General features: G+C 38.7%; 1 protein-coding gene across 10 annotated transcripts; it reads right to left on the reverse strand.

Moving 5' to 3' along the window:
- Positions 1–3,508: 3,508 nt before the first annotated feature.
- Positions 3,509–120,782, reverse strand: ADRA1A (adrenoceptor alpha 1A). Of its 10 annotated transcripts, none has more exons than XR_005989608.1 (4): positions 119,900–120,782; positions 17,077–17,462; positions 12,674–12,783; positions 3,509–12,564 (listed from the first exon to the last, which is right to left on the reverse strand). XR_005989608.1 is itself a non-coding variant. In XM_041768061.1 (3 exons), the coding sequence occupies exons 1-3, from the start codon at positions 120,780–120,782 to the stop codon at positions 12,556–12,558; spliced, it is 1,278 nt and encodes a 425-aa protein (XP_041623995.1). In that variant the 3' UTR covers positions 3,509–12,555. The 10 variants fall into 10 exon arrangements, 6 of the variants coding, with proteins under 6 accessions (XP_041623995.1, XP_041623993.1, XP_041623996.1 ...); XR_005989607.1 differs by having other exon boundaries at positions 17,053–17,462; XR_005989605.1 differs by having other exon boundaries at positions 3,509–12,783; positions 15,807–17,462.
- Between the last annotated feature and the right edge of the window lie 167,576 nt (positions 120,783–288,358).

Here is a 288,358-nt window from a genome sequence, read left to right on the forward strand (position 1 = left end):
GAGAGCAGTGGTCATCTTTGTGGGCAGTCACACTGAAAATTGCTGGGTACCAACTAGACGTCAGGGATTTTTCAAAACATTTTACAGACAGTGTTTTATTTTATTATTCTAGCAGTAATCTGAGTGATGTATAATAATCAACTCCCTCTTTGAGAAGAGAAAACTAAGATACAGAAGGGTTGAATAACTGGCTTGAGATCATATAAGTGGCAAGTGGCTGAAGGAATTTGAAGCCTGTGACAATCCGACCCCAGTGTTCTTGTCCCCAGTGATGCCATCATACTACCTTGAGGGAATGGGGCTTAGAGGGTAATCCTGAGCCTTGCAGGTTCTGAGAACGTGGTCAAATGAGAATCTCCACTGACGAACTCCCGTTAAATCAGTCATGTTGCCCATGACCTTCTCTGACCACTAGGCCCCCTAACCTATTGCCTTGGCTTTGGGTCACTTAATACACCCAAGCCTTAAAGACATTCATTGTTCTCCTATGCCTGATTCCACTACTACATTTCCCTCCCTCTAATCTGGATGATGCTGTTGGATTTTGGCTCTTACCGGTGCTTGAATGCTGCCAACCAGCATATTTTACATCTATGCTCTTTGCTGGTCAAAACCCAACTCTCCTTCTCTGAGCTGCCCACTCCACTTCTCAACCGACATGTTAACGATACATTATGATCAAAGAACCAGGGCGCTGTGTGTCTAAAAGAGGTTTAAAATATTTTATTAGGGAACATACATCAATATTCAACAACGCTTAAATATTATGGCATCCATATTTAGAAGGACAATATAAATGCTTATAATCTGAACAGTCACTTTATTAAACAAATAAAATAAACTCCTTTTAAACAGTGAACTGTATGATTCATAAAGTATATCTTTTCAATAATTTATTCATCTGCTTAGGAATATGTACATTTGTTTCCTTCAAAAAAAATAACCGATGTGATTATTCACCACATCACATCATAAAACAAATGAACCTGTAAAAATGGGCATGTAGAAAATTCAGGAACACATAACCAGCACATTTCAAAGATACTGAATCGATTTAAAAGGAATTAGATGCTTCAGAAGCCATTGCAGTCAGCCTGGGTGTCATATATATGCATCAATACAAAATGCTGCAGCAAGTTCAAGTATAATGACTCACATACATGAACAACTTAGTCTGACTTGGGAGACAATTCTCTTTTACAGCATAGATCACATACCAAACTCAGCAAGGCTCAGATGAATTTTGTTTGTTCCACGGAGGGCAAGGTCATGATATCAACTCAATCAACCAAATACTAAAACCTGGAGAAGATGGCGTAGTCCACAAACACTGCATAGTTAGAAAATGTCCCTGCAGGGATCTTATTCACCGTGACAATTGCAAGGGCTACAGGAAAATCATAGCAGCTAAAATCAGCCAGTCAGCCCACATTTGCTTCTCTGGCAAAGTGGAAATGCCATGTTTGTATTTTGAACAGATCTAATGAGTAGACAAGCAGAAAAGCTGCAGTAAGCCAGGAAATGTCACGAGGTTCATGTTTAAATGGCATCAGCTTTATTTACTAAAATATAGTTTTAATTTCACAGACAAAATGAACTTCCAGAATTATTTTCCTTAGTTCCAGCGAGTCAAGTCCTTCCCAACTGCTAATTGATTGTAGCAGTGCAGCTACACTCAGGTCTCATTTTATTTCAGTTGCTCCCACCACATCTGCTGCGTTGGATTTGCAAAATCTGCCAGTTACCCTTCGCTACTATAGCAGTGTCCTGATACCCACCTTCCAATGATGGATGATGTGAAAGTAGCCTCGAGGGACTCTAGCGATTCTAGTGATTTATATTCTGCATTTTTGCGTGGTGGGGAAAACTCCTTTTTAAAATATTATATGACATTTTTGTGCTAAAAACAATTCTTCAATTTTAAAAAACACTGAATTGCATCATGTAAGATTTACTTGCAAAGACTTCCTAAGCATTGGGTTATTCTTATGGATTAGCCACTTCATGTTCAACAAATGTTTATTTGCACAATGAGAAATAGACTTTTTTTTTCCTGTTTAGCCATCCCATTGTAATGCTGTGTGCTAAGCCTTGAAAACAAAGAGAATCAGACAACTGAGAAACCAAGGCCTTTCAATATTCAGTCAAGCCTAACATAGGAGCTCTAGCAGGAAATCCCCTGGCTCATAATTTACGGGTTCTTCCTTGTTTCATCCTTGGCTTAAACAAAGTAGGAAGAATCAGGCATGATTTTCCTGCCTGGGACTTGAGGTATGAGGTTTGTAGAGCCAACTGGCTGCCATGAAATGGAAAGCTGATTTCCATGTGACCTGTCAACCTGGAGGGAGAGGCAATCCCAGCACATGTGTGAGGTTCACCAGCCCCTGGGCCTTTGCATGGGTTCAGTCCTTATTTGCTTGGAACAACTCCTTCTGTTTCCCACTCCATTTTGTCCTCCAGGATCCAAATTAGAAGTCACCTTTTTGAAAAGCCTAACTCCAAGGGTGGCTTGGGTGCCTTACACTAAACTCTTTTGGTTCTGTGTGAATTCTTGTGCCACAGAGCTTTACCACATTTTACTATAATTGTTGACTTTCCTGTCCTCTCCATAGACCTTGAGGACAAGGACCATGTGTCCACCCTTGTTTCCTCCACTGTCTGGAGCTCTCCTTGAATATTACAGAAAGGACAGAGGAGCAAAAGACTGCTGTGTGCAATGACAGCTTCCCTTGGAAAAAGGTGATTTGGTCATGCAGCATGGCTTCCTCAGCTTTTATGGAGGTGCTAGAATTTGAGGGACATGAAGAGAACTTTAGTGTTTAATGTTTAAGAATGCAACAGGGGAAGTCGTCCTGAGCAAAAATTGCACTATTTTCCCCCTAAATGTGTCTTTCTGTCTTTATATCCACAGTCACTCCTTAAATCACTATTGTCCCAGCACTGACAAAGGTAATATGTTAGACTCGTGTCTTAGATGAGTGTTTGATAAAAAAGTAAATCCATGTGGCAGGTAAGACTTAACAGTTTTCAGAGTTGGATTCAAAAGACAATGGGTAGCAGGAAAGGGACCTGGGCTGGGCACCTACTTCATTGGGCCGTGAGGACAGCACTAATGGACATGAAGTTGGCTTCATGTAATGAGTACATGTTCCCTCACAAAAAAGGCACATTGACCTTTAATGAATTATGTTAATACTTTTAATGTACGGGGATCCATGGGTGGCGCAGGGGTTTGGCGCCTGCCTTTGGCCCAGGGCGCGATCCTGGAGACCCGGGATCGAATCCCACATCGGGCTCCCGGTGCATGGAGCCTGCTTCTCCCTCTGCCTTTGTCTCTGCCTCTCTCTGTGACTATCCTAAATAAATAAATAAAAATTAAAAAAAATACTTTTAATGTGCCAAGCATCATGTATCAACATGACTAAGATTGTACCCTTTTGTAGCGTGTAGAGTAAGAATTCTTACTACAACCTCAACATATCCGTTTTCACAAGTTCATACTTTGGTAGAGCTGGTTCTTTTTAAATGGAGGCCCATATTATTTCCCTGTTGGTTAACGCAGTTCCGTTCTGGTCCCTCTGAGGTGATGTTCTCAGTTTTCCTTCCCCTAGCACTGAAAGAATGAAAAAACTTTTTAACGTGGGCCAACACCAACCCATTCACCCTTGCCCATAACTCGGCTTCCCAAAACCCAGAAGACCAAAATAGCCATAGACCGTGTTTACACAAAGCAGAGTTGGGCCAAGAACTTTATCCCCGAAAGTGACTTTCCCCTTCCATGTAAAACAAGTTTGAGATTCCGAGTTATGAGAAACCATTTGGCAGGGAGATGGTGGCAGGTCCCTGTCAAGCACAGCCTCTGAGTATGGCTGCCTGCCCCACACAGACTGAGCCGTGGGGAGTGGAGCTTGCAGTATGGATTTTCCTGTCAAGCCACCTGCGTGGAAGGGGCCTGGAGATCATTTAAGAGGCTCCATAGAAGTACCAAGGCTCTCACTGACAACTTGAAATTAGAGCTGAGACTGAGTTGATGTTTCCATGATGTGGGTTTCAGTTCTGACTGAAATAAAAACTGCCTATGGGTCATGACTGGGAATTTGCTGTTTTATCTTCTAAACACTTCTGACAGTAACTCAGGCCAGGTGGTGCCCTATTTCTTTAGATGGCTTTAAACCCAAACCTTGCTTCAAATTTTCTACTGCCTTCCAGTGGCCAAAATCATTTCTCTTTCTCATAGCATCATTTCCATAAACACACACACACACACACACATCTTTTATATAATGACTGCATGCTACACAGTGTCTTCCATAGAACAACCATCATAACAAAATACTTCCTACTGCCAAGTAAGTAGTTAATTTGAAAGAGATTACAACCGTTGGCCCTCAGACAGGTACTCTTGTTCTGGGCTGCCTATAATCTGAGAACTCGGTGAAAAGCTTCAAAGTAGTTCAGTGAGTCTGATTTTTAAAAATTAAAGCAGAATGCTCTGGTGAGGGTATTTCTAATCCAAAGAAAATAACATAGTTGTGGTAGGCAGTGGGGGTGTCGATAACAGAAACTTGGAATTTGGTGCCTGCATTCTAAACTTAGGAATGATAGCCAAGCAATGGTACCACACCTCTTGTGACTTTCTCATGAAAGACTAATTAGTGTCTTGAACTGGTAACGACCCACTTCTGGACACAGATCAACCTGAACTGGGATTTATGGAAAGCAAAGCGAAAGACTTAATTCCATCTTTTCCTGCTTGTGGAGTTCTCAGTGCTTTAAGATACCTTAAAGGTGTTATAATAAAGTTGTATTTATATAGCATTTGGGAGGGGAAATGAAGACAGAGAGAGAGTGCTAGCATTTATTGGGGGGGGGTCTACTATGATTCTGTGCACTGTATCAGCCCATGAGGCATTTTTATGTGTGCCAGTTTATCTGCTTACCTCATTTCACAGTGGAGGAAAATGCAGTCAAAAGAGGTCAAATGACTTGTTCAGGATGTCTTAGGTAATAAGATGGGGCCTGGAATTCAGCCCAGGCCTTGTGGCTCCCAGTCCATGGCTCTTCCCACAAGCCTACTGATAAGATCCTGCTAGTTCTCCTCTGATGACTGGTTCTCGGTGGAAGAGGTAAGGTCAGGCCAAGCCAATGGCCAGGACAAGTGAATTAAGCACAGGAAGAGGTCCTGGAAGGCTCAACTCTTTCTAGTCTTTGTCCTTTTCCTTACTGCCTTACTTTCCTTCTTCTCACACCCATATCACTGTACTGGTTCTCTGTGAAAACGCTTCTTTCGTAAGGTGACTGTAAAGTCTTACATTTTAGGGGAGCTGGATGGCCCAGGCGTTTGAGCATCTCTTGATTTCTGCTCAGGTCATGATCTCACAGTCGGGAGATTGAGCCCCACAACAGTCTCTTTGCTGGGTGTGGAGCTTGTGTGGGATTCTCTTTCCTTTCCCTCTGCCCCTCTTCCTGCTCATGTACTCTCTTTCTCTCTCTTTTCCAAATAAATAAATTAAAAAATAATCTTACATTTTACCATATCCAAATCTGCAAAGGACTTGGCACATAGTAGATGCTCTAAACGTATTTTCTCCTACTTAAACTTTATACCTCATCACAGTGCATCATACGGAGCGCACTCATTTCCTTGTCTGCAATATTGGGTTAAGTAGGTGTGGTGTTACTGGAAAGTGGGCTGCCTGTGACTTGTTATACCCTAGAGACAAAAGGAGCTATTTTCTTCCCTCTGCATTTGATGAAGAAAGCATGTGTTTTGATTCAGGCTTTAAAAGCTGAAGCAAATTTTCTGTTGCAGAATGTCAGTGAGTGTGTGCTGAAGCTTAGCTATCAGGGTGGTATGTGATGTTCAGGATAGGAAGGCAGAGGGTGAAGTGAGCTCCTGGAGATGGAGACAGAAGCAAGTGTGGGACCCCCCCCCCCTTTTTAATCCAATTAGCCCCTAGACAATGTTCAACTCCCTTAAGAGAGTATGTAGAAAACTAATAATTATTTAAACGTTTGTAATACTTGCTTGTTTTGCTCTTTTTTTCTTTTTAAGAATTTATTTATTCACGAGAGACACACAGAGAGAGAGGCAGAGACAGAGGCAGAGGGAGAAGCAGGCTCTCCGTGAGGAGTCTGATGCGGGACTTGATTCTGGGACCCTGGGATCACCACCTGGTCCAAAGGCAGACACTCAACCACTGAGCCACTCAGGCAGCCCTTGGTTTGCTCTTAAAAAGGTTTCATCACTTTACTTTTTTTATCACTTTACTTTTTTAATAGCCTTCTTGTCAGATTGCATTTGGGCACCCTTTATTTTTGATTAAAGCTGCCCATCCACCTACCTATTCATCAAAGCTCCCTCTTTCCCTGCCCTCTACAAGAACTGTCATCTCTGCCAGGACACACGGGCTGGGTGGGGGAGGTGCTGAGGACTGCAGAGCATTCATCCTGCTGCTCCCCAGCTTTTGATTAATGAGCCAGAGGCTTTCCAACCTTTGAGACTTCAATTAGCCAAGCTGCAGAGCTGAAACCTTTTCATTATGAAGATAAAGCTGGGTTTAGCAAAAGGAATGGAGACCAGACTGGGGAAGAAAAACAAGTTTTTTTCTCTCTTCTTCTTCTTCTTCTTCTTCTTCTTCTTCTTCTTCTTCTTCTTTCTTCTTTCTTCTTCTTCTTTTTTTAGTGGATAAATCAATAAGCCATTGCTACACTCAATCAAATCTGTTATTGGATGGTTTTGGCTTAAATACACTTACTACTCTGGTAGGCCCTGGCTTTTCACGTGATTTTTCCTCCTGTAATTTCTAGATGGGATTATAACTGGTGAAGCACAAAGTTTTAGCCATCAAGGCTGTTCCATTGTGATGGATATTGCAGGCCCAGAAACCCTTCCAATTTGAGAAGTGCCCCAGGGAGGGGGCAGGGGCACGGGAAACCAAAGTGGCATTGTTCCTTGCCCAGAAAGCATGACGGGAGATGCTATGCAGTTAGAGCAGTCCTGATCCTTCCAAATGAGGGTAAATGTTCTTTGCTTCTCAGCAGGAACCAGGCAGGAGAGAAGATATCATTCCATGGCTGCCAGGGAAGTACTATGCCAGCAATCAATTTGTCTACTATAAAAGGCTTAGGTGGGGTTGATGAAACAGAAATGGGACTGAATTTCTCAAGAGAAACAAGGTGACCAGGCCAAGACACTCTAAAGCCACGTGGTATGGACAGCAGCACTCGACAGGCGGGAACCGCCATGGCTAAGACCCTAAACTAGAGGCTCTGAGGGCTGGGGCAGGACTAGTGGGAGGTGGTCTCAAGAGGATCAGAATTAAAATGCCTTTGAGCAGGGAATGGCTGTTTCCCACTCATATCCAATCAAGTTAAGTGTCGCTTCCTTTCCTTTATTCTTTCTAGGTTGTGAGACATGGTGGAGGAGAAGCTACCTGAAGGCTCATTAGCACCCATTTTCCATGCTGCTATTGACATAGGGCAGACACGACTGAAATGGCGTTAGGTCCCCCATCGCTGGGATTGGGGCCCCGAGGTGATCACAGCCTGCGGCGTGCTCCTCTGTGACCCATTTCCTGGCACTGGGTTCTGCTGTTGATTCTTCACTGGATTTTACCGCATCTCACCTTGCTTTCAGGGGCTAGGGGCTCTCCCATTCATAGACAGTGGTCTGCTTTCCTGGATGCAGAGGTCTCCGGGATTCAGTGCTTGCCTGACTCAAGATAGCAGCTAACCTGGGATTCCCCATGGCTGTGCTCTGCACTCTGATTAGAATCCCACTATAAATTTTCAGAAGTCCTATTACTACTTGAGCCTTCCTGGTGGGGCATCTGATATTTCCAAACGCCCTGTGGACCTGGTCTCCCAGCCCCTGCCTATAACTAGCACTTGGCTCTGGTCCCTTGTCTCTTTTTGCTCAGCAGGAGCAAGGATCCTTAGCTAGGATCCCTCGGGGGCTGAGGACAGTTCTGGGCATCCGAAGTGTCATGACAGCTCCCTCTCTCCAGGAGTTTTAATCTGGTTGAAAGACAGAACTTGTATGGGCACAAAGTACTTTTAAAGTGAAAAAAATATAGATTTTTTAAAAAGCAACAGAAAGATAAAAAATAGAGTGCACAATTAACTATCGAACACAGTTTAGAGACAAATACTGTAGGAACTCGGAGAAGATAGTCAGGAAGGGCTGAATCTGAACTTTTGATTTGGGGGAGAGAATTGTGGATAAGATTTTATAGGCAGAAAGGAGAGAATGGGGAGAATGGTTTATGAGGTAAATTGTCCCTCCCCAACCCCAATTTTATATGTTGAATTCCTAACGCCCAGGACTTCAGATGAGACTGCATTTGGAGAAAGTTTCTTTAAAGAGGCGGTTAAGGTTAAATGAGGTCATTGGGGTGGGCCCTGATCCAATCAGGCTGTGTCCTTAGAAAAAGAGGGAAGAGGGGAGAGGGAAGGTGATGTGCGGGCACTGGGAGAAGGCGGCCAGCCACAAGCCGAGGAGAGAGGCCTCAGAAGAGACAACTTTGCAGACCCCCGATCTCAGATGTCCAAACTCCAGAACTTTGAGAGAATAAACATCTGTGTTGAAGCCTCCAGTCCGGGGTACTTTGCTATGACGCCCCAGCAGACTACCACAGGGGGGTTACACATGCATGGAGCTGTGTCAGCAAAAACAGGAGAGGACCCTCTTCATAGAGGAGAGAGGTTCCTGGCACAGAGTTATGATGAGAGAATAGAGAGAGTCCATGAACAAGTTCCAGTGGCAGAGGAGCTGGCAGGGACGGGGACAGATGGGAGCACCAGCCAAGAAGGAGCACCTGTCACCTGGTTGAGTTCTGTTCAGTTTTGCTTAGGGTATGCCTTCTGAGGGAGCAATCATTGCTTAATGCTAACCTGAAACCAGGTTTGCTTTGGGATTAATCACGTCTTGAAGGCACTAGGGCCTAAGAGGGAGAATGAAAGGTAAAGGTACACAGAGGCTAGAGACAAACAATGCAGAAGAGAATGAGAAGGTGACATCGTAGGGCTCAGTAAAGACTTCCAAAATGTCAGAGCGAGAGGTGGCGACTGGTAAAAGAGGTGCTCACCCATGGGTGGGCATGGAAATAACAGGATACCACACTTGACCAGCAGCACGTTGTGTCTGCACCTGCCTTCAAGTGGAACTGACAAGTGCAGAAAGACAGTCATGGGGGCACAGGTACAAGTCCTCACGGGGGCGCCCATCTCCTGCCCGGGGCTCCCCGAGGCTACAGGGACACCAGCTTGCAGTCTCAGGCCTGACTTGGGGAGGGGACAGAGGAGCTGCGGGAAACCCCCTTTGCCACCCAGGGCAATGCACAGAGCAGGGTATCCATGGGAACAGGCACCCTCTGAGGCCAGGGTGACCTACCCCATCATTTATTTGTTGCTTGTCAGTCTGAAAAAAGTAGAGGGTGAATCATGGAGAGAGAGGCAGGGACAAGGAAAGGAGACTGGGAAGGACGGAGGGACAGGATCAAAGTTGAAGGGGACACAGAGAGGAAGTGTAGCTGCCACAGAGCACCAGCCCAGGCCTTCCTTTCTGGGCCCAACCGAGGCACTGCTGTTAGTACCAATATTTTTGATAGTGTTCCATTATTTCATATATTACTGATGTCATTATCAATATCTGCAGGTCCTTCCTCATCAGTTCTGCACCTGCTGCCATCTCATGTTCTACCCCCCTCGCCCTGGCCCTGGCCCTGTCACAGAGTCTCAGGTCTCAACACTGTGGACCTTGTCCTAGGCCACCAGAAGGGCACCCCTTGTTTCCAACTGACAGCGTCTGTCTCCCCTCACTGCCCGAGAGGACGGGGACAGGCATGCTTCGAGAGTCATGGCTTCATCGTTGCAGGGGATGGCTGAATGTTTCTCCATGGCAATGTCATTTTTAGTCTAGTAAGGTGATTTCAGGCTTAAACTGAAATGAAAAACAGGGAAAGAAGAAGAAAAAGGATGAAGAAGAGAAGAAGTCCCTCTCGAAGTGAATTTTTGTCTTTGGAAGATGTCCCTCCCCTCCAACATCTCTTTCTGTTACCCTGTTTCTTGGTGATCCCCAGGGTGGACCCTCAGATGTCCTGGCACAGGGTGCCATAGTCAGAAGTCCTTCCCAAGGAGCCAGGTATGGCCCCCAAAGGCCTCTTGGGACCGCCACTTCAAGAGGCTCCAGTGCTCCGGGAGGGATTTCACATCAGCTGTGGGCAAATGGCACCCACTGGTTGTTGCTACTTGCAGAGTCAGCTGGGTTATGCTGGGAGATTTTGCCAGTGGGGTGAAAAGCTGAAAGACCCTGTCTCCACCCCATGGATGCCCTGGACTTCTGCTGCCTACCCGTTCTACAGAACCTAACAGTAGGCAGGGGTGGTGGGTGTTTCCCTCTTGTCCCAATGCCTGGGTAGAAAGTTACAATGACGTGCTAGAGTATGTATTTTGGGTGAATGGGTTACACAGAGCAGCCTCCTCCTCCCCCCATGTATGAACTTGTCACTTCATCTAAAAAATCATGCAGGTTGGAAATATTAATGTGGTCAGGTAGAGATATCAATGGTATATTTAAAAAAAAAAGATGCTTGTAAGTTGAACACTGAAATCCACTGCTTAGCATTATTATTGTTCCTATACCATAAGTTAGAGATAGCATAGATTAAGGATGGCAGATTAGGACTAATGGGCTAAATCTGGCTCATGGCTGTTTTTTTCTTCTTCTTTGTTTTTTGTTTTGTAGGGTTGTTCCCCCAAAAAGCAAAAAAACAAAAAAGAAGATGCAACAAAGAGTGTATGGCACACAATGCCTCAAATATTTACTATCTAGCTATTTACAGAAAATGTTTGCCAACCCCAGGTGTACATTAAATAGATTTTATTTTTTTACTTGGTCTGGGAACACCCTTCTCCTCCCCCATCTGTAACAATGATTCTTGGAAAAATTTGTTCTTGACTTGCAACAGATGAACTTGGAACACACCCAGCTCATAAGCTGGGGACTGTCTGTGCCTCTTGGGATTTTTTTGGTTTTTTTTGGTGCCAAATGCAGTGCCTGGTGCAGGAGAGGAAGCGAGCAGCTTGCTGACAATGACAAAAGGATGTAACAACAACCCTCAGGCTCACTGGAAGAGGAGCTTCTAGAAACTTCTTTTGCGACCTTTGCATTCCTGAGGTTCTTAAGGTGTTAATCACTGCTGGCTTTGCCCTGCTTGTCACCCTGTTGAGCAAACCAAGAATCCCCTGCCCTGATTACTTCCTCAGCTCTGGTGCTGCCTATCTAGGGAGAAAGAACAGAATCACATCTGTTTGTCCTTTAGCCAATGAGTAAAGCATAGACAAATATGCACTCAGAACAATCTTGTATTGCCCAGCCGCTGGCAGGGACAGAATAGGAGAGAAGGTGCCAATGGAACTGAAAATATGGATCAGAGATGAACGAGTGACATAGGAAATTCATGGTCTCAGGAAACACAGAGGACCCTGGGGATACCGAGGGTATCATGGAAAACAGAGTCAGAGGCTGGATTTGGGGCTATTCAAAGCATTATCCTTAAGTCTCTATGTCTCCGTGTTTCTTCATATGTTAAGTATAGATAATACACCCTTCCTTCTCTTTGTCCCTCACAGAGATGACTTGAGATAGGCGAAATTACTTGGATAAGTACACAGCGTTACATAAATGGGAAGACATACAAGCTTATGTTGGGACTTCTTCTTTTCTATTGCATCTGAAGGCACCTCCTGTACTCAGGCTTTTTTTTTTTTTTTTTTTCATACTCAGGCTTCTTAATAGACAGGTGCCTTCATTATTGTTTTCTACAAATGCAGTGTGAATTTGCTTGTAGATTTTTTTCACCTAATTAAGTCTGTATTTCTCATAGTTTAGCTCTAATCATTTCCAGCTTATGACGTGGCCATGTTGACTGCAATATAGAGGGAAAGTGATGTAACGATTCCTGAGCCACATGGAAAGGAAAGACAATCAGTTTGTCTTCGGAAATGAAGAAGCAACCAGCTTCAGGGCAGTTCCTTGCTTATCAGTTGCAGCAAAGTGTTACTAAACCAAGCATATTGCTTTGAACAATGTCCAGGGTAAGTCTTCTTCCTTCTCAACACTGCCCCCTGCCCACCATCATAACCTTCCTTTTAGGTAGGAGACTCAGGAATCTGTGTTGCGGTAGCAAAGAAGAAATGATATTTTCCTGCACAGAGCAGATAAGCTCCATCCTGTGCCCCCACGACATCTGGGTCTGGGGCGGGGGGCATGAATGAGGCAGTGCTGATGGGAACAATGGAAGAGCCTGGGTGTCCTCTCCCAAAATCCTAACTTGCTTTTGCCAGCCCAGCCACCAAAGTCATCTCCACTTGCTCATCTTGCAGGGACTTTGGAGGGCCAGGAGGCCACTGTTGTCATTGCTTTTTGAAGACGGTGGACCCCTCAGCAGCCTGGGCTCAGCCCTGCTCCCCAGCACAGTATGTAGACAAGGAGCAGGTGCCAACAGTGTTCCAACCAGGCTGGACCGGAGCTGTGTGCAGGTGGTTTCAGGATTAAAAGTCCTAGTAGTATAAAAAGAAATCAGAGTAACAGTGAGCACACCTCTATTGCCTTCCTACTGGCCACCATTGCCTTCTTTTTGGTCACCCTATTTTTGCTTGCAGAGTTTACCTTCCATCTGCTTGGGCTCCCTTCTCCCTTTGTTGACGAGCAGAGCTCTTTCCTTAATTAAGTCAACAAGTACTCATACGCAGAGGCAGCATCTCTTTTGGCAAGAGGACCTGTGCAGAACCAACCCCAGAAGCAAATGAGAATGTTTGTCAAGCTCTGATTAAGTAGCTGTGATTCAAGAGTGAATAATTACCTGCCCCAGCAAAGAGTTCCTAAAACGTTCTCACTCCTAGGCCGTGACCACAAGACTTACTAGACCAGAAGGTCTGGTGATGGGTTGGTTCACTTTGAGGCACTGAGGCAATCTGAGATACTCAGGGCATAAAGCTTTCATTTGCAAAAGGGAATCCAAGAACAAGTGGACACCAGCTAACCCACAGCCATGGCTGCCAACTGGTTATTCATTTTCAAAGACTGCCTATGTCTCTGGGCACCTGGGGATCAGCATTATGAGCTGTTCCCCTATGGGGACATGCATGAAATCCACGTGTTTGATGTGGTCTCTGGTCTCTGTGTAATTCCTGGTGAAATATCTCTTATTCCTTCTCTCTCTCTCTTCAACTCAAATAAAAAAAAACAATGTTGGAATACAGGTGAGAGTGATGTTGTATTTGTTTTTATTTATTGTAAAAAGGGATATACTTCCTGAAAGTATGCCAATTAACTGTGATTGGTACTCAATAACTCCAACATCCTAAGCAATGTGTTTCATATCCCCAAATGGGTTTTGCCATTCTAAGCCAATGTGGCCTCTTCTGCATTTTCTTACATGCTCACCTGCTCCCAGTTTGATAGAATTTATCTTTCTTGCAAGGCCCGAATAGCTTTCCATGTCATTATCCCCTAAAAAAATGGTGCAGTCTGAAAGGTAGGCACCCAACCCTTCTGATTATTGTCTATTTTGGGGATTTGGCTGGGCTGGAGTCTGGCAGTAGATGTACAGAGGTTAATTGGAAGGCACATCCCCAAGAAACAAAATGTTAAAATGCTGCATGGTTTCATATACTCAGCATAACCAATCCAAACTGGAGTACATCCCCCCTTACTGCCCCCACTGTTTAGGAGGCAGAGGCACTGGAAAAAACGTGTAGACTTTAGTGTTAGGCAGATCCAGGATTGAATCACGGTTCCTCACTGGCCTAGGGTGAGTCCTTAATCCCACTTCTAACAATCAGATTTTTCCCTTTGAGATAGAAATGTGAGATTGCTATGAGGTTTATAGATAATGGGGTATGTAATGCCCTGTCAATGCCTGGCCCACAAAAGAAGCTAACAAAAAAGACTTAAAAAATATATGTATTTACCCCCCAAACCACTGTCCACCACAGATGGACAAATCCAGGTAAGTAGTGAGAGTCCGAAACCTTAATTTTTTGGAGTGTTAGCAAACACAAAGTGATGACAGGCAGAACGATCTTGGATGAGACAGGAGTAAGGCAAGCGGAAGAAAACTGTGACAAGCAAAATGCTTTCTTGAAATGCTTGCCATAGCTTGGGGAAATGTTTAAGTAGAAAGACTCAAGGCCTTTCTTAATGCATGCAATTCAAACCACAGAAGAAACTCAAATTTTGCCTATCCCATAATGTCAAGTAGATTTTTTTGTGATGTTTAGACAGACTCAAAGCAACTGCTTTTTATAACACATTAGAGAAAACATTTTGACCACTGTTACTCTGGGTAAATTCTTCGAACTCCAAATAGAAGCAGTAAACATGTGAGTATAAATATGACAATCATTTGTTTAACTGTGACAATTTTAGAGAGTTTTTGGCATGCTCAAAGGTACAGAGATTTTTGTGGATGAGTAAAAAATAACTCGAGTATTGTTTATCCCACTTCGACTAAGTCTTGGGTGACATTATCAATTTTTTTGTAAAACTGGCGTGTTTATACCTAATATTGTGTTATGGGAAAGGAAATAAATGTTAAAGTTTGCCTCCCTGGAGGGACTGGGGTTGGTGAAGAGTGTAGCAGATAATTATTTAAGGACAGTTTCACATGAATACAATTGTCATGGCTTTTATCTGATGACCAAAAGATTTTCTACTTGTTTGTTTTGATTAGAAGTGGCTTTGATGCTAGTTTTCTGGTCATCCTTAGCTTTTTAAAATCTAAAATTTAAATTTGTCTGGAAACTGTGTTTAAAGGGAGCCATATTTTATGGAAGCAAAACAACTACCATTCTTTTCATGGGCGTGCTCTTCCTGTAAAGGGGAGCCTGACCAAAGTGGTTTTTAATATTCAGATCCTGAAAAAAACCCAACAATGAAATGTATCTTTCCTATCAAGGCAGAAGACAAGTGAAGTTTGCATAGTCAAGTCCTTCTCTGATGCTTTTATCCATAATAGGACACCACATCTGGTAGAGCTGTTATGGGACATGCAGACAGACTAGAGGAATCTAAAAATCCAGCCAATATCTAACGCCAGAATCAACGTTATAAGCACAAGGCATAGCGCCTGTCTGGTCAGCAAGACATTCTCCAGAAAAGGCTGAAAAAGCAAAACATTCAACGTCCAGGCATGGCCGACAACAGCCTCAAATCCACATGCAAACCTCCCCCCGCCCCCCCCCCCAACCATGGCAGTGCGCAAAGATATTAGCCTTCAAAGAGCATTTGAAGACATTTGCATTTTGCCCCATAGGAAGAAGAAAAGATAAGGAGCCCCTGCCTTGGCTGTGAAAGCTCAACAGGAGCCACAACCTACTTTGAAATTCTTAGAGGAAATTACTCAAATAGGGGGAAGAGGTCACCAAAATGGTCAGTCCAGCAGTTTCAGATCAGCGATTCTGGTCACCAATTATTCCAAACCCATAAATCGTATTTTAAACTCTTATTGTGGAAAGTGAAAAATATTTTAATTCGTTACATATGATAATCCTCTTCCTCTCTAGTCATAAGCGGAGTTATTCAGGGTGACCAGAATTTGGTATACAGAAAGAATGTTCCCCAAGTTCCCGTAGAAAGTGGGAACAGATGAAGTGAACGGGCTCCTGGATCTTTCAACGGGATTAAATGGGCTTCTGTTGAAAACTATTTGCAAATTCCTGCTTTAGACGATTTTCTGGCGACCAGTCAGCATCCTCCCAAGCTAAGCATGTGTATCTCTCAAAGTTCAGGAAGGATATACCTGGATCATAAGGCTCATTCCACCATGCTACATGTGCATTCAGGACCTTGAACCTCATTCATTATGCAGTAGCAAAGCCGCTGAGGAAAAATGGAAGTCCAGCTGTGCCTCTCAAAATAGTATAAGCTCTGGATTTTCTTAATGGTGTTCTGGAAAAGGTAAGCCATTTGCCAAGAAAACCCTTTCTGGGCCACATCGAAAAGGCTGTGCAGGAAGTTTGCAGCCTCTTAGCATGAAATCAGCACCCACCCCACCCCCTTGATCTTTGAATATGTTTCACGAGAAGCCTTCCTTGATTTGATCTTGGAACTGCTTACTGGAATTCTTTCTGTAGCAGTAAAGTTGAAAAAAACCACCCCTCATCTCTACGGTCTCCCATGAGGAAGAGCCATCTTTTTGCGGACCGTCTAGACTCAAGCGTAGAGGGTTAGAGGGTGGGCCTCCACCAGTTCAGACACATAATGAGTGCCCCTCACCCTCATCTCTAGGGAATCGGGAGAAGTATCTGCTCAAATTGCAGCAAAAGGTAAATCTCACTGTCAAGTTTCACCCAAGTCAAGAAACGATATGGTCAGAAATGGTGGAATTTAGAACGTGCTCTAAAAATAATGTGCCTGGATATTGGCCACCATCTTAAGGCTCTTCCTCTCAGGGCCCTCTCCTCATAAATATCCAACGTGGCTGTCAGTAAGTTTAGCCTGAAAATAAAATCCCCTCACTCCATCAAGAAATAGCTCCAAACTTAGAGTGTGTGCTCAAAATATTCATGATGAAATCATAACCTTATATTTATAGTCTTTTGGATTGTGTATGACATTCTGTTTCCCATGGTGTTTTTTGTTGCAAGGGCCAGACGTGGAAAGCAGCCTCAGAGGATGACCGAGAGAGCATTAGCCTCAAGGAAATGCTGTTTATCATCATTTTGAACTGGATGGTTGTGTGACATCCTCCTTCTTCCCCAAGCCCTACCCACTGCCCAAGAGTCGGGTCTCTTCCCCCATCCCATTCCCAGGCGGTCCCCAGTCTCATAGTCCTGTCTTGTCCTCCAGGAAGAGTGAACTGACCTTCCAAGTAGGAAGTGGGATGGGTGCCTAAGCTCATCCCCCTCAGTCCCCTTCCTTCTGACCTTTCCTGTCCTCTAGACTTCCTCCCCATTTTCACTGAGGGAGATGGTGTGGATCTTAATGGTTGGAATTTGGTGGTTCTCTCCATGGCTGGGGGTCGAGGGCCCCATGCAGCAGCACACCTGCAAAAAGCTTTTACTTCTCACCCGGGCTGTGGTGCAGGCTGACTGGTCTTTGGACACTGTAATCCTGGCAGATTCACGGGGCATTGAAGAGAAAACTTTCCATTCACAGACCCCATCCGTCTTGGAGATCTTATAAAAGGTCTCTCCTGATCCCACTGGAATGCGCACCAGCTCCTTGGGCTGCCCCTCCAGGGCGTGGCTGGGCTGGTGCAAGGTATAGCCCAGGGTGTGTTTAGAAGACTGCTTTCTGCGGAGACACTGGATTCTCAAGACATTCTGAAAGGCCTTTTTAAACTCTTGACTGGAGCACGGATATATAATGGGGTTGATGCAGCTGTTTAGGTATCCGAGCCAAAACGCTATTTTAAAAACTGTTTCTGAGGGCTTGAAATCAGGGAAGAAAGACCCTGGAAGAAAACACAGATTGTACATATTATTTGCAAGCCAACAGGCCAACTGGCTAGGAAAACAAGCAAAGAAACCAACACACGTATTTTTACATCTCTAAAATGTTTCATATGATTCCAAATGCATCTGCGTTTCTCATATTTGACTGGTTAGCCCCTATGTGTCATATCCTCAGCGGCTGTTCTCACCTCGTTCTCGTGTGCAAGAGCACGTGAGAGCAGACCCACTGGGTGGGTTTGTACCACTTCTCATCAACATCGCTGGATGGCTACGATGCAGCTTTAAACAATGAAAAAATGAAAATTAGGCTGAGTCCACATATGTGGGTTGTTTTGACTGCGTTTAAAAACAAGTTGGAATCCATTAAAATGGTCCATATTAAAATAGGGTTACCTAAATATTCCCTTTGTTCTTTGATGTGGAGTTGCATAGACACAGCCTAAGTTATTATGAATCCCTTCTCTCCTGAACATGGAAATTGTGTTTTTTAATGAGAATCCAAAATTCACAAAATATTGGCTTTGCCAACTTTTGGCCAGCAATTTTCTATTATGCCGAAATTATGCTGGTTATTGTTGATGATGCCTTGCGATGGTCTAGTATACTCCCCTGCTCAACATGCGCCAAGGGCTGCCAAATGTTTGTCAGGCACTTGACACTGAAGATCCTTCACCGTATGCAATGTAAGCTAGCTTCTAGCATTAATGCTTTTACTCTAACCAGACTCACTATGAACTTGACCCATCATGGCTCATTTTTCAGTCCTCTCAAGTTGCGTCTTGATGTCTAAAATGTTCCTTCCCATCTTTTTTATCTTCTCCAGTCTTATCCATTAATTTACATGGGAGGAATCACATTTCAGATCTCTTGACATCTTACAGAGTAACTGTCACATTGTTCTTGGTAGCAGAATGACAAAACAATGGAATCTTAGAGCCTGAACGATCTTAGGGATTATCTTATTTAATTACTCAATTTTCAAACTTAAAAAACAGTGATTAAAAAGGTCGTTATGAACTTGATTCCGACAGTGAGGGATAATCACTGCCATGGTGATGGGTAACGGCATACAGAACTCATAGCATTCTTTATCCTCCGCACAACTTTTTTTTCTTTTGCATGAGCCCCAGGTCTTGATTTCATGTCTTTCTTTTTCTCTCTGCTCGACAGATGCATCAGAGTCATGACAAACTGTTGGGAGTGCTTTAGATACACTCTGGCAAACATTGTTCTGAAATTCAGCAAGGAATCTGACAAAGACAAGTGAAAAGTGAACTTACATATTCTAGAACCAAGGAAGATGAACTGGTACAGTGGTGGAAGGGAGCATTTACTACCTCTAAAGCGTGTGCGCACACACACACACACACACACACACACAAACACAGATGATTGTTGTTATGTGAGAAAGTATTATTCTTCAGCTCCAAAGCTTTTAATGTTTTCCTATAATTTTAATGGAATTTACTCATATTGAGTGCCTTGTTTGCAGTAAATGCTTTATATACAATTTTAAAAAAGATTTTATTTATTTATTCATGAGACTTACAGAGAGGTAGAGACATAGGTGGAGGGAGAAGCAGGCTCCCTATGGGGAGCCTGATATGGGGACTCGATCCCAGGACCCCGGGATCACGACCTGAGCCAAAGGCAGATGCTCAACCATTGAGCTACCCAGGTGCTCCCTTCACATGCAATTTAATCAGCATTAGTAACATTAAGACTTATGTGACTCCTATCAATATCCTTATTTTAGAAAGGAAGAAACTGTGATTTAATGGGGTTGAATAACTCAGTTCAGGTCACTCAAGCAGATAATTAATTAATGGTACAGCTGGAATGTGAAATCGTCCAGTCTAACTTTAGGATCTGTGTTTCCTTATGGACTCTCAAAATGTGTTGGGATAACAAATTTTTTGAGAAGGAAGATGGTGTGTGGGGAGTGATGAAGTACGCAGTTGGAGGAAGTGAAATTGAAAAGAATGCTTTTCAAACTTCATCTGAGAGGCAGAGAAAATGGCCAATGCCATCATGGCTGGTGGTTTTGTGTGAATATGGTCTGTTCCAGAAAAAAATATCATCTTACATTATGGTGCCTGTATATTGTCCACTATTTCTTTCTAATAGAGACGATGACATGATTAAGGGAACCTGAGTCGCACACCTTGGCCTGGGCTTAATAAGGATATATTCGCTCGGCACACCTTGTCTGGGGATCTCACCATTCTGTGAATCAGACGGGCAGGGGAGTGTATTTCTTTTATTTGAAGAATTGCAATAAAAAAGAAAAAATATAAGAATTATGAGTTATGAATGTGAGTGCTAATAAAGTGATTTGAAAACCCTAGAATTTCCCACAATCTCATCAAGGACACTGTCCTCACGGAGCCCAGTTTTGCATTCATGAATCTCAATAAATCTCTTCCGTCCCTTGAACCCCCTTGAATTCCAGGTTTGGCTGACTCAGAGTCGGGCTCTTGGGTTTTCTCTACACTGGCCTTCCTGCATAGTTTAAGAGGTAAATACTGGTTTCCCAGTCCTTGTGCTCAAAATGCCATCTCCTTCCTGCAGCTAAGGTGAGACAGGGAGATGGAGAATTTACACCAAGATTGGAATGTTAGATGGTCTCCAGCTTTCAAGTTCCAGGGATATTGTCTTGGGTAATCTAAGCAAATCTGTACATGTTGGCTTTTCAGACTAATTGAGAGATTCTTCTGGACTACTGGCTTTCTCACGAATGACCCCCTTTTAATTTATCCCATTAAGTGTGTGACAGCACCTAGATATGTCTAAACCTAGCACAATCTGCCCATTCTCAATCTGACAGTCCCATAGCAGCAGGTTGTGTGATATATTTCTCCTACTGGCCATGTTCATCCTCTCTTGGGTGTGATTCTCTTTCAGCAGCTGCTGGCAAATAGAAGAGAGACACTCACAACTGTACGTTCTTCTGGAACTTTCCAGAAAGATGAGAAAAGCTGGCTGGGGCAATTTCCCTTCTTATTCACATTCTTCAATCTCTTTCTACCTTTCATTATCTCTCCCCTAGGATGGGGAGATTGAGCTGGAATCTGGCTTGGAAACGAGGTGCTGCTGTCTGGTCTCCAGCAGGCCTCCCTTATCCCATCATCTCCTTCTCTGTCCAAACCTTTCCATGCAGGTACTGTCTTCTCAGCAATCCCCACTCTGGCTATCCTCAGCCTCAATTTCTTCTCATCGCCCTTTCTTCTTGATAACGATGATGCTTTTTAGGGTGGGAAGACTACTGGATCATGCTTCTCCCTGCTTTCTACCCACCATAGCATGGAGCACCAGGGTAGAACCCACCCGTTCCAGGAAGGGTGTCTCTGACCCAGTCACTAGGCCATAAACCCCCTCGGAGCCTGTGCCGTGTCCGCATTGCTCGCTGGTGGAGCTCTAGAACCCAGCACAATGCTGGCATCTCAGAGGCTCCTCCCAGTTACTGCTGAGTGAGTGGCTGACTCCTGACCTCTCCGTGACTGGCCTGGCTTTCTTCTCTGCCTGACAGCTGTAGCTCTGATTTCTCTTCCTGTGTGTGCCTTCCTTCTTCTTCTGTTTTTTTTTTTTTCTTTTCTTTTTTCCTTTCCCCTTTTCTGCCCAGTTTCTGTTCAACTGTCTGGTTTTCTCTCTGATGGTGTTTCACTACCTTTTGTACCATGCTGTATCATCTGGTATCAAATACTATCATTTTTCTCATCATGTTTTATGGGAAGAACCAGACTTTTGAATAACCCACAGGAGCATAGAGGCTCCCATTTCTCTTGTCACCATATACTTGCTGTGCTCCTCAACACCCCTTGCCCCCTGCCCAGACTCTGCTTCAAAAGGAGCAAACTGCTCCCAGCTTAATTCTCTGAACCGCTCAGTCTGCAGGTCACATCACCCCTTGCCTGTGAATCTGCCTGGTTAAATTCTTGAGCTTTGGAAAAATCCCCCAGCCCCTAGGGACTCTTCTCTTCAACTGAGTTTCCTTCTACCACTTGGTTGGCTGCAGAATTTCTGACTCTTTTCTTTTCAGGTCCCTCCAAACATGTCGGTCAACTAAAGCATGGCCAGACGAGGGTTGTGCTGGGTTCTAGAGCTCCACCAGCGAGCAATGCGGACACGGCACAGGCTCCGAGGGGGTTTATGGCCTAGTGACTGGGTCAGAGACACCCTTCCTGGAACGGGTGGGTTCTACCCTGGTGCTCCATGCTATGGTGGGTAGAAAGCAGGGAGAAGCATGATCCAGTAGTCTTCCCACCCTCGTCCCACCCAGACGAGGTGAGTACAGTATGAGTTCACCCTTGAACATCAGCATCTTCCCCCTTGGAGATTCAGAACCTTCACCTCTACTGTTGAGGCCTCTAGATTTTAAGGAGGAATTGAAACTTATGATTTCAAATGATGCCACTTATGTCTTGTCACTGGATGTCCTCTCCTTTGGGAACATGTGACCTTCCATTTCAGACACTGGGGTTATCTGTAGGTTTAAGGTGGGGAACACTGGGAGCCATTCACGTGAAGGCCTGGCCACTTTAGAGTCACATTTCACCTACCAAGTTGCAGCAATGTTTTCCCTCAATGCCCCCAGCACAAGAGAAGGCTCGTTTTTCTGCCCGTGTTGGTTTTCTAGGTGAGTTTTCTCCCCCAGTGCTTCAGTTCACTCTAAAAGGCAGGGAGGATATAAATGGAGTTTTCAAATTCCAACCCAGTACTGGTAATTAGAAGGTTCTTCTTCAGTTCAATTCTCTCGCAATCAGGGTGACTTGGTATGGAAGCGGAAGGCTGGGAGTCAGTCTTCTTGGTTCTAGCATTCCAGCTTCTATGCTTCATTTCACCCAACTGAAAACTTCACATCTTAATGACAACTTTGAGAGACTCTGGGTTATGATAAGCCCTAATTAGGCAGAGTCACAGAATCCCAGAAGGTGGAGACTGGCAGAAACTTAGTGCAGAGCCAGCACTGCCAACCTTCCTTATGGATGAAGACTGGAAGGCCCAGGAGGGGGATGGTTTTCACAGAATCACCTGGCTCATTTGTGAGCAAGCCAGGATTAGTCTCTGGTCTGCTTCACCCATTTCTGCTCCTTGTCTTGTGTGCCATTTAGCAACCCCTCTGGAAGTGGCACAGGAAGTGTTAATGGCAATGATGTGTGGCTGTTGTCATAGGATGACAACAGGTTCTTCAGAGATAATGAGAAACAAAGGGGAGGAGGGCAGCGCCATCAATAACTATAGCATTTAGAAAGTCGTAATGTACTGTTCAGACACTGAAAAAAAGCACAGTGGGTGATGATCTTGGAACAGCCCATCTGCAGGCTATCACATTCTGAAAATTGGAGCTTAAATGACTCCAATTAAAAAAATGTGGACTCCAAAGGAGAAGCTAATGTTATGTGACAATGGGAACAAATGACCCTTAAATGTCTCTCCCCATCCAACCAGTGGTCTGTGTGTGTGTGTGTGTGTGTGTGGTACCAGTCGAATGTGACTGGTACGCATCCAATAAACAGAAGGAGACACAAGCTGTCACACAAAGAGGCAGCCAGCTCCCCAGGTCAAGGAGTTCCAGTGCTGAGCAACATTCAGGCCAGATCAGTTGGCATCTTCCTACCAAGAAGAAAAATCTGCCCCGTTGAACAAAGCCCCAAAGAACAGCTATTGGAATAGGACGATGAGCGCAGGACCAATTTTCTTTATCACCCCGGAGGCTACCAGATGCCTCCCTGCTGGGCTGCCAGTTTGGCTGTGTCAGCGCGACATGCTTGAGCCCTCCTGAGGTTCATCTAGGAGCCACCCTTGGGCAGTTCTCAGCCAGACAGGTGTCTTTAGGTTATCCACCTAGAATTGTGGTCAGAAGTATCTAAGAATGCTGGCCAGATTGACCAAGGAACTAGAACCCGAGGCTCTTAACATTCATGGATAGACTTCCCATGAAATGAAATACAAGTCTGTGTATATACAGAAATTAATTTTCCTGAGGAGAGAGCTCTAGCTTCCATTGGCTTCCCACAGAAGTCTTGGGGACACAAAAGTTGCCTAAGCCTGGCTCCCAGCTGCCTCTGTGCCTCTGGCTAGCACACCTCACTGAGCCCATTCATTCTGATGACAGCAGCAAGCTTACAAATGGGGCAAAAGGATGTTAGTTCAACAACTCTTTAGAAGGACTTGTTCTTTTCTTCTATTTAACCGAAGCTGGAAATAGTGTAATTCTGGTCTTATGCCCATTAGGGAAGTATGTGGTTCTTCCTTTCAGAGAGTTCCTATGTTGAGTCTTTTCTGAACTTTCTGGCAGGAAGGTGGGATAGTGGTCAAGGGGAGGAAGGACTGGAGGTGTGCGAACATGCAGTGAATAAGGGGAAAGATGCACACCGAGTGCTGGGTACACAGCACCGAACAGAACAAAGCCTGGGGTACTATGGGGACTGCCCAGTGTGGATGGGAGTGCTGCTCCTTTTCCCTTTTACCAGGGGTTGAGGGCATTGGCCTTATGGCTTCTCTTGTCAAGAACCACTGCTCCTTCCAACCCACGCAAGGAAAGAGGTCAGTTGGGGAGGCATTCTCTCATATCTCACAGTTCTGCAAGTGGGAAACACTCTTCATGGGACCCTTCTGGCTGGCCGAGTGTGGCTCTGCAGAATGAGAGATTTTACTCTGGAAGAGTCCAGGCTGCTCAAAGCAAAGCTCTACAAAGGGTTTCTCTAGCCAGTTACCAAAGGCCCAGCCAGTATTCCTCCTTTCAGACAAGGGGACCGGATCTTCCAGAACATATGTATTTGGCCCCAGCACCCATGATAACTTGAGGGAGAGGAACTCGTGCCCAGCCCTGCTAACCCCCCTGCACATTTCCCACAAGAGCACCTGTGTGGTGTGTTTCCTTCAGAAGTGAATCAATAATTCAAATGCTTTCAAAAGACAGCAAGATTCTTTTTCCCCCTTTACTTAACAAATGATAGATAACTTGATTTGGGAAAATGCCAGCAATTAAGCCGTCGTCTTCTTTTATAGGTTGATTCTTTAAAAGCGCTCTCCTGTCATAAACCAGCCCATTTTCCAAATGTTGCCACTTCCATGAATGTCATCGCTGTCTCCTGAGTCTCTCGTTTGAGACCTCTTATCTCCACACAAGAGCTTGCTCCAGCCACCTGGTCTAAAGAAGAGTAGTCCTCAAACTAGTGCGGTTTCTCGCTTTTGTGGCACATATCATGGTTTGTCAGCTTTCAAAACATTTTTTTTCTTGTGATGAGGACTTTTTAGATTTCCTTTCCTAGCACCTTTTCAAGTACCTGATACCACGTTATTAACTGTAGTCCCCTTGCCGTACATTACATCCTGTGACTTGCTTCATAACTGTGTGTGCCTTCTGAGCCCCCTCACCCATTTCACCCACTTGCTGCCCCCCACAAGCTTTCTTGTTCACTATGTTTTCTTTGATCGTCTTGTCTTGCAGAGTATGCAACAAGCTCTACAGTGATGGGGGCCCAGGCTGTGGTTCCTGCTGGAGGGCAAGCCCAAAGGCTGGCTCAGTCCTGGAAAGGAGTGTGTGTATTTCACTCCTCCTCCTCTTTATCTCTTATATTCCAGCCAGTCACCAAGCCTCACTGTTTCCCTTTGAAACACCTTTATGAGACTTGCCTTTCCCCCGCGCAGCCTTCCCTGCACCCCTGCATTGTGGCAGTGGAGGGTGTCTTCACTTCCGTCCTTGCTCACTGCTAAGCCAAGGGTGCCTGACTCATCATCCCCATCACACCTTGTCAGGACGGTACCACTTTCCCACTTAGAGATCAAGGGAGTTCAGGTCCAGGGATCAAGAAGCCATGGATCGTCGTTGAAAGCTGGGTAAGTCACTTTCCCCACTGAGCCTCAGTTCCCACATCTAGAAAAAGGAAAGTTTTGCACCAGGTGATGGTTGCCACTCCTTGCCCCCTAGAAAAGCATTCACCTCCGGGGAAACTGAAACAGTCAAAAATGAACATCAGGCCCTTGTGAGGCAGGATGGTGAAGGAACCCCATGGGGATTGGCCAGAAGAGAAGAGGACAGACTGGGAAGGAGGGAACCTGAGGTTTGGGGTTAGGTTTTGAGGAGGACATTCTACCTTCCTGGAGGTTCATGTCTAGGCTGGAGGGGAAGAATGGTTGAGAGGAGACATCCGAGGCCTGTGGTCATGAGGGCCACTTGTGCAGGGGCCCATGCGATACTGAGGCCCACTGACAGTGAGTTACACTGAGCAGGGATCACGTTTGTTCTTTTGCACAGAGCCCAGCACGTTCACGCTGCTGGTAGCTCCAGGGCTCCCATGACCCTTGGTAATATGGGGGCTAATATGGGGGCTATCCACACACACACGTCTAGGGCCTGAGAGGCTAAGGCACTGGTTATCTGGTCATCTCCAAGGGGATGGGACAGAAAGAGAAGAAAGTGTTGGAAGCCATATGGCAAAATTTTCAGAAATCACTAAAAGGAAGGGAGGGTTTTCAGGGTGCTCAGTAATACAGTGAAGGGAACCTCTTAATGGGGAGATCTGTCAGGATGTGTGTTGTGAGTGATCTTCATGCTGCTGATAAGATCTAAGTCAAGTTTATCACCTGTCATTCCAGGCCCTTCATCATTTGGTTTCACCAGCTTTATACAACGTCCTCTCCCATTATTCATTCATTCATTCATTCATTCATTCATTCAAGAAATGATTCGCTTAGCATCCTCCATGAGATAGGCACTGTTGTAGATATTGGAGATGGAAGGAAAATGAGTATGGTTCCCGTTTTTGGAGTTTACATTCTGTGAGTATCTCCAATAAGTGCCAGTGAAATTGAACTGTGGATTTCCAACACCAAGGCCTTCTTCTTGCCATGGCAGACTGTTCACCGTAACTCTATTAATCCACCAAAGTGACTATGGCCTCAGCTCTCATGGTTCTCCCTTTCATTCTCCTGCTCCTCTCTCAGTGACTGTCCCTCTCTCCTATTTCCTCATTCCAGCTGGAATTCATTCGGACTGTCCATCTTCAAAGCTGTGTTCAAAACCCGTGAATCCTTCCCACATGGTGGTCTATCTTGTTTTCTCCCCATTCCCCCTAAATATTGGACCTTAGCACTTTTCTCTGTAGTACTCATCACCACCTTCTACAGTTATTTCTTACCCCTCTTTTCTCTTGAATATAAAATCCCTGAGGGGCAGAAGTTTTTGTCTTTCCATTTCACTGCTGTATCTTCAATACCTACGATAGTTTATGGCATATGGTAAGCCACGATAAACACTGCTGAATGAATGACAAAATTAATCCTTATGGTTCTAGTCTCTCCAAAGACACACACCACTTCTTATTTCTCATTTACATCTCCCTCAGTGATAAAATGAAAAATTTTATCATTTGATAAAATGATATAATGAAAAATTACTGAGAAGTAATTGTTTACTGAATCAGTGGATGACATTTGCTGTTGGGAGAAAATGGCATTTTGAATAAAACTCCTGCTTCAAGTACTTATAGCTGGAAATATACTCTTAAATGGAGAAAGAAGGGGTGTCTGAACTCACATCCCAACATTTATCTTCCCCTTCTTCGAGACACTCATATTTGTATGAAAACACAATCATTCTACAAATAATTTTGTACAGCTAACTCACAGATATTACATGAAATTGTTACTTCCAGTACTTATAAAGACACTTTACAGGGTCTTGTAGGAAAAGTTGAAGCCTGTAATTAAGACAATATTGTGGGATCCCTGGGTGGCGCAGCGGTTTGGCGCCTGCCTTTGGCCCAGGGCGCGATCCTGGAGACCCGGGATCGAATCCCACATCGGGCTCCCGGTGCATGGAGCCTGCTTCTCCCTCTGCCTGTGTCTCTGCCTCTCTCTCTCTCTCTCTATCATAAATAATAAATAAAAATTAAAAAAAAAAGACAATATTGTCAGCACCAGACTCTCATATTTGTGGGATATGAATCCAAGGCCAAACCCCAGAAATCTGAAACAGTGGCACAAACAACACAAATTGGTCACCCAGGGAGAAAGCACGGGAGTTTCTCAGAATGATGTCCCTTCACATTCAGCTTAAAGGCTCAGGCAGGTTGCATTCCAAAGTCTTCCGGGAAGGACATGGGTGAGTCAGGTGGCGCTTATGTAGTAAGAGGTAAACAGGCAAGCAGGCAGATGGACTTTTGGTTCTGGACTGCCTGTAAAGATGCCAAATCTGGGTTCTCTGGATAATTCCCTACTTGGAAATGACATATCAGGTCCTCTCACCGGGTCACCCAGACACATGTCTCCTGATACTATGGCCATCCTCCAGGAATATAATCTAGTTCTGTTTAAGGCAGAATATGAATAATACTTTGGTCTCCCAGTTCTGGTACACTCCTCTTGCCTGCTCAGGTTAAGCCAGGGACGGAAGTTGTCTGTGGACCCCTGCTCACCTTTCCCCAGTCCTTGGCTCAAGCTGGACCAGACCAGCTAAATACCTCACCTCCATCAAAAACAGGTGGTTTCAAACTGACATAATATATATGTGTAGGTATTTTAATAGCTTGTTTTCAAAATAAAAAGTATCTTTTTGGAAACTATAGTATGGGCAAACTGATTTTAAAATGCAAAAGGGATTGGAGAAATTTTCTCTTTGATTTTAAAAGGCAATAGAGTATGGCACTGTTTTGATTATAGACATCTTTGAAAAAAAAGAATTGACCATGCTTCCCATCTATCAGCATAAATGCGATATTGAGAAATCTCAATTTTTCTGACAGGGGACAAAATCATTCTTTCCAAACTTTGCCAAGCCTTCTGGAGTCTCAGCTAACTGTCTGATAGTCAGAGATGGAAGAAAGACACCGGGGAAGTGTATCCATTTCTACGGCTTCGGTTTCCTTCTTTGCCTTGCTGATGTCAAATCTCTATGCTAGTCCATCTCTGGCTCCTGTTACAGTTCTACATATACAACTATTACCAGACATCTTTCCTGAGGTTTCCAAACCATCTCATCCTTACCATAACCAAACTGAACTCATGTCTCACAAAACCTACACTTTCTTCTCTGCTCCATCCTCAGTAGATGGCACCCTTTCCCCTAAGTTGTCCCAGCCGGAAACCACTGTCACCCTCAACCCTTCAGTCTCCCACCTCCTCCGTGACCTCCAATCCAATCTCCCAGTCCAGATGACTGAACCTTCACTCTCTTTGTCACCAGCCATTCTAGCTCAGGCCATGATCTCCAGCTAGGACCTTATATCAGCTCACTAACCGAGCTTCCTGTTTCTAGCCTTCCTTCCTTCCAATCTATTGCTCCAATTATAGCCCCAGAGATTCTGGGAAAACAAACTTGATTATATCTTCGTTGATCAAATCATTTCAATGACTCTTGACTGAGTTCAAGATTAAGTACAAATTCTTATGAAGTTCACAGGTCTGGGAGACTGAAAATTCACTTTCCTAGATAGCTAGTTAATAAATATGCTGATCCAAGTGCCCAGTCAAGGACTCTAGTTAGTACTACAGAAAGATAGAAAATTATAACCCAGAGGAGTTGAACATTTGCATAACTGTTAACACAACTCAGTGATACAGTATCTTTAGTTCACTAGGATGTGGTTTGGGGTCATAGTGGTTGATGTGTCATAGTTTAAAGGAATATATGGTATCCAGAGGCAGCATGTCCACTAAGAAGTCTTCCCAAGGCCAGAGCATAAAAACCACTCATGAATTTCCAACTATTCAGTGGTAGTGAATATAGTGATTCAGAAAGTTTTGCAAAATTCCTGAGTCAGGGAAACAGAGAAAGATACAAACCAGAGGGATTCTTAATTCTAGAAAACAAACTGAGGGTTGATGGATGGGGGTAGGTGAGGGATGGGATAACTGGGTGATGGGCATTAAGGAGGGAATGTGATATGATGAGCCCTGGGTGCAACTGATGGAACTCTGGATTCTATTTCTGAAACTAATAATACACTGTATGTTAATTAAATTGAATTTAAATAAAAAACCCTCTCGAGTCAGGAATAAAGATGCCTGAAAGATAAACCCAGAAAACAGGGAAGAAAAGTCAAAATCAGGGACAAGTGCATTTGAGGCTGTCTGAAAAGAACTAATCCTTGCCATGTGGTGTGATGTTCTGTTACAAAAACCAGTTGCATTTCTAAGGAAAGGCTGTTCCCCACTGTTGTGATGCCCCTCTGAAATGTCCACCCAATATTTGGTCAGATCAGGTGATACACAATAACTTCTGGAGATACTGCTTGAAACAGTAGCCTTTCTGAGCACTTCCAACACAGCTGGGTTCATTTCCCATAGTTGTGAATGCCATGGGATTTTTACCTGGTTGTGGCTGTCAACTTCTCTTTTATTCACAGACAAGTTTTCATGGGAAGAGAAGAAAGCTACTCTAGTTTGTCAAAATGAAAATAATGATGCTAATGGTTTTTTGCTTATTCCAATTTGGTGCTGGTGAGTTAGAAGTTAGCTCCACTTCATGTCTCAAGATAGGTATCAGTGTTAGCAACTAGATGGCACACAAACATGCTAGAACTAGCAGGTTCATTTTCCTAAGACTTACATTTATCTAGGAATAACTAAAGAGGGAGGCTAGTAGGGTCCAGCAGACCAACTAGGAGACTAGCACATTGGTCTGGCTTAGAATTCTGACCAATGGCTAGAAGCTATTGGAAGACAGATTTAGGCCACCCTGGAATTTGGTCTTCCTACCAATGAAAGTAGCCTAGGATAGGATGGATAACCAGTCCCTGAGGTATCATACCACGGATTCAAGCATAATAAAACATCTTATTAAGACATTTTTTAAAGTACATTCTAACCCTGAAGTTTAAGAACTTCCTATGCAAGGAAACACTACTTGGGAAGAAAAGTTGGTTGTTCTGAATGTCTTGCTTTCTTTTCAATATGGCAATAAAAAAATTGTGCACTGGAATATTTTAAGAGGTACACACATAGAAGGATATAGATATGTTATTGGATCTGACAAATGATTTTGTTTTTTGTGAGTAGGACAAGTCTACATATATTTCAACAGTTCCTAAATTTTATTCATTAACTACGTGGGATCCAATATACATATTTGGATCTAAATTGTTATTGAAATCATTTATAACCATCTCCTATAAACCCTTGAGGCACCAAAAGCCACTCTGACATCTGTGCTACAAATAGATAAGGATGTAAACATGCAGAAAGAAAGGGTAAGACAGCTGCTCAAGGTTACAGAGCTGGTGAGAAGGAGGACTAGATTAATAACTTTGGTCTTTACCTCAAAAATCTGTTATTAATACATTAAAATTTTCAGTTGCAAGAGTAGACATATCTCCAGTTATTTGGGAGTCTTCAGTGAACCAGCTCTAAAAAATATGGATACTTTCAAGATTAATATCTGCAGCTAGTATTTAAATATAAAGTGTATAGTTTGAGTCTTTGCTTATTTTTTGAGTTCATGATCCATATATGCATTTCTCCTTAGATTATCTACAGGAACTTTGATATTAATGTGTGTAATACGACACACACTAATCTGCTTGTCTTCTAGTATTCCTTATGTCTATAAGTGGTTATTAACATTCACTTGTTTGTGACAAAAGCTTGGCCGTCAGCCCTGATACCTTCTCGCTATCTCCAGTAGATTGCCCACCTTTTCCACATCTCTCTATATCCAGTGTCATGGCCTACTCCAGGCTACCACCACCATCTGTCACCCGTAAGATCCTTCTCATTGATCTCCTGCATGTATGCACAGTCTTCCCTTTTCTCTAGGATGCTCTTTTTGAAATGCAATTCCAATTTGGTGATATTTCTGCTTATATGTCTTAAATGTTTCCCAGTGCTTTTAGATGAAATCCACAATCCCTCATCAGGCCAAATGATCTGGACTTCACTCCCTCTTCTGTCCTGCCTTGCATACCTTCCTTGACTCCTCCTTGATCACTCTGATCTTCTCTTGATTTATCAATGCGTCTGTGCCCTAGGACCTTTGCACCTGCTGTTCCCTTTGCTTGGAAAGTTGCCTCCATTTCCATGCCCTTTGTGGTGGTAATTCTTCTTCATCCTTTAGGTCTTTGCCTAAATTCCACTTCTTCAGGAAAACTATCTGTGATCCCCTTCTACCCATCCACCGGCCTCAGATGACATGCTAGGACAGGTTCTCTTGCTAAATGCTACCAAAGCACCTTATGCTTTTCATTCACTGCACCTGTCATGGTTGTTTTTGTAAGATTGCAAATGTGATAAGTTGCTTAATGACTCTCCCTATACATATAAATTTCATCAGGATAGGAATTGTACCTGATGCATTTGTAGGTGTTTAGTAAATACCCGTTTGTGACTAAAGTAGACATGCACTTACTACATGCCAGACATCATATAAATTATTTCATAAACATTATCCATTTAATTCCCCTGTACAGCCCTATGTGAATGTATTATCAACATCATCTTAAAGATGAAGAAACTGAGGCTTAGGGAGTTTAATTCACAGCTAAAGGAAATGTCTGAGCTCAGATTAAAATCCAGACTTGTTTGATGCCAAAGCTCATGCTTTTAATCTTCAGAATACACTAAGAGTCAGCCTGTGCTATACTAGCATTATAGTGAAAATAGGGCACAGTGTTATAATGTTCAAAGTTCAGTACAAAAACAATCAACAATCATCTGAGTGGTGAAGAAACTTATTCATACATTCCATGTACTATTTTTCAGAAAGTAGAGAAATGCATAACTCAAAATGCTAAAATAGAAACAAATTCTTGAGCATTCATAGTTTTGTGTGCTCAGGACAGACATGGTTGGCCAGGTGAAAAACTATGAATGTTATACCCTGTCAAAAAACCTTTTTACAAAACTTTATGAATAAAGTATGCTTAGAAAACAATCAGGTAAGACTAGGTTAGAGGGTATGAGTGATCACTTATAAACACTAGACAAAGTCTGAACCTAAAAGGAGAGTGGAAATATGTAGTTCCTGAACATGAAGATTAAGGGAAAAGTGGAGGAGAGCAAATAGTAATCATGACTATCTATCGTGCTTTGCAAAAATACCAATTCTCTGCCACAGGCTTTTATTTTTTAAAAAAGATTTTATTTATTCATTCATGAGAGACACACACACACACACACAGAGACACACAGAGAGGCAGAGACATAGTCAGAGGGAGAAGCAGGCTCCCCCCAAGGGGCCAATGTGGGACTAGATCTTGGACTCTGGGATCACACCCTGAGCTGAAGGCAGACTCTCAACCACTGAGAGGCATCCCATCTTGTCATTCATTTTCTGAGGCATTTTTAAATTCTCTTTCATCAATGAAATGTAATCACCCTAAATGCAAGGGACACTAGAAAAAGGCCTAGTGGCTCCTCAGTGGAATTCTACCAAACATTTAAAGAAGAATTAATACCTATTCTTCTGAAGCTGTTTCAAAAAATAGACATGGGAAGAAAACTTCCAAACTCATTCTATGAGGCCAGCAACACCTTGATCCCAAAACCAGACAGAGACCCCTCCAAAAAGGAGAGTTATAGACCAACTCCTCTGATGAATATGGATACAAACTTCCCACCGAGATACTAGCCAATAGGACCCAACAATACCTTAAGATTACTCACAATGATGAAGTGGGATCTATTCCTGGGCTGCAAGAGTGGTTCAACATCCGCAAATCAATCAATGTGATATATCACATTAATAAAAGAAAGGACAAGAACCTTATGATCCTCTCAATAGATGCAGAAAAAGCATTTGACAAAATATAGCATCCTTTCTTGATTAAAACGCTCTGCAGTGTAGGAATAGAAGGAACATACCTCAATATCATAAAAGCCATTTTTGATAATCCCACAGCAAATATCATTCTCAATGGGGAAAAACTGGGGGCTCTTCCCCTAAGGTCAGGAACACGACAGGGATTTGCACTCTCACCACTGTTGTTCAACATAGTATTGGAAGTCCTAGCCTCAGCACTCAGACAACAAAAAGAAATAAAAGGCATTAAAATTGGTAAAGAAGTCAAACTCTCTTTCTTTGCAGGTGACATAATACTCTATGTAAAACACCCAAAAAACTCCAGCAAAAGATTGCTAGAACTGATACAGGAATTCAGCAAAGTGGCAGGATATGAAATCAATGCACAGAAGTCAGTCGCATTTCTATACACTAACAATGAGGCAGAAGAAAGAGAAATTGAGGAATTGATCCTATTTATAATTGCACCAAAAACCATAAGATGTCCAGGAATAAATCTAACCGAGGTAGAGGATCTGTACTCTGAAAACTATAGAACACTTGTGAAAGAAATTGAGGAAGAAACAAAGAAATGGAAAAATATTCCATGCTTCATGAATTATAAGAACAAATATTGTTAAAATGTCTATCTACCCAAAGCAATCTACACATTCAGTGCAATCCCTATCAAAATACCATCAACATTTTTCACAGAGCTGGAACAAACAACCCTAAAATTTGTATGGAACCATAAAAGACCCCGAATAGCCAAAGGAATGTTGAAAAAGAAAACCAAAGCCAGAGGAATCACAATTCCGGACTTCAAGCTGTATTATAAAGCTGTAATTATCAAGACTTTATGGTACTGGCACAAAAACAGACACACAGTTCAATGGAACAGAATGGAGAACACAGAAATGGACCCTCTCAACTCTATGGTCAACTAATCTTTGACAAAGCAGGAAAGAATATCCAATGGAAAAAAGAGTCTCTTCAACAAATGGTGATGGGAAAATTGGACAGCCACATGCAGAAGAATGAAACTGGACCACTTTATTACACTATACAGAAAAACAAATTCAAAATGGATGAAAGACCTAAATGTGAGACAGGAATCCATCAAAATCCTAGAGGAGAACATAGGCAGCAACCTCTTTGACCCTGGCAATGGCAACTTCTTGCTAGACACATCTCCTGAGGCAAGCAAAACAAAAGCAAAAATGAACTATTGGGACTTCATCAAGATAAGAAGCTTTTGCACAGCAAAGGTGATTATGATGTGTCAGTGTAGGTTCATCAATTATAAGAAATGTACCACTGATGGGGGTTGTTAATGGTGGAGGTTGTGCATGTGTGAGGACAGGGGTACATCGGAAATCTCTGTACTTTTTCCTAATTTTGCTGTGAACCCAAAAGTGCTTTAAAAATAAAAAAATATATTAAAAAAGGACAGACTCTCAGAGTTAAAAAAATAAATATGTATGGTTTATGAAGGAACCAAAATACATATGAAATAAAAACCAAATAGCATCCCATGGCTATAAGAATAATATGGTTTATTTATTTTTATTTTTTTAATTTTTATTTATTTATGATAGTCACAGACAGAGAGAGAGGCAGAGACACAGGCAGAGGGAGAAGCAGGCTCCGTGCACCGGGAGCCTGATGTGGGATTCGATCCCGGGTCTCCAGGATCGCGCCCTGGGCCAAAGGCAAGCGCCAAACCACTGCGCCACCCAGGGATCCCCAGAATAATATGGTTTAGAACTATATACAAAGCCAAGGCAAAAATAACCTGGGACAGCAATATTAATATCAAACAAAGAATTCAAGCTATGAGGTATTTCAAGGCGTACTTCCCAACAGAGCTGTATTTGTTAAATTTTATCTATGAAATGATATTGAATACATATGTATATGTATGTATATTCTAAAAGCTCTTAGACAAAACTGATAAAGCTATACTAAGAGTAAATGACTAAAATATAGACATAGTAATGTATCTATTGGTAATTTTTCAGGAGAAATCAAAGGGCGACTTACACAATACTGAATTTTGAATTTAATGTAATTTTCATGTGTCATAAAATACATTCTCCTTTTGATTTTTAAAAATCATTTAAAGATGTAAAAATCATTCTTAATTCACAGGTCTATGAAAAAAAAAAAGATACAGGTTGGATTGAGCCCAGGGCAATAGTTTGCTAACAACTAAAGTGGAAAAATATTGGTCTGAAAGCAGAAGTATTTGTTCTGTCCCTCAATAATTAAAAATGTTTATTATGAACAAGGCAAAGATATGTAAAATTAGAATTAATGAACAGTGTTTTAGGAGACTACATCGATCCCATGACAGAAGAGAAGAAACAGGAGCTATATATAATGGAAAAGACAATTTATTATTATTTGTATATTGTGAACTAATGCTTTATTACCTGCAAAACAGATGGTGTATTCTATCTTTTAAAAAAATCCTATTTCCTAGTGGTGACTACTAAAAAGACCTAGGAAAAATGAGCAGTGCAGTTTTAATAAACACTCCATGAGTTTGTATCCTTTAAATACTGTTTTTCACTAAAAATAGAATGAAGGGCTTTTGGAGAAATGGCTTATTCCAGGTCTGGGCAGGAAACACAAAAACAAACACACATGGAGTAGCCATGAGAGACCACAGGATCATGTCTAAAGTATTTAGGCAGTAGCCTAAGGAAGTTATCACTGGCCAAAGTTCTTATGGTTTGAGACTTAGTAAGGATTAAAAAAGACCATTAATCATCCCAATAAGGATTAATAATGTGTTTCAGTTCAGAAATTTTAATGATCCTGAGGGTGGAGGGATCCTCACTGATTACCTTTGAAGGACGCTAAATGACCACTTTATTATTTAAAAAATTGGTAAGCAAGTAAAGAAACAAGCATATATTCTGCCTTTATTGTAAAATCTACACCCCAGTGAAACAAATAGTTGATGAGTGGAAGTTGCTCTTTATATATGTTTTCAAGCTATAACAAATGAAGACAGAATGATAGAATTAGGATGTCACTGTTTTTGTGATCCTGAACAAATAAAACAAATTGAGGAATCTGAGCTATGGTCTTCCTTATTGAGATCTTAAGAGAGTCAATAAAACGTTATGTACTTCCTGGTAAAGGCTTCTGGATCTAAAGCCTGACCAATTGCCATGAACTATAAGGAGAGAAGGAACACATTAACTGATGCTACAGGAATGAAGTCACCAAAATCTAATCTATAGAAAATGATCTGTTCCAATAAAATAAAAATAAGAATTTCAAGGAGAGGGGAAAAAAAAGTGAGATCAAAGGGGAACTTGTAAAAAAGACTCAAGAAACATAAAACCAAACACAATATATGAATCTTATTGGATCTCAGTTCAAACAAAAAGATTCTGGAAGTATTACAAGAAATTGAGAGAAGGGGACCCCTGGGTGGCTCAGCAGTTTAGTGCCTGCCTTTGGCCCAGGGCGTGATCCTGGAGTCCCAGAATCGAGTCCCGCATGAGGCTCCCTGCATGAAGCCCGCTTCTCCCTCTGCCTGTGTCTCTGCTTCTCTCTGTGTGTGTCTCATGAATAAATAAATAAAATCTTAAAAAAAAGAAAATTAGAGAAATGTGGATGCTAATTGGGTATATTAGATAATAAGAAATTGTTGGCTTTTGTCCTAGAGATGATAATGGCATTATGGGAACACCTTTCAAAAGAGTAATGTTTAGGGGTACATAGTGAAATATTTACGGATGAAGTGACATGCTACCTAGAATTTGCTTCAGAAGAATTTGTATCAAGTGGGAAACTTGAATAAAACAAAACTGCCTACATTTCTACTTAAAATTGTTAAAACTGGGTGACGGATACACCAGCTTTGTTGCACTCTTCTTTCTACTGAATTTGATAATATCCATAATATAATTTTTAAAAATTAAAGGAATAAAAGAATTTAAGTATAAAAACAGTTTACTTATTATCTGATTTTTGGGGTGCTTTTTATCTGTATTTCTAAGTTTCTTAAAGCTCTCTTGAATAAGTTTGCTCTTTGGCTCATTTTGCTTCAAGGTCAAATTTATTCACAATGGTGAGAAACACAAAGAGTTGATTGAGACTTTGTCGCTTACCTCCTGGATCCATTTTGAACCAAGACTCATAGAGGATCCACCAGTAATTTACAGCAGAGAATGCCATAAAAAATGTCAGAGATGGTCCATGAAGAAGGGAGAAGCATTCATGGAGGAAAGACTGCAGGACAAAAGGACCCTACATTGGGCCTCAGGGATGGACAGCAAACAGGTGAACCTGTGAGGCGAAGTAAGGGAGGGCACTTCAAGTGAGGAGAACTGTGCCAAAGGATGGTAAAGGAACCCAGGTGGAAACATGATTAAATTGAAGACAGTGGGCAGAGATGAAAGGAGTCCTCAGAAACAGGCAAAGGCATTGAGATTGATAGAGTGATATTCCAGCAGCCTCTGCAGTGTGTAATCACAAAGAACTCTGGCATATACACAGCCTTGCTTCTATGGTAGATATTTTCAGGATTTATTAGAGACGTTTATTCACTCACTGAGCAAATATTTATAGAGATGGGATTTGAATCAAGTATGAAGTGAAGAGAGTCATATTCAAGTATCAGTTCTCAAAGCTCTCTTCCAAAGGGGCTGCAAGGTGGGAAATAGATTTTTAATACCACTAGGACATTGTTTGCTTTTTTACACTCATCCGGCAATGAGAATACAGTGGAATGTTCTAGAGCGGACACAATGTGGGTTATTGTGACAGACTGAATACAGAAGTGGGGATGAGGATCCAGCTGTTTTTGATAGCCAGATATTAAAGAGATTTGTAAAAATATGAAACAATGTTACTTTTTTCATTTTTTTTTAATTTGGAAAATATAGTTCCTTTGCACAAAAAATGTTATGTCTGTTAACATTCATGGATTTCCTTATTTTTATTTTCCAAGAATGAGTATTTAAAAGATTTTTCAGTTTTAATTTCTAATAGGTAACCGATATAAACTATAGAAACAAAAGCTCTTTGGGGTTTCAATAATTTTAAGAATATCAAGAAGGAGGGAGACCGAAAAGTATGAGGACTGCTGTTTATTAAGGATATGAAGAAAAGAAGGGATTTGAGGGGGATTTCAAGGGGAAGTGGCCAAGACTTGATGATTACTTCAATAAATGATCATTAAGCACTCACTATGTCCAGGGTGCTGAAATGAAGCAGGGCAGCAGGGGATAAAAGGTGTCTTCAGACTGTCGAGCTGGTTGTCTGTGTGATTCAAAGTCAGATGCAAACTGTTTATCTGCATTGACAAATAAGTTAGTTTTGGATAGCTTCCCGTGATGCTCCAAGTTATTTGCTCTTTTAGCTGAGTTGGCAAAGTTCTGCATCTCTCTCACTCAGAAAAGCATAGCTTTATTAGCCCACATAGAAACAACATGTTCTAAAAAGGAGTCCTAATATATTAAGCAGATCCAAATATACTTATCCCTCTGCTTACACTGCCATAAACACTGTCACCTCTCACCTACCTTCTGCTTATTCTCATTACTTTTGTTCCAAGGACATTTTTCATTCCTTAATTATTTCCCCAGACAGAGATAATAATTCAGCTGTCTTGACATGTCATTTAATGTGTGTGTAGAGAAAGCCAACTGATTTGACTATCTGGAGTCTAATGAAAAATAGCACTTAGATGGTATCTGCCTGCAGAAAAGACACAAAGCTTATAAAATATTCTAAAGTTTACAAAAAGAGGATATTTGGGGGGTTATGTGGATCACCATTCTTCAAAAGCCAAGTAAAAGGTAACTTCTTTAAGAACCTTATCCAAAACACCACTCACCCACCACCAGCCCCATGTCAAAATTTAACACTCCCATAGAGTAACCTTGAGCATTTTGATTTTCATCTTATGTTTTATTAACTTCTTGTATATGACAATTTGTTATGTTTCTTTCTCTTCTGTCTCCCTGCCCAGGGAGATCCTTCAGAGCAAGTATTTCACTTTACTAATATTTGATTCTCAATAATGCCATACATGGTGTCATATTTCAACAATGGATGTTGAATTTAATTAGCTAAAAAATCCTGAGAGTTAGCAACATCACATTTATTTATTGTTTGTAGTTGTTCAAAAGTTTATCACTGGGTTCCAGCCACAACACAGTAATGGCTATTGACACCCTCTCTTGCCATAAAAAATAGTAGAATTGAACACAATATGTGAAGCACCTGTTTTTAGGCATTTAGGGTTTTGATCCTGAGAGAAGAAAATACGTGAGATGTGCTCCACATCCACCCTGGCTTTCTCCCTAGGAGTATTTTTTTTTTTAAACTGAGGCACATGGAAGTGACACTCAGAGAGTATCTCTCTGGGTAGAGGGAAACAGAGGTTGTGGCTCAGGGATATTGAGATGGATGGAATCTGAAAGGCAGGGTCCTAGAGAGGGGAAAGTGGTGTAAGCAAGTCCTAACATATTTGCAGCTGGCAAGTATGGACCCCTTGAATGGGTCCCCAAATAGTTCACTGTGTGGGATCTCTTAGAAGACATATCAGGCAGATCAGTTTGATTCTAATGAGACTTGGCTTTGGTTTTATTATTATTTCTAAGGCTAGAGTAGTCCTGCTCCTGAGGCATACTTTTCTGGGTTCTCAGCTGGGCCCAGAGTACAGAACAAGGTCTCCACTGTAGCTGGTTTCATCTTCAATGTATCCACATGTGTATGACCTCTGGAATTTCTGTTGGGCTCACAGCCCTTAGGGATAGTAAATAAGTATTTTTGGACTTCATGCCAATGAATTCAACAACCTAGACGAAATAAATTACTTGATACACAATTTTTCAAACCTGCTGTACAAAGAAATAGAACATTTCAATACATCAATTTATATGGAAACACTAATGATCTAAAATTTCTAATAACAAAGTTGGAGGAGTTATGTTACCTAACCTTGTGACTTACAAAAAAGATCCAGTAATGAATACAGTATTGTATCTGTGTAAGAATACAAATGAATGGAAGAGAGCAGAGACTCCAGAAATAGACCCCACACGTGAAGTCAGTTGATTTTCAACAAAGGTACAAAAGCAAATTCAACGAAGGAAAGGAAAAGTCTTTGCAACTAATGGTGCAGGAATAATTGGCCATCTGTATGGAAAAAAAAGATGAAACATGACTTGTACCTTACATTCACATAAAAAATTACTTGATAAGGATTACGAACTGAAACATAAAACTAAAACTATAAAGTTTTGAGGGGAAAACACACCAAATCACCTTTGTGATCTTAGAGTAGGGAAGCATTTCATAGGCAAGGCTTAGGAAGCAATAATCATAAAAGCAGATAAAGAAGTTTCACCAAAATGAAAACTGCTCATCAAAATATTACAAAATGAATAGACAAAATATAGCCTGAGGACAATATCTGCAATAGAAATATCTTAGAAAATACTTGTATCCAAAATATTCAAAGAGATTCTACAACTCAATAATAAAAAACAAGGTAATACAAAATAGACAAAATTCTTGAATAGAGAAGACATAGGAAGATATATAATGGCTAGGAAGTACATGAAAAGATGCTCAGCATAATTATTCATCAGGAATATGTAATTAAAAAGCACAGTAAGATACTACTACAAACCCATTACAATGACTATAATAAAGAAGACACAATACTACATCATGGGGAGCCACCAGAATTTTCACACATTGCTGGTGAAAATGGAAAAATGCTCTGGAAAACTGTTTGATAGCTTCTCATAATAAATTTGTATCTATCATATGACTTAGCAGTTCTACTCCTAAGTATTTCCTAAGAGAAATGAAAATGCATACCCACAAATAAAGCTTAGTACATGAATGTTCAAAGCAATATTATTTATAATAGGCCCCAAACTGAAAACAATGCATATGTCCATCCACAGGCAAACGTATGAATAAATTTCAACATACTCATAGAGTGAAAAATCATCAGTTGGAAAAAGGAGCAACTATTGATACTCACATAGGATAGATATCAAAAAATATGCTGAGTGAAATAAGCCAAGCACAAAATACTGCATGTATGGTTGCATTTACATGAATTTTTGAGAATAGGCAAAATTAATCTATGCAGATGAAAATCAATACTATGGTTTGACGATGAAAAGCATGGATTCATTCAGAAGGGGCAGGAAGTGATGATTTCGTTTTTATTTCAATAGGGGATGGTTAACATGGGTACATACATATGTCAAAACTCACCAGAAATGTGGACTTAAGATGTATTTTATTGTATATAAATTATACTTCCAAAAACACAGTTACTCAACAATGAAAGAATAAATGATCAAATTTAAAAATGGGCAAAGGTTCTGAATAGACATTTTCCCAATGAGAAACAAATGACCAGTATGCACATCAGAAGATGTTCAGAATGGGGGCACCTGGGTGACTCACTTGGACATCCCATGCAGCAGGGAGCCTGCTTCTCTCTTGCCTTCTGCTGCTCCCCCTGCTTGCTTTCTCTCAAATAAATATATAAAATATTTTTTAAAAAGATGTTCAGCATGATTAGTCACTAGGGTAATACAAACTAAAACCACGGAATACTATTTCATACCCACTAAGATGGCTTTAATGGAAAAGATGGACAATAGAAAATGTCAGTGAGGATATGGAAGAGCTGTAACCCTCATACATAGCTGGTAGGATTGTAAAATGGGACAGTCATTTTGGAAAGTGGTTTGGTAGTTCCTCAAATATTTAAATGGAGTTACCATATGACGCTGCAATTTCACTCCTAGGTATATATATATTTAATCAAAATAATTAGAAACATGGCCACACAAAACTTGTATGTGAATGCTCAAGAGCATCATTATTCATGATAGCCAAAAAGTGTAAACAATTGATGAATGGATAAACAAAATGTGGTGTATCCATTAAATGGAATATTTTTTCAGCCATAGACAGGAATGGAATACTGATATACGTTATAACATGGATAAACTTTGAAGAAGCCAGATACTGAAAGTTATCTATTGTATGAATCCCTTTATATAAAATATCTAGAATAAGTAAATTCATAGAGACAGAAAGTAGATTAGAGGTTATCAGGGATTGGGGGAGTAGGGAATAGGGAGCTATTGCTTAATGGTTACAGAGCTTCTGTTTGGAGTGATGAAAGCTTTTGGAAATAGATAGTGGTGATGGTGATACAATATTATAAATGTAATTCATGCCAATGAATTGTACATTTAAATTGGTAAGTGAATTTTACAGCATGTGAATTATATATCAATAAAAAACAGCATGAGAAACAATACAAAAATAAAACATATAGGAATATAAAGTGGATTAATGGCTACATTGAGGCTTGTATAAATATGTGATAAGAATGGGTGTATAGACAATCACTGTGTAACTCTTTCAACTTTTCTCTAAGTTTAAAAATTTTCACCATAAAGGGCTGGGGCAAAAACAGAGAGTTCCTATCCTGGCATGGCAGCATAAGTTCCCTATATCTCTATCCCTCTTTCTGATTAAAACTAAAATGTCTGGACAGATATGAAAAAGAAAAACCTAGCTGAAGACTCCTAAAAGTAAGCAAACGTAAAAGTAGGAGATGCTAGATGATGGGTGGGTGTCAAAAATTTAAAGAAGTAACTTTTGGGGGTAGGCAGAGGTGGGGAAGGTTTCTGATTTGTTTTGTTTTCTCCTCCTCACTGTTTTGCCTTGAGGGTGAGCCCCAGCTATAAAGCTAAATGGTGGTACTAGCATGGATGGCTAAACTTCTCATAAAAAAGGTCCGCTTTCTGGCCAGGAGTACCATCAGAAGGTGTCCTTGTGGGACAGAATGCAGGAAATCTCAAAAAGAGATGACTGGAGAAGTAATATTCCCTAATTATGTGTTTGAACCTAGAGAAGTCTCAGGATCTTATCTGAGCCACCATGCACTGTGCATATGTGGGATCAACCCCCCAAAATATAACAAGGTCTTAGAGAACTGAACTGAATCATTTCTCACAGAAAACAAGATACAATTTGCAGTCTCAAAGAAACTTGATATTAAAAAATATCAGGGCACCTGAGTGGCTCAGTCAGTTAAGTGTCTAACTCCTGATTTCAGTTCAGGTCATGATCTCAGGATAGTGAGATTGAGCCCCGGGTCAGGCTTGCACTGGGCATGGAACCTGCTTAAGATTCTCTCTCTCCTTCTCCCTTTATCCCTCCCTGCTCCCTCTCTTAAAAAAAAAAAAGTTTCCAGAGGATTACAATGGGACCCAGGATCCATGCAATATAATATTCACAATGTCCAGGATACGATCTAAAACTACTCAAAATACAAAGAACAAGATGGTCAAAGAAAAGTCAATTAAAAGATGTCAGCCCTAAGATGACCAACATGTTTGAGCTATAAGAATAGCTTTAAGTTTTTATTTAAGCTATTTGCTATAAGATAAAGGAAACCATTTGAAATGAATGAAAAGATATGTGTTCCTAGTAGAAAATTCTAGAGAAACCATCAAGAAGAACCAAATAGGCAATTCAGAATTTTAAAAAAGATAATATATGAAATTTAAAAGTCAGTGGATGAGCTCAGTAGCAAGTTAGTTATAACAGAAACTAAAGATAAACCAACAGAAATTATTCAATCTGAATAACAGAAAGAAAAAAATAAATGAAGACTCAGGGACCTAGGGACCAGTATCAGGGAATCTAACATACATGTCATTGGAAATCCATAGTGAGAAGAGAGACATTGGGCAGAAAAGAATATTTGAAGACATAAAGGCTAAAAAATACCTCAAATTTGGCAAAAGCCATAAATTTGCAAATCCAAAAAGCTCAGTGGACTTCAAGCAGAATAAAGTTGAAGAAATTCATGCCAAATACCTCATAATCAAACTGCTGAAAATCAAAGATAAAGACAAAAAATCTTAAAAGAGCTGAAGAAAAAAGAGATTACATTCAGGGGAACAATGATTCAAATTCTTGCGAATTTCTTATTAGAAACCATGGATCAGAAGACAGTGAAATAGCATCTTTAAAATTCTTAAAGGAAAGAACTGACACCCCAGAATTTTATGTGCAGCAAAGGTATCTTTCAAAACTGAAGGCAAATGAAGTCAGTTCCAGATGAAGAAGAAGTGAGAGAATTTGTCACCATGGATCTACTCTATAAGAATTGCTAATGGAAGCTCCTTAGGATGAAAGAAATTGTCACCAGAGGGAAATGTGAACCTTCAGAAATAAAGAAAGGACAACAGAAATGGTAAATATAAAAGACTACTTTTTCACTCTCAGGTTCTTTAACTCAATATTTATTACTGTTGAAGACAAAAATGGTAATGTCTCATGGAATTTTATGAAGATAGAATACATCTCACAATTATAGCACAAAAGTCAGTGGTGGGGACTTAAAAACTCCTATCTGGTTGCAAGGTTTCTATATTTTGTGCATAATATAAACTCTAACTAGACAGTGCATGAATGTTTGTAAGTATATACATACATGTATATTGTAATCTCTAAAACAACCTTTTGAACAATCTTTTCATTATTGAAAAATAATGCAAAGATATATGGAAAAAGGCCAATAGGTACATTGAAAATAATACAAAAAATACTCAAATAATCCAACAGAAAGCAGGAAAGGAAAAAGAGTGAACAAAAGACAAGGGATGAACAAAAGCAAATAATAAAATGCACCTGGCTAGCATCCTACTCATTTTTTAAAAAAGATTTTACGTATTTATTTATTTGAGAGAGAGAGAGAGAGAGAGAGAGAGAGAGAGAGAGAGAGGGAGAAGCAGGCTCCATGCAGGGAGGCTGACATGGGACTCGATCCCGGGTCTCCAGGATCATGTCCTGGGCTAAAGGCGGCGTTAAACTGCTGAGCCACCAGGGCTGCCCAGCATCCAACTCTTGTTCTCAACTCAGGTCTTGTCTCAGGGTTGTGAGTTCAGTACCCAAGTGGGCTCCAAGCTGGGTGTGGAGCCTACTTAAAAAATAAATAAATAAAATGGTAAACCTAAATCTGACTACATAAATAATCATATTAGATATTAACTAGTCTAATGAATCAAATTTCCGGAAAGGCAGAGATTGACAGAGTAGATAAAAAGCAAAGTCCTACTAGATGCTGTCTATAATAGAAACACTTCAGACAAACACACAGATACTTTATATACACATGGAACCACTCTAAATATACACACAGACATTTTTCAAAATTGACACAGAAAATTTTAAAGGAAATAGATAGGAAAAGGTACCATGCAATCAGAAAGCAAAGAAGGCTAGAATGGTTATCTTAATAACAGAACAAGTAGATTTCAAGACAAATATGAGAGAGAGAGAAAGAAGGGCATTTTATAATAATAAAAGAAAAAATTCATCAGAAAGTTGAAAAATTACAGATGTGTGCCTTCCAAATAACAGACCATCAACATCCACGCAGCAAAAATTGACAAACTTTAAGGGAGAGAGAAGCAATTCTACAACCCGAAGGCAGATTTTTACTAGTCCCGTCCAGCAAAGAATGAGTAGACAAAATTCAGCAAGTCATATACACTCTGAATGTTATCAAGCACCTTGACCTATCATTATTTATATAGAACATTACATCTGAGGATGCAGAGTACATATAGTTTTCATTGCATATGGTGTACACATTCAGATAATCCATAAGCTGCTTCATGAAACAAGGCAATTCACTTAAGAAGATTGAAATCCTACAAAATTTGATCACATAAGAAATTAGTAACTATAATAAATGCAAGAAAACCCACACTCTCTTATAATTACACATTTCTAAATAATTCATGGGTTAAAGATGAAATTGGGAGAGATATTAGAAAATATTTTGAGTCAACAAATAATGAACATAAAGCATATCAAAATGAATGGATACAACTAAAGCATCCAAAGATGTAGCTAAAGCTTAGAGGGAAATTTAGAACTTGAAAGGATTACATAGGAAAAGAAGAAGGGTCTAAAATTAGTGACCTAAGTTATACATTAAGAAGCTAGAAGAGGGCAGCTCTGGTGGCTCAGCAGTTTAGCGCTGCCTTCAGCCCAGGGCATGATCTTGGAGTCCCGGGATCGAGTCCCACATCAGGCTCCCTGCATGGAGCCCGCTTCTCCCTCTGCCTGTGTCTCTGCCTCACTCTTTCTCTATGTCTTTCATGAATAAATAAATAAAAATCTTAAAAAAAGAAGCTAGAATAAAAAAGAATAGTAAATTCAAAATAAGTAGAAAGAAGAAAAAAATAAAGTAAAAAACTAATCAAATAGAAAACTGACATATGATAGAGAAAATAAACAGTCAAAAGCTAGCTCTTTAAAAAGATCAACAGAATTGTCAAATCTCTGGCTAAACTGATCTGAGAGGGGGAGGGAGGGATAGAGGGAGAGAGGGAAGGAAGGAGGGAAGGAGAGAGAAAGAGAGAAAAAAGGAATCCCTGGTAACATGAATAAGAATGGTGTTATCACCACATATTCTATAGACATTAAATGGGTAATAGAATATTATGAATAACTAACTATATGTCAACAAATGTGTCCCCATAATATAAGAATGTTTCCATCTTTACAAAAATCAAATGATAAAATTCACCATATTGACAGAATGGAGAAAATCATATAATCATTTCAAAAGATAGAGAAAAATCATTTGACAAAACTAAACAATTATGATGAAAACTCTTAGTAAAACTAGAGTTTTACTCTAGTAAAACACCCTGAGCCAAAGGGAGAAACTCAACCACTGAGCCACCCAGGGGGCCCTCATTGTGATTTGAATTAGACTGAGAAATGGCATCTATGAAAAAAATTATAGCTAATGGTGAAACATTTTTTAAAGATTTATTTATTTATTTATTCATGATAGAGAGAAAGAGAGAGAGAGAGAGAGAGAGAGAGGCAGAGACACAGGCAGAGGGAGAAGCAGGCTCCACGCAGGGAGCCCTACACAGGACTCAATCCCGGGACTCCAGGATCACGCCCTGGGCCAAAGGCAGGCGCCAAACCGCTGAGCCACCCAGGGATCCCCCCTAATGGTGAAATATTGAATTGTTTCCGGCCTGATATCTACTTAGGACACCAGGAAATAAAAGGCATATAAGTGGAAAAGACAAAGAAAAACCAACCTTGTTTGCAGATGATATGCTTGTGTGTATAGAAAATCCCAGGGACTGTATAAGACAACTACCAGAACTCATAAATGCATTTAGCAAAGGATACGAGGTTAATATAAAAAATCAACTAGATTCTTAGACGCTGGCAGGAAATGTATAAAATATAAAGTTAAAAGACTCATTTCCAGTAGCATTTAAAAACATTAAATACCTAGGAATACATTTTAAAAGTTGTCAAGGACTTCTATGCATTTTTGTGTGATGACAGCACCTGAAATCACTCTCAGCAGGTCTCTAGTGTTTACTACAGTATTACTCAATGTAATAATCATGTCTGTACATTAGATCTCTAGATTTATCCTAAACAATTGCAACCTTGTACTCTGTCCAACATCTCTCCATTCCCCACCCACACCAGCCTCCGATGACCACCATTTTACCTCTGCTTCTATAAGCTGGACTTTTCCTATAGATTCCCTATATAGGTCATATTGTATGTCTTTTCCTATCTAGCTTCTTTCACTTAGCAGGATGTCCTCCAAGTAGAGTCATTCATGTAGTCAAAAAAGGCAGTATTTTCTTCTTTCTCACGGCAAAATAATATTTCATATATGTCAAATATAATATTATATTAGATAACATTGTATATATACCACACCTTCTTTACCCATTCATCTGTTGATGGACTTGGTTTATTTCCATATCTTGGCTCCTGTAAACAACATTGCTATGAACATCAGAGTGCAGTGTTATCTTCGTGCTCTTTATTTCATTTCCTCTGCATAAATACCCAAAAATGAGATTACTGGATTGCATAGTAGTTCTATTTGGAGGAATTTCCCTTTTCTCCACATCTTGCTAATATTTATTATCTTTGTTCTTTTTGACAACAGCCATTCTACCAAGCACTGGGTGATATCTCATTGTGATTTTTTTTTTAAAAAAGATTTTATTTATTTATTCATGAGAGACATAGAGACAGAGAGACAGAGACATAGGCAGAGGGAGAAGCAGGCTTCCTGCGAGGAGCCTGATGCGGAACTCGATCCCAGGATCCCGGGATCACACCCTGAGCCAAAGGGAGAAACTCAACCACTGAGCCACCCAGGCGCCCCTCATTGTGATTTGAATTAGCATTCCCTTCATGATTAGTGATGTTGAGCACCTTTTCATATAACTTTGGCCATTTGGACATCTTTGGAGAAATGACTGTTCAGATCCTTTGTCCATTTATTAATCAAGTTATTTATTTTCTTGCTATTGAGCTGAGTTTCTGACATATTTTAGGTATTAACCCTGTATCAGTGGGTAATTTGCAAATATTTTCTTCCATTCCAGAGGTTGTCCCTTCACTCTGTTGGTTGTGTCCTTCGCTATGCAGATTTTTACTTTGATACAATCTCATTTGCCTATTTTTGCTTTTGTTGCCTGTGCTTTTGGGGGTCATATCCAAAATATCATTGCTCAAACCTATGTCAAGATGCTTATCTGTACATTTTCTTCTAGCAGTTTCATGGTGTCAGCTGTTGCATTAAATCTTTACTCGTTTTGAGTTGATTTTTGTATATGGAATAAAATAAGAGTCAAATTTTATTCTTGTGCATGTGGAAAACCAGTTTTGGCAACACCATTTATTGAAGAGACTATCCTTTCCTCATTGCACATTTTTGACACCTTTGTGAAGGATCACTTGACCATAAATACATGCATTTAAGTCTGGACTCTTCTCTTTTATGGGTCTATATGTATGTTTTTATGCCAGTACCAAGCTCTTTTGATTACTATAGTTTTGTAGTATATTTTGAAATCAAGTAGTATGATGCCTCCAACTTTGTTCTTTTTACTTAACACTGCTTTGGCTTATCACAGTCTTTTGTGGTTCTATACAAATTTTAGGGTTTTTTTTTTTTTCTATTTCTGTGAAAATGACATTGCAATTTTGAAGTGGGTTGCATTGAATCTCCAGATAATTTTGGATAGTATGGCCATTTTAATAACATCAGTTCTTTTAATCCACGAACACAAGATATGTTTCCATTTATTTGGTCTACTTCAATTTCTTTCATCAATGTTTTATCATTCTTAGTGTACAGCTTTTTACCTTCTTAGTTATATTTTATTCCTAGGTATTTTATTAGCTTTGATGTTATTATAAATGAGGTTATTTTCTTATTTTATCTAAATCAGTTAGTGTATAGAGATGCAATTGATTTTTGTATGTTGATTTTGTATGCTGCAACTCTAGCGAATTGATTTATTAATTCTAACAGTTTTTTGGTGCAGTCTTTGGGGTTTTCTGTACATAAGATCATGTCATCTGCAAACAGAAAATTTTACTTTTTCCTTTCTTTTTCCTTTATTTCTTTTTCTTACCTAATTATTCTGGCTAGGTTTTCCAATTCTATATTAATAGAAGTGATGAAAGTGGGCATCCTTGTCTTGTTCCTGATCTTAGAGGGAGAGCTTTCAGCTTTTCACTGTTGAGTATGATATTAGCTTTGGGCTTCTCATATATAACATTATAATGTTAAGGTACATTTCTTCCATATCTAATTTGTTGAGTGACTTTGTCATGAATGGGTGCTGGATTTTGTCAAATGCTTTTTTCTGCATCTATTGAGATGATCACACAATTTTTGTTCTTCATTCTGTTAATGTGGTGCATTACATTTGTTGACTTGCATACATTGCAACATCTTATTACCTCAGACATAAGTCCTACTTGATCATGGTGTATGATCCTTTTAACGTGCTATTGACTTCAGTTTTCTAGGATTTTGTTGAGGATTTTTGCATCTATATTCACCAGGGATATTGACCTGTAATTGCTTTTCTTGTAATACCCTTGTCTGGCTTTGGTCTGAGGGTCATGCTGGCCTCAAGAAGAAGTTGATAAATTCCTAAAACATATAGCCTACTAAGACCAAAGCATGAGGAAATAGGAAGTCTGAATACACCAAAAAATGAAAAAGGAGATTTCATGATAATTAAAAATCCCCCAACAACAAAAATCCTTGACCCGATGGCTTCACTGGTGCATTCTACCAAGCATTTAAAGAAGCATTATTTTCAAACTTTCTCAAAGTCTTCCAGAAAACTTTGGAAGAAACACTTCCTTTTTTTAAAATTTTTTTTAATTTTTAAATTTTTTGGAAGAAACACTTCCAAACTCATTCCAACAGGTTTTTGTTTCTTGAAATCAATAAGCTGACTCTAATATTTATATGGAAATAAAGGCATCTAGAATAAAGACAGCAATTTTTAAATATTAATTTCAGGGCAGTTAATATACAGTGTTACATTAATTTGAAGTATACAATACAGTGATTCAACATTCCATCAAGACAAATGTACTTTTAATTTCCTTCACCTATTTCACCCATCCCCCCACCCACCTCCCTCTGGTAACCATCTATTTGTTCTCTATAGTTAAGAGTCTGGTTTTTGGTTTGTCTCCTTCTTCCCTTCTCCCCTTTTTTTTTTTGTTTCTTAAATTCCACTTATGAGTGAGCTCATATGGTGTTTATCTTTTTCTGACTGGCTTATTTCACTTAGCATTATACTCTCTAGACCCATCCATGTTGTTGCAGACAGGAAGGTTTCACTTTTTTATGGGTAAATAATATTCCATTGCATATATACACTGCATCTTCTTTATCCACTTATCTATCGATGGACACTTGATCTGCTTCTATAGTTTGGCTATTGTAAATCATGCTACAATAAACATACAGGTGAGTATATCCTTTTGAATTATTGGTTTTGTATTTTTGAGTAAATACTGAGTAGCATGATTACTGGATCATAGTGTAGTTCTAGTTTCAATTTTTTGAGGAACCTCCATACTATCTTCCACAGTGGTTGCACCAGTTTGTACTCCTACCAACAGTACATGATGGTTCTTTTTTCTTCACATACTTAGCAACACTTCTTGTTTCTTGAGTTTTTTATTTTAGCCATGCTGACAGGTGTGAGGTGATATCTCATCGTGGTTTTGATTTGCATTTCCCTGATGATGAGTGATGTTGAGCATTTTTTTCATGGATCTGTTGGCCATCTGTATGTCTTCTTTGGAAAGATGTATGTTCATGTCTTCTGCCCATTTTAAACTGGACTATTTGTTTTTTGGGTGTTGAATTGTATAAATTCTTTATATATTTTGGATACTAATCCTTTGCAGATAGGTCATTCATAATTATCTTAGCTTGAAGATTCATCTTAACTGCTTTCTAGACTGTATAAAGCTAGAGAAACTAAGACAGCTTGGTATTGCCAAAAAATTAGATACGTAAATCAATGATGTATAACAGATAGTCCAGAAAGCTCCTCCCTATATACTGTCATTTGACTTTGGACAAAGATGCCAAGGCAATATGTGGTACACAGAATAATAGGCCCCTAAAGATGTCCATGTCCTAATCCCAGGACCCTGTGAGATATGTTATCTTACATGGCAAAAGAAACTTTGCAGATGTAATTAAGTCAAGGATATTGAGATGGAAAGATTAAACTGGATTATCTAGATTGGCCCAATGTAATCACAGTTCTCTTAAGTGAAAGTCAGAGACAGATGGGCCAGAGTCAGAGAGAAGGAGATGTAACAATGGAAGGAGAGATCAGAGTGATAAGAATGCTTTGTAGATGAAAGAAGACCATGTGGCAAGACAAGTAAGCAGTCTGTAGAACTCTCTAAAAACTGTTTCACCTCTAGTACCTTCATAAAGAACACAGTTCTGTCAATACTTCAATTTCTAGCTCTGCAAGACACATTTCAAACTCCTGACCAATAGAACTTTTTTTTAAAGAGTTTATTTATTTATTCATGAGACACACACACACACACACACACACACACACACAGAGAGAAGAGAGAGAGAGAGAGAGAGAGGCAGAGACAGGTAGAGGGAGAAGCAGTATCCACGCAGGGAGCCCGACATGGCACTCGATTCCGGGTCTCCAGGATCACGCCCTGGGCCGAAGGCGGTGCTAAACTGCTGAGCCACCCGGGCTGCCCCCAATAGAACTCTAAGACCGTAAACTTGTATTATTTTAAGCCATAAAGTTCATGGTAATTTGATACAGCAGCAATAGGAAACTAATACATATCTGATAGTAAAAGAAAATATATTTTCAATAATGCTTCCGGATCTTATTATTCATATTGAAACAAATGAATATTATCCCTTTATCATTCCATACACAAAAATTAATTCAAAATGGATCATAGGCCTAAGTGTAAAGCCTAAACCTATGAAATTTCTGGAGAAAAATAAGAGAAAATTCTTGTGACCTTGGGTTGGCAAAGATTATTTAGGCAGAACACTGAAAGTATAAAATATTTTGGGAGTTAAAAAGTTAAAATACACATCTCTCTTGTGTCTCATTTATTTTTCTCCTAAATATTCCCTGGGTGAAATGTAAACATAGGTCCATACAAAAGCTTATATACAAATGTTCAAAGCAGCTTCATTTATAATAGTCCCAAACTGGAGATAGTCCAAACATTCATCAATAGGTGAAAATATAAACATTATAATATACATATAATTCAGCAATAAAAAGGAACAAACTATTGAAACATACAATGTAGATAGTTCAAAATCATGGAGAATGAAAGAAAAGAGGGAAAAATGTACATACTACATGATTCCACTCATGTAAGATTCTAGAAGTTCCAAGCTAACATATGATGACAGAAAACAGGCTAATGTTTCTTTGGGGAAGAAGTCCATGACTTCCTGAGGGCCAAAGTTGTGCTCTGGATTACTCTAACATTTATCACTGTTTGTTTAATGAACAAATGATTACACAGACTGGAAAACTCTAAACTAAAAGTTTGGGGTCTAATTCTAGAATGACCACTGACAAGTCAGGTAACCTCTGTGTGTCCCCTCAGGAGAGTATCTAATACTGTGGAAGTTGGTTGTATTAGAGATCAAATGAGAGGACATGCACAAAAAATAACAGCAATTGTAGGGTCTGAGAAATTTAATTTATTCTTATTGTTTGTTATTAACAGTTAAGGAGAAGTATGAAATTGGGATTTCACAGCTCATCATCAGTGAGCATCAATGGTGTGCATTAGAATCAATTAAGGACACACACATACATACACACATACTTGAGCTCCACAGATATCTGGGGCATAGCTTAAAATTCTTTTCTGATGCCACTGGTGATTTAGATGTTCATTACTGGCCCCAAATCAAATCCTACATGATCACTTAGCTGGCACCTCATTGAGACCACTGAAAATGGGGTTACATATGCCTACTTATCTCCTTACTCTATGTCACCTTCCTAGCTTGCCCAGAGCCATCAAAGTTCATGCCTATTGGCATAATTATTCATAGTACTTTTGTTCTCTAAAGTGTTGGAGCTGGACAACAAATTCACACTGAATACATATTTAGTCATTAGAATCTCTAAGGTAGGCATAATTTCCACTCTAAAAATGAGGCAAAGTGTTTGCCATAGTGAAGGGCAACAGCACTCTGGTTAACCAAGACCTACACTTACTGCTGGTTCAGTACATGGTTGGTACTTCCTAAGTGCTTTCCATGCATTATCTCATTTAATTTTCCAGAGATCTTATGAGGTAAAGTACTCTTACAGATGAAGAACCAGGGATGAGAGGCTAAGTAACTTGCCTGATACCATGGAATAAGGAAATGGAAGAAGTGGGTTTGAACTCTTACAATCCAGTTTTGCAGCCCATGCTCCTGGCCCTTACAGGCCCTCAACCTTATCCCAGGTGGCTATCCTTTTTGCTCGATGAGCTACATGTTCAGTTAACAGTTTTCTTCCTCTGAAGGAAGAAAGGAAATGCATATCATGCTCCCACTTCCACTCCACCTCTGATCTCTCCCCCACCCCAAGCATGACCCACTGTGGGGAATTATTACTGTCCTATTTTTAACTGGGTTGCAGTTCATTCAGCCTCCTGTGTTTGTATCAAAATAATTTCCCCACAGTTTTCCTTTGGATGCAGCAAAACTGGCCTCAGAAGCTCACTGTTTATGCTAAAGAGTTTACTTTCTAAATTGAAAGCAGGCTACTATTCTGCTCTTCCCTTGTAGTGCAATAGATAAGAGGGTGCAAAAAGCTCTTTATCAAGTTAATATAGTGGCCCTAGGTGGGAAAAAAAGAGCACAATTCAAGTTTTCTGTGACTTCTGGCTTGGTTTTAAAGGAATGCAAGTGCAATGCCAGAGCCTGATAAAAATAGAAACTCTCCCGTGTCCAGGCTCTTCTCCAGATGGTGCATGGGAATCCAGATAGTAACTCATCACTGTGAAGGGTCGCTATTAATTAGCACGAAGATGTCATGCCTCACATGGGGCAGTAATGAAAATGGCTCAGGGTTTAGAGTGGAAATGCTGATGTTGCCAGAGCATCTGGGTTGCTCCCTAATTCTCTCTGCTCTGGATTTAATTGAGAGTTTAGTCGTTACATAAAACATGCCTTGAAGGATGAAACAGAGCAAGTGCAGTTGGCTCTGGTTAGAAATGGCCCAAGGGAAGTTCTGGAAAATGCAAAAGAACTGATCATGTATTCACATAAAGCGTCAGTGACATTGTAGACTCTTCTTAAGAGAAGTAGATGGAGAAACAGGACAGAGCCCACCACCTGAAGTCACCAGAGAAAAAGTGACATCTGTGGTCACCAAGAGAAGATGAATGGGAGGGAGTAGGACCAGGCTCACATGTCTGACTACCCACTTTCAGGTTATCTGCTTCTTTACGAGGGCCCACAGAGCTTGACTTTGGCTTTGCTCATAGTGTAAAAGTCACATAGGAGAAAATGCTATAACAACGAATGTGTCCACTGAATGAGTGATAAATTCCAGACACCCTTAGCTCATCAAGGTCTTCTAACTGGGTAGAATCAATGTAAGAAGAGAGCCTTATGATAGTTTTCTCAAAAATAATTCCTTTCCTTCATAAAGATTAAAACTTAACTCCTTCCCATTAAGCACTGCCTCCTAAAAGGAATTTGCTTTTGGCCTTGGGTGAGCCACTTACCTCTCCAGATCTCCCCCTCTTTCTCGATATGATGAGGATGATCACAGCTATCCTCACAGGGCTTCTTTTAGTAATTAAATAACAAGGTATATGTGCAAGAATCAGGGAGGGTGACTAAGCACATAGGTGGCTAAAATATTAATTTAAGAAATGAAAGTAATACAGATGATCAGCACAATTAAGTTAGAAAGAGTGGTGTTACTCTGATATTGCCTGATTTGACCACAGAGAATCTCTCCCCTGGCCAATTCTTACTAGTTTTTACAATTTAGAGCCAATGGCACCTCTCTGAGAAGCTATTCCAGAATGCCATGCTGCATTATTAATCTCGGTGTCTGTGCCTCTTAACAGACAGTGAACACCTCAAGAGAGGAACAGTGCATCGTTTGGGTCTGGGGTGTGCCACTGTGTCTAGAGAATGGAGGTGCTCAGACATTTATTGAATAAAGGAATGAAGATTTGTGTTGATGGGAAACATGGGGAAGAGCACTTCCTTTGGTGGGAATGTGGCATGAACAAAAGTGAGGACATAGAATATTCAAGAAAAGATGGAGGAGGGTCGCTTGGCTACAGCAAAAGGACTGGGGAGTCCTGAGAAAGATCCACCAGAGAGGCCAGGACCACCTACGTTTGCCCCTCACCTGTAAATTCTGTTCCCTCCTTCCTTTTCAAGGACTCACAAAGTAGCTAATTCCATTGTCATCTCCTGCTCCTCTATGGAGGAAGAACTAGTTCCTGAGTCTTTTATGCTAGACATAGGGCTCTCTGCACTTTCTTACTTTTTAAAGTTCATAGTTTGAATAATTAATACATTTACTTGGTTCAAAAATTAGACCAATCTAACAAGGTATGCACTGAGCTATCGTGCTCTTAGACTCCATCTGCCCTAGACTACCCTAACTCCCCCCTCAATCCTTACCATTTTTATTAGGTGATCATTTTTTATTAGCTTCTTGTTTATTCTCCCAATGTTTTGTTTTACACAAATATGAGGAAGTATTTCTATACAGTCCTATTTACTTTTATTTCCTACAGAAAAGGTAGCATAGTATTATATACTTCTACATTTGGTTCTTTTAAAAAATATAGATTTATTTATTTATTTTTTAAGCTTTTATTTAAGTTCTGGTTAGTTAACATACAGTATGATATTAGTTTCAGGTGTAGAATTTAGTGATTCAACACTCACACTTGGCTTTGTTCACTTAAAACATCTTGGTACTCACTTCCTTATAAATGTGTAAAGACATCTTCATCCTTTTTAATAGCTGGATTACATTCCATTGTGTGTATTTAGTGAAGTTTATTAAACGAGTCCCCTATTGCTGACTGTTTGGCTTAGTCCGTATTTTTCCTACTATAGACATTGCGAAAATGGATAACCTAGCAATTTTGAAGAATTTTTCTTTCTTTCTTTCTTTTTTTTTTTTTGAAGAATTTTTCAATCTGTTTTGTTTTACTTGTGGCTGCCTTTTGTCCCTTGGTGATCTCAGCCATTCTTAGAACACCACAGCTGATTTCACACTGACAACAAAGCCTACTTTGCAGCACAAGTCTTCTCTCTCCCCTGTCCACTTGCCTGTGTAGTGCTAAATACGATCTCACAAACAACTTAATTGCAACTCTAAAATTGACCTCATTCTCTTTTTCTGATCCTGCTTATAGGTTTTCCTAATAAAAAACGTATACACCAAGATGTCATGTTCACTCTCCTACTCACTAAGACGTGAAACTTCTGTTGGCCTATGATTTCTTCCCTTACTTGACCTTGACATCTAGTGCAGCAACAAACTCAATTTTTTACTCCCCACATACAACATTTTGGGCATACATCTTTTCTTTTTGTTCTGATTGCTACTATCTAGTTCAGGTCCTGGTTAGCTCATACCTGTACATTTTATTTTATTTTATTTTATTTATATTTTTTTTTATACCTGTACATTTAAAAAAACAATATAGAATTTCCCCCCCATTATAACCACCTAGAAAGCTTTGGGAGGGAGATGCCCATAATTTTGATGGGATTATTTCCATCAGGCTATCCCACTGCCTAGTGAGGAAAGCTTACATCACTGTTTGTATTAAGGGATTTAGATGCCTATGTATCAGTGAGCTCCCTGAGAGTAGGGACCTGCCTACCTGTATGCCATCTTATCCTTACCATCTTCCATGAGGCCAGGCATGTGCTGTGTGCAAAGCTATTGTGTGTGTGTGTGTGTGTGTGTGTGTGTGTGCGCCTAAGCTATTGATTTTGTTTCCATGTAAATCCAATGGGCATTCCAATTTTATCTCTCACTAATCTTTCAAATGAACTTTATACCAAAGCTACCTGAACTACTGCTGAGATATGCCTTTTGGCTCTCATGACTTGGATTATGCCATTCCCTCTACCTGGAATGTTTTTCTCTCTTCTCTCTGGCCACATCCTGAAAACTCATTAGTCTCTAAAATCTAGGGTCTCTGAGAAGTATTATATGGAATCACCAAAGGAATCAACTTATTCAGTAGAGGAAATTGAGCCAGAATCCTGGTGTCTCAGCTTCCATAAGCCAAGAAACAGTAGAGACTCCAGGATCAGGAATTATTCATTTCTATTTCCCAGTAAACCATGTCATCCTATCATAGAATGCCAGACTGATACTTGTCTTGCAACTTGTATTGAACAGAATAGGGAGGATCCCATGGATTAATACATAATAATTATTTGTAAACAAAATATTTTCTGCTTCAGTAACCTATATTACACACTTAAACTCAAAAAATAAACATGAGTTAAGCTTGTGTCTCCATTATATGCTGGCATTGTGCTATACATGATGTTCAGGGATGATCTCTTCCCTCAATGTGCTGAGAGACAGTCATGGCCACTGCCTTAGCCTCATAAAATGCAAAATCATATCATCTACTCAGACAAAGACTAAAGAGTGATAATCCTGGACATGGCTTACCTCTGTAAATGGCTTGTTGTATAATTTTGGAAAAGCCTCTCAAGCAATTTGGTTCTCAGATTTCCTGGACAGTTAATGGAACCTTTTTCTTAGATTGTTATACCCTGTTATGTGTCTGTGCTTGCAACTTTCAGGACAGCAGTGGAACTCGGGTTTCAAGAGACCTTACTGTGAAAACTGGCTGCTCTTCCCTTAACTAACTCCAGTGGCTTGCACATATCTTTTTTGTTAATTATTAATGCTTTGAACTCAGAGGTCAAATCAATAAAGCCAAAATCTTGACTAACTTATGGTCAAGTACCAAAGCCATTTTTACCAGAGTATTCATGCAAGTTCTAGTAATTCAGGCAAATTCCACTTTGGGTTAATTTCACAATGCATTTCTGAATTCCCACTGCAATTTCTAGTGAATGTAGTCATGACTGTGAATTTTTTCCTCTCTCCATCCTTAGAGTTGGTGACAGGCAACAAGCTTAGAACAGCCGCTGTGTTTCACTAGGGAGACAGGCTACATGTGTACTCTAAATGAAACCATCTGTTAGAATCTTCCAGCAGTGGTCTAAGGAAGGAAATGGTGAAGAATCTTTCAAGAAACTTAGTTAAAGGTAACTAAGTACTTATGGAATGATATAAAACATCTCAAACAAGATGTCAAGCCCTTATTAGTATCCTACTCCTATGTCACACTGGCAATGTAGACCAGGCATATTCAGCCTAAAATATGTCCAGTGATCTTTCTTGCAGAAAATCAGTGAATTTATTAGAGATTTGGCATTGAGTGTTTGATGGAGAATAGAGCCCATATTTCAGGACCATTTCTAAACCTAATATATTCACTCCCACAGAATCATGTACTGCCAACACACCTTTCTTCCCAGGATAGAGGTTCTGCAATCATTTATATGTATATATATAACTAGTATGCTTCCTACTTGACTGACCCCCATATAATGGGAAAGTAAAACTTTAAAAAAAGGTTGCTTTAATTTAAAAATATGATTAGTCAATTATTTGGAAAAGTATCTGAAAAAATAAAAATTCACCTTGCATGACATTTTATTCTTTCATAATTTCTTCTAAATGTGCTTTGGTGTTCCACCACTTTTTAGAGTTAACCAATATGAAATTATAGTTTTAAAGGAAATGATTTGAATCCATGTGGGACATTCTATGTCAAACACTAAGTTCACTAACAAACATAGACTCACTCTGGGTGCATTCGGTTGTCCATCATTTTCTGTAAGACCCTTGAGGGAGAAACAAATATAGAAGGCTGGATCCTGCCTGTAGAGGGCTCACCACCTAGGTGTCTAAAGATAAACTGACCCTTTATCCCAATCTGTCTTCACTCATTGCTATTAAAGTCTAATCACATAGAATGTGTAACTAACTCTTTATAAACCCATGACAATGTGTAAATGGGGATCGACTCTCAATTTCTTGCATTTTTTTAAAATATAAAGTTTTCAAATCTTTGTGTCTAGCTCAGTGGTTTTACACATAGGAAGTTGTTTCCCAGATTCAGATCCAGAATATTTCTAGCACCTCATAAGGCTTCCTCATGCCTACTTCCAGTCAATGCTCCTCACAAAGGTAATGACTATTTTAATCTCTAACACCATAGCTTAGTTTTATGTGCTTTTGAACTTTGTATAAACTGAGTCAGGCAGTATGTACTCTTTTGAGTCTGACTTTGTTCATTCAACGTCATGTCTGTGTGATTCCTCCATACTGTTATATGTATCAGTAGTTTGGTTTTTTATTATTATATAGAATTCTACTGTAAGAAAGTAACGTAATTAATTCACCTATTTAACAAGTGATGGACATTTGCTTGTTTCTTGTTCAGCTATACACATAAAACAGCTATGAATATTCTTATAAATATATTTTGGCTGGCAAGACATCAGCCTTTAAAAATATCTTATTTGATAAATTGGTTTTATTTGATATATTTTCTTTTTGGAAGAAGATGACAATTGGTCTATTGAAATGGGAAGCTGAGAAAACTGGACTCTGGCCAGATGAATCTCGAGATGAATCCTCTGCATAATTGTGTCTTTTCTGTCTTTAATGCTCCCACTCCTGACTCCTCCTTCTGCCTCCAATCATAGCAATGGCAACTCCTAACATCCATTTTTGTTCTGGGGCATTCTTCATATTCTTTCAATTTATATCTACTCAGAAAAAATATAATCAAGGAACTAACATTTAGGTTTAAATAATAATGATACCACTTTCCTGATGATGCATGCCTATTAATAGAAAACAAAGGAAACATAGTCTATAATTTTTAAGCATTAATTACAACCATATTTGTCTCTTAAATTGCCAGCCAAGAAACAGGTAATGAAAGTTTATCCTTCTTAAATAGTAAAACATTCTAGAGGACGATTTTTCGGTTAGAGTTTCAGAGTAGTGAAAGCTGTCCGGTTACTCTGAAAGAACAAAAACTGGTGTATATTGCTTCTTCTCATCTGGCATAGGCTACTTATTCCAAGTCAACAACGGAGCAGGCAAAATGATTTTCAGTGACAAGACTAGGATGATGATTTTTAAGAAAATATTTTAAAGAAAGAAGGCAAAACAAATGCCTGGTATCCTTTTATCTTTCCTTTCCCTTTTCTGCCCCACTGATCCTATTCCTTACAAAGAAGTGAATTAATGAAGATTCTTCCTAGAAGGGACCCAGTTGCTGAAAGAGATCCTAACTATTCTTGCATCTATCCATCCATCCATTCACCCATCCATTTCTCCACCCAGCATCCATCCATCAGCTCATCTCACCCAATGATTCATCAATCTCATCCATCTACTCACCCCAACCCACCAAGCCACTCACTCACCAATTCAACCATTCAGCCACACACCCATATACCTACACACTCATCCATCCTTCCACCCATCCACCCATCCATCTACCCACTCACTCCATCCATCCACCCATCTACTCAACTCTCATCCGTCCATCCATCCATCCATCCATCCATCCATCCATCCAATGCTTGGATACTAGACCAGTATTTCACACTGGACATTAAATCTGTGTGTAGCTCTTTTCAGTGATATGAGACTCACACAAACCAGTCACTTCATTCCAATAAAGTTATAAGGTCAATAAGCAGTTTTCACGAGTTAGCATTCTTTTATTCTTCTCATTATTTTATTCTCAATTGCTTTAACATTTATTTCAAAAACTGGGCAATAAGGCATTAAAAACAAACTAATTTCACACACAAAGTTCTTTTAAGATCATCCTCTAAAACTCAGTCAAAATGAAGGTCGATTCTGAGAGCTGAAATTTTTCTGTAAGATTTGAAGCAGGAGAATAATTTTTTTTTTTTACAAGTGACAATGCCTTGATTCTTATTTGGTCAAATTTTGCAGCCTGGGGCCCACAGATGTGTTGTTTGGTCAGCACCATATTCCAAAATGGTGAATTAGCTGTTAAGTTTTAGTATTAGACTATTTCACATAAACCTTAAGTCTGGCTTATCCTGACAAAAAGATGGTGCTTAATGACTTTCATGATCTTTTTTCTTAACATTGAAAAAATATCTTTAGTGATTACCACCTAATGTGGTAAAGAAACACTTTCTGGAATTAAATGGTTCCTTCAACTGAGCTTTAGTATATTTTTTATTTCTGTTAAATACATTAAATATAATATTTTAAAATAAAAATCATATATGACACCATTTAAAAAATTTTTTCATCCGTCTATCCATCCAATCATTCTTCCAATAATCCATTCATTTTTCTTTTTTTTTTAAGATTTTATTTATTTATTCATGAGAGACTCAGAAAGAGAGAGAGAGAGAGAGAGGGAGAGAGAGAGGCAGAGACACAGGCAGAAGGAAAAGCAGGCCCCATGCAAGGAGCTGGATGTGGGACTCAATCCCGGGGCTCCAGGGTCATGCCCTGGGCCAAAGGCAGGCGCCAAACCACTCAGTCCACCCAGGGTTCCCATCAATTCATTTTTTCCATCTGGAGTGATGTGCTGTCTAAGTGATAACGGTGGTTATTTCTTGATAATGGGATTTTAACTATTTTTGTTTTGTTTTCTGAGTTGCCATTTTAATTCTTTGCTTGAGTTTTTTTTTTCCGAGTTGTAGTTTTAATATTCAACACATTCAGGTTTACATAACAATAGTCCATGTCATTTAAAAAACTCCCTTAAAATTCAAATATATCTTTTCTCCTTTATCTCTTGAACTGAAGTTTTAATGAATGTGGTTCAAAAAATCTAAATTAATAATGAATGTCATTTTTCAGATTACAGGAAATAGACACCAGAGTTTTCTTACTAAGTCACTTCCTCCTTTAAATGTCAAAAAATTTCACCACCAACTTCTCATCAAGACATATTGAATTAAATTCTATGGTACCAAATAGTAAAACAGTATTCTTAAAAAGACTAAAAAACCACATGTAGACTTCCATTTCTGGAAGGAGGCAAGATATATTGACAAATCTCCTGTAGCAGAACACCTAGACATAACAGATAAATTTAATAAGCCCCCCCCCCCGCCGCCGCCTTAAATACATAACTAAGCGTCAAGATGGCAAAAAGGTCTCCAAGGCCCAGCAAAAAGTAGTTGAAAACAGAATACTGACATAACACTGACCTAAATCTGCCTTATGGGCATTTGTTGATCTTGATTATCAAGAGATGGGACTTTTCTGAACCACACAAAGGTAGAAGATGAGGCCTTCAGCCTGTATAAGATTGAGTGGAATATACACTGAGATCCTTAAAGGAAATCTGAAATCATGAGAGGGCTAGGCCTCCAGTGAAAAGGTAAATGAGTAGGAACCTTATCAGTCTCAGCCTGGATCCTGTTGTGGGAGAGAAAAGTTTTTGCTGGGAACTGAAACATAACAAAAGTTAAACATAACTAAGCTTATAGGATGCACTCAAAGCAGTAGATAGAGGGAAATTTACCACCATAAATACTTTGATTAGAAAAGAAGAAATCTGAAAATGAATAAGCAAGGTATCTATCTCTGTTCTATATAAAATAGAGATTGATGTAAGGATTAAGTAATAATGCTTTATTTGGAAGGTCTATTCCCAGGGCAGAAAGAATGAGAAAAAGGAAAATGAGGAAGGAAAGGTAGAAACACCATGAGAGGTGATGTGTTAGAACACTAGTCTCACTGATTTATTATAAGCCGTGATAAGATTCACCTGATTGCTTGACAGGTATATCAGTTTGGCCACCTTTTTATATCTCCAGATAGCTATCTAGAGAAACAGAGCCTGAAAATAAAATCTTGAGAAAGTGTCCCTTCTTATGTAGGCCTAGGGGAAGCTAATAACAGCCCTTGCAAGAAAGGTATAAAATCCCACCTGGACCCTTCTCTTCTATATCCCCAGTGGAACAAAAACCTAAGCTGATATGGGAAGGGCAATAAACTTTGTCTCTTTTAAAGCACTAGAGAAAACCAAGGAGGATAGCCACAATAAAACACAACAAAACTACTCATAACCAGAGACAAAGAGAGAATTTAGAATATAGATAGAGGGGAAAAATACACATTACTGACAACGAAACAAAAATAAGAGTAATGGCAGAGTTCCTTTGAGAAACAATGCAAACCTAAACACAAAGAAGTGACATTTCTGAAGTGTTGACCAGAAAAATGTTACTCTAGAATTTGATACTCAAAATATCTTTCAAAAATGAAGGAGAAACGAAGACTTTCTCAGCCAAGTGAAAATAAAGAGACTATTGCCAACAGTCCTGTGCTGTAAGACACGTGAAAGGAAATTATTCAGGTAGAAATCTAAATTTACACACACACACACACACACACACACATTAAGAACACTGCAAACGGAAAAACTGAAAGTACATGTAAAATCATTTCTCATTTTAATTGTTCTACAGCTAACTGACAAAAGAAAATATAGTAGCAATTATTGTATGTTTATAACATTTGCAAAATTAAAATACATGACATTAACTTAAGGAATGGGAGGAAAGAATTGGGAGTATACTATTGTAATGTCCCGACATTATAGGTAACCAGTATATTATTCGAGGGCAGAATATAAATAATTAAAGATGTATCCTGTAAATGCTTGAGTATTCATTAAAAATTTTAAAATAAGCACAAATAATAAGTCAATAGTAGAGATAAATTGAAATAATAAATAACACTCAATGAATCCAAAAGAAGGCATGAAAATAGAAAGAAAAAGCTCAAAGATGGAATAAGTGGGAAACAGCTAGCAAGGTAGTAAATTTTAATTGAAATAATTACATAAATGCAAAGACTAAAGAGATAAATTAAAAGACATAAATTATCAAACTGGTTATAAAGCAAGACTTAGTTATGTGTATGTGTACATATATATATATGACATATGTTTATAAGAAACCAATTTTAAATATAAAGACATATATATGTTAAAAGTAAAAGGATGGAAAGAAGTAAAAGGATGGAAAAAGATATACTAGGAAAATATCAGCCAAAACAATGCTAGAAGAGTTGTATTGACATCAGAAAAAGTAGCTTTCAACCAGGGATAAAGTGGGACCCTACATAGTCATTTTTTGAGGAAGCTCTAACAATTCTAAAGAGCTTCAAAACACATAAGAAAAAGACTGACAAAAATAAAATAGACATATCCATAATTATAGTTGGAGATTTCAATACTTCTGTTAAGTAAAGAGAAAAAGTAGGGATATAAAAGGCCTGGAAAACACTTCAAACAACTTGACCTAATTTACAGAACTCTTCACGCAACAGGAAAAAAGTACATTTAAAAAAATACATATTCCTTTAGTCAAACATGAAACATTCCCAAACATGAAACATTCTGGCCATTAAATACACCTTAATGATTTTAGAGGAATTGAAATTATTTCACATATGTTTTCAGGCTATAATGGAATTAAAAGAAAAATCAATTACAGAAAAGATAACTGAAAAATCTATAAATACTAAGAAGGTAAACAACTAACTTTAAAAAAAAGATTTTATTTATTCATGAGAGACATAAACAGGCAGAGACATAGGCAGAGGGAGAAGCATACTCCCTGCAGGGAGCCTGATGTGGGACTCGATCTCAGTACCCCAGATCACAACCTGAGCCTAAAGCAGAAGCTCAACCACTGAGCCACCCAGGTACCCCAACAAGTCACTTTTAAAAATTTCATGAATCAAAGATGAAATTGCAGAATCTAGAAACTCTTATTTGAATGAAAATGGAAACATAATATAAAAAAAATGTGGTTTGAAGCTAAAGCAGTACTTAGAACCATAGACCCTACAGGTATTAAATTACTAGTGAAAACATTCTACAAACAATTCTATGATCATATATTCAATAAATCAGATGACAAGGAAAAATTCATTGAAGGCATAGCTGCTAAACTTATTCAAAAAGAAGTAAATAGCCTAATTAGTCTTATATCTGAGAAAGAAATTCAATGACAGTTGAAAACCTTACAAGAAAGAAAAATCCCTGCCCTGGTGGCTCCACTGGATTATCCTAGCAAACTTTTAAGTAATAAATAGTATTGTTTATACACAGACTCTTTCAAAATACAGAAGATGAAAAAATACTTCCTAACTCATTTTTGAGGGTCAGCATTGCCCTGACGCCAGGTAAGACACTATTAGAAAGGATAACTACAGACAAATATCTCTCATGAACAAAGATGAAGGAAAATCCTCAACAAAATATTAAAAAATTAAACCTAATAATATGTAAAAAGCAATAAAGCACAACCAAGTGGGGTTTATCTTACAAAAGCAAGATGACCTTAATATTTGAAAACAAATCCAGGTAATTTACCATAGCAAAGATTAAAGAAGAAGAACATATGATCATTTCAATAAATGCAAAAATCATTTGATAATATTTAATATCTATTTGCAATAAAATCTCTTGGAATGTTAGGAATAGATAAGAACTCCCTTAATTTGATAAAACATAGCTGCAAAAAAACCTGTAGTCAACATCATAATTAATGGTGAAAGATTAAATAATTCTGTCTAATATCAGGAATAAGGCAAGGATGACTTCTCTCACTATACACATTTATCATTATACTAGAGGCCCTAGCCAGTGAAGTAAGAGAGAAAAAGAAATAGAAGTCACACAAATAAGAAAAAAATAAAAAGAATTAAAACTATTTCTAGTCATAGAAAATTTCAAACAATTTCCAAAAAACTACTAGAATAGTGTGTTTTACAAAGCCATGGGATTGAAGGGCAAAATATAAAAATTAATTGTACTTCTGTGTATGAGTAATGAATGTTGGAAATTGATTTTTTAAAAAAAGTATCATTTACAGTACTACCAAAAACCATGAAATACTTAGATAAATATCTTACAAAACATATAAGATATATGGCTGAAAGTGTCAAAACATTACAAAAAAAAACTATACTTTCTTTTATAAAATAAGTAATTCCCAGGGATATAATGAACAGCATGGTGTCTAGAGTTAATACTACTGTATTGTATATTTGTAAGTTGCTAAGACAATAGATCTTCAAAGTTCTTATTTCAAGGATAAAATTGTAACTGTGTTTTAATGGATAGTAACTAGACTTATTTTGGTGATCACTTCACAATGTAGCAAATATCAAATTATTATTATTATGACATAATGTTATATGTCAATTATATCTCATTTGAAAAAAAGAGAAAAAAGAAAAAGAGAAAATAGTTTAATAGATGAATTACCCAAAATAAATAGAAAGATATATCATGTTGAGAATAGAGGACTCAATAGTGTTAAGGTAGAAAATTTTCTCTCAACTGACCTATAAATTCTACACAATTCCAGTGAAAATACCAGAAAGATATTTTTTAGTCATTGATTTTAAAATTCATGTGGGGAGACAAAAAACTAGGGTAGTCAAAATAATTTGGAAAGAAAAAAAAGAGGAAAACTTACATTATCTGATTTCCAGATCTACCATAAAGCTGCAGTAATTAAGACAGTGTGATGTTGGGGCACCTGGGTGGCTCAGTTGGTTAAGCATCCACCTTCAGATCAGGTCATGGTCTCAGGGTCCTAGGATCAAGCCTTGCATCAGCCTGCTTCTCCCTCTCCCTCTGCCATTCCCCCTGCTTGTGTTCTCTGGCTCTATCTCTGTGTTAAATAAATAAATAAATAAATAAACAAATAAATAAATAAAAAATCTTAAAAAAAAGTCAATCGGAGAAGGACAAACATTACATGGTTTCATTAATACAGGGAATATAAAAAATAGTGAAAGGGATTATAGGGGAAAGGAGAGAAAATGAGTGGGAATATCAAGAGGGTGACAGAACAGGAGCGATTCCTAACTCTGGGAAACAAGGGGTAGTGGAAGGAGAGGTGGGCAGGGGGCTGGGGTGACTGAGGGATGGGCACTGAGGGGGGCACTGGATGGGATGAGCACTGGGAGTTACACTATATGTTGGCAAATTGAACTCCAATAAAAAGATATACAAAAAAAAAAAAGAAAAAGAAAAAGAAAAAACCCAACCTTGCTGTTCTGGGCAAATAAGGAAAAAAATGTGTGATGTTGAACAAAAATAGGTGTATATCAATGCAACAGAATAGAGGATATACGAATACTCTCATTTATATCTGGCCAATAGATTTTTTACAAAGATTTTAAAAGCAGTTCAATAAAAAAGTGTAGTTATTTCAACAAAAGTACTGAAAAAATTGTAATATTTATTTGCAACAAAATGAACCTCAATCCTTGCCTATTACCCTTCATAAAAATTTAGTTCATATGTAGAACCTAAAACTATAAAACATCTATAAAGCATTTAGTAGAAAAGTCTTTGTGACTTAGAGTGAAAGACTATAGGGCTGGTGAAAGATTTCTTAGCTATGACTCCAAAAGCAAGATCTATAAAACAAAAAAATGGTTAACTGGGCATCACTGAATAACATGAAGAACATGTTATTCAAAAAGACTTTGGTAACACAAAGGCAAGCCACACACTGGGAGAAAATATTTGCAAATCTCTTATCTGATAAATGATGTATACCCAAAATATTTAAAAGGCTTCAAAACTTAATAAAAATGTGAACAGAAGATTTGAACACACATCTCACCAAAAAAGATATACTAATGACAAATAAGTAAATGAAAAGATGCTCAACATCATTAGTTCTTAGGGAAATGCAAATTAAAACAAGATACCACCACACACCTATTAGAATGGCTTGGCTTAAATCAAACAAGTAAAAACACCCTGACATTTGTCATAACTTGCAGAACTGTGCACAAAAAAGGGGATGACTTTTACTCTATGTAAATTAAATGTTAATTTTAAAAGAAGGAAAAATATTAAGTAAAGAAAATTCCCTGGTATCTCACTATCTAGACATTATTAGCATGTTTTTCTCTTGAACATTTCCTGGAATCATAAAGAAAGCAAACAAACAAAACTATACCTGCCACCTTTTATATACAAATAACAGGCCCGGAAAATTTTGCAGAAGAGTTTTACCAAACTTTCAAGGACTTGGTAATTTAAATATCTTTTTTTTTTTTTGGTAATTTAAATATCTTAAAGTACAGAAAAGGGAGCAAAATTTCCCAGCTCATTTTATGAGTAGCATTTCTTTGATACAAGTCCAGGTGAAAAGATTATTAGAAAGGGGAATTATGGTCCAATTATACTTGCAAAGATGAGGGAAAAGTACTAATCGAAGTACTAATAAACTGAATCCAGAACTTATTTTATTATTTTTTAAAGATTTTATTTATTTGACAGAGAGAGAGAGAGAGAATACAAGTAGGGGAGCAGCAGGCAGAGGGAGAAGCAGGCTCCCTGCTGAGTAGGGAGCCTAATGGGGGGCTTGATCCCCAAACCCTGAGATCATGACCTGAGCCAAAGGCAGACACTTAACTGACTGAACCACCCAAGGGCCCCCAGAACTAAATTTAAAGTATATATATATATATATATGTTATTACAATTATATATCTACAAGTATAGACTAAGTATACTATGCATTTAAAAAATATGTATCATCACATTACTAATATAGATCATCCTAATTACCCAGGAATGATTTAATATTAGAGAATTGCTTTGTCTATTAGAAAATATGAGAACGGTCTATTAATGTGATTCACCATATTAGCAGATTAAAGAGAAAAACAACATATGCCTATCACAAAAGATTCAGGAAAAGCACTAATAAAATTCAATATCCATAAATGACAAAACCTCTTAGCAAACAAAAGAAAAAGACACATTCTTATTTTTTAGGTAGAGTACCCACCGAAAACTTATGCCCACACGAGGCTCAATGGTGAAATGTCAGAAGCATGCTCTTTAAAGTCACAGGTAAGAAAATGATGGGTCCTGGATATTTGTTTTCAACCTTGTACTGAAGGTCTTGGCCAGTATGTTAAAATAGAAAGCAAGAAGTTGGAAAGGAAGAAAGAACTGACCCAAATGCACAAATTATATATATATATATATATATATATATATATATATATATATATTGCATATATATATATATTGCATATAATTATATATATATATATTGCACAAATGATATAAACGCTACATAGAAAATCCAAGAAAATCTATAGACAAATCATTAGAATTAATAAAAACTCAACAGTTTTTCTGGATAACAGGTTTTTATTTTAAAAAAATTTTTCATTGGAGTTCAATTTGCCAACATATAGCATAACACCCAGTGCTCATCCCGTCAAGTGCCCCCCTCAGTGCCCATCACCCAGTCACCCCATCCCCCCACTTACCTCCCCTTCCACTACCCCTTGTTCGTGGGTAACAGATTAATATGCAAAGATAAATTTTGTTCCTATACCTGGCAACAAACTGTTAAAGCATGTATTTAAATAAATGCATTTCACAATAGCATCGGAAGGATAAGACATCCAAGACAACGAAGAGAAGATTAGATCTTTCTGGAGAAAATGATAAAACTTTAAAAGACATTGGAAAACCTAAATAAATTGAGAGGTTTTGTGTTAATCAAGGCTTTCTTGAGAAACAGAAGCAATAGGATACATGAAAAGATAGAGAGAAAGAGGTTTATTATAAAGGACTGGCTCACACGATCACAGAAGCTAAGTCCCACGATCTGCCATCTGTAAAGGCTCAGGCAAGCAGGTGGAAGAGTCCCCATTCAAACCCAAAGGCCTTAGAACCAGGGAGCCAACGTGTATAAGCCCCAGCCTGAGTCCTAAGGCCTGAGAACCAGGAGCCACTGATATCTGAAAGCGGGTGAAGATATATAAAGCAGCTCACAAGGAGGGAGTGAATTCACTTTTCCTCTGCTGTTTTGTTCTATTGGGACCATGGATGGATTGGATGGTGCCCATCTGTGTCAGTGAGGTCAGTATTCTTCATTCAGTTTATGGATTCAAATGCTAATCTCTTCCAGAGACATACAGACACAGCTAGAAATGAGGTTTTATCAATTATCTGGGCATGATATTAGGTTAACCATTGCAGAGATATCATGTTTTGCATGGAAAGACTCATTATTGCAAAGATCAATTTTCTCCAAATTAAACCTATAAGGAAAATCAACAGAAAAAGGTGGAGGAACTCAATTTCCTAAATATCAAAGTATCATAAAGCTTTTGTAAAATAAGTTATATTGTGTTAGGAGTCTGTTTAGGTGTAAACAGATCAAGGAAAAGAATGGAGAGCCCAATGATAGTCCTGTACATATGGAATATTAATATATGACAGAGACTGCATTGCAGATTAGTGAGGAAAAGATAGATGGTTCAATAAATGGCCATGGTAAAACTGGTTAACCAAGTAGAGAGCAAAAGTTAAACTGAATTCCAATCTCCTATCATACATAAAAATCAGTTCCAGGTGGATCATAAACCACTACTTCATGCAATAAAATGAATGCATCTAAAACATAGTATGCTAATGAAAGAAGCCAGATTCAAAAGGCTACATACTGTATAATTCCATTTATATGACATTCTTAGAGGGACAAAGACTGTAGATTAGTGGTTGCCAGGAGCTGAGGGTAGGGAGAGAGGCTGATTACAAAGGAGCAGGAAGAGTTTTCGGGATGATGGAACTTTTTCATGCTTTGATCATGCTGGTAGTTATGCAACTGTAGGTGTGTGTTAAAACTCACATAACTGTGAAGCAAAAAAGAATTTACTGTACCTAAATTACACCTCATAGGCAACATTCTATTAAAAACATAGTAATTAGCCCTTATGAATCTCTTAGCATGTGCCAGGCACTGTGGTTAGTGTTCCTACATGCATCCCACCCTTTAATTTTTCACAATCACCTTATGAAATAGATACTATAATTATTTAAGTGAAAAAGATTTGAAGAGACAATCATTCATCAGTTTCTTCTATTCTGTAAAGTTGCTTAAGTTCTTTTAGAAATTCTTTAGATCTCCTCTCTAGGAGCAATTTCTTGATTAAACATCCTTAATCTCCTTTGACCTACAACTGCATTTCCACTCAGTTGGACAGTGTAAACATTAATTTTTCTATTAGACTTTTTTATTATCTTTCCTAAGGCATAGACCAAGCATTCTCTGCTTCTCTGATACTACCAACCACCCTACCGAGCTATGCCTTTGTGGGAATATGCACACCCCTATACAAAAACACTGGTACAAAAGAGAATTGGCCTCATTACACTTAGACTATGAAAAGATGCAGCTTCTATACAGAATGGGTGCATAAACTTAGTCACATTCTTTAAAACTTAAAATTTATTTTGAGATAATCGTAGACACGTGAATAATAGAGGGAGATCTCTTATTACTTGGTTTCCTCCATTGGTAGCATATATAGTGCAATATTATTCCGAGGATATTAACACTGATACAGCCAAGATAAAGAACATTTTCATCCCTGCAGAGATGGCACCCCTACTTCCCTTCCAACTCCACGTCTTCCTCAATCTCTGGCCACTACTAATCTGTTTTCCATTTGTACAATTTTGTCATTTTTATAATTTTGTCATTTCAAGAATGTTATATAAATGAAGTATTTAATCATTTTGGGATTGGCTTTTTCCTTTTTCACTCAGTATAACTCTCTGGAAATTCATTCAGAGAATGTCACATGTATCAACGGCTCCTTCTTTTTATTGCTGAGTAGGAACGTTATCACAGTTTGTTTAACCATTCCCTTGCTGAAGAACATCTGGATTGTCTTTGATTTGGGGCTATTACAAATAAAGCTGCTATAAATATTCCTGTACAGCTTTTTGTGTGAGCATAAATATCACTCCTCTGGGAAAAACGCCCAGGAATGCAATTACTGGGCTGTATGGTTAGTTGCATGTTTAGATTTTTAAGAAATTGTCAAACTTTTTCAAAGTGTATCATTTTACAATTGCCACCAGAAATTTCTGAGTGATCTGGTTTCTCTGCATCATTGCCAGCATCTGATATTGTCACTATTTTTTATTTTAGCCATCCTGATGGTTGTGTAATGATATCTAATTGTGGTTTTAATTTGCATTTCCCTAATGGATGATAATGCTAACCATCTTTTCTTGTATTTACTTGCCATCTGCATATCCTTTTTAGTGAAATGTCTGTTCATGTCTTTTGCCCAAGTTCTATCTGGATTGCCTGGGCATTTTTAATGAGTTCCTTATATATTCTAGACACCAGTCTTTCATTGGGTATATGGTTTGCAAATAATTTCTCCCAGTCGGTAACTTTTCTTCATTCTCATAACAGGCTCTTTTTCAGAGTAAAAGTTCAAAAAATTTTAAAATAAAAACCAATGTATTCATTTTTCCTTTGATGAACAGTGCTTTTGGTGTCACGTCTTATCTAAACCTAGATGTCTGATTTTTCCTTTATTTTTCCTAAAAATTTTATAGTTTTATGTTTTATACTTAAGTCCTGATGCATTTTGAGTTAATTTTTTGTATAAGGTATCAGATTTAGGTCAAGGTTTAATTTTTACCCATGGATATCCAATTGCTCTTGCATCATTTGTGGAACAGGCTATATTTCCTCTGATCTATTGCTTTGGCATCTTCATAAAAAATCAGTTGGATATATTTGTGCAAGTCTAGCAAGTCTATTTTTGGAGTTTCCACTTTGTGTGTCTGCTCCTTTTGTCAATCTACACAGTCTTGATTATTATTGCTATATAATAAGTTTTGAGAGCAAATAAAGTGATACCTCTTACTTTAAACTGCTTTATTCCAGCTCTTTGACTTTCCATATAAATTTTAGAAGAGTCTTCTGTTGTATATAACTACCAAAAGTCTTGCTAGGATTTTGGGAGCAACTGTATGATAAGTAGATATGAATCTGGGAAGAATTAATAACTTTACTATGTTGAGTCCATGGGCACAATATTTTTTCTCCATTTTTTTCAGATCTTCTTTGATTTCTTTCATCAGCATTTTTTCTTAAAAAGCATATGCATACTGTACATACATCATTAGATTTAATGTAAGTATATCATTTTTATGAGCAATTATAGATGGTATTGTGTTTTTAAGAGATTTTACTTATTTATTCATGAGAGACACAGAGAGAGGCAGAGACAGAAACATAGGCAGAGGGAGAAGCAGGGTCCTGCAGGGAGCCTGAGGCAGGACCCAATCCCAGGATGCCAGGATCACAACCTGGGCTGAAGGCCGATGCTCAACGACTGAGCTGCCCAGGAATCCTGGTATTGTATTTTTAATTTTGGTGTCCATGTGCTCATTATTAGCATATAAATAAACATTTGCTTTTTGTTTTTCTTGTATCTTGAGACTTTGCTAGACTCATTTTTTAGTTCTAGAATTTGTTTTTAAGATTTCTTGTAACTCTCAACAGAGATACCATATCTACAAATAGTGATATTATATCATCTATAATTAATGAAAATTTTCTTTCTTTCTATTTAACCTGTATGTCTTTTCTTGCCCTATTGCATGGGCTAGAACTTCCAGCAATGTGTTGGATAAGAGTAGTGAGATGGGTATACTAACCTCGTTCCTGACTGTAAAAGAAAAGCATCTACTTTTTCGCCATCATGTTTAACGTTACGCGTAGGTAACATTACCTACCTATTTTATGTAATCTTTATCAAATTGAGGGAGTTACCCTATCTACTCCTAGTTTTCTGAGAGTTTTTTTAAAATCATAACTGCGTGTTTTTCTGCACCAATGGATACGATCATGTGATTTTTCTTCTGTAGTGTGTTAATATGATGAATTACATGGATTGATTTCAAATACTAAACTAACCTTGCATTCTTGGAATAAATCCTACTTCATAATGATATAGAATCCTTTCTATGTTGTGAATTCTTTTTTTTTTAAAGGAATTTATTTTTTTTAATTTTTATTTATTTATGATAGTCACAGAGAGAGAGAGAGAGGCAGAGACACAGGCAGAGGGAGAAGCAGGCTCCATGCACCGGGAGCCCGATGTGGGATTCGATCCCGGGTCTCCAGGATCGCGCCCTGGGCCAAAGGCAGGCGCCAAACCACTGCGCCACCCAGGGATCCCATATGTTGTGAATTCTATTTGCTCTTATTTTCTTAAGAAATTTTGTAAGGATAAAGGATATTGGACTGTAATGTAGTTCTTTCTCTCCTCCCTTCTTCTTGCCTGTCCACCTGTCTTCCTTCCTTCTATTCTTTCATTTGTTGTCATTAGTTTTGTGCTTGCTCCAAAATTAGTTAAGAAGTGTTCCATCCTCTTCTATTATCTAGAAAAGATTGTGTAGGATCGGTGTCAATTTTTCTTTTGATAGAAATCTTCACTGGAACCATCTAGGTCTGGAGATTTCTTTTCTGGCAGTTTAATAGCTATGGATTCAATTCCCTTAACAGTGATAGGGCTATTTAAATGATCTATGTTACATTGCGTGAGTTGTGGTAATGTTCACTTTTCACGAAATTAGTCTATTTCATCTAAGTCAAATTGATGTGAATAGAGTTGTTCATGGTAAGCCCTCTCCTTTTGACATCTGCAGGGTCTATATTGATATTCTGCTTCATTCCTGATTTTGGTAACTTATGTTTTCTTATTTTTTTCTCTTGGTCAGTTTTGCTAGATGTTTTAAGTTTATTGATCTTTTCAAAGAACCAGCTCTTTGTGTTACTGATTTTCTCTATTGTTTTTCTGTTTTCAGTTTCACTGATGGCTGTTCTTATTTTTTATTTCCCTCCTCTTCTTGCTTTGGGTGTATTTAGTTTTTTCTGTTCTAGTTTCTTGAAATAGGATTTAGGTTATTTATTTGAGGCTTTTCTTCTTTTTATAATGTATTTATAAAGTGATTATGTACACCTCAGCACTATATTAGCTGTGTCCCACACATTTTGATGTTTTATTTTCATTTTCATTCAGTTCAATGTAGTTTTTAAAGTTTGTTGAGATTTTGTCCTTGGCCCAAGATCATTTAGAGGTGTGTTGTTTAGCTTCTAAGTGTCTGGAGTTTTCCTGTTATTTTTCTGTCATGGATTTCTTGTTTGATTACAAACAAGCATGATTTTATGTATGATTTTAATTTTACATTTGTTGAAGTGTGTCTTGTGGTCTAGAATATGGCCTATCACGTAAGTGCTTCAGAAGAGTAATTCTGTTGTTGTTGGGTGGGCATATTCTATAAATGTCAATTTGACCCTCTTGATTGATAGTGTGTTGAGTTTTACATGCTTGCTTCTTTTTTATCTGGTTGTTCTGTCAACTGTCAAGAGAGGAGTGTTGAAATCTCCAAGGATATCTGTGGATTTGTCTATTTCTCATTTCAGTGAGATCAGTTTTTACTTCACATAATTTGCAGCTATGTTATTTGGTGCATATACATTTAGGACTGCTAGGTCTTATTGGATTAACCTCTCAGTCAGAGTGATTTGCATGCTCTGAAGACTATCTGATTTTATGTATGTATGTATGTATGTATGCATATTTTTTATTGGAGTTCGATTTGCCAACATATAGCATAACACCCAGTGCTCATCCTGTCAAGTGCCCCCCTTAGTGCCCATCACCCAGTCACCCCATCCCCCTGCCCACCTCCCCTTTCAGTACCCTTTGTTCATTTCCCAGAGTTAGGAATCTCTCATGTTCTGTCACCCTCTCTGATATTTCCCACTCATTTTCTCTCCTTTCCCCTTTAATCCCTTTCACTATTTTTATATTCTCCGTATGAATGAAACCATATAATGTTTGTCCTTCTCTGACTGACTGACTTCACACAGCATAATACCCTCCAGTTCTATCCACGTTGAAGCAAATGGTGGGTATTCATCGTTTCTGATGGCTGAGTAATATTCCATTGTATATACAGACCACATATTCTTTATCCATTCATCTTTCAATGAACACCAAGGCTCCTTCTACAGTTTGGCTATTGTGGACATTGCTGCTATAAACATTGGGGTGCAGGTGTCTCGGTCTTTCACTGCATCTGTATCTTTGGGGTAAATCTCCAGCAGTGCACTTGGTGGGTTGTAGGGTAGCTCTATTTTTAACTCTTTGAGGAACCTCCACACAGTTTTCCAGAGTGGCTGCACCAGTTCACATTCACACCAACAGTGCAAAAGGGTTTCCCTTTCTCCACATCCTTTCCAATATTTGTTGTTTCCTGTCTTGTTAATTTTCTCCATTCTCACTGGTGTGAGGTGATACCTCATTGTGGTTTTGATTTGTATTTCCCTGATGGCAAGTGATGCAGAGCTTGTTCTCATGTGCTTGTTGGCCATGTGTAGGTCTTTGGTGAAATTTCTGTACATGTATTTTGCCCATTTCATGATTGGATTGTTTGTTTCTTTGCTGTTGAGTTTAGTAAGTTCTTTATAGATCTTGGATACTAGCCCTTTATCTGATATGTCATTTGCAAATATCTTCTCCCATTCTGTAGGTTGTCTTTTAGTTTTGTTGACTGTTTCTTTTGCTGTGCAGAAGCTTTTTATGTTGATTAAGTTGCAATAGTTCATTTTTGCTTTTGTTTCCCTTGCCTTCATAGATCTTGCAAGAAGTTGCTGTGGCCAAGTTCAACAAGGGTGTTGCCTGTGTTCTCTTCTAGGATTTTGATGGATTCTTGTCTCACATTTAGATCTTTCATCCATTTTGAGTTTATCTTTGTTATGGTGTAAGAGAATGGTCTAGTTTCATTCTTCTGCATGTGGCTGTCCAATTTTCCCAGCACCATTTATTGAAGAGATTGTCCTTTTTCCAGTGGATAAAGACTATCTAGTTTTAGAATAGCCATTCTTGCTTATTTATTTATTTATTTATTTATTATTTATTATTTATTTATTTTTCAACTCTCATATATAACTATATTGGAAGTAAGTTTCTTATAGAAAACATAGTGATGAGTCATGTTTCTTACTCAATTCACTCTGTTAAGTCTGTATATGTGGCAAAAAAGGAAACCCGGAAATTTATCACTGGTGTTGCTTGAGTCTGAGGGTCTCTAGCTGATCTGCCCTCTCTCTATCTTTCAGAATCTTCTTATGTTTATTTTATATATAATGTCTGGCATTTATAGTTGTAATTAAGCAGAGAAATAGCTAAAGGTATATCCATTCCATCTTTCTGGAAGTAGAAGTCACTAGTCACATTTTGCAAGTCTTTTTGTTGTTGTTGCTATTTCTTTATCAGGGGTACAGTATAGTATGGTGGTTTATGGAGATAGTTTTGTTGTTAGACCAGTCAATATCCCCCACTCTTCTGCCATACATGATCTTGGGAGGGGAATAAATATGTTCAAGACTTACAGTCTTCACCTGTAAAGCCATGCTTACCTCATCACTTGATTTGAGGGCTAAAAAATGATTATATGTACAAGTGCTTAACATACAGCTATTGAGAACTGAAAATATGGCCAGTATGCCTGAGGAAGTAAAGCTTTTAATTACTCATTTCTAAGTCATTTAAATTTAAATAGCCATACATGTGGCTACTATATTAGAAAATGCAGAGTTACATTGTTATAAATGAGGATAATAATCCTCATAGTATCAATGCAGGGTAAAAAAATATGGAAAATCACCTTGAAGACACTAGTATATAACCTAAAGTAGTGATATTTGTAGTCAGTATAGTAAGTCAAATATGCTTTGGAAAAAACTCTCCCTGGAAAGTTATTTTTCCCCTTCCAAATGAGAACTAACAATTTTTGTTATAGACATAAGTAGAGGAATAAGTACTATCAAGAAATGAATGAAATGGAGGAGGACTGCAACAGGAAGCAAAAACGCATGATTAGCCTTCCTCCAACGTGTGCTCCTTTTTGAGTCCCATTCTACGTGATGGCTCTGTGCTGGATGCTGAGCATGGAGTTTCCTCATGGAACATTGCCTCACATGGACCTCAGTCACCAACGAGAAAGTGGTCTGTCATGAAAAACTGGTCCCAGGTGAGCCCTATTTCAAAAAGATTCCCCTCTGATAAAAAGTCATCCAAGGGAAGTAGATGAGGTTTACTGACAGATTATTTGAAATCTTTTTACTGCCCCTCCTACCCCTACCCCAACCCCCCCCCCCCAGAAGCTGTGGATTCCATTCTGCAAATGAGCTAGCTCCAAGAGTGCCAAGATGGGTATTAAGCTGCCTGAGTTCTTTACTTATGCTTGCCATCTATTTGGTACCAGGAAACTCTACTCCATTTCATCCTGTGTGAAATGGAGGCTCAGAACTCGATGGTCCGAGACCTCCACCAGGATCATAGTTCCATTAATTATATCTGACATTTGTACATTTTTTTGACTTCAAGGAAACAAGTACTCCCTGATGTATATTATGATACAGTTGTAGATATGAGAAATCAGAGGCGCAATAAGGCCATGATTTGGTCAAAGCCTCACAGTGAGATGGTGGCAGAACTGGAAATGAAATCCTCCAACTCCAAGCCCTTGCGACCTTGCCCTATACCATGTTGCTCAGATCTCATTTAGAGGGAAGTGTTGCTCAGGGCTGGAAAGTGAAATTTCTAATGAACAGAACTGCTTCTCTCTTCTTCCCTTTCCTGTCCTTGTTCAGCCCTCACACCTGTTAAGACCAGCCCTGGTTTGGATGCATAGAAAAGAGAAGAAAAGCAGAACAAAAGAGACAGGGAGGAAAAAAAGAGAGAGAGAGAGAGAAATGTAGAAAATGTGTTTAATAGTTTCCATCTGTCCAGAAAGAAAGGCACTGAGAGTTTCCAGAAGAGCCAGCACCTTCACAGAATCATGAAGTTAAAGAAAGTGAAGATGGTGAGGTGAAGTGGCTTTGTCCCCTTTGACAGAGGTTTATTTATAAAGCAGACACAGGGACAGCAGCAGAGCCTGTGAATTAAGGCCCACTGGAGTTCCAGTCTCAGCCTTGCTGTTTTCCATCTGGAGAACTTTGGTCAGGGCAGCCTCTCTGAACTTTATTTTTCTCATCGTTGTGATACCAACACCGCAGGGCTATTGTGAGGATTAAATGAGAAGATATGTGTAACACAGCTGTCCAAGATAAGAATGCAATAGCTGAGAAAATTTATTAGTTTGTACTAATAAACAGATACTCTTTCAATCAAGTGATCTTCCCCTTATAATACGCAGGCCCTCCTCTTCTCTCCCTCTTACCCAATGCCAACTCATTCTCTTAAGCCCTCTAATTAGCTAAATAAAGAGTGCAGACAGGGCCTATGTAAAAAAATGCTCTCTGAGCCAAGTGAAATCCCCAGGGAAGGGAAGAAACCCACATGGCCAATTACCATAGCATCATTTCATTTCCTCGGAGTGACTAATACCCAGAGATAGTCACTTAAACACTAATTGCACAAGAACAGGTAGAAATCATGTTAAATGAACCCATCTTTATTTCTGGGGAAGAAGGCAGCAAGGCTCTCCGATCCCTGAGTGCACTTGCTTCTTAATCTTCCACAGAAAGAGAGGATATTGGACATTGGATTTCGATTGCATCCCCAGTCGTTCTTAAGTGAGTGGGGAGGTTTACGGTGTTGGAACTGAATTACCAGCATAACAATGTGCCAGCTCCATCCTGTCAGTGTTTGATTTTTCTAAATTCAAGCACTGCACCCAACAGTGATGCTGGCATGCTGCAGAGAAACCACTGACACCCACTCACCTTGCACCTTCTAGATCCTTCAGGACCTCGGTCTCCATACTGTGCTGAAAGGGGGGTGGGGAAAGAGTGCCTTCTTTAGGAGGGTTTTATGGGATCTCTTTATGGAGGGCTACTGTGAATCGTCACTGCCCACACCCAAGTTTGTTTTCTGCTTTCCACTTGTACTTTCTTTTTTCCTTCTCTTTTCTTCCTGCTTTCAACCATTTTTCTATTTGATACCAAAGTCACAGTTTTCTTGTTTCATAAAGGGTGGAAGGCAAGTAGGGAAGAAGATAGATATCCTTCATTTTCTAATTCTATCCTGCTTCCTTACCTACAAAGTGACCAGGAGCACTGACGATCATACGGTCTCTCTTCACTGAAAGGCCATGTTTACCCCACCTGCAAGCCATTAGCCATTCCTATTCAAAATATCCTCATGCCTCCTACTTAAATTTCACTTATTTCCCGAATCTCAAGTCAAGTGCCACCTCCTCCAAAAGTCTTCCTTAACTACTTTGGAAGTAGTGACACAACTATCTGACACAACTTCTATCACTTCATTATAAATAAAACCCATGAAGTTTAGTTCATTATAGTACATTAATTACATACAAATTATATTGTGCATGTAATTTAGACTCTTCATTCTGATTTAATGATCCCTGAGGGAGGTGACCAAATATCTCACCAATCTTGGATCATCCGTATGTGTTTTGGTTCAAGGCTATGCACAACGTTCACTCCCTATTTGATACCCACTTAAAACAGAAAACTTACTTCCAGGTTTTGCACCCTGGTGTTTGCATGAGGGCATGAGCTTGGTAGGCCACAGAAACAACTTTCCATGGTGCAAATGGTTCTATTTAGCACAGAACATGTTTCTAGAATGCCTTCAGTTTTCTAGGTAGTGAGCTGGCTGCTGGCCATATCAGAAACACATTCTGTCCAGAGCAGTCTTTACCTCTTCTTTACAAAGAGATAACCAATTGACCTCAAAGCTGGTCTTATTCTCATTGTGGAGATAGTAAAAACACAGTACATTCTCGCTGAGCTAGTTCTTGATGCCTGTCAAGCTCAGCTCAAGTTCAGTTTCCTTCTGTGACCTTCCCCAGACTGTGGAACCATAAAACTGTGTTTCCTAAAACAATGAAATGAGCAACACTAGAGTAATTGAGTCAGAGGATCTTCTCATGGGATGACCTTTTGAATCTATCTCCATGTGACAGCTGGGTGTTTCTAATTGGCAGGTAATTCTACAGGCCATGTGCAGGGACCCAGGCTCCTTTGACATGTGGCTCTGCAATGCCCCAACACTTTAGGGTGACCTGGATCCAGGAGGAATGGCAGGGTCACATTGTGGCTTTCATGGCTCTAGCTGCTTTGGCCTTCATGGGCTCCTTCTTTCATACAAAATATTACACATTTTAATGTATGACTCAATATACAGATGAAAATATTGTGTATTGATATATCTTTGATCTAAAAATTTTTAAGATTCTGACTTCAAAAATTAATATATTTCTGGGAGCCCTTAAAATCTTGGGTCCCTAAGTACTGAGTTCAGCTAGTCTGTGCTTATGTCTTCCTGGTCTAAACCTCTGTAGTGCTGGCTGCCCCATGCCCTTGGCACCAAGCTCACACTACCCTGCTTTGTCCACTTGATATGTACACATCAGCCTTACCAGACAGACAGCAGGACAGCAGGATCTGGGGCCTTTTGCTAGCTCTCTTGCACGGTGCTTTGCCTAGAGTGAGGGCTCTAGTTGTACGGATGACACAGCTGTCATGGATTGACCAATTTCCTTAACTCACTAAACCTCAGTTTCCTCATCTGTAAAATGGAGCACAGGATCTGAAAACCCCTCATGGCACTGCTGTGTGGACGAAATGAGATGATTCATGCTTACACAGCATCTGGTACATGATACATGGTAAGCACTAAATAAATGGTAACTTTTTATCATTATGATTGAATATGACAGTAACTCATATTTATAGACTACTTGGGTTATTAAAGAACTGCCAAAGGATGACAACATATCTGGGTTTTTAATGTCGCATTGCAGTTGAAGCTTGTTTATAGAAAATGGTAAGGTTTAATGGAAAGGTTCTGGAATAAGACAGATGTGGATTTAAATTCTACCAGCTGGGTGACGTATCACACGTACTCAATCTGTCTGAGACTCTGAGACTCTGTTTTCTCATCTGTAAAATCAAATGACAGCAGCACTTCCTTCATAAGTACTAAAAAATTATTCTGGGTCATCCTGTCACCAGGCCACCTCCTTTTTTTGTTGAGGAAGAAGATTAGTGTCTAAACAAATACCCCCTACTTGTCTGTGGTTATGAAAGTCTCAGTGTCCTTATGGGAGGCCAGGAAAATCTGGTGGTAAGCTCAAGAATGCTAGCTCTTTCTCTGTCCTAGCCCTGTTAGAATCAAGCCAGGGAAGCCCTCCATCAATCATTAATAATTTTATCTAAATGTGCTTCTTGTCTCCAAAAAGCAGGTTCCATCAGCTGAGGAAAGGAGGAAGGATTTAAGAACCCAAGGCTGAGGATGAAAGGTCTGGGATGCTGAGAGCTGACTTTTGTGTGTGCATGTGCTCTCTCTCTCTCTCTCTCTCTCTCTCTCTCTTTCTGCATTGCTACAATATGATGAAATCCTCTTGGTTTTAGAGTAAATACATTCTCTGCCTGTACAGCTCTCCTCTTCTAAATGAAGTCTTAGAGTATGAATTCCAATTATTTCAAGGTTTCATGGTAAGATACTTAAACCCTCAAAATAAAAATCATACCTACTGCCTAGTGAGCTTACCATCCACTAGGGACATGTCATGACCACATGCAGGACATCCTGGGTGAGAACCTAGGACCTGACTTCAGTCCTGCCTTTGCTACATAGCAGCTCCATGAGCGGTATCACTTAGTCTTGGGATTCCTTTGTTTCTTCCCATATAATCTAAAGAGTAATACAGTACCTACCTTATGGGTTGTATGCAGGAAGTGGTTGGTGTATGTCAGGTTTACTGCGTCTGGTACATAATAATTTTGCAAAAGCATCACATCCCAGTACAGCAGAGGGACACTATATAAGTAACTGCTGGCAGCTGGGAGACACGCCTGAAATGTGGATAACAGCCTTCTAGCTGTCTGTCACCTGAGCCAGGGATGGAATTGTCACTCACACAGACCCAAGGGGCCAAAGGCGGCATGTCTGCCCTACGTGCTGGCAAAGCCAGAATCTGGATAAACCCTGCTGGATTCAAGACCATGAAAGAGGGTGAAATAGAGGGCTGACAAAAAATGACTAAAACAAAACTACTGGTAGTATCCATAAAACAGAGCTGCCTGGGAAAGGAGCAACAGGAAGACAAAATGGGTCCTGAAGATAATTCTAAAAAAATGAGAAAATGAAAATATATGCAGGCTCCTTAAAGCAAAAAACACACTGCAAAGATTTCAATTCGTCCTATATTTTTAATAAGTCTAAAATAATCCACATGGGATTTTACTTGGCACTTAAAATTGTATTCTAAATTCTACCGGTAAGAAAAACTGGCAAGGAGGAGATGGATGATTCAATAAATGCAGAAAGAAAATAACAAGAAATGAACAATCGGCAATGTGATAAAATGCTTAATCACATATCAAAGAAATGCAGCTAGAAGTCACGTAACCCTTGGTTCCGCTTCCGAACACATGGAGCTTACATCTGGAGTTTATTATGAACATGGTCAAGGAGGAAGCCACAGTACTCAGAAGAATAGCCTAACAGAAAATTAAAACTTAGAAAAAGATCAGTAGTTCCATAACCCATCATCTCCATTAGACACAGGTCCATGTGCACCTGGTAAGTTTGTACAGATCTGAAAATCTTAAGCCAAGGAGCAGGCAAGCTGAGTGGAGGCAGATCCATAAGGGAAACAGTGCCTCCACATCCTAACTGCCAAGGGTGTGGAGGGAGGGTGAACTGGGATGTGCAAACTCTTGAAGAGAACAACAGGTGGGTGTGAGGATGAGCCTCTGCTAGACTCAACTCAACAATCGGCATCAGAGCTAGAGGGACCCACTCCGGCCCACATGAGGCAGATTTTGGGGGGTAGGCCTAGGAATCTATAGATTGAAAAAGCTTCCAGGAACATTCTAGGCTCACCAAAGTTTGAAAACCACCACTTTAGCACCTCCCACACAGAGCTGTCCTTGCCACACACCCACAGGCTACTCTTGGGCAAGGCCCATTGGTCCTCTGTGAGGAGGTGGAGGGCTAGGTTAACACCAAGACCTCTCTCACTGAAAGACACTTCATGACTTATTCTGTCTGTACCTACCCTTGAACTTTGGCAGCAGCCATGCATCCTCTTATTCCAAAGAAAGGAGGGAACATGGAGAAACTTGGCTGTGAGATTATGATGCTCTCTATAATCTCATTCTTGTCAACCTAGTTCTGAGCCTGACTTTCTTCTGCTATCTCCAGAAACCCAAACTTAATTATCAGGACTCTCTGTTCTTGAGTGTGAGGATGACACACGTCTGGAACCACAGGGAAATGACCATGAAAGGATGAGGTTGCAGAGCCAGGCAATATTCTTTTAACACAAAAAAGGGAGGACTTGACAGGAGGTAAAACCAGAGATGGTTTGTCTGGGGGGACAGCATGGTCAAACCTTCTTATCAGTGTGGCTATGGCAGCAGGTTACAGAGATGATGGTTTACTTAAGGAATTAACTGAAAAATAAGCTGTTCTGCCCTCAATCATCTCAGCTGCCAAAATCCCAATTATTTCTTAGCCTGAAATGATCCTAAGAAAAGAACAGTCCAAGTTCTACAACAGCGTCAACTATTCTCTCTCAACTTTCTGTTAACTCCTTCGGAATATTAAAATATGATTCTTTGGTCTTTCGAACTGACTTGGGTTATTGCAGTGGCCTCTCAGATGGGGGTCAGCTGGGGTCTCTCTCTCTCTTTCTCTCTTTGTCCCTCTCTCTTTTTCTCTCTCTCACACACACATACACATTGTTTCCTCTTTATTTACTTATTTTCACAAAGTTAAAGAGTTTGATGAAAGCCCAAGATATTGGTCTTCATATTGATCTCACTGATGCACGAAACTTCCTGAACTTTAGGAAACTGAGGTCTTTTCAAAAGAAAGAGGCTCGGAGGCACCTCGGTGGCTCAGTCTGTTGAGTGTCTGACTCTTGGTATCAGCTCAGGTCATGATCTTGGGAGATGGAGCCCTGTGTTGGTCTCTGTGCTCTGCAGGGAGTCTGCTTTAGATTCCATCTCTCGCTCTGCCCCTCCCCACCTCTAAGATAAATAAATAAATAAGTCTTTAAAAAAATAAATAAAAAGAAATAGGCTCAGAAGAGTCAGTGGGGCTCTGGAGCATGGGTACCTAATCATGTACCCTTGGCAGCTAAGGCAAGATCCCCTGCTGACTAGTCAAACTCTCACATGGACGTTAAGAAGATTAAGATAATAGCATGCCTAACATAGCTAATAAGAAAGATTTAAAACAATTGGCAAAAATAGATTGAGTTATGAAACGCTTGTTAAGGGATAATGATTCTGTGTCACAATAACAGCATATAGGGTCGGCTTAATTTCACACACCAAGAAGGGAAAAGATGCAGATGATCCGGAGGCACAAAGAGACAGAATCTGCAATGCTTTGTGCCCAGTACCCAACCTGGCAGGCAGAGACACCCTCGACTGGCAACGGGCACTCCCAGCAACACCCTCATCACTGATCATGGCCCGTTTGTGAGGGGTGGAGAGGTCACAGAGATGCCCATTCGCATCCGATGTCTCAGATATCAGAGAAGGTCTATCTGTGTGCCCAAATATCCTAAATAGATTTTCCTCAATTTAAGAAGAGTCACATCAATCTTCAGCCTTTGTAGCCCAGAAAACATCACTGACATGCCAGTTCTCTTCCTGTTCATTTTCGGGGACAAGAGCATAATCCTACTCAAAGAGAACTGGCTAAGGACTGATTCGGGTCCAGAAGGGTGGGGGGCACACTGCATGCAGCTCCTTCCCATGCTCCTCCCTGCCTCTCCCATGCCGAGCAGTGCTCCTTTCACATCCCTGAGCAGGCAGCAGTGGCAGCCCCTGCCCTGGGACTCCCCTGCCCTGCACAGCCAGGAGCTCCAGGCTGGGAGGCTGGGGTAGGAGAAGAGGTCTGCTGGTCTCCACTCCATATTTCTCATCTATTGAGAGGAAGCAGCCATCTGGAAGCTGAGGGGCTTTCTCAAGCCCATGGGCCTTGTCTTTCCCTCACCAAACTCTTTCCTTTTAAAAGGGAAGGGGGCGGGGTTCCTGGGTACCTCATTCAATTGAGCATCTGACTCTTGGTTTTGGCACAGGCTCAGGGCATGATCTCAGGGGTCGTGGGATTGAGCCCTGAGGCAGGCTCTGTGCTCAGTGGTGAGTCTGCTTGAGATTCTCTCCCTCTGCTCCTCCCCTCACTTTCTCTCTTTTCTCTCAAATAAATACATAAATCTTAAAAAAAAAAAAAAGACAAAGGAGAGGGGGCACATTACAGGCTGTAGTGAGAAAAATATCAGACCTGAACAAAGGTCCGATCAAAGATGAGCCTTTTAATTTTCAGGTGGGATGCTCAAGGGGGGAACGTACACAGTGGGCAACTCTCCTATACTGCTGGTGAAGTGGTGTAAAAAGAGTTTTAAGAAGGTTATCTGCAAAATGTTATTTTTTGCTTAAGGATTTTATTTATTCATTCATGAAAGGCACACAGAGAGAGGCAGAGACATAGGCAGAAGGAGAAGCAGGCTCCCCACAGGGAGCCTGATATGGGACTCGATCCCAGAACCCTGGGATCGCGGCCTGAGTCAAAGGCAGATACTCAACCACTGAGCCACCCAGGTGCCATGGAACATGTTTTAAAATGGAAAGCAGGCATACCCTTTAAGTCAGCAACTCTCTTCTCAGGAATCTATCTCATGGAAGCAAAAGCACCACATACATAAGCATCTCTGTAAACCAAGTGCACTATTTGGAGGCAAAAGTCTGGAAACCAGATGAGCATCCATTGACAAGAGGAGTGAATGAATGTGATAGGCCACAGATGGCTCTCACACAGAACTAAACAAACAGAGGAAAAACATAGGCAAATACAGAACACATATGAGCATGTGATTTCTCGGGAGAATGTGGTACAGGACAAGAGATGGGGAGGAACTTCCCCCCACACACAAGAAAAAAGAAAAGAAAAAAAGAAAAAGGATGACACAAAAAATTCAAGCAGGTGGTACAGAGAAGTGGGTTGAGGTTTATGGGATGTGCTCTCAGGATTGTATCTATTGAAGACAGAAGTAAGCCAGGCCTCAGCCAAGCCCCATGGAGCTGGTAGTGCTCTGGACAGTTATCCTGAACTAGGATGAAGACCAGTCATTGGACTCGGGCTGATCCCAAGAAGAAGGCGGCTCCCAACAGAAGAGAGTGAGCATCAGGAGGAGAGACCACTTGGAGCTGTAAGGTTCAGCTCCTCACAGGGGATGGCCACTTCAGTCTTCAGGGGAGGGGCAGGGCTGCATGGCCCAGCATCCACTGCAGGAGGCATGATCACATTTGTGTGTTCATGAAATCATAGGTACAATGTGCATGCAGATGTATAAAAAAATGTGTGCAAAGAAGAGTGGCCTCTTTGATCCTTGGATTTTAAATTTATTTCTAACACTCCCAGTGATGAAACCTAGCCAGCCTCTATACCAAGGGGGAGCAGATGAGACTCCCAGCCTGGACGATTCTGGTGGTAATCCTGCCTAATGATTTCCCCTGACCTCGTCACAATGGAAACCAGGCGCCAAGCTCCCAGCTGAACTAATGTCTGCTCCTGAGAACTCTGACTGCCTTCTATTTTTGCACGGGTTGGAAATAGAACCAAGGGATAAATTTTGTCTCCCTTTTGCTCAGGGTTGGGTACCTTGAATATGAGTTTGAACTGAAATCAAGCGTAAAATACAGAGTAAGGACCCCATAAGGATAGCAAGGTAGAGCTATATAGGGTGCTGTAAAACTAAAACAATGGCTCTCACCCAGCCCTAACTAGGAAGCCCAGTGGTGGCTCAATGAGGCATCCCTTGAGACCAATTATGATGCTATAAAAAATACAGAGACCTCATAATTGGACATATAATCAGTCCCTCAAGCCCATCTTCTCCTTCCTTCCCTTCTCCTCCTTCTCCTTCCATATGACTAAGACCAAGTGGACATAATGCATTCACCTTGCATATTTCTCCCAGGACTACCTTCCACAGTCATCTGAAAGATTTCACTTCTATCAGCAAGTGTTTGAGGGACAATGGAGAGGAAGAAGAGGCTAATACAGATGTTCTAGGTTCCGTGTTTCTATCGATATGGACAGAAAGACCCAGCAGCCTGTCAAGTTCCAACAGGATATCTTCTTGTAATTAACATTGTTCTGGAAAGAATCGCTAAGGTCATTAGCCGAGAAAAAGATGAGCTATACATACTGGAAATGAGGACCGGAGTTAGTAAGTGTAGAGTCTTTCGTATACCAGGATAACCCAAAAGAATTATGTGGGAAAAGATTGATTAGTGCTAGAATAAGAAAGCAGGTAGATGGCTGATTAAACATTAAACATATTTTTAAAAAACCCCAAACATAAAAAAACCCCAAACATTAAATATATTAGAAATAGATAGCTTTCTTATATATTAGCAAAAATTAGAATTATTGGAATGTGATGGGGGACAAGATTCTATCACATTAACAATAAAAATATAAAATACCTAGGTATACATTTAACAAGAAATGTATAGAATAAACAAAGAGAAAGCTACAAAAACTAAGTGCCTTCAACGAAGCAGTCCATTCCTAGATGTGAAATTTTTATACTGCGAAGATATCAATTCTATTCATTTTTATATATAAGGTAACAGAATTCCAACTAATAGTTTATTTAGAACTAGATAATTATAAACTTCATCTTGAAGAATAAACACAAATGAAAACCCAATGTGAGATGGGCGCTGTCCTAATAGATTTTGAAATATTTTAAAATGACATTAATATATAAAATATGGATACCAAGATGGAAAGGCGGCCTGCTGATCATTCAGTCACTTCTGATAGGTCTGGGAATAGCAGTTAGCATCTTCTCTTTCCTTAGTTAACTATGGGCTCCTACAAGTGTTATTTAGCTTTGTGGCCACCTTCCCCCAGGTCCCACCAGCCCAGGAAAGGAGCCATCAGCCCCCATAGTCCTCAGCACCATCTTAGGAAAAACAGTTGTAGTCTTACCCTTTGGACCTTTGTTCCTTTTGATGATGCTGAGTCAGTCTCCAAGGTCAGGACATGTCCTCTGGTTGTCCCTCCAGGACACCAAACATCTGGGAGAGAAGTGACCCATCCCCTTGGAACCAACCCTTATGTCTTCCGCTTCCTGTCGGCCTTTCACTGGATGAATAAAATATGCAGATTCTTATTTTAATTTTTCACTTGCCTCCTGGACTTTTGATGCCTCACATTCCATAGCTTCTCAAATCATTTGTGTGAAGGGCTAGTTTTTTCCAAATCCATCTTGCACCAGTACTTTTTTTAAATGTAAGAGAAAGAAATTACAAAAAGGAAAAAAAAAAAAAAAGGAAAAAAAAAGTCAAGCAAATACAAGCCCCAACTTTTATATTATATTCAGCAGACACAAAATTCCTATGTCATATTGCCACAAACATCTTTAGACACTTACTCTTTTCACAGAATGATGATGAACCATTGGCACCAGACCCCCTGTGCACCGACTACACTGTTCTTATGTCATCATCAACTGACTGGCTATCACTTTAGCTAAGGATTCTTCACGCCCCATGGGCTGTGTAACAGGACAATCTTACCTTCTTTCAACACTTCGCTTTTTTAAAAAAGATTTTATTTATTTATTCAAGAGAGACACAGAGAGAGAGAGGCAGAGACATAGGCAGAGGGAGAAGCAGGCTCCCTGTGGGGAGCCCAATGTGGGACTTGATCCCAGGACCCAAGATTATGATTTGAGCCGAAGGCAGATGCTCAATCACAGAGCCACCCAGGTGTCCCAATACTTCACTTTTTATAGCACTCAAATCTTTTCCCTCATATGACTATCCAATATTATTCTGAGATAATATTATTCTGAGACAAGTCCCATGTTCTGATTCATGGTCCTGGGTTCTTTCCACCCCTTGGTGGAATCCATGTATGTGGGGATGAACTGCAAACTGATCAACTCAATGAGCCTAATTGCACAGCCCTGGCCAACCGAAGTATTTTAAGTGTTAATACTGCAAAAGTCCCTTTCTGCCTTTCTTTACCCCATATCCTTGAAAAGAAAGCACCCCCAGATTGTCCAGCCTTGGGGCTAAGGACATTGGTCTTACACTGCATTACTGTGTTAGAAGGAATTTTTTTTTTTTAATTTTATGAGAGACACAGAGAGAGGCAGCGACATAGGTGGAGGGAGAAGCAGGCTCCCTGTGGGGAGTCTGATATGGGACTTGATCCCAGGACCTGAGCCCAGGATTACGCCCTGAGTTGAAAGCAGATGCTCCACCACTGAGCCACCTAGGTGCCCCATGGGAAACACTTCAAATGATCCATAGTTCTCAAAAACGATAGCAAATCTCAAACTGCAGCAATGTCACTAAAAACTCTAATTAAACTCTTCAGCGTAGGAAATTATTTAGGCTACATGGTCATAACAGAGGTGGCATTCCTCACCTCCTAGCTGCTTTTCCAAAGTGCAGGTACAGTACATCATGTAAGAGCAAATGAGTAGCCTCCTGTGTGCCAAGTTTGCAAATTAGAGTATGAAGATTTTGGAAAATTTTAAGCAAAATCACTGTTGATTATTCAGAAGGGGATGTTTTTCTCTGTGTTCTGCGGGACTGGCCAGCAGTGTGTTTGGGGTGGGTGATAGCAAAGCTAAGTGCTCAGGGTGTCTCTGGCTTCCTGCAGTTAAATGCAGTTCCAAAGAGCTTCAGGGATGTAAAGTACCGGCACAGGAAGGCAGCATGGTGCAGGGGAAAGGACTGGGTTTCAGAGTCAGAGGGTCCTGGCTTCAATCCCAGCCCGCCACTCCCTAAATGGGTAGTGGGCTTTGACTTTGGTGTGCCAACAGGACTGTGACTACTAAACAAAGGTATATATAAAATGGCTTAGCACATACATGCTGGAAAATTCTTGCCTTTGCAAATAGGAAAAAAAGCATACAGAGTTCACCTTCGTCTACCAGGCATCCACCTCTAAAGGTTTTTGGTTTTTGATTTATTTTTCCTCTGCACTAACTCTATAGTATTAAAATAGCTTCAGGTGGGGTGCAGAATCCACATGAAAAAACACTGTTAAAAAGAGGAGTAAGGGGATCCCTGGGTGGCGCAGCGGTTTGGCGCCTGCCTTTGGCCCAGGGCGCGATCCTGGAGACCCTGGATCGGATCCCACGTCGGGCTCCCGGTGCATGGAGCCTGCTTCTCCCTCTGCCTGTGTCTCTGCCTCTCTCTCTGTAACTATCATAAAGAAAAAAGAAAAACCAGTACCGGCAGGTCCGGTGGCGCAGCGGTTTAGCGCTGCCTGCAGCCTGGAGTGTGATCCTGGGGTCCTGGGATCGAGTCCCGCATCAGGCTCCCTGCATGGAGCCTGCTTCTCCCTCTGCCTGTGTCTCTGTCTCTTTCTCTGTCTCTATGAATAAATAAATAAAATATTAAAAAAAATAAAAAATAAAAAGAGGAGTAAGAATCCCATTAAAGTCTACCCTAGCCATTGGGTACTCAACTGGATAGCCTGAGGGCTGACGCATGTCCACAATGGGGATGTTTGATAGGACAGGATATAAAAGCTTTGCTTTATGAAACAATTTTTTGGGGGCTATTGACACCCCCCTCAAGAAGCTAACATGTGTGGAAAAGATCTACCTATGGCTCAGTGTGCTCCCACCTTTGCTGGCTTTGATCCCTATCCTCACACAATACTTTAGGCAACTCAAAGGACAGGGAAGTAGAATCATCTTTAAGTCACTGGAAGCAATACAACATACAATTAGGACAATTCAATTTTTTTTTTTTTTTTTTTGGCTTGAGTTGTCCCAGTTGGCTGTCTATACCGATCACAAGACTCCTGTTTCTCAGGACTGTGTAAAGTTAAGCCAAGTAACTGAGTACAAACCAGGACAGGCATTCAATCATACAGATGTTTCATGCCATATTTTCTTCTCTGGCACCAAAAGACCCTTGGAGACTTTCTTAAGTTTACAAGACCACATTTTAGTACTTTGGATAACTGAATTTTTTCCCTTTTCTATTTAAATATTTAACAACAGGGACGCCTGGGTGGCTCAGTTGGTTAAGCGTCTACCTTCGGCTCAGGTCATGATCTCAGGGTCCTGGGATGGAGCACAGTGTGGGGCTCCCTGCTCGGTGGAGAGTCTGCTTCTCTCCACTTCTCCCTACCATTTGTGCATGTTCCCTATTTTTCTTTCTCAAATGAATAAATAAATAAAATCTCTAAAAGAAAAAAAAATAACAACATGAAGTCCAGGCCAGACTTTGCCTGAATGTATATCTGAAGAAGGAAAGTTTGGACCAGCTTAAAGATCCAAGTCAATGATGCCATCCTTCTTCAGAGTGTCTGTGGTAGGGAGAAACCAAACCCTTGGTTCTGTTATTCACACAAAATTGATCAGGGTCTCTGCACTCTACATCCAGACCAGTTTCATCACTTCACATATAGAACTGGATTCTGAGTCTTTTTAACTTAATTCAACAAATGTTTATTCAGTACTTGCTACTGTGCTTAGGCCCTGAGGATTTGAAGGTGATTAGGACTGATTCAGGTTGCCAATCGAATATAATTCAGAGTCTTAGAGACGATCACCTAAGCCAATCCTGCCATTCTGCTGATGAAGATTTGAGGCCTGGAAAGAAGAGACCCTCCCAGAGTCACACAATAAGCGAGTGTGAACCCTCATACTTCTAAATCAGGGTAAATCAAAAATTTAAAATCATAGTTATAATGTAGGTGCCATTACTATCAAAGAAATGGTAGAAAATAAGACAGATAGGTGAAGAGAAAAGGACTATGTGCCAGTGCCCTATTATGTAGCTTTTGGACAGAATTGTCAAACCACTGTTCCTAAATGCAATACACTGGCTGTCCGCACGCTGTCTGCACAAGGCCACCCACTCACACAAACTGCCTGTGGATCCTCCAATTTGTCCTTCGTTTCTGAAGGCAGAGTCAAGGGCACTATGACCCTTACTATGTTCTCAGCTCTATTCTGGGTAAGTCAGATATTGAGCCCTGTATAATAAAGACCAGGTGTTCACATTTGAGGTTTTGATAATCTAGGGAGATATCAGGACAGACTTGCATGCAGATGTATGCCATAAAGCCTATGTTATCATCATGGGATGTGCACGTTAATAACATTAGCAGGTTATGGTTCATGCTCGTCAAGTCACTCCTTTTAGGGAGCCTTTTTAATATCATGCCCCACACTCCACCCCAGACTGGAAAACCAACCTCTTCCAACCACGCCCATGTATTTATCATGACCCTGTATTGGGTTCAGTGATCTGCTGGTCTCCACCTTGAAGTCAAGGTCCACTTGTGTCTGCCACCCAGGAGGCTCTCAATAAATTTCTTGCATAAAGTAAATAAAAAAGATATTTTGAGATCCTAGTCCACTCTGGGGTGGCTTCCCAGAAGAGGAAAGCTGGGATTTATTTTAAGAAATGGAAATGACTTGGTGGCAGGAGGCACATTTCTTTCTTCGTTCCCTACCCTATGCCTGGAACACAGGAGCAGCGCTTGAGGCGGGTGTAGTGAGAAGGGCATGGGGGAGAGGAGGGGCACACACTGTTCCCGAGATTCTCCCACAATTGGAGAGAAATTCTCAGGGGCAGGCTCACCCTGCCAAAGTCCAGGGTGACAATAGGAAAAGAAGTCCTGACCCTCGGCATGGCTTCACTTGGCCCGTCACACCATATATTTCGCCACACGAGAGACATCGTTGCAGTGACCTTGGGAAATCACTTCCATCTGGAAGCCTGGGTGAGTCATAGGAAGACACGATGCAATTTCTCCAGTTTGCATTTGGCCCGGACTATCAAATCTACATTCTGACCTTTACGAAACACTATTACCCAAGAACATTCTGATGGGATGCAACATTAGTAAATCAAAAGCCTGTGGTCCTAATTCCCTTTCAACGCACACAGTTAGACATAGTCACAGTTGGATGCAGCCTATGGTTTGCCTTTGGAAGGATGGTGGATTTTGGGAAACTCTGGGCACTTGGTCAGGACAGAAGCAAAGTGCAAGGGTTTGGGAAGGTAGCGGTCGGGTGAGAGAGGTGTTGCATGCAATATTTTTCTATCTGGTTTTTGTCCCAGGAGATCCATTTGATATCGACACCTGAACTTTGTAACATAGCCGGGTCTTGCTCCACTGGCTTCTCCACAAAAAGCATGATGCAAACCAGCTGGGGTTAAAAAGAGTTACCATGGAAACCCCAGACTTTAGTTTGGAGAGTAAAAGTGATATTTATGATGACCGCAGCTATGGTTTGTACCAATGCACTTCCTGGGAAGTTTCTTTTTATCCTGAACTTTAGCATTCCTTTTTTCCCCCCCCCTGTGGAATTTGGCAAAAGAAAAATTTTAAATCAGATTGGAAATATTACCTTCCCAGTTAAATAGCTAAAACAGGAGGTCTTGATTTACTCAAACCATATTTGTTGAAGACAAATTTAACTCTAAATGGAGAAACTGCTTAAAGGTCAAGTTTTGTCTTGGATACTTTGAAAGAGTTGCTAGGCATTTTGTCCCCCCGTGAAGGCTGGGCTGACACCAGGAGGTGTTATTTGTTACTTCCCCATGATCATTTTCCACCTCTCGGGAATGAGGGGAGAATTACAGCTACAGAGAGCAAACACGTCCTTATGTGGGCATGCTCACAGTTGTGGCCAAGCCAGTCATGGCAGCAGGAACAGACTGGTCACGTTAGAGCACGGGCCTGAGATACAGAGAACATTAAGGACATGAGATTGGGCACCAGAGAGAGCCAGGTCGCCATTCCTACTCTGCCACTCATACTCGTTGCATGATCCCGGGCAAGTGACAACCAGCCTCTGCCACAATTTCCTCATCTCAGAAACAACAATCAGAGAGTACCTACCACTCCAGTTTGCAGGGATTGAATAAAACAACACGTGCAAAGCATTTAGTATCAGTACTTCATAAACTAAAATCCAAAATTAAATCCATCTCTAACCACGGTTTACCCTAATGGCAAGGAGGACAGATTATCTTGGGTCAGTGGGGCTGCCAATGCATATATGCACTCATGTAAACATATTCACCTGTATACATCTATTTTTTAAAGCAATTCTTCAAATACAAGTTTAATTACTGATCTTTATAATTAAACAGTATTGAATTAATTGCCATATGTTCACAGTAGTATCATGACCCCTGGACAAGGAAAACAGAGCCTTGTCCTTAAAATCCTAAACAGATGACACAGACATGGACAAATACTAAATGCTGTGTATAGCTGTAACAGTCTTAGAGAAATCTAGAAGGCTGGGTTGTAACACTATACACAAATGCAAAGGCCTAATGCAGTAAGAAAAAAAAAATCAAAATCATACCAATCAAAAGAAGGAATCCAGTGGAAGGGTGGTGAGGAAGCTGTGAGAGCAAGAGCAAACAGACCAAGCTGACACATTCTCTGGCTTCAAGCAACTGTTCCATCTCAGGGTCACAGCAGCCATTAGCCTGCCCATGGTTCCCCTGATGGCCACCGCCGAGCCCCCCCCAATCAAGCCCCCTATCCTCGTGCCATCTTTCTCATTCTATCCCAAGGGCATTTGTTTCTCAGGGGTACCCTGTTCTAATCCTCTTAACCAGTCTTTGATGATTCTCCCTTCTTTTGTCCCCATCTTCTTCCTGGAGGAAAAAACAATGATTGGCCAAGAAGCCCTTCATGGTAATAGCTTGGTCTCCTTCCTCCCTCTCCCTTCTGCTCCCTACTCCATATTCTTCCCCATACCCCTCCTTACAAGTTCTCGTTCCCACTGCTGAAGTTGGTGGTGCTCCTATTTGACGATACCTCGGCCTACCCTCCATCAAGTTTCATAGGTCACCAATGACCTCAGATTCTTAAACACATTTTTTTTCTTCTGGTTCTCTTTCTCCTTAACTTTTCTGCAGCATCTGACATTGGCACCACTCCCTCCTCACTGACATTTTCTCCCTTTCCATTGCCAGGATTTTATGCTATGCTGAGTCTTCCACTTTTCCGAAACCCCAGGCAATGTTTGTTTTTTCCCCTTCTGCCTATTTTTCGAACTTCATACATGTCCTAAAATTCAGCCCTAGGTCCTCCTCCTTGCTGGATGACCCACTGACTTAATGTCACCGGTTCCCCATTCCCCTCTCAAGAACTACCCCCTCACCAAAACGCGGACATTCACCACCGATCTCTGGATCAGTCCTGTGCAATTGGACATTACGAAATGATGGAAATAGTTCTATGCCTGCCCCGTCTAGGAGGGTAGCCATTAATCATATGTAGCTAATGAGCACTTGAAATGTGGTTAGACTGAATGAGAAACTGAATTTATAATCGTGTCTTATTTCCATGAATTTAACTCACATTTCATTCAGTACATGTGGCTTGCAGTTCTAGATGCTTTCACTTAAGCACCATGATTTTGAGTGCAATATGGCCACAGCTAAAGGGCTTCCAGAATATATTCTTCTTCCTAGTATCTCTGTTCACACTCCAAGCTCAAATGTGACAGGGGTGTCTGGGTGGTTCAGGCGGTTAAACATCTGACTCTTGGTTTTGGCTTAGGTCATGATCTAAGGGTCCTGAGATTGAGCCTCTAGTCAGGCTCTGGGTTCAGGAGGGAGTCTGCTTAGGAGTCTCCCTCTCCCTCTCCTCTGCCCCTCTCCCACCCAGGGCATGTTCTCTCTCTTAAAATAAATAAATAAATCTTAAAAAAAAAAAACCTCTCAAATGCTGCCTTTTGTTTATCCCACTCCAACTCTTCATAAGCAGTCTCTGGTTCCCACTGACTCTACCTAAAAGTATCCCCAGTCTCTGCATCACCCTGTATCAGCCCTGTGTCTCAAGGCCATACCCCATATAGGTCTTCATTCAAACCTACACAGTCAGCTGGGTCTCTTGCTTCAACACATCTTGCCACCACTACTGACCTAATCTGACTCCAGCACTGCTCCACCATGTCACTTACCTGCCTCAAACCTCACATTCTCTTGCTTCAAGGCCCAAATTCTTGTCTGCTTTTCAAAAATTCACCCAGAAGAATGTGGTGCCATCAAGCCTGGTCATGCCATCTTCTATGGTTCTCCCTTCATGCACATGCACACACACACGTACAATCATCCTTTCCAGGCAGATCAACTCCCCAGCATATGGACATACATGTTCCCTCCTGCCTTGAAGCTTGGCTTTTCTAATTCTACCTTTCAAGATCCAGTTGAAGACTCCCTCCCTCCATTTTCCATTTCTCTGGAAATCCAGAGATTTCCAAGCCCTGTTTGACATGACTTGCCTTTGAATTGCTAAAGCATTTATAATGTCATCTTGTCCTGATAACTATTGTTTCAGGACAGTCTTATCCTTTTTTCCACAATTAGACCTCAAGGCAGTGAGTCATCTTCAGTAACCTCCAGAAGACATAGTTCAGGACTGGGCATGTGGTAGACGCTTAGTGCTTCATAAACACTTCTGGACGAGTCAGCAGGTTCAGAATAAGAACTGGACATGATATCAGGGAAATACAAATCAAAACCACAATGAGATACCACTTTACACTGGTGGGAATGGCTAAAATTAACAAGATAGGAAACAACAAATGTTGGCGAGGATGCGGAGGAAGGGGAACCCTCTTACACTGTTGGTGAGAATACAAGCTGGTACAGCTGCTCTGGAAAACAGTGTGGAGGTTCCTCAAGAAGTTAAAAATAGAACTACCCTAAGACTCAGCAATTGCACTACTAGGTATTTACTTCAAAGATACAGATGTAGTGAAACAAAGGGCACCTGCACCCCAACGTTCATAGCAGCAATGTCTAAAAATAGCCAAACTGTGGAAGGAGCCACAATGTCCTTCGACAGATGAATGGATAGAAAAGATGTGGTTTATATATGCAATGGAATATTAGCCATCAGAAAGGACGAATACCCACCATGTACACTTACATGGATGGAACTGGAGGGTATTATGCTGAGTGGAATAAGTCCATTGGAGAAAGACAACCATCATATGGTTAAACTCATATGTGGAATATAAGAAATAGTGCAAGGAACCAGAAGGGAAGGAGGGGAAAGTGAATGGGAAAAAAACCAGAGAGGAAGACAACCATAAGACACTCTTAAATCTGGGAAACAAACTGACTGGGTGATGGGCAATGAGGGGGGCACTGGGATGAACACTGGGTGTTAAGCTATATGTTGGCAAATTGAACTCCAATAAAAAAATTTAAAAAAGAAACAACAACAAAAAAAACAACCCCCCCCCAAAAAAACAAACTGCGGGTTGCTGAAGGGGAAGTGGGTGGGGGGATGGGGTAACTGAGTGGCAAGCATTGAGGAGGGGACATGATGTGATGAGCACTGGGTGTTATACTAAATGTTGGCAATTTCAATTTAAATTGAAAAAATCAATTTATTAAGAAAAAAATAACTAGACATGAAACTACCCAAGAACACAGTGAACATTAAACTCACATCGTTAATTATTTACTCCCTGTTCTTCCCTCTATTTGTCCTCGCCTTTTCCAGGTTCAATTCTCTCCTATGCCTGCTTCTTCCCTTCTTCCAGGAAATCATATGAGCTAATCATGAGGTCAGGGTACAGAGTGAAAGATTTCCTACTGTCTCCTGGAGATAGTGGCCATGGTTAATGCTTCTTAGGCTACAGAATCAACGTGTTTCTATTGAGGAAGTTATGCTATAGACCATAGAGGTAAAGTCATGACAGATGTCTGTTATTTACTAGTTTACTGTCACTGGATAAATGATTTAACCTTTATGAGCCTCATTTCTTAGGCAGGTAAAACAAGGATGTGAATGCTTCATCGTAACTTTACAAGGGAACTACAAATTTAAACAACATAATACTTGAATAAGGCTAAGGATATAGAATTAGATGTACCAGACATAGAATGCATGTACCTCAAGGATGATCTAGACATTTTCATGGTAGAGAATGATCTAGATGAGCAATAGTGAAACCAAAAGAACTCTGGAAAGTGCAAAATTCCAGGCTGTGTCAACTAATCTGAAGAAGAACCATCTGGAAATCACAAACAGTCTATGATGGCTGCACAGGGCTACATAGAGGTGAGAGGGAATCTGGGAGGGTCTGTTTCCTCTCAAGAATGATGAAGCTGAACAGAACCAGAAAGGGGAAAAAAGCAGTCCTCAAACAGAAGCCAGAGTAGACAGCAGCTACCCAATAGCAGGAGGAAAATACTCTTTAGTTTCCTACCCCCAGGAGCGAAGCAGGACCTTGAATTCTAGACAAGCCCTCTCTTTTCATTTCCTACTGCTAAGAAAAAGAGGCTCAGAGAAACCACTCCCAACTTTTCACTGCCCAGTATTGCTTTGTTATTCTCCCCTACAGAACCTAGGCTTTGAAAATGTTTAAATGAGAAGGAGTAAATACAATGCCTTACACATTGACTAACATAGGTCAGTTGTGCTATAAATGCTAGTCACATAAAAAACATGTGATTATTTATTTATCCTCATGTTTTTCTAAACAAAAGCAAAATATCATGAGAGTTTTGAGCATCATGAGACAGATAATCTGTGTTGTCCTTTAGGACAACACAGAGGGATACAGGTCTACCATTCCTTTTCCAAAACCTTTGGAGTATGTGAGTTTTGGAATTCAGGATTTTTCAAATTTTATAAAGATAATACAGGCGATATATTGCATGCCATAGACCACCACCAGAAAAGTGTGCAGCAGCACTCTACAACCATACACATAATCTTTCTGCACCTTAATGTATGAATATAAAATCTATAAAATATGCTCTATATTCTGAAATCCAGATTTTCATAAACCTCATAAAATCTACAGATTCACATGAGTGCAAATTGGGTTCTCTGCCAAATGTGTTCTGATCAGGTTAGGTTTCCGGCCCTAAATTAGTAATGTAGAGCTTTTCATCATCAGAGTTTTTGAACATAGGAATTCCAAAGGAATTGTGTCCCTGTACTATTCTATCTACTTCAAAAAGAGGTGGTCTTTTTGAAAAAGTCCATTAAGCTTTAGGAAATGTAAAAAATAGTGGGTAGGAATTTCAAAACTTATTACAAAGCTACAGTATTCAAAACATTGTGGTACTGGCATTAGAGTAATAGACATGTAGACTATGGAAGACAAGAGGCCAGAAAGGAGTCAAATACTAATTATTAATTGAATTTTGACAAGGGTGCAAGGGAAGAATAGTCTCTTCAACAAGTAGTTCTTGGGCAGTTTGATTTCCACATGTATAAGAAGGAAGTTGGAACCTTATCTCATATCACAGATAAAAAGTAACTTAAAATGGGCCCAAAGCCTAACTATAAGAGCTAAAACTACAAATCTCTTAGAAGAAAGTAGAGTGATAAGTCTCTATGACCTTGGATGAGACAATGTTTTCTTAAATATGACACCAAAAACATAAGCCACAAAAGAAAAAGTGGATAGATTAGATTACATAAAAAGGAAAGACATTTGTGCATCAAAGGACACTCTCGAGACAGTGGGAAAGACAAACCCACAGACAGAATGTGAGAAAACATTTGCAAAACATATATCTGATAAGGGTCTAGTATCTCAAATATATAAAGAACTCCTATAACTCAACAGCAAAAAGACAAACAACTTAATTTAGAAATTGGCAAATGACTTGAACAGAAATCGCTTTAAAGAATATATGCAAATGGCTGCAGGTACATGAAAAGATGTTTAAGATCCTTAGTTGTGAAGGAAATGCAAAGTAAAATCACAAGGAGATATAACTTTACATCTACTGGGACGGTTATAATTAAAAGTAAAGGAAAACAAGTATTGGGGAGCATTGAGGAAACTGGAACCCTCATCTGTTGCTAGAAGGTATGTAAAATGGGCAGGAGCTGTGGAAAACAGCTTTTTGGTTCCACAATACATTAAATATAGAAGTACCATATGAGGGTACCTGGGTGGCTCAGTGATCGAGCATCAAACTTTGGCTCAGGTCATGATCCCAGGGTCCTGGGATTGAGTCCCACCTTGAGTTCCCCCCCAGGGAGTCTGCTTCTTCCTCTACCTATGTCTCTGCCTTTCTCTTGGTGTCTCTCATGAATAAATAAATAAAATCTTAAAAAAAAAAAGAAGTACCATAGCACCCAGAAATTCTACTCTTACATATGTACTAAGAATTTAAAACATATATTCAAACAAAAACTTTTACATGAATATTCATATCAGCACTATTCACAAAGGCCGAAAGGCAGAAACAACTCAAATGTCCATCAACTGAGGAAAGGATAAATAAAATATGGCATCCACACAATGAAATATTATTCAGTCATGAAAAGGAATGGAGTACTGGTTCATGCCACAACACGGATGGAGATAGAAACATGCTAGGGGAAAGAACCCCGACGAAAAGGCCACATATTACATATTTCCATTTATTTGTACTATTGAGATTAGGCAAATCCAGACAAAGGAAAGCAGATTGACAGTTGGTAGAGGCCTCGATGGGGGAAATGAGGAGTGACTGCTAATAGAGATAGGGTTTCATTTGGAGGTAAAAATGTTTTGGAAGCAGATAGTGGTGATGGTTGCACATTATTGTTGATGTACAAATGTTACTGAATTTATACACTCGAAAATGATTAGAATGGTGAATTTTATGTTATGTGAATTTTACCCCCAAAATAGTGGGTAGACAATTAGGTGCTATTTAGGGAACTTACGGCATCTGGAAACCTTAGTTATTTTTGGAATGACTAGCCAGGATGTTGGAGACACACGAAAAAGAATCTGAGTAATAATTAAAATCGGTGTTGTGCTTTTCTAAAGATGTTGACAGATTTTAGGAATTCCTGGAATAGAAACGAGAGTTCATCAGTCTTGTCACTACTGTCATTTCGGACTGGATGCCACCATGTGGTGGGGCTGTCCTGGACACTGCAGTAGGTTTAGCAGCATCCCTGGCCCCTACCTACTAGATGCCAACAGCATTTCCCAGCCCAACTGGGACACTATGACAACCGAAATTGCCTCCTCGTGGTGCCAGATTGTCCCTGGGGAGCAAAATCACCCCTGGTTGAGAACTACCATTACAACTTTCCGCAGGCCAGTTTGTTTTTCTGGGATTTCGCCTTCTCCCAGAGTATCCTTTAAAAGACTCCACTTCTGAGATCGTCCTTTATTTCCTAACGACGCTGAAATCATATAAAAAAAAATATGGTTGTTGATTGCAAATAAGCTTCAGAAAACACCTCTCTCATTATACGGGATCAACAATGTGATCAACTTGTAAACAGCAGGTTTCTCACTGGCAAGGACATGCCCTGGCAATAAGCTAAATGTGGACAGCACATAAAAAGAAGGAAGAAAGAAAGTTAGTGCAACGTTCCCTTTTCAAACCCTTTTTGGGCAAAGACTACGGCTCTGCCAGCATTCCAGAATAATGACAGCCGATGTGCCCTTTATCAACTTTCCCTCTTTCTCCTTTGAAAATGTGGACCTAACTTCTTCCAGAACCTCTTCTGATACCCTCTCACTGAGTCTGGATTCAGACATTGTTAGCACAGAGAGCAACCTGTGCTCTAGACAGCTCCCCTTCCAGTGGCTGCTGCCAGGGAGGCGAGGCTGAGTGTCCAGGACTCCAGGCCCCTGGCTGCTTTACCCAGTCCAGTGTCACTTTTAGCTCTTTAATATCTTGGGCTTCTGAGTCCTTCATCTGAAGCTGGAGTTTCATTTGATTTCATGTGAACAAGGAGTTCTGCAGTTGAGAAGCTTCGAAGCCACTGGCCTCACACAAGCCCATTTTTCTGCCTATGAGGAACCAAAACCCAGACTCTCACTTCATTCATGGCCAGACCACTCTCCTCTCTTTCAGGGAAGGCAGCCAAGCAGCTCCGTAATATGTCATTCCACTTCCATTGTGCCTCAGTTTCTGCTCACACAACTGCTACCTTACAGGCTTGTTCTGGGAATTAAATTGATGCAGTAAGTGGCAAATAAGCACCACTGCTATGGGCTGGATGTTTGTGTCTTCCTCCAAAGTCATATGTTGAGGTGTTAACTGTAATGTGGAAGTTTATGAGATGGGACCTTGGGGAAGTGATTTGGGATAGGTGAAGCCATGAGGATGGGGTCCCCATGATGGGATTAGTGCCCTTGTGAGGAGATGAAGGGACCAGAGCTTGTCCCCTCCCTGCCACGTGAGGACACAGTGAGACCCTGGCTGGCTATGACCCAGGAGAAGGGCCAAGCCTCCAACCATGCTGTACCCTGATCTTGAACTTCTCAGCTTCTAAAACCATAAGAAATAACTGTTTGTTGTTTAAGACAACTGTTTGTTGTTTAAGACAAGATATTACAGTATCCTGTAAACTGCTATGTAAACTACTTCATTTTATTTTCTAAGAAGAGACTTGTTAACGCTTCACTTGGATCCATCTAAACCTCATATGGTCAGAGCCACCAGAGAAGGCACAGCCACTACTGTGCAGCCCCAGAGTTATCTTCCTCTACCTGCCTTGTCTGGAACCACATGCTTCCATGGTGCCAAAGGAAATGGTCACATGTCAGGTTATTCTCATATCTGCTTCACATTTTGATATCAACATGAGAGGTACCTGAGCTGAGGGGGGTGACGTCAAGATCAAGCTGAACTCCCTCATCTCTTAAGTTCCTAGTAAATCTAAAAGAAGACATATACATGATATTTTATATCACTGCTGCAAGACCCGAGGGAAGGGCAATACCTATGAGCCAGAACCTCTGAGAAATTTCTGGAAACTTCAGGTTGGTCAAAAGCAGCCTGAATGAAGGACTGATTAGTCCTCAGTTTATCTCAAGGAAAGGGGGTAAACGTAAGATGTCTCCCAGTTGCTGCTCAGTGACGCCCCACAGGGGCTTTGAATAATGATGCTGGAGACACAGGCAGACTCAGGGGTAGCTTTCCAAAGACAACTCAACTATACTCAAGCATCTGAGAAGAGAACAATGCTGAGATTCACACAGGGTGGGAAGTTTCTCACTTTTCCCAGGCAAGGTCGGCAGGGAAGTAAAGGGAGGCCCTCAGGGACATGGATCCCAGAAGGCCAGTCATGACACCTGGAAGAGAGGCCACCACACCCCTGTGCCAAGCAAACAGGACAAACAAACCACTGCATAAAACCAAAACCTATTCCTTCTATCACCGTCTTTGCTCCCTATGGATAGACAGGTCTGTACCCTGGAAAACTTAAACTACAAAAAAGACAATTCTTTTCCTTCCCCCTTAATCTGAGTCTGAAAGATTGGCACAGGGGCCCACTCAGTTCCACCCAGGGCCCATTTCATATTTTATTACCAGGTCATCCTTAATGAGATTGAACAAAAAGAGAAGGATTACTGTTCACATGAAAAGATTCAGCTGTTTAGTAGACAAGATAGATCTGAGAAGTCAGAGCAAAAGTCCACATTTCAGACAATAATATGGAAGAAAACCTCTACGCTGTATTGAAATGAGACATAAGGAGCTACTGGGCTTAAAAATGAACATTGGTGGGACACCTGGGTGGCTTAGTGGTTGAGTATCTGCCCTTGGCTCAGGTCGTGATCTCGGGGTCCTGGGATCGAGTCCTGTTTCTCCCTCTGCCTATGTTTTTGCCTCTCTCTGTGTCTCTCATAAATAAATTTAAAAAAAACGAGTATAAGTAATAATGACCAGAGAACAACATGCCAATAAGATGGAATGGAGCAGAGAGAACATGGGGGAGACTTGCATTACCAAGGCTAACTAGGTAAAATGGAACACAAATGTGAGAAACTTGAGTGGAAGCCAGAAGAAGACAGTGAGAAGATGACTAATATGACAGGGAAAAAGCAAAAGGAAAAGGAAGATGATACAGAAGATCCAAAATATAGCTAAAACGAATTTCAAGGGAAAGAGTGTAGCAGAGAAAGTGAGCACTGAAGAAGCTATCTGTAAATTCAGGACCAAAAAACGCACAGTGGGTTCCAGGTAATAGCAGTGAACACTGTCCACAAAACAGAAATTTCCAGGAGACATTTTTTTTTTAATTTGGGAAAAAAATTCTATTGGCATCTTAGCTAAAAAATTTATACATAATCAAAGAGAATACTCAACAAAAAACAAGTTGACCTCGAGTCATTTATATAGTTCTAAATACCAAGAAACAAGGGAGTAATGACAGCATTGGAAAGAAAAAGAATACATATCAATTCAAGTTCTATACTCAGGAGAAGTTGTTCATGTGTTTAGGCTCAGGCTTGTAAAAGCTTAGAAAATGTGTTTTGCTTTTGTCTTCACTGGTAAAATTTTATTTGGTATACACTCTTCTTTAGTATAATAGTAAATATTTTAAACCTTGTGAGCCATGCAGTCTTTGCAGCAACTCCTTAAGTTAGCCACAGTAGCATGGAAGCAGGCATGGATGATTTGTAAGTAATGGGCATGGATGTGTTCTAATAAAACTTTATTTACGAAAACAGACCATAGTTTGCTGGCCCCCTTGTTCCACAGGGTAGACAAAGCAAAATCCTGACCTCATGAGTAAGTAAATCACAGTATATAATAAGAGGGCAATTAGTATTACTAAACTAAATTATAGAAAGACACAAAAACAGGGTAGATAATATAATCATTTAATAGCAATAATCTAAATTTAAAATGCAAAATTTTATTAACCCACAGATGTGATTTTCAGGAAGAAAAGAAAATCCAAGTATGCTAAACTTCTTCCCTTACATAAGCAAAGGTGACTGATAGAAGTTGTGGTAAGAAAGAATTGAAGGTTAAAAAAACACTTTTCAAAAGTTCTAAACGAAACTAAACAAAACAAAAACCAAAAAAGAAAAAAGAAAAGCTCTAAGATAATTTCTCTTAGAAATAATAATAGGAGACAACCTTTCCAAAACATTACAGAATTAAAAGGCAAAGAAAATAAATGGTCCAATTTGCAAGAGACAGAAACAAAGAAAAGGAAGCAAGTATAAAGCCAGAAAGCATAAAGCAGGAGGACAAACATCAAGCCAAATATATCTGTTACAATTGCTGGAAATTAGTCAAATCCCTACTAAGAGACAAATACCCAGATCAGATGCATACAGTAAAAAAAAAAAAAAAAAATCTATGTGATGCAAGATACACAAGCTGGTACATAAAAATTCAGGCAAAGGTACATTGGCAAACAAAACACATTAAAGATTACAGTATTGGGACACCTGGGTGGCTCAGTGGTTGAGCATCTGTCTTCAGCTCAGGGCGTGATCCCATGGTCCCAGGATCGAGTCCCACATCAGGCTTCCTGCATGGAGCCTGCTTCTCCCTCTGCCTGTGTCTCTGCTTGACTCTCTCTGTGTCTCTCATGAATAAACAAATAAAATCTTAAAAAAAGATTACAGTATTAATTTTTAAAATGTGCATATCAAGGAAAAATAAATAGAACAAAAAATCTATCTTTAATGAAGATATTGACTCAGTCTTTTAAGTATCAAGCAACTGCGTCAACATATATAAAGCAACTTTATTAAAAATAAAAGAATAATTGGAGAATTATTCTTCCAATGGTAGCTGTGGGAGGATTTAAGCATACCTCTCTCAGTATTTGACAAAGAAAGTAGATGATGGATAAAGAATAGGGAATTGGGAAGATCTTAAAAATGCCAGTATTAAAGTTTAGTTAACATATACCTATTAAATATGAATTCTATTAAATGTCTAATTACTGGTCATATATTGTCATAAAAGACACCCTCAATAGATTCCATAAGCTAGAAATTACTTAGTTTCATATTTTCAGACCACAATGTAGTAATACTGAAATTGATTTTTTAAAGTAGGGGATTTAAAACATCGATTATGGGATCCCTGGGTGGTGCAGCGGTTTGGCGCCTGCCTTTGGCCCAGGGCGCGATCCTGGAGACCCAGGATCGAATCCCACGCCAGGCTCCCGGTGCATGGAGCCTGCTTCTCCCTCTGCCTGTGTGTCTGCCTCTCTCTCTCTCTGTGACTATCATAAATAAATAAAAATTTAAAAAAATCGATTATTTTCAAATTAACAAACAATAAGTACACCCCAATGAATCCTCTTCTGTCTACATAGGACAAAGGGAATATTAAAAGGGGAAAAACAAACCATAAGAGACTCCTAACTCTGGGAAACAAACAAAAGGTTGCAGAAGGAGAAGCAGGTGGAGGGATAGGGTAACTGCGTGATGGTCATTAAAGAGGGCACGTGATGAAACGAGCACTGTGTGTTATACTGTATGTTGGCAACTTGAATTTAAATAAAAATTTAAATTTTTTTTAAAAAAGAGGAAAGACAGCAACTAAATGAGAGCACTGCTTAGCAAAATATAGGGCAAGGAGCTCAAGTTTGCTTGAAAGAAAATGTACAGCTTTGACTGTTTTGAATCTTAAATAAGAATCAAAATACATGAAGCAGATATTCTGTGCAAGGTAATAAAAAAGAGCAAAATATAATTAGAAAAAGTGAAAGAAAGAAACTTCTAAAGTTTAAATTACTGCACTGGAAAAACAGATTAATATGATCAATACATCCAGGACATGGGTTCCTTGAAAAAACAAAGACAGACAATCTCCCAGGATATCTTAGTGAAGACAAAAAGAAGAAAACATAAGCGCATGATGTGGGAAATGAGAAAGGTAGAATAGAAATGAAAAAATAATTTCCTGTAGAATTCTATGTGAAAATGTTAAGCCTCAATGAGAAGGAAAATGGAAAATAAGAAAACAAAGATTATCAAATCTGACAATCAGAATAGATCACTATCCATGGAAGAAATAGAAACTAGTCTCAGAATTGCATCCATAAAAGGAGCTGTGCCTAAATGTTTTATGGGCAAGTTCTTTCAAACCTTCAAAGAACACATAATTCTTAGGCTATTTAAACTGTTACAGATTGTAGAAAAAAATGAAAAGTGTCACAGTTAGCTTTATGATGTTAACATAAGCTTGATACCAAAATGTGACAAAAACAGCACAATAAAATAAAACAATACATTCACTTCACATGGAAATATCGATACAGTCCAGAAATAAGACATTTAGTATAATGCAGTAGAATAAAAAAGAAAAATGCCACTGATCAAGATAGAATTTAATCCAAGAATACATGGATAGGTTAATATTGTGAAATAAAATTTATCAGATCAGTGTCAAAGAAAAAAGTTGATAATGATGGGTATCAAAAAAGAAGCATCTGAGAAAATTAAAAATTTAGTTTTGATAAGATGTTCAAAAGATACTGCCTTGATATGATGAAGTGTGTTGATCTAAAACCAACAATGAGTGCCATATCTAATGCTGAAATACCAAAGCAGCATTTCCCAAATCCACTATCAAAATAGTTTTTCAGGACATGTTTTTTTTTAAAGATTTTATTTATTTATTCATGAGAGACATAGAGAGAGAGAGAGAGGCAGAGACACAGGCAGAGAGAGAAGCAGGTTCCATGCAGGGAGCTTGACGTGGGACTCGATCCTAGGTCTCCAGGATCACACGCTGGGCCCAATGCAGCGCTAAACTGCTAAGCCACTGGGGCTGTCCCAGGTCGTGTTAATAACTGTGATGAAAGGTAAAGTGTAAACAATAGTTCAAAAGTAGTTAGGGAAATGAATGGAGCAACATGTCACATATCTCAATAGGAAAACTCGGCATGATAAAGATGTCTCTTTTCAAATTAATCTATAAATCCTAAAAATTTATGATTAACATGTGACAGGATTTAGGTATGGTGGGGGGTGAGCAGGGGACAGGGTTTTTCTGGAAAAATGAGTGTGCAAGGACGGACAAGATAATTTTGAGAAGGAATTTTCATCCAGGGTCCTTAAACCAGAAAATGCTAAAATGTATTATAAAACCACAGTAATTAAAATAATGTATAAAACTGTCAAATTACTATGATGTATATCTGAACTACATATAATATTTATTATATTAATGTACATAATATATTATTATACATTATTCTATCATACATACAAATACAATAAATATAGTTGTTATAAATATTATATATTACATAAATATTATATATAAATATTATATTATATGTCAACTATACTACAATAAAAAAGAACAAACATTTTAAAATGAAAAAAATAGTGTGGCACCCAATGCTAGAGCGGAGAGACATAAATTATGGAACAGAAGTGGGAGTCCCAAGATTCTTTTTAACATAACAAAGGTAGTTTTCCAAGTAAGACAGGAAAAGATAGATTGATTGTTCACTAAATCTTTTAAGATAATCTGGCTAAAAAAAAAGAATACCTGGCTAACCATTTCAAAATCGATACAGATTTCAAAATCACCTACCAAAATACAGATAGGTTACAAATGCTGCCCTAAAAGAACTGGGGAAAAAACAGGTTATCTGACTGGCATTGGGGAAGATCTTTCCAAGCATCCCTGGGAAGGTACAATTTATAAAGAAATAGATTAAAATATGTGACTACATAAAAATGTTAAATGCCCATATATTTGTAAAAACCACAAAAACAATAAAATGCAAAAAAATCCAATGGGAAGCATAATTGCTAAATATGCACAGTAAATATAATAATGTTAAATACCCCTCATCTTTCTTTCCTTTTTAGTAAGCCTCTCTGTCTCTGCAATCCATGTGCCATTCCACTGAAGGTGGATGCCACCTTGGGAGGGAGGAGGACATGATTCAGAGGAGTGTCCCATTTAGCCAGAAAGAGGAAGGGAAAGTCTTCCCTGTCTACCCTCTATAGGTAGGGACTGTGGGGGGAAATGGGGGAGGAGGTAATGGAAAGAGGCAGCTGGGTGTTTGTTCTGAGCTTCCCTCTTAACAAGGACCCCAAGGCATTTAAGATAAAGGTGGGAGTGAAGGCGATTTTTCCCACTCTCCATTCTGGGTATCTGGGAGATGGCACATGACATCTATCACACCCATGAAAGTTACAGCCAGCATGGCTGGGCAGAGAGCGAATCCAGCCAACCTGCCTGTGTGGTATGCGGGGTGTGTGTGATATGGTGTGGTATGGTATGGTGTGGAGTGTATATGGTGTGGTATGGTGTGTGTGGTGTGGTGTAGTGTGGTGTAGTGTGGTGTGGTGGGTGTCGTGTGTGTAGTGTGGTGTTGTATGATGTGTGTGGTGTGGGGTAGTCTGGTATGGTATTCTGTGTGGGGTGTGGTGTGGTGTGGTGTGGATGGAACCCATGGGGCTCTCCATGCCTTGAGATGGGATAAAACATTGCTGAGGATTTTAGCTCAGGAGCAAGAGGTGATCACTGGGCTCTAAGGACAAAGTGTCTCCTTGACCAATGGCAACAGAGCCATTATCTCCCCTACCAGGAATGAATGGACTCACAGACACACCTTGAGGCTCTGAAGTCCCATTGGGTCATCAGGTGGGACGACGGGCCACAAGGAACAGCCTCAGACTCATCAGGGGACAAGAGCATGGGCTGGGGACTAATGTTGAGTCACTAGACTATCCCAACCTCCTCAATATGGGGTGCTAAAAATCACACTCAGGTCAGCCAAGGGTCCCAATTTCCTATCCACATGCCCTAGAGACCATGTGAGCCCCTGGACCTGGTCAACAACTTTGCAGTAAATCTGAAAGGTTTGCGTTACTTTAAAGAGGCTAAATATATAGAGAAGCAGCTTACATGATTGGATCAGGCTGAGCTTATTGGATTTGCCTAAAAGTGTGTGTGTGTGTGTGTGTGTGTGTGTGTGTGTGTGTGTGTATTTCCATGGAGTTCATGAAAAAGATCACATCGGTTTTTGGAAAATAAAGAAGCTACATTTTCTCAGCAATATCTGAATATAGCATGAGAAAAAAACTGGCAACCCAGGATATACTATAAATAAGTGATTAATATCTTCAATGTATAAAATGAGCTTACAAATAGAAAAGAAATAAAAATAAAAGGGCTTATAAAAAGCGGTCAAAATGCACAGACAAGCAACTTCACATTACAAAAGTCGAAATGCAAATGACTGATAAGAATACGGGGGAAATTTTTCAAAGAGCAAAGAAATAATGCAATTTAAAAACAAGAAGCCACTAGGCAAGTGTCCAGTTGGCAAAACAAAAAGCACTAAAATACAGTGAACTTGTGAGACAAGGAAGATCGGTCCTCCCATCCGAGCCTGAAACCATGAGACAACAAAACACAGCTATGCCTTCGTCCTTAAGTGTTGTCTCTCTCCTTCAAAGTAATGACTTGCCTGTCTGTAGCCTGATTTGAGAGTCGGCTATTGTTCAAAGCATTTTTGGAACTCATTCTAGATGTTTCCTGAGCCTGCAGCACATTCTTTTGAATATGACAGTAAATCTTCATTGACAGTTTCGTCTTGTGGAAAGAGCCAGAATTAATTTAAAGCCAAGTCTGGTTATACTATTTGTGATCAGAGAAAGGTTTTCTCATAAATCGGCTCTGGAGGCAATGACAAAGAGGCATTCCAGAACTATGTAGCAGCTCACGGAAATAAGTATTTGCAACCGCAGGTGAGAAGCATCATACTCAGCCGGACATCTCCCACCTGTCCTGTGTAAAGATCTCCCACTGGCCTGTCCTGAGTCCTCTTTCCTCTAAGCCCCCGACAGTTTGAAATATAGGCTTGGTCATGTCACCCTTGTTCCTGATCAAAAACTCATAAGATGGCTCTATGAGCTAATTTGGTCTGGCTCCGCTCTCTCCGGCTTCATTTGTTACCAGTTATCTCACAGACTTTCACTTCTGGCCACACCAGCCATCTGGAAAATCTTCATGGACCCCAAGCCAACCTTGTCAGAGTCCTTGCCCATTCTGTTCTCCCTCTCACCCTTTTAGCCACCGAACATCTCCCCATTCTGCACATCTTGGTTCGAAGGTCAAGCCCTCCTCTGCAGCAAGCCTTTTCTGCTCTCTCTGCTCAGGGACACTCTTATCCACAGTATATGTTTTCAAGGTACCACCCACATCCTCTTCATTATACAGAGTTTGGATTTTTTAAAAAAAATATTTTTTTTATTTATTTGAGAGAGTGAGTGAGAGAGCACAAGCAGGGGGAGCAGCAGGCAGAGGGAGAAGCAGACTTCCGGCAGACCAAGGGAGCCCGATGCGGGGCTCGATCCCAGAACCCGGGAACATGACCTCAGGTCATGAAGGAAGATGCTTAACTGACTGGACCACCCCAGTTTGGATTTTTTTAATCAGACATTATCTGATTAATCTCTCTCTGTCCAAAGAGATTAGAAACCTGCAGGAAGGCAAGGACGCAGATTCTTTTTACTTAGTGTATTGCATAAAGCCCAGCATATCGGAAGTTCTCAATAACTAACTAGTAGATGAAAGAGAAATGTTATTTGATATGCTTGTGAGGTAGACGTGCTGCAAGGTGGTCAGAGTAATCCTCTCACCCGCTGTGCACCTGCCACTTGCCCATCAGGACGTGAATCTATGTCCTTCCCCTTGCATGTGGATCTTGTGACTTGCGTTCACTGCAGAATGAGACAGCAGTGACACTGGGCCAGTCAGGTCTGGGCCTAGCTCTTCAAAGGCCCGGCAGGGTCTGCCCTGGCTTTCATGGAGAAAACTGCCATGCTGAAGGAAAGCTGGTCTAGGGGCATCTGGGTGGCTCAGTCAGTTAAGTGTCCGACTCTTGGTTTTGGTTCAGGTCATACGACGATCTCAGGGTCGTGGGATCAAGCACCACGTCGGACTCTGCACTCTGCAGGGAGTCTGCTGGAGATTTTGTCTCCCTTTCTGTCTCCCTTGATCCCTCTCCTCACTCATGCTCATGCTCTCACTGTATCTTATTCTTTCTAAAATAAGTAAATAAATCTTAAAAAAAAAAAAAAAAAAGGCTGGTCTACACCACTGGAAGAAGAGAAGCCACAAATTCTGAGAGCCAGCCCCAGTGATCAGATGTGCTGGGCCTTGACTCATCCCTGACCTACAGAGTTATGAGGTATAAAATGATTGTTTCTTCAGGCCACTATATTTTGGGATGGTTTGCAGTACAGACAGAGTAATTGAGAAACTGGCCTCCTATCTTAAAATCATAATGGCTCTTAGATTCTCTTCACATCATTATCTCTAAAGGGGTCAACCTTCTCCATTTAGAATCGGAGGCCCTGATCCCTTTGTGCCTGTAGCAAATCAACCCAATGTCTGGTTGCCTTGGGCACCCATAAGAGTTAGAGTCGCTATATGTCATTTATACATCATGCACTTGCTCTTCTTCCTTGCTGTGTCTCACACACCACCATTTGAAACTTCGCTGTGCATTCCACTGTGCAGCTTTTCAGCTGCATTAGGGTAGACATTTTTTTCCTTGTTTTTATTTCCAGCGAGTCTCTAGCTGCCTGGCACATAGTAGGTGTGCAACGAAATTTTGCTGAATACACGAACCATTCTTTGCCTCACTGCTTCTACCCTTGCCAGCTCTGCTTTCCCTCAAAGATCTCATTTTAAAACACATTCTCCAACCTCACCACCGCACGGTCTGCTATATTTTAACATAAATATAAAATATTCTATGTCCACAGGAGCCACAGCTCAGCCCAATACTGCCTCCTTTGACTCAGCAATGTCTAAGTCCAATCATAATGCCTGTTTTGTATTTAAATCAGAGAACTAGATTTCAGACACACAATTGTGCGTGCAGTAGACATTACCCCTTCATCCCTTTCTTTCTGAAGCTGTTTCTCAGACCTCCCGGGGCACCTACCCCTCATAGCAACATCCTTGTGTCACCTATGTCAGTAATGGTCTGTAAGACCCACATGCGTGGATAAAATTCACACTTATGGCCATTTACTCTCTGCTAGGCATTGTGCTAGGCAGTTGACCTGTATAACATGTCCTATTTTATGAAAAAGAAAGCCTAGCTTTCAATCTCAGGCCACCACTCTTCGAACCCAGCACAACAATGACTCTGGAACTGGCAGGAATGAAATAAGCAAAGATGACGTCCACGTGTTAGGTGCTGGAGTTTCCCCCCAAGACACATGTTTCACACTTCCTCCTTTCACACGCTGAAGCAAACACCTTTGTACCCTTCCTCTTCATCTCCATGATCAAAACCTGGCTTTCAAAAACATTTACTCTGGGGCGTGCTTGGGTGGCTCAGTGGTTGAGTAACTGCCTTTGGCTCAGGTCGTGATCCTGGGGTCCTGGGATCGAGTCCCGCATCCGGCTCCCTGCAGTTATGCGGTATAAAACTGCTTCTCCCTCTGCTTATGTCTCTGCCGCTCTCTCTCTCTGTGTCTCTCATGAATAAATAAAATCTTTAAAAAGAAGAAAAACATTCACTCTGAGGTATAAATGACTGATAAGATCTTCAAACATGACACCACACCCCCTTACAAGGGGTTCTGAATTTCAACCAAACATTGAAGATGCAAAAAGAAAACAAGACCAGTAACACTAAGATTTGAGAGTGAGCAAGTCAGATTTCTACCAGCAATCACACTCCTCAGTCCAACAATCAGCCTGGCCCTGATGGCAGGCGCTAGGAAGGAGGGAAGTGTTGGAGGCTGTGAGGAGCCCTCTCATCTGGCTATCCTGGGCCGGTTCGTACACATGCGGGCACTTTGCTTCTCAGCTTTGTATACCACACACATCCCTGCCTGCCTTAGTTTCTAATCCGGCTGTTCTTTGACAGCCTTGCTCAGATTGATAATCTCTTCTTCCCAAGACAGTACTTGTCATACTTGAAAGCTTGTGTCCATTGTGTATGATAACATAATTGTTAATGGTATATTTATATGCCATTTATTCTTCTATTCCCATTTTGCATGAAAGATGTACTTAAGACCGTTACTAACAACAAACAATATCTCACTGACGGCCCAGCAGAAGTAGTGCAGGCTTCAAGTCCCTGCTCAGTCAACAGTGGTACTTCTAGAAGTTTCCACAGTGACCTCCAGACACAGTTAACTGTTATATTCCTTAGCGCCTCTAATACCACTTCATAGACTTGTGATAATTGTTCCTAATTTGTTTCCTTAACTTGATTGTGATGGCCTTGAGGGCAGGGAATGTGCTTTATTCATCTTTTTGTTCTAAATCAGTGCCTGGCACTTCTTATACAGTCAATAAATCCTAGAAGAAATCGGCTCTTGCTCATTTGGTGGCATCAAGAAACTGTGGACCACAGATCCTGCTAGGTTTAGGGACCTTTTGCCTACTGAGCAGCATGGTTGGACTGCCCACTTTAAGTTCTCAATGTTCCTGCTGTTGCACCCTCATTGTTAGGATTTAAAGGAAGCTCAGTGATCTGGGTGTTCCTGTCTGACCACAACTTCCTGCCACCATAACATTTCACCTCAATGTTACTAATTCCCCAGGAGAGCAGATCCAAGAGATAGGCCATGGTTAGACCAGAGTTCCCCTTTGTCCACCATTTGACTCTTGATGACTCCTCATCTGTTCTAGTTTATGTCCCTGCATAAATGCATGTCTTTACTGTGGTTCATAGGTATGGTCAATCATCAGCAACATTCCCCATAATCCTCAGCGTCTTAGCTATTAGAAAGTAACACACAACCTTCCTGACTGGTCTTACTTTCAACTTATATCTATAAATCTCAAATATGTCCTTAAGGACTTTCTAGGACTCTACTACCCTGGCTTCTCCCTCACTTCCCAACACTCCACTTGGGCTCTGAATCCCACCTCCTCCCTCACCTATACCATCAGCACCTCTATTCCTTTGTTCCATCAGAATATAAACATAATATCCTATCGCCTACCTTTGGAAACTCTCTCTAGATCCTTTGGTCTACACCCTATTTCCCTGTTCTATTGTCTACTAGAAGCTTCCCCAAGAGTTGTGTCTTCTCTTTTCACTGTTCTCACATCTTCATCTTTCATTTTAAGAAGCACACAGTCAGGCTTTTGTCTCCACCATGTCACTGAGGCTATTATCCCCAACGGACCTCCTCCTATCACCAAGGACTTCCACATGGCCAAGTAAAATGTTGATTCCCAGCCTTGGCTGAGCAGCTGCCTGTGACACAGCTGAATACTCCTGCCTTCTTTAAACATTTCCATTTGGCTTTGGGAACAATACAGCATCCTGGTTTTCTTCCTACTTCCCTTGATGCTCCTTCTCAACTTCTTCTGCTGGTTGGTTCTCCTCCTCGTCCCAGCCCTCAAATACCAGAAGGACCCAGGGCGGGCTCAGTCTTATCTCTCTTTTCTCTCCAAATGTCCTTCCTTGTAGATCTGTCTACTTCTGTGGGTTTAAATATGTTGAAGTGTCCACAGCTTACACGGTAGCCCCGCTGCCCCTCGCAACTCCAAACTCATGTATCTAACTGCCAGTTGGCATCTCTACTTAGATGGGTTTTGTTAAAAATGATTTTTAATTTTTATTTATTTGAGAGAAAGAGTGAAAGAGAGAGAAAGCACAGAAAGAGAAGAAGTAGACTCTCTACTGAACAGAGCCTGACGCAGGGCTTGATCCCAGGACGCTAAGATCACAACCTGAGCCAAAGTCAGATGCTTAACCATTTGAGCCACCTAGGCACTCCTCCCCTTAGATGTTGAATAGATACTACTCAGAGTGGCTACACAAAATCAACACTTGTGCTTTCCACTCCTGCCAGCTACTTATATCACCATCATTCTCTAGTTTCCCTAGTTTCAGCCAAATGCATTACTGTTTACCCTGGTGCTTAGGCCCCAGATTGGAAGCTATCTTTAATTCCTCTCTTTTTTCTCATACCTTATGTCCAAACTTGTCAGCAACACCTTTGAAATAAGTGCTGAGCGTGATCACTTCTCACCACCCCCACCTGTTTCACCTGAGTGCTAGGCATCACGACCTTCCCACTCTTAGCTTCTCCAACTGTCTCCCAACTGGTCTCCCTGCTTTCACAGTCATACACCCAAACAGCCTACTCTCCACCCTGCAACCAGAGTGATCCTTTAAAAATATGAAACCAGGGGCAGCTGGGTGGCTCATTGGTCAAGTGTCTGCCTTCAGCTCAGGGCATGATCCCAGGTCCTAGAATTGAGTCCCCAACTGGGCTCCCCACAGGGAGCCTGCTTCTCCCTCTGTCTATGTCTCTGCCTCTCTCTGTCTCTCATGAATAAATAAATAAAATCTTAAAATACATATATATAAAACCAGCCACTCCCTGATAAAACCTGTCTTATTGGATAGTTTTCCATCAGGATTGGAATAATATGCAAATTCTACTTGGGCCAAAAAAGATCCGCATTACTCTGACCGAGTCTGTCTCTGCTACCCCGGTTTGACCTTGTCTGCCCACGCGTTCATCTGTAGTTCAGCCACTGTGGCCTCTTTGCTCTGCCTTGACCAGGTCAGGCTCTTTCCCATCTCTGTATTTGCCGTCCCTCTGCCCAAAGGACCCTCCCAGACTTGGCAAGCTTTGCTCCTCACTTCAGTTAGGCCTCTGCTCAAATACCACCTCTTCAGAGAGGATTCCTCTGACCACGCGCCTCGTCACCCTACACATCTTGATCCTCTTATCCTGTTTACTTTTTAAAATAGTGCTTAGTAATCCTTGCCTTCTTAAGATATATTTATTTGTTTGTCGATCTCCACTAAAAGAATGCAAACGTTTTACTGGCATGGAGTTTGCTGCCTTGTTCAAACTATGTGTTTAGAACCAGGGCCCGATATGCACTGGATGAGCCCGTGGATGCATGAATAAATTTCAAGAGGAAGTAAGAGATGGGATGCAGAAAAGCAGGGAAGCAGTGGCTTAGGTAGAGTGTTATGTAAATTAATTCAAAACTGTGATATACTTCCAGGAACAGAGCAAGAATGACGGGCTGGCACAACGGAAAGCCAGCTAGTAGACTCTGAAGGTCTCTCAAGCCGCCCTGTCAGACAGAAATTTCGGCAACGATGCAAATGTTCAATACCTCTGCTGTCCCAAACAGTAGCCACTGGCCATGTGTGGCTATTGAGCACCTGAACTTTGGCTAGTGGGACTACAGAACCAAATATTAATTTTCTTTAATTTTATTTCGAATTAAATTGCCACATGTGGCTGGTGGCTATGGTACTTGTGAAACTCTAGGACCTCAAGAATCTCTTCCCCCCACTTGTGATTTCAGAATAATAATAATGCATTCCTCACTGAGTTGTTGAGAGGATGTACAAAATAAAGAGCCTGGACAAATGCAGTTTTTGAGTTGGCCCTCAAAAACTAATAGCGGCTATTATTACAGAGAGTTGCAAATTCAAGTAATTTAAATACATGACACTTACATTTGGCTCTAGAGTGCCAGAAACGAACTTCTATTAATTTTTATCATATTTTTTTTTTGTTTACTAGAGTTAGTGGATAACCAATGTGTGTGGGTCTATATTTGAGCTCACAAACTAAAAATAGCAAACAACCATTTTGGGATCTCATGAAGGCCTTTCAGAGATAGATGGCTATTCCAAGTGGATCAGCTCAGAGGATACTTACAATGAGCTAATTGGTTTTGACAATAGCTAATTTAGCATTTGCAAAAATTGGATCTGTAACATTACTGTATTATTTTCAAACAGTGTCATCTGCAACTCCCAGGATGATCCTGGATGAGAATCCTGTTTGTTTTAAAACTATTAAAATAATAAAGGGGGAAAGAATTTACTTATTGGAAACATTATGTCGAATTCTTTAAAGCTTAAATTCGTTTGGACATAAAATCATCCTTTTTTTTTTTTTTTTTTTCTTGTCCGTGGCTGGCCACACTTTCTTCCATACTGAATTCAGAAAATAAAATTAACACAGATATAGAACATAAGCAGACCATTATGACTAACCCTTAGGGATAATCTAATCTAATAACAAAATTACACATTTGTTCAGAATAAGTATGGTGCTTATTTTTAGGCCAAGAGAATTTGCAGTCCATAGCAGCAGAGGTGAAAGTGGCATTCCACAAGCCTCTGCCTGAGTGTGTGGTGGAGACTCTGAGACTCCAAGGAAGACGCATCTATTTAAATTAAACACGTGCTTAGAGGCATTAAGAAAAGTTGACGTTCTTATTAAGGAGACCAATTAATCTGCAATCTGTTAGAAGCCACTTTACCGTAGTTGAAAAAGTGCCCCAGGACCTAATCATGTAAATGAGAACTGGAGAAGAAAGGGAACTAAAATTCACTTTTCCACCAGGGAGCATTCATTTCCCAACTGCCCCCTACCCCGCCGGGCCCCGGTTTCGCTGTTTGAAATGCACATCCCCTTTCTGCCCCCCACCGCCTTCCCGATGTGAGTCTGGGGTAGCAGAGGGCAACAGGATGCAGATCTCTAAAATAGCGAGGCCAGGTGTTTAAAAGACCTACTTACCAATGGGCATCACTAAGAAAAAAGGCAGCCAGCAGAGGACGAAGCAGCCGACCACGATGCCCAGCGTTTTGGCCGCTTTCTTCTCCCGGGAGAACTTGAGGAGCCTCACCGAGAAGTGCGTCTTGTTCTTGGCGCTGGACACCCCGGTGCCTCCTACTGGGGCGTTCTTCCGATGGATGCGGAGCGTCACCTGCTCCGAGTCCGACTTGTCCGTCTTGAGGCCAGACTTGAGGCCCCTGCTCTCCCTCTTGGCCACCACGTAGACCCGGCAGTACATGACCAGGATGATGGTCAGTGGCACGTAGAAGGAGCCCAGCGCCGAGAAGAGCACGTAGCCCGGCTCCTCGGTGATCTGACAGATGGTCTCGTCCTCGGGGGCCGGCTGCCTCCAGCCAAAGAGAGGCCCGATGGAGATGACGAGGGACAGCGCCCAGACACAGAGCAGCGCCATGAGACCCCTCTTCTGGGTGACGATGGTGGGGTAGCGCAGCGGGTAGCTCACACCTATGTAGCGGTCGATGGAGATGATGCAGAGTCCCATGATGGACGCGGTGCAGCACAGGACGTCCACCGCCGCCCAGATATTGCAGAAGACCCTGCCGAAGGCCCAGTAGCCCAGGATCTCGAAGATAGCCGAGAAGGGCAGCACGGTGGAGGTGAGCAGGAGGTCGGCCACCGCCAGGTTGACGATGTAGTAGTGAGTGACCGAGTGCAGATGCCGGTGGCAGGCCACGGAGAGGATCACCAGGATGTTGCCCAGCACACCGAAAATGATGAGGCCCCCCAAGATCACCCCGAGCAGAATGGCCTTGGATATGTTCACCGGTGCCGGCGGGTGGGTGCAGTTGGAACTGTCGGAGGCATTTCCAGAGAGAAACACCATGGTCCCGGCCGGGGCCGGCGAGGTCCGGCTCTCGAGAGCCACCCCCCGAGCGAGGGCGGAGGCGGAAGCGAGGGAGCGGAGTCAGGAGGTCTGGGCTCCGGGGAGCCTGGCCGGCTGGGGCTAGCTGGGGGGGAGAGAGCGCGCGCGGGTGGGAAGCAACCCGGGCCTGCCCTGCAAACCCGCAGAAGGCCACGCAAAGGGGCAGGGCAGTGGAGGCGACATGGCCAGGGGCGCGCGGGGCTGCCGCGGACCCCACCCGCCCGCTGCGCCGGCCCGGGCCGCGGCTCCCTCCCTCCCCGAGGCTTGGCGCGAAGCTCCAGGAGGCACGTTGCAAACTGCAGTCGCAGGATTACAGCAGCCCGCTCTTGCCTACCGTCGGATCCGTCCTGCTGAGAAGACCCGGCATCCTGCACGCGCTCTGGAACTCCACGGTCTCCCCGGCGAAACCACCATCAAGTACCCGTTTGCCGTCGACTCTCAGAGACTGGGGCCGCCGGCACCCGGGCGCTCCTCCCGGCCCGCAGGGACCCACAGCGTGACGGGCGCGCGGTTGACTCGCGCTGGATCCAGCTTCCCCGCGCGCAGGCCGGGGGGCGTGGGTAGGGACCGCTGGCCGAGCCCCAGGCGGCTGCAGGGCGCTGCTGGCCCGCGTCCTCCTGGAAGAGCGCAAAGAGAAAGGCGGGGTGTGCAGCAGGCGCCCGGGGCGGGGGGCGGGGGGCAGCGAGGCCGAAGTCGGCTCGACGGGCGGCGGGCGGCGGCTGGGGGCCCCGCGGGCGCTGCGGTCCCGGAGCTGCGCCCCTGCAGCACCGCGGCCCAGGCTGCGCGCGAGGGCACCGCGCGCCCTGCCCCCGCCGCTGGGAACCTGCCCTGGCGCGCGGCCCGCGCGGCCTCCGCGGGGCTCCGAGATCCCGTGCAAACACCCCCCGCTGCAGAGGCCGGTTCCGAGCGGCCGCACGGCGAAATCAACCCCCGCGAAGCTCGCTAGGCGGGACTGCGGCTGCTGTGCGCGCGTGTGCGTGTGCGCGCGTGTGTGTGTGTGTGTGTGTCGCGCACAGGCGAGCCGGTGCAAACTGGAGGATCCACCCGGCTGCCGTTTGAACAGGTTGCCTCGCAGCCACCTGGAGGGGGCGGCCTGGGAGAGGGAACCGCAGCGACACGGGGGCCGCGGGCCCGCCGGTGCCACGCGCTCGTTCACGCCGGAGGAATTCACACTCGGGTGCGCGGTGCGCGCCGGCCTGTGGACCAGCGAGCGGGCGGGAGGGCCGGGTCCCGAGCAAAGCCCCGCGGCGCCCGAGGGCTGAACGCCGCCGAGGTCGGCCCGGGAGCCCCTTTCAAGCCGCAGCTCCGCGGTGCGGGAGGGCTGGAGCCTCGAGCCACGCCCGGCCGGGCTGCGCGGGTGCAGGCGAGGTGGTGCTGCGGGGAGGAGGGGCGCAAGCGGCACCTGCAGAAGGGGCTTTGCAAGTGCACGTCACTGCGGACTTGGTGGGCTGAAAGATGAGACGGGAGCGGACGCCTCGGTTTTCTGGGCCGGGGGCCACTGTCTGTGCGAGAAACTTAGATTTCCACGGCCGCGAGCCGACCGCGGGCACTCGGGCAGGAATCCCGGGAGTGGGGACCCATCTGGCCTTCTAAAGCACCCTGGCTGGGCGCGGGTCCTGAGGCGGGGACCCTAGGGGCAACGGCTATCGCGAAAAATCACAAGTTCAAGAGCTCACAGGTGGTACAAAAGTCTGCAACTGCGGAAAGCCTCCTTCCTCTACCTCGGGCGGTAACACGGGCTGGAAAACACCCTTGTTAACTAGGGGGTAACTTCCTAGAGTATATAAGGGAAACAGGGTGGGGTGGGAATGCTGGTATCACAGCGGGTGAAAATGCGGGGGTGGGTGGGTGGGGGCGTTTAGGGGAAGTTGCGGGTTCCAGCTTAGCGGGTAGCGAGGGAGACTGGCGCACTCACCTGCAGCGCGGAGCCCACGGGGTTCGGTCCCACGAGCAGCCCTGCCGCCTCGTCTCTGGGGGAGGAGGCGACCGTCTCAGCGAGGAACCAATTCTGAGTTCTGCACCCGCTGACTCACCCACCCCTCCACCACAGATGTCTTTAAGCTCCCAGCTCACTGTCGCTTTACCTGCAGAATTTAAAGTAAAGAGTGAAATGGGACAAGAAAAAAAAAAAAAGCGCCAACCAGTAACTCCACATTCACCCTTTAAATATTCGGCTCCTCGACATCAGCAGAGAATGGCAAGGAACTTTGCAGCTAGCTCCCGCTGACGTCACACAGGCGGTAGCCCCAGCGAGTACGGTGATGGGCTGTTTACCGTATTACTCTGCGGCAACAGGCCGAAGGAGCAGGGCTGTAATTTCTCCCCTCCCCCTTGTCTTGAGTGGATTGAGTTCTCGCTTTACTTTATAAAGATGTGTGTGTGTGTGTGGGGGGGATGGCTTTTATTTATAGAAAATAACTCCTTCCTTTACATGATATGATTTTTTAAAATAAAGAAAATTGACACTTGCCGGGCAAACATTGTTGCGTGTATGGTGTGTTCAAAGAAATGACCCCAAAGTTCCTTTTGAACAGCTTTATTCAATTAACACTTGGACTGGGATCTGTTAAACTCAAGAAGAGCATGTTGTTATGCCAAAGACGCAGGTAAATTATATTATTTGCAGATGTTTTAAGAGGAGAGTGAAATCAGATAACGTTTAATAAATCTGATTGCAATAAAACTGTGATTCCAGGAAGATAAAGTGAGCATATCTACACTTTGTCAAATATGATCCATCTCTCATTTCTTTGGACAAATGGATTTAAAAAGTATTGTAGTCTTGCTGTAGTTTCTTAACATGGTTTAGGGTTGGTAAAGTGCCACAAATTCTCTTCGAGTTTTTATAAGAAAAAAAAATATTTTTAAAGATTTATTTATTTATTCATGACAGAGAGAGAGAGAGAGAGAAAGAGGCAGACACAGGCATAGGGAGAAGCAGGCTCCATGCATGGAGCCCAACATGGGACTCGATTCTGGGTCTCCAGGATCACACCCTGGGCGGAAGGCGGCGCTAAACCCTGGGCCACTAGGGCTGCCCCAAAACATATATATATATATTTTTAAAGGAATGTTATTTCTGTTGCTTCTCTTTTAATTTTCTTTGATTCATGACTAATTGGCATATGAAAAGCTGACATCACCAGTTTTATTTACTATTTTTTTCTGGTAAATTCCATATTCTGTTTACCTTGCAATTGAATAAAGCCATATGCATTTTGGAATATTGGGAAAATACTAGAATTTTCTTCACTTTGATTCCCACCTCCTTCTTCATCTTCTTTCATCTTAACTGATTTAGACAAAATACACTGTTCTTAAAGTATTTACTAGGTATTTAAAGTACCTACCGGGTAGTATTACTACCCTTAAACCTAGTAATAAAGAGAAAACTTTGACGGGTAGTATGTATTAGAATTCTCTCCCCTAAACAAAAGTTTATTAATATCGTTTTTTTCCAAGGGAAATGTTTGGGAGGCTGTTTTATCACATCCTTTAATGCCTAGGAGGAGTGCTCTTGGAAAGATCAGGGAGCATTATTTCTTTAAAGACCTAATATTTAGATTTCCTTTTCTCTTATACACAATACCTCCTACATCTCTAGGGGAAGTACCCACACCTTTCACATTTGATTAGACATGAATATCATTTCATTTGACTTTATTATTATTTTAAAAATATATGCAAAAATGGCTTGCTCATCCGTAAACTGAATTTTAGATTGTAGAAGCAGCGTGGTGGATAAGGATACAGGAAATCTGGGTTCACTCTAGTTCAGTAACCAAGTCACTTGCTTTCCCTGGGATTCAGTCCCCTCAGGTAGAGTAGAGCTGGACTATAGTTCCCTGTAACTCTTACATCTCATCCTCAAATATGTATATAATGTATGTTCTTTAGAAATCGCATCTACCAGAGAGATATATTATTGTTCAATTTCATATTCATTAACTCTTTACCATGAAAGCAAACTTTCTATTAAGATCTGTTCTACGGGGGATCCCTGGGTGGTTCAGTGGTTTAGCGCCTGCCTTCAGCCCAGGGTGTGATCCTGGAGTTCCGGGATTGAGTCCCACGTCGGGCTCTCTGCGTGGAGCCTGCTTCTCCCTCTGCCTGTCTCTCTGCCTCCCTCTCTGTCTCTGTCTCTCATGAATAAATAAATAAATAAATCTTTAAAAAAATAAAAAATAAATTGTTAAAAAAAAATCTGTTCTATGGTAGATAAGGGAAATAGTGTTATCAGCAAGAAAAGCAACCCCAAATTGCTTAGCTCTGCAAGGTTAGAATATAACAAAGGTCTTTGGGACTCCCAGTCCTCCAGCCCCCAACAAGCAAGCATGTAACCCCTCCTCCTTCCCCTCACCAGCTAACTAGCTGGAGCCAAGTCTGAAAAGAGCTGCCTTTTATTTCTAGCTTGGTCCCTACACACTGCCAGATAGGTCTTTCAAATCTGCTTCTCAGCCAGTGAACATCAGTCTTTGAGACACACTCTCAGAACCAATTTTTTCCTGGCTAACCATAGAACCACAAACAGATAATGATACATCTGTGGATTACTCTTTAAAGACTGGTTGGAATGGATGTTCCAGTAGCTGTTGAGTTAAGATCCATGGGAAGGTGGGATGAAGAGAAAGTAGGCCGTAGAGTCATAAAGATGCTGTTTCTGCACTCCTAAGACCAGGGGCAAAACCCAGCTTTTCTGAGCCTCTACTTCCTAATTTGTAAAGGGACACAATCAAAATCCCCACAGTTGTTATTAGGACCTAGTGAAATTATATCTCATGGAGCTTATCCACTCTCTTGTTAGTAATCTTATTGACCCTTTCCCTTTCTGTTCATTTTGTGTGCTACTTTACACTGAAACATTCTTCTCATCCAGAGTGGCCCCAATCCCAATTTAACATGAGCGTGACATATTCAGCTGGAGAAATCTGTGCAGTGCCCTGAGAATTATGCCCAAGTCCCCTGCTATAAGCAGAGTGACCCAACATGGCCACTGGCTACTCCCCTTTTCTTCTCACTTCCCCTTGTCCTACATCTTGAAGGGCCATGAAAATATGTGCAAATACTTCAGTCTATACATCCAGAGAGCTGTCCCTTAGCCTTTGGCCATGGCCTGCAATGCTGGTCTGCCCTTGAGAAAATGTGCCCAGGAAGAAGGCCAAAGTCCCCAAAAGTCATTATGTGGCTATTTGGAGCAGAAGATTCTGGGTCCCAGAGCATAATCTAGAAAGAAGGGTGTAGGCTTCAAAGACTCTGATCAAGAATATTACCTCAGTCTTATAGTCTTATGGATTCTGGAATCTCTAAAGCCCCAAACCCAAGTTAGGGGTCCTCTTGCCTGGACCTAAGGGTGCTACTCTATAGACTTGAGGTGTGATGGAAGCTGAGAAATTCACAGCAGAGGAGGTTCCAGAAAGGCGCATGGGAGGATATGGCTTGATTTAGGGCTTGCAGGATAAGCAGGAGTCAGACTGGTAGGCAGAGGTGAGGAAGGTAAGTCAACAACAGCTGTACAACAGAATGTGTGTGTGTGTGTGTCTATAGGTGTTTGCATGCATGCACGTGTGTGTGTGTTCATGTGCATGTGCGTGTGCGTGTGTGTGTGTGTGTGTTCAGAGACACCGGGGTCTGATTGGAGAATAAGAACTGGCAATCAACATACACTCGAAGCTTTTAGTTGGCAGAACTCTGATAGTGAGAAACTCAGTAAGTATAGGAGGCTTTAAGAAAAAAAAAAGAATCTGTCAATCATTATCTTAGAAGACAATGCACAATGGAATTATGAGCTGTTTTCCCAGGCTTATGATTCCAAGCGACAGAGTAGAGGGCTTAATGTTAATATCTACCCCAAAGACCTGGCTTTTCAAGTAATTCTCTTAAGGCTTAAAAAGTTAAAGTGGGAGGAAAATGAAAAACCTTGCTCAGAATGATGTTAACGCAGTATCAAGTCACAATTCTCTCAACAAGCATTGTGTTCTAATCCTTTATCGAGCTGAGGGAACTGCATAGTGCAGAGACATTACTGAGGGAAGCCCTGGATGGGATAATAACTCTGCCCTTGTCATCATTTGTCCTGCTCATTTCCATTGCCCTGGGGAAATGATTTGTTCTAAGTCTCAGATGAGTCATGGATCCATCCCTACATTGTCGATTATGGTGGGAAGATGGGGTCAAGTCAGCCTATGGCTTAGCAATCCAGGTAAATTATTTCTTTAAAACAAATCTTTGCTCTTGCATAGCAAATGTGAGTTATCAATCAGATTTGTCAAATATTCTCTAAAAGAGAAGTGAAACACCAAAATCAATACCTGTTCCAAATGTAGAAATGCTTCATCTCATTTCTCCACCTGCTGATGAACTTCTATAGGCACATTAAAATGCTTATTGACCTGTACATCATTGTGAAATACATGCTGATAATAGCACATTTTGAAAAGCTGGGAATGCATAAAAATAGGACTTATCTGTAATTCTGCCATTGGAGAAATAGCCACCATTCAATATTTGATACATTTTCCCAATGTAATGGGAATTCCCAATGTAAATTATATAAAACATATATGAAATCCATTACACACATGTATTTATAATGTGTGTATATATGTAATATGTGTATAAATGCATTATATATAATACTGTGATCATATTGTATCCACAATAGATATATCCTGCTTTTTCATTTCATGTTTTATGAATACAAACTCAAGTCATTAAATTTTACAAGAATATGATTTACAGTATCTGCATAGCAATTCCATTACATATGTATATATGTAATGGAATTGATACCTGATTATATATATGATAATATGATCATATATATATATATCATGATAAATTTAACTATTTGGATATTTGGGTTTTCCAAAAATGTTTGATTTAAAACCTATACTGTGATAAATACTCAATAAAATGTTTTACTATACTTTTACTTTAGATTAACTCCTATAATCAAAAATTATGAACATTTAAGAAATCATAATACATATTGCCTACTAGACAGGTTTTACAAATGTAAATACAAAGTGTAAACTCCTAACAGTGCTGTATGATAGAAACTGCTTTTAGCTTCTTGCTAATCTTGAGTATTTAATAAAATAGGCAAGTTTGTAAATATATAAATGAAATAAGCCTAATAAATTTGGTAAGTAAGAAATATTTCATTAAAAGTGCTTATTCTTTAATTGTGAGCATATTTTCATACATTTATTTGACATTTCCATTTATTTTATGATTTGGTTGTTTATGTTTCTATCCATGAGGATTCAGTCAGAAACTGATGTAGATATTTCAAGTAGGCAGTGATGTAACACAAGGAATTAGAGGCTTATAAGCCAGAGAAGGGGACCCCTGTGGCTCAGTTGGTTAAATGTCCACTTTTGGTTCAGGGCATGATGTCAGGGTCCTGGGATAGAACCCCACATTGGGCTCCCCGCTTGGTGGGGGCCTACTTCTTCCTCTCTCCCCTGCTTGTGTGCTCTCTCTCTTGCTCATATAAGTAAATAAAATCTAAAAAAAAAAAAAGAAAAAAAATCCAAAAGATTAAGAAACAGGTCAGGGAAAACTGCTATTTGCTTTCAGGAAATCTGAAAGGACAGGAATATTAGGAAACCACAATGATGAGCTCTGTTGCCTGAAGCATCAATAATCTGCAGGACATCCAGAAGCTCCTGGCAAAACTTCACACATGCTGTTGGCTGAAGCCTGCCTTCCCGCACAACACTGTTACAGGACAAACAGTGGCATTTGCTTCCCTTTTACTTTCAAAATCTCATAGAAATTCCTCTCATTGGTGGATTGTAATCAGAATCCTTCTAATGGTGATTCTTCGGGCCACTGCAATGCAGAGAAGAACATAGAAAGTGGAAATGGGTCTGAGTAGGCAATTTAGTATAATGTCCATTGGCCCATTTTTGTGCTAGTATTTTTTTCCCTTTTATCTTATGCATTTGTAAAAATTCTTTATATATCCTGACAACCGTAAAAATGTACCCCTCAGATCTCCTGCTGCATACTTGGACATAACTGAATGACAGTCTCGGATTTTTGTCCTTCTGAATCCGTCCCTGTACTCATGCCACACTTCCTACAGGATGCTCCCAACCAATGGCTAGGCATGGCAGAGGTTCTAATGGGGGCCCATTATTGCTAGACATGGGATTTGTTAAATGGGAGACTGTCCTCAAGCAATTCCTGTCAGTCAGCCAAAGCTCTCTTATAACTGCAATAGTCTGACACTTTTCTTTCCCAAACCTCCTCTCCTCCCCTCTGATTTATAGGAATTTTTTTTTTTTTTGCTTTATAGGATTTTGACTTAGATTATAGTCTGAAGGCTCTCCTTTTTTGACTCCTCATTTTTCCTTCATAGGGATTTCCTCTAATAAATCTTTTATATGATTAATAATATCTTGGTGTCTATTTTTTGAAGGACCTAAATTATACACTAAGGATTTCAGTCCTTGGGATATTTGTTGTCATTTCTTCCTGTCACATATATTTAAGGTAAAAGACTGTATGAATTTCTATAAAGAGAGAGGCTATACACATAAATTCTCTCATAATCAACAGAAGGTGACAAATTTATACCTTGGCAACCTATGGATGTAACTGTCCAATATCTTGTGCATAATTTATAGGAGTTTATTGGTCAATGATTTTTCTGCATGGTAAGAGTGGTTGACTTCATGAAAGAACCTAAGGGAACAATAACAACAAAGAACCTAAAGGAACTTCCTTATTCCTCTTTACTCAAGGAATTTTCTTTCCATACTTAGGATTTCTGACAAGACAGAATTTAACCCATATGAAGCAGATGTAAGCAAATTTTAAGAGTATTCTAAAATAAAAATCTTGTACAGTAAGCATTGAAGAGGAGAGGTCTTGTAATTTTCTCTGTCTGGAGTTAAGTGGAAAATACATGATATTTCTCAATTCTGAAAAGGGATGTCTCTTCTCCCTTAAAGAAGGATAAGCTTAAGTTCTGGATAAGTAATCAGAGATTTTTACCTAATCTTATTAATTCAACTGCTTTAATGCAGTTTCTTTGCCTTCTATAAGTCATGGCACATAAATTGACAACATGGTCATGCTCCTCTGTTCAGCATCAGAAAAAGTAAAACTAAACAACTTTTACTGTTTTTTTTTTTCACTTTCTGAAATCACATCATCATTTTTACTTACTTCCTCATAGTAATCAAATGAACCCAGTTAAGAAAGTTAAAATGAGCCATAAGAAAAAAAAAATCAGAAGACAGGCCAAATCTGATCTTATCAGAAACACCAATTGTAATTGGAAAATTCTTGCAAAGAAAAGTTAAATTATCAACAGAGAAAAATTTCATGGGTGTGGGAGGAACAACTGGCGTGCTGAGGATTCTGAGCACCTATTTGATGTTTCCAGTGACAAGTGAGTTTCCAAATATGAGAACATAAATTTTTAAAAAGATTTAATTAATTTAATTAATTTATTTTACAGAGAGACATAGAGCACAAGCAGGAGGAGCAGCAGAGGGAGAGGTTCGTTACTGAGCAGGGAGCTTGATGTGGGCTGATTCAAAAGCAGACATTTAACCAACTGAGCCACCTGGGCACCCAAGAAAGTAGATTTTTAATGAAGCAAACTAAATACTAATTTGGAAGAGTATAAAACGTTTGGTTCGCAGTAGCCTTCTCTTCATGGCACCCCTAAAAAAACAAAATCTAAATTAAAAAATGCACTTGCTACATAAACTCGAACTCAAGGCAAAAAAACCCCTCGACTTTCTCTCCAACCAGATTTGTGCTTGACCAATAGTCTGTCAGAAAAAGTAAAATGCGGGTGCCTGGGTGGTGCAGTTGGTTGTGGTTTGTGTGTGTTTTTTTTTTTTTTTTTTTTTTTAGATTTCATTCATTCTTTCATGAGACAGAGAGAGAGAGAGAGAGAGAGAGAGAGAGAGACAGGCAGAGGGAGAAGCAGGCCCCACGCAGGGAGCCCAACAGGGGACTCCATCCTGGGACCCCAGGACTACATGCTGGGCCAAAGGCAGGCGCCAAAACACTGAGCCACCCGGAGATCCCCTGGTTGGGTGTTTGGCTCTGAGTTTTAGCTCAGGTCATGATCTTGGGGTTGCGAGATTGAGCCCCAAGTCAGGCTCTATGCTCAGTGAGGAGTCTTCTTGAGATTTCTCTCCTGCCCTCTCCCTCTGCTCCTTCCACTGCTCACATGCTCATTCTCTCTCTCTCTCATAAATAAATAATAAATAATAAATAAATAAATAAATAAATAAATAAATAAATAAATAAAACTTAGAAAAGTAAAGTGGATAATCAAGTCAATGATTATAATGGGAACATTGGGGAAACCAAAATGTCCAAAATCACTGTTGATTTTGATTAAATTTCTTGGTAAGATCCTCAATTTGTTACTTCCTATATTGCCCAGAGTCTAAATAAGAAAAGTATTGCATAATGAAAAGAGTTTAGCAAAAGAAAGATTACTTGGTGTTGCTTGGATGTTTGGTTCTTTATATAGAAAAAGTAAGTGCACAAAAATAAATAAAACTAGATTTAAGATCTAAATGTAAAAAATAAGACTTTAAACAAATAAAAAATATGAGAATACATTTTCACAATGAGATTTGGGAATTGTTTTTATTTATTTAGTTTTTAAAAATATTTTTGTATTTATTTTAGTTGGGGGAGGGGCAGAGGGAGAGTCTTAAGCAGACTCCATCCTGAGCCTGTCATAGGGCTCAATCTCACAACTCAGATTATGACCTGAGCCAAAACGAAGAGTAAGATGCTTAACTGACTACATCACCCAGGCACTCCAGGGAAATGTGTTTTAAATAAGACACAAAAAAATAAAATTTTTGAGAAAAATTGATAAATTTAAATACATTAATATTTGATACTACTTATTAGTATGATAAAAGTGACAAAAAGGCAATGTTAAATTATAACTTTAACTGGGAGCAAATATTGTAAAATGTATAACAGATGAGATTATTTTCCAGAGTGTGTATGTTCTATTATTTTCTAATCTCCAGTATTTCTGAGAAGTCAGCCTAATATATATCATTTTTTCAGTGTAGTTAATATATAATTTTTCTCTAGTTGATTTTAAGATTTTCCCTTTATTTTTGGATTTTAGCAGCTTGTTTAGGTATGGCTTTGTTTATATTCATCCTGCTGAGGTTCTTGCATCTGTAAATTTGGGTTTTTCACTACCGTTTGGAAAATTTCTTCAAAGATATTTTTCTGCCCCATTTTCTCTCTTCTTTTCTGGGATTTCTATCACATATGGATGTATGTGATGTATGTATGTTGGACCACTTGGTGTTGTCTCATTAGTCCCCAAGGCTATATTCTTTTTCTCTCTTTTTCAGATTGGGAATTTTCTATTGATCTATATTCAAATTAGCTGACTCTTCTTTTCTGCTATCTCCAAAACACTGTTAGGCCATCCAGCAATTTAAAATCTGTTATTGTGTTTTTTATTTGTATGTTTTCTATAGTCTTATTTTTTTTTATTTTTAAAAATGATTTTATTTATTTATTCATGAGAGACACAGAGAAAGGCAGAGACATAGGCAGAGGGAGAAGTAGGCTCCCTGTGGAGAGCCTGATGTGGGACTTGATCCCAGGACCCCAGGATCATGACCTGAGCCAAAGGCAAATGCCCAACCACTGAGCCACCCAGGCATCCCTATAGTCTTAATATCTTTGTTAAGATTCCTCCCAAGTTGGGACCTGGTGGCTCAGTCAATTAAGTGCCTCACTCTTGATTTCAGCCCAGGTCTTGATCTCAGCATAGTAAGTTTAAAGCCCTGGGTTGGGCTCCATGTTGATCATGGAGGCTACTTAAAAAAAAAAAAAAAAAAAAAAAAAAAAAGATTCCTCACCTGTTCATTCACTGTAACTATATTTTCCTTTAAGTACTTTAATATATTTACTATAGCTATTTTAAATCTTTTTTTGCTAATTTCAACATTTGAATAATTGTGGAATTAGTTTTATTTATTATCTAAATATAGATCACATTTTCATACTTCTTCAAATGTCTAGACATTTTTATTATATACTGGACATTGTGTAAATACCTTTTAGGAAATGGATTTAGCTATGTTCTTCTGAAGAGTGTTGATTTTTGTTTTATCAGGCAATTAATTTGCCAAGGACTCCAGCTCTAAACTCTGTCTCCCTTGTGGTAAGCAGCAGCTAAAGTTCCCTCTCATTTATTTTAGGTTCCATCTTAATTTTCACAGAGTTTCCCTCTTTTAATTTTTCCACTGCTCTACCTGCTTTGAATTCTGTGTTCTAACAGCTCAAGCAAGTAAAACTGGAGATTTCTGTCACCCTATTCAACAAGCACTGGGAAGTGCTGTAAGGCAAATAGCAAACATAACAATCTTACCTACTGAAATTTCTTTAAAAATAGATTTTCCTCCATTTTCTGTCCTTTTCGGGTCACTATATATCTAGTACCTTCATATAACTTGGAGACATAGAGTCAATCTTCATTATTTGCAGATTTCATATTTGCAAATTCATCTGCTTGTTAAAATTTATTTGTAACCCTTAGATGAACATTCATTATGATTTTGCAGTCATTCACAGACTCGTGGAGAACAACGAAAAATCTGAGTCATTGTATGTTTCCAGTTGAGGTCAATCAAAGTGATGCTCTACCATCTTGTTTCAGTTCTATTCTATAAATAAGTGCTCCTTTTATGGCCTACTTAGGGCCCACTTTCCACATTTTTATGCTTTTTGGTGGTGATTACATTGTTTAAAATGGCCTCAAAGCATAGTGCCAACATGTTGTCTGGTGTTCTTAGGTGTGATAAGACTGTGATATGCCTTATGGACAAAAGTATGTGTTAATTTAGCTTTGCTCAAGCTTTACACACACACACACACACACACACACACACAAAATAAGGTATTTTTAAACAGGTATACACATATAACAAAGTTATTATATATTGATCAGTTGATGAAAATGTGACCAGAGAACCTAGCCCTGTATTATCAATAGGAACAATGATTCAGTACTTAGTAATTCAGTGTTTGCAGTGACTTTATAGAGTATAACTTCTACAAATGAGAATAAACTGTAGGTGTCTGTATCTCACATACATACATTTACACATACACACACATAATCTAGGATTTATAATTGTTATGTGCAGAAAGATTACTATGGCAAAACTGCTCTACCATTTCCAGAAGCTAGAAACATTATTCAAATTTTAGTAGCTTTGTTGGTTTCCAACCAACATTTAATTGGAGCAAGAATTAATCTGTGGAGATTGAACATCTTTATGGTAGTCTGATCATCTACAATGATATATTTCTCCTTTTACTCATAATACATTCTTCAGCAATATTTAAACAATTTTTCATAAGCATCTTGCTTGACTTTGGTTATTTTAGATGCTTTAAAGTCTTTTTACTATTATAATTGGTGTCTTTTACCTCTTAAGTTTTAAATATTTTTTTTGTTGACATAGGAATGGTATCAATTTTGTATACTAATCTTATTTGCTGAATCTCTTCTATTTTTTAAATTAATATTGATTTTTAAATTTTGAATTATCTTGGATTTCCTACAATTACCTATATTAATAACAATTTTATGTCTTTATAAGACATAAAAATTCGGATTCTTATACCTCTTTATTTCTTGTTCTTTTTTTTTTTTTTTTTTTATTAGCCCTAGTATAATGTTGAATTTTAGAGGTGACTATAGGCATTCTTTTTTTTTTTTTTTTTTTTTTTTTTAAATTTTTTATTTATTTATGATAGTCACAGAGAGAGAGAGAGAGGCAGAGACACAGGCGGAGGGAGAAGCAGGCTCCATGCACCGGGAGCCTGATGTGGGATTCGATCCCGGGTCTCCAGGATCGCGCCCTGGGCCAAAGGCAGGCGCCAAACCGCTGCACCACCCAGGGATCCCTAGGCATTCTTGCCTTATTCCTTACTTCACTGGAAATTCTTCTGGACTTCTAATATTTGACATGATGTTTGTATATCTTTCTACAATAATCTTATCAGTTAAATGGGTTCCCACCTATTTCTCTACTTTGCTAAAAGTCTTCTTTATTCCTGTAGCTCTTAAGATAATTGTATTATTTTTACATTACTTTATTAATGTAATTACAAGGATCAATATTCTTATATTAAATATTCTTTTCACTCTTGATATATATACTACTTGGTCTTAATATAATATTTTCTTTTACTTTCTGTTTCATTTTCTTTGTAATTCACTTAGAATTTTTTCTAGTAATGTTTATTAGTAATATTGGACTATAGTTTCCTTTTTTTATTTTTCTTTTTTTAAATTTTTAAAAATTTATTTATTTATGATAGTCACAGAGTGAGAGAGAGAGAGGCAGAGACATAGGCAGAGGGAGAAGTAGGCTCCATGCACCGGGAGCCCGACGTGGGATTCGACCCCGGTCTCCAGGTGCACTCCCTGGGCCAAAGGCAGGCGCTAAACCGCTGCGCCACCCAGGGATCCAGGACTGTAGTTTCCTATTGTTTTTGTTCTACTTTGAAATTATAATTGTGTTAGATGAAAAAAATAATATCTAGTTCTTCCTGTTTTTGTGTTCTCTAGCACAACTTAAATAAATTGGAACCTATAAATAAATAAATAAATAAATAAATAATAAAATCTTCTGTTACTTGAAAATTGTAAAAGTAATAAAACATCTCTACAGGGGAAAGTTTTGTCTATTGGTTTTATTTCTTTAATAGTTACAGTTTACTGGGGTTTTAATTTTGTTATATTTTAATATACTTGATAATTATTGGACTGTGTTTTCAATAATGTCTAAACTTTTAAAATATATTTCTATTTATATGTCTTTTTTTATCTATATTTTTTATTTTTTTTTAAGAAGAAGTATTTGCCTGGTGTTGATAAGTCTCGAAACTTTATAATTTTTTTAATTTTTTTTTTTTATTTATTTATGATAGTATCATGTCTTGTGATTCATCGGTCCGTAGAGCAGCACCGCTGAGCCCAGGATCCCCCTATATTTTTAAATGCCCTTTCTCTCCTATTTCTTATTTAGTCCTGTAAGAAAGCTGCTTTTAATTTTTTTCCCAAAACACTAGTTGTGATTATACTAGTTACCTCCTTGCGGTTTTTAATTGTGTTTTTGCTTATTTGTATTTACTATATTAATTTCTGCCATTATCTTTACTCTTTCTTTTCTTTCTACCACTTTTGGGTTTACCCTGCCAATAATATTTTAGTTTTTTGGTGTTGAATAACTGATTTCAATCTTTATACTTTAAAATGGATTTGTAAAAAGAAAATGGATTTGTAAGTGTCACTTTAGGTGTGTTCTAGAAGTTTGATATCTGTCCTTTATTCGGTGGTAAATCACTTTAATTTCATGAGGATTATTCTTTAATTCATTTTTCTAATTAACGTTTTTATGTTTAAATAGTTGTAAATCACATGTAGTTTTAAGAAATAATATGGAGAGATCCCATGTACCCTTTACCCAGTTTCCACATTGATAATGTCTTGCAAAACCATGGTATAGTATCACAACCATGACATTAATATTGATAGAATCAAAATACGTAATGGTTACATGCCCCCAAGGATCCCTCATGTTGCTCTTTTATAGCCACTCACATTCTTTCCTGGTCTTCCTGGTCCATTCTCCTGACAACTTATTCTTTTCCATTTCTAAAAATGTGTTATTTCAAAATTTTATAAAAAAGATTGATGCAGTATGTGACCTTTCTAGAGTTGACTTTTATGACTCAACATAATACCTTAGATATTTATTGAAGTGGTTGCATGTAACAAGAATTCATTCATCTTTATTGCTGAACAGTATTCCATGGTATAGATGTCCCACAATTAGTTTAACCATTCAGCTTTTGAAGGACATATGGGTTGTTTTTAGTTTAGGGACAGTACAAATAAAAGTGCTATAACCATTTGTGTATAGGTTTTTATGTGAATGTGAATTTTCCCATTTTTTAGATAAATGCTGAAGAGTACAACTGCTGAATTCTAGGGTAAGTAGATGTTTAGGGTTTTTTATTTTTAATTTATTTAAATTCAATTAATTAAAATATAGTGTATTATTAGCTTCAGAGGTAGAGTTCAGTGATTCATCAGTTTTATATAACAAATGCACAGTGCTCACCATCACATGCTTTCCTCAATGCTCATCACCCAGTTACCCATCCACCAATATCCCTCCCCTCCAGCAACCCTCATCTTCCTATGATTAGGAATTTCTTATGGTTTGTCTTCCTTTCTGATTCATTTTATTTTTCCCTCCCTTCCCCTATGCTCCTCTGTTTGTTTCTTAAATTCCACATATAAATGAAATCACATAATTGCCTTTCTCTGATTGATTTATTTTGCCTAGTGTAATACCCCCTAGTCACATCCATGTCATTGCAAATGGCAAGATTTCACTTTTTTGGTAGCTGAGTAATATTCCATTATATATGTATACCACATCTTCTTTACCCATTCATCTGTTGAAAAACATTTGGGCTCTTTCCATAGTTTGGTACTATGGACATTACTGCTATAAACATTGGGTGCAGGTGCCCCTTTGCTTCACTACATCTGTATCTTTGGAGTAAACACTCAGTAGTACATAGGGTACTCTATTTTCAACTTTTTGAGGAACCTCCACACTGTTTTCCAGAGTGGCTGTACCAGCTTGCATTCCCACCAACAGTGTGAGAGAGTTCTCCTTTCTCCACATCCTCACCAACATCTGTTGTTTCCTGACTTGTTATTTTTAGCCATTCTGATGGGAGTGAGGTGGTGTCTCATTGTGGTTTCGATTTGTATTTCCCTGGTGCTGAGTGATATTGAGCATTTTTTCATGTGTCTTTGGCCATTTGTATGTCTTCTTTGGAGAAACGTCTGTTTATGTGTTCTGCCCATTTCTTGATTGGATTATTTGTTCTTTGGATGTTGAGTTTGAGAAGTTCTTTATAAATTTTGGATACTAGCCTTTTATCAGATAAGACATTTGCAAATACTTTCCCCCATTCTGTTTGTTGTCTTTTGCTCTCTTTGTTTCCTTTGTTGTGCAAAAACTTTTTAACTCGATGAAGGCCCAATTCATTTTTTTTTTGTTTCCATTGCCTTTGTTTTTTTTTTTTTAATTTTTTTTTAAATTTTTATTTATTTATGATAGTCAAAGAGAGAGAGAGAGAGAGGCAGAGACACAGGCAGAGGGAGAAGCAGGCTCCATGCACCAGGAGCCCAACGTGGGATTCAATCCCGGGTCTCCAGGATCGCCCCCTGGGCCAAAGGCAGGGGCCAAACCGCTGCACCACCCAGGGATCCCTCCATTGCCTTTGGAGACGTGTCTAGCAAGAGGTTGCTGAAGCCGAGGTCATAGAGGTTGCTGCATGTGTTCTTCTCTAGTATACATTTATTTTATAAAAAAACTGTCAAACTATTTTCCAGAACGGCAGTACCATTTTACATTACCATTAGTTAATGCATGAGTGGTCTGGTTTCTCTATATTCCACCAGCATTTGGTATTGTCACTCCCTTTTTTATTTCAGACACAGTGGTAGGTGTGTAGTGATAAACCACTGTGGTTTTAATTTGCATTTCCTTAATGGTTAGTGATGTTAAACACCTTTCTATGTGCTCATGTGCCATCTGCATATCTTTTTCAATGAGTTTACTGAATGTCTCTTTATGTCTTTTGCCCATTTTCTATTTGGATTGGATTGTTTGGGTCTTTTTTTATTGATTTTGAGATATGAAGATAGATAGATATAGATATAGATATAGATACTATTTCTTTGTTGGATGTGTGGTTTACAAAAGATTTTTCTTGTTTTTTTTTTTTTTAATTTGGTACATTCATATTGCAGTATGGTTGCCCTGGTATAGCTAATGTGTCATCACATAATTATCATTTCTTCTGGTTGTGGGAACAATTATGATTTAGTCTCTTAGCAAGTTTAATGTTTATAACACACTTTTTTTTCTCTATAATCACTGTACTGTGTATTAGATCTCCAGGATTTATTTATCTACTAGTTTCAAGTATGGAACCTTAAGCACTTCTCCCATTCCCCCCAACCATTCCACTCTCTGTATTTTCGAATTCTTTTTTTGTTTTAGATTCCACATATAACTGAGATCATACAGTACTTGTCTTTTTTTGTCTGACTTATTTTCCTTAGCAAAATGTCCTCAAGTCTCATCAGTGCTCTTACAAATGGCAGGATTTCTTTCTTTCTCATAGCTGAATAGTATTTCATATCTATACCGATTCCTTTTTATCCCTTCATCCATTGACAGACACTTAGGTTGTTTTCGTATCTTGGTTACTGTGAATACTGCTGCAATAAACATGGGAGTGCAGATATCTCCTTGATCACCTGTTTTTGTTCCCATTGGATATACACACAGAAATGAAATTGCTAGGTTATATGGTGGTTCATAATTGTTTTTTGAGGAATTTCCGTACTGTTTTCAATAGTGACTGAACCAGTTTACAATCCCATGAGCAGTGCCCAAGGGTTTCCTTTGCTCCATATCCTCACCAACACTTGTCATTTTTTGTCTTCTTCATGTTAGCCATTCTAATAGGTATAAAGTGATATCTCACTGTGGTTTTAATTTGCATTTCCCTGATGACCAGTGATGCTGAGCACCTTTTAATGTACCTGTTGGCTATTTGGTTGTATTCTTTGGAAATATATTTACTTAGTTCCTCTGACCATTGTTTATTTATTTTTTATTTTTTTATTTATAAATTAATTTTTATTGGTGTTCAATTTACCAGCATACAGAAAAACACCCAGGACTCATCCTGTCAAGTGTCCGCCTCAGTGCCCGTCACCCATTCACCCCCACCCCCCGCCCTCCTCCCCTTCCACCACCCCTAGTTCGTTTCCCAGAGTTAGGAGTCTTTATGTTCTGTCTCCCTTCCTGATATTTCCCACACATTTCTTTTCCCTTCCTTTATATTCCCTTTCACTATTATTTATATTCCCCGAATGAATGAGAACATACACTGTTTGTCCTTCTCGGACTGACTTACTGCACTCAGCATAATACCCTCCAGTTCCATCCACGTTGAAGCAAATGGTGGGTATTTGTCGTTTCTAATGGCTGAGTAATATTCCATTGTATACATAGACCACATCTTCTTTATCCATTCATCTTTCGATGGACACCGAGGCTCCTTCCACAGTTTGGCTATTGTGGACATTGCTGCTAGAAACATCGGGGTGCAGGTGTCTCGGCGTTTCATTGCATCTGAATCTTTGGGGTAATCCCCAACAGTGCAATTGCTGGGTCGTAGGGCAGATCTATTTTAACTCTTTGAGGAACCTCCACACAGTTTTCCAGAGTGGCTGCACCAGGTCACATTCCCACCAACAGTGTAAGAGGGTTCCCTTTTCTCTGCATCCTCTCCAACATTTGTGGTTTCCTGCCTTGTTAATTTTCCCCATTCTCACTGGTGTGAGGTGGTATCTCATTGTGGTTTTGATTTGTATTTCCCTGATGGCAAGTGATGCAGAGCATTTTCTCATGTGCATGTTGGCCATGTCCATGTCTTCCTCTGTGAGATTTCTCTTCATGTCTTTTGCCCATTTCATGATTGGATTGTTTGTTTCTTTGGTGTTGAGTTTAATAAGTTCTTTATAGATTTTGGAAACTAGCCCTTTATCTGATATGTCATTTGCAAATATCTTCTCCCATTCTGTAGGTTGTCTTTTAGTTTTGTTGACTGTATCCTTTGCTGTGCAAAAGCTTCTTATCTTGATGAAGTCCCAATAGTTCATTTTTGTTTTTGTTTCTCTTGCCTTCATGGATGTATCTTGCAAGAAGTTACTGTGGCCAAGTTCAAAAAGGGTGTTGCCTGTGTTCTCCTCTAGGATTTTGATGGAATCTTGTCTCACATTTAGATCTCTCATCCATTTTGAGTTTATCTTTGTGTATGGTGCAAGGGAGTGGTCTAGTTTCATTCTTCTGCATGTGGATGTCCAATTTTCCCAGCACCATTTATTGAAGAGATTGTCTTTCTTCCAATGGATAGTCTTTCCTCCTTTATCAAATATTAGTTGACCATACAGTTCAGGGTCCACTTCTGGGTTCTCTATTCTGTTCCATTGATCTATGTGTCTGTTTTTGTGCCAGTACCACACTGTCTTGATGACCACAGCTTTGTAGTACAACCTGAAATCTGGCATTGTGATGCCCCCAGCTATGGTTTTCTTTTTTAAAATTCCCCTGGCTATTCGGGGTCTTTTCTGATTCTACACAAATCTTAAAATAATTTGTTCTAACTCTCTGAAGAAAGTCCATGGTATTTTGATAGGGATTGCATTAAACGTGTAAATTGCCCTGCCTCTGCCCATTATTTAATCAAATTGTTTGGTTTTCTTGTTATTGAATTGCATGAGTTCTTTATAAATTTTGGTTTTAAGCTTTTATCCAATACATGGTTTACAAATATTTTCTCCTATTCCATAGGTTGCTTTTTCATTTTGTTATTGTCTCTTTTGCAGTGCAAAAGCTTTCAAGCTTGATGTAATCCCATTTATTGATTCTGTTGTGGTTGTTCTGCTTTTGGTGTCATATCCCAAAATTCATTGCCAAGACCTATGTCAGAGAGATTCTTCCCTATGTTTACTTCTATGAGTTTTATGATTTCAGGTCTTAAGTTTAAGTCTTTATCCATTTCTAATTTCTCCCAGTTTTTAGCTTTTCTTTTTGTGACTTTACTAAGAGCAAAAGTTCTTCTCATTGATCAGATCCAATTTATCAATTTTTCCTATTACAGATTGTACTTTTGGCATCAAGTCTAAGAACTTTGCTTACCCCAGATATATTTTCCCCCTAAGTTTCATAGTTTTAACTCATTAGTTTTTCAACATTGTGCCTTTCAGTTTCCATTAGTATTAGTTTTGTCTTGTCTTTTTAAAGAAACCTGTGCTTTTATTGTTGATTTCAAATTAAATTGTTTTGAGACCATGACAACATGTTACTATGCGTTCTTTCATTAATTTCTGATCTTTCCTTTACTTTTCCTCTTTTTTTCTGCTCTATCAAGTTTTATTCTGCTTTATTATTATGGCATGTTCTAACATATCTATACACACACATTGAACACCTTTCTCATTTATTATCAAAACAAAGGCAATTTCAGTAATAATTTACCTCTAAATTCTGCTTAACAAACAAACAAAAGTTTGATTTGTTATGTAGTGCTTTCATAGTCATGCGGTTTCAAATATTTCACACATTCCAATGTGTTTTTCTTATCTATGAATTAAATAGGAGTGTGATTTTTTTTAGAATCAAAATTTTAAGCTATTGTTTTAATGTTGATATGAATATTATTACATGGAAGTCTAGGAAAATCATCTATACAATATTGTCTCTTTAGAATTCTGCAGACTTAATAATTTAGTATATGGTTAATTTTGAAATGTTTCATATGTGCTTGAAAAAGATGCAATTATTGGGGATCCCTGGGTGGCTCAGCGGTTTGGCGCTGCCTTCGGCCCAGGGCGTGATCCTGGAGTCCCGGGATAGAGTCCCACGTCGGGCTCCCTGCATGGAGCCTGCTTCTCCCTCTGCCTGTGTCTCTGCCTCTCTCTCTCTCTGTGTCTCTCATGAATAAATAAATAAAATTAAAAAAAAAGAAAAACATGAAATTATTAAAATAAAACCATGCAATTCTTTGCTTATGGGCACAGGGATCCCTATACACTCATTACATCAAACTCAATTTTATGATGAAATTTTTACCTCTCCTTACTAATTTTAGGTCTGAGATTTGCTCTGTTTGTTTCTAATATAACTAACTTAATGTCTTCTACTACCATTATGGATATAACGTTTTCTCGTTGTAATTCTGACAGTTATTGTATACATCTGTTGATAGTAAAGCCAGGTCCATTCCAATGTATGATTATTTATTACATAATACTCGTAATGTTGAGAGGTAGACTAAGAAAAATCCTGCCACATCATAATGTAATATCCCTTTGTTTTTTTTATTAAGGATCTTTACCTGAAATTGTACGTGGTCTGATATTAATATTACAACACCAGCTTTGTTTCAGGCACCATATTTTTGGTTTATGACTTTCTAAAACCTTATTTTCAACTTTTACAGTAATTTTGTTATAGGACTGTTCTGTATAGGTACTATAAAGCTTCTTCATTTTTTTCTAAGTATAATCTGACAGTTCTGCATTTTAATAGGTGAATTTTATCTGTTTTCATGCATTATGATTATAGACGGTTAGGATTTATTTATATGTTTTCAAAAGTGACTTTATTTTAAATCATATTTTGCTTTCTGAAAATCATCATTTTTCTGTTTTTCCTCTTGCTTTCCTCCTTTCTATTATATTGATAAAGTTATTTTGTATTCTTCCCTTCATCTAATTTTTGTTTGGAAATTGGTATATATTATTTCCTATTCCGTAACCAATTATTATAAAATTTTTGTTATTTGTGCTTAAATATATGTTTTTCAAACAAAAAATAATAGTTACCCTATGTTTTTCTTTCCTCACCTAAAACTAATCATTACAGACTCTAATTATCCATTGAACCACACTTAGAGTTGTCTCCTTATTGCTAATTATCTATCATTTAAAAACAAAAAATTTACAATTAATAGTTATAATTAAACCTACTGGATTATTTTCTAATTTTTACTCACTTTGCTTGTATCTACCCATTCTTTCCCTTTGATTTCACTGCCTTCTTCATTCAGTAATTGTTGAGAACTTTCTCTTGTACTAGACACTGTTTTAGGCAGTTGAAACACATTGATGAACAAAGGAGACAAATAGCTCTTCTTCCTTGAATGTTTAAACTCTTGTCAAAATATAATCTTTAATAGTTTTTACATAAAATTTGTATATCATAAAACTTTCTAAATCTGTGTATATCTGAAAACACCTTTATTTCATACTTACTCTTGAAAGTTAGTTCTGTTGATAAAATTGTACGTTGATGTTTACCATTTATTTCCTTTATGGTTTCCCAGTCTTGAGTCATAAAAGGGTTCCTAGCCCAGATAATAAAGATAGTTCATGTTGGGGCTTGACAATATTTGTTTAGTTGGGAATATCCCTTCTTAATAAAAGTGTTTTTATTAAAAAAAGAAGTTAACATATACTTTCTCTCTCCTATTTAGATTAATTTTTTCTGTTGTTTTTTTTTATTTTTGTTGCTGCTAGTTTTGCTATTAATTGAATTGAGATTTATTTGTATGTAATCTTTTATCTCTTCAGTAGCTTTTACTTTACCTTTTATGTTCCACAGTTTCATAAAATGGGAATTTGTTGTTTATATTCTGTAGGGTGTTATTATGTCCTTTCAAAGTGAAGATTCATGTAATTTTTTATTTTTCACCATTCTTATTATTCTTTGTTTAAACTCTTAAAATTAAAATGAAACATGTATGCAGAAAAGTGCACTAATTGTAAATGTATAGCTTGTTGGATAATCACAACTGCTCAGGTTTCGCTATTACCTAATCGCTATCTAATTTTTTACTTGTGTCTACTTTTGAGTTTTATATAAGTCATATGGTATATCTTCTTATATAAGTCATATGGTATTTTTTTTTAATTTTTATTTATTTATGATAGTCACACAGAGAGAGAGAGAGAGGCAGAGACACAGGCAGAGGGAGAAGCAGGCTCCATGCACCGGGAGCCCGATGTGGGATTCGATCCCGGGTCTCCAGGATCGCGCCCTGGGCCAAAGGCAGGCGCCAAACCGCTGCGCCACCAGGGATCCCTAAGTCATATGGTATATGACTATCTGACTTCCTGAGTTCAAGATTATATTTGTAAGATTCAATCATCCTGTTCCATACAAATTATGTAGATCATTTATTGGCATTGCTTTGTAGTATTTCAGGGTATGAATAAGCCAATATTCAGTTATCCTTTCTTTGTTCAGTGTTTAGCTTTTATAGATAATGTTGCTATCCATTGTGTAAAAGGCTCTTAGTGTACATGTGCAGAATTTCCATTGGGTATATTTCCCAGAAATAAAATTTTTGAATCATAAGGTAAATTTTAAATTCTAAATGTTCTACTTCAGTAGATATTGACAAATACTTTTCCAAAGTTGCTGTGTCTATTACACTCCATCAGAGGTACAAGAGTCTCCATTGTTGTCTTTCATTTGAGCTATTTTGGTGTGTGTGTAGAAATAGCTTATTTTGCTTTAGTTCACATTTTCTGATTAGTAATTGAAGTTGATCCAGTTTTCAAATGCTTATTGGCCATTTGACTCTCTTTTTTGTGCAATCTTCATTCAAGCACCTTTTTGAAATTTCTATTATCTATTTTTTTCTTATTTAGCTTTATTTTTAAATAAACTTTTTATTAAGGGGTAACCTATATAAAACAACAATAGTAGAATTGTATGTGTACATCTAGTTAGATTTTCACAAAGTAAACTTCTCCATTAAGAAATACAATCTTACCAGAATCCTGTAGGACCCTTCATGCCCACTTCTAATTATTAATATCTTATTCCTCCCAAAAGTAATGACTATATTGACCTCTAAAACCATAGATAAACTGCCTTTTAAAAGTATATATTTATGTGATTGGAATTCTAAGAGTATATTATTTTGTGTCTAGTAACTCAATCTTATATGGGAGATTCTTGCTATAATTGCATGTAGCATTAGTTTATTTCTTCTCAGGCTTCTGGAGTCGCACTTTCCAATAAAGCTTTGTAATGATAGAAATTTTTTATATTCACACTATCGGATATGGTAGACACTAGCCACATATGGCTACTGAGCACTTGAAATGTGGTTAGTATGACTAAGTAACAGAGAATTTTATTTTAGGGGCACCTAGGTGGCTCAGTCAGTTAAACATCTGCCTTCAGCTCAGGTCATAATCCCAGGGTCCTGGGGTCGAGTCCTGTGTAGAGCTCCCTGAACAGCAGGGATCCTGTTTCTCCATCTCCCTCTGCCTCTCCCCCTGCTCTTTCTCACTCTCTCTTTCTCAAATAAATAAAATATTTTTAAAAACTTCATAAAAAAAGAAATTTTATTTTATTTGTTTTTAAATAATTTAAATTTAAAAAGCCACATGTGGCTAGTGGCTGCTATGTTAGATATCATATCTCTAGAATAATGCATGTATGAATATGCCAAAACCATTTATCATTTCTACTGCTTATGGATGTAAGAATCGGTTTAATGAATAAACCATGCCATGGTTTGGCAGCACATGGCTGCCATGAACACCCATGTGCAATGCTCTTGGCACATATCTGTACAGATTTTGTTGAGTATATACCTAGGAATGGAATTGCTAAATCCTAGCATACATGTATATTAAGCTTTAGCAGATAAATACCAAATGGTTTTCAAAATAGCTTATGCCAGTTTATTCTTATATGTCAGTATATTTGTAATTACAGCTCTTCCACCTTTTCAAATGTCTATTTCATTTTAACCATTCTAAATGGTTAAATGAATGTGTATTGTATCTCACAGCAACTTTAATTTGCATTTAACCAGTGCATAATGAGGTTGAACATCTTTTAAAATGTTTGTTACTTGTTTAGAATATCTTATTTTTTGAAGCATTTCATTTTTCTAATGGATTGTACTTTTTCTTATCGATTTGTAGGAATTCTTAATATATTCTGAATACATGTGCTTTGGCAATTATATGTATGCAGCTCTCTTATCCTAATCTCTATGGCTTGTCTTTTCATTTTTTATTTGTTTATTTTATTTGTTTTTTTAAAAAGATTTTATTTATTTATTTATTTATTTATTTATTTATTTATTTATTTGAAAGAGAGAGAAGGAGAGCACAAGCAGGGGGAAGGGTAGAGGGAGAAGCAGACTCTCTGCTGAACAGGGAGCTTGATATAGTGCTCCATTCCAGGACCCTGGGATCATGACCTGAGCTGAAGGCAGCTGCTTAACCGACTGAACCACTTAGGTGCCTGTCTTTTCACTTTTTAATGGTATTCTTTGATGAACAGAAGTTTCTATTTTCATGTAACAGAAGTATCCATCTCTGTCTTTTGTTTAATGTGTTTTATACCCCAGGTTGATGAAGATAATACCCTACATTATCTTTTGAGGCTCACTTGCTTTACCTTCCAAATTGATATTTAATTCACCTAGAATAGGTTTTGTGTGCAGTGTGAGGTAAGGATAAAGGTGAATTATTTTTCATGTGATCCAAATTACTTTTTATTGTTCAAAGACCTAGAATCATTTATTTACATGATTCTCCTTTCCCCCCACTACTGTGCAGTGTCATTTTGGCCTTAAATAAATTGTTTGAGTCTATGGGGTTGGTTTCTGGCCTTATTCTGTTCTACTGATCTATTTATCTGTCACTGCGCCAATACCAAACTGTTTAATTCCTGTATCTTTCCAATAATTTTCCAATAACTTCGAATCTGACAGATCTATTTATCTGTCACTGCACCAATACTGAACTGTTTAATTCCTGTATCTTTCCAATAACTTTGAATCTGATAGGAATCCAATTACTTCCTACTGAAAAAAATTCAAGGGTAAACTTGGCTCTGGTGCGTTTTATTTCTCATTTGTCAGAGTAGCAAAAACATTGTATTTTTCTATCTCTATAATCCAAGTTCAACAAACCTATTTTAAGCTTATCCACTGCTTTGACTATATCTGTTGTTTAGATCCACAGAGATATATACCTTATTTTAGAGTATGTTTTCACATTTTTAGGCTTTTAAAATGGTTGAAAGTTTTGTATATGTTGCAATTTATGGGAGTCAGAGAGAGCAAAGTAAAATAAAAGCTGAAATAAAGGGCCAAATTGACAAGAAATTCTTAATATATTTTCCCAGACCTGTTTCTCACTATTTTTCTTTTTTTAGCGAGCTCTATTGAATTATTTGCCATTCACAAAGCTTTGTTCCACTATTCATTCAGCCTGATTTGCTCCCATGTCTTCATGTGCAAATCATAACTATTTTTCCAAACTCTTCCAAATGTTACATCTTTCAGGATATTTTCCCTAATACATTCACCCAAAATGAATCTCTCTTCAAATTTTGTTTATGTGGTTTGTTGATAGTATCACTTTTTACTTAATTTCACAGTTATTTGTGTTTATTTTATCCTCTGTGATAAGGCTTAAATCCTCTGAGACAGGAACTATCTATTAAATATACCTTTGCCTTATGTATGATTTCTAGCATAGTTCTTGGCCCACCTGAGGCAGCCCAGGTTTATGTCACTGCCCTGATAACCAAGCTAGTTAGCACTCCTTCTACTCTCAACACTGTCCTGGTTTACATGTGATGTGATTTGATCATCCTTCCCATATTTGAGGCTCAAAAAAAAAAAAAAAAAGAATTAGCAATAAACCAGTAATTAAATTGATGTTTGGTGAAAGGAGATACTTGTAAATGGCTGAGAAAATAGTTTGTGACATTAATGGAAGGTAGTCAGGAGGAGTGGTCTGTGGAGTGGCTAATAAGAGTGAGAAGTGTGGCTTGAACTTGCTGAGTTTTGGGTGGAAGAATGCAGAGTTACACATAGAATGTTGGAAATAGAGTGATGGTTAAAGCAGAGGGAGTTAAAAGTAGGGGAATTAAAGCAGCACTGGGCTCACTGGGAACCTGTAAGCCAGATTCTATGGTCCTTATATAAGGATTTAGCTGGGAACAAAGTAAAGCTCCTGTTATAATGGAACTTAAAATATAATGGGAACAGATGCATTAGATAACTATTTATAAGTATGATTTTGTTGTCTGAGGATCTATTTATCTGTCACTGCGCCAATACCAAACTGTTTAATTCCTGTATCTTTCCAATAATTTTCCAATAACTTCGAATCTGACAGATCTATTTATCTGTCACTGCGCCAATACCAAACTGTTTAATTCCTGTATCTTTCCAATAATTTTCCAATAACTTCGAATCTGACAGATCTATTTATCTGTCACTGCGCCAATACCAAACTGTTTAATTCCTGTATCTTTCCAATAATTTTCCAATAACTTCGAATCTGACAGATCTATTTATCTGTCACTGCGCCAATACCAAACTGTTTAATTCCTGTATCTTTCCAATAATTTTCCAATAACTTCGAATCTGACAGATCTATTTATCTGTCACTGCGCCAATACCAAACTGTTTAATTCCTGTATCTTTCCAATAATTTTCCAATAACTTCGAATCTGACAGATCTATTTATCTGTCACTGCGCCAATACCAAACTGTTTAATTCCTGTATCTTTCCAATAATTTTCCAATAACTTCGAATCTGACAGATCTATTTATCTGTCACTGCGCCAATACCAAACTGTTTAATTCCTGTATCTTTCCAATAATTTTCCAATAACTTCGAATCTGACAGATCTATTTATCTGTCACTGCGCCAATACCAAACTGTTTAATTCCTGTATCTTTCCAATAATTTTCCAATAACTTCGAATCTGACAGATCTATTTATCTGTCACTGCGCCAATACCAAACTGTTTAATTCCTGTATCTTTCCAATAATTTTCCAATAACTTCGAATCTGACAGATCTATTTATCTGTCACTGCGCCAATACCAAACTGTTTAATTCCTGTATCTTTCCAATAATTTTCCAATAACTTCGAATCTGACAGATCTATTTATCTGTCACTGCGCCAATACCAAACTGTTTAATTCCTGTATCTTTCCAATAATTTTCCAATAACTTCGAATCTGACAGATCTATTTATCTGTCACTGCGCCAATACCAAACTGTTTAATTCCTGTATCTTTCCAGGATGAGGCAACTGGAGCTTAGAGAAGTCAAATTAGCTGACCCAAACACACAGTGACTTAAAGGTAGGAACCTAGGTTTCTGAACCTAAATCCCTCACTCATTTCAATAAGGAAAGGTCCAAGATAAAATGAACTTATTGTTGGGCTGGAGGTATCATTAAATTCTAAAGAATTGTGCTCACAGCTCCACATCAATCTGAACTTTTGCAGGAGTTGGTAAACTTTCTTCATGGGTCAGATCTGTCATCCTTGTCTAATTTTTTGTACATGTCCTCTGGTTAAGAATGCGGCTTGTATTCTTAAAGTTTATAAAAATAAACAAAAACCAAGCAAATAGACAAAGAAGGATATGAAATTGATATGTATGTGATCTGCAAAGCCTAAAATACTTATAATTTGGTCCTTCAGAGACAAATATTACTGATCTCTGTTTTTTTTCAAAAATATTTTATTTATTTATCCGAGAGAGAGAGAGAGAGAGAGAGAGAGAGAGAGAGAGAGAGAAGCAGGCTCCATGCAGGGAGCCTGACTTGGGACTCGATCCCAGGTCTCCAGGATCATGCCCTGGGCAGAAGGCGGCGTTAAACCACTGAACCACCCGGACTGCCCCTGATCTCTGTTTTATGGCATGGTTGATACCAGGTACACCTGGAGGCACCTGCTTTGCTGGCAAAATGCTCCCACAGGCTGATGAGTTTGGCAGGAGGGTCATCTTAGAAATTTTCAGGTACCTCTGACCCATATCCCCCAGAAAGTCTCTAGGAACTAACCCATATGTTTTCTGCAGCTAGTGACCTGATCTCCAGAGGAAAAGAACAATTCATTTTGGCCTGGCATCCATCTGGTTTCTGTCTCTAGGGGCAGGCTGGCTATGTCCCTTTGGTACTTTATGTATGGGAGCAATTTTGGAGTCATTCTGCACTTCAGACTTCTCCAGTAATGTTCTGGAATGTTGGGCTTAGAATCCACATCACTGTGGTTGCCTGTGGAGTATTTTTCAATACTGAGCACAAAAACAGGATGGCTTTCCCATTCTCATATTCTCATTTAAAGCAGTTGTGTGAGGTATACACAGGGGATTCAAGGACTGGAGTAGGTTTCCTATTTGAAATATTTATTTATCTATCATTTAAAAAATTTATATGGGACTCATAATTGAAATACATATTGCTAAAGATGGCTTTTCCATCATATACTTTTATTGAATACTTACTATGTGAAAGACATTGTATCAAAAGCTAAGAATGCAGAGATCAACAACATCTGCCCTCTAGAATTCATGGACTGGTGAAGGAAGCAGTCATGAAAATAATTTCATTAACACATTATAATAGGTAGTAAAGAGAAATTTAATGAAAATTCATAAATGCATTTTTGGCATTGTGTATGCCTGGATCTTGACAACATCTATAGATTTTTACTGCTAAAATGGATTTTAGAGATAGCCCTTTCTCAATGACTGGTAAGTGTAGGGCCAGAAAATTCTACAAATATTTACTAGTATATAGAAAATGTAGTATATACCAGGCAGACCTTTTCACGCCCACCTAAGAAATTTATACAGATAAGATGCCAAGTAGCACCAACACCAAAAACCACTTAAGCCTCTAGTTAAGTGTTGAACCAGGAATCCCACCATTGCTTAAGGGCAACTCAGATGGGCTCTGGCAACAATCAAATCTGTTTGCTGTGTCAACCTGAGAAAATTATAAGAAGCCCAGTGATAACTGACATCTAGCAATCAGAGCGTGTTTGAGAAATGGGAAGGTTTGGCAGAGGGAAGTGGCTGGGGAGCTGGCACACGAATACATTTGTTACATGACAGGTACTTGGGGTGGCTCTGTCCTTAGTGTTTTGAATCACATGTAAATGTAACCTTTATCTGCTGCCATCACAGACTGGCTCTGCTTTTTTACTTGCCAGTTTTGCCTACTCACTTTCAGATGTCACTGCTTCTATTTTATATCAGAGTAAAATAGTCATTGACACCAAAAACACATTTGCTCATCGCAATTTCCCTCTATACTCAGAGGTTCCAAAGGGAGCATTTGCTTCCATCTAAACTAGCCTCAATTTCCTGGATGTTGCCAACTGGTGCTCACAGAATTACTTTCTCACACTCTGGAGTTACTTTGGCTATCAAGGCATTTTGAGTTGTCCCAGGTTTCCAGATAAATGGTGAGAAACTGGCAAAGGGAGCAGTGGTATCAAAACCAGAGAAGCGAAAAGTGTTGATGCCAGGCCAAGTTCAAATGGAAACAGTCATTCTCCTTTGGGGTCAGCAAAAACTTAAGTTTATGCAAAGCATTCAGAGCAAGACTGTTCCTTCACTCTATTACCCAACAAGTATTTACTGAGTGCATAACTTGGGTGCAGCATGCACTGAGAAGCCCCTCCTCTGCAAGAAACATCAAACTAAGGAAGTTGGAAAAGTAAGCGAACTCTATTTCAAAGGCAAGAGCAAAACTAATCTAAGACATTTTGGAATTTTGATATTTGCAGGAAGAAAAGCAAATAGGGTTTCATCCCTGTTTGTGAGCAAGCTGTGCTGCAAACGGCTTGTACTGTGGGGAGATGCAATGCTGGCCACTGACAGACCGTGACTTCAGGAATGGAACATCTGGAAGAGAATGTTCTTTGAAGAGGAAGAAATTCAGAGTGAAAAATTTCCATTATATCTGAGTCAACTCAATTTGTTCCAACTATTTTTTATGGCAGGTTGTGAATGTAAGGCAATGCTTATCTATTTCATACCTTCAGGATGAGTATGGGCCAGGGAAGAACTGGCCACCAAAGCCATTGAGGAAAGTGATCTGTCTTCTGAGGACTTCCTTTAAACTCATCTTTGTGGAATTCATTCAGAACCATAGATTCCTTTTCCGAGATTTCAACCCCTTTGCTCCCTGAGACATACCACAGTTACCCAACAGTAGAGGGATCCGAAAGTCAGTGCAAAGAACATAGACATCCTCAAAGTCAGCCTGTAAATGTGAGCAAATAACTTCAAAGTTCTTTGACTCTACCAGCACAGATGCAGTTAGATCTCTATTTTTCAGGATAACACTTGCTCAAGCCCCTACCTGCTGTATTAGAAGGAGACTTTATCTTCTTCCTCCTCTCCAAATTTTTTAAAACCACAAGGCATTACACAGTCTCAAGGAAGGACATTGGCTTCCATTCAGTGTGTTCATACTAACGTCCATTCAGTGGAGTGTAGTGGATGAAAGAATGGCATCTATGGCCAGAGTTCCTGGGTTTAGAGCCAACTTTACCATTTACTAACTATTTGATCTTGGACAAGTTATTTAACCTGTCTGTGCCTATTTTCTCCAATGGCGAAATATAGATAATAAAAACACATATTCATTGGATCATTGTGAGGCTTAATTGAATTAGTCTATGTATATTAGTCTTCCTGGGCTGTTATAACAAAATATCATAGACAACAGACATTTCTTTCTTACAGGTCTAGAGATTGGGAAGTCCAAGATCAAGGGGCTGGGAGATCTGGTGTTTGGTGAGAATCTTCTTCTTGGCTTACAGACAGCCTCTTACTTGCTATGTCCTTACATGATAGAGAGAACTGGTCACTCTTCCTCATTTACAAGGATACTAGTCCCATCATGGGGACTCCACTTTCATGGTCTCATCTAAATTTAATTATTTCCCAAAGCCCCACTTCCTAATACCATCTCATTGGAGGTTAAGGCTTCAATATATGAATTTGGGGGAGCACACAATGAGTCCATAACAAGTTGTAAACTGATTAGATCAGTGTTTGCATTGACTAAATGTTCAATAAATAGTGGTTCTTATTACTACCATTGCCTTTGCTTCTTTCTGCCACATAGTGCCACAATGTCATGTGGCATCACTGTTGAGAGTCTTGTTTTCACCAGTCAGAGGCTGCTGTCCTCTCTGCAGTGAGTTCTTATTGGTCTAGCCCATGGTGGGAAGGCTTTAAGAAGACTCACATTGACTCCTGCCTTCTGATGTTCATTCCCTTGTTTAGTCCCCTACCCTTGAGTGTGGGATGGACCTAGTAACTCGCTTCTAATGACAGGAATATGATAAGTGATGGCATGGCCTTCTGAGAAAGTTAAATTACCAAACAACTCTGGTTTTCATTTTGGGGTGCCATGTTGGGGAGAGGCCCATAAAGCAAGGAACTGAACTATTAGCCAATAGCCAATAAGGAACTGAGGCCTACTAAGATCCATGTGAATAAGTTTGGAAGTTCCCTTGAACCAGCAGTGAAGCTTTTCACATGAGACCAGAGCCCAGCTGACATCTTGCCTGCAACCACATGAGGGACTGTGTGCCAGGAGTACCTAGCCAGATTCCTGACCCACAAATACCAAGAGATGATAAGTGTGTTTTTAGTCATTAATTTCAGGGTTAATTTGTTAACAGAAATAGGTAACTAGGGGTGCTTGGGTGGTGCAGTTGGTTAAGCATTTGATTCAATTCCCATGATCTCAGGCTCATGGGATCAAGCTCCACATTGGGTTCCATGCTCAGCAGGGAGCCTGCTTGAGATTCTCTCTCCTTCAACCCCTCCCCCTGCTCACACTGTCTAAATAAATAAATAAATAAATAAAATCTTTATTAAAAAAAAAAAAAGAAATAGTTAACTAATACATAGGTTGACAAAGTCTTCTGAGGGCAAGTGAGTGCCAGACACTTCCCTAGTTGGTCCTGGTTGGGCCTCTGGCTAGTTAATGTTGTTATAATTGGCTATTTTCCTAGGTTCCAAGCACTGTAACAAGCGGTTAGATTCAGAGGCCTCACTGAAGAAACATCCTTTTATATGGAAACTTAGGTCCTTATCTTGAATTCTCTTCAGCTTGGACTTCCACTTTTCTCAGTTACATTGAATTTCCAGGACTTCGCTGTCCTTCCCTGTCACTAGAACCTGTTTGAGGCCACTTTAGTCTATAACATAGGATTTTACTCAGTTCAAATCTTGAGAAGTCTAAGTGGTTTGAGTTCTTTCCCTCCCACATGGCCCTGTAATTTCAGGGCATGGTAACCCAAAATCAGCCATGAAATTTTTTCTTATACTGAAAGTCTGGAGCTTAGAAGATCTGTTTGGGTTGGTAATCCTTCAAAAGATCTTAATGTCTGCTTTGGTTTATCCTACTGCTTCCATGTTTTGTTTTGTTTCTTTCTTTTGGATTTATTTTACTATTCCTTTTATTTCCCCTGTTAGTCTGGAATTTATGCACTGTTTCCTTATTGTTACCCTAAAATTACCTAGTAGCTATCCTAGAAAGTTAGCATGTGTACTTGACCTATTAAAGTCTAATATTAATTAATCATTTTACCTCTGAAACAATAATCCTGTTTAATACTCTCCTTTAATACTCTTGAGTTCTATGTTATTGTTTCCATTTATTCTAAATATATATATATGGTCTTGTTTGGATAATATATATATATATCCAAACAAGACCTTATTATTGTTTTGTACCATCAATGCTCATTCAAGCTTATCCTTATATTGTTTTTGCTGTTCTTTTTTTCTATCTGCATCTCCAACCTTCTGTTTGAGATTGTTTTCTTTCTGCCTGAAGAATATCCTTAGGATTTCTTTTATTATGATTTCATGGGGACAAATACTCTCATTTTTCCGTATCTGAAAATATCTGTAGTGCAACTTTGTCCTTGAAGAAATTTCCAGTCAACATTGATTCTAGGCTGGCAGGTATTTCCCTTCAGTATTTTGAAGGTGTTCTGATTTCTGACATTGCTACCAAGAGGTAGGTTATATTGCATTTTTCTCTTAAAGGTAGTCTTTTACCTCTAACTCCTTTTAAGATTTTCTCTTTATCTTTAGTTTTTTGCAATTCTACTGTAATACATCTCCGTTTGGGCTTCTGTTTTATTTATACCACTTGGGGCTTCTGCGCTTCTTAAATGGGTAGATTGATTTGTTTCAATTGGATTTGAAAAATTCTCCGTTATTATCTTTTCAGTGCCTGCATCATTTTCTTTCTCTCCTTCTGGACTTCAATTGACTCTGTTAGACCTTGTTACTGAATTTCCCACATGTCTTACCCATTCTTCTTTGATTCCATCCTTTTGTCACTCTAGTCTTTTCTCGTGATAAAATGTTCTGACCCGTATGCTAGTTACTAATTCTCTCTTAGTTTGTGTATAATCTGAATTACATATTTATTTAAATTAGGATAACCATTAAAATAATAGTAAAACAGTGTATAAATTTCAGACAAATTAAATTCTTAAGTTTGATTATATTTTTCAGTTCTAGAATTTTGAGGGATTTGTTTTTAACCATGAAATGTTATTGCTGTGTTAGATTCTAAAGAACATTGGAATAGAGTTGCTCAGGAGGGTTCAGGTTCAGAAAATTTTTGGAAGATGAGAGAGAGTTTGGAAGCCAGTTACAAGTTCTGACAGCTGAAAAAGGAAGTCACAAGAGACCAGTGAAAGCAAGAGAAAGTAGGAAAATGAGGCACAGATCCATCATCTCAGAAAGTCATCTAGAGCAGAATTCCTGAGCATTATTGATGAACTCTAAACCCAAGAGTGATTTATTCTTTATAATATATGCTTCCTGTTGGCTCTCAGAGGTCTGGGGACAGGCACTAAACGTAACTAGAAAGTAGAAAAAATCCCATAGCTGAAAATATTCCCTAATTGAGACAAGAAAGCTAAAATCCCTTGCCAAACAATGACATAGGCTAACAAAATTTTGTGGTAAAGTCATAATAGAAGTAATGTTTTAGTATTATTCTTTCTCTTTAAGTGCAGTATTGTGCATAATTTTTCAACTATTTTGCCTTAAGTAACTCTCACTATAAAAATAAATGCATTAAGAAAGGAAGGAAGAAAATATTATAAATCTAGAATGAAAAATTAGAATTAAATTGTACAATTTTAAACTCTTTATTGATATGAACTTTTTAATCAATTTTCTTGTTATGATTTTAGGCATTTTGTAATTTTATAACTGGCCTAAATGTTTGCAGAGCCTTCCTGCTAAGGAAAAAACACATTTAATTCATGTCACTTCTTCTATTCATTGCCACCACATTTCAAAGATTAACGTCTTTAAAAAATACTAGAGTCATTATATTATAGAAATGCAAATATAGCTCAATTAATGGAACTCTTGAGAGTAGAGCAATTTTTGGAGAAAATCTGCTTTGCTGAAAATGACAATGAACTTTCTCGTCACTCTGGTAGAACCTAAGCAATCAGTGGTGAAAGGAATCTGAGTGTCGGAAAGAGGATCTCATTGCTGAATTGCTGGTGGGGACAGCATCTGGGATGGGGTTGGGCATAGGGGTGGTGTTAATTACTGTAGCTTCTACAATTCTATAGCACCATCAGGGAAAACTGTAGTGATTGTGCCCAAAGCCACAGCAGATGGCCTAGAAGAAGTAGAGTCAGTGGTTCTGGAGTGGCAAGCATGTTGGCTTAGTTACAAGTCGTGTGTCAGCAAGACAGACTCTAGGAATCAGAATGTACTTGCAGAATGATACTTGAAGTGAAGAGACCTGGTTTCTTCTTTGGGTTCTGTCACCCACCAATGATGTAGCCTTGAGTAACTTGTCAATCACCCAAGGCACTGATTTCCACATCTTTGAATTGAGAGTGTTGGAATAAAAGTTCTCTAATATTTTTTCCCAGCTCTAACGTTCTCTAATATTATTGATGTGTCCTCATCCCTTATATTGATCCTTCCTCTGGGAAATCTTAAATTTTTATAATGAAAGACATTTTAAGCATAGTGAGAAGTAGAAAAAATGTTATAATAACTCTCTAAATACTCCTCACTTACATTCAATAACTGCAACAATTTGCTACGTTTATTTTATTTATTTGTGCTTAATTTTTTAAAAATTATGGATGTTTGATATTCACCTCTAAATAATAGAGACATTTGTCTATATAACCACAATGCCATCATCACAACTAATGAAATTAACAACAATTCTTTGACATTGCCTAATACCCAGTCTTCAGGCAAATTTTCCCAATTGCCTATTCCCAAGGTATTTTCTTCCTTTAGTTTATTTGAATCGATTAGTGTCCACACCTTTCATTGGGTTGTTATGCTTTAAAATAGTCTCCTAATACAAAGCAATCTCCTCTACCTTTTTTCATAACATTAACTTGTTGAAGAAAATAAAAATTTTGATGGCAAATAAGTTATTAGCTTACATCATCTTTCTTAGTAGTGGTGCAATGTTATGCTGCCTTGGATTGGGTTTATAAGCACCGTTTAATTCAAAGTTCCCTCTCCAATAACCCTGCTTTCAGTAAGAAACAAAACAGAACAAAACTGACATCTTTGGCTCAGACAGCTGTGACTCAAATCAACCAGCTCGTGTCCCCAGACTCTGGGTCACAATTCTTCAGAGAGGCAGAATGGGGTGTAAGGTCAGTGGCTGATAAGTGCAAAAGGAGACAGAAAGAAAATGTTTTCCTGGCTGAGTGGGGAGAAATTTAATGGAGGACATTAAATCTGCAATATATATGAGGGTTCTATTTTATTAGATACAAGCTTAGAGTTTCTTCAGTCCTAGGGGAATTCTTAAAAACATTCAGCTACCATTTTCCATTACAGAAACCATAATTTTTAATATACTTCTTAAGAAGATTTTAACCAAAGGCTATATAGTGTTTTTAATTTTATTGAACACAGGTAAGATGAGATTTTGGGGGGACTTCACACTTTGATAAAAAAATTTGGAATGAGTCTACTCTTTACACAAGAATTGCGTTTGTGGTATTTACTTGCAGAATGGTTTATATGTCCCATATTTAGCATTAGCTATCAGTTGAACATTTGAATCTTTAATGCTAGCTATATATAGTCTGCTTACGTTCTTATTTGTTCTTCTGCCTTTCTGCCTACTATTTGTATATCCCCTTTTTCCCCCACTAGTAGTATCCTGGTTATATAACTTTGTCTTCCAAACAGCTGACCTCCCGTAGTTGTGATTAAGGATTTTTAAGTTCAATTGTATTTTTAAAATCTTGATGGAAACAGCTAAGTGTAAACAGCAATGAACATTAGTCTTATTCATTTATCCTCATTAAAAAAGTAACATATGCTATATGTTGACAAATTGAACTCCAATAAAAAAAATTAAAAATAAATAAATAAATAAAACCCTTAAAAAGGTAATATAAATACATCATATAAAATTATTGTAGAACAAGTATAGAAGCAGAAAAGAACCACAATAATCTGATCATCTGAAATCATTGCTGTTAAAATGGTAACATTTTGTTCTCATTTTTATGCATTTCAAATATTTATGTGCAAGAATGTATAGTCTTATATACATACATTTATTATGGAAAATCTCTGGGTGCCGGCACTGTAATAGATACTTGTGATATTTACCTAAATCTTTGTGCCATTTACCTACATTTCTGAGTTTTCTCCTTTCACACATGGGGTAGAATTGGCATTCTCCGTCCCTCAAAGCTAGGCCTAAGCATGAGCCATTACAGACAGAAACTTACAATCAGATTCATGATTTGCTAAGTTCCTACCCTTTGCCGTGTGGCAGGTGATGTTCAGACAGCAGAGGCTCCATCACCCTGACTGCCCAATCAGGGATGAGACCATGCATCCCTTGTTGGACTCTAAATGTGAGCAAGAAATAGGCCTTTGCTGTTTTAAGCCAATGGGAATTTGGAGTTGTTTCTTACTAGAATATCCGGACTGCTAAATCTTTGACATGTTAGTCAATTTAATCATCAGAGTGATCCTAAGACATAGCTGTTACCATCCTCATTTAGCAGATGAGGATAGAGACTCCAAGAGGTCAGGCAATCTGCTATATACCACAAAGGGAATGAGTGCTGGAGCCAGAATCACACACAGGTCTTTGCAACCACCGCCCTGCCCCCACCCGCCAAATCTGCTTTTAACATACCCTGACTGCAGCAATTTTTGTTTTCATTTTGTTTGAAACACTTGACACGTATTTGCATAGGCTGCATAATATTTGACCATACTGGTGTTCCATGATCTGTTTACGCATTCTCCAAATTGTCAGACATTTTTCGGACATCTCGTTCATTATTAGATGAGTGTGGTAACAAAGAATTTGTACAATATCTTTTGCCTGAACTACTTCCTGGGAGGCAGGAACTGACTAAGGTTCACGTTTCAGGAGCCAGAGGATCAAAGTGGGAAGAGTATGGTGCTAATCATGCGGTCTCTGGCCATCCAGCGAGCATGCTACCACTACAAGTAAAAACCTTGGAGAATACACAGGCTGCCACATTGAGCATCATTCCATAAAAACATTGAGAAGTGGTCAGTCTGGACCCTTAGCAATTGAGTGGAAATGGTGGGACAAACCAAGCAGATATAGGAGAGAGACCGTGCATTCTGGAGACACTCTCTGGAATGGTGCTGCTGGAAATGGAGGCAGAGAATTGCACCAGAGGAGCTGCCAGCACTTATGCAGTATTTACTGTATATTAGGTGTTATCTTTGCCAGTTCAGGCTGCTGTAACAAATAGCCTACTCTGGGCAGCTTAAACAACAATTTATTTCTCACAATTCTGGAGGCTGGGAGGCCCAAGATCGAGGTGCCGGCAGATCTGGTGTCTGGTGAGGTCCTCTTCTTGCTGTGCGGATGGCTGCCTTCTTGCTGTCCTCGCATGGTGGAGAGAGAGGTCTGTGTATCTTCTTTTTTTAAAAAGCATTAATTCCATCGTAATGACAGCATCTTCATGACCTAGTCTAACCCTAACTATGTTTGAAAGGCCTCACCTCCAAATACCATCACATTGGAGATTACGGCTTTAAGACACGGAATTAGGGAGACGCAAACATTCAGTCCATAGCAGACATTGTCTGGGAACTATGCATGAATTACTCATTTATCCCTACAGAGTCCTCATGTAATTCATAGAGATAAGAAATGATGGTTCATTTTATGTATCAACTTGACTGGGTTAAGTTGGCATGGTGTGCTCAGGTTAAACATTATTTCTAGGTGTGTCAGTCAGGGTATTTCTGGATAAGATTAGCTTTTGAATGTAGACTGAGTAAAGCAGATTGCCCTCTCCAGTATGGCTGTGTATCCTCCAATCCATTGAGGGCCTGAATAGAGCAAAAAGAGGGAGTATTGGTTTATTTTCTGCTCCCGTATTTGAGCTGGGACACTGGTCTTCTCTCACCCTGAGACCAGGATTAATACCATCAGCTCCCCTGGTTCTCAGGTCTTCAGAGTCAGACTAGAATTACATCACTGGCTTTCTTTGGTCTTTAGCCAGCAGATAGCAGGTCATGGGGCTTCTCAGCCTCCACAATTGTGTAATATTAAAGATATTACAATATAAAAATATATAACAAGTATATCTGTATTTGTTTTTCTGGAGAATTCTGATTAATACAGAAACTAAAGCTCAAAAACGTTGAGAAACTTGTTCAAAGTCACATAATAAAAAAAAAGTCACATAATAAATAAAAGAATCTGGAATTTCAATCCCAAGCTTGCCAGTTCCAAAATGTATATGCCAAACCATCACGCTATACCGCTCCTGGCTTTACCTGAGTGGAGAGAAAGCAGTTAAGGGCACAGAGCTATTTATTATATTATATTATATTATATTATATTATATTATATTATACTCTTAGAGAACTTTTTACATAATTTTCCAAAGGTAGAGAAAAAGTTCTTGAACCAGGACAATGGGCTAATAAAAACTATTTCAAAATGTAATCCAAGCAAGACAGCACAAGTGAAATAACACAAATGCATAGATACAAAAACATCTAATTCTTATCATTTTCAATGTATTTCTTTGAATTCTAGCTTTTTCTAAGTTTGAATAGAATCCTCCCTCTCTTTTTTTTTCAACTTTTAAGATTTCATAACTTTAAAAATTACACCTGCATCTTTGTCTTTAGCTCCTTGGCCAGTAAAATCAAAACTTGGGTCACTATTTGTCGGTGAGGATCTGTATGTCACTTTATCAGATGAGCAGTAATCCCTTATGTTTTTTTTTTAAATTTTTATTTATTTATGATAGGCACACAGTGAGAGAGAGAGAGGCAGAGACACAGGCAGAGGGAGAAGCAGGCTCCATGCACCGGGAGCCCGACGTGGGATTTGATCCCGGGTCTCCAGGATCGCGCCCTGGGCCAAAGGCAGGCGCTAAACCACTGCGCCACCCAGGGATCCCCAATCCCTTATGTTTTTAAAGAAACTTAGGTGACATACAAGTTTTACATTCACACTACAACTAAATAAAGTTAACTTTTCAAATACATTTAAGTGAATTATACAAGCATTTCAACCGATATTTCAGGGCTGGTTGGCTAAATCTTCTGTATCATGAAGAAGCTTAAGTCGAAGGATGCTGCTTTTAACAGGAGCCTCTCTGTGCTCTGAGGGGAGCTCTATTTATTTGCCTTTCTATGAATATCAGGCTCTTCACCTCCCACCTCTTTTATTCTTTATTCACTGCTTGGCATTCCTGAACCTACCATTTGTGTCTGAGCTCACCTCTCGGCCAGCTCATCTATTCCACTCTTATTTCAGTATCTCCTATTATCTTTATGGAAACTTCTCTGTACTCATACTTTTTTTTTAAAGGAACATTTTATTTTTTAGAGTAGTTTAGGTTTATGGAAAACCTGAGCAGGGAGTTCCCATATACCTCTTCAGTACCCACTCCTCAATTCCCTCTGCTATTAACATCTTGGATCCATAGATTTGTTACAACCAATGACCCACCCACCAGCACGTTATTATTAGCTAGCGTCCATAGTCTACATTAGCCTTCACTCTTGGTGTTGGGTCTTCTATGGGTTTTGACAAATGTATAAGGACAGGTGTCTGCCATTACAGTATAATTCAGAACAGTTTCACTGCCTTAAGAATCTTCTGTTTCGCATCTATTCCTCCCTCCCCTACAATCCCTGACAGCCACTAATCTTTTTACCATCTCCATAGTTTTGCCCTTTCCAAAATGCTCTCAGTAGAGTGAGAGTCATACAGCATGTAGCCTTATGTGTCCATCCTTTATTACCAGTCATGTGCTTATTGCTGACTGACCCTACTGAATTCTCTTTTCTTACAGGGGTTGCTCCTGGCCAATTTTCATCTTTTATGTTCTGCAGATGTATTGTGTGCCCACCAGAAGTGTGGGCCTCCTGGCACAGCACTCAGATGGTTCTGCACAGAGAATAGATGTACAATTACTAATATTTATCAGTCACCACTTGCAGACTGTCTAAGCAGTATTGACTTAACGTAATGTTTTGAAGGTTTTGAAGGTGGGCCAATGACTTGGAGATTCCAGTGAATTTGATTCTCCAACTTGGTTTATTTTAGTGAACTATTCTGTCATTTGGCTTCAGACATTATGCCACCTGAAAGGGACAGTGTTGATCTTCAGGAGATTAATGCAGAGTCTCACATATATTCTCATACATTTCAGCTCGCTAAGTTCATCTCCAACAAGAACATTTAACTGCTTTTCATAATGCAAACAATAAGCTGTTAAGGAGGAAATTGATTCCATTCATAATCGTTGTTGATAGGGAGTCCTCTGGCACCTACATCTTTGGAATAGAGTACGAGGACACCAGGAGGTGCATGTTTGGAAGGCTCTACTTTGCTGAAATGTTTCAGTTAAAGATTTCTATTGTTTTGATGTGAATATAAAGAGTTACTACTTCTACCAAGAGCTGAGCCTCTGTGGAAAGGTTCCTGGGAAACCAGTGAAAGATGAACATATGGATTGCTGAAAGAAAGCAAAAATTCAAGAGGAATCAGCTATGATGGGAGTGTGTGTGTGGGTCATTACGTACTAAAGTTGTACATAAAGGATAAAATGAAATATAAACAAAATTAAACCTTGATAACTCCTTGAAGTGCCCATAAAATGTTTGCAGAGTATGTGGCTTTTAAACCAGAAATACAGTAACACAAAGTGTATGCATTAATATATAGCATTTAAAAATACATAAAATGTAATTTTATGGTACTATAAACTGCACTATTTAAGTTATTTTCTTTCTTTTAAAAAGAAAATCCAAGCTATTCTCAATGAATTTATGTGAGTAAGATATTGGCTGTTAGCTTGAGTTAAATATTTTTGTTATGTTAATGAAGAATATTTCTATCCTTCTTTATTTAAAGTTTGTACTAGGGATAAATGTTGATAGTTAACTTATTTTGTTTTTGTTGTTGCCTCTAACAAGACCACCATATGGACTTTCTTTCTTTCTTTCTTTCTTTCTTTCTTTCTTTCTTTCTTTCTTTCTTTCTTTCTTTCTTTCTTTTTCTTTCTTTCTTTCTTTCTTTCTTTCTTTCTTTCTTTCTTTCTTTCTTTCTTTCTTATTTTAGAGAGAGAGTGAAAGTGAGTGGGTACTGGGGAGGAGCAGAGAGAAAGGGAGAGAGTGGATCTCAAGCAGACTCTGTGCTGAGCATGAGGCCTAAGGCAGGGCTCAATTCCTCAACCCTGAAATCATGACCTGTGATGATGAAAACAAGAGTTGGATGCTTAATTAGCTGAGGCCACCCAGGCACCTGGATTTTCTTTCTTTCTTTATTGGTGTGATTTATATCAGTAGATTTCCTAACATTAAGTTAACTTTGCTTTCTTGAGTCAAGCCTTTTTTGACTATGGTCTATTATTCTTTTGAATAATCGCTAAATTTTATTTGCTTATATTTACTATAGTTTTCTTTCTAGTACTATTATGTTCAGAATTGGAAATCAGAGTATGACAAATTGGGAAGCTTTCCATCCTTTGCTATTTTCTGAACAGGTTATGCCACATGTTAATAATTTGTTCTTTGAAATTTCAGAAGAACACATTTGAGTATAAGCAACATTTATAAATGTTGATATATGAAGTGTTTTGTTATCATTATAATTTAAATAGTCTGTAATGGTGGCATTAATTTCTTTGAGTAACTTCAGAGTTATTTAGAAAATTGCCTTCTGATATCCAGGATTTTGGAATATTTTTGTTGATATTTTTGTTATTTTGTTATTGTTGTGATTTTTAAATTGTTATTATATTCAATTTTATTTCATTATAGCCTGCACAATTTCTCTTCTTCTATTTTCATGTTGGTTTTTGTTATGACCCAATAAAAAACTTTTTTTCATGCTTAAAAAAAGAAGATATTTTTATGTTTAAATTGTAAAGTGTTATTATATTTATTTAATCATCTTATTAAGGATATTATTCAAATCCTCTCTATTTTGCATATTGATCTGTCACAGACTGAGGATGAATGTTTGAAGTTATTCCACCACCAGTTCATTTATTAGTTCTGGCAATTTTTGCTTTTATGTATTTTGGTATAATATTATGTGGCAGAGAAAAGTTTGTGATAGCTATATTGAAGTTATGAATTAAATATTTTGCAAGCATAAGATGACTTTTTCCTATATGCTCTTATGATTTGGGTTCCTTTCCATTTTATGTTGAAATTTCCATTGTTTGTATTTACTTGATATGTGTTTGTTATTTTCAATTTTTTGACTTTTTTAATATATCTATTGTATTTGTCTCATAAGCATCATATAATTGGCTTTAATTTTATGACATAATTTTATGTTTTTGTTATTCGGTAGAAAAGTGTATCTATTTATATTTGTTATCATTACTCATGTTTGGGTTTACGATTGCTATCTTAGTTTATGCTTACTAATATTAATGGTTTTGAGTTTTTTCATTTTTATGATGTTTTATGTACATTATTTTTGTCTTTTACTTATTTGTCATATCATGTTTATTTATGATTTTTTTGTCTTTTATTCATTCTGTAATGATTAAGAAGTTATATATAATATTTTATTCTATTCTACTATTGGTTACCTTTACATTTTTAAAGATAATCATATTTAAATTTATTTTTCCTAAAATTAAAGAAAACTTGAAATAGTACTAGCAGAGTCCCAGACACCTACACTATGAGATGAGAAATTTTCATATTTTATCACCACTACCTCTGCTATTCTTCATTCTACTTCTCAAATTTTATTTATATATTGTGGGATTTTTAGACCCAAATTATTATGTCATATTATGAATCATCTCTTTAAAAAGTTTTTACACTGGGGGCTCCTGGGTGGTTCAGTTGATTGGGTGGCCGACTCTTGATTTCATCTCAAGTCATGATCTCAGGGTTCTGGGATCAAGCCCCTCCTCTGGCTCTGTGCTCATGGGGGACTCTGCTTGAGGATTCTCTCTCTCCCTCTACCCCTCACCCTCTGCTTGCACACAATCTCTCTCTCTCTCTAAAATAAGTAAATAAATCTTTAAAAAAATTTTATGTTTTTATTAATTTTTATAATTTAACACAGTGTGTATATGACATGTTTCAGGCGTTTGTGGACATTTTTAGGCTACTTTATTTCCTTTTATGAATTAACATAAGCCACTTCCTGCCATATAATTCTGAGTAAATTTTCTGCTTTAGTATGTGGATGATATGGTTTCTGATCTCAAAATGTCTTTTTTGTTGTTCTTACTAATGTACTTGCTTAAATACAGCATAGAATTCAGGAGTCTCAATATTTTACCTGAGAATTCCATAGATGTTGCTCCATTGTCTTATAGTGTCTAGTGTTGCAAGGAAATTTGATGTTATCCTGATCTTCATTCCTTTGAGTGTGATTGTTTTCTTTCATCTGCATGCCTTTTGGAGATTATATTTGATCTAAAGGTTTTGTTTTGTTTTGTTTTGTTTTTGAATTCTTAGAATGTCTTTGATCTTGAACTCATAGATGTAGGCACTTTTCACCCACAGACTCAGATTTACTTTGGTTTAGGAAAATTTTCTTCTGTATTTTTTTAAAATTATTGTTATTCTGTTCTTTTCTTTTGGGTTACTATTAAGTATATTTTGTATTACTGTTTTTCAAGTCTCATATTTCATATCATATTCATTTTTTCTCATTTCTTCTGTGTTAGAGAATTTGTCAAGCTCATCTTCCACTTCACTGATTAGAACCTCTGTAGGAGCTACTCAGCTTCTGTAGCAGCTATTCAGTTACAATTTCTGAATTCAGAAATTGTAATTTTCATCACCTTTCTCTTTTCTGATCTCAAATAATTTCCTTCCTATGAACACCCACTTTAATCTCGTAATGCCCTTTTGAAATGGAGAACAATGATTGCACAATTTCTTTAAAATATCGGTTTCTAATAATAACTGTGGATTTCAGAAGATGATGTTTGTTCCTCTTATTATAAACTAAAATGGTTTCAATGACTTCTGTTTCTTCTTCCTTCAGGAGGGAGGTCAAGGTTTGCCCAGGATTGGCTTGTAGAGTTAGGCTTTCATGGTTTTGTTTCAGAATGAAGAGTTCTATTTCTTTCTCAATCTTTCAGTCTTAGTGGAAAGGAGACAGGACAGCTGAACTTTTCTCTTTTGTTTAGTGTTTTTTTTTTTTTAACTGCGATTCCGTACTGCCACACCATCAGCCCTGCTTACTGCCAGTCATCGGAAAGCATCTGAAAGCCTGAGCCAGGGCTAGGAGACATCTTAGCATGGAGCCTCTCCATGCTGAATCCCCAAGGGACAGTTCCCCTGGTGTTTGTCCCTGTTGTGTGCCTTCTGTGAGGCTCCATCTCTGGAGGATTTCCCACAGGTGCTGGTAGAGTAGAAGCATTTCACCCAGCTATTCGATATTACATTTATTACATTTAATATTGAATGTTGAAGGTAATACACCTCTGTCTTCCTCTCAGCACATCAGTACTAATCTTCATTCCTCTGTTTTCTAGAATTTTTTTTTTTTAGATTTTATTTATTTATTCATGAGAGACACACATAGAGAGAGGCAGAGACACAAGCAGAAGGAGAAGCAGGCTCCATGCAGGGAGCCAGACGTGGGACTCGATCCCAGGTCTCCAGGATCATGTCCTGGCCTGAAGGCAGTGCTAAACCCCTGAGCCACCCGGGCTGCCCTAATGCAGTTTTCTAACTTTCTTCCTCTTATTTTCTGGATGAACAACACAGTAGTAGATGTGTTCTTTTTTTTCCTATCCAATCCCATCTTGCTGTATATATAAATGATTTCTTCAATGTTTCTTGGATATGTAATCTTTCCTTGAACTGTAGCACTGACATCTACTCATAATTTTTACAATCACTTCAGTAGGGATGGAAAAGGAACAATTCAATGTTTGTATACAACATCTTGCCTTATACATAGTATCTCTAGCTAGATGACAGATATCCAGCCTTAGGTTTTCTTATATCTTCCACAGAGTAACTAGGGCTTTGCATATCATTTATATTTTATAAACACTGAATGAATTAAATTGCATTCTAATGCAATCTCCCTCCCTCCTAACCCAGGCTTTAAATATCAATATTTTTGCTGACAGTGATTCTGCTAAAATAAGAATGGAGCCTCTAGTGTTCTTTTTTGGTTTCAGGAATTAGAAAAGGTGACAGTACACCAGATAAAAGAAATTTTCTTTTAGTTATTTAATGAATAAGTAAGTTATTTGGTAAAAATAATTTCATTAATATACCTACGTCTGTGTCATTGCAAGTAAAATCCATGCTTCATTGCTTTTGAACATGGTCAATTACCCAGGGAGCCAATAGACTGAAAATGAAAACAATAGCTTGTTTTTTCCTGACTGTTCCTGCCCCCACCTTCATATGCAGCTTGGTATGCAAAGAACAGGACAAGAGGACAACACTGTTTAAATCTCTTTTGAAACACTCATGTATAGTTCTGCTGCTAGCTGTTATAAATGTCAAAACTAAGCCATTGAATTAGTTGAGTGAGTCACCTGTGAAGGCTGTGTCTGAGGGTGTGAGCTGATTAGAGATGGCTAGGCGTGGGAAATATCATTTATAGCCCACTTCTTGGCTTTATTGCTTACCTTCTCTTAGTGATTGACACAGCCACTTGGTCATATAGATTAGTGGTTTGACTCCTGCTTTATTGAGAAGCAGTGGCTTTGTCAGCTAGGCTACCATAACAAAATATTCTAGATGGGATGTCTTAAAGAACAAAAATGTATTTTTTCAGTTCTGGAGTCTGGAAAGTTCAAGATCAAGGTGCTAACAGAGTTCAGTGTTTGATAAAAGCTCTCTTCCTGGCTTATGGCAGTTGCCTTGCCAGTCCTCACATAGCCTTTCCTTGGTGTATGTGTGGAGAGAGAGCAGGGCAGCAGGCTTTCTGATGTCTCTTCTTATAAGGGCACTAATCCTATCAGAACAGCACCACCTGTCCCCACTGCATGACCTCATTTAACCTTAATTACCTCCTTATAGGTAATTAATTCCCCAGATACAGTCACACTGGGGGGTGAGGACTTCAACATATGCATTTTGGGGGAACATAATTCAGTTCCTAGAAGGTACACTGGGGGTATGGCTATATGTGGAGAGATTTGGACCAGCAATCAAAAAGTCCCCTGTTTCCCCTAGTTGCTGTGTGAATTCAGCAAGTCATTTAACATTTTGAGTCTTAATTATCTCATCTGCGGCACCTGCGAGAAAATTACAAGCTTGAACTTCCAGAATTTTATGGTTTATACTAACATCAGACATGTTCTAGCCTGTCTAGTTGGATCACTGGCCTATCATCACAAATATTCCTATGCTCAGCAGGCATTATTCCTTTGTCCATGGACATCACTAGGTCCAGAAAGACTTTCTTTTACCAGACTATCAAATGAGATCCCCCCAGTCTTCCAGAATACTTCATATTCATCCTTTTATTCAATAAGTCTATTTTTTTTACTATCTTGTTTCTGGTGCCATTCTAGGCGCTGAGGATGACCCTGCTCTGATGAAGCTTGCATCCTAGGAGGCATGAGTGGATAAAATGGACAATAAACGAGTATATGGCATGTCAGATGGTATTATGGAGAAGAAGAAAGCAGAGTAAGTGGCAGGATGCCATGGCTCAGCAGAGGGTTGGAGGATTGTTATTTGTTATAAAAGGGTGAAGAAAAAGCTTTGTGCAAGTATGTGGAGAATGTGAGCTAGCCAAGCACGTATGGGGGAAAGGGTTCCAGTGAGCACAAAAGTAATGCCTGAAGAAGAACGAACACAGGAAAGAGTGAATAGGAATAAGGCATGCACCTTAGTTCATTGTTGCATCTTCTAGTTTGTTAAGTTCTTTTAAAATATAATTTTAGTAATAGTCCCATCAAAGACAAAATCTGTCTTTTTCCCATTGCCAATGGTTTTATATGATTTGGTTTACTTTATGTTAATTGTGTAAGGAAAGTATAATTTTTTGACAAATAAATTGGAAATGATTAGGTTGTTTTGATTTGGGAATGGAATGTATGTTAACATGTATGCTAAAATGTAATTACTTATCACTGTATTACTGTATTAAAATCAATAAAAACGTTCTTCTTTACTATAAAGAAACAACCATTTTACTTTCGTTTCTACATTATGACACAAGAGAAGATTTTAGGTTGCTCTGCCTAACTTATTTTCCCAAATAACATAGTGAAAATAACCATTTCCTAAATGGTCATTTTAAATATGTTCATTACTATATTCTTCTCTTTACTTTTTTGATAAAAAGGAGTTCGTTTATATTGATCTGTTGCAAATTATAGTTTACACAAGTCACAGATCTGGTGAAGATCAATTTGAGATAAGGTTGCAGAATTGTTATCATTCTTATTATTTTTCAAACTTGAATTTTGATATTATATTTTGTATTTTCTTTAACAAATGATCCATTAAGCATATAAAGGGGAAACTCTAAGACTAAAATTAAAAGCAATTCAAACCATGGTGGCTAGTGGGATTCAACTGAGTGAGAACGTGAGTGAGACATGAGTTTGTTCACTTTGAAATTCACTGGCCACTGTTCCCTTGATATGAAGTGAGAAGTTAGCAGAAGTTCCCTTTTTAAAAAGAAAAAATATTTAAAATCATTGATTTATTTAATAATTAGTTTTGAGAAATTTTCCTATTCTATTGACTGATAAAACTAGAAAGGAATAGGTGCCATTGTTGTGAATTACATGACCCTTTGGGAATGTCTCCATTAAATCCCTAAGTGTTCTCTAACCACCAGATGGGCAGAGCCACCAGAGTGAGAAAAGCCAGTGAAGAGATTTAAACAGGAAATACACTTAATCAGATTTTCCTTTTAGAAAAGTCACTCTGTATTGGACAATGAAGCCACTGAAGCAGGAAGATAATTAGAAGTCGTCCAGGTAAAGGTTAGTGACTCAGGATGTAAAAGAATAAAGTGAAGAGATTTTTATGTGGGAGTCAACAGAACATGGCAATTAAATTGGAGGAGAACAGGAGGAGAGATTAAGAGCCTAAGTGGTGTATGCACAGTAGACAGTATCTTGGATAAGGAAACCAGAGGAGAGAAGGGGACGTATTGAGTTTCAGTTGCCTATGGGATTTATATATGGACAGATTCATGGCATAGATGGTTAGAAATTTAGATGATGGCTTTAGGGGATACAGTCGTCCTCACTAATATAATACTTGGGGATTTTAGAAGCAAAGTATTTAAAGAACATAATTTAACTTCCAAACTTGTTCTATGGGGCCAGCATCACCTTAATTCCAAAACCAGACAAAGACCCCTCCAAAAAGGAGAATTATAGACCAATATCCCTGATGAACACGGATGCAAAAATTCTCAACAAGATACTAGCCAATAGGATACAACAGTATATTAAGAAGATTATTCACCATGACCAAGTAGGATTTATCCCCGGGACAGAAGGCTGGTTCAACAGTCGTAAAACAATCAATGTGATTCATCATATCAGAAAGAGAAAAAACAAGAACCATATGATCCTCTCAATAGATGCAGAGAAAGCATTTGACAAAATACAGCATCAATTCCTGATCAAAACTCTTCAGAGTGTAGGGATAGAGGGAACATTCCTCAACATTTTAAAAGCCATCTACGAAAAGCCCACAGCAAATATCATTCTCAATGGGGAAGCACTGGGAGCCTTTCTCCTAAGATCAGGAACAAGACAGGGATGTCCACTCTCACCACTGCTCTTCAACATAGTACTAGAAGTCCTAGCCTCAGCAATCAGACAACAAAAAGAAATAAAAGGCATTCAAATTGGCAAAGAAGAAGTCAAACTCTCCCTCTTCGCCGATGACATAATACTCTACATAGAAAACCCAAAAGCCTCCACCCCAAGATTGCTAGAACTCATACAGCAATTTGGCAGTGTGGCAGGATACAAAATCAATGCCCAGAAATCAATGGCATTTCTATACACTAACAATGAGACTGAAGAAAGAGAAATTAAGGAGTCAATCCCATTTACAATTGCACCCAAAAGCATAAGATACCTAGGAATAAACCTAACCAAAGAGGTAAAGGATCTATACCCTAAAAACTACAGACACTTCTGAAAGAAGTTGAGGAAGACACAAAGAGATGGAAAAATATTCTATGTTCATGGATTGGAAGAATTAATATTGTGAAAATGTCAATGTTACCCAGGGCAATTTACACGTTTAATGCAATCCCTATCAAAATACCATGGACTTTCTTCATAGAGTTGGAACAAATTATTTTAAGATTTGTGTGGAATCAGAAAAGACCCCCAATAGCCAGGGGAATATTAAAAGAGAAAACCATAGGTGAGGACATCACAATGCCGGATTTCAGGTTGTACTACAAAGCTGTGGTCATCAAGACAGTGTGGTACTGGCACAAAAACCGACACATAGATCAATGGAACAGAATAGAGAATCCAGAAGTGGACCCTCAACTTTATGGTCAACTAATATTCAACAAAGGAGGAAAGACTATCCACTGGAAAAAAGACAGTCTCTTCAATAAATGGTGCTGGGAAAACTGGACATCCACCTGCAGAAGAATGAAACTAGACCACTCTCTTTCACCATACACAAAGATAAACTCAAAATGGATGAAAGATCTAAATGTGAGACAAGATTCCATCAAAATCCTAGAGGAGAACACAGGCAACACCCTATTTGAACTTGGCCACAGTAACTTCTTGCAAGATACATCCACGAAGGCAAGAGAAACAAAAGCAAAAATGAATTATTGGGACTTCATCAAGATAAGAAGCTTTTGCACAGCAAAAGATACCGTCAACAAAACTAAAAGACAACCTGCAGAATGGGAGAAGATATTTGCAAATGATGTATCAGATAAAGGGCTAGTATCCAAGATCTATAAAGGACTTATTAAACTCAACACCAAAGAAACAAACAATCCAATCATGAAATGGGCAAAAGACGTGAACAGAAATCTCACAGAGGAAGACATGGACATGGCCAACAAGCACATGAGAAAATGCTCTGCATCACTTGCTATCAGGGAAATGCAAATCAAAACCACAATGAGATACCACCTCACACCAGTGAGAATAGGGAAAATTAACAAGGCAGGAAACCACAAATGTTGGAGAGAATGTGGAGAAAGGGGAACCCTCTTGCACTGTTGATGGGAATGTGAACTGGTGCAGCCACTCTGGAAAACCGTGTGGAGGTTCCTCAAAGAGTTAAAAATAGATCTGCCCTACGACCCAGCAATTGCACTGTTGGGGATTTACCCCAAAGATACAGATGCAATGAAACGCTGGGACACCTGCACCCCGATGTTTCTAGCAGCAATGTCCACAATAGCCAAGCTGTGGAAGGAGACTCGGTGTCCATCGAAAGATGAATGGATAAAGAAGATGTGGTCTATATACACTGGAATATTACTCAGCCATTAGAAACGGCAAATACCCACCATTTGCTTTGATGTGGGTGGAACTGGAGGGTATTATGCTGAGTGAAATAAGTCAATCGGGAAGGACAAATATTGTATGGTCTTATTCATTTGAGGAATATAAAGGATAGTGAAAGGGAATAAAGGGGAAAGGAGAAAAGATGAGTGGGAAATATCAGAAAGGGAGACAGAACATGAGAGACTCCTAACTCTGGGAAATGAACTAGGGATGGTGGAAGGGGATGTGGGTGGGGGTGGGGGTGACTGGGTGACTGGCACTGAGGGGGGGCACTTGATGGGATGAGCACTGGGTGTTATTCTATATGTTGGCAAATGGAACACCAATAAAAAATAAATTTATAAATTCAAAAAAAAATGAACATAATTTAGAACTGCATGGGAGCATATTAGGTTGTCAAAATGACTAGAAGGGGTACTACTTGTGTTTAAAATCAAGGGGCAGGAAAGAAGGATGCTGGACTCTCCTATAAAGCAAAAAATGAGGAATTGACTATCTAAATATCAATTAGTACTCTCAAAAAATAGTAGAGGTGGTGGTAGAAACCATAAGCCTGTGTAAAAGGTACAGAACTCTGTCTACCTATTAATTATCTATCAATGCTTTCAGCTACAGACACTGCTAATTAAATTTTTGCAACTGCACCCATATCTATGGGTAATATGGCAGGTCATTTGAGGCATATTCCTTTAGTGTGGTAAACGTCAATAGATTTGTCTTCCATAGGTTTAAAGTACAAGGTAAAAGTGTTTTACTACCTGAGGAAGGGTGTTATAAGATCCTCTGCTTTGTCTTTCTCTCTCTGATTTGGTAAATTCTGTCCTTCCTCAAACTGCTTGAGATGCAAAAGCATCCCTGGCGCTGCGTCCCACTGGACAGAGGCGGCCGGCTGAGGAGCCTGGGGTCAGGCCCAGCTCTTGAGCAGAACACATTGGGCTTTAGCTGTGTTTCTCATTGTGTGTGTGGGGTGGGGGCTGGGGTAGGGAGGGGAGAGCGATACTTGGATTTTGGTTTGTTCCCTATTAGAAACAACAGTTTTGTTTTTATTTTCATTTGGAGCTAAGAGGACTAATTTGATAATTTTCGATCTCTTCTCCCTTATCCAGATTTTAAAAGCCCTTCTTCTTCTTCTTCCCTCCCCCCCCTTTTTTTCGTAGGCATATGTAGTAATAATAGAAAGATTTAATTTGGGCAACTTTGATTCTTCAAAGAGAAAACAAAGCATGTGAATAAACATTGAAGTGTTCACCTCAGTTTGGGACCAAACTGCTTGGGTCTTTGTAAAAATCGGTTTTGTATGTCGAGGAGGAGTTCAAGGCCTTTCTGACCACCTTGTGTTCCCCTTTTCTGCGCAGCCATGTATCCCATGGTGTGCTGCTAACCACACCCCACGTGCCCCCCCACCCCAATATTTTCTGAGTTCTTCTGGGCTGGGCATCCCATTCTCCACCAGCAGCTCCAGTATCCCAAACTTTATAGTCCTGCTGATCCTCTCAGCAACAGGGGTGGAAACTGGACGGCAGTTTCTGGTCTGTTTTCTAAGAAACTTCTGAATTCTATTATCTTTACAAATATAAGATGAGAAAATAATTTTTTCAATATTTTTTATTAATCTTTTTATAAAATGAAAAGAAACTCCTATGATCGATTAAGGAAGGTGGTTATGGCTGGGTGGTTTGTGGGGGTTTGTTTTTTCTTTTCCTTTTTTTTTTCTTTTTATTAACCACAAGCTTTAAGTTGAAACATTCTTGGATGTTTGGGGGGAAGACATCCTCTTAAAATGGGTCCTTGTGCTTGCCTTCTGGGGAGGCGGTCCTGAGCAGGTGAATCATATGGCATTTATGCATATGTTATATGCGGACTGCACCCACCTCTGCCCCCCCCCCCAACCTTTGCCTCTTGGGTTGTTGTGCTTCTTTCCCCTTACTTTGCTACATTTCTATAGTTAAGTTGGTTTTACTTGAATGATTCATGTTTAGGGGAAAAAAATGAAAACACCTTTAAAATTTGTTTCAACTCCTCCTGCAAATAAAAAAATAAATGAAGAAGGCAAAAAAAAAAAAAAAAAAAAAAAGAGATGCAAAAGTCTGGGTGGAGGTGGGAGTGTCACCGAAGATTTTGTATGAGGCACTCAGAGGGAGGAAAAGGAGGGGAGCCCGGGAGGCTCAGCGGTTTAGCGCCGCCTTCAGTCCAGGGCCTGATCCTGGAGAACCGGGATTGAGTCCCATGTTGGCTCCCTGCATGGAGCCTGCTTCTCCCTCTGCCTGTGTCTCTGCCTCTCTCTCTCGCTCTCTGTGTCTCTCATCAATAAATAAATTTAAAAAATATTAAAAGAAAAGGAATGGAATGGAATTCTCCTAACTTCTCATTAGGTTCAATTAGATTCAATTTAGATCAATATGTTTGGGAAAACTTTGGTGACCCTGGAGATCAACGTTCTGGGGAAGTCAAGGGCAATAAATCCTCCAAATAAGATTACTTTGGGCCTGGAAATAGTTGTAACCAGTGGACTGGTCCTTTCTCTGGAGGCAAAAGAGGTTGGTTCTGGGACTCTAAGGTGGCAGACATCTGAAAGGGGTTAGTAGTTCTTTACCTGGAACATTGAAAAAATATGAGTAAATGTAGGCAGCAGATCAAATTGTTCTGCATCTGTAGGAATAAGTCTAGGCATTAATATTGTCTAAAAACTCTCCAAACCATAGAATGGGAGAAAATATTTGCAAATCATATATATAATATAAAAAACACAATTGAAACTGGGCAGAGGACTAGAATAGACATTTCTCCAAAGAAGATAAGCAAACAGTCAACAGCACATGAAAAGACACTCAACATCATTAGCCATCAAGTAGCAAATCAAAATCAAAATAAGGAACTTCACACCCAACAGACAGCTAGATTCAAAAAGTCAGACAACAGCAAATGTTGGTGAGGATGTGGGGAAATCAGAGCTGTGATACATTGCTGGTAGAGATGTAAAATTGAACAGTCGCTCTGAAAGTCCAGAATAGTCTGGAAATTTCTCAAAGGTTAAATGTAGAACCATTTGACTCAGCAACTCTACTTTTATATATATATAGGCAAGAGAATTATCGACTTACATTGACATAAAAGCTTGTACATGAATGTTGATAGCAACATGACCTGTAATAGCTAAAGGTGGAAACAACAGAAATGCCCATCTGCTGTTGGATGGATAGACATGATGTGGCATATCACCACAATGGAATATTGTTTGGTTATGAAAAGGAACAAAAGTCTTTTTTTTAATTTAAATTCAAATTGCCAACATATAGTATAACAACACCCAATGCTCATCTCATCATGTGCCCTCCTTAGTGCCCATCACCCAGTCACCCCCACCCACCTTTCCTTTTGCAACCCTTTGTTTCCTAGAGTTAGGAGTCTCTCATGGTTTGTCTTCATCTCTGATTTTTCCCCATCAGTTTCCCTCCTTTCCCTTATGGTCCGTTTCACTATTTCTTGTATTCCACATATGAATTTAACCATATGATGGTTGTCTTTCTCTGTCTGATTTATTTAACTCAGCATAAACCCTCCAGTTCCATCCACTTCAAAGTAAATGGTAGGTATTCATCCTTTCTGGTGGCTGAGTAATATTCCATTGTTTAAATATACCGTATCTTCTTTATCCACTCATCTGTCAAAGGACATTGTGGCCCCTTCCACAGTTTGGCTATTGCGAACATTGCTGCTATGAACATTGCAGTGCAGGTGTCCCATTGTTTCACTGCATCTGTATCTTTGGGATAAATCCCCAGCAGTGCAATTGCTGGGTCATAGGGTAGTTCTATTTTTAACTTCTTGAAGAACCTCCACACTGTTTTCTAGAGTGGCAGCACCAGCTTGCATTCCCAACAAGAGTGCAAGAGGAGGAATGAAGTTCTAATATATATAACATGGATGAAGCTTGAAAACATGCTGATGGCAAGAAGTCTGTCACAAAATACTACATAATATATGACTCTATTTATTTAAAATATCCTGAAGAGGCAAATTTATAGAGACAGAGACAGAGAATGGATTAGTGATTGCTTCGGGAGGATGGAGCATGGGGATGGAATTGGAAGGGTGATAGCTAAAGGGTTCGGAGTTTCTTTTTGACATGATGAAAGTGTTCTAAAATTGTGGTGATGGTTACATGGCTCTGTGAAAATACTAAAGGGCACTGAATTTTAATCTTTATTTTTCAAAAGATTTTATTTATTTATTCATGAGAGACCCAGAGAAAGAGGCAGAGACATAGGCAGAGGGAGAAGCAAGCTTCCTGCAGGGAGCCTGATGCAGGACTCAATTCCAGGACCCCAGGATTATGCCCTGAGGCGGAAGCAGACGCTCAATCACTGAGCCAGCCAGGTACCCTGAATTCTAATCTTTAAATGAATGAATTATAAATTAGATCTCAATAAAGCTAGTACAAAACGAACAATCAAAACCTCCTGAAGTGATTCTAATATTCAGCTAGAGATGAGAAGCTCTAACCTATCTATTGTAACCCATTCTGGGAGGACAGAGAGAAGGGCATTGTGGGCTGGAAGCAAGGACAAACTTAGTTCTTAAAAATCTGTGAGCTACACCCTTGAGAACCAGGTCAATTTGGTCATGGATGGTCCTTGATTGAATTTCACAGTGGAGGTGAAGCCTGTGGTCCTCTTTCCCTTGTGGAAACATGGTAGCTTTGACAGGTTGCTGTATGAGTAGGAGCAGAAGGCTCAATCTGCTCAGTGTCCCCTCAGATTTAGGGAGGAAACAGAGCAAAGCAGTAGTGGTTCCTCACACACTGGCAAATTACTGAATCACATAAAGCGTATGGATTGAGATAGGAATAGCCTGGACTATTTCCTAATAGGCCATGATAGGCCATAATTAGCATCTCAGTTGAGATATTGACATGCTATTTATATATGGGGAAGTATTCAGTGAGAAGGAAAGGGAACTGTGGGTCAACCTGTTTAATTGAATTTAATAATGTCAACATGGTGCTAAATCAATGGACAAAAGTCCATCTGTTGAGTAAAAAGATAATCAGCCACAGAATTTTAATGATGGATTATTCCTCAAGGAGTGTTAAATATAACATATTTTCTGATGACCAAATAGGGGCACCAAAAGGTGACCATACCAACATTTAAAAATCTGCTTAAGGGACTCCTTCCATTTTGAGGGGCACCTGGGTGGTGCAGTCAGTTGGGTGTCTGACTCTTGCTTTCAGCTCAGGTCATGATCTCAGGGTCTTGATATTGAGCCCAGAGTCAGGCTCTATGCTCAGCACTGAGTCTGCCTGGTATTCTCTCTCCCTCTCCCTCTGCTCCTCCCACTCGTGCTCCCTCTTTCTCTCTCTCCAAAATAAATAAGTAAATCTGTAAAATATAAAGGGGGGGAGGTGTTAAGAAAAGGGACCCTTTGCATTTTGAGATGGTAACTGTAACATTACCTGGACACAAGCCTATTGTCTCTTGTTCCCCTGGAGCGTACCCTTACACAGGAAACAGAGCATCAGTTGTATGGACTATGGGCTTTGACCTCTCACTGTGGGGCTGAATTAATCTTGGTACCTCAGAGCAACAGCCCTGTATGTATTAGAAAATTCTTAATGCAGAAGGACCAGGAGAACATGCCACCATTGTTGTACATTGAGTAGATAATGAAGGTTGAGGGGGTTGGTGAGGAGCAGCTGGAAGAGATTTCACAACAAAAAAAATTTGGTTTAATTCTGCTCTTGGTGTGCTGAAAATATTAAGAAGCAAATTCTCCACACTTCACATGGATTTTAGAAGTGTACCCCTATTTTTACATATGGCAAACTGAGGCAATTATTTCAGAATGTAATGTAACCATGTAACCTGATATTTTTAAGAACTGATGTAAGGTCATCATTTTTAATTCATTTTTCTATTCTTTTTCAAAAATACTGTGATCAGTCTTGAAACGTACTCTGGAGATATATCTCTTTTATTTACCTTTTATTCATAGCCTAACTTTGCAAAGAAAATGCTCTCTTAATAATTGAAAAACTGCAGTGTGCTGCCAGTTAACATTTGACCGACATTGCTTCTCCCCAGTGCATGCTTAGGAACAGAGCCATTTCATTGTCACAGCAGAATAATTGCCACTTTCCAATTCAGCCTCAGAGAGGAGAAATGTAAAAATAATTTTACAATCAATAGCTCTCAGACCTTACATATGTAGGGTACATTCTAGGACAAGTGTTAAGATACTTACACTCATTCTCAGGTTCTCCCCAGCTATTAAAGAGAAACAGATAAGCCATTTGTCAGAGTCACATTTATAACTCCTTTAGAAATGCTAAGAAGAGGGGTACCTACATGGCCCAGTCCGTTAAGTGTCTGCCTCTGTCTCGGATCATGATCTTGGGGTCCTGCGATTGAGCCCTGCCTTGGGCTTCCTGCTCAGCAGGGAGTCTGCTTCTCCCTCTACCCCTCCCTGCTCCCCTCCTACTTATGCTCTCTCTTTCATAATAAATAATTTTTAAAAAACTGGTAAGAAGATGATGATATCCCTAAATTTGAACTTGAATATGCATCCATATGATGTGTGCAAACCTAGAAGACCGATGCAGTTGTTCTGATGCTTCCCACAAATTACACTATACTCTTTTTAAGATCTTTTTTCTGCCAATCAATCCAGATGTAGACACAGCCATCAGAGACTTGGGAGAAATTCATATATCTAAAGTGATTGATATTGTTCCTTTATTTCTTTACCTCATAAATGGTTTATATCTCTGTTGCAAGAAACGTGATCCCAAGAAAGTCATCTTCCCCTTTGAACTGCAATAAAACAAATCCTCCTTAAAGGGGACAGAAAGAGGGAGTTGAATTGAAGTGCTACAGAGATGAGGGGCTAAAGCACTGGTTCTCAAACCTAGTTGCACACTAAACCTATCTGGGGAGTTTTCAAAGATAATGCTTTGACCTCACCCTAGAGATTTGGATTTGATTAGCATTGAGTGCAGCCTGGGTGCTGAGATTTTTGAAAGCTCCCCAGGTGATTCTACTGCACACTGAAATTTGAGCCAGTGGGGTAATGGCCATGGTTGTAAGTTGAGCACTAGCTGGAAGGTGTTGGGTTAGTCACACAGACTCTAGGAGCCTCGTTTTTCCAGTCTGTGAAAATTAGATAAATACCAGCATCTTACAGGGGTAATTGTAAGTATCAAATAAAGTAATGGATATGAAATTTCCTTGAAAACTATATAAAAGGCCACAGAAATGTGCACTATTTGAAATATATTTAGGCCTTCTTACTCCAAAGAAATAATTTAACAATCTAATTTGTACAAAAGGTCATGCTTCAATCACTTCTACAGGAAACAAAGGTCCTGCCAATTTTGAAGATCATTATTCACCACTCTACTCTGATAGATTTTAGAACCCAGTGACCATTCTGCATAGTATGTAGATTTTATGCTACAGAGGAATATTTCAATACTGTTGCTGAAATGGATATGTGTATAATTTAGCAGTCCACCAAGTTTTTTTATTAAGTCCCCCAGGTGGAAAACTGAGGTAGATACATATGCTATAGGATTTTGTCTCTTCATAAATTAGATGTAGCCAAAAAAAGGAGAAGTTACAGATACAATAAAGAGAATGAAACCTTTCATGAATGTGCAGAAACCTGCAAAAGACAGAGAAATGACTCATAAATAAGACTTTCTGGAAAGGGAAAGAGAAAAAGACACCAAATAGTGGGGAGCTTTGGGGCCAACAGAAAGTTTATTCATAAGGTATTGCAGCTACTAGAATATACTTGGATACAAGTAGGATTGATCCCTGGAGGTAGGAATGATTCACGGAGCAAGAGTTGATTGAAAGAAGAGCTAATTGCAGGAGTGAGGTTCTTAAAACGCAGCTATGAGAAGCTATCCAAAGGATTAGTGTCTGGTAAGAAAAGAGGTGGGACATTTGTAACAAGAGGGAAGAGATTATAGACATAGGTGCCAACTGATCATAAATTTGAGAATGTTCCAATTTTATCTATAAAGTGAGAAGCAAGATTATCAACTAGGAATGTCAGGGGAGGGATTCTTGCAGACAGAGGGGAAAGTATATAATATTTTCCCACAGTGTGGAAAGCATACTGACTAAGAAAACGAGGTAGGATTGCTGATTAGTGTTCTACGTCAGTTTATTGTTGGTCGTCACGAATTCAATACGAGGTCAGTCAGTACAATAGGTGTGGGAAGATGTGTGTTGAGGTTAAATAGCATGGTGGATTTGCCTAGGGAGGACAATGAATGAAGTTGTTCTCTTAGTTTAGTTTCATGAGACATTTAATGAATACTTACCAGTGGGACTTGGGGGTGGGAATATATAGAGTGCCATTGCAGGACCTCTTCAAGTGTCTCTTTCTTAAGTCAGAGCAATATTGCCTAGTCAAGAGCCAGATTTGGGATGGGGCCAACTTGGGAAGTTTCAAAAAGGAATCATGGTCTCTAAGGGGGCTCAAAATCATGAAAACACATCAGAAATACAAGACCAACTAACTCATGTTTCCATATCTTTTCTTTAATGACATTGGTGGCATTGGTGTATTGATTGGTGGCTCACCAAGATATGTCCACCTGGAACCTGTAAATGTGACCTTGCTTAGAAAAAAATGATATTTACAGATGTAATTAAGGATCTCAAGATGAGATCAACATGCTAAAGGTGGACCATAAATCCAATAAGTGACTTTATAAAACAAGAGAAAGAGAGAGAAAAAAAAGAAAGAAGAAAGAAAGAAAGAAAGAAGAAAGAAAGAAAAAGAAAAGCAAGGAAGGAAGGAAGGAAGGAAGAAAGAAAGAACACACAAAGGAGAAGGCCATGTGAAGACAGAGCAGTGACTAGGATTTTAGGGCCATAAACGAAGGAGTGCCTGGAGCTACTAGAAGCTGCAAGATGCAAGGAAGGATTCCTCCCTAGAGTCCTCAGAGGGGGCGTGGCCCTTTGGGCACCCTGATTTTGGACATCTGGCCTCAAGAACCTCAAGAGAATAAATTTTGGTTGTTTTAAGCCACTAAGTTCATGGTGATTTGTTATGCAGCCCTTGGAAACTTAATAGAACAGGCAAAATGTAAGTATTCCTGCTCCCAATGAAATGAGCAGTCGCCTCAAGTAAATAGCAAAAATAATAAAAAATAATAAATCTTGCCAGTGCTGACCTAGGTCTGTTGAGGACATTTGTGCCATGCACGTGGCAACTTACAGGGCACAACATTGGGCCAAACACTAATCCCTGACCAGTGGGTTGATGGCAGCAGAGCCATCCAAAATCCTAAAATGGAACGATGCGTGTTCTGGAGCTGTTTTCCAAACAAGAATGACTCATTTTCTTATCTAAAATTAAAAAGCACAATATCCCACCTGAGAACCTTTTTTTTTTTTTTTCAGAAAACGAAGATAGAAAACATAAGATAGAACAATTACAAAATATAAAGGAATGTTTTGTTGTCGTTTATGTCCCAGTGGAAGTAAATTAGTGTTTTTACTCTTTCTCCTCCTGTTTTGGGTAAATGTTTCTTGCAAGGGATCTAATTCTTGTTTCAGTTTTGAGTAGAAATTAGAATAATATTTGATTTTCTGCGGTTTCAGATAACGTCAAGATACAATAACTGAAATTGATTACATTAATGTTTTTTTTCCCCCCCTGAAATCACAGCTCATATAGTGAACTGGCATTTCACTGCTGCTGACATCAATAGCAAGGATTCTCTCTGGTGCCTGGGATCAAGCAAACTCTGATCATATTGTGTCATGAAAGTCTGAGCCCCAGTTAATGATGACTTTCTCTCTGCGGCTGGTAATATGTAGAGAAGAAACACAACACAGCAAATGGTTGGGTGTTTGTGGGGGATGGAAAGGGTATCAAAGCAACAGTTTTGCTGTTGCCCATCCTAGACTGAAAGATACGGCTTGAACCTGAGAGCAAATGCAGCATTTTACTCTTGCCTTTGAATTTAACGTAATTGGCCCCCACTGGGGCCAAGTAGCTTCTAGTAGCTCCAAAGAGCAGAGTGATGCATTGAATTATCCACTCAGAGGCTGGAACAGAAGGATAAAGACCTGGTTGAGGCAGTTGGTGCAGTGGGAGCCAGGTCTGCACACTCCAGGGGATCTATGGATATGGAAGGCTATATCTATATCACTGAACATGAGAGGGGTTAGAGAATAGGTAGCCTGGGTTGTTTTTTCAACAGGGTAGTAGAGAATACACCCAACTCATGCCTACTTCTCACTCCCACCTACAATTCCACTCACTGAATCAGTGATGGAGAAGAGGGAGAGGTCCAAGTGGGGAAAAAGTCATTCTATTTTCAAGTTTCCAATAATTGCCGCTTCCCTGATTCAAGACATTATAGGTAATTGCTAATGGGAATTCTGTTTATGAACTTGTCTTGTAGTTAATAAACTTAAAATCACCAAACTGTATTTACAGTCATAGATGTCAAATAAGCATCCAAATTCTCTGTGGGAATTTCTCAGTTGAAGATGTTTTCCTCTATAAAAGTGAACCACATCAGAAATTTTAAAAACAAACACTTTTTTTCCAGCATGAAAGCAAAAACAAAACAAAAACCTCAAACAAAACCAATAAAATGGATTTATTTTATCCTTAGTTGAGTGACTGATGCTATCTAGTTATGTGACAAACTGCAAAATGATAAGCAATTCCAAATATGTTATAGTGTTAAATTCAGTGCAAGTAATAAATCCCTTAGGTTGAACTCCGTGAAAGAGATATACACTTTCATTAATCATTTCAATCAGTTTGTGGACACTGCAAATCTTGTCCTGGCCCTGCCTGTTATGATGTGAGGCTAGGCCATGTCAGGGTCTGCAACCCAGGGAAATATTCAGACAAGAAAAGGCAGGTGACAAGGGTGATTTAGTGTTTATAATTCTGTGATACTATGTGGTTGAAACATACCACCTCTCCAGTTCCTTCTGCATTTTGGGGAATTGAAATGGTAATGAAGAGGTTCATTAGCAGTGGGCATATGAGGCAATGCTTCTCTACCCCACTTGCGTATTTATACTATGTGACACATTTATTACTTCTTTTTGAGAGATACTCATATCCAGTTATATTATTAAAACCTGTCAATATCAAGGGAATGGATTTTTATGAATGTTGAGGCAGTAATTTATTGAATTTAATAAGCTTACTCCCTTAGAGCTGGAAAACATTAGGGATACTCTGCCCATGTTAAGACAGGACCATAGACAAGAGATCTGCAAGAACGAAAGGAAATTAAAGGTGGGAGGGAATCGCTTTGGTCACATTGCCAGGAAACTGATGACTCTGCTTCCTTTTCTTTATGTTCCTATTAGCTCATCATGTAGTACACCTTAAGGGCGTACTTTTCATAGTTTCTTCAAGAGAGCACAGGTGGGACCTCTTCTCCATTATGCTCAATGAAAAAGTGACATCCTTTTCTCAGAGAACCATTGCTTACTGTTTATTGTCAGCCATGATCCAGACACCGATCTACATGCCTTACATTCACTAATATATTTAAGCCTCATGGAAGACCATATAATTATAGCTTTTATGCCATTTTCCAGATGAGAAAATGGCTGACACTCAGTCTGACTCAAGCCCACACTCTTAACCAATATGCTACTCTTTTAGTCTCTCTTGCTTCTTCAATGACCATTTTGTTTGTGAGGATTCTTGAACTGTTCCTTCCCTGAGTCTTCTTCCTATAAAGTTTTCTGATAAGTCGCAAAGAGATTAAATGACTTGCTAAAATTTGCACAGTGAGCAAGTGGTGGAACTGAACTTAAATCCAGGCCTTCTGATTCCAAATCCTATTATCTTTAATGACATCACACTACTGGATATAGCTGAAGTTTTCAATTTAGGAGGAATTGGCTCTGAAACAAAATAGCTGGCACTATTTCATTTCTTTCAGAAATAAATTCCAGATGGATTTAAGAATTAAATCTTGCAAATGAAACCATAAAAGTACTGGAAGAAAATTTTGGTGAATATTTATGTAATCTTGGGGTGGCAAAGGCCATTCTAAAAATGGCCTTAAAGTACAAAAGATGGATATATTAGATTTCACAAAAAAAAAAAAAAAAAAAGTCCACATAGGAAAACACTACAAATAAAAAGAAAAGGCAAACAACTCAGTTTGGGAAAGCAATTCTCTCTTTTTATTGATGATTCACTTATTCATTCCAAAAATATTGGCACCAGGGTCAGATGGAGATTAGAAACAGATGTTGCCCTTGCCCTCATGAAGTTTATAATCCAGAGGAGGAGTCAGATCCTGATTGATGAATGTGCAATTATATGAAACAAAAGGGACGTAGTTCTATGACAGTAGGTAGCAGATGAACCTAATGACATGACATCAAATGAGATGACAGAAAAAATTTCCTGTAGAGGAATGTTTGAGTGGAGATCAGAAAGATGAATCCACATTGAGGGGTAGGTGGCAAGAGAAGTGTTCCAGACAGAGAGAACAGCATACTCTTCTGGGGATGAGTCTTGATTCATTTGAAGACAAAGAGACCAGAAGACTCAAAGCCAGAGAGTAAGAATGTGGACAGGATGAGGTGGGGAAATAGGTGTCATTCACTAATAAAGGAACCGTAGAAGATGTATAGGGTTGGATAGGATGGAAGATCAAGAATTTGATCTTGGACATATTAAGTTTGAGATATTCTAGAGAAGTCCAAATAAGTGGTTGGATATAACGATCCAATGTATAGAGGATAGTACTGGTCAAGAGATATAAATTGAGAGTCATTGAGGATACACACACGCACACACACACACACACACACACACACACACACAGCTATGGCTGAACAAAGCCGTGGTCATGAATCAGAATATGTAGAGAGGACAGAGTGAAAAGAGGAAGATCCCATGACTGAGCCTTGAGGAATGCCAATATTTAACAGTCAAGTAGGGGATGAGCCTACACATGTCACAGAAGATTGAGCCACTAGGAAAGCCCAGGAGAGTGTGATGTCATGAAAGCAAAGAAAGCAAGTGTTTCAAAATGGAGAGCCAGAAAAAGTGCCAAATGGTGTTTAAAGATCAAATGAAATGAAATGAAATGAAATAAAATAAACTAGAAAATACTCACTGTGTTTAAGAGACTAAAAGTCACTAAGAATTTTAGTGAGTGCTTTGAGGGTAGAATAACAGGAACAGAAATCATATTGGAGTTGGTTAAGGGGTGAGTGAGGAGGAAGGAAATTGCAATAACTAATATATAGCATATTTAACAAATTTGTCTGTGAACAGGAGAAGTGAATGAATGATAGCCAAGAGTCGGGTAGGATTAATGGAAGGTTTTGTGATTTATTAATTTACTTCACATAGAAGAGATTTATGAATATAGTGGTATGAATCTGAGTTTACAAATTCACTGTGCAGGAAGACTAACTTTTTAAAATTTTTCTAAAACTAGACATAAGACAATGTCTTATGTCACCAGATTGGTAGAAATTTAAGCTCAGTTAATTCAGAACGTTTTTCCTTTCCTCAAGGCAGTATGTAAATTCTGGATGAGTCCACCCAGCCATCACCTAGCTTCTATAACCTCTCACAAGAGATGCCCCATGTATTTGTGACACACTCCACAGACTCTACTTCTTTGGGTCTGGCTGTTTCTAGGGATCTCCCAGGAGTAGAGGATTCCTCATTCTAGAACCCAAGGAGCTCTCTCTCTTATACTTCTCCCTTATTCTTTCCCTGTACATAGAAGCATCTTTTCCCAGTCTGAGTGGTGGGTGCAGTGGAGAGGAAACCTTCCTCTCTTCCCTGCTTCTCTAATATGCCTCTTGGTTTCACTATGATCTGATGGAACCCAAATGAAGAAGACTTGAAGGCATTCTTTTTTCTGTCCTATCCCTTCTCTGCAACTAAAATGCATTCAGGTGATAGTTCTATTCTCTTTTTAGCAAAACTGGTTATAAGCTCTTGGAAGGCAGAGAATAGGCTATCTTGCATGCTATTATATTTCCAATGCTCATAGCAGTGTCTGGCAAAAAACTTACAATGAGTATCTGCTGATATTTTTTTAAAAAAAGGAAGAAGAAAGGAAGGAAGGAAAAATGAAAATATGTGAGGAAGGAAGGAGAATGAAGAAAAAAGATGGCAGCAGGGAGAGAGGGGAAAAAGAGAGAGAATTGTGTCCACTTCACTTAGCACTCCTCAATGTCAACTGTAAGTTGGGATCCTGCTAGCCTTTTAGCAAAATCTCCACTCTGTAATCCTTTATTAACTGATGCATTACTTAAAGACTTAAAAATTTTCTCACCTACTGCCCATGAATACCCAGAAGACCCTTTCCACATACTCTCCAAGTGGGCTTTTTCCTCTTCATATGGTGACTTGCACATGAGCTGGTCCTTCCTTCAACCCAGCTTCTTTTTTCTTGCAGACATCTGTTAACATTTCTGGCACTTGGGTGCTGTGCTTCTCTAGTTTTCAGAGCCAATATAAATTTTTACCTGTGCTGCATTCTTAGGTCATTCCAGTCAGGAATCTAGAGGAAGGGGTAAGTAAATACATACTTTCCATCTTGAATCAGAGTCTGTGTAATTTTAGCAAATATTCATTCTGCAGTAGCCCTGGAAATGGAAGCCCACTGAATGTCCAACATAGTCAGTGGACCCTTTGAGAAGGTTGAAGTCCTTTTGCTCTAACTCCAACTAATTTCAAGAGCCAGAGCCAACTTGGCCAAGAGAAAGACTGCAATGTTTCCACTAATGGATGTCTAAGTCTTATTTCCTTCCCTGCCAGAAAGTGCCCCCAAGGCCAAAGGAAGGGGAAAAAGAGACCAGTTATCAGAGAGAGGATTTCCTTGCTCTCTGACCATGCCCAGGACAACTTGGCCATCAGTAAGTACTGCTAAATTGTCAGGGCCTGAGCAGAGAAACATGTTCTTGCATGAGAAGAGCATGTGACTGATGGTCCTCTCTAAGTCATCTCTGCTGTCCCTCTCCTCTAAGAGAAGGGCTTTTACAAAATTGGCTGGAGGACTGCTGGGAATCTTTTCTCATTCTTTTCCTCCTTCCTTCTTGCTTAGTATCAGGCACTCTCTCTAACCTTTTATGGAAGTAAAGCACAGCCTAAACAGTGGTCCTCAGTAGAGTGGCTCCGCATCACTCCACCCCCATGAGACATTGACAATGTCTGGAAACATTTTTGATTATCATGATTGTGTGGGGAAAGTTGCTACTGGCATCAGTGGGTAGAGGCCAAGGATGCTGCTAAACATCCTATAAAGCACAGGGCAGCATCCCACAATAAGAAATCATCTGGTCCAAATGTCAACAGTGCTGAGGTTGAGAAATTTTGATGTAGAGATATAAATATTCCATCAAACAATCTCTTGGAGTAAAAACAAAACAGAGCAGAAAGGCATGATACTGAGTTGGCCTTTATTATTTTTTGTTTTTTTGAGACAGGGGAGAAGATAGAGAAGGGAAGCTTTTATTTTATTTCTCATTTATTTTACTTCTCATTTATTTTACATACAATTCTCAGATATTTCACAAATAAAGGGGGATTTATAGACATGAGGTATGGAGTCAAGGCAACAGACTTGGTGAACCATGACATGTGGTCAGATATACTTAACTTACTAGACTCTTTTTCATAATCCCCACCTCAAAACCAAATTCAAAACTTCTTTAAATATCCTTGGTAAAAAGACACGTCCACAGTAATGTATTGTTTGCGTACTTCCTTTTTTAACTTTAACAACATAGTATATTTTCCTACTGCTTTTTAACTTTATAGCTAATTTTAATGGTCAGTTTATACCTGTTCCTTCTTTTAAAGATTCTGTGAAACTGTGTCCAAAAATAAAAGTACATTGATTTAATGTAACAGTATTTTTACTATCATCTCTAAATTATTCAATTTATGTGCCTTTTATTTTCATAGTGCACTGATTTTACTTGTTTCTGAGACTAAGTTTATATTGCTTGACTTAATTTCACAAAAATGCTTATAAAAATTTCCTGTTCTTGCTGTAAAGTTCGCTTTGAATTATGAGCACGTGTTTTATACACAGTCACAATATCTTCATTAAGAACACCCAGATGGTTAGGAAATTACTCAAATTGGGATTTCAAAAAGAACAGTGGATACATGTTTAACTTCTCTAGAATCGACTCCTCAAAGGCAATTTTTAGGACATCGGATTCTTTATATGTTAAATGTGGTTTATCACTGGGAGATGCATTTGGTTGTAACTGACAGGAATGAATATTGGCTTGAGCAGGACAGAATTTTATTTTTTTCACTCTTAAAATAGGTCTGGAGACAGGCAGTCTGGGACTGATACAGTATGGTTGGCACCATACCGTCACCCCGGACTGAAGCTCCTTATTCTGAGTTCCTTCACCCTCAATGCGTGGCTTCTATCTTCAAGGTCCCCCAGAGTTCAAGTCAAAGCCTGGAATTCCAAACATCACCTGCACATTCCAGGCCAGAGCAGAGGAAGAGGGGGGACAAAGAATGACCTTACTTTTCAAGGAGTCTTCCCGGAAATCTCATGTAATACTTCTGGCATGTCATTGGCCAGAGCCTCATCTCTATGAGGGAGACTGGAAAATGTAGTCTTTTAAGCTGTGTACCTAGCCATCTCATAAAAAATTAGAATTCTGTTACTAATGAGAAAATATTTTTATAAGCTAAACTTTTTTTTTAAATCTTCTTTAGGAATCTACTCATTTTCCCTGATTTCTTCTGATACTACTTCTCCCCCTTACCCCTCCCAAAGTTTTGGATTTCCATAGAATTCTAAGGATTCCATAGGTTTGAAAATTATTAACTAAGATCATTTCTAAGGGTTTATACAAATTTTTAAATCCTGATTCTTTGTTTATGATTTTCTTTATGTCCAAGATACTTAATATCTAAAGAATCACATTTCTCAATTGATGTACTTTTGAAAATTGTGGTTGCTAAAATGTAGGTATAAAGATGCAACATTTTAATTAATTTTCCTCTATCTGAGCATTCCATATGCATGAAACATTAGCTTCTCTTTCCCTCCAGCCCCCACCAAGTTCTTAAAATGGACAACGATGAATTAGATTTTACCTGAATACATTGTTTTCTTAAAAGATTTATTTAATTTATTTATTTGAGGGAAAGAGAGAAAGAGCACACAAGTGGGGTGAGGGGTAGAGGGAGAGGATCTCAAGCGGACTATACATTGACCTTGGAGCCCAATGTAGGTCTTAATCTCACAACCCTAAAAGCATGATCTGAGCCAAAAGTAAGAGCCAGAAGCTTAACTGACTGAGTAACCCAGGTGCCCCTGCATGAGTACATTGATAAAGAAATCTTTTTATGTACTTATGTATTTATTTATTTTCTGTTTTCCTCTTAGCATGTATAAGCAAAATGGTGCTGGATAAAGTTATTTGTCCTGAAATTGGATAGGTTGTATTTGACAGACTTTTGTTTTCCAGATTATTTGTAAAGTACATTTTGTTCCTCCCTGTAACTCTAAAAGAAATCTGCATTTATCACTAACATAAGAAGTTGTAGGAAGAACAGAGGTATTGAGAACGCATTCCTCAAGTATTGTTTCTGCCACTAGTTGTGAGATCATAAACTAATTTTCCTGAAAGTTTCATCATTTAGGGGCACCTGGGTGGCTCAGTGGTTGAGCATCTGCCTTTGGCTCAGGTCATGATCCCAGGGTCCTGGGATTGAGTCCCACATCAGGCTCCCCTCGAGGATACTGCTTCTCCCTCTGCCTACATCTCTACCTCTATGTGTCTCTCATGAATAAATAAATAAAATATTTTTAAAACGTTTCTTAATTTATAAAATTAACAATAAATCTATCTTGTTGACTTTTAGAGTTAAATGAAATAATGCATTGTTGGTGCTCTATAAGGGTTAGTCTCCTTTTAGAGAGTAAAAGTTATTTAAATCACAAGTAAGCTTTAGACTCTTTCTTCAAAAGTGAAGAACTAGAGGGGGATCGGTGAATAGAAGGAATCATAACTATTCAGAAGGTTTGGTCTGGGGACTCATGTCAAAGAAGCAAGGAGGCAACCACTGTAGGACACAGGGTTGTGGATTTAATCTCACTCTTAAGTATAGTATTATTGTTTCACATCCGCGCATGCACACACACACACACACACACACACACACATACATACATACTATGTGAATATGAAACATGAAGCATCAACAGAAGTGTGAAGCAGAAGAGAGTTTATATTTTCTAGAAGAATAGTCTGATCATGATTCTAAATTTTTTGGCTTCAAAAAGTGGCATTTGTCTGATTTAGGTTTATTCTTGGCTCTTACATGAAAACAGCAGTCCTGGCCAAAGGCTAAATTATGAATCTTTCAAGTCTGACTTTGGCAAGCATCCTCCTTCCAGCATCTTCCTGACCACCAGAATAGGGTGGAAGAAAAGAATGGGGAGGTAGTTACCAAAGAAAGAAAAGTTTGGGCATTATCAGCTTCAAGATATGAGGGAATGATGCAGAACACATCAATCTGGGGTAGAGAGTTCCTACCTTGAGAAACGTTGCCTTAGGAGAAAGTCTCTAAACATGTTCACTCTCTTCATGAGACTATAGCTGTTCAAAATATCTCACTCAGACCCAGCTTAGAGTGAGGTCTATTACTATTTTTGTAAAAATATTAAAATTATGTTATGAACACACCTGTTGAGGGAATCACAAGAGACACTCTCTGCAGCAGCTTTTTCTCTTTCTTCATATATCCTTTTCCTTCATTTATCAACCTTTCTTTATTTAACCCATTTCATAGGTACTGTTTGCCTACTACGTACAATCTCCAACCGTGCCAACTATGGGCTTTTAATCCCTTCAAAAGCTCAATCAGCCCCAGGCTCTGTACCTATCTGTGAGACCAGAAGTGTTTTTGCCCTCTTTGTCTTACTATTCAGTGCCTGGGTTGATTTATTTGTGTGTTTGGGTGCCTGTCTTGGTTTCCTGATCTGCAGTCCAGCTCCTCTTACGCCTTCAGTAAGTTCAGTAAAGCCAATTGCAATGAGCTGTGCTAGAACCTTGCCACTGCTGACCAAGACTAGATGTCTTTCACCAGGGACAATCTCATCCTTACCTCACACCAAGCTTTCTGGCTGAAGTTTGCCAAATACTTCTTACTGGAGGCTTGTGAATTTCTATCGCCTGAACTGTAATTTGCACCAAGTTTTCTTTCCTATTACACTTGCTCTAATCTGAAACAGGTCTGTTGAGCCTCTTTGGATTGTTGGTCACACCCTTTGCAGACCAATTACACAGAGGAGTTAGACTTTCTACAGTCAAACCAATCTGTGTGGACAAAGCCAACATATTTCATGACTGAGCCCCTGAAGAACAGTGCTCAGTATAGGAATGGTTGCATTTGAACAATACAATTGTGCAATGAAATATTGGCGTGGGATGTTAGACCCTGAAAGAATATCAGATGAAGCTTCTTTTGAATGCTCCCTTCATATCTTTGTTAAATTCCAACATATTTTTCGGTTGGTTTCTGGACACACTTTTATTCTCTTGGGCTTTTAGTCTATTAGTGTATCTTTACCACACTATTATAGTTATTATAACCTTAAAAACATGTTTTAGTGTATTGTGAAAAACTTTATTAATTACTTACTTTCTTTTTTTAAAAAAAGATTTTATTTATTTATTCATGAGAGACACAGAAGGAAAGGCAGAGACATACACAGAGAGAGAAGTAGGCTCCCTGTGAAGAGCCCGAAGAGGGACTCAATCTCAGAATCCCAGGATCACAACTTGAGCTGAAGGCAGATGCTCAACCACTGAGCCACTCAGGCATCCCTCTATTACTTTCTTTTTTTTTTTTTTAGATTTTATTTATTTATTCATGAGACACAGAGAGAGAGAGAAAGAGAGAGAGAGAGAGAGAGAGAGAGAGAGAGAGAGGCAGAAACATAGAGGCAGGCTCCATGCAGGGAGCCCAATGTGGGACTTGATCCTGGGACCCCAAGATCACACCCTGAGCCTAAGACTGACGCTTAACTGTTGAGCCACCCAGGCATCCCACATCTTATATGTTTCTTTTCACAGTCCAAGAACTAAGTATTTCTTCTAAGATTCCTAGTTTCTTTTATTGGAGAAATGTATTAGAAACCAAGATCTGGGCACTAGGAATGTTTATTGCCATGGGAATGTCATTGCTTTTGGAACCTCTTAGCTGACAAAGCAAGACAATATGTGTGCATAATGACCCAAATATATACACATATCTATAAATATTTGCACATGTATCTATCTGTATCTGTACTAAGCTAAACATGAGTTTATATTGATGCCCCCAAATCTAATCCATTGCCACATAGATCATTCCAGCATCTTTTTTCGATCTATAATACCCATCAGTATCCATGCATGGAGCCTGCTTCTCCTTCTGTCTATGTCTCTGCCTCTCTCTCTCTGTCTCTCATGAATAAATAAATAAAATCTTTTAAAAAAAGAAGCATATAAGGTGAGTCTAGAAAATTTGTAGCACCAGAAAGGAGGGGAGTGCTAGAGTCTGCAGTGATGGGAGTATGCCAAAGGGACACAGGAGCCAACTTAAAGAAGTTCCAATGGCCAAAGCTAGAACTTTCAGCAACAAAATAAGAAATACGTAGAGTAGTAATGGATCATAACCCAAGTATAAAGGAAATATTTGTGGTACCATACTGATTTAAATAAATAAGTAAATAAATGTGGAAGATCAGACAAATAAATGATGCAGAAAATTTCCAAATAATTTATGTAGAAACTCTGCCTTCAAGGAGGTGAAACATAAATCCCTACTTCTTGTGTGTGGACTCTACATTGTGACTTCCTTCCAAAGAGTATAGTATGGATGGTGAAAGAAGCGCTTTGCAGTGGAGAAGTCTATAAGCTCAGCTTCAGCCAGGTGAGCAAAGTCAGTATCAGCAATCATAAATTATGTTAGTATGTTTTCTTGATGGGATGGGTTGAAAATGGCACTTTATCACTGTGCTCTTACTCTCCAAAACATATAACCTTGGTTTAATCATGAGGAAAATAAATCAGCTAAATTCCAATTGAGGTGCATTTTATAAAATGCCTGACCTACAGTAGTCCTCAAAACCCTCAAAGTAATCAGAACCAAGAAAGTCTTAGAAGCTGTCATAGGCAAGGAGAGCCTAAGTGGATATGACAACTAAAATTATTACAGTATCCTGAGTGGGATCTTAGAACATAAATTGGACAATTGGTAAAACCTAAGGATATCCAAATACCGTATGGGTTTTAGTTTAAAATGTTATAGCAATACTGCTACATTAGTTATGACAAATGTACCTTATAATGTTAAGTGTTAATAATAGAATAAAACTGAGTGTGGGGTATATGGGAATTCCTTGTACTATCATTGCAATTTTTCTGTAATCCAATATTGTTCTTAAAAATAATGTTTATTTTTATAAAGTTACCATGGCATTTTTTTTCTCTGCATTTTTTAAAACATTGTCAGCTCTCTTATCATCTCAGTCTCATCTTTCTCTATTTTTACATACAGTTTTGTTTTATTTAGTTTTCTTGTGAAACATACCAGATGATATTTAAAATTTCATCCCATTTCTTGTAAGTTTGAAGACTTCCATTTCTAACCAAAATGAAGCAAACGGGGACTAGATTTATTCTCTGGCTTGAAACAACCAAAAGGCTAAAATAGACTATGTATGAGACAATAGTTTTTAAGACACTAGACATTAGCAGTGGCCGACAGTGGTCCCTACGAGATGGAAAACAAATCAAATTAACATTATAATTGCCCAAGCTTACCACCTTGAGAGAACATTTAACCCTCAGAACAAGGAAGGGAAACCAGGTGAAGCATGGTAGGCTCTTCGAATTGAGGACACAGAGCTGAAAGTCTGAGTAGAAGAGTTTGTAAACTGCGAACTGGAGAAGAGGAAACTGCAGTGAAAGAGAATGCTGGTGATGTTCAAAGTCCCCTTGAGTGGTCAGCAGAGTCCACACACAGCACCATATGAGAAGGAAAAGAATTAGAGGAAACAGTACGTGGGGCTCATAGTGGTATAGAAAAAGTGCCTGTTTCTAATAGCTAGACTAGGAAACTTTATTATTAATTGAGAGTTGGATAAAGTACTGAGAAGATTCTTAACTCAGTAGTAGGAAATAATTGTAAGTAAATTGGATGCTGCTCTGGTCCTGTCTAGAAAATCTTATTAGCACAATCAAAAGGCTCCAATTATTTCCCAAATACTTAATTGCATCCCAGAGCAAAGCTCAATAATCTTTATAAGAATACAAAAATAACTGGTGTACAATAAGGCAAAGTTCACAATATCTGGCATCCAACCAATGATTACCAGATATGCCAAAAAAGCAAAGAAATATGACCCATATTGAAAAAAAAAATAGTCAATTGAAGTCAAACAAAATTGAGACAGAGGCACAGAGTTAGCAGAAAAGGATGTTGCAACAGCAATCATTGAATTCTATACGTTTAAAGTGTTAAACAGAGACATGGAAATGATTTTTAAAATCCAAATAAATTCTCTAGAGATGAAAAACTAAAATAAGTGGGATGAAAAACACATAGATGTGATTAATGGCAGATTAGACATAGCAGAAGAAAAGATTATTAAATATGAAGACAAGCAATAAAAACTCTCAAAATTAAACACACAAAAGGGCACCTGGGTGGCTTAGTTAAGCATCTGCCTTCAGCTCAGGTCATGATCCCAGGGCACTGGGGTGGAGCACCACATCAGGATCCCCTCCCTCTGTGTTCTCTCCACCCCATCCCACCCCTGCTTGTGCTCTATGGCTTTCTCTCTCTGTCAACTAAATAAATAAAGTCTTTTTATAAAATTAAACACATAAAGAAAGATGAAATGAAAACAATATTAATAAGGTATGGGACATCATTAAACACCTGGTGTATGGTATTAAGTCTTTGAAGACGAGGAGAGATGGAGGTACAAAAAAAGTTAAAGAAATTGGGGCTGAATGTTTTCCAAATATGATCTTAGTTATAAATCCTTAGCTTCAAGAAACAAACAAACCATGAAGAAAAACTACATCAAAGCCTGTCACAATCAAACTGCTCAAAACCAATGATAAAGAGTATTTAAAAGGAGGCAGGGAAAACTGTACATCACACAGAAACAAAGATGATGGAAGATTTCTTAAAAATAATTTAAGCAAGACAGTGAAACAACATCCTGAAAATAGTGAAAGAAAAAGCTATCAAACTGGTATTCTATCCCAGAAAAAGAAATCTTTAAAAAACAAAGGCAAAGTAAAGACTTTTCAGGTATAAGACAGGCAAAAAGCTCATCAGCAGCAGATCAGAATACAAGAAATGAGAAATGAATTCCTTTCAGGTGGGGAAAAAAGATTATCCCACATAAAAACATTTGCAAAAAAAATGAAGAATAACAAAAATGAGGTTTCCCCTGCTATCCAAAAATCATGTTCCTAATAAAAACTTTTGTAAGCGAAATGGCATAAAACAGAATATTCCCTTGTTTTCCAAAATTTCACATTATGCCACTTCCCTTTTAGGAAATCCCTTCATTAGTACAGTATTTTGTTTTGTTTTGTTTTTTTTGTTTTGTAAAAGTGAAAATCCTCTTTGGATTTAATTTAGTTAACTAAAATAGATACAAATATATGCCTTTCTTAAAAGCAAAGCAGTGGAATGCAAACTTTTGGAAAGTGGGGATAATGTGTACTAACTACACAGCAATTATGTATTTTCTTTATTACTATTTAAATATTGTTAAAAGGTAACTGTTTCAACAAAAATAATAATATATTTATGAAGTGCACAAGGTATGTCTAAATAACATATATTACAAAAATAGCATGAAGGACAGGAGAAAAGGAATGGATGTATACTCTTGTAAAGTTATTTCACTATATGTGAAATGGTATAACACTGTATGAAAGTAGCCCGTAAAAAGTTAAAAATGTATACTATAAACACTGAAGCAAACCCTAAAATAACAAAATAAACAATGATGGTTTATAAACCAATAAAGGAGTTGAAATAGAATCCTAAGAATACTCAATTAATTCAAAAGATGGCAAAACAAAAACAAAAACAAAACAAAACAAAACAAAACAAAAAACAAAGGAAGGAAGGAAAAGAGAACAAAGAACAAATGGGGCAAATCAAAACCAAATAGGAAGTTAACAGACTTACACCTAACCTAACCAAGGGTTAAATGTAAATGATCTAAACTCTCCAATTAAAGGGCAGGGATTGTCAGGCTGGATTAAACTGTGTGCAAATACACGTTGAATACAAGAACACAAAGACATTAAAAGTGAAAGGATGGAAAAGATATACCATGGTAATAATAGTAATAATGTCGAAGTGGCTATAGTAGAATCAGATGAATTAGATTCTAAAGAAAAAAATCAGGGGTAAAAAAAGATCATTTGATATTGATAAAGGCTCAATTTATTAAAAGGCTAATAATAGAGCTTCAAAACATATGAAGCAAAATTTGATAGAACTACAAGGAGAAATAGATCCACAATTATGGTTGGAGACTTCTATACCTCTTGCTCAATAATTGATAGAACAGATATATGGAGAATCAAAAAGGATACAGAAGACCAACTTAACCTAATTGATGTTTATAGGACATATCACACAATGGAAGAATATATATTAGTTTCAAGTGCATATATGACATTTATCAAAGTAGAATGTATTCAAGGCCACACAAGACTAAATAAATTTAAAGAGATTAAAGTAATAGAGGCAGCAAAGTAGGAAGACTCTAAGCTTGTCTTGTCCCATTACCACAAGTAGATAACTATCAACTCATTCAAATACCCCAGAAATTGGCCTGAAGGCTGACGGAACAAAATCCACAAGTAAAGGAAGAGAATAAACCACATCAAAGAAGGTAGGAAGTAAAGAAACACGGTTTAAGGAAGAAATAAATCACAGGTGCTGTGGTCACAGAGAAGGGCAAGAGAGAAAGGAACACACAGGTGAATGCACAAGAGGGACATTTCCCCAAAGCCATTGGTTTGGAAAACAAGAAGGGCTGAATTTTGTGAGTTCTTACAAACAGAAAAGCTTAAAGCTTGGAGTTTTAAAGGTCAGTGGACTTGATTGGGTTAGCCAGCTAAGCTCACCTGGAGATAAAGTAGGCAACCAACCCAGGGGCAGAGGGTGTGGAAGAACACCTGGGGCACACAGGGAGGAGATTACTCCTTTTGTAGAGCATCCATAGGAGGCAACTTTCAAAGAGATGCCTCTCTGGGAACAGGGAAGCAGGCCAGTGCCACTTCCACAACCGCCCCCCCCCCCGCTCCTTCATAAACACAGAGCCACTGGCAGGTGGCAGAAGAGTGCCAACACTGGCTGCTTTGCTGCTTAACTTGCTTACACCAAGTTCCACATCCCTGCACTGCAGCATGATTGAGTGTTTGCCTCCTTCAAGCTTGCCTCAGTCCCAGCATGGCAGGCCCCTCCTCCAGAAGGCTAGAACAGACCCCTGCCAACACCACATCTCTAAAGCCTGGAGTTTTCAAGGTCAGCAAGCTTGGCTGGAATAGAGCCAGAAGGCAGACAAACAACCCAGGGGTAGACAGCGAGGAAACAGTAATCTGAAGTATGCACAATGGGGAGATTATTTGCTCTTCTAGGAACTTCCCTGAGAGGTAGCCCTCAGGGAGACACCTCTCCAGGAACAAAGGAATGAGCTGGAGTGATTTCCCTCCCTCACCTCTTGGCATAAACATAGAGCCACCTGAAGGAAGCAGCTTAACACAGGCCCTGGCTGCCTAACTTGCTTAAACTAAGCCCTACCTCCCAGCACTATGATGTGACTGCCCTTCCCAATCAAGCTTGCCTCAGTCCCAGTGTGATGGGCCTCTCCCACAGAAGACCAGCACAAACCCCTTCCCACACCATGTCTCCCAACCAGAGACTTCCACAGGGCCTCAGTTCTGGTGGAGTTGGTGTCAGGTCTCATTTCACAAGCAGACCAGAGGCAGCTAATTAAAACTCACCGCACTCTGGCCAAGGACCAAACACTGCCCACTGCAGGCAAGGAGAGCCTCTGCAGATAACTGGCCTGAGGATAGAGCAGCCAAAACACAATGACAGAGTGCATGCAGCATACACTGGAGACATGCCCTAAAGTGCCAGACCCTGGGCACCACATGACCTCTTTTTTATAAAGCCGTTACTTTCAGGAACAGAAGACATAACTGCATTTTCTAACACAGAGAAGAAGGGAGATACTTAGACAAAATGCTAAGATGGAGGAATTTATCCTAAATAAAAGAACAAGATAAGACCACAGCTAGAGATCTAAGCAAAAGAGATATAAGGAATATGCCTGGAGAATTTAAAGCAACAATCATAAGGATAATCACTGAGCTTGAGAAAAGAACAGAAAACATCAGTGAGACCCTTACAACAGAGATAAAAGAGTTAAAAAGAATCAGATATGAAGAATACAATAAATGAGATTGGATACAAGCTTGTTGCAATGAGCTGCCAGCTAGAAGAAGTAAAGGAATGAATTAGTGATCTAGAAGACTAATGGAAAATAATGAAAGCTGAACAAAAGATAGAAGGAAAGAATCATACAACTCAGTGACTCCATCAAATAGATTAACATTAGTATTATGGGTGTCCCAGAAGAAGAGATGAGAGAAAAGGGGCAGAGAATTTATTTCAAGAAATAAAAGCAGAAAACTTCTCTAATCTCGAAAATAAATTGATTCTATTTTATTTGTTTTTTTCTTTGTTATTTCCTTCCTCTCTTAAATTTAAGATAAGTTTCTTCTTTTTCTAGTTCCTTGGGTTGTAATGTTAAGTTTATTTGAAATTTTTTCTTAATACAGGCTTTTTTTAAAAAAAAGATTTTATTTATTTATTCATGAAAGACACAAACACACACAGAGAAACAGGCAGAGGGAGAAGCAGGCTCCATGCAGGAGCCTGATGTGAGACTCAATCCTGGGTCCCCAGGATCAGGCCCTGGACTGAAGGCGGCGCTAAACTGCTGAGCCACCCGGGCTGCCCGTCAATACAAGCTTTTATAGCATAAATTTCTCTCTGATATCTGCTTTTGCTGCATCCCAAAGGTTTTTGGAATATTGTGTATTTCTTTTGTTTTGAGATATAGTTTGATTTGCCGTTTGATTTCTTATTTCACCATTGCTGTGCTAGTGTGTTGTTCAATATTTACATATTAAATATTTAATATTTACATTGTAGAATTTCCAGCTTTGTTTCATTATGGATCTTTAGTTTTGTACTATGGTGGTTGGAATATATACTTGGTATGATTTCAGACTTTTAAAATTTGTAATATTTGGTGTATCTCCTTTTATGTGATTTAACCAGGAAATTATTCTGTGTGTATTCGAAGAAAATGTGTATTCTATTTTTCTTGGATGGAATGTTTTATATATATATTTTTAGAACCATGTATTCTACAGTAGGCTTCAGGTAAAAGATATTCTTCTTGAAAAAAAAATAATAACCTTAACTGAGGGTTCTCATTTAAAAGAATGCATATCAGAAGGGAGATGCGCTCAGGGGATGGATGAAATAAGTGAAGGGGATTCAAAATACACTTATCATGATGAGCACTGAGTAAGGATGTATAGAATTGTTGCATTACTATACTGTACACCTGAAACTAATATAACACTGTATGTTAAACTACACTGAAATTAAAAATATTTAAAAAATAAATTCTACATATTTGTGAATTTCCAAAAAAGAAAGAAAAGAATAAAAATAGTAAAAAGCACATTTCTTCAATTCAGGTGAATTATTTTTGAAATCAATAATAGAAAGATCTTTTTTAAAATTTTGAATTATTTGGAAAACAAATAATACTTCTAAACTCAACAATTGAAAAGAAATCAAAGGAAAAATTATAAAGTATTTTTAACTGAGTGAAATAAAAACAGCTTATCAAAATATGTAGAATGTCACTGAAGTAGTATTTAGGGTGGAATTTGTAGTATAAGCCAACTATATTATGAAAAAACAAAGTTCCCAAATCAGTGATCACTGCTCCAAACTCAAGAAACTAGAAAAAGAACAAATAAAATCCAAAGTGGAAAGAAAAAAGGTAATAATAAAGATCAGAGCATAAATAAGTAATGTAGAGTACAGATAACATTATATAAAATCACTGAAACCAAAAACTGGTTCTTTAAAAAAAAAGTACTAAAATTGATAATCCTTTAAAAAGACTAGAAAAAACATATACAAATTACCAATATTACAAATAAGATGAGATCATTACAAAATCTACAGATATTCAAGGATAATAAAGGAGTATTATGAACAATCTTACATCAATACCCTCATCAACTTAGATCAATTGCATAATTCTTTGGACTACACAACCACCAAAGCTCATTTAAAAAGAAACAGGGGACGCCTGGGTGGCTCAGTGGTTGAGCATCTGTCTTTAGCTCAGGGCATTATCCTGGAGACCTGGGATCGAGTCCCACATTGGGCTCCCTGCACGGAGCCTGCTTCTCCCTCTGCTTGTGTCTCTGCCTCTCTCTGTCTATGTCTCTCATGAATACATAAATAAAATATTTAAAAAACATAAATAAAAAGAAACAGATGACAACTTCTGGAATTGTGTCTATGAGCTCCATGGACCCACTCATCATCAAAACAAGCATAACCAGAGAAAGTTATAATAGACATCTAAGAATTTTAAGCCTCTGGAGATTGTCCTAATAGCATACAGCACATGAAGGAATACTTATGCAAGAAAATCTACTGACTCTTGTAAGAAGAGCAAGAGTCTGTGGTGTTTGAGACATAATCTTTCTTCTCATGTTCACTGCACCTCAGTATGATAAAGTTTTACTCTGTGCATTTGTGGTCATTATGATGGAACTCCCTTTTCCCTAAGTTAAGGGCTATGGTATCTCTCTGGAAGAAGCAGGTCACCAACATTTCTCATTCCTCCCATTCCATGTTACAGAGGCAAGATTCCAGATATGTGCAGCCAAGAAATTGGAGGCCTCCTTTCTTTACTCACAGAGTGGAGGCTCTACCCCAGGCATGGAAGGGTGAGATTACCAGGGTCCTAATCATCTTCATCATAGCTTTCTCATGGTACAGAGTTTCCACATTGATATAGGCAAGCTGAAATGACCAGAACTTACTGCTCCCAGTCAGTGCCTCACTCATAAAATTATAGCGTCACTCAAAAAGAAGTGGACCATATCCTTGTTCTCAGCTCCAAAATAGTGGCTCAGAGATTTTGCCCAGTGGAATAGGCAGGTCATAAAAATGGAACGCTCTAATGCTCTCCCCAAAGGAACTGATTTAATTTGGAACAGAATGTATGGAGTTTAAAGCTCAAATATTCTTTTGAAAATAATAGAGATTTTGGTAGTATACCCTGAGCAAGGTAATCAGAGGCTTCGTGCTGTGGGGAAAACATATTTAACTAAAAGAGTTCAGTCAAGTAATTAAACAAATAAACAACTACAAGTTCTGGAGAATTGGGGAGATTGGGATGGAATTCAGCATCTAGAATTGCTGCAATATATACTAAAAATGTACAATCTCCAACAAAACTTATGAGACATGCAAAAAAAGCAAGAAAGTGTGACTCATTCCAAGCAAAAAGAAAGCAAGAAAAATGGCTTGTAGAACACTCAGATATAAAATTTAACAAAGACCTCAAAGCAGCACTATATATATGTTCAACTGACTAAAGGAAGCCATCCTTAAATAAGTAAAGCATAATGACAGTGTCTCATTAAATAGAGAATACATAAAAAAATGAGAAAATGTAGAAAAGAACCAAATGAAAATTCTGATTTAAAAATTCAATAACTGGCAATGCCTGGGTGGCTCAGTGGTTGAGTGTTTGCCTTTGGCTCAGGTCATGATCCCAGGGTGTTGGGATTGAGTCCCACATCAGGATCCCCACAAAATCTCTGCCTCTCTCTGTCTCTCATGAATACATGAAATCTTTAAAAAAAATAAAGATTCAAAAACTGAAATACAAATTTCACTAGAGAAGTTTAACAGTAGAGTTGATCTAGCTGGTAGAAGAAAGAATTAACAAACTTGAAGAAAGTTTGATAGAGTTTATACAGTCTGAAGAACAAGAAGAAACACAGAATGAAGAAAATTTAAATAAAAGTAATGTGTAACTATAAAAGACAATATAAATGTATATTTTAAAATTTTCTCCTCTTAACTACTTTTAAAATCAAAAACAATTGTATGAAATAACATGTTTATAATTGTGTTATTGGGACAATAAAAAAATAGAAATATAACATGCTAATAGTCCAAAGGAAATGGGTGGGAGTAAAGTGTATTATTGTAAGAAAATGACACCAGATAGTAACTTGAATCCACCAAGTAGAAAGTCAGAAATGTAAAAAGGTTAATATAACAAACTATAAATAAACATTTGCTCTCCTTTTTTCTCCTTAAGTGACATTAAACTATATAATGTCATATGATGTATTTAAGTGACATAAAAATTATATAAAGTGATAATTATAAAAAAGTACTATAATGTTTGAAACATATATAGTCCAATATATAACAATAATCACACAAATAAGAGGGAGCGGGATAGACTTATATAGAAGCAACATTTCTATATTCTAATGGAATTACATTAGCATGAATTTGAAGTAGCTTCTTTCAAGTTAATATGTAGACATTAACATTCATTTCAAGCACACATAGACTATTCTCTGATATGCTAAGATATCAAAGCCTCAACAAATATAAAATGATGGAAGTAATACAAAGTACCTTTTTAAAACCACAGTGGAATAAAATTAGAATAAATAATGGCAAGAAATTTGGGAAACAACACACTTTCAAATAACCAATGGGTCAGAAAAGAATTTTCAAAATAAAAGGCAAATAAAAAAATTTTGAGATAAGTGAATGAAAAGAAAGTATACTGAAACTTAGAGGATACAGCTAAATTAGTACACAGAGGGCAATTTATAGTAGTAAGTGCCCATATTAAATAAAAAAGAAAGAATTCAAATTAATAATATGATCTTACACTTGAAGACACTGGAAAAAGAACAGCAAACTAAACCTAAAGAAAGCAGAATAAAAGAATTAATTGAGATTAGAGTTGAATAAAGTGAAATACAGAATAGAAAAACAACAGAAAAATTTTTTTAAAAAAGCAGCTGGGTGGCTCAGTGGTTGAGTGTCTGCCTTTGGCTCAGGTGGTGGTCCCAGGGTTGTGGGATTGAGTCCCACGTCGGGGTCCCCACAGGGAGCCTGCCTCTTCTCCCTCTGCCTATGTCTCTGCCTCTCTCTCTGTGTCTAAAAAATAAATAAACTCTTTAAAAAATACCAAAGATATAATAAAAGAAAACTACAGACCAATGCCCCCCCCCCCGCCATGAAACCAGATGCAAAATTCTAAACCCATGACAAATTATATCCAACGTCATATAGAAAGTGTAATATATCATGACTAAGTAGAGTTTATCTCAGGAATGAAAGACTGATTTAACACTCAAAAGTCAATGTGATTTACCAGCACCACCTCCCCCTTGACACAGGAGAAATGATACACTCATATTAATAGATGCAGCAAATGCATTTGATATAGTCTAAAATTCATTCTGACAAAAATTGCCAGAAAACTAGAAGGGAATATCCTTGACTTGACAAATGTCATCTATACAAACTTATAGTCTCATATATACAGGTGGGGGGCCTGCTTCTCCCTCTCCCTGTCAGCTCCCTCTGCTGCTCCCCCTGCTTGTACTGTGCATGTGTGTGTCTGCCTGTCAAATAAATAAATACAATCTTTTAAAAATATATGAAATATTTACAGAAAATATTACAAAAATGTTTAAGACCAGTACACAGAAAATTACAAAACATTACTGAGTAAAATTAGAGACCTATATCATTATTTACTCTTTTGTTGCTATATTTGAATTTGTGACTTAAAATTGTTATAATTTTAATCCTCCTCAGATGGATCTGCAGATTCAACACAATCCCAATAAAAATCTCAGGAATTTTTGCAGAAATTGACAAGATGATTCCAAAATTCAAATGGAAATATAGTAGGTCTAAAATTGCTTAAACATTTTTTAAAACTAAGTTGAGGTTGAGGATAGGCACTATCTTATTTCAAGACATTTTAAAGCTATAGTAATCAAGACATGTGATATTGCTAAAAAGACAAAAAGATCAATGAACCTGAATAAAGTGTCTAAAGTGTCCAGAAATACATTAAGTGCTCATTACCTTTTTTTTTTTTTTTTTTTTTTTTGCCAAAGTTCCCCAGTCATTTCTTGATAGGTTGAAGTTTCTCCCCTATTAGATTTTTCCAGAAGGGTTTATGAGTACAGCATTCTCTAAGGACTTGAGGGTTATAAAAGTTATCCATGGGGGGCATGTGGGTGGCTCAGTTGGTTAAGTTTCCAACTCTTGATTTCGGCTCAGGTCATAATCTTGAGGTTGTGAGGTCGAGCCCTATGTTGGGCTCCATGCTGGGTGTGGCGTCTGCTTAAGATTCTCTTTCTCCCTCTGCTCCTCATCACTCCCTCCTTAAACAAAACAAAACAAAACAAAACAAAACAAAACAAAACAAAACAAACAACAAAAACAAAAACCCAGACACAAAAACAGTTATTTATAGCGTTGATACTTCAACATTTAGCTGGATATAAATTCCTTGACTTCTCACACTATTTTTCTGAGTTTCTTGAATATGTTGCCTCACTATTTCTGTGCTTTATGTGTTTCTCTTGAGAAATGTCATACCAACCTAAGTTTCTTCTTATAAGTTGTTTGGGTTTTCTATCTGGATGCCCAGAGGATTTTTTCCATTGCCTTTAAGATCTACTTGTCTTTCTAGAATATGCCTCAGATTCAATTGTACAGAATCAATTTTCTGAGCTATATACTAGACCCTTTGAATATGTACATTTGTTTTCTTTGGTGTCTGAAAAGTTTCCTTGAATTATAGCTTTAAATATTAGTTCCATTTTCTTGTTCTGGTTTTCTTTTTCAGGGCCTCCACTTGTATACGTTGAATCTTTTTTTTTTTTTTCCAGTCTTATTTTCAACCACTTTCTCCTCATTTCCCTTTGCCTGTTTATCTCATTTTTGGTCTTCATTATTTTCATGCCTTTCTTCATTATCCCGTATTAAATTTTTATTTGACTTTATTCCACCAGGGCTTTGGAATTTATTCTTCACTCTCTCCCTCAGCTTTATTGAGGTAGAACTGTCAAATAAAAGTGATATATTTAAGACATACAATTGTAGGTGATGGTACAATGCACCACCTTGTTTGGTGAGAACACTTAAGTCCACTCTTAGCAAGTTTCAAGTACACAGTGCAGTATGATTAACTAAAGTTGCTGCATACTCTTCATTTCTGAGTTAATTTTTTTAGTACGTTTTCTTTAATTTCTTTCCTGATCTTGATGAGCACCTCTCCCATTTTCTTCTGTGTTTTGTATATTAATATTTGTTTGCATGTTTGTACTTAAGAATATCTCAAGGTGCCTGTTTGAATGCATTTAGTTCAGTTTGGAATAGTGTGTGAATTCTTATGGTTTTTTTTCACCTATTTGGGGGGGTACTTTCCATTTTCTCTTGTCTTCTTTAAGTAACTATGTGTAAAGTTGATCCGATATCTCCTATTCCTGGGCATTTTATAACCAGAATAGTAAAAGTGTGTTTCCTTTAACACATACTGTTGGGAAAGGAGGGGGAAATTTTGGAATGCTTTTCATTTCTGCAATATCTTTAAATTCTTCTCTTCCTTCTTTCTTTCCCTTCATTGTCACACATACTGGGAGTAGGAGGCTATTTATCTCTATCTCCTTCTCCCCTGGACACAAAGCTTCTCTGAAGCTGCCACCTCATCTCCTTTCAAACCACATTCCTATAGCTGGTTCCGTGAACTTCTAAGTCTCAGACTGGCCTAGATATTTTAATACTTAGTGTTGTCTTTTCTTTCTTGGAAAGTGAGCAGGGAGAGGGAAATTTTGTTGCTTGGAGTTGGAGTAGCAGCTAGAACTCAAGCTGTGCTGGAATTTGGTATTAATTTCCCCGCTTGCAAGCAATTTGAGGGTGATAACAATTCTATGCTAAAGGTACTGGTTATGTATGGCATGATTTGCACTCCTTGTTGATCTTAGGTCTTTTGGAGAAGTTGTGTGAAGAGATTTAAATTTAGATGGCTTATCCTAAGGTTAGATGGCATTCACCTGACATAGGTTTTTGATCTGTGTTAGAAGGCAAATTTCTGGTGGTAGGATTACGTTCTCCCAGGGCCCATTCATGCATCTATTTTCTTTTGCAGTTTTCTTGAGAAAGAACTGCTATACTTCCCTAAGTTTAGGTGGAGAGCATGATGATTGGATTTATATATGTTATGAAATGATTATCACGATAGGTAGAGCTATCACCCATCAATATAGATATACAATAAAAAGAAAAGAAAGAAAAAAAGGGGATAATTTTTTCCTTGTGATGAGACATGTTAGGATCTATTCTCTTAGCACCTTTCCTATAGTAGACACAGCAGGGGTAGCTGTAGTCATCATGTTGGGCATCACATTCCTGCTACTTATTTACCTTATAACTGGAAGTTGGTACCTTTTGACCACCTTCCTCTAATCCTCCCTTCCCCTGCCCTCTGCATCTGGTAGCCATGTCTGATCTCTTTGTCTATGAGTTTGCATTTAAAAAAATTTTTTTGTCTTTTTTTTTTTTTTAGATTACGTATAAGTGAGATCATACAGTATTTGTCTGAAGTATTTCACCTGGCATAATGTCTTCAAGATCCACCCGTGTTGTTGCAAAAGTTGGGATTTCCTAATATTTTATGGCTGAATAACACTCCATTATGCATACACACACATGCACACACCCACAATCACACAAATGCCACAACTTCTTTATGCATTCATTGATTGATGAACGCTTAGGTTGTTTCCATGTCTTGACTGCTATAAATGATGCTATGAACATGGGGACACAGATATCTTTTTGAGTAATTATCTCTCTTTCTTTTGAATATATTCCTGGAAATGAAATTGCTGGATCATATGGTAGTTCTAGTTTTAATTTTTTGAGGATCTTCCATACTAATTTCCATAGTGGCTATATCAATTTCCAATTCCACCAAGAGTGCACAAGAGTTCCCTTTTCTCTACATCTATATCAGTATTTGTTATCTCTCTCTTTCTTTCTATAAATAAATATATGTATATATTTTGATGGTCATCCTAACAGGTGTAAGGTGATATCTTACTGCAGGTTTAATTTACATTTCCCTAAAGAATAGTAATGCCAAGCATCTTTTCAAGTACCTGTTGACCTTTTGTACATCTCCTTTGGAGAAATGTCTCCTGAGGTTCTTTACCCATTTTTTAATTGTTTTTCTCTATGGAGTTGTATGAGTAATTTATTCATTTTGGATATGAATCCCATATCAGTTATGTGGTTTGCAAATATTTTTTCCCATTTTGTAGATTGTCTTTTTACTTTGTTGATCATCTCTTTTGCTGTGCAAAGGCTTTTTAATTTTTTTTTTTAATTTTTTAAATTTTTATTTATTTATGATAGTCACACACAGAGAGAGAGAGAGAGGCAGAGACACAGGCAGAGGGAGAAGCAGGCTCCATGCACCGGGAGCCCGACGTGGGATTCGATCCCGGGTCTCCAGGATCGCGCCCTGGGCCAAAGGCAGGCGCCAAACCGCTGCGCCACCCAGGGATCCCAAGGCTTTTTAATTTAATGTAGTCCTGCTTGTTTATTTTTTACTTTGCTGCTTGTGCTTCATGTATCATATCCAACAAATCATTATCCAGATCCATGTAAGGAGATTTGCTCTTAAATTTCTTTCCCTAGGAATTTTAAGGTTTCAGATCTTGCATTTAAGTCTTTCATCCATTTTTAATTAATTTTTGTGAGTGGTATATGATATGGGCCCAGTTTCATTCTTTTACATATCAGTATTCATTTATCCAAGCACCATTTATTGAAAAGGCTATCTATCTTTTCTGCATTGAGTATTCTTGATCCCCTTATCAAATATTAGTTGACTGTATATGCTTGGGTTTATTTCTCGATTAGATTCTGTATCTAATCTAATCTCGATTAGATTCTTTTGATAAACGATAGTTTTATAGTATAGCCTGAAATTAGGAAGTGTGATACCCTCCGCTTTGTTTTTCTTTCTAAAAATTTGCTTTGACTGTTTATGGTCATTTGTGGTTCTATATAAATTTTAGGGGTGTTTCCCCACTATTTCTGAAAAAAAAAATGCTATTGGAACCTTGATAGGGATTGCATCAAGTTTATGGATGGCTTTTGGTAATAATGACATTTTAACAATATTAGTTCTTCCAATCTGTAAACATGAGTACCTCTCCATTTTTTCATGTCCTACTTTTCTTTCGTCAGTTGTAGTTTTTAGAGTGGAGACCTTTCACCTCTTTAATTAATATTATTCCAGGGGTGCCTGGATGGCTCAGTCGGTTGAGCATCCAACTCTTGGTTTTGTCTCAGGTCATGATCTCATGATTGTGAGATTGAGCCCTGTGTCTTGCTCTGCATTCAGCATGGAGTCTGCTTGAGATTCTCTCTCTTCCTCTTCCTCTGCCCCTCTCCTGCCCATTCACATTTCTCTTTTGCTCTCTCAAAATAAATAAATCTTAAAAAAATTATTCCTAAGCATTTTCTTGTTTTTGATGCTATTATAAATGGGATTATTGCTTTTTCAGAAAACCCATTATTACTGTATAGAAACACTACTGATATTTGTATTCTGGAAGGTCACTAAATTTATTGATTAGCTCTAACAGTTTTTTGATGGAATCTTTAGAATTTTCTATACATAAAATCATTCATCTTCAAATAAAGAAAATTGTATTTTCTCCTTTCTAATCCTGATAACTTTTATTTCTTTGTCTAGCCTGATTGCTCTAGCTAAGACATCTAGTGCTATGTTGAATGTGAGTGCTAAGGGTGGGCACTTGTTCCTGACTATAGAAGAAAAGCTTTCACCACTGAATATGATGTTAGCTGGTAGCTTGTCATATATAGACTGCATTATGTTGACATAAGTTCCTTCTATGTCTAATTTGTTAAAGGTTTTTTTATCATGAATAGATGTTAAATTTTATTGAATTCTTTTTCTGCATATATTGAGATGATTATATGATTCTTTTCTTTCATTCTGGTAATATGATGTATCACACTGATGGATTTGTGTATGTTGAATGATCCTTACATCCGAGGATAAACCCCACTTAATCATTGTGATAATGATTTTTAATGTAGTACTGAATTCACTTTGCTAGTAATTTATTGAGAATTTTTGTATTTATATTCATCAGGGAAATTGGCCTGTAGTTTTCTTTTCTAGTAATGTTCTTTTTGGTTTTGGTATAAAGACGATGTTGGTCTTGTAAAATGAGTTTGGGATAGTTCTTTCCTCTTCAATTTTTTGGAAGAGCTTGAGGGGATTGTTGTTAATTTTTATTTAAATATTTGGTAAAATTCACCATTGAAGCTGTTTGGTCTTGGGCATTTCTTCATAGGGAGATTTTTTATTACTGATTCAATCTCATTAATTATTCTGTTCAGATTTTCTATTCTTCCTGATTCAATCTAGGTAAGTTGTATGTTTCTAAGAATTTTTCCCATTACTTCTACGTTGTCTAGTTTCTTTGCATATGGTCATGGTAGCATATTATGTTCCTTTGAATATTTATGGTATCTATTATAATGTCTTCTTGTCCATTTATACTTTTGTTAATATGCGTCCTTTTTCTTTTTGTCTTGGTTAGTCTAACTGAAGGTTTGTCAATTTTATATTTTCAAAAACCAACTCTTAGCTTGGTTAATCTTTTCTATTCTTTATTTTATTTATTTCTGGTATAATACTTATTAATTCCTTTTTTCTGCTACTTTGGGCTCAGTTTGTTCTTTTTCTAATTCCTCAAGGCATAGAGTTAGGTTGTTTATTTGGGATCTTTCTTGCTCCTTAATGTAGGAGTTTATTGCTATGAACCTCCTTCAAGGGGTATCCTTGCTGTATCTGATAAGTTCTGATACGCTGTATTTCAATTTTTGTTTGTATCAAGAAAATTTATAAATGCAGACTTTTTAAATCTCCTCTTTTACATCTTATTTGATCCATTGGTAGTTAAGGAGAGTGTTGTTAAATTTCAATGTGTTTCAATCAATGTGATTTTTCCAGATTTCCTCTTGCTATTGATTTTTAGCTTCATACCACCATAGTCAGAAAAGATACTTGATATGATTTCAATCTTCTCGAATTTGTTAAGACTTGTTTTGTGGCTTAATTAATATATGGTCTATCCTAGAAACCATCCCATATATGCTTGAGAAAAATGTGTATTCTGCGACTGTTGGATACAATGTTCTGTATATATCTGTGAGGTCCGTTTGGTTAATAGTGTTATTCAAATCCATTATTTCCTTATCAATTCTTTGTCTGATAGTCTATCCTTTGCTGAGGGTGAAGTATCAAAGTTCTCAAATATTACTGTATTACTTTCTTCTTTTGTCTTTGTTATTTTTGCTTTATGTATTTAGATGTTTCTATGTTGGACTTATAAATACTTTAAACTATTATTTTTTAATGTATTGTTCTCTTTATCATTATGTAATGATCTTCTTTGTCTCTTTTTATCATTTTTAGTTCATACTCTATTTTGTCTGATATAAGCATAGTTACCCTTGCTATTTTTGGTTACCATTTGCTTGAAATGACTTTTTCCATCTTTTCACTCTCAGTCTATGATTGCCTTTAAGGCTAAAATGAGTCTCTTGTAGGCAGCGTATAGCTGGATCTTTTTATTTTATTCATTCAGCCACAATACTTTTAATTGGAGAATTTATTTTTCTTATGTTTAAAGTAATTATTGATATGTAAGAATATTATTGCCATCTTGTTAGGGTTTTTTTTTGGGGGGGAGGTTGTTTTATAGATCTGTTGCTCCTTGTTTCTTATCCTGTTCTCTTTGTTTTGTATTTGTATGTCATTTGGTATCAATATACTTTGACTTCTTTATCACGTTCTTTTGTGTAATTACTATAGAATTTTCCTTTGTGGTTACCATGAGGCTTACATAAAATATCCTAAGTTTATAACACCCTATTTTAAACTTATAACAACTTAACTTCAATAGAATTCATAAATTTCACACTTTCACTTCTCCTCCCCTTCATGTTTTAGGTTGTTACTGTTACAATTTACGTGATTTTTAAAAATTGTATAACTAATAACAGACTATTGTAGTTATGGTTATTTTTGCTATGTCTTTTTTTTTAAGCTTTAAAAATAGAGTGGTAAGTGAATTATGTACCACTATTATCATACTGCAGAATCTAACTATGACTATATATTTATCATTACTAGTGAGATTCACATCTCCTTTTATATTTTTATGATGTTAATTAATGTTGTTTTACTTTCACTCAAAGAACTCTCTTTAGAATTTTTTGTAAGGCAGGTCTGGTTGTAATGAAATTTCTCTGCTTTTGTTTGTTTGGGAAAGTCTTTATCTCTCTTTGTTTCTAAAGCATAGCTTTAGCTGGTATGAGATTCTTGGTGAAATAATCTTGAGATTATTTCCTTTCAATATTTTGAGTATGTCATCCCATTCTCTCCTGGCTTGAAATGTTTCTGTTGAGAAGTCTATCAACAATCTTATAGAGGTTCTCTTTCCTGTAACTTCTCTCTTTTCTCTTGGTGCTCTTAAAATTCTTTCTTTGCTTTTAAGTTTTGATAGTTTAATTATAATGTGTCTTAGTATAGCCCTATTTAGGTTCAAGCTATCTGGAGTCCTTTGGACCCCATATATTTGGAGGTCTATTTCGCTATTCAAGTTTGAGAAGTTTTCAGCCATTTTTGCTTTAAATGTATTTTCTGTTCCTTTCTCTTACTCCTTTTGAAATTCCCATAATGAAAATATTGATATTTCATTGATAATATTTCATTATCATATTTCATTGATAATTCCTATAGGCTTCTTCATGCTTCTTTATTCTTTTTTTTTTTCTTTTTTCTCCTCTGACTAGATAATTTTCAATGTTCTAGTCTCCAGGTCACTGATCTTTTTGTATGATCAAGTCTGCTTTTGAAACTATTGAATTCAGTTATGGATATTCAACTCTAGGATTTCTGTTTGTCTTTGATGGTTTCTATTTCCTTCTCAAACCTCTTTTTGTTCAGGCATTGTTTTTCCAATGTTGTTTAGCTACCTGTGTTTTCCTATAGTTCATTAAACTTCCTTAGCAGGATTATCCTGAAATCTTAGTCTGACAGATCACATAGATCTTCATTTCTTTAAGATAAGTTACTGAAGTTTTATTAGTTTCCTTTAGTGGTGTCACATTTACCTAGTTTTTTTTTTTGTTTTTGTTGTTGTTTGTTTTTTTGTGATCCTTATCTTGGTATCTGTGCATTTGAGTAATAGGACTCCTCTTCCAGGATTTACAGGTTTGCTTTGCAGAGATGGTTTATCACCAGTCAGCTCAGTTTGAATTTCTGGTGTGTCTGCTGGAAATGTCTTTGGGCAGGTGAGGCCTGCTATTATTGCCTATTTTGGGGCAAGGCTACTGGTCAAGCTCTGAGAACAGGAATGGCAGTATGTGCCAGTGGCCAAGAACAGTTGGATAGGACTGCTGGCTTGGTTCGCTACCCTACTAAGACTGCAGAGTAGGCTCTGTTTGCCTGGATTCTCTGGTTAGGATCCAAACTGGCAGATCTCCATCCCACCTAATCCCCTGGTCAGACTGCACCTCAACCCAGTTCCATAGATGAGCAAAGCTACTGGTTGGTCTTGCTACTTGGACACTGCAGGAATAAATTTGCTCTGCCAACATCTATGCACTGGTCATTGCAAGCCCCTCCCCCTTTCTCTGTCACAGTGAGATTCTCAGTAGTTGAACACCCAGATACCCCTGCAATTCCCATGGTGTGAGACCAGGGCAGGTACTTCTGCAAAGTAACTCCAATGCTGAGAGAAGCTGGTTTTCCCCATTTTTTTCCAACTGGAAAAACTGTAGGCTCAAAGAGGACCTCTCTGCATGTGCTGTGCTGACCAGGGAGAGGCCATGCAGTCATTAACCAGCTGCTTCTCTTACCCTTCCAATACAGTCTGCCTTGGTCTCTGTGTGATGCAGAGTGTGCTTCAGCCTCACCACAGTGTTCTAGGATTCTCTCAGTGGTGTCTTGTTCTTGAATAGTTGTTACTTCTTCTTCTTGAGATCAAACTCAGGAATAGCTTATATTGCTATCTTGGTTACAAAAGTCAATCCACATCTCCACTTCTTATTCCTTCAAGTTAGTAACAATAAGAGGGCTTCTCCCTGTCTCCACTTTCATTCTACTACCTCTAGCCATTCTCTCAATATGAAGATCTGCTAATCAGTTATCAACTCCATAGGTATGAAATCCAAAGCCAGTTCTTCAAAACTTGTGATGATGAAGTGGCCTCCTTCTCTAGGATCCAGCCCTCCGGCAATTCCCCCTAATTGTTCCATGCCACTTGTCCAGCAGTGCTGGCAGGGAGAACTTGGAGGGAGGACCGTGCTGACTCCACAGTCTTCCGCAGAAGCACAATAGATACTTGTTTTGTGGGAAATAGTTTATTGCCTACCAGGTTGCCAGGCACTTATGTAGGCACTTTGAATGTCAGCCATTTAATCCCTAAAACAACTCCAATACTGTTCTAGAGCACACTGTTGAAAAAGGGATGCAAGCAAATTCAATGCGGTTTGTTTATTCTGTGTGCAACTTTTTCTCCCTTCCCTATTGTCTTTAATATTAAAAAATTATCTCAGCAAAATGAAAGGCAGTTTTTCCCCACACTTGAAAACTGACTGATCTTTTCATAATGTATGTGTGTATATATATATATATATATATATACACATACACACACACGTATATATATTTATCTATCAATAATCTTATAGGGGATAAGTGGATAAATACATTTATATATATATATGTCTATATGCCCATAAACACACCTGAGCATATATAAATATGCATTTATATATATGTAATGCATATAAATATATATAATTTTTTTCTTCAACTATGCTTTGACTAAAAATTTCACCTCTCTTTCTGACCTCTTGATATAAAGAGCTATCAGATATATCCTCTTCATAATTAAAAAGAAACACCAAATAAACCCTTTTAAAGATAAAATCCTTTGTGTTTGGTGGCAGAGAGTCTGTTTAGTTGGGAGAATGTTGAACATAGTAAAGAATTCCGGTATCTTCTGGGTGGCCTAAGCAAGGGACTTCACTTTTCCTGAACTTGAAATCCATCTAGTAAGTGACAATATTCAGTTGGACTTCTAAATTTCTTCTTGCCTTTAATATTCGATAATCCCACTCACTTACAGACCTCCCACAACATGCACAGTCATCACTCAAATACAGATGACCCCTGCCCCATGAGTCAGCTCTCTGGGTAGCCAACATTAGCTTATGATTTCGATTCTACTTGAAGGAACACTTGGAATGAAGCTGAATCTAAACTTTTATAGATTTGGATTATTGAAGATGATGATAGAGCTTTCTTGAGGTTCTTTTCATATTAGTAAGAGATGATAATGTTAATTAATTCATTGACATGATTTGCTACCTAATGAGATGATTGCACTCTGACGCACTGAGCCTGTGAGACTTGCTAACCTTAGGGTTCCTACAATTTAGTTTTACTGACTAACTTTAGTGCTACTGACTCACATTTTTCTAATGGCATGAATCAGCTCTCATTTTAACTCCTTTGCATCTTTTCTAATTTCCCTGCTGTAACACTTCCTGCCTGTATCTTCAAGACAACAGATTGGGGATTTTTAACAGGAGAAATGGAGAACCGCTGAATGAGAAGGCAATTAGTAGCTGAAGGATGTGCCAAGTGTCACTGGAAATATAATTTTCCCCAGATTTGCAGGAAGAGATTTGGTTACACAGAGTGCTTCTCCACAGTGGTGTTTTGGGCTATCATACTTGCCAGGTCTGTAAATAGGCACCTGAACTTCATATTCTTGGACCAAAACCTAAAAGTCTACATTTTATCATATTAAGCATGTCTTCAAATTTAGTTTCAACTTTCATTGATTTACTACTTGATTAGGAATCCTGAAAAATGGCCACTTCTCCTTTACTATTTTGCAAAAATCATGTTAGTGATCTCTGTAGACAGGATAAATGTGCCTTAAATATTATTGCACTTTTGTATTTTGGAATCGTTAACCATCTATCCTCTTTCAGGGACAGAAATTGTCAAAAAAAGAAGACTAATGTTCCCTATCAAACTAAATCATTCCAGAGATTAAAAAAAAAAAAAAAGCCCTGGAAATGATAGACATCTCACTTTACAGATGAGGAAACCATGATGCTGAGATGTTGAATGTCAGTTCAAGGGCACAGAGCTGGTTATTGAGTAGAGTCACATCTAGTGTCTCCTCTATCTAGTGCTCCTCTCCTCAAACCACATAGTATGTCCAATTAGGGCTACTGGCCTGGTGGACTGGAAAAACAGGGATGTCACCAGGGTGGGCCTAGAGGACAGAGCACTGAGCCAAAGATTATTTTTGAGGCTTAAGATCTAGTGTAATTTTCTCTACTACCTATCAGACTTGCTTAAATCCAACACTGCTTCCTTCTTTTCTATTTTTCTTTTCTCTTTTTTTAAGATTTTATTTATTTATTTGATAGTGAGAGAGTGAGAGCACAAGCAGGGGGAGCAGCAGAGGGAGAGGGGGGAAGCAGGCTTTCTGCTGAGCAAGGAACCCAACTTGGGGCTCGATCCCAGGATCTCTGGGTTCATGACCTGAGCTGAAGGCAGACACTTTCACTGACTGAAGAACATAGGTGACCTTATTTTTCCCTTCTAGAATGGGAATATCTATCTTATGCGTGTCTCATCATTATATTTTGGAAGCAGATAACTCGCATTCTGGTTTCATAGGTTCACAGCCAGAGGGGAATTTTGACTTGAGATGGATCATACCTTGAGTGTCTCCCATATTGGATTTGAATGATCTTTAGTTAAGATTTTCGACTTCAAGTTGATACTAGAATAGCTTCATTTTGGGGACTTTTTTAATGGGGTGAATGTATTTTGCATATGAGAAAGACACAAATTTTGTGGGCAAAAAAGGTTGAGTATTATGGGTTGAATTGTGCCCTCCCCAAATTCTTATGTTGAATTTTCCTATGTTATTCCTAACCCCCAGTCCCTACCATCCCCATCATGTGACTATATTTGGAGAAAGGGATTTTAAAAAAGTAATCGAGGTAAAATAAGGCTGTATGGGTGAGCCCTTAATCTAATATGACTGATGTCTTTGTAGAGAGAGAAGATTAGGAAACAGACGTACACAGAGGGAAGACCAAGCTGGCAAGGGTCTTAGAAGAAGAAGACAGCCCTGTATAAGCCAAGGAGAGAGGACTCAAAAGAGATCACCCTTACTGGCACCTTGGACTCAGACTTCTAGTCCCTAGAGCTCTGAGAAAATCAATTTCTGTTTGTTGAAGCCACCTGGTCCGTGGTACTTTGTTATGATAGCCCAAGCAAATGAACACACTACCCTTGATTATATTGTCCAAAGCACAATCAGTATTTCTCGATGATCATGGTTTTTTTTTTTTTTTTTTTTTGGATCAATTTCCTCACAACTGGATATTCCCCGGGTTTTTATTGCTCAGCCCATACACATTGAGGATGTGGCTGCAGTGATGGAGGACTTGGATGGAAGACTGGAAATAGAATAACAGTCATGAACTCCACATTCCCTGATTACTTATAAAAGTGGAACCTTCCTTCTGATTTAAGGAAATATGTCTAAATAAGGGAAGGTCTAAAAATGGAAACACTGTAGAGTGTTGCTTCTACGACAGGCAACTGGGTTGAGATGGCAATATTATTCATGAAAGAAAAAGTGACTTCATGCTGAGGATATATAGAATATCCACATAGAACTAAGAGAACCAACTCTTTCCCTCCATCCATGTCTTATTTTAAAGCCTGTGTTAGAAGCCACACCTGTCTATCTAGTTACTCAGTGCTTCAGAGATTAGCTTGACTGTTTTAGAAAGAAAGAGTAATTTGGATGTTTTCTATTTTCAGCTCATCTACTGTGCTTTGTGACTTATTAAGTGTAATTTGAAGCAGACCAGGAATGTTTTCTTCTCCAACTTTTATCGACCCTCCCATCCCACTTTATAACTCTGCTTATTGATTAAGCCATGGCCCTTCTGAGGATCTGGCCAGAAGAGAGAGGGTTCAGAGACTCCAAATGTTGGTTTCAGTAGAAAATAACTGCAGGATAAATCTCCCTGCACTAGGATTGCTCTCTGCGTACCTCCAAGCTGAAGAGCCCGTATTAGTTAATCCCCATGCTAGTGAGTCTTTTGCATTTGGCAGGAAGTTCCTGCCTAAATGAATATGATGCTCAGGAAAGAAAATCAAGAATGAGTAGAAGGCTTCCAGAGAAGGAGCCAGTGGCTCAGAGGGCAGGTTCTGAAGTCAGTCTCTGGACTGGCCTCCTCCCTCAATTCTTGCCCACTATCACCTGCATTTTGAGTTATTATAGGCACCAGAGGAAATTTCCAGCAAAATTTTGGAAGAAGCACTTTTTATTTCTCCTCTAGAAGATATACTCTTACCTGTTAAGTAGTTCTCCTTGCTGGCATCTGGTTCTCTTTCAGCAGCATGGGGTTTTCCCATTACCCAAGCCTCCCTAGCCCTACACCCTCAAAATTTAAGGGTTGGAAGAGAAAAGCTAACCTTTCAAAAACACAGTGGTAATGTTGGCTAAGGACCTCTTAAGTTCTCCAAGCACCTTTGAGCACCTCCTATGATCTGGTGTGTTCCACATCCTGGGAAAGCACCTAGCTCTGTGCCAGACACTGTGGGAAACATGATACCTGCATTATTTTATTCAACCCCCACAACAATTGAAGAACTTTTATTTTTTTATTTTATTTTATTTTTTTATTTAATTATGATAGTCACAGAGAGAGAGAGAGAGAGGCAGAGACATAGGCAGAGGGAGAAGCAGGCTCCATGCACCGGGAGCCTGATGTGGGATTCGATCCTGGGTCTCCAGGATCACGCCCTGGGCCAAAGGCAGGCGCCAAACTGCTGCGCCACCCAGGGATCCCTGAAGAACTTTTATTATTGGCCCCATGTCACATGGGGGCTATAGCACAGAGAGGTTAAGTTACTTGCCCAGAGTCACACAGTACTGACCCCCAGAGTCATAGTTTTTTTTTTTTAATTTTTCCCATCCACATACTTTTTTAAATGGGAAAGGGTGGGGTATTTTTTTAATAATAAATTTATTTTTTATTGGTGTTCAATTTGCCAACATACAGAATAACACCCAGTGCTCACCCCGTCAAGTGAAGGGTGGGGTATTTTGAACCAATCCAAGTGAAGTCATGATATCATTTCACCTATTTCTGAATGTATCTCTAACAGATAAGAACTTAAAAAAACCCCACAAACCATATCATTTTTAATAATGTTAAGAACAGTTCTTTACTGTCAATTAATGCCTAGTCTATGATTGTTTTTAACAACAGTATAAATCATGTGGATAAACCATAATTTATTTAATGAATTCAAAATTGATAGATATTTAGTTTGTTTCTAATTTAGGGTGACCATAAACAACATTGTTATTATCATCTCTGTGACTAAATCTTGACATATTTCCTTAGCATTTTTCTTACAATAAATTCTGAGAGGCAAAACTACTATTTTAACAGTTACCTCCATTTTAAAGATTTATAGAAAATATATAATTGTGGGAGGCACCTAGGTGGCTCAGCTGGTTGAGCTGCCAGCTCTTGATTTCTCAGGTCATGATCTTAGAGTTGTGGGATCAAGCCCCACATCAGGCTGTGGTCTAGTGGGGAGTCTGCTTGAGGATTCTCTCCCTCTGCCCCTCCACTCACTCACACATGCTATCTCTCTCTCTCTCTCTCTCTCTCTCTCTCTCTCTCTGAGACTCTTAGAAAGGCTCAACTTGCCAAGCCATTACCAGTATGCGGTATCTTCACCAAGACTTTTAGCCTTTATTAGCTATTCTTTGGGCCATTATAACAGGTGAAAATGAGGTTACATGGAACTTGCATTTCGATGCTAACTGGAGGCAGGGCATTTTCATATGTTTATTGACCATATACATTTTTTCTGTCTTGGTGAATTGCTTGCCTATTACCTTGTGCCTATGTTGAAATTGTGCACTTTTTAAAAATTAAAATATAATTAACATACAATATTTTACTTTCAGGGGTACATCATAGTGATTCAATATTTTTAAACTTTACAAAATGATCCCCACGTTAAGTCTTGTGACCATAATTCATCTTTTGCTTGAATTTTAAAGGCTCTTTTATATGAAGATGCAAATACTTTGTTTATAGTGTATGTTATATGTATTTCCCTGATTAATTTGTTTCTCTCTCTCTTTTTTTTTTTTTGAGAGAGAGAGAGAGGGAGAGAGTGTGTACACATAAGGGGTAAGGGGCAGAAAGGGGGAGAGAGAGAGAATCTCAAGTAGACTCCCTGCTGAGCTCAGAGCCCTATGCAGGGCTCATCTCATAACCCAGATCATGATCTGAGCAAAAATCAGTCGCATAACTGACTGAGTCACCCAGGTACCCCTCTGATTCATTTGTTTCTAAACACTGGTTTTTTTGTTGTTGTTGTTATTGTTTGAAGACATTCACAACTACCAATCTTTTCCATTACACTTGCTCTTGGATCATATCACTAACATGATATAAAGTATAGCTTACTGATGTAAAGTGTAACTAACATTTATTAATTTATATATTTTTAACTAATTTTTCCAAGATTTTATATATATAAATTCTCTCTATATATATTCCATATGTATACGTGGATATATCAAGATTACACATATATTTTTTTCTCATGTTTTCTGTTGAGATATGGTGTTTCCATTTACTTCTTTAGTATCCATCTAGTGAACAATAATTTTTGAGCTCCTACTATATTCCATGCACTGTAATTAATAGGTGCTGAGGGTATCTTTGGGAGCAAAACAGAAAAAGGCCTTTCCAATGTGGAGATGTACTGCAGAAGAGGAGAGGGCAATGAAAAGGAAATGAGTAGATATGCAATGGAATCTGAGTGCTCTGAAAAAACTAAGAGAAAACAAAGGAGTAAAATAATGATAAAGACAAGTGTAATTACTTTAGGGAGGTCAAAGAAGGCTTTTCTGAAGAGGCATCATTTGATCAGGATTGTGATTATTTATGGTATTTGCATTCTACTGGTCTTTTAAAAGAATGAGCCCTGGGATTTATTCATCATCTCTGTTGGCTTTCTATTTTCTCTGCATTGACTGTTGTTTGTATATTTATTTTGTTCTTATTTTATAGAGTCTAGAGAGGCTTTGAGACATCCTGGACAGCACATAAGAATAAGAGAGAGCTCGGAGCCATCCCTTGGCTGTGCAGGCAGGGATTGTTAATCCCTAGCCTTAGAGAGGACACGCTTTCCTGCAGAGCTCCAGAAGAGAGAAAACAACAGTGGCCATAGACTGCCTTCCCTCCTTTAAAGGACTCTGCCCTTCAACTTGAGTAAGATTTACAGATCATTATTTAAACGGTTACTCTTTAGAATTTCTCTTTCCCTGGAAAGAAGAGAAGAGATTTTTTTTTCGGGACAGTTTTGGGGATCCAGCAGTCTGAAGACTGCAGGGAAGAAAAGGAACATTCTTTCCCCCCCACCCCTTAAAGGTGGTACATTTATGTGGTTGGCACTCCTGGAACAGAGGCTGTTGCAGCTTTAAAGCAGGCTGAAGTACGAATCTATCTACAAGAGAGTGCTTTTTCATGCTAATTTGAAATTCAGGATTCATACTACTAAAATGGGATGAAGAAGACTAAGTCGCTGTGAAATAGCATTAGTTGTATTCGAGGCTGGAAAATTCATTGATGTTCTGGCTCCCAGACTAGGCATGTCCATTTATCAATTTGTCTTTCATGTTCACAGAAAACTCATTGGTCCATTTTACTATTCAGGCTGATTTTTAAATTGCATAGCACCTGTTCAAAGGTGAGGGGAAGCACAGACTTTGCATTAGAGATGGGAAGTATCATAAATTACACACACACACACACACACACACACACACACACACACACATACAAATGACAGACGGGCCTAAAAATCACCCATCGAAGAGCCACCATGAGCTCAGATAGAGCCAAGTCTGAGGACCAGGTGCCCATGATCACTGTAGAATTGAGGCTTGGGTTATTTTCATCAGTAGGCAGAGAGAGTATTCCTTTGCACATGGATAAATAGCTTATTCATTTATGTCAGGATGTATATTCCTAGGTTAATTTGAGATGCAAATGAAAGGTGGGTTTTTTTTCGGTTCTTGCATTACACTTCTTTTGATTCATGTACTTTTTAAAAAAATTTATTCATGAGAGACACAGAGAGAGAGAGGCAGAGACACAGGCAGAGGGAGAAACAGGCTCCATGTAGGGAGCCCGACGTGGGACTCTATCCCAGGACTCCAGGACCACACCTTGGGCCGAAGGCAGGCACTAAACCACTGAGCCATCCAGGGATCCCCTCATGTACTGTTTTATCTCAAAATTTCTTTAGGGAAGAGAGCTCGCTGGTGAAGGGGGTGGGTATCATCCTGCCCAACCGTCATATGGCCTCAGAAGCCAGCCTCTCTGCTCCTTGAACAAGGTCCAGGCACAAGCTAAGATAGCCCCCCACAAACCCCATCCTTCTAAGGGCAGCATGGGCTAGGAGACATGGCAAGCCAAAGAGCCCATCCCCCGGGGTCTATGTGCGGCAGTGGTTCAAGTCTGGGTTTTAGTGGGGAGGGCTGGGGTGGGAAGGAGTGGCTGAATCTCTGGGATTCTCCATCATCCTCATCTCCTCTGCAAGTGGCTGCGGAGGGGGAGGCAGAGGCGGGATGGAGTCTTACGTGCTGGCAAAGGCTCCTCCTGGTCCCTCAGTGCCCCCTGTCCCAAGTCCTTTCCCAGAGATGCCTTTGTGTTTCAGACTTGTTGAAGAGCATCAACTGGCTTGAGGTTCTCACTGCCTCCTGCTCCTTGTTTCTTCTTCTGCTCGAGTCCTTTGGAACTGCAGAGCTTGGTCTTGTGGATGTCCCCAGCCCAGGAAAGTCCACGACTCAGTAGCACGGAAAATGACCTAAGGCATTGAGTAGAACCAATGATGGTAGAAGTAGTTCGGAGAAAGATGGAATTGACCGGTTCTCATTTTCTCCAATCCTCTTTGCTGGGATTTCTAACAGTATGCTTTTTGGAAGTCCAAATCTCCAGAGAAAGAAAGATAGAAAAAGAGGGAAGAAAAGAGAAATTTTGAAAACAAAGTTTACTGTCATCTCCTTCTTAGAAAGTCACCACATAGATCTTCATAATAAAGACTGGAAACAATCCAACAGTAAAGAGACCTGTCTCATTTTATGTCACCTAGCATTTCCTGTAAAATTTTAAGAGACCAGTATTTCGTGGAATACACATTGGAAAACACTGTTCTCTGCCAGCTTCACCTTGCTGAGTGGAAAACATTAATAATCTGTGATATATTCTGTTGCACCATTAGCCTGTGTCATGAGCTTACCTGGATTCTTAAACTTTTTTTTGGGGGGGGGGGGGATTCTTAAACGTTTAAACCAGCATAGAAAGTAATGCTGTTTTGATCGATTCATTTATTTTCCACTCATCCCCTAATAGCATTCCTGTCACAAATTCTTAAAAATCTTTCCATGCATCTGACACTTCTTCATCTATTTAATAGGTTGTCTAACACTGATTTTCTTGTTCTGAGATGGGAATATTTTGGAATTCACAAAAATGGATTTGGGGTACAGTACCTAAGTCAATTCATGATATAAAATCTAGTTTGAGGAGATTATAAAAATACTTCAAATCTAGTTTAATGAGATGGTGCTTTTGAATTGCTCTCTCCTGGGTGTGGTCTTATTAATCACTGGTTCGCCAATGTCCAGAGCCAGAGAACTGCAGGCCAACCCATCCAGATGCTGGTGGAGGTGCTAAAGGACCTTTCTGGCTCCCACATCACTCTGAAGTCAGATGTTTCCCACCTGTGCGGTCAGCTTTGCTCCTGGAGGATCCCCTGCCCAGGCTGCACAGACAAATTGCCTGAGAAAAAAAACAAACAAAAAACCCAAATCACCAGAGAAAGTAAAACTATTAGCCATTGGCCCAATCTCCAGCCTCCATCTTCGAGTGACCTCATTAGCATAAAGCCCTGAAAGGGGCTTACGAATAACAAAAGATACTCCTCTCACCCCTATCTCTCAGGAAATTGCAGTGGTTTTAGGAGCTCTGTGTTGGGATTCAGTAAGGAAGACCAAAAATATATATACCAATTTTTTATGTGTTTCTTCGGCATCTAATATATGTCAAAGTTTGTTACCATTTTTATTAATTTTCTAGCTTTTTTTTAACGTCACTGATTTTTTTTTTTTAGTGGTACTGATGTGGGAAACAAAGGTAGAATAAACATCATTGCATTTCCTTACTACACTCCATCCATAAGCCCTTGAAACTAGCAGAATGACATTCCTCTAGGGACTCAACTGCCTAGATGTTAATACTTTGCTAAGGGCAAAAGGCAATCTTAGCCCAACCCCTAGGATCCTGTAAATCTACTTTAATATATAAAAATCCCTTTAGGAATTTCCTTTATCTCTAACCACCCCTCTCCCAAGACATGGTTGGCAATCATCCCCCAAACATTTGGCCCACTGATATACCTCTGAAGAGTCTCATGACCAAGATTTTATTAGATGGTAATAAATGACCTTTTCCCAACAATATCTAGCCCTCTCAAGGTCCTGGAAACCTTGCTTCCAAAATTCCTTAGAGACCTACACTCCCTAACCCCCTCCCAACTTGACAGTACATCATGGGCCATCCCTCAGGAGCCCAGTGCAGCTCTTTCTGGCCACAGATCCTGTCCCAGTGCTTTAAGAAAATCACCTTTTTTGCACCAAAGAAGTCTCAAGAATTCTTTCTTGGCTGTCGGGTTTGAATCCTAACATCTTTTCCTACATCAGTACCGCACCCCCTCCCCATTCTGCTTTTTCCATAAGGATTTTCATTGCATGATGTTGCACAGCATGGTTATTTTTTGCCATGTGAATATCATGTTACAGCAGAACTGACTGTATTTAGAACACTGTCATATTTGTGATAAAATAGCCAGACTAGGGCAGCCCCAGTGGCTCAGGGGTTTAGCGCCGCCTTCAGCCCTGGGCCTGATCCAGGAGACCCAGGATCGAGTCTCATGTCAGGCTCCCTACTTGGAGCAAGCTTCTCCCTCTGCCTGTGTCTCTGCGTCTCTCTCTGTCTCTCATAAATAAATAAAATCTTAAAAAAAAAACAACCCAGCCATTATCATGCTAAACAGCACATAGTTTTGAGGAATTGACGGCAATCCCCTGGCCTTTGTGAAACAGGCAAGAAGAAACTGAGAAGAATGGAGGGGAAGATAGAAGCTGGTTAAAAAGAACCTGGTAATATCTACTCGGAAATTCGCACTTTATTCCAAAAGTGATGGGAGACCATGGAAAGGTTCTGAAAAGGGAATTCAGGTGATCAAATTTTTCCCCTTGGAAAAGATCATTCTGGTTTTGAGTGAGCAAGGGATTGATGGGGATGAGTCTAGAAGGCAGACCTACTAGCTTTAGGAAGTCCCTGCAGAAATAGGGTCAAGACATGATGTTGCGTAGCCTGGGGCAATGAAAGGGAAGCAAAATCAGATGAATGAACAGGGTTTGGTGGGATGGCAGGAGATGAAGGCTGACTTCTCTCCTTTCGGGTGGGGCAGAGGGAGAAGGTGGTGCCATTGCCTGAGAATAAACTCCGAAAGGCAAACGGATTTGGGAAGGGAGATGATGATTTTGAATCCTCTGGGTTTATCCTGGGACCAAGCGCCAAGTAGGCTGGAAAGGTTAGGGCCCAGCAGCACCCCGGGGCTGGGATGGGACAGGGAAACTCACTGGGAGTGAAAACCCAGGGGATGTTTTAATCCAATTATATTTGGCAAAACATGACTTTGTGCTTCTAAGCTGAAAGTGCCTGATGGAATCTGCAGAGTGATTCTGGAATCCAGTGTCTTTTATAAGCAAGAGTGTTTGGTTTTATTTTCGTACATGCAGAGTTATGCTGTGAAAAGTTTTGATGAGCTAAGTGCAAATGAATCTGAAGCTGAGGTAAATGTTTACAGTCACTTAAAAATGAAAAGAAAGAGTGTTTAGAACAAAGTAAACTTGTGAATTTCTCCGAACCCAAAACATTTTCTGGAGGGTATGAAATGTGAAGAAGCAGCCAGCTGAGGCCTGTCCATCTCTAACTGTAACAGAGTGACATTAATAGAAACCAAAAGACTTACCCCAAACTGCTTCCTTGGATGGCAATACACATCCAATGAAAACCCCCGTTTTTCTGCTTTCTACCTTGGTGGGCTTTGCATTCTCAAGGAATGAAAACCATAGCAGTTTCATTTCTTTTTAAAAGCATCATGTTGTTGTGATTATTATTTATTTTCACACTGGGATAAATTTGTGGAGTAAACTGGTAGACTCTGACTCCACTTAGCTTCGGTTTTCAACTAAGCTTAGCAAATGAGGGAGTGAAGTGCAGCATTGCTATAATTACGGTCTCTAACTGTGTACAGTTCCAGATATACTATGTCATTATACAGTATGTGCAAGGCTGAAATAAACACTGGGCTTTCCGAAAATAATGCTTAGAAAACAACTAATTGCAATTTACCTTTGTTCTACTTGTAGGGTTTGTCCTAGGATATGCCAACTGATTTCTTATGTTACATAAAGATCCTTTCAAAAGGTTTACTTTGTCGCATCTGAAAAGCATAATTGTTAAATAAAGGTATATTTCAGCTAAGTGCATTTAATTTGTTTTTATGAGAGCCTGACATGAAAGTGGAGATTAATTTTTTTTAATAATTACTAACTACTGAACTGAAAGGAACTGGAGATCTATGAATATTAATTTTTTTCTGTCCTTGGAACTTGTTCATATTTGTGGATTTTAAGTAAAGAGAAAAAAATCTATTCTCAATCTGATTTTAAATCCTTTGTGGGTCAAGGCAGCCAGGGATGGCAAATATCAAAAGTCTTTAGAAGGGCAGAGAACAGTCAGGAGAAGTGGAAGCAAGGTGTGAGCAGAGAGGGGCTCCAGGTGCCATATGCGCACGCGGAGCAGCAGAGATGGGACATAGCCCGTCACATGCTGGATGGACACAGGATGGCTGGGTAATGTGACCCTTCCCATATTTGAATGGTCAGGGGCCCAGTTGTTCCTCAACTGTTAGAGGTCCAGCCTAGGAATGAGAAATTTTTCCTCCTCATCCCTTGTCTAATGATGGAGAGGATGCAAGTAAATGTGTCAGGTATGTGTACACACACATGTGGGTGTGCATGGGGCAGGGTATGTGGTGCTGTGAGGCTGGTTATAAGAAATGACTAATTTTAGGGGCACCTGAGTGTCTCAGTCAGTTATGTATCTGCCTTGGGCTCAGGTAATGATCCTGGGGTCGTGGGATTGATGCTCATGTGGGTCTCCCTGCTCGGTGGGAAGTCTGCTTCTTCCTCTCCTTCTGTTTCTCCTTGCTCCATGCTTGTGCTCACATTCTCTCAAATAAATTAGATCTTAAAAAAAAAGTGGCTAAATTCAAATGCACAGGATATGTAGTAGGAACAGTATATAAGAAGCACTAAGGTAGGTGTTTTCTAGAATGTGACCAGTTGTACCCTGGCTGAAGAAAACCGTATAGTGTACAGTGATTAAGAACTTGGGGTCAGGGATCCCTGGGTGGCGCAGCGGTTTGGCGCCTGCCTTTGGCCCAGGGCGCGATCCTGGAGACCCGGGATTGAATCCCACGTCAGGCTCCCGGTGCATGGAGCCTGCTTCTCCCTCTGCCTATGTCTCTGCCTCTCTCTCTCTCTCTCTTTCTCTCTGTATGACTACATAAATAAAATAAAAAAAAAAAAATTAAAAAAAAAAAAAAAAAAAAAAAAAAAAGAACTTGGGGTCTGTAGTCACACTTCCTGGGACACAATCTTGCTTCTGTTCAGTGACCTTGGGCAGGTTACCTCACCTTTCAAAGCCTCAGTGCCCGTGCCTGTAAAATGGGAATAATCATAGAACCTACCTCATAAGATTGTACTGATAATTCAGAGATTGCCTGGGAAAAGCACTTAGCACAGGGTTGGGCATGTAGGAAATGCTCTACAAGTGTTGGTTACCAAAATGACAGCTTGGTTAGAGTCAATATTTTTTTCCTGCTCTTATCCTGCTTTCTTAGAATCCCTTTGTTACTTTTTCTAGTTCCCTGTGCTGTTTGATTTGATCTTTAAATTTTTTCCTTGATGGAAAACCCTTAGAGCTATACATTTGTAACCATTTTCATTTTATTTTGTGGTAATAGCCGTAAGATTTGATGTCATAATTGCCTTGTCCTCAAATAGTCTATAACTGCAGTTTTTATTTCCTTTTTGGATTTGTTTTTTAGGGATAATTTATTTTTATTTATTTATTCTGGGCATGTTCCTGTGTTTCAGAGAATGTGGCTTGTCTGAATTCTGCTTTTTGGAATTTATCGTGGTTGTGGCCTAGTATTATAATAATAAAAGTTAATACTTATAAAAACTTACTATTTAGAGATATTTTAAGAAGTTCTTTAAATGCAGATCTTATTTAATTCTCACATTAATACTAGGTATGATTATTATCCTAATTACACAGAAGAGGACATGGAGGCTGACAGAGGCTGAATCCTTTATCCTTTATTCAAGATTATACAGTTGCCAGTCAGTCCCTATGTCCAAGTTAAAAGTCAAATTAAGGGGATGGCTGGGTGGCTCAGCAGTTGAGTGTCTGCTTTCGGCTCAGGGTGTGATCTTGGAGTCCTGGGATGAAGTCCTACATTGGGCTCCCCACAGGGAGCCTGCTTCTCCCTCTTCTTATGTCTCTGCCTCTCTTTGTGTCTCTCATGAATAAATAAATAAAATCTTTTTTAAAAAGCCAAATTAAGGATCATGAAAATAGGCAATGACCCAGGGTACCACATTATAAAGGTTGATGGGTTCCTTTGCTGTTGCAAAGCACTACACACTGGGAGGCTTACATAGTAGGAATGTATTGTCTCAAATTCAGGAGGCTAGAAGTCTGAGATCAAGGTGTTTTCATGGTTGATTTCTTCTGTGAGATGTTACAGGTTGATCCATTCCATGTTTCTCTCCCACCTTCTGGTGACTTGTGGCCAGTCTCTGGCATTCCTTGGCTTATAGAAGCATCACCCTGATCTCTTCACATGGTGCTCTCCCTGTAGGCATGTCTGTGCCCAGATTTGCCCTTTTTATAAGGAACACCAGTCACACTGGGTTATAGCCCACCCTAATGACCTCGTCTTAACCAATCACATTGGCAAGGACCTCATTTCTAAATAAGGTCACATTTTGAGGTACTGATAATTAGGCCTTCAAGGTATGAATCCGGGGTGGGAGGGATAATTCAACCCATAACAAGTGATAAATCCCCATTAAAGCAAATTAAAAATAAGTTTCCAGGTAATTCAGGTTTCTAAGCAGAGCTTCTTAGGTAACTGCTGACCAGTAAACTGGTACTGCTCTGCAGAAATAGACAGAGCCTTGAGAGGGCAATGAAAACAACATGATAAAATTTTTCTCCAGTGTTGAGCTATTTTTCCTTTTTTTAAAAGATTATATTTATTTATTCAAGAGAGACACACAGAAATAGACAGAGACATAAGCAGAGGGAGACGCAGGCTCCCTGTGGGAAGCCCAATGTGCAAATTGGTCCCAGGACCCGGGGATCATGCCCTGAGCCAAAAGGAGATGCTCAACTGCTGAGCCACCCAGTGCCCCATGAGCTATCTATTTTCTTCTTTGTGTCAAGCATAGGCAAGTTACTGAATGCAACCTGTGGACAGTGCATCTTTCTCTGAGATTTGCTAGGGGCTTGTGCCTGATGTGGGCAGCAGTATCAGCTGCAATTCTGAAACTAAATACTGTATAGTGCTATTTATTAATAACGACTCATTTTTTTTCTATAAAAATTTACACATTTCAATAGCTCTCCCAAAGAATTATCTGGTTCTAGTATCATGTTTAAAAATAAAGGCAATATATATTCCAAGAAATGTACATCTATGCCACCCAAAAGGCATGCCCTGAAAAGTTCGTAACAATACAGCTGCCAACTGGAAACAATCTGAATCTTATCAGCAGAATAATGGATAAACAATCCAATGACTACTGCAAACATAGCTATGAGCAAAAGAGCCTAGACAAATGAATGTATACTGCATGGTCCCACTCATCTAAATTTCTGGTCCCACTCAGAAATAATTTGCTGTTGGATGTCAGGGGGTGCGGTTATCCTCAGAGTTCATCATCACCCGGAGAGGCTGGTCTAAGGTATTGGTAATATTTCGCTTTTTGATCTGGTTGCTGGTCACATGGTATGGCCAGTTCATGCAGAATCACTGACCTATAGTCTCATGATGTGGACATTCTTTAAACGTATTAGACTTCAATAAAAAGTTAAAAATAAATGAGATTATTGAATCTCTACTTCTTCGTTTTCATAAAAGTGTGGGATCACATTTTATTCTTCAATATGAAAACTTTAAAAAATAGTAGATCATTTCTCTTTATCCCCACAGTGCAAAAGCCAAACAACTATTTAGAGGGAAGAATCAAGCATTTATCCTTGCTCCTCTGTACAAACTGTATGACTGGATAACCAAATGCGAGAAGAGGGAAAGCATCTCTTTGTAAAAACATTTTATCTAAAAAGTGAAAAAAAATGATGGAATTGAAAAATCACTGTTTTGCAATCACTAATGAATGAATGGATCTAGGCGCTGAGGATCAACAGCTACTCAAACCACAAAGACAGACAGACAGACTCGTGGTAGGAGTATATCGCACCACATAGTCTTGCCAAAAGAGTTGAACCTGAGTCTGATGAGTCTGGGGTTCAGCTGCCTAATTTCAAGAAAAAGAGGAACTACACTATGACCCCATAGTAAAATAGAATTGAGAATGTGGAATATTTTGCTGGGCAAATGCCCTGGGTTCCTTAATAGGTAAGTTATAGGAAAAAGGAAGGGATGGAAGTGAAATCGGTGGGTTAAAAATGACATAAATACTAACACCTTTTAAAAAGTAAGACTAAGGGGCACCTGGGTGGCTCAGTCAATTGTCTGCCTTCGGCTCAGGTCATGATCCTAGGATCCTAGAATCAAACCATACATCAGGCTCCCTACTCAGTGGGGGAGACTGCTTCTCCCTCTCCCTCTGCCTGCCGCTCCTCCTGCTTATGCTCTTCTGTGTCAAATAAATAAATAAAACCTGTTTTTTTTTTAAGCTTTTATTTATTTATTCTTGAGAGACAGAGAGAGAGAGAGAGAGAGAGAGAGAGACAGAGACAGAGACACAGGCAGAGGGAGAAGCGGGCTCCATGTAGGGAGCCTGACCTGTGAGTCGATCCCTGGTCTCCAGGATCACCCCTGGGCTGAAGGCGGTGCTAAACTGCTGAGCCACCCGGGCTGCCCTAAAACTTGTTTTTTTAAAAAAGGAAGATTAAACTATAATCTCTAGGAATGAACATTTGTGTCATCTCTACAGAAGTCAGTGCAGTATTACTTTAGCAAAGAGTAGGATTGTGATTGAATCATGCCACATGTCTTCACCTGGTAGGTAGCTACAAAAAGGTCTTATAAAAACTCATTAGGCTATATATTTGTTTGGAAGAGTTTTCTATATTTTTGGGTTCTAAAAAAATAAATTCAAAAAAATTTTTTTTAAGATTCTGTATTTATTTTGAGAGAGCAGGAGATGGGGAGGGGCAGAGGGAGAGGAAAAAGCAGAGCAGGAATCCTAATGTGGGACTCCTAGGACCCGGAAATCATGACCTGAGCTGAGGACAGATGCTTAACTGACTAAGCCACCCAGGCGTCCCTAAAATAAAATAGTTTTAAAGTCAGTAATATTATACATTAAGTTATTTACTGTTCCTTTACTGTTCTTTGAAAATAAAACCTCTTTATTTGCCTAAATTTGTGCCTTTTCTCATGTAAGCTATTCACATATATAAAATGAACTTTTACTGTTTTCAAAAGAAATTTTTGAATCATACTCTGGTTTCTGAGAAAACTTCATGAATAGCATACTGATTTTGTAGTTTAGTAGATTGTAACTGACCTAAAATATCTTCCAGGTGTAAATGCCACTTAATTCAGTAGTATTTGGAATATTTTTGTGTATTAATGTTCATCATCAGTCATATTTAAAACTTGCAAATATGAAATTATTCTGGCTATGCAAGAAGGTGGCACCAATTAACAAAACAAAACAAAAAGAACTTTGAACAGTTCTTTTCATGATAGTTTGTGATTTACTAACACAAAGCAGATGAAGGCATTCCATGTCTCTTACCATGAGATTGCTAGAAAATTCCCTGAAGATGTTATAACTTGTCAGAAGTGCTGATATAAATATCTGATTACACATTTTCCATTCTGAATCCATCCTATATTATTAAAGAATTATTTTCTATTGATACATAATTGACATACTACAAAATTCTCCTTTTTAGAGTACAATTCAGTGGCTATTCATGGATTCACAAAGTTGCGAAACCATCATTACTAATTCCTGTACATTTTCATCACCCTATAAAACCCTGTACTGAGTAGCATTCAATCCCCATTGTTCTCCTCCCTCAGCTTCTGGAAAACACTAATCTACCTTCTATGGATTTGCTTATTCTGAACGTTTCAAGAATGAAATACTATGAGACCATTTCTGTCTGGTTTCTTTCACTTGACATAATGTTTTCATGGCCCATCCATTTTATAGCATATATCAGTACTTCATTTCTTTTTATGGCTGAGTAATTTTGCATTTTATTTATCCATTTATCTACTGATGGACATTTAGGTTGTTTCTACCTTCTGGATGTTGTGAATAATGAAGTTATGAACATGTGTGTACATGTTTTTGTGTAGTCATCTGTTTGCAATTCTCTTTGTAGGAATAGAATGCTTAGTTATACAGAAACTCTATGTTTAACTTTTTGAGGAAGTGTCAAACTGTTTTTATAGCAGCTGCACCATCTTACATTCCTACCAGCAATGCATGAGGGTCCCAATTTCTTTATATCTTTGCCAATACTTGTAATTGTCCATCTTTTGAGCTATAGTCATCATACTAGGTGTGAAGTGATGCTTCATGGTAGCTACTTCTAAAAATACATTCTGAAATCAAAAGGAAACATTGGATTTGAACTACACATTGGACCAGATGGACCTAACAGACACTTACAGAACATTCCATCCAATGGCAGCAGAATATACATTCTTCTCAAGCTCACATGAAACACTCTCTAGCATAGATCATATGTTAGGCCACAAAGCAAAATCTTCATAAATTTAAGAAGACTGAAGTCACATCAAGCATCTTTTACAATTGAGATGGTATGAAACTAAAAATCAGTTACAAGAAGAAAACTGGAACATTTACAAGTAGATGCCGATAAAACAACATACTACCGAATGACCAAAGGGTCAAAAAAGTGATAAAGAGATATCTTGAGATAAACAAAAATGGAAATACAATATACCAAAACACAGGATGCAACGAAAGCAGTTTAGAGAGGGAACAAAAATAACAACCAAATTAACAACCAAAATTGACACTGTAAGAAGCTGGGGAAAAAAAGAAACTAAGCCCAAAATTAGTAAAAGGAAGGAAATAATAGATCAGAGTGAAAATAAATGAAATATGACTAAAAAGACAATAGAAAATATTAATAAAATGAAGAGCTTGCTTTTTTTAAAAGATAAATAAAATATATAAACCTTTAGCTTGACTTACCAGGAAAAGAAGCAGAGGGCTCAAATACAGAAAATTAGAAATGAAAGAGGAAACTATACAACTGACAAAACACAGACACAAAGGATCATGAGACTGCTATGAACAATAATATGCCAACAAACTGGACAACCAACCTTGAATAAATGGAAAAATACCTAGAAACATACAACATACCAAGGATGAATCATGAAGAAATGAAAAAATCTTAACAGGCAATTACTAGTAAGGAGATTGAATCAGTAAGCAAAAGCATCTCAACAAAAGAAGTCCAGAACTAGATGACATCACTGACGAATTCTACCAAACAGTTAAAAAAGAATTAATACAAATGCTTCTCAAAAATCTTTCAAAAAACAGAAGATGAAGGAATACTACCAACTCATTTTACAAGGCCAGCATTACCTTCATAATGAAACAGACAAGGACATCACAGGAAAGTTATACACCAATATCCCTGGTATACATAGATGTAAAAATTCTCAACAAAATGTTAGTAAACTGAATTCAACAGTCCATTAAAATGGAATTTATTCCGGGGAATGCAAGAGTGGTGCAAATTTCATAAAGTAAGCGATGTGATATACAACATTAACAGAATGAAGTATAAAAATCATACGATAATTCCAATAGATGTAGAAAAGGAATTTGACAAAATTTAACATCCTCCATTCAACATTCTCCAACTCTCAACAAACTTCACACAGAAGGAACATAACATAATAAAGGCATATATGTCAAGAGCACAATTAACATCCTACTCTGTGGTGAAAATCTAAAAGCTTTCTCCTCTAAGATTAGGGGTAAGACAAAAATTCTCACTCTTACCATTTTTATTTAACACAGTACTGAAAGTCCTAACCAGAGCAATTTGGCAAGAAAAAGAAATAAAAAGCATCCAAATCAGAAAGGAAGAAGTAAAATCATCTTTATTTGCATATTACATGGTATTATATTTAGAAAATCTTGACTCTACCGAAAACTGTTAGAACTAATCAAGAAATCTAGTAAAGTTGCAGGATACAAAATCAATATTTAAAAATCAGTTGCATTTCTATATTCTAATAACTAATTATCAGAAGGAGAAATTAAAAACGATCTCATGTGTAATCACATCAAAAAGAATAGAATACCTAGGAGTAAATTTAACCAACAAGGTGACAGATCTAGCCAATGAAAACTACAAGACTGATGAAAAAACACTGAAGGAGATGCAAATGGAAAGATGTTTTGTGCTCATGGCCTGGAAAAATTAATATTGTTAAAGTGTCCATACCAACCAAAATCACCTACAGATTGAATGCAATCCCTACAAAAAGTCCAATGGCATTTTTTACAGAAATAGAAAAGAATAATCCTAAACTTTGGAACCACAGAAGACCCCAAATAACCAAAGCAACCTTAAGGAAGAACAAACTAGAGGCACCACACTTCCTAATTTCAAATTATATTACAAAGCTATAGTCATCAAGATAATATGATTTTGGGACAAAACAGACACATAAACCAATGGAAGAAAATAAAGAGCATTTATAATAATAAATCCAAGCATTTGTCATCCACTAATTTATAACAAAAGAGCCAAGAATATACAACGGTGAAAGGACAATATCTTCAATAAACGATGTTAGAACACCACTGGAGAGCCATAAGCAAAAGAATGAAACTGAAACCCTCTCTTACACCAAGCACAAAAATTAACTCAAAATGGATTAAAGGCTTGGACATAAGACCCGAAATTGTAAAACCCATAGATGAAAACATAGAGGGTAGTAAGCATCTTGACATGGGTCTTGGTGATGATTAAATTAAAAATAGAGCTATCATATGATCCATTTTGGGGTATATATCCAAAGGAAAAGAAAACAGGATCTTGATATCTGGACTCCCACGTTCTTTGCAGCATTATTCCATATAGCCAATATATGGAAACAGTCAAGTATGCGTCAGCAGATGAAAGTGTAAAGAAGCTGTGGAACATTATTCAGAAGGTGATAAAGAAGGGCATCCTGCCATTTATTACAACATGGATGGGCCTTGAGGGTTTTAGGCTAAATGAGACAAGGCAGAGTAAAAAAGACAAATACTGTATTAGAATCTAACAAAACCATACAACAGTACTCCTAGAAATAGAGGCTAGAATGGTGGTCACCAGGGACTGGGGAGTGGGAGAAAGGGAAGATGTCAGTCACACGGTACAAACCTCCAGTTAGAAGATGAATAAGTTCTGGGTATTTAATGTATAACATGGGGATTATAGTTAGTAATACTGTATTATATACTTGAAAGTTGCTAAGAGAGTAGATCTTCAATGTTTTCACCACAAAAAAAGAAAGGATAGTTACATGATGTGATGCAGGTGTTGGATAATGCTTTGGTGGTAATGATTTTGCAACATATGTCAAATCCATAGGTTGTATACTTCACACTTAACACAATGTCATATGTTAATTATATCTCTATAAAGGTGGGGAAAAACAACAACAAAAAATACATTCCGAAAAATCCTAGGACATGAAATCAACCTTTAAGGTATTATAGAGTGTACCCCTGAAAGGAAAGGGACATTCCTAGACAACCAACATTCTCATAGGACGACTATTCCCATGGCATGGCCATAAAGCCCAAGATAGGCCAATCAAGTCTACGGTTTTCTAGGAGTAATCTGGAAAGAATTTATTTTTGCATTAGTATAATGAGTTGATTATATCTTTTGAGCTGTGAGAGACAGTTATGCTTGAATTACTTTTTATTCTGGGCATTTTATCATGTGCCCGTAAATTCTTTTCTCTCATTCTCTTTCTCTCAACTAGTTTTGAATTTGGTTTCTCTCACTTGAATGAAGTGTCCTGAGCAATATAGCTTTCTGACCAATACAGTTTTCTTCAAAAAGTCTAAAACACTGACTTTCTCATACATTTTGACAAAATGGTTTCTGACACTTTATACATTGTTTGTAAATTGAATACTGTTCTCTTAAAAGAAACTGTAACTAATAACAAACACTGGACTTCTACTAGCATCCATCTAGGAGGCTACCAAACTCAACAAATCACTTAAGAGGAAACACAAAAGACAGAAATTTACCAACTTACTAAAACTTAAAGTTCACAGATAATTGCCAAAATATAGGAAAATTTTCATGCAAGGTAGAAGGCAATTGGGGAAAAAATTTCTAAGGCTAATGGCACACTGCTATGTTTCCTGAACATAATAAACCACATAAAAAGAAATGGAAGTTGTACATATTCTGTATCTATTCAGTTTCATCTAAAGCTCTGAGATCCAAACCACTACAGATCTAAGTTCCTTTCTTTTCTACTCCATGAATTGTGTTACAAGGCAAGCAGAATACTATATATCCATTCTAATGCCCTCCATGCTTTATTTGTAAAATCACAAAAAGAAGCCATTTATATACATGCACAAGGAAAATTCCTGAAAGCTTCTGGGCAGATAAAGTAGGTGATTCACGACAGGCAAAAATCTTTCCCAAGTTTTTGCTTACATAATATGAAATGTCAGAAAGCAACAAAATAATTGCATAATATTTTTAAAAAATTGTACAGGATTTTAAGATACCACAGTGTGATCTGGTAATTTTATAACAGTACTAGTTCTTTTAAAGAAATTCTTGGGCACCTAGGTGGCTCAGTGGTTGAGTGTCTGCCTTTGGTTCAGGGTGTAACCCCAGAGTCCTGGATCAAGTTCTGCATCAGGCTCCCTGCGAGAAGCCTGCCTCTCCCTCTGCCTGTGTCTCTGCCTCTCTCTCTGTGTCTTCTCATGAATAAATAAACAAATATTTAAAAAAAGAAATTTTCAAATACTTATCTTCAGCAATGTAAGAGCTTAAAAAATAGAACCATGAAAATAAATGTTTAGATTTTTTTAAACTAAGTTTTTAGACTCTAGATTTTTGTCTGTATTTCCAGCAATTAGGTAAAATTGAGACCTCTCAAGGGGAAAACTATTATATGTCAGGAGCAATAATGAGCATTGAAACCAGTCAAAATAGGAATAAATCTAAATATTATTGTCAATCTGGTTATATTGATCAATACAAATGCCAACAGTATTTTCAAAAGAAAAAACTATGCAAGTAAAGTATAATTAGATAAGAACAATGATATAGATCTATAATTTCCTGAAATCATATTCTACAGTACATACTGATTTTTCTTCTTGTCTGTCTTTGCCATTACAGTGTGAACTCCACCAGGGCAGGTCCTTTGGTCTGCCTTGTTTGGTGAGGCAGTCTGAGTGTTTGGAATTCCTTAGGGTACATACCATCATCTGAATAAATAATAAAGATCACTATGTAGGGATTTTTGAGAGACATTTTAAAAAGTGTATGAAATTGAGCCTGCTTTTCCCTCTGTCTGTGTCTCTGCCTCTCTCTCTCTGTTTCTCATGAAAAAAAAAAAAACTTAAAAAAAGTATGAAATTACTTGTCACAGAGGATTAAAAATGCATATTTTAACTGATAATTAGATAAAAGTAGGTGGAAGAATGTTTTTGAAAAAGAATTGATCACAAAGGACATAAAAATAGGATATGATTTTCAAAATATTGAAGGAGATAAAAATAAGACATTGTATTTCATTGTAAAAAAAAATGAAAACAGTAAGAGAACATAAATATTTTAAAAATTATGGAACACAATAACAGATACAAGATGAAATACAGTGGTTAAATAATAATTAAAGACATTAAAGTATCATTAAAAATATCAAGTAGACAAGCTAATATTAAAAGGAATAAAAAATACATATGATGTGTACCTGTGTGTATGAGAGAGAGAGAGAGAGAGAGAGAGAGACACCTTGGCCTCTATAAGCATAAAATGCACTTCTTTCCAGTATTACTGCAGTGTATACAAAAACAGATCGTCATTTAGGCCACAAAAATATTTTAATAAACTTCCCCAAATAGAAATCGTATAATCAACAACTTCTTAATGCAATACAATTAGAACTTTAAAAACCAAATGCTAACCTAAGTAATATAAACACCTAGAAACCACAAAAGCTGCCTTGCTGAGCAGCAACCACTTGGGCAGAGGGAGAGCAAGAGGCAGGAAGAGCTTTGGGGCAGGCTGGGGATGTGGGTCAATCTGGGACCATCTACTCTAAGTCAGCGGAGAAGAGAAAGTAAACCCCAAATCCTTGCAATTCAAAGTGCCCTCATGGACTAGCAGAATTAAACACACCTAGAGCATGTTAAAAATGAAGAAATTCTAGTCCCACCCAGAGTCGATGAATCCAAGTTTGTATTTTAGCAGGATGCTCCAGGTCCTTGTCTGCACCTCACACCATGTAAAATAACTAAATAACCACACAGAAAACATATGTCCCTCACCATGAGTCATAGAACTCTCTGTTCACCTCGATTACAATAATCAAATTTACTAGACTAGATCAAGACTATTCGAGCCACTAAAAAGAAATGATATTATATGATGTGATAGAGGTGCTAATCATTGTTACCATGGCAATCATATTACAATATATGAATGTATCAAATCATGTTGTACACTTAAATTTATACAATGCTATATACCAAATATAGTTCAATTAAAAAATGCCACTAAAAATGGGAATGGAAGACTTGGTTCACTAAGGATAAAGAATTCGAGAAAATGGGTTCTAAATTAACATACTGAAATGAAAGTGGGTACTCAGCAGATCACATCTCCCTCCTTCCTAAAATATTCATTAAAAATGAGAAATTATGAGGGAAAAAGAGAAAGAAATTGGTGATGAGTGTGTCTTAATCTGTTCAGCCTGTTGTAATAAAAACACCATAAATTAGGTGGCTTATTAACAGAAGAGATTTGTTACTAACAGTTCTGAAGTCAGAGAAGTCCAAGATCAAACCACTAGCAGAGACCATATCCGGTGAGATCCTGCCTCCTGGTTCGTGGACAGTTGTCTTTTTGTTGTTATTGTTGTTGTTAAGATTTTATTCATTTACTCATGAGAGACACACAGAGAGAGAGAGGCAGAGACACAGGCAGAGGGAGAAGCAGGCTCCATGCAGGGAGCCCGACGTGGGACTTGATCCCGGGTCTCCAGGATCATGCTCTGGACTGAAGGCGGCGCTTAACGGCTGAGTCCCGGGCTGCCGGACAGCTGTCTTTTTACTGTGCCCTCCCATAGCAGAAAAGCAAGGAAGCTCTTTGGGGTTTCTTTTATAAGGACACTAACCCCATTTATGAAGGCTCTGCCCGTGTGACCTTATCATCTATCTCCCAAAGACCCCAACTCCTACTATCATCACCTTCAGCATTAGGTTCCAACATACAAATTTAGAGGGAACACAAACATACAGTCTCTATACATCTGGCAGTCTCTATACATATACACTATTATTTAAAAATAAAATAGAAAATCAGAGGGCAAATAAGTAACCCAAAGCAGAAGACATATTTGACCTCAAAACAGGAGAAAGTGTTTTTTAAATCCATGACTTGAGAGGAATTAATTCTTTGATTAGAATGAAACATGACTTCTTTGAAATAAGAGTTAGGAGAGAGAGATGATGATGACAAACCTACAAACGGCAATAAAAGAATGAGCTGGAAGACCTCAGGAAGGAAATGGATTAGAAAAATAAAATAACTTATGTAAATTAAAACTACATTTTAGGAAGCGATGTTAGAATAAGAATATGAAATTCAAAAAACAATAAGATTGAAAAGATTAGATTGCCTAAACTGAAATTTACTCATATCTCAATACTGAAGGGGAGCGTGATGTCCTAGGAAAAATGTAAACACAGCAAGATAAATCTGATCAATATCCTAGTCTTGTTTCTGGACCTCAAGGGTAAAGGAAACTGCTAAAAATCCGGTGTAAAGGGCAAGCCATGTTGAAGAATTGAAAATATCAAATTGGCTTCAGACTAAGTCACAGAAGACTCTCAATATCAGAAGACACTTCCAAAACTAAAACATTGGGTGCTTCAGGTCTTGGGATTGAGCCCTGTGTTGGGCTCTGTGCTCAGTATGGAGTCTGCTTGGGACTTTCTCTTCCTTTCCCTCTTCCCCACCCCTGCCTCCACTGGCATGTGTGCTCTCCTAAAAAATAAATAAATAAATAAATAAATAAATAAATAAATAAATAAATAAAACCCTAAAACATTAGAAAGGGGAGAAGAAACTATGACTCAACAATTTTATGGCAAGCTAAGTTATCCTTCAATAGACTGGCCTTATTCAGGCATACAAGAATTTAAGGAATAGAGCACACATCAATCCTTTTAAGAAAAAAATCTAAACAAACCAATAAAGGAATCAATATTATAAATCCAGATATGGGAAAGGTATGGAAAGAAAGGTGGTTATGTGAATTTAATACTTTAAATGTAGAATCAGAACCGAACTTGCGTGGTAACTATGATTGCCAGACAGAATCATGAATGTTGTCTACCTTGACAACATGTAAACAGATCATATGTTCAGACAAAGAGAAGAGGAAGTGGGAAGAGCAGATTCAATGGGGGTGCGTCCTCTGCTTGTCCTTTCCAAAGCAGTGCCCTCTACCAGTTCCTATCTGTCCCATTGTCATGTTTTATCTTTGTTACACTGAAGGTACACTTCATGTGTTTAGTACCTGACTCTCCCCACTGAATGGTCAGTTCCAGGACCCAGAAGATCTTGTCTACCATTTTCATTACTGTTTCCTCGGAGTCCAGAGCAGAGCACCTAGTGGTAGGTGCTCAAAAAAAACTGTGAAATGTATTGATAAACGCAATGAGATATAGGGCAAGGACATGAGCATACAATTCATTAAAAGAAAAGAAATCCAAATAGCTTTAGAAAATATGAAAAGTGGTTTGATTGAACTCATTACTAAAGAAATGCACACTTTAAAATCGCTATACCTTTTTTCACTTATCAGATTGGCGAAATGAAGAATTTTGAGAAGTTTGAGAGTCATAATGCCGCCCAGAATATGGGGAATGCCCATTGTCATGAACTGTTGGTGGTAGCACAATTATTATCTCTTCTGACAGCAATTAAAGTATACACATTTTTGATTCAGCAACTTCATTTCTAGAACTTTTTTATACAGGACCTTACACAATTCTATTATTTTGCAGGGAACATTTACAAATGCAAACCCACTCATGTACAAGGATGTTTACTGCAGCATTACTTGAGGTAACAAAAGATCGGAAACAAAATTAATATTATAAATATAAAATTACAGTCATCACTTTGTTTTTTTTTTTTTTTTTTAACTTTTATTGGTGTTTAATTTACCAACATACAGGAAAACACCCAGTGCTCATCCCGTCAAGTGTCCACCTCAGTGCCCGTCACCCACAGTCATCACTTTGAAAACAGTGTCAGGAAAATACTCTCAAATAGTGTTAATGCAAATATAAATTGATAAACTATTTAGAAAGCAAGAGCTATTAAGTTTTATCTATTTCTCAATTCAGCAATTCCACTTCAGAAAATTTATTGGATAAAATATTTGCATAAAAATATGTATAAGGATGTTCATTGTAGCAATGTAATGGAGAAAAAATTGAAAACAACTAAATCTTATTTATTATGATTATAATCATAATGTTTTTGTATAGCAGGTTTTAATTTTAATGTAATCAAATCTATTAATCTTTTCTCTTACAATGTGCTTTTAAAGTTTTAAGAAATCCTAGTGATCTGAGATCACAAAAAGAAGTTTTCTTCTAAGTATTTTAAAGTTTTGCTTTAAAATTTTAGGTCTTTAAGCCACTTGGAGCTCATTTGTGGACATGACATGAGGTGAGGTCTAGTCCCATTCTTTTCTACATAGAAGAACAAAGAGCAAGTACAAAGTATTGAGTAAAATCCGCTTTTTCCTTACTGATTTACAATTCTATCTCAGGCACACAAACTGCTTATACATCTATAATTCAGTTCCTGTTTTCTACCTATATGTCCATTTGTCTATCCTTGTACCAATATCTCTCATTTTAATGACAAATAATAAAGTTTGTTAAAATAATTATTTTCAGACTGACATGTATTTTTCCCTCAATACTTTTAAGACTATTTTTCTATTGTCGTCTAATTGTATTCAGGCATCTATTATTGCTGAACCTACAATCAGGCTCATTATCATTCTATTGCAGAATCAGCCTTTTCTCTCTGATATTTCTAGAATTTTCTCCCCATTCTTGATACTTTTCAATTTTCCTATCCAATTGTTCAGGCACGGATCAATTTTTAAAAATCCTTCTTAATATTTAGAATACTCCTTTACTTTGACACTATTCTTTCTTCAATTCAGCAAAATCATTAGCTATTATCTCTTCATATATCTTTTTTCTGCTTATTTTCTCTATTCTTCTCTTCTGATACATTCATCAGACATAGGTTGGAGCCTCTAAATTTATCTTCCATATACTTTATCTGCTAGTTTGCTTTTTAAATCTTTGCTTCTCTGTTCTGCTTTCTGGGTGAATTCTTCAGTAGTATGTTCCAATTCTTGTATTCTATTTTTGATCTTACCCAGTATAGAGTTTACCCCATTCATGGTTTTTTAAATTTTTATGACAATATTTTAACTTCAAGATTTCTAATTGGTTCTGTTTCTTAGCCAATGATTCCTATTCCATTCTGTGTCTTTCTTTGTATTGTCTTATACTTTCTCATGGATGTTCATTTTATGGGTTTTTTTTAAGAAACTAAATGTACTTATTTTAAGCCATTATTCAGTTTGTTACATCATTTATATTTATTCTAAAATGATGTAATCTTCCGCATTTTAAATTTTATTGGTAATTTTTAAATTTTTATATTTATTACTTTTAGTTTGCAAGCTCATTTTGGGTAAAATTCTATTACCTTTCCTTCACTATGCCTCTCTCTCTCTCTCTCTCTCTCTCTCTCCTCTCTCTTTTTCCTTCTCTCTCCATGTGTTTACCACCATCTAACCTCATCCAAAACTATCAAACCTTACATTGGGCAGTGGTCTGGAAGCCCTCCTCATAGTGAGATCCTGCCTCTTGTGGAGTGCTTTTATGATCTGAGCACTGTAAGAGAGGAATTCTGAGCCACTTCTGATTTCCCTGGGACTCAAAGGGTGTAAGACCTACAGACTCCTCCTTGACTAGGCCCACTTCAGAGCCATCAGCAGCTCATCTTTGTGTTTGGATTTGTCCTTTAGCTTTCTGTTTAACAGTATCTTTCAATGTTATATGCGTGGAGTGTGTTTACAATAGAAGTGTCCCTAATAAAAGATTTTAATTCTGTGGATACTAAGGAATGTAATATCTACCATTCTTTTGAATTCAAATAATGCAATGGAAACTGAGTTTGACAGATTGAAACTTGTTCCATCAGCCAGGAAAGCTCACAAGATTTTCTTTCATTATATAATGGTTATGCATTTCAGAACAATTATCTTTCTACTAGATCAAAGGATTTTCAAGGTTAAAAACAGTGTTTTGAATTTATCAATACTGAGGCTCTTAGGAAATCTTTGTTCATCATATAATTTTTATGTGATAAGTGGTACTCCATAAAAATATGAGTAGCTCTAAAATAAAGGTAATGAACCGTGCTAGTTTAGTAATGCCAGGGAAAATTGGGTACTTTTTGTTACACCCGGCTACTGCATCATGATTGCATTAGTATTCTTTTCAATATTGAATGAATAAGATCTGTAGGAACATGCTAGAAAATATTAGAGAAAAAAATACAGCTTCTTTCCATTAGTTGTGGTTGTCTTATTCTTTGGTTAATTAAAGAAGGAAGTTGTCCCATTAGTGGACAAATCTTCCTGCACAGAAATCCTATTGCAGATCAGTCTGTTTTCAATATCATCATCATTTTCCAGAACTATATGATTAGTGCTTTAGTCACAGATGAGCTACACCCTATACAATATGTATATATATATATTCTCCATATATATATATACATATATATATATGGAGAAGTTGGTATAATTTCCAAATCATCCATAAACATTAAAATTCCAGGAGTTGGAATAATTTCTAATTTTTCCCAAGTTTTGAAAACTCAGGCCCTTTTTTCTTTCTCAAAATTTTTAGATATTTGAATTTTCTTTATTGAAGTATAATTACCATACAGTGCTATATTAGTTTCATATATACAACATAATTATTAAATAATCCTATACATTACCCAGTGCTCATCACCATAAGTGCAATCACCATCTGTCACCAAACAACATTATTAGAATCATATTGACTAAATTCCCTATGCTGTACTTACTAATTTTAATAATTGGAAGTTCATACTTCTTGATTCCCTTCACCTATCCCCCCCATGCCTCCCCTCTCACAATCATGTTTGTTCTCTGTATTTAAGAGTCTGTTTGAAAAAAAAAGTCTGTTTGTTTCTTTGTTTTGTTTTTAGATCCCACATACAAATGAAATCATATGTTCTTTGTCTTTCTCAGCCTGACCTATTTCACCTAGCTTAATGCCCTCTGGGTCCATGTCTGTTATTGTAAATGTCAAGATTTCATTCTTTATCATGACTAATATTCCATTGTATTATATATATCATATCCTCTCTATCTATTCATCTATAGATGGACACCTTGGTTGCTTGCATACCTGGGCTATTGTAAATAATGCTGCAATAGACATAGGGGTGCATATATCTTTTCAAATTAGTGTTTTTATTTCCTTTAGGCAAATATCCAGTAGTGGAATTTCTGGATCATATGGTATTTCTATTTTTAATGTTTTGAGGAACTGCCATATTGTTTTCCAATTTACATTCCTAATTTATATTATCACTAACAGTGTACCAGAGTTCCTTTTGCTTCACATCCTCACAACACCTGTTGCTTCTTGTGTGTTTGACTTTAGCTATTCTGACAGATGTGAGGTGATATCTCATTGTGGTTTTGATTTGCATTTCCCTGATGTTTCATGATGTTGAGCATCTTTTTACATGTCTATTGGCCATCTGGGATGTATTGTTTGGAAAAATTCTGGTCCTTAACCCATCTTTAGTCAGACTATTTGTTTGTTTGTTTTGGTATCAAGTTAGATAAATTCCTTATATGTTCTGGATATCAGCCCCTAATTGGTTATATCATTTGCAAATATCTGCTTCCAATCATTAGGCTGTAAAAGCTTTTTATGTTGATGTAGTCCCAATAGTTTATTTTTGCTTTTGTTTCCCTTGTCTAAGGAGACATACCTAGAAAAATATTACTACGGCCAATGTCAAAGAAATTCTTGCCTGTTTTCTAAGAGTTTTATGGTTTCTGTCTTTAATGCATTTTGAGTTTATTTTTGTATATGGTATAAGGAAGTGGTCCGGTGTCATTCTTTGGTACATAGCTGTTGAGTTTTCCCAGCACTATTTGTTGAGGAGACTATCTTTTCCCCATTCTATAATCTTGTCTGCTTTCCTGTAGATTAATTGACTGTGTAAGCTTAAGTTTATTTCTGGAATTTCTATTCTCTTCCACTGATCCATGTGTCTATTTTTTTGCCAGAACAATACTGTTTTGATCACTACAGATTTGTAGTATATCTTGAAATCTGGGAGTAGGGTACATCCAACTTTGTTCTTCTTTCTCGAGATTGCTTTGGCTGTTTAGGTAGGACCTTTTGTGGTTCCATACAAATTTTAATGTTACTTGTTCCAGTGCTGTGAAACCACATTCTTAAATTGAGAGTGTAATAGATAGAAAAATGTGCCTTTTTAATGACTTGAAATAATTGGCAGGAATAACCTTCAGTGCCTATTCCTCCCAATCACTTGCCTCACAATCATCACATTCCTTTTCTTCAGATCTCTCTTTCCACCCCATTTGCCTATTTTCTGTTCACCAATGACACATCATTAGAAGACCTACACTTCCTAATCCAATTTTATGTTAACAATACTTGGATCATAATTTTTTCTCTCTCTCAAAACTCCAAGGATGTTGCTTCACTGTCCTGGAATAAAACTTTGTTGACAAGTTATTCAACCATGATGTTGGTACATATGGTCCTCAATTTTTTTAAATTAAATTAATTGATTGATTGAAGTGGAAATTTATCTTTCTTGATTCTTTCCACAGCCAATTACCCTCTCTACGATCTCATTCAAAAGAAGTTTGTTTTTCTTTTTCCTTTAGACACATGATTTCACTAGCTGGGAAAGAAGAAATTAAAATGCTGCACTTGAGGGACACCTGGGTGGGTCAATTGGTTAAGTGTCTGCAATTGGCTCAGGTTATGATCCCAAGGTCCTGGGATCAAGCCTCCTATTGGGCTCTCTGCTCAGGGGAGTGTCTGCTTCTCTCTCTTCCTTTATCCCTCCCCCTACTCATGCTCTTTTATAGTTTCACTCTCTCTCTCTCTCTCTCTCTCTCTCTCTCATAAATACATAAAATCTGCAATAAAATAAAATGTTGCATTTGAAAGTGAAATGTATGCTTATATTTACTGTGATAGATTGATGATATGACTGATATAAACTATTACCTCTGCTCATGGGTATGGGACTAATGTGTGATCAATAGTTCTTTTGAAACTGTCATGAAAACACACAGAAACATACACACATTCTGTTTCTAGTCATTCTTTAAAGATGTATGCAGGATGGTAAGGTATATATGAATCCACAATGTTAGGCTGTTACCTGAAAAATGAACTTTATAATATGTTAACACTGTAACAGTTAGATAGAAAAAAGCTCAGAGTTATTTGTTCTACCATGCTCACCACTGGTTAGCTGTATATTTAAGAAAATCATACCTTTCTTCCGACTAGGGAAGCTGAAGGAAGGCAGCTATTCCTCTCACAATCTCTGAGTAGTTGAGCATAGAAATGACCTGAAAGTGACAAACATGTTCTTGAGGCAGTAACACAAGAGCAGAAGGTCAATAGGAATTATTTCTGATGGCTGCAGCTCAGTCAAGAGCCTAGTGGTATTGGCACCATTCTCGGCCACTCCTGTGACAGGAATTTGGCTGCTCTCCTTCCTTCAGACTTGCTCAGGCCTGGTTTTCTAGCCTTATTATGATCAATCTCTTCAAATAAATTCCCTTTTTAATACAGTTTCAGATTTAGGGGCATTTTGGTGGTTCATTCAGTTAAGCATCTGCCTTCAGCTCAAGTCATGATTTCAGGGTCCTGGCATGGAGACCCTCATCAGGCTCTTTGCTCAGCTGGGAGCCTGCTTTTCCCTCTCTCCCTCTGCCTGCCTCTCCTCCTTCTTGTGCTTTCTCTCTCTGTCAAATAAAAAAAAAAATCTTTTAAAAAAGTAAAGATTTAGGTTCAATTTCAGTTCTTTGTAACCAAGGAATCAGGATCAGTTCTGATGAAGTTTATAACTTTATGGCTGTCAACCAAACTTCTTTTGGAAATTTTGGAAAAGTCTTGTCTGTGATGAAGATGTGGGGAGCTTCCTTTTCCCCTAAAGTAGGAAAACCAGATGTCTTACCAAGCACTGCAAGGGCTCCATCTGTGCTGTATATAAAGCTATTACCTTCGGAGAAAGTGATTTGGCAAAAAAACAAAAAACAAAACCTTTTACCATTTCCAAACATTGGCAATCTTTGTAATTTCAAAAGCAGTTCATAAAATAAGAGTTTTTTCTTTGATGGCATTAGCATGTAAATAGTGAGTATAAAAAAGGAGGTGATTAAAAAATGTCTGTAGTTTTTCCCAGTTGCATGCTGAAAGGCAACAAGGAGACTGTCAATTACTTGATGATTTCCTTCAAAATGTTAAAAGCAATATCAACTATTCCAGAACATGTCATTAGACAAGAAAATCACTTCTAGTTTTTCCTGTTTTATTTTACGAACCAGCTTGGCTATTTGCAACACATGGCTTTACTTACACCTCCACAAAGAGTGGAGTTTCTTGTGTTTGTCATGGAATGCCTCAAGAAAAGGTTTTTGTGAAATAGTAAATTCAAGATTTAGAGAGGTCCCAGTTTTGTTGAGTTGAACTTTCTTCACACTACCTCTTCACCCCAAATACCTTGTTTAGGTCTATTTTTTTTTTGCCATGAGCAGATGAGAAGTCCTTTATCAGTTTGCTGGATACACACTTTCATTGACAAGAACTTTTGGCCCAGAAAACATTATGGCTTTTGTAGTCCATCATCCCATCACATCAAAAATACAAAGTGAAAGCATGATTACTAGAATCATTATCTTTCCTTTTCTTTGACATTTCAGCTTTAAATTGAGTCTACAAAAATAAATATATAGACATCTAGATAATACTGATTCAATTGACATTGTAAAACCCAAATTTATGTATTTCCAATTTAATGGTTTAGCAATAAGTGATTTTAATGTTATCTACGTAGAGTATAGGATATTCAAGATATTTATGTAACAAGTCAATAAGATATAGCAGATTTTATAGTTTATGCAAAATTTTAATTCATTTAATGACTTTTAATCCTAATGTTGGCATGCAGATTAAAAAACTAATTCGGAGTCTGTGTCCTTGAAATTCAACCTCTGGCATAGAATTGCTTGTTTTTGTGTTTTTGTTTTTTGCCTTCCTAAAGTAGTGGATTTTATTTCTGAATAGCTTTCACACTTTTCTTGCAGAGATATATCTTTAACGTATGGTATTTTCATGGAGTAATAACATATGAATATCACTATGTCATACATTGAATATGTATGCCATTACTATATATATCTCAGAGAATAAACTAAAAAGAAATTTTTTTAAAAAAGACATTTTTAAGAGATGCTTTAATACTCTTACAGTATATTACACTGGGCATGGCCTATATCCATTGAGCAATCTGTTATCAATCAGAATTTTTTTTTATTTCATATATTTTATTGTCCACAAATTTAATATTTTTTCAACTTTATTGAGGTATTATTGACATAAAATTGTGACTTTTTTAAAAAGATTTTTTATTTATTTATTCATGAGAGGCACACAGAGAGAAAGGCAGAGACACAGGCAGAGGGAGAAGCAGGCTCCATACAGGGAGCCCGACGTCGGACTCAATCCCGGGACTCCAAGGATCACGCCCTGGGCGGAAGGTGGTGCTAAACCACTGAACCACCCAGACTGCCCAAATTGTGACATATTTAAAGTGTACATGGTGGGGACCCCCGGGAGCTCGGTGGTTGAGTGTCTATCTTCGGCTTACGGCTTGATCCCGGGGTCCTGGGATGGAGTCCCGCATCAGGCTCTCTGCATGGAGCCTGCTTCTCCCTCTGCCTGTGTCTCTCTACCTCCCTCTCTGTGTATCTCTCATGAACAAATAAATAAAATCTTTTTTTAAAAAAAAAAGTATACATCACGGTGATTTGATATATGTCAAATTCTGGAAGATTTCTCCCATCTAGTTAATCAACACATTGGTCATCTCACATATTTATCTCTTTTTGTTTGCTAAGAACATTTAAGTTTTGCTCTCAGCAAATTTCAATTATACATCGTCATCTACTAAAGTTACGAGCTTTTACATTATATTCTCATAATTTATTCATCTTATAACTGAAAATTTTGTATTTTTACCAACCTCTTCTTATGCTCCCCCTACTTCCTCCATCAGCTGCTGGCAACCACTTTTCTACTCTCTGTTTATGTGAGTTTGACTTTGTATAACGATCTACATATAAGTGATCCTATGCAGTATTTGTCTTCTTCAGTCTGATTGATAGCATAATGCCCTCAAGGTCCATCCGTGTCACCACAAATGGCAGGGTATTCTTCTTTCTCATAACTAAATAGTATATATATATATATATATATATATATATATATATATATATATATATAGCTATAGATTTACGTAGATGTATATCTCATATCTTCTTTACCCATCCATCCATTGATGGACACTCAGGTTGTTTCCCTATCTTGGCTATTGTGAATAATGCTGCAAAAAACATAGGAATGCAAATATCTCATTGAGATTCTACTTTCCTTTCCTTTTTTAAAAAAAGATTTTATTTATTTATTCATGAGAGACACACAGAGAGAGGCAGAGATATAGGCAGAAGGAGAGCAGGCTCCATGCAAGGAGCCAGATGCAGGACTTGATCCTGGGGCTCCAGGATCACAACCTGAGCCAAAGGTAGACGCTCAACCGCTGAGCTACCCAGGCGTCCCTCCTTTCCTTTGACTATAACCCCAGAACAAAATTCCTGGATCATATAGTAGTTCTATTTTTAATCTTTTGAGAAACCTCCACATTGTTTTTCATAGTAGCTGCACCAATTTGCACTCTCTCCTATAGTGCACCTTTTCTCCACATCCTCACTAGCATTTAGTTTTTGTCTTTTTGATGATAGACATTTTGACAAGTGTAAGGCAACATCTCATTATCATTTTGATTTGCATTTTCCTGATGATCAGTGATGTCAAGCACCTTTTTTATTTTCCTGTATGTCTTCTTTGGGAAATGTCTATCCAGGTCCTCTGATCATTTTTAAACCAGATTGTCTATTTTTTTTGCTATTGAGTGTATGAGTTCTTTATGTACTTTGGATATTAATCTCTTACCAGATACATAATTTGCAAATATTTTGTCCCATTCTATAGGTTGCCTTTTCATTTTATTGATGGTTTTCTTTCCCTTGCAGAAGCATTTTAGTTTGATGTGGTTCCACTATTTATTTTTGCTTTTGTTGTCTTTGTTTTCGGTGTCAAACCCAAAAAATCATTGCCAAGATTGATGTCAAGGAGCTTACTCCCTAAGTTTTCTTCTAGGAATCTTATGGTTTGAGGTCCTACGTTCAAGTTTTTAATCCATTTTGAGTTGATTTTTGTGTATGGTGTAAGATAATAGGGATCCAGCTTCATTCTTTTGCATTGGCCATCTGGTTTCCCCAGCACCATTTAATGGGGAGACTATCCTTTCACCATTGTATATTGTTGGCTCCTTTGTAGTAAATTAATTGATTAAATATATGTATATATTTCTGTCCTACTGATCTACATGTTATTGTTTAAATTACTATAGCTTTGTAATATAGTTTGAAATCAGCAAGTGTGGCATCTCCAGCTTTATTCTTCTTTCTCAAAATTGCCTTGGCTATTCAGGTCTTTTGTGGTTCTATACAAATTTTAGGATTGTTTTCTCTATGCCTGTGAAAAATACCATTGGAATTTTGATAGGAGTTGCATTAAGTTTACAGATTGCTTTAGATGGTATGGATATTTTAACAGTATTCATCCTTCTAATCCATGAACATAGAATATCTTTCCATTTATTTGTGTCTTCTTCAATTTCTCTCATCAGTGTCTTATGGTTTTCAGCACACAGATCTTTGGTTAAGTTTGTTCTTAAGTATTTATTATTTTTGATGCAACTGTAAACTGGATTTTTCCCTAATTTCTCTTTCTGATAGTTCATGATGAGTGTATAGCAAGTTCTTTGTATACTAATTTTGCATCCTGCAACTTTAATTTATTAGTTTTGACAATTTTTTTGATGAAGCCTTTAGGATTTTCTAAATGTAATATTGTATCGTCTGCAAATAGAGATAGTCTTAATTCTTCCTTTCTGATTTAGATGCTTTTTAATTTTTTTTCTTACCTAATTGCTCTGGCCAGTACTTCTAGTATTATGTTGAATGAAAGTGGTGAGAGGTTTTTTATGTTAGAGGAAAAGCTGAATGCTTTTCAACCTTGAGTTTGATGTTAGCTGTGAACTTGTCATATATAACTTTTATTATGTTCCCTCTATACACAATTTATTGAAAGTTTTTATCATTAAAGGATGTTGAATTTTGTCAGATGATTTTTCTGCATCTATTGAGATGCTTGTATAATTTTTATTCTTTGTTATTCTGATAGATTGCATTGATTGATTTGTAGATGTTGAACCATCCTTGCATCTCTAAAATGATCCCACTTGATGGTATATGATCCTTTTAATGTATTGTTGAATCTAGTTTTCTAATATTTCTTGAGAATGTTTATATCTATATTTATCATGGATATTGGCCTATAATTTTCTTTTCTTGTAGTGTCCTTAACTGGTTATTATATAAAAGTATTACTGTCCTCATCATATGAGTTTGGAAGTATTCCCTCTTTTCTACTCTTTTGCAAAGGTTTAACATTAGCACTTTAAATGTTTGGTAAAATTCACTTCTGATCATATAGTTCTACACTTTTTTGCTGTTTTTGGGCAATTTTTGATGGTTGATTCAATCTCTTTACCAGTAATTCATCTATTCAGATTTTCTATTTCTTGATGGTTCAGTCTTGGTAGATTGTATGTTTCTAAGAAATTTATCTATTTCTTTTAGGTTGTCTAATTTATTGATATATAATTATTCATTGTAATCTCTTATGATCCTTTTTATTGTAAATGGAAATTGTAAGTTATTTTAAATGATCACTTAACATTTATTTCAACTATGAGATATTTAAGCTTACTTGGTCTACATTCTCATGGAGCTAGTCACTTATTTGGCAACAAATAACTATAAATAATAAAACACAAAAGACAACACAGATGGTTGGGTTATCAACATGGAAACAAGTCATCTCAGGATTTGGAGGTGAATGGCCAGTTGACCCAGACCCAGAGTTGGCCAACTGGTCAAACAAGTGTCAGCAGAGGGAAGAACTATGAATATGTATGATCTAACAGCAGTTCTAGTCATGATATTCTGAAATAGTGATGAGTATAAATAGTATTGCAAGATACATGCAACAACTATTACATGAGATTGAAATATTTATGATTTGTATGGGTGACAAAATTCACTGGTCTTCAAAAAGACAAGGTTTAAAGTATTTATTTGAACTAATGATAGAAGCTTTATGTTTGCTAAAAGATGAGGAAAACACATTCTTGGAACACTTTGAAATAAAGGAATTTATAACTAGATTAGCTTACCTGGCAGACATATTTAATTATATGAATAAGCTTTTGAATTCAAGGTTCTAAAGTTTCCTTTATGAATACAAATGAAAAAAAAAAAAAGACAAACTTTCTTAGCCAAGCTGTTAATATGGAAGAATAGAGTATATTCCAACACCCTTGCAAAATTTCAAATACTTAATGACATACATTTCCAAAATGGACTTGAAATAGAAAATTCTCCACCGATAGACTTGAATACGAAATCTGTGAAACCCTAGAAACATTTCAAAACCATTTCAAATGCTACCCCGACCTCCATTTTGATGGTATAAAATACACACTTATGTTTAAACATTTTAACAACTTTTTCAATATACTTGGTTGCTTTTGTAACTATATGTATTTATTTTCATTATTTAAAATTATTCTGAATGTAAAAATATTAAATATAAAACTATTGTATGATCCAGCAATTCCACTTCTGGAAATATCCAACCAAATGAATTGAAAGCACAGTCTCAAACAGATATTTGCATATTCACATTTAGAGAAACATTACTGACAATAGCTAAATGGTAGAAACAATACTCTTCATCATTGACAGACAAATACATAAACAAGATGTGGTATATGTATATAATAGACTATTATTCAGCCTTAAAAAATGAATTCTGGGGCAGCCCAGGTGGCTCAGCAGTTTAGCGCTGCCTTCAACCCAGGACATGATCCTGGAGACCCGGGATGAGTCCCACGTCAGGCTCCCAGCATGGAGCCTGCTTCTCCTTCTGCCTGTGTCTTTGCCTCTTTCTCTCTCTCCTCATTGTGTATTCTCATGAATAAATAAATAAAATCTTTAAAAAAAATAAATAAATTCTGGATGAATTTGAGGACATTATGCTGAGTGAAATAAGCTGTCACAAAAAGACAAATATTTTATGATTCCACTTATATGAAGTTCCTAGATTAGTCCAATTCATGGGCACAGAAGCGTGGGAAATGATGCTGTCCAGGGATGGAGAAAAGAAAGAATGTGGAGGTAGTGTTTGATGGGTATACAGTTTCATTTGGGAAGATTTACAAAGTTCTGTGGGTGGATGGTGGTGATGATTGCACAATAATGTGAATGTAATGCCAGTAAATAGTAAACTTAACAATGGATAGGATGATTAATTTTATGCTGTAACCACATGCTCTTACCAAATAAAAAATATTCTGACAAGAATAAGTTTTATTAGACTGCCAAAGGTATTGTTGCCACAAAAGTTTAAGAACGGGGCGTAGGAGTTGAACACTTTTACTGCTGCTCCTGGAAGCCAGATGTCTTTTTAGTAGACTGGATTCTGTGCACCTTGCTCCTGACATGTCATTCACTTTTTCTTTTCTTTTTCTCTTTTGATTTTTAAAGTATTATTTCACACTATAAAATTCACCAATTTAAAATATATAATTTAATGAATTTTGGTGCACATAAACAATTATGTAAATAATGCCACAAAGTATATAATTTAATGAATTTTGGTGCACATAAACAATTATGTAAATAATGCCACAAAGTATAAAACAATATGGAACCTTAAAACATTTCTTTGCTCTTTATCCCTTATGTGCACCTTGGCCATCAGCAATCACTGACCGGTTTTCTGTCACTATAGATTTTCAGTAGAATTTCACATAAACAGGATCAATGGCATGCATGCCTTTGTATGTCACTTCTTTCATTTACCATATGTTTTGATAATTCTTCAATTCTCAATGTTGTTTATGCATTAAATTCATTATAGGGATATACTAAAGTTTTTCATTCATTCACCAGTTTGGTGAATGGACATTTGAGTTGCTTCCAGTTTGGGACCTCTATGAATAATGCTTCTATGAACATTTATGCTTATATTGTGGTATGGACATATGTTTTTATTTCTCATACTTATGAGTGGAAATGTTATATCATATGGTAAATATATATTTAATTTTATAAAGTACTGTTACATAGTTTTCTGTGTACTGGTTTCTATTTCTATGAGAGCTCCAGTTACTACACATCATCACCAACACAGTATTGTTAAGTCTTTTTAACTTTAGCTATTGCAATGAATGTGTGGTGGTATCTCATTGTGGTTTTAACCAGTAGTTCTCTGATGACCAGTGATATTGAACATCTTTTCTCATCCTTTTTTGGTGATTCATATATCTTCTTTGAGAAATGTATCCTCAAATCTTTTGTCTATTTATTATTATTTTTTTGTCTTTTATTATTGAGTTGTAGAAGTTCTTTACATATTATGGACGTATGCTCTTTGTTGGATATATATTTTTCAAAAATTTCTTTCAGCCTATGACTTTTTATTACCTTAACTATGCCTTTCAAAGAGGAAAATTTTTTAACCTTGATGAAACACATTTTATCATGTTTTTCCTTTTATAGTTTGTATTTTTTGTGTCCTCTTTATGAAATCTTTGACCAACCCAATTTCACTAAGATCTTCTCCTGCATTTTTTTCTAAAAACACAGTAGTTTTAGTTTTTACATTTAGATCTACAATTCATTTTGAGTTAACTTTTATGTATAATGTGAGGTAGATAGAGGTCAAGGTTCATTTTTTTTTTCTATAGAAATATACGATTCTTACAACATCACTTTGAAAAGACTATCTTTTCTCCTAATCACCATGGCACTTAAGTTGATGATCAATGGACTTTAAAATATGGGTCTATTTCTGGACTGCCTTTTCTCTTTCATTATAGGTCTAGCCTTTCCCTAAAACAATCTATTGTAATTACTATAGCTTTGCAGTAACTATGTAAATCAGCACAGTTTTTTCAATTTTGTTTCCCTTTTACTAAATTGTATTAGCTATTCCAGGTCTTTTGCCTGTTTATAAAAATTCTAAAGTCAGTTTGTCAATTTATACATTTTTAAAATTATGTTAGAATTTTGGTTGTGATTGCACAAATCTATAGAGGGAAGGTTGCCATTTTACTTTACTTTATTTTATTTTATTTTATTTTATTTTATTTTATTTTAAAGATTTATTTATTTATTCATGAGAGACACAGACTGAGAGAGAGAGAGAGGCAGAGACACAGGCAGAGGGAGAAGCAAACTCCTCACAGTGAGCCTGATGCAGGACTCGATCCTGTATTCCGGGATCACAACCTGAGACAAAGGCAGGTGCTTAACCGCTGAGCCACCCAGGCATCCCAGGGAAGATTGCCATTTTTAACAACATTATGATCCAGGCACATTTTATGTATCTCCATTTACTTATATATTTTAAATTTCTTTTTAAATTGCTTTGCAGTTTATAGGATACAGGGACTCACATATCCTTTATTAAATCTATCTAAATATTTTGCTGTTTATTTTTTATGTGATAGTAAATAGTGTCTAAAATTTCAGTTTTTAAAGTTTAATGCTACTATAAAGAAGTACAATTGATCTTTTAAAAATATTGCACTTACATCCTACAATCCCACTAAATGCATTTATTAGTTCTACTAGTTTTCCTGAAAATTCTCAGGATTTTTTACTTATGTGATCATTATTTCAAATAAGAAGGGATCCCCGGGTGGCTCAGCGGTTTAGCGCCTGCCTTTGGCCCAGGGCATGATCCTGGAGTCCTAGGATCGAGTCCCACATCAGGCACCCTGTGTGGAGCCTGATTCTTTCTCTGCCTCTCTCTCTCTCTCTGTGTCACTCATGAATAAATAAATAAAATATTAAAAAGAAAAAAAAGAAAAATTTTGTTCTTATCATTCTGTTACAGTCTTCATGCCTTTTATTTGTTTTTTATCTCACCTCTGGCTCTGGCTAGGACCTTCAGTACTGTAATGTTAAACACCAGTGATGAAAGTGGATATCTTTGCTTTGTTTCTAATCTTATATAAAAAGCATTGAGCATTTCACCGCTGTGTATGGTATTACCTATAGGTTTTTCAAAGATGCTGTTGATCTGGGTGAGGAGATTCCCTTCTGTTCTTAGCTTGCTGATATTTTTACATATCAATAAAGCATGCCCAATGTTTTATGCTGGGGCATGCCATGACCCCAGGTCTAGTGGTGCTGGGTGCCAAATATGGGGGCATGTGGCAGCACCAGGTCTGAAGGCATGATGTCTCTTTCGCTCAGGCCACTGGGGTTCACAGCATGAACAACTTGTGTGGTCCTTGGTGCGTGCTGCAGGGTGTCTGCAGTGGCAGGAAGTGCTGTTGGGGTCCTCAGTGGCACCTCCACATCCAGTGGCTAGAGACCAGAGCAGGCAGTGGCTGATGGTGGCCAGAGCATGTGATGTGCACACACACAGCAGCAGGACCACCTAGACGAGCCTAACTCACAATCACAGAGGCTGGGACTGGCTTCCTGGCGGAGGTGGTGGGACGGGACAGGGAGAAGAAAGCAGGCAGGGAGACAGAAGGCTGGTAGGATCTTTGTGCAGGGCCCCAAAAGGCTGGGGGAGCTGCTTTCTCACCCTCCTCTTCCTCTCCCTGTGAGGAAAACTCTAGCTAGGGTGTTTCTTCTTGGTGCCCAGCAGTGCTACTGTGGGGAATGGGATGATGCAGGCAGAATGAAACTGTCTCCCTTCCCTTTTTGTGCAGTTAGTCTCAGGTTTTTTGTTCCACTGACTTGCTGATGTTTCTTAAGTGGCCCCCAGAGCTCTCCCAGAGCTGTTTATGTTCATGGATAATTGTCTAATTATTTATCTTTCGAGCAGGATGGAAGCTGGGGTTTCCTGCATTGCTATTTTGGTGATTCCCTCTCTCACTCTGAATTTTGGCAACCCCCAGGCTCAAACCTTGACTTTGATTTTTTACTACTTGAGTCCTTTGTCTGTAGCAAAGATAAGTTCTTTTAGTACTGCCTTAGAAATCAGAGAAACTCCCTGGCTTTCTGATTATGCCTTATTCTGGGAAAATAAAGGCTTTGAACTCGATTTCTTTCTATAAGCTTTTCAGCTCTGAGGCAGCCAGGCTACCCCACTGTCCTTGTATTCTACTTCCTTGAAGATCTGTTGACTACAGACACTCCTAGAATCAATTACTGCTTCGGTTGGCTTTCTAAGAATTAAGTGACAACACAGGGATTTGAACTCAGAGCCTGTACATATAATCACTATGTGATGTCACCTATATATGCTTGAACTTTCCCAGCTCCCAAAGCCTCAGCACCTTCTTTCATATCATTCCCTCCCATCCATCCTGAATGTTCTTTGTCTGATTTTTAGCTCTGTTTTTCTGCTGCACATCACCATTCTTCATTGACCACATTAATTACTATCTCCTCCATGAAGTTCCTTTTAATTAACCCCTAAAACATGTTATTGCTCTATTGTTATTCTTCATAACACTTTGTGTCTGTATTGTGGGCTTAGTACATTCTTCCTTGTTTTCAATTAATTTTCGCATCCACCTTATTTTATAATGAATACCTAAAGATGACAGTTGACACATTTATTTTGTTTGGTTCAGTTATGTTTATGAAGCCCCTGTTTTGTGCCAGGCACTATGCACAATACAAGGATAATAAGACAGGGTCTCTGCCCTTGGGGGATGTACAGCCTAGTAAATGTAACTTCATATTCCTTGCAGTACCTATAACAATGCCTTACATGTATTAGTATCCAATGTGGGTTGGTTGAAGTTAATTGAAAATTGGCTTACTCAGAAGAAGAAAAATTAAAGACGATGCAAATGAGAACAGATTGTTTTACAAAACAGCACTAGCCTCCGAGGCAGGAGACATTTACTCCCATGGGGCGAGCTGGGTTTGCAGTGCATGAGAGGGGACCCACAGCCAGCGCCAGTGGCCCTTTGGCAAGTGCATCTGCAGCCTGCATACCAATGCCTGGGATGTCACTGTCAGACACAATAATAACCCAGAGGTCTCCTGTGAAATGAATGTGTAACAGAGGCTTTTAGTAGACACACTTGAGTCAGGATTTGCTCAATAACCTATGTAGGCTGAACACTCATATATCAGAGCATGAAGCCTCCACACCAAGGCAAGCAGCAGCGGCTGAAGCAAAGAACGTGTCTGGTCATCACACATCCCATGAAACTCAACCTTGCTCTCCAGGGTCACTTCAGGATGCATGATTGCTTTAGACAGACTTTTGAGATAACTGTGAAAGACCCATTCTATCATATCTGCTGGGGGGGAGGGGGATGGTGGTGGTGCAGGGAGCATGGGTGGCTCAGTCAGTTAAGCCTCTGCCTTCAACCCAGGTCATGATCCCAGAATCCTGGGATCGAGCCCTGAATTGGGCTCCCTGCTCAGCAGGAAATCTGTTTCTCCCTTTCCCTCTGTGTGCTCTCTCTCTCTCTCAAAAAAAAAAAAAAAAAAAAATCTGCTGGGAAGTCACCAATCTTCGGTAGTCAGGCGGGGGGGGGGGGGGGGGGGGGGGGCTGAGGAGGTCAAAGGATGGAAAATGCTTCTTTGATTCTTCTATTTGGTCTTGTTTTGTATTTTATTTTAAAAGCCTAGACATTATGAGTCCAATTATAACAGACTGAATCTACTGTAATAGAATCTGTCGCACACAAGAATATTGCGTTCCCAATTATTTGATGAGAATTATAAGATTTTATTAATGGCTCCTATCTAGCCTAGGATCATTGCAAAACAGATTAGGAACACTCTTGAAATGGTTGGAAATGGAAAAGATAGAATAGCTAAGGGTCAATTTAAGTCTAAATACTCTGCATGTTTGGACCTGAAAAGGAGAAAGAGAAGTGGGGTAGGAAGGAAGATACCATTATTATTGCCATTTTGCGAGTGAGAAAATTGGGGCACAGAGGAGCATAAGTAATTGGGGAGGAAGGAAGAGGAAGTAGGGGAGGCCTGATAACTCCTTCTTGTGATCCCTCCTCCCACTGGCAAATTCTCCCACATTCTCAGGATTCTCTGAGGTTTCTGCTTTTCAGAAACTTGACATTAAAGACTACACCTTCTCTCTCTCCTTCTTAATTGGATCCTTCTTCTATTTAATTTTTTTAAAATATTTTATCCATTTATTCATGAGAAACCACAGAGAGAGGCAGAGACATAGGCAGAGAGAGAGGCAGGGAGCCCATTGCAGGACTGGATCCCAGGACCCCGGAACCATGACCTGAGCCAAAGCAGATGCTCGACCATTGAGCCACACAGGTGCACTCTTTCCTGTCTTTAAAACATGCTCCTTCACTCACATCTGTTTCATGGGATCCTAACTCCATTTCCAGATGATGAGAAGCTTTGGGAAAAATTCTAGAGAGGGAGGAGGGCTGACTGGAGGAAGAGAGGGTGGGCGAGCAGGTGGTGGAGGGAGCATCCACTGTGTTCTGACAAGATTATTCATGTAATCACACCCTGCAGAGAATGCAGAATTTGGGTACTGTGTTTTTAAAGCACAGTAACCATCACACACAGGAGGCAATGGCGGTGGGGTGCAAAGAACAATCTCAAGCTGTGCCCATCCAGATGCTGCCTCAAGTCATTGCACCTGAAACACTTTGTTGTTGTTTTGTGTTTCAAGCAACCGATAATTAGGGACTCTTGATGGAAGAATTATCTGCTAAAAAGAGGGCAGAATGAAATAATTGCTGAACCCTTAATTTTTAAGGCTTATTGATGGTATCTTTAAAAAGAAATTGATAAAAGTAGTACAGTCACCCAGTTGATTTCTTGTCACCTTTGAGTATTGCCCTGTGACCTCAGTCTAACACCATCAGGGCCTTCAGAGGCTGGAGAGCTTGTTCATTTTTCAATCTCACTCAAAATCCTACAGATGATCCTCAGAAGGTACATGGTGTCTGCTACAGGAAAGCCTGGAGCATCTCCAAACACCTAAGAGGTGGCAGCTTTTTTTCATGAGCAGCTCTCACACACTGTGCCCCCTGCCCCACCCCCCATGATTGATTTCATATTCTCCATTCCCCATGTGCTTGGTCTTGTCTTCAGAGACCTGGGATCTCACAAAATTTTTGTTTCCCTGGAGAGGCTATTCCATAGACATTTAGACCTGAATTCACTATAAATATGGACCTCTAGTTCCCTATACATGGCAGTCATTTCTTTAGATTAATTAGATGTAGGAAGAGACAGGAGAAATTATCTGTTCCCATTATTCTCAGCTCAGGCTGCTATAACAAAATACCAAAGACCAATGGCTTCAACAGAAAACACTTATTTCTCATCATTCTTGAGGCTGGAAAGTCTAAAAATCAAGGTGCTGGTGGATTTGGTGTCTGATGAGAGCCCTCCTTGTGGTTTGCAGATGACCACTTTCTTGCTGTGTCCTCAGATGGTAGGGAGAGAGGACGGCAGTCTCTCGTGTCTCTTATAAGGATACTAATCCCTTCATGAAGGCTCCACCTTCACAAACCAATTACCTCCCAAATATCATTACATTGGGAACTTAGGCTTTGACACATGGATAAGGGTGGGAGCATACATTGGATCTGCAGCACTCATTATGGACCTAACCACCAGAAGTGCTCATACCTGGTCTGCTTTACATAGTCAGGTTATCTGCTTGCTCCTATGGGCATTTAAATCTGAGATTACAGGGATCCCTGGGTGGCGCAGCGGTTTAGCGCCTGCCTTTGGCCCAGGGCGTGATCCTGGAGACCTGGGATCGAATCCCACATCGGGCTCCTGGTGCATGGAGCCTGCTTCTCCCTCTGCCTGTGTCTCTGCTTCTCTCTCTCTCACTGTGTGCCTATCATAAATAAATAAAAAATTTAAAAAAAATTTTTAAATCTGAGATTCCAGATCTATTCAATTTTGAATCCTAAAATATCTGATACCATCGATGTTGCATTATCTTTCCTCACGCAAGATCATGAGCGCAAACCAGCGGATACCCACCAGCCTCTAACACTAGGAACAACATCCTAAGCATGCATTTTCTGTTTGTTTGTATCCTGCTCCTAGAAAGTGCTATGGGTCGGGGGAATTGCTACTGTTTGGTGAGCGGATGGCTATACTCTCTTTCTTTATGCATTGCTGACATTGTTTCATCTATTTGCTAGCCTCCTAACCATGCTGCAGTATAAGCAATGGAGGCCAAGTTCTTATGCTACAGAGGACTGATGTGAAGCTGGCTGAGCTGGCTTCCCTGTGCAACTCTTCAGCTCCAAAGGAAGCCAGGCCATTTGTGTTTTTTCATTTCCTTTCCTAAACATGAGCTTGTTGCTTGCTGCAGTGTAACAGGCTATGAATTCAAAACAGGATAGAACAGTTCAGTGGGTTACATTTTAGATGCATGCTCAGTGTGGACCAGTGACCCTAGAAGCTCTCAAGCCACAAAATGAGGGAAGGGTATGCATAAAGAAGAAAATAGGTTCCGGTAGAACTTGCAGGTTTCCTTGTGCCTAATAGGGTCAGAAGTTCTAAGAGTAATCATCTTTCTGGGGGCAAATCAACCCTCTTTTCAAGATAAATGAAAGGGATGCTTGTTACAATATATGCAAATGCAGCGAGCAACAGTTTTAAAGTGAAAAGAATGTGAACATGTTTCTTATTTTCCAAGTCCTAGATTTCTTTTTTTATTCTTGGCAAATGGCACACAACAAATAACCTTCCTTTGTCTGAATTGATTTGTAGCGAAGGTACAATTCCAACTTTAGTGAGACTGCTCTTTTGTTCTGGGGGAAAAGTTTTCCCTTTGTTCCTGTCATTTAGCTCTTCCAATAGTCTCAGTGCCACACCCTCTCCAGTGCGAGAGTGTTTGCCAAAGTCTGAAGAAATAAGGCATCAGCCAGAGAAGATATTTTTGTGTCTTGGCTAACATTACTTTTTCTTGCCGTGTTTATGAAGCTGGAGAGGGTAACATGACCATCATCTCAAAGTGAGGTAATTATTGAGCACTTATATACACTGTTTACCAAGTGCTTTACACACTTGCTATCTCATTTTTATCCTCCAACAATCTAATGAAGACTGTGTGTAACTGTGTGAAGATAAATATTATCCCAAGATCCCTGACCTGTAAGTGGCAGACCCAAGACTCCTACTCAGACCTCTTTATCCACTCATTCAGTTTTCTTCCTTTTCTACCTTTTTTCCCTCTCCCCTCTCTTTCTTTTATTTCACAAGCAGATCTTGTGAACACGTAACACAAGATGTGCTCTCTTAGCACACTTTTAAGTGTACCATACATTAATTGTTGGCTGCAGGTATAATGTTGTACAGCAGATTTCCAGAGCTTATTCATCTTGTTTGTCACTCATATTGTCACATTTAATAAATACTAACTTGAAGTTTAACTCCTTTGTTCCTTACTCTGAGCTATTCTCCCTTTTAAATATTTCTTTAGAGAGTCAAACTACATCAGAATAATGAGTTAGCTCCTACACAACCTGGTGCTACGTAAGAGCTGATGGAGACGTTGTGGCCAAAAGTTATCCACTGGGAAGCAGTCTTAACAAGTCAGGCTAGGAAAATTCTCTTCAGCCCAGACCTTTAGTCTATCTGTTGGGGATGAGAGATCACCTGTATTATTAAAAATCACTCTTCTAGGGACGCCTGGGAGTCTCAGCGGTTGAGTGTCTGCCTTCAGCTTAGGCGTGATCCTGGAGTCCTGTGATCAAGTCCCACATCAGGCTTGTGTCTTTCATGAATAAATAAAATTTTAAAAATCTTTTTTTTTTTTAATTTTAAAAATCTTAAAGAAAAAAAAATCACTCTGGCAACCCAAGTGGCTCAGCGGTTTAGCACTGCCGTCATCCCAGGGCCTGATCCTGGGGACCCAGGATTGAGTCCCATGTCGGGTTCCCTGGATGGAGCCTGCTTCTCCTTCTGCCTGTGTCTCTTCCTCTCTCTCTTTCTCTGTCTCTCATGAATAAATAAATAAAATCTTTTAAAAAAAAATCACTCTTCTACCTCCTACTGGGCAATGCCTGCTTTTCCTATGGAGTCATTTAGTCCATTTTCAGATTATGAAAGGGTAAGCAAGGCCAGCAAAAAGAGACAAGATGTTCATGGATTCCATACTGATGGCTGGTGGATTTTGTTTGGATCTATTTTGGTTTTCTCTAGGCTGTCTTCCTACTTTCATGCAGAGAAATCCAACATAAAATTAAAAGTGAGTGAAAACTTGTGGCTCTTAAGCTAATATAAATCAAAATGACATTTTTTCACTAATAAGATAGAGCTATATTGGCCTGTAGCCCATTCACTTTCTTTAGCAACAAGAACATTTGGGACACTTAGGGCACAATCAATTTTTTCTTTATTCCTGTGTTGCAATCTTAATACTGTAGAGTCATGGACATTTCTTTGTATTTTTAGAGGAATAACTTTTTAATCTTAAGATCAAATTAAAAATCAGTGCTCTGGAGGTAAGTGAAAGCAGATCATCTTACAGAAGAAGATCTACCTGATAAAATAAGTTGATGCACACTTTAATGTGATAATGACAGTGACAGTAAACACTTCTTCTCCCTAGGTGTGGAAGCAATAATGTGCAAAAGTGTCTGGATCCTTCTTACGTTACAGGGGCAATGGAAAAAAATGGACAAAAGAATAGTCTTCCATGAGAACACAGTACCATCAGAGAAGGCTCTGAACATTATGTATGCGTGTGCCACGCAGAAAGAAAGCAGTGTTAATTCCTGTGAGAATTCATTTCTGATTTTCTGGCAAGTCTTAAATGCAGATGTTAAGTCCCACAGCCACACCACGTTTCAGACAACATACCAAATGGCACGTCCAATTTGAGAATTAAAAACAAATCCAGGGCAGCCTGGGTGGCTCAGCGATTTAGCGCCGCCTTCAGCCCAGGGTGTGATCCTGGAGACCTAGGATCGAGTCCCATGTCAGGCTCCCTGCATGCAGCCTGCTTCTCCCTCTGCCTCTCTCTCTCTCTGTCTCTGTCTCTCATGAATAAATAAAATCTTTAAAAAAAAAAAAAAAAAGCAAATCCACAGTTATTATGACTTTGTTGTGCTTGAAGCAATGTGCAGAAGGTGGAACAGAATCTCTTCGCCGGCAAAGAAGATGATTTCCATTACTTCATGTTTGTATTCCCCACCCTTACCTTGGAAGATGAAAGGGTGGTGAGGATAAAACAAGATGGAGATAGAATAGGAAACTAACAAAGAAGTACATAGTTGTTATAAAACGTTTTGAAAATCAAGAGAAATTTTTTTTTAATTGCTAAAAATTCAAAGACAGCTACAATTTCCATGTTGGTTCTTTTCCACCAGTCTCTTTACATTGTTCTTCACATTTTCAAAAGCTTTTTATAAAATTACTTTCATCTTTGTGTTTATTTTCAAAACTTACATGTAAATTATGAAGAATTTGTAGAAAACAAAACAACAAAATGAAAACAGTCCATTTTCCAACCACATAGGAGCACTCGCAGTTGACTTCTGGGTGCATCAATTTTTCCATACCATATATTGAGTGCTTATGTGCTACACACCACTATTCTAAACACTAGTTGTGTACTATCTCATTTAAAGTGTACAGTTTTTACAGTAAAGTACGTCTGGTTCTTTCCATTTTGAACAAAAGAAATTGAGGTTTAAAAAGAACAGACTTGGAAATAAGCAAAGTTGGTGAGATTGTGAAGTCTTTGTCCTTAACTGGCAATATCTGTCCGTGTTACATGGTGCACCCTTCAGCTCTTAAAAAAAATCAACCAAATACATATTATTTATCGAGATGGAATTACTTCTGTTACTATTTGTAAATTCTACTTTAATATAAAAATACACAATGACTATTTTGTGCCATTAAGTATTGTTTTACAAATTCATTTTAATGATTGTGGTGTTTCTACTTATTGATATACCATCATTTATTCAGTGATTCCCTATTATTGGATATGTTGGTCAGTTCTAATTATGCTAACAAACAATGCTAGAAAGGGATCTTTGTAATTAAATCATAAGAATGTTACATTTGTAATTTATAGAGCTGTAATTCATAGATGTGAAATGTCAGCATGAGAAAACATACACAGTTTGTAGAATTTTGGCAATATATTGTACGTCATTTTCCAAGGAGGCTATACCAACTTAAATTTGAAATCAGTGATACTGATTCAAATCAGTGTCCACTCTTCCACTAAAATGGAGTATTAGCATTAATGTTTTCAATGCACTTCTTGTGTTTATTTTGTAACACAAAATAAATTGGGTTGTTTATTCTTATTTTGTGTTTGTGTCCTCTGCTAATACTTCCATTGGGCTCCTGTGGTTTCAAGAGCTTATTTAATCTGCCAAAAGGGAAGAATCGCAGTGAAGATGGAAGTTACGAGAGAAAAGTGACTAACCCAAGATCCCAGAGCTATAAGTGGCAGAATTGGACTCTAACTCATTCATTTATTCACTTATTCACTCATGCATTCATTTCATTACCTTCAACAAATACTGATGTTTTCACACTATCAATTGAGTTGTTGCAGCATTAATTATATAACTCATCTTTTCCCCACCTCTTTGAACTTCCAGAAAAATTTTGCAATAAATCCTTACATATAGATGTATCTGTTTCTAAAGGTTCTAATCAGGCCCATTAAGCTGCCTGTCTGTTTCTTTCTATGCCATTACACAGGAGACAATGAATATGTGCCAATATCCTTTCCTTTGAGGCATCATCCTCTCCCATCATGTGGTCAGTCACATGCTCTGTCTCCAAGTAACACATAAGAGACAAGGTCCTACTTGTGGCAATCACAGCTCCATACAACTCTGATCTCAGAGAATGACTAAAACTTGGCATGTCACCCAAGCTGGCCCCCTGGCTTTTTCAACTGGAGCAAATGAAAAAGATTAGCCCTGGCATTTTTGTACTGTGGGTGCTGGGAGGAAGTGGTATTGAGGCTGCCTGTACTTGCCTACTGAGCAAGGTAGAGGAAGCCCACCTGTAGAGGGAGGGAAAGACAGACACACACAGAGCAGGGCTGAGGTAGAGGAAGCGAGAAACATCAACAAGGTGGGAGCTGAGTCTGTCTGCATTTGATCATCCTGGTTTCCTCGTTATGGGAATCAGTTCATTCCCTTCTTTTTGGATGAACCTGGTTTGAATTTCTGCCTTAGCAAGTTATCTCTAAATGCTTCATAAATGGTAAAGGGACCATAAAAATTTGAGGCAACAAAAACATCTGGGAAGAAGCATCATCACTTCTACTATTAGTCTTCTCAAAATTCTCAGTCCAAATTTCTCTGCCTATAAAGTGGAGATCCTAACCCTCACTCTACCTATTTTATAGGATTATATATAGATAAATGAATAAATATATATGAAACCTAAAGAGCACCATAAAGATGTAAAGCATTCTTTTAGGCAATGACATATTTATATTTCTTAACTTTGTGGCTCTTATTTGAGCAAAATTACTTCCAAATCTTTTGTCTGTGCTACAGCCTCCTAATAGATTCATCGAGGTTCAAACATGTATTTTATAATTAAATTTCTATAAGGTCAACCGTATTCGGAAGTATTAGAAAAAGGACTAAACTGTATTATCTCTTTCTATTCATGTAAAATTAACCACAAGAAGAAAAATGATTGCTTTACTTTTTTTTTTCCACTGTAAAATGCCCAGTGCAAGAATTACCAATATAGAAATGCCTCAGCTAAATGGTAATTTCAACTGTCACATCAAACCAGATGACAACAAAGTGTCAGTGTACTCGAAGGCGTCTGGGTGTTCAACGTATTCAAAGACGGCCTTCCTCCCTAAATTAGCTCTTTAGTGCTTCACGCCCCTTAGTGTTTAAGGAACAGCACAGATAATTGGAAATGGTTGTTACATTTTTAATTCTCTACATCTTGGAATAATTATGTGTATGGGAAGATATTCTCTGAGCTGATTGAAACACAGGCAGGAGAATGATGGGTTTTTTTGGTCTATCATTTCGTTTTAATGCCACCAGATATGCTGGTTCTGTTTTAGTCTCATGAAAGAGATTTTTGCCTGAGTCATAGCATTTAACATAACAGGAATGCCTATCTTTAAATCTCTCAAATTAATTTTATCCTCCCTGAGGAAAGACGGTGAAAATGGCTGGGATCCAGACTCTCAAGTTCAAGATAAGACTTACAAAAGAGTGTCCAACCCAACCCCCTTCCCCACCCCCAAGTCTTGCCACCGGCTCTCAATGTTTAACTGTTTGCTCATTTGTTTTCAAACTGAAATTATATATTCTTATATATAATCCCTTTTAAATCTTGAAATTGTATTTCAAGGGAGAAAATAAGGTTTCTATTGTCATGTTTGATGGGAAAAACAAAAAAACAAAAACCAATTTCTGCTTCTTTTCATCCCCTCTGTGGTTGGTCATTACAGCAGTGTAATTAGTCAATATCTGTGACTAACCTGCTTTATTTAGATGGAACAAATCTCTCTCATTTTTTTTTTTCTGAAACAACTATTATGTGTCTAGCACCATGTTCTCACTTATTTTATCTCAATCTTGACAGCGACTTTATGAGCTGAGTATTATTATAGTTATTTGAAGTTTAAAAAGTTGAGGTATAGAAATTTATCCAAGTAGCCCCAAGATTACATCATTTGTGCAAAGTCACACAACTAAGAAGAATCAGAATTTCAGCTCAGGTCTTTCAAATCTATGCTTTTTGCCCTTTTGACTCTATTTCCTCTGATCCCTAAAATTCAGAATAATTGAAAGTATCACAGATGACATGTATAACAATGTGGATGAATCTCAAAGACGTTACGTTAAACAAAAAAATCTAGACACAAAACAATATACAAATCGTGTGTATGAAATCCAAATTCAGGTTTACTCACCTTTACTTCCTGTATATATCTCTTTGTATCTTCTGGATGCATTTTCTTTTGCCAGAATACTTCCTCCAAGAGTAGTTTCAAAGACAGTCTTTGTGTTAATCCTTCTGACACAATAATATGCTTGAGTATATCTTTATTGCACTTAAACAAAAACTCAACTGGAGGAAAACATTCTATTCATTCTAAACATTCTACATTTATTTTTTCCTTCAACATTTTCAAAATATTAGCCTTGTTCTCATCTAATATCATTGCTGAAAAATCTAGTATCAATTTGACCTGTGTTTCTTTGTGTGAGGAATCTTTGACTTTGATGATCTTAACAAAGTGTGGGCTTTTCTTATCTCTCTGATTGACATTTCCTAAAAACCTATAATCTGTGATCTTCCTTCTTTCTTTATAGGAAATTTTAGGTCATTATTTCTTCAAATATTTTCTCCCCTCCATTGATTGTATTCTCTACTTTTGAAGCTTCTCCCATCCTCCTCCACTCTTAACATTTCTTTTATAGTTTCTTCTTTTATGCCATACTTATTATCTTCCAGGAGAATTCCTTTACATTTTGTTTTTCCAGTTTAGTAGCTTGTTCTTTGGCTATATCCTCTTGAAAAGTACTTTTTGTTTATTTTTATAAAAATTGAAATAGAGTCATGTCAATGCAATGTTATGTTAGTTTCAGGGGTACAACATAGTGACTCAACACTTCTATGCATTACTTAACCACTCTAAGTGAGGTTGCCAACTGTCACCATATGATGGTATTTCAATATTATTGACTATATTCCCTATGCTGTACTTTTCATCTCCATGACTTACTCATCTTATAACTTGAAATTTGTACCTCTTAATCTCCTTCACCCATCCTTCCACCCCTCCCCTCTGGTAACCATGTTTGTTCTCTGTAGTTGTGTTGGTTGACAATCCTCTTTGGAGCTTCCCTGGTGTAATCTGAAACTGGCTGTCAGTAGGGCAGGGGAGACTGAAGATTGAAGATTACTCCAGGTTGGTAGATGGCAGTTTCAATACGCAAAAGAAACTTACATAGAATGCTTGTCTGGAGCAGCAGCAAGACAAATGGATCCCCAAACCTCTCCACCAAATCCTAACAGTAAAGAGGCCTTCACTGAGTTTAGCTATGTAATTGGTGCAAGTGTGCTCCACCCCACCTCACTAGCTCAAGCCCATGTCCTAGGAGCAGCCTCTGGGAGCAGGAAAGTACAACTCACATTCCAAGGACAGGGGAGGGGTGAGAAGGGTGAGGAGGAGCCTCCGAGTGCCCAAGGGTCCATCTCACAGGTCAAGTGGCTGTCATGTCTTTTTGATGACCTCCCTCCACAATTTATGAGTCTGTTTCTTTATTTCTTCATTTACTTTGGTTCTTTAGATTCTTCATAGAAGTGAAATCAATTCATTGTGCTTTGCCCCACATTGATTCTGCAGCTAAATTTTGGATGCTCATCATATTTCTCTGTGATCTCATGTTACCAGAGGCTCGTCACTTCCCTTGGGAGGTCACCAGGACTTGTTGCAACCTGTTGTCCTGCACCTCCTGGGCTCTGGCTCCACTTAGACTCTACCCGTCCCTGGCTCCAGCATCAGGTTGTCACTCAGATTTTCTTCCTGCATGTGGTGACTTGGGCTGAGTAGCTTGGGCTAACCTGTGGAGAGAAGAAAGAACAGTTAAGAGATCTTCTAGCCACCGATTTACTGTGGCTTCCGGTCCTCCTGCAGTCGGGCATTCAGTTCCCACGCACGCCAACCCACTTGAGATGTCCCAGGGGGGTTCTGACAGTCTTTCAGTTAATTAGTCGGGTCCATCAATTTCATTTTCACTCTGGAGCATTTCCAGATTGGGTTCTGGGAGTGAGCCACTAAGCATATTTGCTTGCAATTTTGCAAATATCACTTTGTGTACTGCATTCGAATGTGACAAATTTTAAAGCTAAATTACAACCACCAGCCCATTTCTTTTTTTTTTTTCTTTTCTGGGAGGTCTCCAGGGTCCTAGGGTTGGGGTGTCACTCCCACGTGTGTTTTGTACTTTTGCTTCTTATGAACACTTCTACAAGCATTACTTAGTATCATTTTGTGTTTTTCTTTTTTACAGTGTCATACGGTAATTACAAAATAAATTTAACTTTTTATATATTGTTATTAAATTCAACTCATTTCCAAAAATAAAAACAAACAAGGCATTTAAAAAAAAGTTTTTTAGATGATATTTATTTATCCGAGAGAGAGAGAGAATATGGGGACAGGGAGGAGGGCAGGGGGAGAGAGGAGGGGCAGAGGGAGAAGCAGACTCCCTGCTGAGCAGGGAGCCCAACTTGGGGGGTGGGAGTGGATCCTGGGGCCCCAGATCATGACCTGAGCTGAAGGCAGAAACTTAACTGACGGCCACTCAAGCGCCCCAAGGCATTTTTAAACCAAAGAAAAGGCTCTATAAAAGAAAAATCATGAAATCACAACAACAACAAAAAAGGAAATGGCAGGCACACTAGGGTAAAGGGTGAGAATAGTTGCTATGTTTGAGAGTTAGGCAGTGCTCTGACTCAAAGATCATGGAATCTTTTTATTTTTGGCTCTTGCTCTCTTTTAGCCAACCAAGATGCTGAAAGGAAAGAAGGTGAAGGAGAAGGAGGTAGCCCCAGCCCCTGCTGTCATGAAGTAGGCCAAGAGGGTAATCAGTCCTTTGCTTGAGAAAATGCCCAAAAAATTTGACATCGAGCAGGTCATCGAGCTCAAAAAGGACCTCATCCTCCATCAAATGGCCCAGCTACATTGGGCTGCAATGGCACAGGGCTGTTTTACGTAAACATCTAAAAGTATTTTCATGATTAATCAGTTCATTCAGGTCTTGGGCCGCCAAGCAGCTTCTCGAAGGCTGAAGCTGGCCCACAGATACAGACCAGAGACAAAGCAAGAGAAGAAGCAGAGGCTGTTGGCCCCAGGCTGAAAAGAAAGCTGTGGGCAAAGGGGACATCCCCACTAAGAGGTCACCTGTCCTTCAAGTGGCTAAGGTGGTTAATACTATTACCACCTTAATGGAAAACAGGAAGGCTCAACTGGTAGTGACTGCACATGATGTGGATCCCACTGAGCTGGCTGTCCTCCTGCCTGCTCTATGTCACGAGATGGGGGTTCCCTACCACATTATCAAGGGGAAGGCCAGACTGGGGTGTCTGGTCCACAGGAAAACCTGCACCACTGTCATCTTCACATAGGTTAACTCAGAAGACAAAGGAGCTGAAGTGAAGCTGGTGGAAGCTGTCAGAAACAATAACAATGACAGATTCGATGAGACCTGCCATCCCTGGAAGGCAGCATCCTGGATCTAAAGTTCATAGTTGGCATAGTCAAAGTGGAAGAGGCAAAATCTAAACAACTGGTCACCAAACTGGGCTAAGTGTTCACTGTTGAGTTTTCTGTAACTAAAAGTAATAAAAAGTTCTCTTTCCCAAAAAAATCTTTTGATTTTTGAAAAAAGATCAGAGTCTTTGAGAGAATCACATTTTGATCCACCAAAGGTCACTTGGCATGTTATCTACTTAAAAGCAAAGTAAATCAATTGACCTTCCATTGATCGTAGTAGTCATAAGGAGTACCCAAGCTGTGTGGCCCAGAGCCTTTTAAGGCTTGAAATAGGAGCCAGGAGCAAAAGAAAACGAAAAATATCCTGAAGCTGATCTAATGCACTTTGTTTTGAGAATTAGCTTAAGGCCCCCTGTGTCTTTATAGTAATACATTTGCAGAATAACTTGGTTGTCCACACAACCATGAAATGATTTTAAAATTTGTAGCTGTGATTTTAAGTAGGAAGAGGAATTGCTTTCTTGTTTATTGGGCAAAGTAACTGGCATTGAGGTGACTAGAATGTTTAAGTGACTTTATGAGACGATTGCTAATATTTCGGGTTTCCATTGGAAGCTTGCAATTGTTCCTATTGGCTTAAAGAGGGAAATTGTCTGGAGTGGAACACAGCATAAATAATATTATTCTACAAGGAAACATTGCTTTCTAAATCTATGGCTAAGCTTTTAAAAAATCACTTAGAGAATTATGTATCTATTGTGGGAAAGATACTTTTTCAAGGCCCTTTATTTTGCCATATAGCAAAATGAACTCAAAGAAAATTCAACTTCAGATACAGTTCAGGACATTTTAAATTATTAAATTCATTTTTCAGTTTTTGAGAAGAGCTTGTCTATAAGCTCATGGTAGGGATAAAATGAGAGTGGGCAGCTTTCTTGGTGAATCACACTCTTTCCTACACCAACAGATTCTCCACCACCTACTTCACTTTATATATGTGTGTGTGTGTGTCGACCACCTACTATGCGCTAGGCACTGTGTTAGCAGTGACTGTGTTCCAAATTGAGTCAGGCCTGCTAAGTCCTCAAGGCTCCAGGCTTGGGCTCTGTCCCAGGGAAATAAAAATCCTACTGGGTCGGTGTAAAACTCTGACCAAAGTCCTCACCTCCATGCCCTTGATACTTATTACCCTGATCTGCCTTCAGCAAGAACCTTGTTGAGCTGATCTAGCAATAGTTCCTCAGCTCTGATATTTCCTCTTAAATGATGTTCTTCATCCACTACCCCCCTTCCTGCTGTTTGGCTGTAAATCCCCACCTGCACTCATGTTCAGAGTTGAGCTTGATGTCTCCTCTACTATAAAACCCCATTGTACTAGCACCCCTGAAAAAGGTCTGCTTTACCATCTTTAACAAATATCATAAATACAATTTTTAAATTTTTTTATTTAAAATACTTTATTTATTTATTTGAGAGAGAGAGAAAAAAAAATTGAGTGTAGAGAGAGAGAGCATGAGCAGAGGGGAATGGCAGGTAGAGGGAGAAGCTGACTCCCCACTGAGCAGGGAGCCCAATGCAAGGCTCGATCCCTGCAATACTGGTATCAGTACCTCAGCCAAAGGCAGATGCTTAGTCTATAAGGCACCCAGACACTCCTACAATTATTATTATTTTTTAAAACAGGAGCTGAGAACACATGGTAAAAGGAAAGAATGAATCCTTGCACTCATGGGGTTTATAATCTAAATAATAAATAAACGATCACATAATAAATCAATGACCTAAGTACCATAAAATAAAAGTTCTGGGTAGAGAAACACCATATAGGGGAGACACCTAACTTAGTGGAGTATGAGGATGGGTGTTCTTGAGGAAGAGCCACACCTCTGGAGATACACAGGTACATAGGAGTCACTGAGAAGAGAAGGGCACGCATGGGAAGGCGTGCTGCAGGTAGAGGATACAGAGAATGCAGTCTTAGGTGGGAAGTGACTCAGTATGTTTGAGAGCTAAAAAGGCAAAATTGCTGGAGCTTAGGAAACAGGGAGACAAGTGAAGCATATTAAGTTCTAGAAGGAGGTGAGGGGGGAAAAAAATCACACACCCTTGTTGGCCATATGAAGTATTTTGGATTTTCCCCTAAGTTCTCCAGAAGAGTGATATGATCAGATTTGCTCTTGAGAAAGATCATCTCACCTCTCAGTATAGAAAGAATCAGGCAGGACAGCTGGAGGCCACATGAGCACTTGGCTAGAAGGGCAATTACCAGAGGACCAAGGCTCACAGCAGGGGAGAGTGAGATAAGTGGGTAGATTCAAATTTTAATTAGGGTACAGGTATCTCACCTCTTTGATTGGGCTTATTCCTATGTATCTTATGGTTTTTGATGCTACTGTAAATGAGATTGATTTCTTAATTTCTCTTTCTGGTGTTTCGTTATTGCTATATAGAAATGCAACTGATTCCTATACATTGATTTTGTATCCTAGGACTTACACTTATCCTACACTGCATTTGTGTATCAGTTCTAGCAGTTTTTTGGTGGAGTTTTTAGGGTTCTCTATATAGAGTATCATGTGGTCTGCAAATAGTGAGACATTTACTTCTTCCTTGACAATTTGGATGCCTTTTATTTCTTTTTGTTGTCTGATTGCTGAGGCTAGGATTTTCAGTACCATGTTGAATAAAGTGGTGAGAGTGGGCATCCTTGTCTTGTTCCTGCCCATAAAGGAAAGTTTCTGTTTTTCCTCTGGGGTTTTAATACAAGACATTTATTATACTGAAATATGTTTCCTCTAAATCTACTTTGTTGAGGATTTTATATCATGAATGGATATTGTACTTTGTCAAATGATTTTTATCCTTTCTTTTATTAATGTGGTGTATCACATTGATTTGCTAATATTGAACCACCCTTGCAACCCAGGAATAAATCCCACTTGACCCTGGTGAATGATCATTTTAATGTATTGTTGGATTCAGTTTGCTAGTATTTTATTGAGAATTTTTGCATTCGTGTTCATCAGGGATATTGGCATGTAGTTCTCTTTTTTAGTGGAGTCTTTATTGGGTTTGGTATCACGGTAATGCTGGCCTCACAGAATGAGTTTGGAAGTTTTCCTTACTTTGCTATTTTTTGGAATAGTTTAAGACCATAAAAAAATCTTAGAGGAGAATATAGGCAGTAACCTCTTTGACATCAGCTGTAGCAACTTCTTCCTAGATATGTCTCCTGAAGCAAGGGAAACAAAATAAAAAATGAACTATTGGGACTTCATCAAAATAAAAAGCTTCTGCACAGCAAAGGAAACTAACAACAAAACTAAAAGGCAACCCACAGAATGGGAGAAGATATTTGGAAATGACATATCTGGTAGGGTTAGTATCCAAAATATATAAGGAATTTATAAAACTCAATACCCCAAAAAATGAATAATCCAATTTAAAAATGGGCAGAAGACATGAATAGACATTTTTTCCAAAGACATACAGATGGCCAAGAGACACATGAAAAGATGATCAACATCTCTGCTCATAAGGGAAATACAAACCAAAACTACAATGAGGTATCACCTCACACCTGTCTGAATGGCCAAAATTAACAACACAGGAAACAACAGACATTGGAAAGAATGTAGAAAAAGGAGAACCCTCTAGCACAGTTGGTGGGAATGCAAACTGGTACAGCCACTGTGGAAAACAGTATGAATGTTCCTTAAAAAGTTAAAAATAGAACTATCCTAGGATTTAGCAATTGCACTACTGAGTATTTACCCAAAGAAAACAAAAATACTAATTCAAAGGGATATATGCACCTTAATGTTAATAGATGCATTATCTACAATAGCCAAATTATGGAAGCAGACCAAGTGTTTACTGATAAATGAATGGATAAAGAAGATGTGATGTCTCTCTCTCTCTCTCTCTCTCTCTATATATATATATATATATACATATATATATATAGGTCTTCGCTCTCTCTCTCTATATATATATATAGAGAGAGAGAGAGAGAGAGCATGCACACACACACACACACACACACACACACACAATGGAGTATTACTCAGCCATAAAAAAGAATGAAATTTTGGCACTTGCAACATGGATGGAGATAGAGAGGATTATGCTAAATGAAGTAAGTCAGTCAGAGAAAGACAAATACCATATGATTTCACTCAAATGTGGAATTTAAGAAACAAAAAAAGCAAAGGGGAAAAAAGAGAGAGGTAGGCAAACCAAGAAACAGACTCTTAACTATAGAGAACAAACTGATGGTCATCACAGGGGAGGAGATGCGGGGATGTTTGAAATAGGTGATAAGGACTAAGGAGGGCACTTGTCATGAGCACCAGGTGTTGTATGGAAGTGTTGAATCACTATGTGGTACCCCTGAAACTAATATTACACTGTATGTTAACTAACTGGAATGTAAATAAAAACTTTTAAAAAATTTGTAATTGGGGGTGCTGCACATAGTTGTACTGCCCAGAGTCTAGACCACGTAACTGGTCACAGGCTTTACAAGGACATGAGGGGACAGGCAGATTTGGAGGAAGATGGACAGTGAACCTATTGGAATCCTATCAAGGCTAGAAGCGAAACCCAGAAGTTGTGGCAGGGCCGATATCCTATGCCTTTGGTTTGTGGCCACAGGTTATGAGCAGTGGCCACAGGGAGTAAACACAAGCCAGAAGGTCCTTCTCAGGATGCCAGAGATGTGATCCTGGGCTGTGCTGGGCCTGGAGCCATGACCTTCCCCTCAGTGACCTCACAGTGGGCCAACGACTGGTACTTTTCTCTCGCAGCATGTATTTCATGGTCTGATTTGGTGATAGACAGATGCTGCTGGGTCTCACCCACTTTTGAGTTTGAAGGTGGAAATCCTAAAATGTGCCACAAAAGTAGGGGCAACTAGAGAGCTAAAAAAGGCCTGAGGGTGATAAGAATTGGAAGACAGAGAGAGATTATGAGGGGACCACCACAGAACCTTTTTTTCCAGAAGCTACCTTTTTCAAATTTAAATTCTTTGGGGGAAAAAATAGTTATTTGTTCAGTAGCTCAGGGGAAGAAAAAAAACCTAAATCAAATAAAACATCAGAGTCTGATTCCACTCCTGGGTGCCAAATCATGGCCCACTGTCACTTCTTCGACTTTCCAGTCACTGTGCCTCAGCAACACTGGTCTCCAGCACGTTCCTGCCTCAGGGCCTTGGCATTTACAGTCCATTTGCCTAGAGCTCTTTCCCCCTCCACAGTCACATGGCACACATTTACCTCCCGTAGGTCTTCGCTCAAACATCTCCTTTTCAGTGAGGCTTTCTTGATCTTCGATGACACGCACATGTCCATCCTGCCCCACTTCTGCAGCTCTGTCCTTCTTTCCTACTTTTTCTCCAATACTATTATCACCATCTCACATGATTGCTTTCATTTAATTGGCTTCTTGTCTCTTTCCACCAAGAAAAAGGAAATGGTTTTAATTTTCTGTGTCTCAGCTCTCAGAACAGGGACTTTCACAGAACGAACCCATAATAAATTCTTATGGAATAAATGGACCTTTTAAGGCACAGGACTTTGATGCAGTAGCTTTCAAACCAAAGCTGGCTGGAGCTGTGCTATGCCAACTAGACAATCCAGAATCAGCAGTAGACAGACACTCTTTGCTGGTTACCAGAGGGAGATACCATGTTGTTCTCAGCCCTGCTGGCCATTTGAACTTTAAGCCACAAATGATGAAGGAGAGTATATGGGTAGTCTCTATCTCTTCAGTATTTGCATTACTGAGGACCACCAGGGATGTGGATCATCGAAAGAAGTGGATGTTTAAAATCATTTCTGTTTACCGCAGGCAAGTATTTGACACATACACATGCATATGTGTGCTTGTGTACATATACATATTTATGTATGTATATGAAAATATGCTGGGCAATGTATACCAGACTTACTTTACAAATCTAGGTTCCCTGGCATTGCTATTAAAAGGGGTTTGCGGGGCACCTAAGTGGCTTAGTCAGATAAGCATCTGCCTTTGGCTCTGGTAGTGATCCCAGGGTTCTGGGATTGAGCCCTGAGTTGGGCTCTCTGCTCAGCAGGGGGCCTGCTTCTCCCTCTGTCCCCATGTTCTCTCTGTCTCTCAAATAAATTAATATTTTTAAAAGGGGGGGGGTGCTTTTCCCCTATAGAATCCTCTGATGATATCTGTTGGATGCCTGAATGCAGTTAGATGCCATAGATAATCAATAGGAAAATACATAAGTCATGTCAGATGCAGCCGACCTGTAAGTTCTGTATCCCCATGGAGCCCCTTATCCCTGAGCTGGACCTCTGCAAGCTGCACAGAGTGGCCCCTCCAGGTAAATGTCTTATTACTTATCAGCCTTTTACTCATTACATTCCTTATTACTACTTAGGCTCCTACATGAACTTCAGGTCTCTTGCTCTGGGGAATTGATCTGAATAGCAGGAAAGTCTCAGCTTCTGGTATTCTTTTGGATCAAGGAAGGTCTACACAAATGTCCTCTGGCTCTTCCTCATCTCAATGACAGTTGAGAAGGGTTGGAGAAGCCTTGAATGGAGCCAGTTGAGTCCATTTCCCCAGGCTTCCATCCCGAGTCTGACCGTAGGATCCCTTGACTATCAAAGTATAAAGGAAAGTCCCAAACAAAGGACACTCAGATCTCCATGTGATCACATCTGCCTTATCGGAAAAACAAAACAAAACAAAACAAAACAAAACAAAAAATAGAAATAAACAAAAAAACAGAGCATATAGAGAATAAATTAGAAAGCTAAAAGAATCATATTCTTTGCTTCTTTTTTTTAAAGATTTTGTTTATTCATTTAGTTATTTGAAAGAAAGAGAAAACATGAGAGAGAGAGCAGGAACATGGGCAGAGGGAGAGGAAGAAGCAGACTTCCAGCGGAGCAGGGACCCCGACGCGGGGCTCAATACTGGGACCCTGGGATTATGACCCTCATGCGGCAAAGTCAGATGCTTAACTGACAAGCCACCCAGGTGTCCCCATAATCTCTGCTTCTGCACTGAAATTACACTGCCTTCTGCCTGGGTCTTGTTATTTATCTTCAAGATTTCTAATGTGGTCTGGTCCTTATGAGGGTCCCTCCTGGCAACCAGAGTGAGGAGTTAAGTTTCCCCTGGAATAGTGACTCTTAACTCATTTTTGACCTGGGACCCATTTGAGAATCTGATGACAACCACGGACTTCTTCCCTCCCCCCGAAGAAAGAAGATACAAAATTTTCACACAGTTTTAGAGGTTTCGCAGTTTTCCTGAAAATCATCCATGGGCATTCTAATACTCACGCTATAGTCAGGGAACACATGTTAGGGTCCTGATCCTGACATTGGCTAGCTGTAATTGGCAAGTCATTTAATCTTTCTTGATTTGATCTGGGGACTTGTCAAATGTACAGGGATGGGTTTTTTTCCTTTTTAGTGTCTGTAGTTACGTAATTATTTTGGTATCAAGGAGATTATTGCTTTTTTAAAAGATTTTATTTATTTATTTATGAGAGACACAGAGACAGAGGCGGAGACACAGGCAGAGGGAGAAGCAGGCTTCCTGCAGGGAGCCTGACTCGGGACTTGATCCCAGGACCCGGGATCATGACCCGAGCCTAAGTCAGACGCTCAACCACTGAGCCACCCAGGCGCCCCAAGATTATTGTTTTAAAAGGGAAGCAGAGAGGTCTCTTTCTTTTATCATTTTGGAGCAAATGGGCTAGAATCAATCAGAGCAGCCTGTGCTCTCAGCTAATACTGGATGAGGATGCAGTGGCCAGATGGGTATTTTTGGGTAGCATCTAGGAGCAGAGAATTCCTACTGGGCATTAGACCTTTTGCAACTCAGATGATGTTAGTCATCAAAATGAGACTGAGTCTCTCCATTTTTTTTTATTGCAGCGTCAAGAAGATCAAGCAATCCACATCATTTTAATTATTAACGGGCTCCAGGGGAAAGGGCTGGTCTCAGTGACTGCTCAGCATGCTGGCGTAATGACCAACACCTCCTCAGCAGTTGGCTGTGTTCCATATTGACTAGGTAATAATCTGCTGCATGCAGCTGGCTGGGATAGATTAGAATGGTGAGTACAGACACTGAGTAATCAGCGAGAGAGATACACGCCACCCTATCAGAGGATCCTTCAAAACTGCCCAGAGTCACATCTGTCATTCTGAAATCCTGTTATGCCCAGAGAATGCTTTATTTGCAGGCTAGTTTATGTTTTCAGAGGTGGTATTTGACACAGTGGGAGAGACCTTATCCCACAGCTACAGACCTGCATTTCTTGATAAGGCACTTCACTCATTTAGGTGTTTTTAGAAATTAGGGATTTGTGTACTGCTCACCCATTTTTCCCCCGAAGAGGGATGTGAGTGAATTTCCTGATTCCTCCTACCTGGAGTTTATCTGGCTTAGGTAAGGCATACTAACTCTCTCAAGGGAGACACTTGGCCAGGAGACTCAGTTCAGGTATTCAATTGTGAATTCTAACAGTATTTGGGGACACCGTGCCAAGGAGAATCTAAACTGACCAGTCAGCTAGCCCTGTATCAAAAAAAGATGATGAAGGCACAAAAATTTGGAAAGCAGGATATAAGTAATAACCCTTGAAGTACAGATCCAACAGATAAGAAAAGATGCTGCTCTTCATGAGTGGTCAGATAATGCAAATTAAAATAATAATTAAGACATTTTCTATGCATCAGGCTGGCAACAATAATGTTAAAAAGAGCTATGATATTTATCACGGGTAGAGATCTCCACAACAGAGCATTCTTTCCCGGTGCTGTTGGAAATGAAGTGTTACAGCCTTTTGGAAAAGCCACATGGCCACTACCTATTGCAATGATAATGACACATATCCTTGGACCCAGAAATACTGTTTTAGAAATAATGTTTTTAGGGTATCCCCTGTTTATTGCCTTGTACTGATGAAAGACTAGAAACCAAGTGAAGCAAATCTATCTGTAGGAAAATGACTAAAATAGAAATAGCAAGACAAAGAACAACAACATAGAACAACATAGAAACAAGATGTGCAGTTTTGAAAAGAACGACATAGACGTACACCAATTAATTTGAAGATAATTCCAGTTATCGACGAGAAAGGATTGCACATTCAATAAAGCGTGTGTGATATGAGCCCATTTTTTTTTTTGTAAAGTTAATGACGACAAAGATCCCACACACATTTATGTGTAGCTGTGGATATGACACTAGACGTTTTTGTACGCATGAAAAACTACTCTGGAGCAAATAGAATCAAATCTGTTATAAAAAATGCACTAAAAAGCATATTTGATATAATCATGCTAATGAGTTTATACAGAAGTATACGTGGAAATATAAATGAAATAAATGTTTCTAAGAGGTCTAGGGTGGTGAAGAACATTCCAATTGCATATCCCTGGTGAAAAGAAACACATTTAAATAACAAAGTGTGTCTTAGTCCATGAGCCTGCTATAATAAGTTACCATAGACTGGGTGACTTATAAACAACAGAAATTTATTTCTCAGCGTTCTGGAGGCTGAGACGTCTAAGATCGAGGGTCCAGAAGATTTTGCGTCTGGAGAGGTGCCACTTCCTGTTTCACAATTTCTCACTGTGTCCTCATGTGGCAGAAGGGGCAATGTTGCTCTTTGGGGTGGCTTTTATAAGGGCACTAATTTCATTAATGAGAGCTTCACCCTTGTGAACTAATCACCTCCCAGAGGCTCCACCTCCTAATATCATCACGTTGGGGGTTAGGCTCCTATGTATGAATTTTGGGGGAATACAAGGTACAATGACTAATTTAAGAGTGAGGCTTTCCTGAAAGCAGAGGGAAACTGAAAACCCCAGGATGTTCCTGGCCATCTGCTGGGAAGTGAGAGGCACAGCTGGGGAGGAAGGTGAGGGACTGTAAAAATATATCTTGCCTAGTTCGGTAGTCAAATCCAATCACACCATCCTCTCCAAGTGATATCTCCAATGGTTCTTTATTATCCAAAAGAAAGAGTTCAAGCTTCTTAAATCACTTTGTAATCTGATTCCAGCCTGACTTTCCAGCCTCATTTTTCCAGGACACTCAATTTCTCACTCTTCTCTGAACAAACTTTACTCTCCCATACCACTTCGCCATTATAAATGTTCCTCCCTTCTTGCAAACGTAAAATTCCACATGTCCCTTAAAAGCCACCAGGAGCCATGTCAAGTGCCATCCCTTCTCTGTCGTCACTCATGAACCTGTGCATTATGCTGCAAGCCTCTTTAATGCTACTAACCCTTTAGACTCTCTATTCCTTTAAATACTTTTATTTTTTTCTTCAAGGTAATACTTCATAAATGTTTAGGTAAAGTATATAGGTAAATTGTGATAAACGCTGTTAACATTTTGTTTTATCCTCTTTAAGTTTTCCTCTCTGTGCCCATACTCCTTAAAAAACTGCATCCTGTAATACATACCCCTTTGAAAATTTTTCACTCAGTAACACAGGTTGAATATTTGCCATTACATCAAATATTCTTTGCAATAAACTATTTAATTACTTAATAGTATTCCATTGTAGCTTGAGTCAACTCTACATAGAGACATAAAGAAATAAAAGCATTTTATGGGTTTCATATTGTTGAATATTTAACAATCTCCTGGTATTCTCTTTTTTTTTATTAATAATCACAATATTGTGATACCCACTGCACTTAAATGTTTGCACACATCCTGTTTCATTCCCCAGGAAAAAGAACTAGAAATGGAAGGCCCAGATCAACAGGCTTGATTATAATAATACTTTTAATATCTATATATCAGAGGATTTATTTCCCACCTACGAGCACAAGTTGCTGCCAGTAGTTATCATTTATTTTTTTTAAGAAAGATTTATTTATTTATTTATTTATTTATTTATTTATTTATTTGAGAGAGGGAGTACATGAGTAGGAGGGGTAGACAGAGAATTTCAAGGAGACTCTGCACTGAATGAAGAGCCCAATGTGGGACTCAATCTCATGACCCTGAGATCAGACCTGAGCCAAACCCAAGGGTCAGATGCTTCACCCACTGTGCTATCCCAGGCACCCTTTCATTTCATTTTTTAGGAATAAAAGTTTAATTCATCTCGAATTGACATCTGTGACAGAGCTATTCTCCAGGATTGATGCTCACTCTCTTACTTTCTCTAGAAATCAGAGGCCTGTGTTTTGGTGAGGTGCATGGCCGCTCAGAATAAAATACATTTCTCAGTCTTCTTGCAGCTATGATCTGGCCAGTGGGATGTTGGTGTAAGTGATGTATACAATTTGGGGATCTTTTCTTAAAGGAAAGAGCTTTTCCCTCTCTCTGTCCTCAATCTTGCTGCTTACAACATGTTTATGTAACATCTTGGGACATACGAAAAGCGCCATGCTTTCATAATGGCGGAATAACTGGATAAAAGGGAATGTGGACAGTTAGTGTATTAGAGTCACAACTCCACTTCTAGACTTCCTTCCCCCAGAATACAGAATGAGACAGTAGTAACTATCATATTTAAGTCACTGGATTTTTTAGATCTCTGTTCTATAGAGCGAATCTATGTCCTACACTAAGGGTATAACTTTAATTTTGTCAAAAGTGTTAATTCCCCTGTCACCCCAAATGTTATTGAATAATCCACTCTTTTCTCCTAATTATCTGTATTCTTTTATTGTGTTCTGGATTCATATATATATATATTCACATTCTGGATATGTTTCTGAACTTTTTCTTCACTTCTAAGGATATAGATATAGTATCACTGAGTTTCAATTATTTTCCTTTTGTAGTTCAGTGGATGCTGTGAGATACCACCAAGATCCCCCTGTAGGATTGAGGCATTAATTACCCCCACTCACTCCCTAGGGACTGCACTCTGCTCAAGGGAGCTGCTCATCCAAGGTTAACTGCTCCCTCCAGAACTTCATAACTGATCGATGCAAAAGTACAAAGATGCAGCCTCTTGCTTCGATTTGGCCAACTCTGAGGTTCCAGCCACCCGCCAGGGGGAAGGGAGATGCTGTAGGTGCCTACTAGTGCCTCTTTCTTCCTAATCTTGCTTTTTCACTCTTTCACAGGTGTGATCCTAATTATACATCCTAATAAAATTCCTACACATAATTCTCTACTTCAGAGTCCATTGTCAAGGAATCCAACTTAATACAGTAATTTATTAGTATTTGGTAAAGTAAATCCTTCCTCTGTGCTCTCCCATTTCAAGAATTTCTTGGCTTTTTTAAAAAAGATTTTATTTATTCATTCATGAGAGACAGAGACAGAGAGGGAGAGAGAGAGGCAGAAATACAGGCAGAGGGAGAAGCAGGCTCCATGGAGGGAGCCCCATGTGGGACTCGATCCCAGGACTCCAGGATCACACCCTGGGCCAAAAGCAGGTGCTAAACCGCTGAGCCACCCAGGGATCCCCTTCTTGGCTTTTTATATATATTTATTCTTCCAAATAAAATTTAAAATGTTAAGTGCTAGTCTTTTAATATTTCATTTATCTCTCTTTTTACTTCATCAATTTATCTTATTTTTCTTTTTGCTGTAGTTTATTCTTTCCTTGTGAATTTTTGTTTCTAAGGTCACCAGTAGTTCATTTTCAGAGCTGGGGTTTTCTTCGAGTCCTTTTGATGCTGTCCTCTTTATTTTTTATAAAAAATATTCATATACTTCATTTGGTCTTATTATCTTTACCCATACTCATAAGAAATCTGCACACACTGCATGTTTACCAATAAGTAAAAGATATAAATTATAAATGGGGCCACCCCATTGTTTGATGGTTTCATCTGCTTTTCAGATGTCTGTATGGGAAGTGAATGGACAGGTTCTTAGCTATAATCTTCAGGACACAGGAACCTTCTCCCTTTTTCACTGACTGGACCTCTGTTGTTCCAATCCAATGAAGAAAATTACTGGCGTGCACTGGAGAAGAGGTTCTGCTTGCCCCTCCCCACTATATACACAGGAACACAAACCACACATATTTCACTGCTGGGAATTGTCCTTATATGAACGGAATGCACTACTGTGAGCCCCCATTTCTCTGAGGAGCTCTTACTTCTCTTTCATTTCTTGCATGGTTGTTTCTTATGGGATCTCTTTGATAGATGATGAAGCAGAGGAGGATGAGAGAATTCCCCTTGTATCTGAAGTCAGTGCCCAAAGTGTTGAAGGTTAATTAGCATATGGTTTCTACTAGTACAATCCCTATGTTTCTTCAGTATGGGAATAAAGAGGGTGGGTTTCTAGATGGGCTTGCTATGTCCTTCAGCTTTTTATTTCCAGAATTCCTGTGTGAGCTAAGACAAAATCTAGTAATGTGAAGGTTGATGTCCTTAATTTTTAGTCCAGCTGTATCTGTTTTATTGCTGGTAGAGGTTACCATCACATTCTGTCATTAGTTTGTCTTTTAGTCTCAACTTTTGGAGATAAACGTTTTCTTTTTTTTTTTTTTATTTAAGATTTTATTTATTTCACAGAGACGAGTTTTATTTTTCATTTTTCTCTAGTCTCACTGTTAATTTTTTAAAAAGATTTTACTCACTTTTTTGAGAGAGTGAGAGAAGGTGAGAAGGGGGTATGTGCAGAGAGAGGGAGAAGCAGGCTTCCCACCAAGCAGGGAGCTCATTGCAGGGCTCCTTTCCAAGGTTGAGCTGAAGGCAGACACTTAACCAACTGAGCCACCCGGAGGCCCTACTTCACTGTTATTTTAACAGGAACTAAGGAAAAGCTGAAATGGGGATACTTTCCAGATTTCATAATGAAAGAGATTCCTGATTTTATTTTTTAAATGTACAGCCCTCCAACCTGATCAGGAAATTTTATCATTCCATTTGGTCATTTGATCAATTTTTTGAACACCTTATTTGTTCCAGGTACAATAACTGAGTGTTTTGGGATAAGAAACTGTGTAGGAATACTGCTCTGTCCTCAAATAACTTAGTGTGCTCAGTGGCCAAACAGTAACATAACAAATAACAATATAGCACGATGTGACACAATTTGCTGTGTAGCTCATTCAATGGAATAAGGAGGAGGAACAGATCATCTGAGCAGGAGTAGGAATTGAGGGTGAAGGAAGAAACTGTTATGGAAGTGATGAAGTTGATGGAGATTCTCAAAGATGAGTAGGAGCAAACTGGGTGGACAAAACAAGAGAACTGGAACTCTGGGTGGAGAGAACAGTACATGCAGAGGTGCAGACAATGGAAGGCCTTATTTATCATGCTAAGGAATTTGTAAACAATGGAAAGCTTTTGATATTGATGCATGTTAAGCAAAAGATGACAGAATCATATTAATATTTTATTTATTTTTCTTTTTTTCATATTCATATTTTAAAATTGCCATTAAAAGAATTTTCTTGGGGTGCCTGACTGGCTTAGTTAAGCGCTGACTCTTAATTTCGGCTCAGGTCATGATCTCAGGGTTGTAGGATCGAGGTCCACATTGAGCTCCATAGTTTGTGAAGAGTCTGCTTGAGATTCTCTCCCTCTCTTTCTCCCTCTGCTCCACGCCAGCTCATGCACTTGTGTGCATGTGCCTGGCTGCCCCCAAATAAATAAATAAGTCTTTAAAGAAAAAAAAGCTCTTAGAGTGCCTGGCTGGCTAAGTCGGTAGAACATGAAACCTTTGATCTCAGGGTCATGAGTTTGAGCCACACAGTGGGCATAGAACTTACTTTTAAAAATAAATAAAAATTTAAAAAATAATAAATTTTTTAAAAGTATCTTTTTACATGTTAGGAATTGTTCTGTAATTTAAATAATATTGGTGATCCTCTGATAAATTATTTAAAGGAACTTTAGTCAGACATGGGGAGAGCTCTACACAGCTCCCCACCTATTCAGAGAGAAACTAGAATAAAATCTGCCTTGGCTCTTATTTGTTTCCCTTTTGTGCTCAAGAATTGGGTTCAGTTCTTTACTGCTATACCTTATATTCCTTTACCCATTAAACCCATTCACCCAATGATAATGGGTTTTCTTTTTTTTTTTTTAAGACTTTATTTATTTATTCATGAGAGACACACAGAGAGAGGCAGAGACATAGGCAGAGGCAGAAACAGGCTCCCCACAGGGAACTCGATGTGGGACTT

This window comes from Vulpes lagopus, chromosome 8, assembly GCF_018345385.1.
Source record: "Vulpes lagopus strain Blue_001 chromosome 8, ASM1834538v1, whole genome shotgun sequence".
NCBI lineage: Eukaryota > Metazoa > Chordata > Mammalia > Carnivora > Canidae > Vulpes > Vulpes lagopus.

Coding starts and splice junctions, on each gene's coding strand:
- ADRA1A (XM_041768057.1), bottom strand. CDS start 120,782: ATGGTGTTTCTCTCTGGAAATGCCTCCGACAGTTCCAACTGCACCCAC. Junction 17,463..119,899: donor TTTCTTAGTGATGCCCATTG/GTAAGTAGGTCT, acceptor GTTTTCTTCCAG/GGTCTTTCTTCCCTGATTTC.